Consider the following 251,871-nt stretch of genomic DNA (forward strand, 5'->3'; position numbering starts at 1 on the left):
GTAAAAAGTCAACAAAACCGGGTCATTTGATTGCAATTTCAGAAGATTTAGCCGAGACATTCGTACAAATTCTGTGAAAATTCTGTTGGCCTATTGATGAACAGCGTTCCAGCAGCCTCTCATTTTAGCCAAACTTGCGGCCAGTTCGATTCCTTAGCGTTTCCCTTGAATGACGAAGGATAAAGAGGGACTTCTCATTTATTAAATGTCCAGATGTAGAAACAAGTCTCGCAAAATTATCATTTTCCGTTTAAAAATTGTAAAAATATCGGACCGCCGGTCATTAAGTGATTCGAAAATCTTGACCGGCCGGCAGTCGCGGGAAGCGTGCAGAATCTGTTTTAACTGAGCAAGAAAATTGATCGGTACTGTTCCATCAGTGTTCAGTTGCCGCCATATCTGTGAAGATACGTGGACCCAAACCACCTTTAATTTAACCAACAATGCGTGGAGTGCAATGACGATGGTGATGACTATGACCATGGCAATGATGATGTAATAATAATGATAATGGAATATTAATAATATATTTGTCCTTTTTCTGCTCTATCACTTTCTTAATGAAGTAGTAGCTCGGAATCGGGTTGAAACAGTTTACTTGAGGTAAAGCTGTTTTAGCTAAACGTGTACAATTTTTCTGAGCCAAATTATAACACATTCTATTTCTCCTATCCGTTTACACTTTGAACTTTACCTGGGTTTGATGACTGATGGCAATTGAATAATGCGTTTACCGTATTCTTTTTTCCTGGTGAAACTAGACTACGCTTTCCATTTCCCGGACGACGAAATTGTCATGGATGTTGTCAGCATTTGGGGCATGAAAAGTTTGGAAGCATTCACCGTGTGTATGTGGATGTGTTCTACTGACACTGATGGAACTCTAATCAATTACGCCATAGTTGACAATTGGCTTGGCGAGTTGGTTATATCCTACAGCAAAGTATTCTTCATTCAAATTGGGCCTGAGATAAGGTAACGTTATCATTAAAACTGGCGTGTTTCTTTGTTCATATCCTTCCTTAAGGTCATTGCCCCAAAACAGATCTGAAACACAGATTTTCAACACTTTGCCTGCTTGATGATTACATTAAGGAGACTTGAACTTTTAATTAAAAAGGATGCAGGGTTACCATATTCGTTTAGGAGTAGGAAGACCTTGTATATACCATATAATTCCTTCAGTAATAATTCCCTTGCGAGAACTAGCAAACCACACATTTCCAGTCATAATTTATTTTTCTAACATAAAAATTGATCTGTTTTCATTTTATAGAAAGAATTTGATCCCTTTACCCTAAATATGAGAAAAAATTGATCTGTCACTATCAATATAGGTCACTATAGCCGCCATTTTGTTTATGTTAGCGCGCCAATTACGCGCAAATTCCTTCCCAGTAAGGATGCGCAATGCAATACAAGGCAACGACCTTGACAGATATTTATTTTAATTCCACAAAACTATGGCAAAAGCGAGAAAAATTTTACTATCGCAATTAAAAAGAAATCATTTTTTTTACGAAACCTGTGGCCTAAGCCACGAAAACCCTTTTCTGTTTTTTTGTTTCAAATTGACTGCTTTATTGTGTTAGTTATGTTGACCTATCTCGTTGCAAAAGCAACCCGACAGGGTGGTTTCAAAAATCCCTTACTACCGGTGAGATTCGAACGCAGGACCTCTGAATTAGTTCACCATTGCTCAAGATCTACCGACCGAGCGACAAGGTCGGACGGTAGCAGGTCATTGGTGATTTTTGGTGTTAACAGTTATCTAACGCACAGGACGGGGGTTGTAATCCCACATAGGTAAAAGGTCGTGAAATGTGACCTGCAAATAACTGCTAGGAGTAATGGTCTGCTCGTGTGCATTACCGTCCGACAGTGGTTTTGCTAAAAACAATATTCTGCTCATGTGTAGTTGTGTTTGATTCTTAGAAAAATGGCAGTTCTTTTTCCGGAGTTGTGGGAGAGCGGTTTGTTTTGTCTACTAGACCCGAAAAACAAAGCGAGAATCGAAGAAGGCAACGAAAGTTTCCCTTTATGTATTTAAGTAATATCTGAAAGAAAGAGAATTGGATGGAGACCAGCTCGTATTATCGGAGGCGAGGTTATGCTTATATTCTGTATTACTCCAGCAAGGGAGCGCGAGATTCCCAGTTCCCGAAGGAAATTATGCAAAAACAAATTCAGTGTTCGAATGATAAAACAATTATTGTACCCGGTTTTCGCAAATTATCGAGATTTGTCTGTATCTCTCAGAACGACTCTACTAAGCCCCCAATTTTTAATAAGCTCCACCTCTCTATTAAGCCCCCCTCCCACCACCGTCCCCAAATTGTAAATCATGACAATTTACGATCAAGGAAACAAGGTACCTTTACACTTTCAATGGCACTCATCTACTAGTTTACTTATTATATTTTGCTATTTTGTGAAACTAATGTGTTGAGAATCTGCATTAAGACTCTAAAAAGTGCACTTTATTCCTTAAACCCTATTCAGACAGGGCTTTTTTGGATCTTTTCAGACGGGGGGGGGGGGGGGGGTAAGGGGGACTTTTGAGGCCCCCATCCGTAACTTCCAGAAAATTTAAGCAATCACAATGACACTTAGAGGCTGTATAGTGTTTCCGAAAATCTATCTTTTGGTATACGTCACGTGGGATGATGATGTCACATCACGTGACAATTACATCGTGATGTCAAAACAGCTGCCATCTTGGATCCACCATCTTGGATTTCAAACATTTTCCACAACGCCAGAAAACCACCCAAAATTACTGCAAAGTACTCAAAATCAATACAACTGTGCATAAAACCCATAAAAATGTGAAAATAATTGTATTAAAGTTACTTTTCATTAATAGAGACACCAAAATTACAAATTTGGGAAAACATTCCTGTCAAAGTGCCGTTGCCATGGTGACATCAAGTTCAGGATACAACAACCTATTCTACCAAATTATTTCTAGGTAACATTTAGATGAACTCGCAAAGTGTACGTGGCAGCGTTTAGCAGAATCTTGAAAAAGTTATAAGCGATCAAAGTCAGCGCGGGCCTCAAAAGCCCCCCCCCCCCCCCCCCCCTTGTCTGAATAGGGTAAATAAGTACCCTGACTGATTTAAGATTTAAAATAAGGCCCTCATCTGTAAACATTCCCACTCTTAATTACGCCTCACCTCACCACCCAACCCGCGCCACTACTATACGTCACCACGCCAAATTCCTTAAAAGAAATAAGCCCCACGAGGCTAAAAATACAAGTTGTAGCTTAAGGGAGCTTAGAAGGAGCTACTTATCGTATGACTTAGTAACATCTTCCATAAATATTGTCTTTCTGAATAGTCTGATAACTGTTTTTCTAAGGAAATCAAGAAGGTTCCCTTTCTCAGTTAGAATGCAGCTCAGCCCGCTTATGGAAACAAGCCTTGCTCTTGACATCCTAAGTGCTCGCTTGATTATCGGTTGGCTTTTTCACTTATCTTTCTTGACATTTGCTCATACCTATTTCACTCGAAATACGTTTATTTAAATTTGGACTTGATATTTCTGGTATTTGGCTTTTATTTGTTGATATTTGCGATTTATTTGCTGGTATTTGGCCTTGATATGCTCACTTTCTATAGTTACGGCATAGCCCCAGCAAGCGGGGGATTAGACATAGACACGGTATATCTCATCACTTTTTCGATCACCTTGGCAAGACAAGTGAATAAGGTTTTTTACATGTCTGTCCCTAAATATACTTAATTCTAGCTTATTCAGAACGTTATAGAGGTATCCTTTGCGTTACAAGATGCTGAGATTTGCTGTTTAAATGCCCAACCACAGCACATTTGTTGATCATCATCATAAAAAAACGATTGAATTTCTTACTTTCACATACCGTCAAAATATATATTTTTCTTTTTACTTCTTATTTCTTTTACATGCATGTTTATAAATGAGTACTGTCGGTTAATAGCTGTTAATATCAGTGAGATTTTACGCGTATAAAGCCAATGATACACGGTTTAACATTTGTTGAGTAACATAAATGTTGCGACACACTGCAGTTTAACAAGTGTTGACTGGACAGTATATCATGTGATGTTGAATGTTAAAATATGCCATTTAATAGATTAAACGTTGTTGAACAGAATAGAGCTTGGCTCAATTCCATTCAACAAGTTGAAACCATTGTGGTTGCAATATTTGTTGCTCACCAAATGTTGATCCGTTTATCATTGGCTTTACGTATCACAATCATGCTGTACTTTAAAGTTCGCGTTTCCTGTCATATTCCGTTTTTTGAAATAAAATCAGGGTTAAACAAAATTACAAGAAACGATGCATTTATTTTTCTCCTTTAAACGATAGGGGAAACTTGCTTTTGGTGTTGGAAATGTTTAATATTAAGATATAATTTATCTTGTGATATAATATTAAGGAAATTCAAAGGTTTGTCGTTGATAAAGAAAGCTTTGGCAAGCTAGAAATTTAATTTGGCGTTTTAGCGTCCTGTAGTTATTTGATCTTGTTTGTAACAGCGATTTAATAGTAAATCTCTATTAAATCTTAGTTTCCTTAGTCCTTAGTCACCAAAGTCCGTTTTTTTTTCCATAGACAAACGTCAGTAACTGCAAACGACGGCGCATGGCACCATATTTGTGTGACGTGGGAAAATGGTTCTGGATCATGGAAATTCTACAAAGATTGCCACTTAAAAGAAAAAGGCACTAACCTCCAGGAAAATTACACAATAAAGCCAGATGGTCAATTGATTCTAGGGCGGTATGCTTTCGCTTTGCCTAAGGGCTCTTCCCCTAATCCCAATGATTTCCGAGGAATGTTGTCAAATGTCAACGTATGGGATCACAAGCTTCCTGCTACACAAATTAAAGGGATGTCGCAGTCTTGTCTGCTAGATGAACAGAATGGAGGAAATGTATACAAATGGGCTGATTTCCTACATCAAGGTGGCGCAAAGCTCGTTGAGCCCTCTCCTTGTGAGCCGTTTGAAATTTTAAGTAAGTGACATCTCAATTACTGTCATATCCAAATCGCATGTCTTTTACTTTAACTGTCAAAAAGTTATAAGTTATAGTTATAAATAAATATAAGTTTTAATCATCTGAGGTTAAACACTGAGTTTGAGCAAAAAATATGTGCTACGTACAGGGTTCATAATGAAGAAAATGAGCGATAACATCTTCAAGCTTTCATTATAAAAATGCGATGGTCAAAAAGTGTATAGTAAGTGTTCAAAATGTAACTTAACAATAGAAGAAAGAAAATCAAAGTTTACTGCTAATTGCAATAACGTTGTCATAGATAATAGCAAAATGAAAAAAAGACAAATGGGAATTAATTAGGCATTCAGAAAGACATGTTTAAAATTCGCCCGCGCCGAAGAAACGGCCTAAAAACGTCTCAAAATACACGTAAATCAATAGCTATACAATGCAGTGGCTACGCGCAGTTTGCCTCCGAAGAACTGACAAAAACATCATTTGGCAGTCTATTTTTATAACAATAAATTTTTAACTCTGGAAAAACATTAAACAATCAAAATCATTCTCAGCAAAGGTGGGGGAGTACTCGAACAAATATTTGAAATACCAACTGTCTATTCCAAGGGAGAGTGGTGGGAAATTCCGAACTGCGTGGAGAGCACGAGTTTTTGGAAAAGAGGACAGTATTCTGGCCTCGTCCGCTTAAATAAAGGATTCCCTAAGACCTGGATGTACCCCCAACTACCACTTGCTGGGAGACTGGAACTAACCAGATGTATAAACCTTTTATTCCCCGGGTGGTGTGAATAAATCTTGTTTATCTTCAAACACGATTAATATGTGTGCAAATATAAACTCGCGAGTTTCCTGCTATGATGATTAAGATAATTATTTCCTATTTGTCTTTTTTCATTTTGCTTTTTACTATGACAACGTTACTGCAATTAGGTGTATTCAAGATAAAAAAGAAATAATTGGCTCCATCTGTCTAATTAGACAATGAATGTGCCAAATTGAGGTCTTAGTTGGGTGTGGAGCAGCATCGACTGTGGCTGAACTAGGCGATCCTCGAGCAACAGCCTCGCCTCTGTCGTAGTTGTTTCACAGAAATGCTGACGGCTATGACCAGGGGGTCTCTGCTCTTGCTTTCCTTGTCTCTCACTTCTGCCCAAAGTTGGGCCAGTCTCCTATCCTCAGCTTTGTTTATATAGAGTGACTCCAGGCGTCGCGATCGGCGGGTATTACTTTCCACAAGTAAACGCTGTTGTAAGCGCACTTCATGTCACGTTTGCAGACATCCTTGTATCGCAGTTGTAGGCCCTCTGTAGGCCAAGAGCCTGCTGTAAGTTTTTCACTGTTTGTCAGCGGCACTTGTTTTGCATAAATTATATTTCCAAACTTTCCTTAAGTATGTTTTGCTAGCTCCATCAGATCAGACTATGATAATTTTATATCAGCGGATGTTACCGAAGAGCGACTAATAAGCGCTTCAGTGGACTGGTGTTGGTTGGTTTGAGATGTTTTGTTTATTTCGTCAAATAGGTTGGTAAAGGAACTATGCCCATTTGTTTGGTCAGAATTCAGTAATAACATTATATTATATATATATATATATATATATATATATATATATATATATATATATATATATATATATATATATATATATATATATATAAAAACAAAGGCCGAAACAGCTGTCCATGGTTGCCACTGCCCAGGTGATAGGTTGTGCGCATGCGTGAGGTCCTGGCCAGACCGCGGGTTGTGTTTTGTGACTTCCCTTTACATTTTTGTTTGTATATATATTATATATATATATATATATATATATATATATATATATATATATATATATATATATATATATATATTTATAAATATAAATTCTTGAGCTTTCGTAAAGGTTAGTTGCATCCTCGGAGACCCAGGGGCAGTTAGTGGGGGCGACGGGCAGCTTATCGGGACGACGGGATTTTCGGGCGAAAGTTTACAACAAGAGCGTTCTTGTTGTAAACTTTCGCCCGAAAATCTCGTCGTCCCGATAAGCTGCCCGTCGCCCCCACTAACTGCCCCTGGGTCTCCGAGGACGGGTTAGTTGTTAAAACAGAGCAATATAATACATCTCAGTCTGGACTCTTCACTCCTTTATTACTTTTGTCTATTCTTGGGTTTTCACGTGACGTATTTAAAATGCTAAAATCCAGAATCGTAAGGCCCCTGACTTTTTATCCTTCACTGGCGTCCTAATATATATCTTATTGAATGTTTTCAGCTCGATAACATCCGCCGTATTTAAGGTATAACATTTTCAATTTCGGAGTTTTGCGCCTTCTCGTTTGCTTAAAAATGTCTCATTTTGTGATTTTTAACGGTCTGAATAATTGAGAATTTACAAGAAGTGTTTATGTGAATGTTTACGTATTCACGAAGGTGAACTGACCGCTTTTTATAGCAGAAGTAGATGCCAGATGTTTTCATTGATTTCCGGCGGCTATCTTGGTGCCCCTCCGCATGGGCTCCAACATGGCGTTTCCATACTGTGCCCTCTAAATTTGTGTGAAACATTTTAACGAACAACTCGAGTACGGAATACCGTACAGACCTGAGACTTGGACACGTAGACTAACTATTAATTTTCTACAACCTGTAATATTCTTGAGTTTTTGGACTTAATAGTTTTGGATTTATTTGGCAACTACCAAATGTGGCACGACGATAAGCAAATTGAGCTTTTCTCGATCGTTTCACGAAATAAAGCTACGCAGCCCTACTAAATTTTAAAGACATGGAGACAACCATAGCGGATGTTTTCGTTTCACGTTGGATCATTCACACTTTCCTAAACAGTTTATTTCATTTTGCGTGTGATGGCAGAATCGACCCTTGCAGTTGCACTAAAATAGTCTAAGAGCAACATCAAATCTGCTTGCCAGACCGTTCTTGAACATACATTTTTTAACTTATCATATTTTGCGTTATTGTCGTTAATAACAAAATGTGCATCATAATCAATTTTACATTCTGGTGAGTCGAGTTCAATTTTTATCATACTTCCATCTTTTTGCGAGAAAGACTGCTATCATACTCTAAAGACTGTATAAATGTTGACAACAGACCGCCCAAAGTTCGAAAGTAAATCAAACCGCGGACAAGAAGTCACAGGTGAAAGGTAAAAATATGATGTAATATAACTGTCTTTTGATATGTCAACCATGCGTCTATGTTATACGACGTTGTCATGGCAACATCATAACTACAAGCAGGTCTGGCCTGTACGATTTATATATTTTGACATTCCATAAGCATTCTGGCGTGATTTTGAATGAGTTTTTTCTGACATTCTAAGAAAATGGTAAAATCCAAGATGGCGGCACAGTCAACAAAAAGTATGTCATCTTGTAGAGTAAGATAAGGGCTTTCTATACAGTGCAAAATAATTTCGCTGTGCCCTAATAGATTATTCTAATTTTATGTCAGAAATATTTTTCACTGAGTCTTTTTTTTCTCTTCCATCTTTTGGGTGACCGCCTTTATTGTCCATCTCAGCATCCAAATGGACATTAAGATCACTTCAGATAATTAGCTGACTTCGTGAATGAAAATCTGTCTCATCAAGTATTGATAAAATATTTGCAAAGAAAGTGCATTGTTCCGATGTTTTTGTTTGGAAATATATATTTAGAAGTGAGGAGGGCGACTCTTGAATTAACTCTATTCAGACTGGGCTTTTTTTGGATCTTTTCAGACCGGAATATTTAAGAAATGGCAACAAAACTTAAAGGATAAATAGAATGTCCAAAAATCTATCTTTTGGTATACGTCACTTGGGATGATAATGCATGTCACATCACGTGACAATTATATCATGGTGTCAAAACAGCCGCCATCTTGAATCTGCCATCTTAAGCTTGGATTTTAAATTTTTTCCAAAACGTCAAAAAACCGCCCATAATTACTGCAAAGTACTCGAAATCAACAAAACTGTGCTTAAGACCCGTACAAAGTAACAAAATGGATTAAAGTTATTTTCTATTAATAGAAACACAAAAAATTACAAATTTGGGAAAACATGCCTGTCAAAATGCTTTTGCCATGGTGACGTCAAGTTCCTGACACAACAACCTATCCTACCAAATTATTCCCAGATAAATTTTAGATAAACTTTCAAAGTTTGGCAGCGTTTGGTTGGAGCTTGAAAAAGTTATAAGCGATCAAAGTCAGCGCGGGCACTCCCGCCGGTCTGAATAGGAGTAATGCTTCAATCAGGACATATCGACCTTCACTGTCTCAGTTGACTGACGGACTTTATTTCGAATTGCAATTTATCACTAACCAATATAAAAACACCTTTACTTTGATTTGTACCATGGGAATAGAAAATGTCTCCATGCCACTGAAACTTCCACTCATTGACTACCTCTGAAGTGCTATGTGTTTCTTACAAGAACGCGATATCAGCGTTTTGTTTTTTTATCCATGAGAAAATGGCTTTACGCTCCAAATCCCCCGAGCATTCAGTGATATTAATGTAAAGTTTACAAGCAATTAAAGATTCGCGCTAATCACGCATAGAATTCTACGCAGTAAGGATGCTCATTGCAATACTGAGGAATGACCTTAAAGTAAAAACGCTAAACTTATCGCTAAATTCATAAAATTCTAGAACATAAAATCTTATATAAGAATTTCACATGTTACAACAATAAAAAGATCAAAAACGCTAAACATTCTTACAATACAGGTCGCAAAAATCAGTATTTTTGATTATTTACGACGCTTGCATAATTTTGATAAAACTCCTTACGGATATTGCTTCGCGGCACTCTCTGAGTCAAAGGTTCCCAAGAACTGCCCCTATGTAGGATGGTTTCATGGTATTGGTTTTAACCGATGGAGTAATTAGTAGGCGGTTTTTTCTAAATTGTACGAGGGTTGAAACCAGGGGGAAGAAACTTCCTTTGTTACAAGACTCAAAAATGCGGCATGTAGCGGTGCCAGGCAACCGAGTGTGCGCAGTAGCTATCGAATGGTTCCATAGGGCATAGTGAATAGCTTGAAGTTTTTCGTTTAGTTCGCATGTTTTGGACTGGACCGTGCACAAAACACAATAGCTATTTGCATTTTGTTTGCTCGTTTGAAGATTGCCGGACATAAAAACAACAAACAGTGATAACGGTGACCAGTCTGGCAAAAGTAAGGCTTGCGAATCATACTTAATCAAAAAATCTCCAATGATTCTGATATGATTTACCGGCATTTCAGTGAGAAATCTGTGCAAAATGCAAAAACATCTCAGCGGCGTGAGATATCAAGCGCAAAAACCGCCACTATGTGCATTCTATAAGCATGCATGCATTGATATTACATTCTTTCCGAGAAAAAAAATTGTGGGACGTATTTCTTAGCAACGGCTTGACTGTTTGGACCGTTTCCTGGCACCGCTATGCCGCCAAATAAAAGTGCCGACTTTCTTCTTCACCCCACCCCCCCCCCCCCCCCCCCCCCCCCCCCCCCCTCCGCCCGGCCCACACTTTTAGTTTGAACGAAAACCTTGAGTGCGCAGTTTTTTTACACCTAGCGTAGCACTCTGGCCCTCAACCAGTGCTGTTTTTCAAACACTACCCTAAAATACTGGTCATTGAAATGATAACTGGATCGCTAATGTTTATAATGTTGTTAAATTTTTTTTTTAACACAGGAGTCGCAATTTTTTCTTGCTTAATAATGATCTGCGAAGTCTTGCGTGAGTAACCTACATCATCACGAAGCGCACTTTTCAGCGAAAATACTGTCTTGTACGATTTCATTGTTACAGCCTTGTGACGTTGTCTAAATTTTAGGCGGCTGTTGTGGTTCAGTTTTATCCTTGGTACAATTTGTTGTTAGTAATATATGATAGCGAATAGAAAACAAAAAAAAAATACCAGCTTGTACCAAGGCTAAAACTGAACCACAAAATGGCCACTTGCATTCTTGGATTGAGTGGCTTTTCGTCTAAGGATATCTCTGTCGTGTATTCTTTTCTATAACTGATAAGTGATCCAAGCTGATTCAAATAGATGCAAGAATGCGTTTTGTTTGTAACTTATACCAGAACTAAAATGTGTTTTACTGTAAAATGACGTCTTAAAGAGAAAGCGTTACTTCACTTTTACTGCCAATTATCACACTGAAATGTTTTTCACAAGCTTTATTTAGCCCACCATAACCTGATGCATCACTTTTTTGTCACTTTAGGTTACGCTTTCAATTTTCCGGACAAAGGAGTTTCTGAAGTTGTGATGATCTCGGGCGGCATGCGGCGCAGGTTGGCAAGTTTCACGGTGTGCATGTGGATGAGTTCCACTAACAATCGCGGAACTCTCTTCAGCTACGCAGTACCAGGCAATGTTGACGAGCTGCTTATTAAATACAACCGAGTTTTTGCCTTGCACATTGGCCGGAGAAAAAGGTAACATTTAACTTAAAACTGACCAGCGGAATAATCATTTTTCATTAGTCACCAGGTCCGTACAAGACTTCCTTGCTCCTCAATTGAATTATTTTTGCAATATGAATCGCTTATCGCTAAATTAGATTAACTAGGCTTTGAATATTAGCTTTCAGGTGATTTTAACTGTAAAATAGCTTCTGCCCAATATGATACGAATACTTGTCGTTTATGTGAAATATCGGATTTATATGGGCTCCAACAACTTATAGCTGAACCTACCCACACGACTGTATCCTCATCAACTTGATCTGATATTTACGAACTGTGTTGACAGGGTCGTCTGTTCCGGAGTCTCACATATTGGCATCAGTGATCATAGCCTTATTTATGTTTATCGTAAACTATCTCCTGATTCCCTTTCGAAGAGGCATTCAACCCTATCGAAATTTTCGAAATTTTAACCGTGTAAACTTTCGCAACGATATCTATCAACAAGACTGGAGTTGTAGCCATTACCCGCCATTTCCAGTCGACGTGGCAAAAATTCGTACCAAAGCATCTTGGGACATATGCAAATCCCCCCACCCCCACCCCTTTGTAATTCTGACGATGCAAACTTGTATTTTGTGGACCGACAGGAGAGAAAAATTTCTATGAATTGTCAACATTCACGATCCAGTTAAAATAAAGCGTGTAAGATCACATAAAACACTCAGGATCAACTCAGAGTCAAAAAAAGTATGCATGAGCGCGATGCTGCCAAAAGAAAATGATCCACACGATTGGGCCAACTATAGAAAGCTGCGAAAAAAACCAAACTTCTAAGGGATCTTAGTATTCCTAAGCCTTTATACAATTTAAGGGCAACTCTAGGAAAACTTGGAAAACGATAAAGAAACTAACATCTCGCCGTAAAATCAATGAGAATGTGCGTAAATGAGATTAGAGTAAATGACGCTTTGATCAGTAATTGTTGTGAAATTTCCGACGTTTTTAATGACCATTTTTCTACAGTTGGGCCCAGACCAATGAATGAAATACCAGAAATATAACCCAGTCATGATTTGAGCTATACTAACTTTATCAATTGCAATAACAACACATTCAGTTTCCATCCAACTAACAGCAATACTGTTTTCTCTCATCTAAACAAATTATCCAGATCTAAAGCAACAGGTCTTGTTGACATTTCTGTCAGATTAGTCCGTGAAAGTGCTGATCTTATTTCGGTCTCTTTATGTGACCTCCTCAACAAGTCTTAAACTTCTGGTGTATTTCCTGACGATTGGAAATGTGCTAGAAATACTCCATTGTTCTGATTTAAACAACTATTGACCAATTTCAGTTATCCGAGTAATCGCGAAAATGAGTCAACAAAAGTATTCGAGAGGATTGTGTATGACCAGCTATATAGTTTCCTGACGAAGGAAGATCAGTGTTATTTTTTAAACAACAGTCGGGTTTCCGCTCATTACATTCAACTGCCACTGCTCATCTTGAGGCTACCTTTAGTGGGGCTTTTAATATCAATCGCGGGAATGTTAATGCTGTAGTTTTCCTCGATCTAAAAAAAGCGTTTGACACGCCGGTCGATCATGAAATTTTATTAACTAAAATGAACTTTTACGGAGTACAAGGAGTAGATCTTAACTGTTTAAAATCATATTTAACTAATCGCACACAGTGTTGTCTTGTTAATGAATCTCTTTCTAAAACCTGTTCAATAAAATGTGGGGTACCTCAAGGAACTATCCTAGGTCCTCTTTTGTTTCTCATATATACATTAACGATTTGCTCACGGTTTATCATCCTGTTAGCCAAGAATATATGCTGACGACACTCACATAACATATGCGGGAGCTGATTTGAACTCTATCCAGTTAAACCTAAATCACGATTTAAGCAATCTAAGCAAATGGCTTAATTCTAACAAGCTAACTCTAAACACGTCTAAAACATAGTTTATGTCATAGTTCATGTCAGGAAACGATTGAGTACTCTTCGATTAATAATGTTCCAATAAATCAAGCCTCTTCTGTGAAATTAATCAAACATTTAATTTATTAATGTCATGGCGCGGGATGAGATTGCCCTCTCTATTCGAGCCGGAGGCTCATGTGAAAAGCGCATGGCAATAATTAACGGCACAGTTTATGTTAATTAGCTCTAGGAAACGATTGAGTATTCTTCGATTAATAATGTTCCAATAAATCAAGCCTTTTCTGTGAAATCAATCAATCAATCAATTAATATTAATGTCATGGCGCGGGATGAGGTTGTCCTCTCTATCCGAGCCGGATGCTTATGTGAAAAGCGCATGGCAATAATTAAAATATAGTATAAAAACAATGGGAACTAGTACTCTCGGAAGTAGTCTCTCGCAATATTAATCGATGAACATCTTACGCGGCAAAATCATATCGATAAATTGTCTAAAAAATGGCGTCTGGGATTAATGCCATTTAACGAATTACGCCTGTTGTTCCACCAGCCACACTTCATTACATAATATATAGCGCTTTAATACAACCTATTGCGGAAAAACTATGTCAGAAAGGCTACAAAAACTTCAGAACCGTGCTGCTGGCGTGTTAACTTTTTCGGTCTATGATGCTGATGCCAAGTGTCTATTACAGCAACTTGGATGGAAAGATTTGTATACCCAGCGTCAAATTTAGAAAGCCTTAATGGTACACATATCTTTGAATGGTCTTAACTTGTTCCTCAATACTTATCGTCTAAATTTCTTAAACGCAATGGAACGCGCTATTCTTCCACGAACGAGCTATTTAAAAAATAGTTTTAGCTATAGTGGTGCAACTCTCTGGAACAGCCTACCCTGCAATCTCAGGAAGGCAAAAATCCCTAAATCAATTTCGAAAATTACTTAACTGTAACTTTTAGAGACACGGCATTCATGGAAACCAGGACTGTATAGATAACTTAACAAGAAGCTTGAGAAGCTTGAGAAGCTTAAAATCGGGCGCTTAATAATTAGCTATCTGTTTTGACTTGAAAGGCAGGGTACAGTACAGTAAAAATCACTGGAAAAACAGTAACTTAAACCTATTCAGGCCGGGGGGGGGGGGGGGTGGGCGCTTTTAAGGCCCGCGCTGACGCTTATAACTTTTTTTAAGATTCAACCTAACGCTGCCAAACTTTGCGCGTTTATCTAAAATTTATCTCGCAATAATTTGGTAGGATTAGTTATTGTGCCAGTAACTTGAAATCACCATGGCAACGTCATTTTGACAGGCTTGTTTTCCCCAATTTGAATTTTTCGTGTTTCTATTTAATAATGAAAATCTGGAATGTTTTCAAGATTGCATTATTACTTAATGACATAATGGTCTCAATTTATAAAAATATATTTCGCACAATACAAATGAACGATTGAACTAGACGTCTAGAAAATATAAATTTGTAACACTTAGCTAGCCTGTTCCAGGCGTTCGTTTAGTTGGGAAGCGGCGCGAGGAACGGCGAGCGAAAAAATGGGGAGGGGACTAAGGCGAGGGGACAAGTGCAGTCATCGATAAGAACCACTTTCAAATAGTTAATGCATAAAAAAAACAACAATCAGATCAGAATACAATAATTATTAATGTAAGGTCTCGCTATTATGTCTCGGCAGAGATACTTCTTTTTTGCAAGTTCAAATGTATGCAAATTTCGTGTGAAATGTAATTCGATTCCATTGTCTTGTTTACAAACTCTTTCTTAAGAAAGTTGTATTTTCGTGAATAAAACCCATTGTCCTGTTTTGTTTTCCTGATTTTTACAAAACATGTGGTCTTTTTTTTCGGAACTTTAAGTTGTACAAAAATTCCTATTTTGAACACAGATGTCACTTCTGGAATTTCTCTAAAATTCAATTGGTATTTAATTATAATTATTCGAAGTTTTCATTTTCAAGTCATCTTTTCATTCGATAGCTTTACTGATCTCGTAAAAAATTCCATTCAAGTTCACACCAATACTGTACATTGCCAATGTTTTGCTGACGTCTTGAGAAGTGTCTTGTTAACGTCACTAGTCAAATCTAAAATATATCCAAACCATGTTAACGTTGTGCAAACATTCTACTCTTTGTGACAGGCGACTTTGACGCCCAACTGTGCGGAAATGAAAATCGACATACTTCTTGCTAAATATATAAAAAATAGTTTTAAAGTGGAGTCCGCCTCAAAAACATGTACCACCAGATCACACTGCTATTTGTAGAAACCAGCAAAGCGTCTAGTTTCAAAGTTTCCCACAAAAACATTGCGTGACATGAATGACGTTACCCCTTATATTTACAAAAATAGCTTCAACTTGTCAAAGCAACTACAGTTTCACAATGGTGATTATTAGTACTTTACCCCTTAAGCTTTTTTCTCTGTCCTCCCGCCGAAGCAAAGAAGAGAACCAGATTGCAGATTAGCCCAAAAGTCGACCCAGTGTTCCTACAACGATTTACTGTCAAAACTGAAATGAAACCGATTGGCCCAGGCTATCCCCGTCATTTTTAGCCGACAGGAGACTATCGTCTAGGACGACCAAAGGGTAAACTATAAATCGGCCATGCCCGATTAATTAGTAATACGATATAATTTAGATTTCGTATTTTTAATAATAATAAATTCCTGCTGTTTTTACCGTGTATAAAGAAGTACATAAATAAATAAATAAATAAATAAATAAAATAAAATAAATAAATAAGTTAATTAATTAAAATAAATGAGCTGCTGTGCAAATTTTTCCCCTGTAGTTTTGAAGGGCATGCGAAGCTGCATAACTGTTTTTGACCTTTTTCCTGATAGAATAAATAAATAAATCACTTATTTAAGTGCTAATATATTTAGTACTGTTGTGTTTATTGGGGACACTGTAAATAATAAAAAAATATTGAAAATAAAACAGAAAACTGGCAGTAGGCAGACCATCTTTTGGCCAATGAAGTTTTGGGCTCATAGTCTACGCAAGCTGACGTAAAGTATACTGCAGTCGACTGCCTAACATGCTGCGTTTATTATTTATTAGAAAAACGTCAATAACAGCTTTTGATGGTGTATGGCACCATGTATGTGTATCGTGGGAGAATAGTTTTGGAGAATTAAAGTTCTACAAGGACGGTTATCTGGTAGAGCACGTCAGAAACTTCAAGAAAAAATATAAGATAAAGAAAAGAGGAACTGTGGTATTAGGACAAGAACAAGACTCGGTCGGTGGTCACTTTGATGTCAATCAGTCCTTCCAAGGAATGTTATCAAATACCAATGTGTGGAGTTACGTACTTCCTGGTACACAAATTAAAGAGATGTCAAAATCATGTCAGCTGGATGAATGGAATGATGGAGATGTTTACAGATGGTCCGATTTTCTGAACCAAGGAGGTGCAAGACTGGTTCAGCCATCTCCTTGTAAACCAGTGGAAACGGGTAGGTTATACCTTGCGGAGCATACGGAGTAAAGGTTGAGCATATTTTAATTCCATTTTTAACGAGCATTCTTCGTTAGTGGATATTAGTGGATCCTAACGAGAAGCTCAAAAAATAAAAACTAGGAGTAACCAATAAGTGCGGGCTAGAATCGTCTTCAGTCTTGGTATTTCGAGTACAACTTTTGCTGATTGTTGAAATTGTTTTGGTTTATTGTAGTCACACTTTGCTAATAGCATAGCATACATGTTGTTTTTGGAGAATGTTGAGAGTCTTTTTTTTCGTTTTCGTTTCGTGAAGATAGTTATGAAGGGAAAGGATTTTTTCCCGGTTTTATTTTGTGGAGCAACTTTTCTTCATGCTTTATCGTGAATTAGAACCTATACCGCTCAGGAAAGTAACGAAATAGAGTCACAAAGCCAATTTTCAGACAACGCTTCGCATGAGCGATCACAAAAATAAACTTGCGATAAATGTCATATAAAATATATTTTATGCCGACACAAATTTGATCAAAAGCTATCAAATTTAACTTTTTGATACAGTAAAGGCAGTTTAAAGATTATAATTAATTATAATTATAATTAATTATAATTAATTATAATCTTCTACGTTTGAAAAAGCGGATAAAACTGGACGGTTTACAGATCATTTTATTGCCAACGAGACAGGCGAGGGAAACGCGAGCCTGTCTCGGCGGCAGTATATAGAGCCGTGCGTAGTTCGAGTGCTATGCAGAAAAAATCTCAGAATCTTTCAGCTCGATTTTCGTGTAATCCAGTTCCGTCAGTGATATTTTTTTGACCATATAAGAATGTAGGCGGAAGTTGTCGTAAACACAATTTCCGATGTTTTTAGCCAATCCGTTCAGCAGAATCTGTTCAGCACGTGCACACTTTGTTGTAGTTTGGCCAATCAGCGCGCTACTAATTTGTTTAGCACGTGCATGATGCATTAACAAAAAAAATTTGCAGACTCAGATAACAAAGAGGTTTCAAATTTGTTCGCTTCAAAAAGCCAAAATTCCCGAACTAGAGATTGAAATACGAGAGAAACTTGAATTAAACTTTGTTTAGAATTTAATTTCATTTAAGATGAAGGCAAGAAATGCATTACAAAGCTTCAAAATTTCCAAAGCTTCGAAAATTTCAAGTCATACAAATTTGCATGCGTAATAAAGTTAGGTCGGGCTATGAAAACAACAGGGAAACGAATTTGGTGTCGTGGATTTTATCGATCAGAAGAGAGCTATTTAGAGTTTTTTTCGTTTCTCGAATTTATAAAATAAATGCCCTATACTTCATTTTTTTACTGGAGTGTCTAGCTTTTTTTTCTCGGACAACCGGGCCTTGAATTTTCCTCAAAGCTGTCTCAACAACAACAGTTTAACGTGACATTTGAGACGTCACGCATTGCGCATGATGAATTATTCTCGGAACGGTGGTAGTAAAAAAAATAAACTTGTTCCATCTTAGGCCACAAAGATGGAACCTCAAATTTGTTAGATACTTACGTGTTGAGTGGATTTAACTGCAGTGTGGAAAGTTTAAAATGATTTGTTTTGGCAAATCTTTGTAAAAGTTTGCTTTTGTTTCGTAATTTATTTTCCGAGTTCAGTGGGTCATAGCAACTTTGATTAAGCCCTGTAGGACTTAAAACTTGAAAAAGCTAAAACAGCAGCGATAGCGGCATCGAACAACAATGGCTTGAAACTCTCAAAAACTTGGAGTTTACAAGATTTCTCACTAAATCTTCACTACTTTCACGGCATTATTTTAGAACTTTTTCCTCATTTAGCCTTCACAAAATCGCATTTTTTTCCAGAAACATTCAAGATTTTCAAAGAAAACACCCAATGTTTATTGATCGGACCAAAATCATAAAGCGTACTTTCAGCCAAACATTTACAATTATCCTCCCTTCTTCTCTCGATCTCCCGTTGTACTCGTTGGCATTTCTACCGATAGGTACCACTAGTATTAGAAGAATAATTTTTCTTGCATTGCCGACACAGCAAGGTCACGTTTCAGCTATCAAATAACAGCTCTTTCAAGTGTTTGTAACTGGCGCAAATTAAATTAAGGATTTTGTGACACGTCCGGATAGAAGCAGGCTAGCGGTATAAAACCCCGCGGAGGCGAGGGGGGGGGGGGGGTACTCCCATAAATTTCGGATAGGGGTGTGCCGCCAAGGTTCTTAAACCCTGACCCTATTTAAGGATAAAGAAAGCGAAAATTAATACCCTTTTTAAAGCCCAAAACCAAAAAAAAGAAACCCTATTCAAGGGGTGGAGAAGCGTTCCATGACGACTTAAATAACGGCTAACCGCGCAAGATAAGACACAAATCTCTATAAAATCGCTTTACTAATACCTGAACAGAAAATTCAGTTTTAAGATACCTTTTTTGGTTTAGCTGGGCGTTTATTTTAGCTTATAGAATTTAGGTACCCTATCTAAGGATCACACCGGGAACTCATTGCCAAAAGGAGCAAAAATGATACCCTATTTAAGGACCGAGAACCTCAAAAACCATACCCTATCGGGCGGCACATACCTATATAGGCCACATATGGGAGTACCCCCCTCCCCCCCCGGGTATAAAACAAATCAGACGTGAGTTCGCGTGCGTACAAAATTAATTTCCCAATGGGCACAGGCTGAAATGGCTGCAAACCGTTCAGTTTCATCAGGTTTACAGGTGCAGTAGACATGAAGTCTCACAAGTCAAGTCTGTATAAAAACTAAAATTTGATCACATTTTGTGTCGGCATAAAATTATTTACCGCCAGTCCATTCCCGTGTTCGCTCATGCGAAACGTTGTCTGACGTACATTCCTTCGAACTTTGGAGCCGGCAGGGAAAAAGGCTTTGTGACTCGTAGCTAAATCCACTTAGTAGAAGGCTAAGTCCACTGCGAAACTGCACTGCGATTCCACTACGAGTACCGTATTTAAACCCACCACATGCACTTTGGATTCCAGTGATATTACTGTTGCAAATGTTGACTGCAGTCCCGTTGACAAATTTGTCGAGTGTTGACGTGAAAGTTGTTTTTATATCTTCTTGTTGACTGTTCACGTGAAAAAAAACATGCCCTGGTTGATGTTATCTTCTTCGGTTCCACCGTCGGTTCGCGTCGGATCTTAAATGAAGTTCGTCCAAACAGTGTTCTATTTGCTATTCTACAATCTTTTAAATGCACAAATGTACGTTAACACTCCAATGATGCGAACTTTGACTTTGAAAACAGAGTACACTGGCCAACGCGGCGGCCATTTCTTGTTCGAGTGGAAATAGACTCTGATTGGTTTACGAGGATTTATCGATCGATTTGGCAGAACAATTTTGCTCCAAAATCGAGAAATGGCGTGCAAATTAGGATTGCGGGCTCTTCTTGAGCCCGCAATAGAACTCAATTTTTTTTATATTTTTTTAAAGAAAACTTAAACCGCGCGGTAAGTTTAACTCCCTTTTGTCCCCAAGATTGAACAAGATAATTGTTTTTATTAGTCAACAAAATGTCAAAGAAAAATATTTTGCAGCCTAAAAATGATGTGGTTTTGCAACGCCTTGCAAGACTCGGACTTTCTGAGCACACATGCGCACCATTACTGAACATTTAGATTATGAGCTCGAGATTTCTATGAGGTGATAGTTGCCGAGGCCAAATAGAAATTGAGAGCGAATAATCCTATTGTTTTAGTAGAATTCTAACTCATTTTTCTTCAAAAAATGATTTCTAATTATTTTTGTACGTATGAACTAGCAATAAACTTCACGCTTTAGCGAAATCGCGCGGGCGGATTGATTGTAATTTGAAACTTTCAGTTGTGTACTTACGCTCATCAATTTATTCAGTAATTTTGACGTTTTTGAACTCATGTAACAATGAATTTCCCCCTTTCAGTGTTCTTGAGAATGGAATTTCCTCATGATATTTCTAAAATTCATCCGAAATTTCGGAGTAACGAGAAAATGTCGCCATTCAGTAGACGACCTTCAGCCACTGGACACTAAGAGCTTATAGTGTACAGTAGCTCAGCCAATCAGATTGCAGCATTTTCATTAGTATACTAGTAGAATCCTACTAAATATATTTAGTTATTATATAAACATCAATGAAATACTAGGAAATGATCTTTCGCGCGAAAAAATCATATCTTCACACGTGAGAATAACATGTTATCTTCAGGTGAAGATATCGATTTTGAAACGATGTCTGACAAGTTTGCCCTGTTTCAATGCTGAATGAGACAAAGTTTATCGATATTAAGTCGAAACATCTTTAGATCTTCATCGGCAATCTTCGGATATTTTCGGAAAAATTTGGAAAATGTTCGGAAACATTTGTACGAACTTCGGACAACATTTTGAAAATCTTCGGAAATCTTTGGAAAATCGCCAAAAACCTCGTTAATAGTAGGTTAATAGCGCTCACTCGTGAGATATCGATTTGCACACTCGAAGATAAATTTCATATCTCCAAGCAACCATATGTATTATCTTCTTAATCTCCGCGCCACCATGTGTTATCCCCATATATAGATTGTCGAGATGCTCTAGGAATGGAAAGCCATGCAATCACTGACGTACAAATAAGTGCCTCTTCAAAGAGGAGTCGTAGATTTGCCGGTTTTCTGGGTAGATTAAGATCTAGATACCAAGGAGGATGTTGGTCAGCCCGCACTAGCGATGCGACTCAATGGCTCCAGGTTGATCTGGGTAATGCGCACACTAGAGTGACAGCTGTAGCAACACAAGGAAAAAACGCACACAAGGAGTGGGTCAGAAAGTACAAGCTGCAATACAGTAATGATGGAAAGGAATTCTACTACTACCGGGAACGAGGAAGAGCCAAAGACAAGGTAACACTGACTGTAAATCATGTATTTTTTTTTTTAATCTCGTCAATCTCTTGTAAAGATAATCTGGTCTATTTACAGGAAGTAAGCCTTCTAAGTCTTAGCTTAAACTGTCTTACAAGACAGTTGAGGGTGGGGCCTAATTTCTTCTCATCCTGTTGATCTAGAAACTTGCGGGGAACGCAGACCAGAACACCATTGTTTATCACGTTCTAACTCCAGAAGTTATGGCACGTTACTTCCGCTTTCGACCACTCACTTGGCGTAGACGTATATCAATGAGAGTGGAGCTTTATGGTTGCTCAGGTACTGTATGTTATGCTTATGTAATAGGTTTCCATAGCTAAGTCTAGGCTCCAGACCTTTTAAATAAGCGCCGCGGCGCTTATTAAATTTTTCGCGCCTCCAGTGCGTCGCTTATTCGAGGGCGGCACATTGGCGCTTATTTAAAATTTGATTTCCGGTTAACACCGTTGTCTTCCTTCACTTTGTCATTCTACTCGGAACATTAAAATTTTTGTTCAAAAGTTATATGTGTATTTAAAATACCTAATCGACCTAATTAACAAAAATAATTTTTGTTAATTCTTAATGTTCGTGTTACATTTTTATCATACTAGCACTTTTTATTCCAGTTTTTTCTTACGTTTCCGTTTGAGCAAGATTTCTCTCGCTGATTTTTTTTGTAGTTAATTATTGCTAATTATATAGTGGGAGGCGTGGTGGCCTTATGGTTACCCGTTGACTCCGGATAGAACGGTCTGGGTTCGAGCCCGGCCGGGGTCACTATGTTGTGTTCTTGGGCAAGACACTTTACCCTCATCGTGTCTTCCTCTATCTAGCCTGCGTTGCAGACGAACAAAATCCCGAATTATACCGGGGATTTGTTCGTCTGTAACGCAGGCTAGTCTTGCTCCACCCACGTGTATAAATGGGAATTTACTGCTAGCATCCCATCCAAGGGGTGGTGGAAATAATGCTAGAAAGGGGTTTCCACAAGTTGCTCGGCAGCTTTTTGGCAACTTTTCATGATTCGAGCAACTTTTTCCCCTTCGAGCAACTGTTTTCCTCTCGAGCAACTTGTTTCATTTTGAGAAATTTCCAGACCAAAGATCTCCGAAGATTATCCGAGTGTTGTTCAAAGGCAATACGAACGTTTCCGAAGATTTACGAAGTTTGCCAAAGACTTTCGAGGAACCTCTGAAGACATTTCAACTTTCGGCTCATTTTGTCAGCAAACATGACGTCACTGATATCTTCACGATTTTTCTCAGTTAAAAAATCCTTGTTAATTAAACAATTTTCCCCTTAATTTGTTATTTAGATACTTCTTTTGCTGTAAAATTGCATAAAACTGCTTGGAAATCTTACTCTCAAATGGAAATTAGCATATATTTAGAGAAATTCTCGTGATAAGAAGCAGCGTTTTGGATATTTTGGAGCTACTTTTGAGCAACTTTTATTATCAGAATTAAGCAACTTTTTTGGATTTTTGGTGCAACTTTTGAGCAACTTTTTGAGAAATTACGGGCAACTCTTTGGGAAATCTCGAGCAACTTGTGGAAAGCCCTAATCCTAGCCGCTTATTGCTACAGAAACTGGGATAAACTCCGGCAAGTAATGCTTTACCTATATGGCCAAATTACAACATTTTAACCGCCCTGTTGCGAAATTAATTATAAAGCGAAGCTATTTTGTAAAAAAAAGTTTTATCCCGTTAAAACGGGCTGGAGTGATCATATGGGAAAATTTTCGTCCCGGTTCCCGAAATCACGGGAACCGGGCTGACGCACCTTCTCATACGAACACATCTGAATTTTTACAAAGGAAATAGGAGTGAAGCGAGATCTTGGTAACCAGGGCTCATATGTGGAGGCCCTTATACACCATAAGCACTTGGCCAAATACAATCGACACAAGTGAGGACACCTGTTTAATTAAAAACTTATTTCGGTCCTAACGATAAGGTCTAGGACCAATGAGACGATGCAGATTTTAAAATAATGCAATTTCTGCAAGTGTTTTCATACGAGGTGAGTGAGGTTATTAAAACAACAGGAATGTACTTCTACGCTTTTCGCTGAAGTTCATTAATCGTATTGATGCTTCAATACGTTTAGATTGCCACGGAGCTCTAGGAATGGAAAACCGATTAATCTCAAACGAAAAAATTAGTGCCTCTTCACAATGTGATACCAATCATGCCGCGTCCCAGGGCAGACTACACTTTAAGGGATCTAAATCCAAAGCAGGATCTTGGACAGCTCAAACTAACGATGCAAATCAGTGGCTGCAGGTCGATTTGGGTAGTCAGCAGACCAGAGTGACAGGAGTGGCAACACAAGGAAGTAGTAACCGTGACCAATGGGTGATTAAGTACAAGCTTCAGTACAGTAATGATGGGACGATCTTCGAGTACTACAGGCAACGAGGAGAGGAAAAAGAAAAGGTGAAAATAAGAATAAGTGTAGACCAGCAAAATTAGCTCTTTGTTTGTGTATACCCAATACTCGTTCGCTACTCTAATTTCCCAAGTTAGGCATATAATTACCTAAGGCATATTGTAATTACCTAAGGACGTTAAGAAATTGATAACTCAAGTATATTCGATCTATTCTTAACACCCATGGCATTCCACCTATTCTTAAAACCTTATTCTTATCCCCTTATTTCTAGATACTTGCCGAGTTCCACTTAACAATATCTCTAGCTTCTACTAAATCGAACCTTGTTTAATTCTTTGGAGGGCTCGAGTTATCAGTAGTCAATTCGTGAACATTTGTAGATCTTTCAGTTAGTCTGATTCTTGAATTAGAAATTTTCTTTAGTAAGTTTACTATTATTACGTTAGTGGATGAGATGGAATTTCAGTAAAGTAGATAATTTACCATGTTACTGATTTAGGAATTTGCAGCAAACTATGACCAGGACACTGTTGTTTATCATGAACTCATTCCACCAATTACGGCACGTTACATCCGCTTTCGACCACTTACCTGGGAAAAAGGTATATCAATGAGGACGGAGCTCTATGGTTGTCCAGGTACTGTCGCAGTGCATGTTTTTCGATTGATAGTTCTTCTTGAACGTTGTCGCACAGTGCATTTTGGTTAAAAGCCAGCAATGCTGACAAAATATCGATTTTGCATAGTTTTCTTCAAATTCTGATTATAACTTCTGCTCGCAGTAACAAAAGTTTTCACTTCTCTTAAAAGAGAACAACTCATTTCTATTATTTGCTACAATGAATGGATACAATACCCATAAAAATGAATATTGTACAAAGAAACTAGCTAAATTTCGCGAATTAACGTTGTTCATCCTCTTGGAATCACGTGGTTACAATATGACAGATATTGTGAATAAGGCATGTAACAAGATATTGTACCACCCGTTGACTTGTATATAGCTGTATAATCTTGATTATTTTTTTTCTCTTTTAGTTTCCAAAAGACAAATGCTTGATAGCGCAGGTAATAATAATGGCACTGACATTCCATTCCTCACGGTTTGTAGCCTTCTGGAACGGGTTTTTCGAAAGCCGATTTACACTAACTCAGGATTAAGAGTTGATCGAGAGTTCAATTTCTATAGTATAAAAGTGTTTTTATTTAATGCTTATATGTTTTGTGGAGTTTGAGGTTAGTCGACGTCAAAACTGGAGGACAGAAAACATAAAAATAAAGCCTCACTGAGAAGTTAAAAAAAAAGAGACATTGAAAACCACGCTAATCCTATATCAGTTCAATCGTGCTTTGAACAACCAGGCCCGAACGTTTAAGCAGTAATACTACCACGACCGTTCATGGGGGAGTTGATATACCCATTCTAATTCCACAAGCCAAATTTGTTTTGCATTGGGCAGATAGCACCGGGCTTCCTTTTATTCGTTGCTTATGACGCGCGTCGTATGACTTCATGACGAAAAGTGGTTTCTATGATGTCAGTTGAACAGTTGTTAACATTAAAAAAGTTTTAGCATCAAGAGTCATTACCCTTTCTTAATTCTAATATTCCATCCCCACCTTACACTTACAAGGGTTAAGAAAATGTATATCTACATGTTTAAATGACCCAATCATTGCTACATTTTTTGCATGTTTTCATGTTAGTATCAAAGAGTCGCAGCAACATTCCAACTAAAACTTCTGACCCTGAAGGTAAGAGGTATTTTACTTCACTGAGTACGTACTGTATTTATTTCAAGAGTATACATGAACCGTGATGTGCGACATATTTGGCAAAGATAACTGTGAAATATTTGAAAAAGAAAGAAAAGGTACGAATAGTTGATATTTAAGGATTGGTTCATGCTTAGCGTGCGTATATCGAGTTATGGATGCACCATCGGCACAATCGACAAACTAACCACAAAATCGACTGGGACTCTGCTGAATGCCTAACCTACAGTACTAACTATTTTCAACGACTGACTCTAAAAGGCTGGTACACAAACTCAGAGCAGATGCCTATCAACAGATGTCAACAACTACCGCCACTTTACAAACGACTTATTCACGATGTAAACAGGACCGACAAACGCACAGCTAACAGGCTAACAGTATTACTCAATTTGACAACAATTATCAACAATAGACGGAACAGAACAACTTTATTTGACTGACAATAGACGGATCGAAAATGACCAATTACTGTTGACAAACTTTACATGAATCTCACAGCCACTGAGAATAACGTCACGGCTAAACTGACCAATCAACTTCAACAGACAAGACTTATAACATCATCAACTGACAAAAGCTTTTTCACTTGACTCGGAGGATGACTTCCGCTCAGGTTGTCGAAACGTCAGTCACCAACAACAGTTACTTCTCGGAACTACTCTCACCCGGCCGGACGAACACACTATACGACCAACTGATACTCCTGGGTTCAAACCATTTACTGTATTAAGTTAAGACTTGTTAGAGTCAGCACTCTGAGCTTAATTTCGCATCAGTTTCAGCACAGTAATAATAGTCTTCACGACAGCCGTGGCACTGTATTAAAACAAGTACAGTGCAGACCCTTGCTTTGTTCGACTTGCACAAGACGTATAATTTCCAGAAAAGATCTTGCTTCGGATCTTCGGATCTTGTTGTTACAATTTTCCAGGATGTAAAGATGAATTTGAAGTAAACCTCTCTCGTTCGCTTTCCTCGCGGATACATTCAACATAAGAAGTGAACACCGCGCTTCAAATTTTCCAGCCTCCTCGCATTATGAATTCATTTACATCAAAATGAAATGTCCAAGATTTTAAACTAAATCAGTTTTTCCTTTCGCCCTCATTGGATACGAGAGGTTATAGCCAACTCAGAGTAAACGATGTTATCGTATATACGCATGGCCGTTCGTTGATAGAGAAATACACCATGATCGCTCAATTGGAATTAGATAGGGCTTGCGCGCGCTATGTTATAAATTTTCTTTAATTTAACACGTTTTGGCCACTGACGGTCTTCGAAGGCAGCAAAACCTGCAGTTGTGTCCATTTTTAGTCTAGAATATAAGGGGGAGTAGTCTAGAATATAAGGGGGAAACTTGGTGCATGTACTATCATGATATTGTGTAATGAGAGAAGCGTATTTAAAAACTACCTTACAAAAAGTTGATAAAGCAAACTCTTGTAAGTCTAGTTTCCATGCACATTTCACTTTCTTAGAAGCCAGTAACTTCTAGAGTTTTTAAAACGTGAAGTCTGCTTATTTTTTTTGACTTGGTTTCGGAGCGGCATGCGGCTCGGAGGCGAAAAATACTGATTCTATGTGTCTACTGAGGTCTACTGATACAGAATTTTATTTCTTTTTTTTTAAAAAAAAAAAATAGGATTATTTGAACAGTTGTGTCAAATAATAGAGTAGGAGACAGCTAAAGAAGGGAAATCCCATTCATATTTTTCAAAATTGTTTATTCCTTTCCCAGTGGTTAACTCCTAGTCCCAGTGCAGTGAATCCAATTTTCCCAGTCCAAAAAAGGCGCATTCCAATTCCCAATATACCCCTTCATGACCCTCTTATAACATCGATCACCAACAACGATAATCTGCTAGTAAAACTAACCGTGATGTACTTCTATCATCCTTCATATTCCAAATAGGTTTTACAAGATTCGGTGTTCACAGTTTCGAGAATTAAAGCTTTATACGATAACACTCACGAAATTTTGCTATTGAATTTATTAATAAGAAAGTAGTGCAATAGTGAAGTTTAATTTTGGAAAATGAAGCAAACTTAATGTGCGATAAACTGCTGTTTTCACTCCTCGTTAAAATTGACCTTATTAACTTGGCCGCATTTTAATAAACAATTATCCTGCGAAATCGCACGGAAAATCGCCTTTTACTTAGCCGACGTGGCTGTAGGCCGCGTTGGCCAAAAATCTGACGATGTTTGGCAAGATTGAGAGGTTCAACAAACTGTCAACGAAACGTTTTTTAGCTAGAAGAACTGTGGTTTTACTGCGCTTTGCAAAAGGACGAAGGACGAATCTTGTGAACCTTCGAATATCGCAGGATATCTGTTACGACCTGTTACGTACTGATGACGGATAACATTGACATTCTCAAAATATATGGGCATCGTGACAATTTGTTGAATATAAACACTGAATAACAGTAAAAGGACTGAGTGGAGAATATTTCGACCGAGCACGATTTAACTGTTCTTGTACAACTCGAATTTCGGTTATTTAATCGTATTACCCACTACAAGTCTTATTAGACAGACACTTATTTAATTAACAACTATTCACCGAAGTGGAGGTGGCTAATAAAATATCCACCACTGACCACCGACACTCAGGTGAATAGTTGTTTTAGTATATACTAAAACAGTTGTTTTAGTATATACTAAAACAGTGAGATAAAATATTCAAAAAGGATTATTTTAAACGTACTCATCAATTCCTGTCAACGATTGCAATTTTTTGCGCCCGAGTTGCTCGGAGGTGAATAAGAAAGAGTACCCGGAGTCTGACTAGCCAACAACCAACCAACAACGCCATCCAATGTTTTAGTATATACTAATTACAACCATCCCAATTTAGTTATAATGAGGCAAAAGCAGTTAACGATTACACTGCGCATGCTTCAAGAACATTTTGAATGGTTTGCCTTGATTCAATTGCTTTTTAATATTACAGGTGATTGGACTTATTGGAATGGCCATTACTACGCATATCGCGGAAAGTCGGCTGCAAATTCTTGGTATTTGGCCGAGGGTATCTGTCGAAAATATGGTGACACGGTTCATTTGACTTCTATTCACAGTCAACAAGAAAACGACTTTATAAAGTCGCTGTCCTTAGATGGGGAAGAACAATGGATAGGTCTAACTGATCACAATACTCGAGACAATTCATTTCAGTGGATCGATAGGTCAGCTTATGGGAATTTTACGAATTGGGCGATGAATGAACCAAACAATGCTACAATAGATGAAGACTGCGGTGCAATGAAACCAGATGGAACATGGATAGACGTGGCTTGTAAAAAGCAAAGACTTCACAGTGACACACCATTCGACAGAAGGGCATTTACATGTAAAGCGTCCGGTAAGAATACCTGTAGTTCGTTAAACCTGACATGAACCGTGGGTATAGGAAATTGCGTACTCAATCCATATCCGCTAAAAATGATAAAAAAAGTACGGGCTTTCATTACAATCTTCTATTTCTATGTCCAGTAAAATGCCACGAACTGGAAACAAAATCTCTATCCCAACATAACATATTAAATAGATAAATAAATAATATAAAATAAATATCATCTCCGTAAAATTAGCATCATTCTTAAATATCTCAGGTTTGATACAGCCCAGCTTCTTGATTATTTACGCTTTCATTACATAAAAGCTTGCTTACAGTTATTCGTTACTATATGGTTTACACAAGCATGTAATTAAACAGTTCCAACGAGTGCAGAACGCAGCTGCTCGAGCTGTTTCTCTTGCGCCCAAAATTTTGTCATATTACACCTTTTCTTGTGAGTCTCCACTGGCTTCCAATCGATCTCTGTATTGAATTTAAGATACTTATCATTACCTAATTAGAAGACTCTCTATGGCCTGGCTCCTGCTTACATTGAAGATCTCCTTGATAGCTACATTCAATGTTGTGTCTGAAGACACACCATTGCTCTTTCAATCCGTTCGCCTGGCAAACAGTCTTTCCTGATTGATAGATTAAAAGATATGACAAAAGAAGTGACAACTTCCTACAGCCTTCTTAACTAATTCTGCTACACATAGTTACAAGAAAGCCCTTGCGAAAAAAGACAAAAAGTCTGTCACTTATTTTTTATTAAGACAATCATTCCAAAGGGGTGAAAGAGCATCGACAACTGGTGTGTCTACAGGTGGTTTATTTTTCGCTTCGCGCTTCGCGCTCTGCCCCGCTAAACTGCCTTCCTGCAGGCTACAGCATCTTCGTTTAATCCTGTCATCATAGACGACAGGCAAAACTGCCGTATCGTTTGCAGAATTCTACATAGTTGAATAGTTTTTTTATTTATTTATTTATTTGCTTATTTATTTATTAATTTATTTATTTATTTATTTATTTATTTATTTCATTTATCAACCGCACAAACAAGATAGTGACAATCATTTTTGCGATTTTCGTGGTCGGTTATAACATTAAAACTTTATTTCACTGTTATCGACTCTCCGAGATCATCCGTTTACATGTAGTTAAAAAACACCATGAAAGCCAAATCCATGGAAGAGGAAGAGTAGAGCAGTACTACTTCTTCGGGGAGTGTCAAACACATAAGACCCTCGCCCTGAGTGACACATAAATTGCAGACAATAGGCTACCCTAATACCAAACTCTGTAGTAGCTCGATCATGGAGACTATACGGAGCGCGATATCCCCTTTGACCATGTCAATGAGACGTGTGCCCGTGTAAATGTCATATTTTGAAAAAAACATCTTCAAACTGATAATGGATCCTAGTCAACAAAGGAATTGTATTGTGTAGAATTGTTGCTGGACGCACACAGTTGGCTTTTTGCCCAGCAAACTGATTTAAAAGATAAAGATATACGAACGAGAATTTCGCTCGCAAAACGAAACAACTCAATGTAAACAATAAAAGTAAGTTAAACTTTTGATGCATTTAACCAACAATTTAAGCAATGAGATGTGCCCGCACACACTCAAGATAAATAAACTGAACTCTTGCCGATCAAAATAAATGTTAGCAAGTTTTAATATATAAGCAAGACGTTTGCTCGTACACGCTCGAGATAATTTAAAAGTAATTTTCGCCCAAAAGAGCCAGCGAGACTTTTACTCGTAATGAAAAAAAAAGGAAAAAGAAAAAAAAAATGAGTTCCGTCCAGATTTGAACCAACGACCGGGACATACAGCATGTGGAACTACTCTCTCCCAAATGAGCTATTGTAACGTTTTACGGTACAGAATTTTTTTTTGGATATATTATATTTGAACAAGCTTTAAAAAATCGTTAATTTTTCAGCTATGAGTAAACAAATTGCTTTAAACGAATGCCTCTATTTTAGCCAGTCATACAGAGATAATGTCCACCAAATTTCGTTAATATTGAATGGGAGCGAATTATTTATATATATGCAAAAAAATTAGTTTCACCTGGGGGCATAACAGCTTGATTTCTCGTCGGTGTTTTTTTTTTCTACACTACAAGCGTTCCAATTCTATCGACGGTTGAAGTCTCTCTGAAATAACCGGCGTTCGAACTCAACATACTGAAATATCAAAATTTTCTGTTGCGTTTGACAAAATAAAACGGCATACTCAGAAAAAAAACAATGATTATAGCATCCGTTTGCATTTAAACCAACGACCAAGGCATACACAACTTCCGTAGAAGTGTTCTCTACCAACTGAGCTATCGTAACTTAATTTGCATGGTACAAGCTATTTTGTTTTGTATATTTGAATATTATATTAGACGCGCTTGGGAAAAAAATGTTTAACTACTCGGTTATGATTAAACAAAACCCGAAAAAATCGCTTTGTTTTAGCTTGTCGTACAGAGAGAATTTCCACCCAATTTCTGCTCTGCATGTCGCAATAATATTCAAGCGCAGCAAATGATTGAAATATATGCAATTACAGAGCATATATGGGCACGTTGCACAGAATTGCTAATTTCTTGACTCTTGAAAGATCAACACAAAAAACCAAAATGTAGTGATATTAAGAGTCGTACAGAGAAACTTCATGCCAGATTTTAGAATGAAAGGTGAAATATTCGAGCAGTAGAATTATTTAATCACAAAGATGATTTACATAATTACAGAGCAATGTAAAGGAACATCACAGAATCGCAAATTTCTCAACTCTTGAAAGATGTTTATCAAAAACAAAAATGTACGGTTATTAAGAGTCGTACAGAGATACTTCATGCCAGATTTTAGACTGAAAGGTGCAATATTCGAGCCGTAGAATTATTTAATCACAAAGATGATTTACATAATTACAGAGCAATGTAAAGGAACATCACAGAATCGCAAATTTCTCAACTCTTGAAAGATGTTTATCAAAAACAAAAACGTACGGTTATTGAGAGTCGTACAGAGATACTTCATGCCAGATTTTAGACTGAAAGGTGCAATATTCGAGCCGTAGAATTATTTAATCACAAAGATGATTTACATAATTACAGAGCAATGTAAAGGAACATCACAGAATCGCAAATTTCTCAACTCTTGAAAGATTTTTATCAAAAACAAAAATGTAGGGTTATTAAGAGTCAAACAGAGATACTTCATGCCAAATTTTAGACTGAAAGGTGTAATATTGGAGCCGTAGAATTGTTTAATGGCATTTATTTAATTTTTACAGAGCAATGTATGGGCACGTTGAACAGAATTGCTAATTTCTCGGCACTCGAAACATTTTCATCCAAAACAAAAATGTAGGGTTATAAAGAGTCATACAGAGATACTTCATGCCAAATTTAATACTGAAAGGTGCAATATTCGAGCCGTAGAATTATTTAATGGCATTTATTTAATTTTTACAGAGCAATGTATGGGCACGTTGAACAGAATTGCTAATTTCTCGGCACTCGAAAAATTTTCATCCAAAACAAAAAGATAGGGTTATAAAGAGTCATATAGAGATACTTCATGCCAAATTTTAGACCGAAAGGTGTAATATTCGAGCCGTAGAATTATTTAATCGACTTAATTATTTAATTTTATTTATTTTATATCTTGTTTGTGTAACTAGGGGCAACTGCACAAACAAGATAGTGACAATCATTTTTGTGATTTTCGTGGTCGTTTATAACATTAAAACTTAATTTCAATGTTATCGACTCTCCGAGATCATCCGTTTACATGTAGTTAAAAAACACCATGAACGCCACATCCATGAAAGAGGAAGAATAGAGCAGTACTACTTCTTCGGGGAGTGTCAAGCACAGAAGACCTTCGCCCTGAGTGACACATTAATTGCAGAGAATAGGCTAACCTAATACCAAACTCTGTAGTAGCTCGATCATGGAGACAATACGAAGCGGGATATCCTCTTTGACCATGTCAATGAGACGTGTGCCCGTGTAAATGTCATATTTTGAAAGAAACATCTTCAAACTGATAATGGATACAGAGTGTCCGAAACAAGTCTTTGAAATTTAAAAGTATGTTTATTTTTTCAAATGTTTAATTTCGCCCATACTTTTTAAGAAATCTCGCTAATATTTTGAAAGGTACGATTTTCTTTAACTTTCTAAACATGCACGACAGTGGCCATACACCACGTATATATCAAACAACGTAGCTCCTAGCTTCCTAGTCACCAAAGGAATTAAATTGTGTAGAAGTTTTGCTGGACGCACACAGTTGGCTTTTTGCCCAGCAATCTGATTAAGATAAAGATATACGAACGAGAATTTCGCTCGCATAGCGACCCCTTACGCCCTCAAACGAAACAACTCAATGTAAACAATAAAGTAAGTTAAACTTTTGATGCATTTAACCAACAATTTAAGCAATGAGATGTGCCCGCACGCACTCAAGATTAATAAACTGAACTCTTGCCAATTAAAATAAATGTTAGCAAGTTTTAAGAAAATATATAAGCAAGACGTTGGCTCGTACACGCTCGAGATAATTTAATTTTTTTTTTCGCCCAAAAGAGCAAGCGAGACTTTTACTCGTAATGAAAAAAAAAAAGGAAAAAGAAAAAAAAAAATGGTTTCGTCCAGATTTGAACCAACGACTGGGACATACAGCATAAGTACTGTGGAACTACTCTCTCCCAACTGAGCTATTGTAACTTTGTACGGTACAGAATTTTTTTTTGATTATTTATATATTATATTTGGACACGCTTTACAAATTGTTCAGCTACGAGTATTAAAACAAATTGCTTTTAACGAATTCTTCTATTTTAGCCAGTCATACAGAGATAATGTCCACCAAATTTCGTTAATATCGAAGGGAGCGAATGATTTATATATATGCAAAAAATTAGTTTCACCTGGGGCATAACAGCTTGATTTCTCGGTGGTGTTTTTTCTACACTACAAGTGTTCCAATTCTATTGACATCAGCGGTTGAAGTCTCATTGAAATAGCCGGCGTTCGATCTCAACATACTGAAATATCAAAATTTACTGTTGCTGTTCAACCTTTAAATTTTAAATAAAACGGCACACTGACTTAAAAAAAAAACTGAGAAAAAAGAATAATAATAGCTTCCGTTTGGATTTGAACCAACGACCAAGGCATACCCAACTTCTGTAGAAGTGTTCTCTACCAACTGAGCTATCGTAACTTTGTATGGTACAGAGTATTTTTTGTATATTTTAATATTATATTTGGACGCGCTTTAAAAAAAACATGTTTAATTACTCGTTATGAGTAAGAAAAACCCTAAAAGTCGCTTTGTTTTAGCTTGTCGTACAGAGATAATTTCCACCAAATTTCTGCCCTGCATGTCGCAATAATATTCAAGTGTAGCGAATGATTTAAATATAGGTATGCAGTTACAGAGCAATGTATGGGCACGTTGCACAGAATTGCTAATTGCTTGACTCTTGAAATATCCACACCAAAAACAAAAATGTAGGGTTATTAAGAGTCATACAGAGATATTTCATGCCAAATTTGAGACTGAAAGGTGTAATATTCGAGCCGTAGAATTATTTAATCACAGAGATGATTTACATATTACAAAGCAATGTATAGGTATATCACAGAATCGCAAATTTCTCATCTCTTGAAAGATTTTTTTCAAAAACAAAAATGTAGGGTTATTAAGAGTCAAACAGAGATACTTCATGCCAAATTTTGGACTGGAAGGTGTAATATTCAAGCCGTAGAATTATTTAATTGTACTTATTTCATTATAAATTACAGAGCAATGTATGGGCACGTTAAATAGAATTGCAAATTTCTCGGCTCTCGAAAGATTTTCATCAAAAACAAAAATGTAGGATTATAAAGAGTTATACAGAGATACTTCATGCCAAATTTTAGACTGAAAGGTGTAATATTCGAGCCGTAGAATTATTTAATCGTACTTAATTATTTAATTTTACAGAGCAATGTATGGGCACGTTGAACAGAATTGCTAATTTCTTGGCTCTCGAAACATTTTCATCAAAAACAAAAATGTAGAGTTATAAAGAGTCATACAGAGATACTTCATGCCAAATTTTAGGCTGAAAGGTGTAATATTCGAGCCGTAGAATTATTTAATCGTACTTAATTATTTAATTTTATTTATTTTATATCTTGTTTGTGTAATTATTTATCTAGGGGCAACCGCACAAACAAGATAGTGACAATCATTTTTGTGATTTTCGTGGTCGGTTATAACATTTAACATTATTTCACTGTTATTGACTCTCCGAGATCATCGGTTTACATGTAGTTAAAAAACACCATGAACGCCACATCCATGAAACAGGAAGAGTAGAGCAGTACTACTTCTTCGGGGAGCGTCAAGCACATAAGACCCTCGCCCTGAGTGGCACATTAATTGCAGAGAATAGGCTACCCTTATACCAAACTCTGTAGTAGCTCGATCATGGAGACAATACGGAGCGGGATATCCTCTTTGACCATGTCAATGAGACGTGTGCCCGTGTAAATGTCATATTTTGAAAGAAACATCTTCAAACTGATAATGGATACAGAGTGGCCGAAACAAATCTTTGAAATTTAAAAGTATGTTTATTTTTTCAAATGTTTAATCTCGCCCATACTTTTAAGAAATCTCGCTAATATTTTGAAAGGTACGATTTTCTTTAACTTTCTAAACATGCACGACAGTGGCCATAAACCACTTATATATCAAACAACGCAGCTCCTAGCTTCCTAGTCACCAAAGGAATTGTATTGTGTAGAATTTTTGCTGGACGCACACAGTTGGCTTTTTGCCCAGCAAACTGATTAAGATAAAGATATACGAACGAGAATTTCGCTCGGAAAGCGACCCCTTACTCCCTCAAATGAAACAACTCAATGTAAACAATAAAAGTAAGTTAAACTTTTGATGCCTTTAACCAACTATTTAAGCAATGAGATGTGCCCGCACACACTCAAGATTAATAAACTGAACTCTTGCCAATTAAAACAAATGTTAGCAAGTTTTGAGAAAATATATAAGCAAGACGTTTGCTCGTACACGCTCGAGATAATTTAAAAGTTTTTTTTTCGCCCAAAAGAGCAAGCGAGACTTTTACTCGTAATAAAAATAAAGGAAAAAGAAAAAAGAAATGGTTCCGTCCAGATTTGAACCAACGACCGGGACATACAGCATAACTACTGTGGAACTACTCTCTCCCAACTGAGCCATTGTAACTTTGTACGGTAGAGAATATATTTTTTTGATTATTTATATATTATATTTGGACACGCTTTACAAAATCGTTAATTGTTCAGCTATGAGTAAACAAATTGCTTTAAACGAATGCCTCTAGTCATACAGAGATAATGTCCACCAAATTTCGTTAATATTGAAGGGGAGCGAATGATTTATATATATGCAAAAAATTAGTTTCACCTGGGGCATAACAGCTTAATTTCTCGGTGGTGTTTTTTCTACACTACAAGCGTTCCAATTCTATTGACATCAGCGGTTGAAGTCTCACTGAAATAGCCGGCGTTCGATCTCAACATAATGAAATATCAAAATTTACTGTTGCGTTTGTTCAACCTTTAAATTTTAAATAAAACGGCACACTGACTTAAAAAAAAACTGAGAAAAAAGAAAAATAATAATAATAGTTTCCGTTTGGATTTGAACCAACGACCAAGGCATACACAACTTCTGTAGAAGTGTTCTCTACCAACTGAGCTATCCTAACTTTGTATGGTACAAAATATTTTTTGTATATTTTAATATTATATTTGGACGCGCTTTTAAAAAAAAATGTTTAATAACTCGGGCATAAGTAAGCAAAACCCTAAAAAATCGCTTTGTTTTAGCTTGTCCTACAGAGATAATTTCTACCAAATTTCTGCCCTGCATATAGCGTTAATATTCAAGCATAACGAGTGATTTAAATATATTCAATTACAAAGCAATGTATGGGCACGTTGCACAGAACGCCAATTTCTCGATTCTTTAAAGATCCACACCAAAAACAAAAACGTAGGGTTATTAAGAGTCATACAGAGATATTTCATGCCAAATTTTAGACCAAAAGGTGTAATATTCGAGCGGTAGAATTATTTAATCGCAGAATTGTTTACATTATTACAGGCAATGTTTGGGCTCGTTGCACAGAATTACAAATTTCTCGGCTCTTGAAAGATTTTCATCAAAAACAAAAACTTAAGGGTTTAAAGAGTCAAACAGGGATACTTCATCCCAAATTTTAGACTGAAAGGTGTAATATTCAAGCCGTAGAATTATTTAATGGTACTAATTTGAATTTATTGAACTATTTATAGGGCAATGTTTGGGCTCGTTGCACAGAATTACAAATTTCTCGGCTCTTGAAAGATTTACATCAAAAACAAAAACGTAGGGGTTTAAAGAGTCAAACAGAGATACTTCATGCCAAATTTTAGACTGAAAGGTGTAATATTCAAGCTGTAGAATTATTTAATGGTACTTATTTCATTATTAATTACAGAGCAATGTATGGGCACGTTTGTACTGTCGTAAATTGTAATAACGTCGTGAATTGTAATGGCTGTCGTAAATTGTAATAACAGTTGTCGTGAATTGTAATAGCTGCCGTAAATTGTAAAAACAGTTGTCGTGAATTGTAATAATGCACCTATCGCAAATTGTAATAACACATTGCCGTAATTTGTAATACTCCGAGCTGCCGTAAATTGTAATAGCACATTGTCGTGTTTTGTAATAAGCGGTATTATCACACTCTGTTTTTAACTTCAGATCCAGAGCAGTTGCTAATGGCAGCCTGGCAAGCCATTTTTGAGCGTTTGGTAATGCTTTATGGTGAATTTTTTTGGAACGAGAAAAAACTACAACATTGAAAACATAATACTTCGCGCTCGTAACTAGTTCCAGTCCAAGAAGTACCCCCCTAAACTCTGGCGACGTACAGCGAAGGGAATTAGTAAGAGGCTCCGGCAATTTTTTTTTTCTAAAAATGTGCATTACTTTGATAAAAGAAAGAAAATAGCTAGTTTTTTTTCTAAATAAAAGGGTAGAAATGGTAGCTTATTACTTAATTGCATTACCCATGCAGCCCCTCACTCTCAGGAAAGTTGGCACGGAGTGTGAAAGGTTAACTTCGCTATCGTAAAAAATGTTGTTGTTAATCATCGTGGAAGAGTACAATAATAATAAAGTATTTTTCGTTTGTCTCACGACGTAGTGTCACTTGTGATGTAGATCCCTAGTCTTCATCAGGCGATAAGGTCGACTGGTTATGAACTTATAAAGCACGCTGCTGCGCTGTGATTGGTTGGTTTTCAACAGCTGTGATTGGTGCATTTCGATCCTCTCTGTTCCGGTGTGCTGTTGTTCCCTCAGGGGTCCGCTGCCGTTCCGTTCTCCTGGTGTTGTGTTTTTTGATCTTGGGCATCCATGCTTCAGGAATTTCAATTCCACTATCCCTGTTGATATTATTAGGGTGAAGTCTTATCTGAATTGCCTCTTTGACTCTGCGTGTGTACCAGTGTGGTTCACGATCAATAAACGTAACCTCATTCCAAAGTGGGTAGTGTCCGGTGTTGTGGGTGTGCTCTGAAACGGCGGAGGTCTGGATACGGGCGAGTCGGATGTCCCGGTCGTGTTCTTTGATCCTGTCTTGTATAGGTCTTCCAGTCTCGCCGATGTAAACTTTGCCGCACTCACAGGGAATTCTGTAAACAACGCCATCTTGTTTAGTCGGATCAACGGCGTCTTTCGGCCGTACTAGGTGTGATCTTAATGTAGTTTCCGACTTGAAAACAGCGCGTACACCTTGTTGTTGTAGGCAGCGTCTAAGTTGTTCGGAAAGACAAGAACTGGTCACAAAGTTAACTTCGCTGTTTCTTAGTTTTCACCTTTTTAACATTTATTTTTAGTTATCTGACTTCAACCTTTCTCCGCCGATAATATTATAAAAAGGGATATTCACCGGACAATTCTTTCAGTCAAAATAAAATAAAAAAGCCATCCAAACAAAACTATTTAATTGAACATCACTGTGAAAATAGGAGGAGTTCGTAATTACAATGGGTGGTCTGATACCACAGCATCATTGCCGTGGAGCCTAAAAACAACAAGAACTGGTCACAAAGTCTATATGACGGCAATGAATATTGAGGAAGACAAGGTCGATGTGGTTGTAAAAATCAAACGAAAACACGGAGAAAGGAAAGAAGAACCGCCATTACTGCTATTAAGTGTTAAGAAATGCCGTTAATCTGTTGTGTTTGACTACGTCATTAATATCTTCCTCATAGCTCGTTTTCCTTTTTTTAACGTGAAAATTTAAGTCGATCAGACGACACCGAAGGGACAAGCTAAATATCATGAAAATATGTTTAGACCGTTTTCCCTCACAAAAATGAAGACCAATGACTTGTTAAAAACCGACTTGAGGAAAAACAAATGTAACTTCACGTTTCCCTACAACGTGCTTTGCTGCAAATTTGTCGCAGTTCCGGTGAGTAGTTGGTTAATAATGTTGAATAAACCTCATGACGATACCAAGCAGGAAAATAAACTTACACCACAAAATCTTTAACTGTTTTTCCTTAGAAAACGAAAACCGGATTTCTGTATGATTGCTAATTCTTATTTTAAAGGATTATTACAAAACACGACAATGTGTTATTACAATTTACGACAGCTCGGAGTATTACAAAATACGACAATGTGTTATTACAATTTGCGATAGGCGCGTTATTACAAATCACGACAATTGTTATTACAATTTACGACAGCTATTACAATTCATGACAACTGTTATTACAATTTACGACAGGTATTACAATTCACGACGTTTATTACAATTCACGACAGTACACACGTTGCACAGAATTGCAAATTTCTCGGTTCTTGAAAGATTTTCATCAAAAACAAAAACGTAGGGTTATTGAAAGTCAGACAGAGATACTTCATGCCAAATTTTAGGCTGAAAGGTGTAATATTCAAGCCGTAGAATTATTTAATGGTACTTATATAATTATAAATTACAGAGAAATGTATGGGCACGTTGAACAGAATTGCTAATTTCTCGGCTCTCGAAAGATTTTCCTCAAAAACAAAAATGTAGGGTTATAGAGTCACACACAGAGATACTTCATGCCAAATTTTAGACTGAAAGGTGTAATATTAGAGCTGTAGAATTATTTAATCGTACTTAATTATTTAATTATTTAATTTTATTTATTTTATATCTTGTTTGTGTAATTATATATTTATTATTTTTAGTAAGGCGTCATTAAAACTATGAAAAATGGTGCTCTAAAAATATCATCATCATCATTATCATCATCATCATCATCATCATCATCATCGTCGTCATCATCATCATCATCATCACAAGATCCAGTTCTTTTTATTACAGGTGTAAGCTATTATTGTTTTTTTTATTAAGGAAACCCAGTTAACGATGGTCCCTCGCCTCGAGTGCAAAAAAGGGTAGGTCTTCTATATGTCTTCTATATGTCTTGCCTTAATTGTTGGCACATCTGCACAACAAGAACCATTGATTACACGAAATGTCTTTTAAATCCTTTTTACCCAGGTGAAAGAGGTACACCAGCCTGCAGTCTCGGTTGTTGATCTTAAATCGGGTGGACAATCGACTAAAGTCACTTTTTTTACCGGTCTCCACCATATTGCTCCAAATGTCAAGTTCGATTCCACAACTGAAAAGGTGAGGTACGGCGCTCTATTGAAATTTGGAGGTTATGTAGACATGACGCCGGAGCAGCTGGACCCTTTGAATTCTCAACGACGACGCCGTGATGCGACGCTAGCCGGGCCGGTTCTAGCAGCTGATCCATACAACGATCTCAGCGGAGTAGCTGACCTGGATGGAATTGTTGACAAAATCGAAATTCCACATTATGCAGCAATGAGCACAATGGGTTCACCTGCCTTTTCTATTGAATTCTGGATAAGGCCCAGGCGAATGCCTGTTGATGCAACTCCCATGGCTTTGTTTCTCAAATCATCTGCATCATCTGGACTTATCAGTTTAAACTTAAACTTAAATGGCTCTCTTACGTTCTCTGCGATTCCAAATAAGGTTGGGACTCCACTGACCTGCACAACAGACATAGGGGACGACACTAAAGTTAGAGCACTGGCATTCAACCACATAGCAGTGACTGGGAAAGTTGGTACTTCTCTCATGGTAACAGTGAATGCTGAAATTACCTGCCAGAAAGCCACATGGCAAGGTATGGCCGTCATGCCTGCCTCAGAAGACGGAACACTGGTGTTTGGGGTAAACGAACTCGATTCAAGACAACTCAAGAGGTTTAATGGTCAAATAAGCAATATTCAGCTCTTCAGTACAGCACGAACAAAGCTACAGATCGATAGAAGCATCCAGAATGCAAATCCAACAGCTATTGGTAGTATTGGCTTCTGGTCCCTAAGACAGTCAGACGAGATTAATGTGGTTCATTACGTTATTTCAACCTCACAAACTGTATCTGATTTAAAGGTTCTGGATGAGTTTGAGCCCCCGTTAACTGGCTTACCTGTAGAAGCAGTTTTTCGAGATCAAAATATTTACATAGTTCGTGTGACAGGTGAATCCAATGTCGTAGCAAAGCAATTTGAACTCAGTTTGGATAAGAGGACACTTGTTTCGGTTCAAGATCTAGAACTAGAATCTAACCAAAAGGTTCTCATACATTCAAGCAAAGCAGAGAAAGGTTGTTTGGCAGCAACCCGAGACGAAGGCCGTGATCGCTTGATCCTGATAGAATGTTTCGCGGAAGACCAAACTCTCGGGGCCCTGCGATTTAAATGGAATATATTTGAAATCCATGAGAAAGGAAAACTGACAGCTACATCACAAGATAGAGGAAGGGGCTCTTTTCTTGTGACTGACATTGGAAGTCTTGATACGCGGCTTTCAGCTAGGATTGTCAAAAACCACCTGTTTCTCACCGCCGGTACAACCTCAAACGCTTCCACTCTTTTCCTTGACATAACACTCGATTCAAACGGCCTTCCATCGATTTCAGTTGACAAACTGGTAGCCCAGCCTGTCGGCCCTGAAATAGCGGACAGTGGTGTTCCTTATTATGCCTATCTATATAAGCAGAATAAGGACTCATCAAGGAAATTTTTACGACGCATCCGTCCAAAAAATGGCCAAGTCTCGTCTAGCTACATTATAAATGCAGTAGATACTGACCTTAATTCTCTCGAGGCGAATGCTATTAGTGATAACATGCCCAACAATGATTGGTTTTGGTACTTATTTAAAATAACTGCATTGAATGGTAGAATTGCCATCCAGAGTGGAGATGAGATTAACATCCAAACCCCAGATAACAATCCCAAGAACTCCAAAGGTTGGAGTTTCGTGAATGGCAATTGTGAATCCCTACAATGCGATCAACTGGTTGGGCCGTTAGTAAACTTCTGGATATTTAAAACAGAATCTTGCGATCCAGACGGTGATGGCGCCTTTTCAGTTGTATCCGGTGAAATTGGTCCGAATGACTGCATTTTACTTTGGCCTAAAACAGAACAGTTTCAACCTGGTTACTACCAATTGCCTTTTTCTCTTCCGACAAAAAAAGAAATTCAGAGCGCCAAAGTCAGGTTTGGATCCTTGTTTGGCCCATGGCATCTAAAGATTCCTATGGAACCTTCACCGATTCGTCCGATACCAGTGCCAGATGGATCACCTTCAAATTCACCCACAAACGTTTATGAAGGCAACAAATACTCTCTTCTTCATTTTGGCGAAGGTATCTCCCTTAAAACATCTTCACCACGGTCAGGAATAAGAGGTGGTCTTCTTCGCTTTGCCAAAACTACCGTAACACCAGTAGTAGTGTCTAATAACGAAAACCCAGCATTAGTAAAACTTATCTTTAGAGGTAACGGCGGTCCTATTCCTTTACCGGCATTTCCACGCGATGTAAAAGCTAAAATTGAAGTTCTATTCAGTACTGTTTACAAAGAAGGAAGCTATGCCCAACGAAGAATGACGTCTGGACTGTTTTACAGTGTACAATATATACCACCGTCAGATTCAATGTCTCCAGGAGAGTTTAAAAATCTTACTCGAATTGGCGGTCTCGAAAGTCTGGAATATCCTAATCCTCCAGCTTCATTCGTTTGGCTGATTCCACCTCCTTTTAAGGTGTCTGGTATGTGTGCAGCAATATCGACACTGTTTCTGTTTGACGACGACACTGTGATAAACATAGCTCCTAACTCGGTCTCATATTTGACTAAGGTAGTCAGTAAAGCTGTTGGCCCTGGTAGTTTTGGAGAAGGATTGTTTAAGCCATTTGTTTCCGTGCATTTCAATTTGACCTTACTGAAGAATATTGGTGAGCAAGTGCATGCGTCACTTATGCGGAAGATTAATGAACACATTCCTAAGCCACCACCTGCAAGCCCCACTGCTAGGCCGCCACGCGGTACACATAGCTGGCAGGAACTTGGTGATTTACATGCATGTGTTTTCTTATCTAACTTAACATTTTGGGAAAACAAAATCCAACACCAAAAACTTCACGATAAACTCACCCAACTTTTGCAGTCCAAGTGGATGACCAAACAAATATACGAGATACGTCAGGAAGTGGCGCCGGACTTAACTATTGACATAGATTCTAAAAAGTACTCGGCCTACGGTGGAATAGCTGTCTTAATTGCCACCAGACTTAAAAGTCCCGATTTCTTGGAACAATTACTGACCCACGACAAGTCGTATGTACTGCCTATTTTGGATTCTTACCTGAAAGTCTTAGACTTATTGCAACCAAAATTGGGAATCGAAGTGAGACAAGACCTCATGAGCACACTGCTGGCGAGGGAAATACTCAACCAGGTTGGTTCACTTTCATTACACTGTTGATAAATATTGCGTTCCTTAGAGTTGCCACTCAACCCTCCACAAGGAAATGTAATGACCAGCCCTCCTCTGATAAGAGTGAGTGCATTGTGACACTAAACGAAATGCAGATTTGTTAAAAAATTATAGCAGATTTGTTTTTTTTAGTACACAGTCGAAAAAAGTCGACGTACATATTATCAGCCTTCGTTAAACGAGCCTACGATTTATACAAAAATTGGTCTGCGGGATGTACAGTACGTCTGCCTGACTCCCGAATGCTAATAATTCTGGGCACTAATTCTGCTTTTAATTATATAGCTGTCAGTAAATCCTATATTGTCAGCGCAGCTATTTTTCCTTAATTTCTGAGAACTGTCCAATTTGGGATTAAATTTGGATAGTTTCAATTAGGACTTTCACTTAAAATGCACAAACTGTCCAATTTAAGAAAAATTGGACAGTTTTGTCTCATCCAATCAAATCGAAGAAGAAACAACATGTGACGGATATTAGCCAATTAGCACAAAGCATAACGTCAGCCCTGTAAACTTGTCGTGTTAGTCGACAATGGCGGAATTTTATAAGGCAGGTTCTACTGTTTGCTACGTTTTTCCATTCCTTTTGAGCTTTTCAGCAATAGCAACAACAAAGAGAAATTTTCTACGTTGTCAGAAGAGGAGCTAGCTACACTACGTAAGCTTATGTGCAGCGAAGCGAAGCAAGAAATCTGCCACGAGCTAGATGCAATTCTTTTTCGTTTTTTGCTGAAATTCGAAAAGAAAAGACGGCGATGAAGTACGAACGAGATAGTGGAAAGGAGTATGTCAGATTCAAGAAGTTGTAAAGCTCTTCGGACACTTTGTTTACGACTTTCATTGATCGATGCAGTGTTTTCACTCACTTTGTAGCAAGCTTCGCAAACTCAGGTGAATAAAATTGCACTGTTTTGTTTAAGGTTTTAATTGTGAAGACAATGCTTTGAGTGAGTTGCATGTGCTGTGTTATGCCTACTATTGTTGAATACTTTTCCCGTTCTGGACATAAGTTTATTGTTTACGCTGGATTGACTGACTACAAGCTATATAATTTATATGTAACCGGACTACATGCTTGTCCAATTTGGAAATAATTAGATTCAAAAAAATTCCTGTGCCAGCCAAATTGGACTCGGCCTACGGCCTCGTCCAATTTTGGGTGCCCTCGGAATTTTTTTCATCAAATTATTTCCAAATTGGACAGCATGTAGTCCAATTACGTATACACATTCCGTTATTCTTTACAAGCTATTAAATAGATTTAGGCAAGCCTAAAAGCGAAGCTCCCAATTTACTGATCAATAATAGAAAAAATAAAGCACTTGAGCCCGCGATCCAATGTAAACCATTATTTGGTCAGCGGTAAACTTCAAAAAATCATTCGACCTCGATGAGTTCTATATGTGAGCCCGCGATATGGTCATGTGATACTGGTCAGCAGATACCTTGTTTTGACAGCTGTCAATTGACCATGACATGGATGTCCAATATCAAAGATGTAACCTGGCGTCGTCGTCGCACGCGCCCGCGAGCCATGCCGCTAGACATGATGACCATGAAAAACCAAAAGCATGGGTTCTGTTAATTTTCTATGGGTATGGGGCTCCGTTCTGAGGCCCTTCGGGCCGCTGGAAGCTCCGCTATAAATGAAATCTGAACGATACTTTCCGATGAATTGTCGATAAGTCTACTTTTGCAAACTCCTTGTTTTGGCTGGTTTAGTTTAGTTTAGGCGGGAGAATTTAAAAAGGTTTAGAAAGGAAGTTCCTAAGTTCTCAATTCGCTGCACCTTGAATTACGTTCCCTATGCTACAGTCAGTTGTCGCAAAATACTCAACACTGAGAATTGCTAACTCTTTTACCAAGGCAGGCTCAAAGAACGGGGTTTATCACTACATAAGTATTGTTCGTTGACTGTTTCGCATTTTAGAGCGAGACCAGAAAAGAATCTTGTTATCCTCTTAATTGCTTGATGTATAGCATCTCGTTGACAAGCCAATCATATTTGTTCCTGCATTTCTTTAGTACTTTGAGACAACTGAGGAGGTCCTCAGTGACAGCACCCGCGTGGTCGTTGGAACGTTATATCATTCGTTTTTACCTGTTCATGCATTTCAAAATCACTGTTAATACGTAATCACGATACCAATCCGTGCGCTTCTGACGTTCTTAATTTTGACTTAAAGGCACACATACGCGAGGGAACGCTTTGCTTTCGTTTACAGCATTGCTGTCCAAAGTAGAGTGCTACGACACCAAGAAAAGCCTCTTGTTGTAGTTTCTTATGCCACGCTCGAGGATCTGGGCGTCTTTCGGATGGATGTTGTGTTCTGTTGAGTCGGCATGCTGCTCGAAACACAACATCCATCCGAAAGACGCACATATCCTCGAGCGTGGCATAAGCAACTACAACAAGAGGCTTTTCTTGGAGTCGTGGCACTCCACGTTGGACAGCAACGCTGTAAACGAACGCAAAGAGTTCCCTCACACTTATGTGCCTTTAATTTAAATAAAGATCGTCAGAAGCGCACGGATTGGTAGCGCGAGCACCAAGGAACTTTTGTCTAACTCTGATGAAGGTGAACAGTAATCACCGAAAATTTAGGTTGCAAAAACAGATCGGCTTAAGATTACCGATCGCAATACTAGTTTCAGTATTTTCAGTTATATCAAGAACACGAAATCAATTCATTACATGTAATAGAATTAATAGGGGTACGCGTGACCTTGCTTGTTCGACTGTATGTACCATGAAACAAAATTCGGTGATAGTAATCTGGGTTTATGATCCTTCTCGTCTCACAAGGTTCCTTCGACGGGTTTGTATGATTTCCGTACTCGAGGTAGGCCTCAAATAAAACTGCGGAAAAAATCCTTTTAAGTTCGGGAAAAGGTAATACTTACCTGCAGTCATTGCTTTATATATCTTTTACGGGAGGTATACTGTTATGATGGAGACGAATATTTGGAAATAAAACGAAGACCACGTCTTCGTTGGATTGTCCGAAATTATGACAACTTGACAGTTTGGGCCATCAACTGCAATAATACTTTCCAAAATTACAAAGAAACTAAAGAGGTTCGGTCCATGAAACTCTCACTCGGACCTACCTATAGCAGGAACAGGCTATGTCATGGGGAAAATTTAAGCTCACTTCTTTTCTCAGGTAAAAAGATATGGCGATAAGTGCAAAAATAACCAGGAATTGGGCAGACATACTGTATAAGTGGGTGATTATCAATGGGGTAATTTGGGTCAAGTTTGTGGGGGGGGGGGGGGGGGGGGGCGATCGGTGAAAGGCGACAATTATATACAAGGTAGGTCCAGGTCTGCTCGTTCTAATTACGGCTGGCAAAAAAGGTCGTGCCCACAAAGAGTACTGTGGACGTTGAATTTTGTTTAGAAATACGTCCCCTTTCTTGCTATCGGCTCGGTAGGTTCTTAAATTTTGTTTTAAAACTTTCGCGATTTTTCATCGTAAAAGAGATCCACAGAGTTTAGATTTTTTTACATATCGTAGGGGATGGACACAAACACTCAATCCATATTTATGGCCGCCATTATGACATTTAACATGACATGCCGCTGACAATAAATCACGAGAATTGCTAGGTGTCAGTCTCAATTTATCATCACTTCGGCAAAAGAATTCACTCTTCGAGTATGGCAGAGCTGGTACAATGACTACTAGAATGTCTACCAAATTGTTAGTGAACATCATAAGTATATTACGCACGTTGTTGGTAAGGAAAAAACTGTTAAAAGTGCATATTTTAATTATAAGAGAGATTTAGACTGCAGTGTACAATACAATTTTATGAAGTGTCTTAATAGAACAGACAAACAGTTTTCTAAGTGGACATTAGAAAAACGTTTTCCATTATATGTACGACTGCAGTAGGGTTGTTAATTTCAATTTATATCTTAATCTTATAAGCATAATTATGGGAAACATCGCTCCTGTTTAAATATACATTTTTTCTGCAGATAGAAACGTCACACGCCCACTCAAAACGTATTACAATATACCAAGCAGGGCGTAGAACTTAAAAACACCAAATATTGTCACTTCTAATTCTAGATCTAATTGTTCTCCTACAGCCTTGGACGATATTACAATGTCTGGACAAGGATAAACAACGAGAGGCCATAAAAATGGCAATTACGACAATATATGAAGGGAATGTTTCAGAAGATGACCGAAAAATTTTCGTAAACGTCATGACGGAAATAATGAACGATATTGTTTCTCCACTGACAAGTACACAGCTCGGAATCTTTCGCAATTTCCTTGACTTGAAAAAGCTCGACGTCTTAAAAGCCGTTGACGCTCGTGCAAAAGACTTTGAGGTTAGGTTTTTGGATATTTTCGTTCAAGAACATTTGCAAGATGTTACCGAAATTAACCAAGTAAGACAAGCAAAACCTAGAATATTAAAAACTTTGGATTTAATTAAGAATCACCGCCAGTATTGGTTGCTCAATGACAAACATGCAGAATTGTGGAAAGAATTTTTAGAAATGAATAAGATAAACATCGAAAAAAAAGTGGATAGACTGGCCAGTTTATTTAAATCTCAACAAAAAGAATCAGAAGTCCCTCTGCGCAAACTACCTTTTCTTCACCGGGTCCTAGAGAACAATCCTCGCTTTGCCACAGGAATGTCACATACATTTAACTTGCTAGGAACAGTTGCTGCGGGATACAGCATAATCAAAGAAATCTCCGATCCAAAGAGTGGCTTTAGTACAGGCAACGTGGAGGAAGTTCTATCCGTCATAGCAACAGCTGTCGGTGGCATAGGCTCTTTTAAAGGCACCTACAACTTAATAAAAGCCTCTTTTAAAGGCACCTACGACTTAATGAAAGTCTTGAAAGAGAAACTATTTAAACCACGTAGAACTGCAGGCACTGACGTGGAATTACAGGACTTCACTGACGGTGTTAGAACGCCCGACGGGGAATTACATGTAACAGTTCAAGAAGAGTTAGCAACCGAAGTTAGTGTGGACCTGAATAACATGGAGAGAGCAAGTAAAAAACTTGTTAGAATGATGGAGCCATCTGTTAGGTTAGGAACAAAAGTCTTTACTGCTCTTGGGGTCGTCGCCGACGGCATTTTCTTCGGCATAAGCGTGTATGACCTGTATAAGGACTTTAAAGCAGATGGTAAGGATTCTTGGAAAATAGCGGACGACTTCGCCTTTGCAGCTTCTGCTGGAATTGGAGCAGGTCTTGGTAAGCGGTGATAGCTAACAAATGCTACAAAATTAGTTCTGTTCGACAAGAATGTTTTGCAATACCCTTCTTAGTTTTTTTTTCTTAATCTATCTCAAATGTAGTTATTTATTTCATTTAAGTACTTGTCTATTCAACTACTGGTTTTACTTCTTTTGTTACTGCGCTATTGTTTTGCTAACAAGCAGAGAATTGCTTCCTTGTCATACTTTGTTCACTATATGGTGTGAGAAAAGGAACAAGTAATTGCTTCTTAGACTCACAATATTTGAATTCATAGGTAAGCACAACGCGATAATATAATGGAAGCTATTACACTGTTAATAAACACCTCTTTGTTCTGTTTATGTTCAGGTCTTGCTTCAATCTTCGAAGTCGAAGTGCCCATCGTAGGACCTCTGTTGGTTCTTGGGGCTGCTCTAGGCGCCACAATAAGCGAAACCATAAGAGGGAACCGCGAAAGAGAGAGAATATGCAATGAATGGAAGCCATTTTGCTCTTGGGGCGAAAACCTCCTCAAACACTACGAATTCCTGTAAGTTCAGTCTCGGGCAAATAAACCACATACTACCAGCGCTTTTACTGCACGATGATCTCATCCTTTTCTTGAGTTTCCACCTTCTTCGCACCTATACGTTACCGTTTTTCTTATCCCCCTTTACACAAACACATAGCCTCCTTCGCAGACGTTCTTTGGGCTCGTCACGCGTTTCTCCCCCACAATTTATTTACCAATGATTGGGCATTTGTTTGATTCCATTATTGTAGCATAATATTGTAGCGTACACAGGCTAACAGTCACCTTAAAACCTAACCAAAAGTCTCTTTGAGAATACGACTATTTTGCATTGATCTTCAATGTTATATGCTTCAAACAATCTGAAGTTTAAGCAGCAGTATAATCAGAAACGATAAAACATTTGGATAAGAATGTGTGACATTATTTCAACGAAGATGTTCGTCACTACAAGGGTGGACAATATATTTTTTTTCATGTTATTCGCCATTTTGGATCTGGCTTACCAAAAAAGCCTATGCAATTAAAGTTCTCGAAACAGTGAATTTTACACCATTGTACTGTAAACCCTTAGTGACTTCAATCGGCCTAAAATCGGGTTAATATGCTCGCGTCAATTTAATCTAATTTAATGATGACCTTTTAAACGGTGCTGCAAGGCAGTTATTATTCAATAAAAAAGCTGCAAAAAGAGGGGCCTAAAGGGGTAAAATCGGAACTGGGATTTGCCTATTTTTTCACTGGGAAACTGGGATTTGGCTCACCGGGACTGGGATTCAGAAACAAAAAATGGGAATGGGAAGCGTATCAGGCATGACTAAACATACATATTTTACGCTCTATAAACGGCAAAGAGTATTTAAAACACGGAAACTGCACTGCACGAGTATCATAACAACATAACATAAACTTCATTTCAACTTGAATTTTATGTGTCCATCAAGTGTCGACCAGTTTTCGTGTTAGTGATTAAGTTACTCAGCTGAACAGCTACGACTGAGCATGGGCACAAATGACATATTCAAAAGAAGTGATAGTCAGTTGTTGTCAGTCAGGGCAATGGTACGTAAGGGATAAAAACTTATTAGCTTTAGTTAAAGCTACTAAAAAAATTTAATTCTCTACAAGACGAACGAAAAATGAAAAGTGATGCTCTCAACAGTTATAGTCGCAAAACGCAAAATCACGCAAAATCCATCTTGCTATACACACGTTTAAACGAAGATAGATACGGTAACTGAAAATGACAAAATAACAAACACAGAAATGAGCATAAAATAACTTACAACGAACGACATGAGGAAAACAGGAAAACGACAAAGCAAAATAAACGAGAAACTTACAAAGACGGATTTGACCAATGACAAAACCATAAAAGACGAACTGTAAACTTGATCATAAACTCGAAATAGACCGTAAACTCGAAACTTGACTTGAAACTCGCAAACAACAGAATAAACACACGCATACTAATATCCAAATAAAACAGAACATGTACAGAAATAGACTAAAAACAAAGGAAACTAATTAACACGAAAACTAACACCAAGCTATTACACTAAAACTAAACGAAACGAAAATTCTGGCGCCAACATTCCGGCCCCCTAAATACGAGGGTGAAAACCTTGTATTTACTAACAAATTAATTCAAGACTAAAAATTACTTTAAAGTAATTGTCACTTAAAGTCACGATTGTCACTCAATGTTTCTGCCAGACACGTAAACCTGGGCTGTCACGCAAACAAAATAGTCACGAGAACTCCGTACTCAGTTCCTCAAGCAAACACTGTTTACTGATAGGTCGCTCCAAATTAGATGTCTTCGTTTTACTTTTCACACGGCGAACAAGACCATATTTGCCGGGAAACACCTCTGTAACTCGACCGATCGACCAGACATTCCTCGGTGTACATTCTTCGACGACTATAACTGCATCACCAACGGCAAAGTTCTTCTTTGGACGAAGCCACTTTTGGCGCAATTGTAGTAGGGGAAGGTACTCCTTCTTCCAGCGAGACCAGAAAACATCAGATAGATATTGCATCTGTCGCCATCTTCTTCTTGAGTACAGGTCGTTCTTTTCAAACAGGCCTGGAGAAAGAGCTGTGTCGTTGTGAAGCAGAAGGTGATTAGGTGTCAGCGGTTCCTAATCCTTAGGATCATCAGAAACGGTTGTTAGGGGTCTTCCGTTGATTATGCTCTCTGATTCGCATAGCAAGGTTTGAAGACTCTCGTGACCTAAATTCTGCTCTTTACACAAGGCTCCCAGGACCTTACGTGTAGACCTGATGAGTCTCTCCCAGACACCACCATGGTGAGACGCTCCTGGTGGGTTGAAGACCCATTTGATACCTTTCTGCAAAAGCGCTTCTTGAATCTTTTCTTGATTCCATTCTTCAATCGAGGTACGCAACTCCTTTTCACCTCCTACAAAATTTGGGCCATTATCAGAGCGTCTTTCTTTGACCTGGCCTCTGCGAGAGATTAAACGCCTCAAAGTAAGAATGAAAGAGTCAGTGTCCAGCGTGTGAGATACTTCCAAATTCACAGCTCGCACAGCCAGACAGGTGAAGATTACACCATAACGTTTCTCGAGACCTCTCTTTTGACCAACAAGGAACGGACCGAAATAGTCTACTCCCACGCATGTGAAAGGAGGTTGATCTGGAGTGACTTGAGGGGATGGTAGTTCCGCCATCTTTTGTTCTCCAGCAGAACCATGACGTTTACACGCAGAGCAGGTCGAAAGTACACCACGTACACTTGAATTGGCACGAATCAGCCAGAACCTTTCTCTCGAAATTGATAGGACATATTCCCTGCCTGAGTGGCCACTCTTTTCATGAAAATGCATGATAAGTAATCGAGCGAGCCGGGTGGGACCCTTTAGGAATAGTATCCTGATGCTTTGAATCTACAGGTAGAGGCGCTCTTTTAAGCCGTCCACCAACACGGAGAAGACCATCAATAAGGATCGGATCAAGACTTGCAAGTGCACTCGATTTCTTAACACATTTCCCGCTTTAGATGGCTTCCATCTCCTCTGAAAAGGCGTCATTCTGGAAGAACTTAAGAATTCCTCTTTCTGCATTCTCCAATTCTTCAACATCATACTTGTCATCTTGGCTGATATCTCGTTGCTTTGTCTCTTTTATCCTTATCAGGAATCTCCCCTGACATCGAAGACACAGTGCGATAAACTTCTGCAATTTTAACCAGGACGAGAAACGCTGGACGATAGAATTGAAACCAGAATACGCCTTATTCACATGAACAACCAAGGACTTCGGTTCCCGTTTTACCTCAGGGTCATCTTCTTCTAATTCTGCACTGCATTGAGGAGATTTCTCCCATTCAGATTTCTACTTCAGGAGGAACGCCCGCCCCTTTATCCAGCGTTCATTCTTAATGAGACTCACTAGCTACTGTTTTTATAAACAATTTTGTACAATAGTTATGTGATTTTTTAAAAATTTATTACGTGATTCTTACATAATTTTTGTCTCCATTTATTGTAATCCTTTTCTTTTCATTGTATTTCCATTTCATTTCATTGTATTTTTGTTTGTATACCAACGGATACTCCAGCTAAACTTTACACACTTTCGCATTATTCGAGGTAACTTCGACTCTTAGCCAAATATATTTAAACTGCGGCTCAGCTCAATCTAACATCAACCCACCTCAACACCTGCAATATATGCACACGCGGTTTGCACAGGTCAGCGATTGACCAAAATGTTTAACAGTAACTGATGGACGGAGTGAAGGTGTGAAGGAACGAAGGATATAAGGAGTGAAATTCAGCAGTAGTTCTTGTACGATACTAGTGGTTCATGAAAATAAGATAAGATAAGATTTTATTTACCTCTCCAAAAATGGTTTTTCAGGGCAAATTACAATAAAATGTTAAAAATGTATAAAAAAGTTACAATCATCCGATACCAGGATTCATTATAAAATTGTATAAAGGCGTTCTCTGGTAAACAAAATAGTTTAAAAATTATTAGCTTTCGGCAGCCAGTCTGCTGTCTTCGACGGATGATAATCCGTCATGTACGATATCAATCCCAAAAACAGAAAATTGATCTTTCTAACCGGTTTTCTCCGCAGATTGGACAATGACGCAAATTACTGTGCCCAGTGCCCATGGGAAAAGAAGCGTCACATGCGAGATATGTGCTCAGATCGGAAACTTCTCTCCTCTACTTTCAAGAGGGCATTGCCAAACGGACTGGGTTCTGGAAAAGACGTGAAAAGCCTGGTTCCAAGCTTAAGAAGGATTAAAAAGAAAAGTAGGTTTTATAGAGTAGTCGGGCCATATGTTTGGTAATGAAGCGCGTTTTATGGTTACCAGCTCATTCCTTACATATTCTTTACTTGTTGCCATACAAAAGCGCACAGTAGTCACATTAGGTTAGTTAGGTTAGGTTACTAATTTTAGCGATTTAAGCAAGTTGGGCCAAAATCGCTAAACTAAGTACTCGCTAAAATTTGTCTCGGTAAAATTTAATACGTGTTAAATTAATACCCCCGCCCGCCAGAGGAACACAAAATTGAATAATATTATAGTGGCCCTTTTCAACTATATGACAACGTCAGAAGGTAGGGAAACAATTAAGAAGTGTTGGGAGTGAGCTGTGATCGCCGGCACCGTGGAAAATATGTCTGATTTCCCTGACGAGGACCCACTTTCTAACATTTGCAATTTACTTTGTTCTTTCTGACAATGTAAATGTTCGTTCAATTTTAAGTGACTTTGTTCTATTACTGAACATTTTTTATTTCCATCTTAGCTATATATTAAAAGTGTTTTTTTTTTTTAATTATTTTTCGGAAAATCGCCAAGTTTAATAGTCGCTAAATCTTGCTTAGAAAAAATCGCTAAAATTAGTAGTCGCTAAAAATAGTAACCTTAAGGTAAGTTGACGGACAACCTCGACCTGGACTTAGAATGTGTAAACAAAGGATTATCGAATTTTTCTACCATTTGAAAACTCCTAATAAACAGCACGCAATGCATGCAGAAGCGACGACGATTTCCAAGGGGGTCTTAAACAATTAACAGGAAATTTCTCAAAAAAATAATGTATCATGATAATAAAATTAGATGACAACTTTTGTATTGAATATGTTCCAACAAACGTTGCGTTATCTTAGCTTGTAGCGTGACATCTGGTATTAGCCTGATATACGATACATGATCATGACTTTCGAGTGACCAAGTTCAAACGCGGTCTCAAAGTTGTTTACACAGGCCTGAATTGCAGAAATGTCTGTACTGAATATCACAGAACTCGTGAAATATAGTTTGTCTCTTTCGTTTATATTTTTGTATTAGTCCTTTCTAACTTCCCGGGAGTATTTTGCTTTGTGTCCTTAAACTTGATCTCTGTTCACGTCTCATTTATTTCTATAGTTAGTTCCCACCCATGTCTCTAGTTACCAGTGTTCCTCGGTTGGGGTAACCATAAAAAGATCAAAAGGAATTTCGTTCCCCGGCATTAAGGATAGTCATCGCTTAAAAATGAATAAAATTGTTAATTACCGGTAGTAACAACTTGGAAATAATTAATGTTCAGTTTTCTTAATAGTTTTAATACTTAAATAGAATAATCGTTAATCAAAGCGCCCCTTCCTTCCTTCCTTCCTTTCTTCCTCCCTCCCTTCCTTCCTCCCTCCCTCCCTCCCTCTCTTCTTCCTTCCTTCCTTCCTCCCTTCCTTCATGCTTGCTTGCTTGCTTGCTTTTCTTTCTTTCTTTCTTTTTGTATTGTTACAGCTTGCCCTTCTTGGCTACGACACGTTCACAAAAGCCAAGGTCAGTGTTGTTACAGATCAATAGTACATGTATTTAAACAACGCGCAGTCTCTTTTATTTCCCATCGCACGACGCGAAATTGGGAATGCGAATTATGCAAATCGAGATTGAGCATTGAGTTTCAAAACCGAGGCTGCAGATCTTATCGATTTGTGACCTTTCACAACTTTTTGATTGCACTTTTTTAACTTTTCCAGTGGAACAAAAAAACGACTGATCGTGGTATAATTGCCATTCTGGACAGTGAGCAGCCTCTTTCTTTTCCTAGTGCGTGTCGCAAAAACAGGGACTTGCACGAGGGACCGTGCATCAGGCTTTTAGCCAGGTGGGAGTCCAGGAGTCCTATGGACGGCCACTTTTCAGAGAAAATTGATATGAATAACTGTATACAATTTTTTTTAGCAAATCTGGAAATCTTGAGATACCTTTGCGCTCATAACTGCAGAAAAGCACCTTGTATGCTCCTCAGGCCCTCCTATGGGGACAACATCAGGCCTTATAAAAATTTTGCACTCCCACTTTTTAAATCCTGGTTTAAAGCCTGCCGTGCATAAATTACCTGGAGGGGGGTTGGGAAATGGGTAAAATATGGCTCAAATGAAGACGCACCCCCCACCCCTTCACTATGCAAAAATTTTTTTTCGACCTCCCCTCACCTACTGATAACATTTAGAGCAACCCCCTCCCCCGACCGATTCCTCTCCAATAGGTTCCCTCAATCCTAATTTACATCTTGGATGTCTTTCTCAGGCACAAACAACGCATGCGACGCCAACATCAGAATCACTTGACTCTGATTCTGAAGTTTTTATCTTTCACTGGCTATTAGAAGTCCTTAATATATATCTTGTTAAAGTATTTTAGCTCGATAGCATCCGCCGTCTTTAAGATAAAACCTTTTGAATTTCGGAGTTTCACGCCACACGACATCAAGATGGCCGCCAGAAGGCTGTCATGTATGCTTAAAAAAAGTTCCTCATCCTGCGATTTTTAACAATCTGAACAGTTTAGGTTTTGCGAGAAGTGTTAATGTGAATAGATCCGTTACTAATTCTGTTTAATTATACCATGTAGGCTAGCCTACAATGGCATCTTTCTTTTACACTGAATAATATCATAGTGCAAGGGTTCTTGTTTCATAAAAATCTGGTGCCAATAGAGTAGTACCATTTTAATATATTACAGAGGAATTCATCTCCAACTGGATGACAGATAGGAAAATATTAAATAATCAGCTAGTTCAGAGATCCGAACACCCGGAGTTGTTATGTTTCCAAGTTTAATTCCAGTGTAAGCAAGTATAAATACTTGAATTCTAATTAACAATCAGACAACGAGCCCAGGTTTTCTATGAGCGAATAGAAAATAAGGCACAGCCGAGTTGGCTATTGCTCAAAGAAAACAAGGGCGAGTAGTCTAATTATCTAAGTAGAAACTCTAAAGGATTGCAGTCCAATTTTATGTACTTTGAAGCCAAACATTAAGAAAAGAGCAACGCGCGTGCGGTCGTGGTCTATCAGTGGATAGAAAACAATGAGAGAACCAATCAGATTCGCTTATTTAGACAGCAAATGGCCGAGTTTCTACTAATAGCTCTTCTACCACTTTTCCAGTTTGTAAAAAGGAGTGAAAAAAGTCATGCCCCCCTCTGGTATGTATAAAATTTTACACCCAGCCCCCCTCTCTCTATTGGTGATTTTCCCCTATGCTCTCTCCCCTCTGGTTTCCCACAGTTTCCCCCCCCCCCCCCCTTCCAGGTAATTATTGCGCAGTCCCTAATTGTAACTTTTCCAGTCGTGCGTGGGATTTCAGGAACAAACACCGACTGCTCGCAGTGTTATTAATATTCCATTTTACAAGACACCACGGTGTGTTATTGTTTGTTTTTAACGTGGTAGAACCTTTAGCTAAATCATTCAATTACCGCGACATCTTATAATTCACACTCAAGCCGTTGTCAAGTGCCTGGAGTCTTGTCCAATACACCTGATCTGAGACTGGTCGTCTAAGCCAAGAGTCGACCAGACTCGCGTAGACACCAGATCACGAAGGACAAGAGAGAACGTGTGAGAACGCGAGAGAGCCAAAGTGGTTGAGGACGGTAGGAAATGGTGGCGGACGAAGCTCGTGCCTGTATATGTATCTTCGTAGACGATCCAACTCAGATAGGATGGGTTTTGTGTCTGTGCGTGTGTTTACACAGGCCTTTCAAACATGGTCTGATTCTTGGTAATAACGACGCCGAAATAACTGTGTTGTTTCACCGATATTGAGCGCGGGTTAGATGTTAGAGTGAGTATTCGGTCATTCTTGTTTTTTTTTTTTAGGAAAACGTCCTAGAAAGCTGAACAGAAAGAGGAGCACATCGGAGAAGACATTTACCAACCCAAGCAAATAATCAGTTGTATTTGCAACAGCTATGAGATAACGTACTTAATCATCTAGCATGTTTGATTAAATATAAAATGGATATTGTTTAAACGTAGGGCATATTATCTTGCAATTTATATGAAGGTGTAATTCACATGAAGGTCATTTGAAATTTGAAACTCGTAATAGCCCGGCATTTATACAGGATAAGCGTGATTATTTAAATTGTTGTCACCATTCGCAAGAATATTCGAGAATGCAAGAGAAGAAAGACTGACTTGGCGTACGATAAGATTGACTGTGTTGGTGCTTGTGCAACGATTAATACAATCTGCGGGAAAAATTTGAAAAAACAAAAGAAAAAAAACATAATTAATAATTTATTTATTCAATTTAATGGACCAATTTCAAGCGTGAAAATTATAAAAATCACCACTCGTTAGAGACCAGAGTCGAAAAGAAACTCGTAAATTGTCTATCAAGAAACAATGTTATTGAGCTCATTCTAAAATGAGTCACACTGATCAGTGAATGAAAGGAAAAGACCAATTGGATATCGATGAGCATGTTATGATGTAATGCATACATTTAATTACATAAAATAAAAATAATGATTATAAAAGACTTATAATGTACGTAATGGAACAAATCTAATATTGTTGAAAATGCCACAAATCTCTCTAATTTATTGTCAATCTCAAGAGAAAATAAAATAATAAATTAAATAAAATTGTTTATTTTGTATTATTTTTTAACATAGCATTTTGATTAAAGGGGCACTGCCAGTAACGCAAACTTGAAAAGTTGAAAGTCATACATCTATGGAAGCCCTAAAAATATTAATAGCTTAGCTTCGTTCAAAATTTCAGCCTCTCAGTAACAATTTCCAGCGAGACGACAGCATTGAATGGGAAATGAAAAAAAAACTGGCTTAATTGGCTTATTCAAAGAAGGAATTAAATTGGCACAAGAAATATTATCTACATCACATGTATATATTTCTCCGTTTTGTTGTTATGGTACAAGCAATATCGAAAACAAGGCTAAGAAATAGTGAATACATGCAGCTACATAGTGAATACATGCATGGTGAATACATGCAGCTATCATGCACTATTCTGCGTAATCCCAGAATTTCCTCAGTACCCGCAAGTGACCTAAGTTACCGCCGATAACCAGAATATAAGATAAATTCGTTGCAAGTAAACCTGGCTTTCTAATAAATAAATTCTAATCCACCTACACTGTATTGCTAAAGAATAAAGTTTAAGCGCTTGATTTCATAGCGAATTTCAGCCCGGTTTTCCGGGCTGAGATTCCAGCTCGGCTTTCAAAAGAAATCTTAAAAAGACGTTTGCGATAACATGAAGAAGTTCCATCCCGGGCTGAATTACAGCCCGGGCTGAGATTTCCAGCCCGGTTTCTGAAACCGGGCTGGAAATCTCAGAAAACAGGCTGAAAAACTTCATGTAATCACATTAAAATTTCAATCCCGGCTGAAAAGTGAGTTTATGGAAGCGCAGTGATGGTTTTAAACGAAAGAAAATGGCGGCCACGGTAATTTTTCAGTTTCAAAGAAGTGTTTAACCCGGGCTGAAATTCGCCATGAAATCGCAACAAAATTTCACCACGGCAGACACATGTGCAGACCGGGCTGAAATTCGCCATGTTATCAGGCCCTAAGTCATGCATAGACCACATAATATATAAAGTCAAAAGAGCAAACGCAAGTTAAAGGCATTTAGAAATACCCGTACAACGGCCTCGTATTTTTCTTAGATGCTTGGTAAAGTAAATAACTCGACCTCCTACTGGAATATGGTGAACAGGGTCACCAACCAACAGGGCCACCAACCCCAAAATGAATCTTGTCCCGTGCTTAAATTGTGAAGCGCATCGAACTTCGGGAAATGCGCTATAGAAGTATCATAAGTATAAGCATGTATAATACGGAAGACCATTGGTCCAATAAGACGGGACGACTACAGGACGAGGAGTATACAAGAAGAACAATGAATCTGATGAATCGGAAGTGGCAAACTATCGATCGGTATCCGTTCTCAGCATCCCAAGTTACATACTTTAATCATGCAGAGGCCAATGATAACTACAATGTAAGTCAAACATGTCTTTAAACAGAACAACTTGGCCTCCGACAGACAGTGGGCGTATCGCCCTGATTTTACAACAGAACTAATCCTAATACATCTTACCGAAGCTTAGAGGAAAGCGGTAGACGAGGACAAGGTTGCTGCTGTGGCTTTTGTCGCTTTTGAAAACGCCGGCTTCATTATATTAAAATCATTGGCAGCTGTACTAAAAGAAGAGGTTTTGTATTAAATTTTGCAATTTCTTCATGGAATTCTGTTTGGATGATGGAATCACTTCCCAGACTGGTGATAAATTTGCCTTAAGTGTCATGGCACGAACGGAAGAGAAAATTCTTTTACTTTCTTTGAATAATATTCATCTCCGCCCCGCGGAGAAAAAACGGGACATAAATTAAATGCTGGCTCAATCGTGTAACAATTCAAGGATACACGCTGCAGACGAGTAGGATATCACGAACTAAAGAAGCTGTTAGATGGCAAAAGGAAAGAAATGTCATACACCCAGAACTTAGAATATAATACAAAACGTAGTATATAATGTTGGGGAAAAATCAGTTAGAGGCTTAAATAACATGGGATTTTCGTCGAAAAATATAATAAGCATTGCTCTATGATAAAAATATACTGAAACGTCATTGATAAACTAATTAATTTATTGATTAAAGTAATTTTTTATTATGTGACACAGATGTTTTCAATGGATTGAATTTGCATGCCGATTGGTTTAATTCATTTGTTGGCTTTGCTGAGGCAATATTCCGAAGTCACTTGGGGTTGATATAAAATTTATTTTAAAAAAAAAGAGAGAGAGACCGCAACCTGGATCAGTGACCAAGTGGTCAAAAGCGCTGCGTAACCACAAAAATTAGGTACTTTTTGATAACGAAAACAACATTTGAATGGCCAGACGGCTAGCAGTGCAAGGGAAACATGCAGCAAGGGCGCACAATAAATCTCTGTTTAATTCTTTTGAAATTGTTATTTTTCTTTCTGTCTTTTTGCGACTCTTGATCATCCACCAGATTCCTTCATTGAACCACGCTATTCTGCGGGTTTACTTTATACAGCCAGATGACAACTAGCTCGAGGTACCTAAAAGCATGACCTTTTTTTACAATTGTTTACACACAGAATTTACTACATTTTACTATACCAAATACCTTTACCTAAGAAGGGATTTCTAAGTAGACGATATTGTTTGGGTGATCTTCTTTTTGCAATTGTAATCGAAAGTTTTCTCAAGCAGCAAGCAGACGCAGCATTCTCCTCATTCAACCTGCCAGCCGATTTTCAAAATTCTTCATATCAATTAACTGTACACGCCAAGTAGAAATTATCCAGTGTAGAAAAAGCCGATTTCAGAAAACATTAAAAAATCACAGATAAGACCTCAGAGGGTTTCGTTTCGAATTAACCAAACAACATATATCTTCATCGCATACTGCCGAGTGCCCATTAAGATGAGATCGTGGCCACACACGCAAAATACCCTAGTCCTTAATCGACTTTCACTCATTTTCTCTCGCCAGCCTCTTCTCTCGTTTCTACACTTCCTCTTCTTTACACAATTTGATGATTTCAAATCCATCCTCCATGACCAGTTCTATCCCTTCCCACTCAAGTTCAAGCGCAGCACTGCATCGTTTACTGCTTATGTCACTGGCTTGAGAGGACGGGAGTCGCTCGGAAGAACATCTCGCCTCCGCACACGTGACTTGTTTGGATAATTGGGTAATCTGCTGTCCAGTTTGTACTCCGTTACGTTTTGGGAAATTTGAAACTCGCCGAGGCTCGGCAATGTCAATTTCTTTTTCTATTTTCTGGAAAACCGTAAAAGAAAAGTGTGTCATTAAACTTATTTTCATGTTTCTAATTACCTTCATATTGAATAGTTTTATAAATTTATCCTTCAGTTCGAATTTATCAGCAAATATTGGATGAAGTTTTTGTCATCCAGAATAATCATGGTTTAAAGACGAATAAAACAATTCGACTTAATTACTTTCGTAGCGCGCATGCAACTTGACTTGATTACTTCTCCGTTGCTAAGCATTCAAGCATATAACAAAGTTTCTGCGACTGCGCCGCAACACGTGCTGATAACAGACAAACAAGTCACCCATTCGCGCAGGCCAAGAAGGCCTGACGCTCGAAATGTAAACTTCATTTAAATACCTACAGCGACAGCTGACTATTAAAAAAACATTACTACCTGTAAAAAAGGCATTTGAAAAGCAGTGCGAGAAATCTGAACCCCGTTTGATTTTTTTGTTTGATTCGCCGTGCGAACAACGTCTTAATTCGTTCTTATCCTCCACCGACCCAACGCAAATATTCAATTTCTGATGAGAGTTGCTAGAAAATAGCTCTAACTCAATAACGCAAACGTACGTAACGTCAGTGTTTCGGACCTTTCCATAGACCATTTGCATTATGACGTAAAAGCGCAAAGACTTCTGGTAGTTGTAGTTAGGTTCGCGGGAAAACACCATTTCTGGCTTATGATTGGCTAAGGGCAGCCAAGCGTGAAGGTGGACATCCAGGACTTTTAATTTGATCTGAAGTTTGAGCTGCAAAGTTTACGTTCTTGTCGCTTCGAAATTTGTTTATACATTTATTTTTTCAGTTACCTGTCAAAAATATAGAAAACAGAATGATAGCTTTGGAATGAAAATTGACTTTTCTGTGTTTTAACCACGACAGACAAATGTTGTTCGTGTTCAAGTAAGTTTAATTTGTACGTTGTGTGGCGGAGTTGACTTGGTAGAAATTCATTCATCGCGGCTGACAACTTCTCTTCGTAAATAATTTTAGCCTAATATCACACTGGAAACAGATTGCTTGAAAGGACGAGTCGAGGATATAACTAAATTTGTGTGGAATCAAGTGAAAGCAAGGCAAGCCATTGACTTTGTTCTTAATCTATTTTCAGACGTTCAACAAACGATCGCTTCCATCGATCGCAGGTAAATTAATTTTTCACCGAAAAGCTTAGAAAATTTACCATATATCATGATTGCTCGGCGGCGAGACGGTCAATTTAATTTATTTTTACAGTGAGACAGAGAAACGAGTCAAATAATTTTCCTTGTTCACATCGATGAATCATGAAGGGTCAATCATAAAGGATTTTCAAGCTGATCAATCAAAACTTCCCTGTGCAGGTGAATACAGATTATTTGTTTTTATCTTAAAATTGTATTTTTTCGTCAAATTAGAACTGTAATTGCAATATTCTTTAACAAAGAAGTTTTCTTGTTTTTGTACTGGAAATGTCAACTCGTCGAGTAGCAGTTGTGGTTTCAATCTGAGCGAGGGCCGTGCGAGCAAATATAATTTTATTTTCATAATCTTGTTGATGAACGATTACTTGTGCGACTCAAAAGGTGAGCCTCAAAGATTTTTACGAGTGTAGACATCATGTTCTGTGCTCCCCCATGTTTAGAAAGGGTAAAATATTGCGTCTTTATATATTAGTTGAAAATACCTGGCAAGCAAAAGGTTTAGGAATTTAATTAAATAACCGCGCGACTGAGACTTGGAGGAAACACTCCGACTCGTTGAAACTTCACTACAAAACGCAACCCAGCAAATATACAATTTCTTGTATAACTTTTTTTTTCATTTTAACGGACTTGGTTTTATACTGAGAGGTTGCTTTTTGCCCTTTAAATGAAGCCACAGGGACGTCTTCTTCGGTGAGAGTATTTTTCTTTACCTCCATCACGATTTTCTTGGGCAAGCGGGTTTGTTGACGATTTAAAATTTCCCGCGAACCTAACTACAACTACCAGAAGTCTTTGCGCTTTTACGTCATAATGCAAATGGTCTATTATCCGGACTTCTGTTCATACCCCTTAATATGCTCACTTTACACAGATACTGTCGACTCTTCTATTTTCGCGAATGAATCCGGATAATAGAAGTTTGATCAGTGGGTCACCAACCTTTTTTTTTTGTAACTTATTATTCAACATATTAAATTACAAGGTTAGTTACCTGATTGGTAGATTTCTCGTCATTACAAGACTTGCTCATTACAACCGCATCTCCATTCATTTCTGCTTTCTTGACCAGTCCCACGCCGTGTTTGCGTTTGGCCCTTTCGAGCGCCCTGATAAACACGGCCGTCAAAATAATCAGGAAAGCTACAGGTATAGCTACAAGAACAGCCAGGGGCAACTCTTGCGCCTTTCCAAACAGAGCTGCATACCTGGTTTCTATGTCGTGAGCTGAGGGCGTAGGACCTTCGGAAAAGCAACAAAAATGCAATGTTTGATGGCAGCAGGCATTGGTAAGAACAGAATGAATGGATGGATGACGTTATCTAACACTAAAGATGGGACAAGCCCGAAACGTTTGGTTCCACTTTCAATTAGTATAATCTTTTTATATTACTATTTCTGAAGGGAAGCGTTCCATACAGTTGAGACGTTTCAGAGTTTCAATTCATCTTTGAGAACTATTTGTATGGGACGCTTCTGTGATTCCAAACGTCTTGCCAACCTTGCAATTTTTATTATTTGAGTTTTCTGCCTTCCAGACACACTTAGTTTTTGATTAAGCAAGACGAAGCAACCAATTAACCAAAAAAGATATCTACGCTGTATGCACATGACCATGGAATTTTTCGGCGCGAATATCAAACGTTAAACTTACATGTATGGACGGGATGGTGAAACATATGAGCAGCGAGAGACTTCTGTTTTGTTGTATTGTATTGTTGTCACTTCCTTATGTTTCGAGTAACATGCAAGTGGATGAAAGCAAGAAAACGGTATGGCGTCACGTCAACTATTGTCACTGCATACATAATTAGCCCGTCACGCGGGAATGGCGTAAGTTCGTTTAATTCCGGCGTGTTGTACCTGCGCATTAGTAGCATGATACATTGTGACCTTCGCTTCAAATATCACAGTTTCATTCACCTCGTGGTCAGTACAACGGAGTTCGGTGAAGTGACGGTAAAGAGATTTTTGTGAAAGTGTTTTCTCTTGGTTTTTCGCCCTTCTTTCCGGAATTGACAGCAGAGTGTCTGGGGCAGGAGCGGGTATCCTCCCATAACTTAGCTTCCCGTGTCAGGGCAATTGTATACAGTAAGAATGTATTACTATCTGTAACATGAAACAATGGTGAGCTGAAAGGTTACCTTCGACAACCACCAAGAACGCACCACACCTCACTTTGCCGTGCTCGTTAAATGCTTCACAAATGTATTCGCCTTCATTATGAAGCGAAACATTTTTTACAAGAAACACTGCTTCCCCTTTGAAAAGGTGACCATTTGAACCATTCCCCTGCAAAAAACTTGCAACCTTGACCGGTACAACGCTCCTAATCTCTGTAACCGTTGCTTGGGTTGAATTGTCAGAGGCATTGGCATATCTTTTGAAGTACCATCTGACATATGTTACAGAGTTGCTGGTCACGTGACAATGAAAGCTTGCTTCACCTCCAAGGACTGCTGTCTTGTTAGTCATAAGAGACTCTACAATCATGGGACGACTGTTTGAAGATTCTGAAACAAAAGCGGTGTAGGTCTCAGGAACGCTGATTTTAGTTATCTTTACATTTAAGTTATCTTTACATCACGCTACGGTGCCCCAAGAGCAACCGACAGGGCGAAAGAAGGACGAAAAACTTTTGTCACTACATCAAATGACTTTACTATGGAATTCCCTACCTGCTAACATCAGATCCAGTGAAAGCATTAATGCTTTTAAAGAGAAATACTTCCAGCTTAGAAAGAAGGTGTACGCAAATACTGACCATTTCTCAATTTCGTAGTGTCTTTTTTTACTCTTTTTTGCATGTACCAATAAGATTGTAGTTTATTTGATTGATTTTATCAATTTAACCAATTTTATACTCGTTATTATTTATAGTAAGGTAGGTATCTTTGAATTATTGTAGTTTATATTTTAGTTATTTAGGTGAGGGCCACAGGGTTATCAGTCTACGACTGTAAAATGTTTTCCTTCATTAAATAAAGTTACTGACTGACTGACTCATGACTGACTGTCTGACTGACTCAGCATGACATGACAATTTGCTGGTCCCCAGTAATACTCCTGGACGGAGTACCACTTACATTTGTTCAACGTCCCCTTCAGATGAGGTTATTTTTGGGAAGAGGTTATATACGGGGTGGTAAGGGAGCTGGGGTCCCACTTTTTGATACAAATTTGTGTTGCAGAAATCTTTGGGTTTGGGTTTCTAGTTGTACAAGAAGGGGTTGATGCATATAAGTATGCAACATGGTAGAACTATCTAAACAAAATGATACAGTTGTAAATTAACTACCGGGTAACAGGTCTCTTAGCATACTCTATAACGATGTAAAATAAAAAACAAGCCCTACAAAAGGGGTTAATAATTTTACAGGTTATGTTTTTCTTTAAAAGCTATAACTAAATGTAGGCCCACTGGTTTGCCATAAGCCGAGAATTTTTGCAGTTGGAATTGGGGGGGGGGGGATTTTTGGGGGGGGGTATTGTAATATTTGTACTGCACTGCACTGTTCTGTACTGAATTGTATTGTATTGCACAGAACAGTTTCCTTGATAACAAACACAACACCACATTTGTTCCAATAACTCACCATATACATATAGTTGGAATGTCCTGCTAATGGAACCCAATGTGTTGTTCACATGGCAAGAGTAATTCCCTGCATCTGCTAGCAGTATGTTACTCAAAACCAGCTTTCCAGACTTTATTGTGTCCTCTAACCTTCGATATGTGATATCCAAAAGGGGAACATTGTATTTGTACCAGATTATTTCTGGGTGTGGTTGACCATCAGATGAACAATCTAGTTTGATGTTATCTCCAACTTTTGCAGATATAGTTATAATGTAAGGCAATGAAGCTCTCATGAAGAATGGAACTGCAGGGTTAAACAGAAGAAATGTAAGCAAATTAAAAATTAATATTGATAAATAAATTAAATTTTCTATACAATTATGTAACTTCAAGAACTGTTCAAAGCAGTTTCACTTGAGTATCGAAAGTCATTCATATTTGCTTTGGTTTGCGGTATGTGATTGGTAAACCTTGATCCCTCATCCAGACCAGCCAAACACTACACTGGGGCCCAACGCTCTTTGGATGGATTGTATTTGTCTCGTGATGGCAGAGTGATTGACTTTGGTTTTGGTTTTACAAAACTCAGTTGAAACTGCTCTAATTCAGTTACATGCACTTATTAGACAAATTCTTCTCAGTAACAAAATATAGTAGTATTGTCAATAAGGAAAAGCTCCTAAGGGCTTTAGCCCCTATCTCTTTTATCCAAGTTTCTATAGTGTTAAGTGACATGTTTAGTATTTCTACTCCTCCCCCGATGGGACCCAGCTAGTCCTTCAGAGGACTACCCACAGTATATAAATTTACCAGTACCTATTTATTCACCTGCAGGGCTGAAATTAGAGGCACTATGGGAGTTATGGGTCTTGCCCAAGATTAAGAACACATTGCAGTGACCCTGACCTCGGCTCAAGCCCTTGGTAAAGGCTGGAATTGATATTAACTCACAGTGCCACTTTGACCAAATAAGGTGATGCTATCACTCAGTAATAGTACCCCCTCCCTCTCACTATAAAATACCCATGCACAATAAAACAAATTTTCTTTTAATTATTGTTTTGCACTTTGTCATTGCAGTATTTCTGTGACTTTTGCTGGTCATCTGACGATTGCAGAACTTGTTTTGTGTTTAATATTGCTATGTTAAGAGAGTTTTACAGGTTACATTTACCATGCAGTATTCCTATGTGTGCATCCAAAGACCCTATGTACTGTATAATACACATAAATACATGTACATTCTTAAAATTTTTCAGACATTTTGCCCCTTTCAATTTTTAAGCTGGATGGTTCTTGAAATGCAAAAAAGGTTTCTAACAATACCCAACTCAGTCAACCAAAACTTAAAAAAGGGTCTCAGGCTAAATATTTTGCAATTTTACAGTATGCCATTATCTCAAACCTGTGATATATAAAGAACCTCAATGTTACACTTGGTCCCTAAGTATTGTTACAACAGTGTTTATGAATGGTGATACAAAGTAAATGTATATTTTTATTTTATATATATATATAAAAATAATTACCTGACTGTCCAAAATTGTAACCCCAGAGTGTGAAACAGAAAACTCCTAAAACAAGCATTTCTAGCCAGGACGTGAAAATGATTGTTTTCCATGTGTTAGAAAAACCAGTTTTGTTCCACTGAATGCACTGGCCCCTCTATAATTTAAAAGCTTGCTGTACTCAGTCAGTCCAGCATTTTATTGTGATACTCTGCAGAAAAAAAAGTTTCATCAGTTAATATATAGCACATAGAAAAAAAGAGGGAATTGCAAACTATGTGCGCCAACGATGTGTGAAATGGGACTGAATTTTTGCCTTGCTGCCCCACCCACTTTCGTTGACAAATTCCTGTGGCTGACGTGCTGCGCCTCCTTGACGACACTGTTGTTAACAGTGGTTTATTTGAACCGTGCTTGAAAAATAATCTCGGTAAATAATTTTCCCCACAAAAAAATTAGCTTATTGAGTTCTCTTCTACTGACTATTTATTTAACGCTTTATTTAATGACGATTGTGATGTGATCAGTGAGGTGAATATACGGGACAAGGCCATGGTTGGAAACAGAAAAAGTAGGGGGGAGAGAAGAAAGGGGGGGGCAGCGACATAAAAATAATTGGGCCCATTCCACAGTTGGTGATTTCGTAGAAAAGGAAAAGTATATTTCAATCTTGGGGTATTAGAAAAACCACAACTGAGCAAGGGGACTACCATAAAAAGGCGGTGGGGTGACTTATACTGTAAAGGAGGGTGAGGTTTGGTACATGTACATGTACCACTTAAATAGGGTGGTAAAATCGAAAAATATGATGACCATTATTTTGATACCTTTCAAAGGATACCTTTAAGGTATTAAGAAGGAACAAAACATGTAGCTTGTAAACAGGCTGTCCTGAAGGTTACTGGGCAAAAAAATCGACCTATAGCTGCAGAGCCTAGTGCATTCTTGCAGATCGTCCTCCTCTGACCTCACATAGCTTTCTCTACTCGCTGATTTTGTTTAGCCCTATGCCTCACTTAGAAGCCTGTTTACAGGCTCAAAACATATGACAGATGGGCTTATAACCAGGGGGATGCTTATCATAGGTATGAGCTCATAACTCTTAATGGTATTTTCCTATTGTTGGTACATGTATACTGTAGCTTTACTCCTAGGGGTGAAAGTGAATTTGAGCCATGCAAGCCCACTCAACCCTCCAAGTATCGTTACGTGGCCATTGGCCACCGACTGCCAGTGGTCGCAGGAAAAGGCAGTAGCCACCCACCCCGCGGCGCGACCAGTCCAATAGGACAGCCAAAGTAAGTCACGGCGACAAAATGGTCTTAACGTGGAGGGTGCCACTAAACAAGTTTGCAAATACTGGTTCCTTTCATAATTTCTGACAATCACCCATGTAACTTTTTTGTTACAAGAGCCACTCCCCTGCCCTCCCGTGGGAGTGACTTCATGTAGGAGTATTGCTTCCCCCCCCCCCCACCTTCCCCTGCTCCTCCAGAAACAATTCAGTATGCTACAGTCCATCAGAGATCAACTCCCTAGCATTTTATTAGGTATCCCTAACACGTTAGTTATCGTTCTCTATATAATGTATATAAACAGAGCCAAAATTTTTATTAATTGACTCTGAGTAATGCCTGTGGAACAGGTTCTTATACGATGCCTCTCAACACAAATGCCAGTCTCGTTTATAACTACATGTACATGTATATAAAAGCTTGTATTTTTTTCAGCGCAGCATTAAATATTTATGACCGTGATCACCTGCTATACAGACAGGTAACTTTTTATGAGACTATCGGGAAAATTGCAGTTGTTATTTTACGGCACTGCAATTTTCGGCCAGATCAAACAACATCGAATCGTTTTGCAATATAATCGAGATATAACCAAACATTTTTTGAATACCTCAAAATTCATTGTACACAATCGAAGTGGCATTATTTTTTTGGCACTATATGATTACAAATGCGGTTGTTTTTTGTATCATTTCAAAACCATGTAGATGTTTATGTCAAAATAACGAAATAACGAAAGGTACGAAATGTCATAACTACTGTACAGATGAGTTTACATATACAAAGCAACAGAAGGAAGCGTTTACTAAAACGTGCTATGAGATGAATATATTCAGTTCTCACCTTTAGCTTTAGCGAGATTCCTTTCCCTTCATTCAGCGACAGAAACAATTGCTTGAAGCTGAAGAACAAGATGCAAAGCACTAAACTAAAAGCGTATTTTGAACAATGACAGAATCGCCAAGGGGCGATCGCATTTCCAAAATTAGATAACACTAACCAGCGTCAGGCTCCCACTGCGATGTGATGAAGGAAATCCTCTCAATTTAAATTTCAAAACAATCAGCGAACGATAGCAGCTGGAACTAGCGTTGGAGACAAGAGCCAAGGTAAATTAAAATGCATTTAAAGTAGGTATTGTTTCACGAATAAATGAGCGACTCCAACATGTCCGATGCCGACTTTCAGGACTTTCTCTGTTCATAAATAACTTACCGACACGTCGTCTCCAGGTTCAGTGAAACAATAAAGAAGGTAAATAAAACACTCATACTTTCAAACAGATTAATGTTGACAAGAGTTGTGTTTTTGCATAGGACAAAATAAAATCTTATTTTCTCTGCAAACACACATGGCGTGTGTTTTTCATCGACGTTCGTCTTCACGTCCGTCTATCCGTCACAGGATGCGAATTTGGCGCGCTTTCGGAAGAATGTTACTGTGTAACCACGTCAACTTTTGCCTCGTCACGCAATCTTTTCTCCTTTGCATGACGAGATGATTTTGTATTGTAGGCAGTGATTGTCATTCCTCAGGATGAACATGAATGTTGCTGAACAATGAAAAAACTTATTAAGTTATGAAGGATAAGTAACTTGACTAAATGACGTGTTGTTCGTCCCTTTATTTTTCCAATTACGACGAGAAACCGGGAGAGAAGGGAGGGGGTTGGGGGGAGGGGGGAGTGGGGAGGCGGAAGCCCATGCACGTGACTCAAGTTCATTTTTAACACTGAAGGGGTCATCAAGACCCTGTTTACAAGCGGCTTTATTATGAAAACGTACCTCTGGGCTTGGAGAACCGATTATAGTTTCAAGACTTTAAAAAGTTGAAATAGAACAACCCCAAGCTTATTGGAAAAAATATAATGTTCACAGTCCAATAACGAAGCAATTGGGGGGGGGGAGGGGAGGAACGCGGAGAGGAAAACGGGAAGGAAAAAAAAGAAGAAAAACACAACAGGAAAACTGCCAGACGACGAGGAGCAGGATAGACGGAACAAGATAAGGTGAGGAGACAGAACAGAACATGACGAAGGGAGCGAGGGAGGGACGGAGGAGAAGGGCCGGAGGAGGGAAGAGGAGAAAAGGAACACACGGGGAGACACCGCGAACAGGGCGGGATCGGATGAGACGGCCAGGAAGAGAGGGACGCAAGGACACAACGCAGATCAAACAGGGGTGACCGGGGGGACGAACACGAGCCCCCGAGAGGGGGGGAGGGAAACACGGGGGAGGAAGGGAACGAAAAAGAAAAAGGGGGAGGGGGGGACGACGGGAAGGGCGAAGGAGTCTCGCCCCCCCCCCCCGTGTGCGCGCGCCGCGACCCGGCCGCGCGCACCCCCCCGCCACGCCGAGAGACCGAGGGGGGGGTGGGGGGAGAGGAGGGGCCCGACGGGCGGCGGCGTGGGGGGGGGGGGGGACGAGGGGGGGGGAGGGGAACCCTCGCGCCGCCGGAAAGGGGACCCATTAGGAGAAGAATACGAAATTTCATACAGGGTGGCTCTGTCCGAGAGGGGTTCCTCTTTCAGTCCAGAGGTATATAAATGGTTGAGTCGAAGTTTTGACAAAGGTAAAGTAAACTGTCATTTACGTATTTAAAAGGCCCTTTCAAAATATTTCGCAGAGATGCACCTAATGACTAATTTTTCCAAGTAGTTTAAAGGAAAACGCCATCCAAGAGTATAGAAAAGGGAAGCAGACGGTGTCCTGACTGTAGGGTATGTGAATGGGTACCATTTTCTACGGCAGGTAGATGAAAGTGTTCATTTCTGTCAAAAATGGTATAGAAAAGGGTAAGGACGCGCAGCCTGCGTTTATGTGTGTGTATGCACGTGGCCAGCGGTACGAAGCGCAAGTCCTCGCGAGACGCGAGTACTTCACGGTCAAGCCGTCACGAGACTGTTTTTTTGGAATAAGAATTCTGTTAACTAAACATTTCAACTTATTGCTAAGTAAGTGAACATGCAAGGACAATATCAAGGACTAATTAGGATAATATATTTTCCTCATGGGTTTATTGTGCCTCGTATATTTAACATAGCGGTATAATATCTGTTTGTTCTTGTTTTTTTTAAGCTGCGAAGTCTACAGCACAAACGGACGTGAACAAGTTCACAACTACAACTATCTAATAAGCGGTCGACGTTAATGACGATGCAAATTATTAATTAAAATAGCAGGGATTTTACTTGTGTACAGGTACATATTTATACATCGTATTTATAATTATATACAACGTGACTTGCAAACTGATGTATGGCAACCATGCAGTCGGTGAACCTAGGACCGCTGAAAAGTTTAACAGCAGCATAAGAACTCCCTGGGCTACTGAATTCATGCAGTAATCAGGATATAACCAGGAGGCTTTTTTCTAGCTCTGCAGCCCCGGGGGGGGGGGGGGGGTACTCCCATGCGCCGCGGGATAGAATATGGTTTGAGGTTCTCGGTCCTGGCATTGTGTTCCGGTACCAAGTCACAGCAAAAAGCCAGCAAAGGAAAAAAGGGACAAACTGTACTATCCGTAAGTAAGGAAAGCGATATATAAGGATTGTGTTTTGCCGTGCGCGGTTAGCCGTTATTTGGGTCGTCACGGAACGCTTCTCCTCCCCTTAAATAAGGTGTCATTTTTCGGTTTTGGGCCTTAAAAAGGTATCAAATTTTGCTTTATTTATCCTTAAATAGAGTCAGGGTTTAAGAACCTTCGCGGCACACCCTGTCCGAAATTTATGGTAGTACCCCCCCCCCCCCTGGGCTCTGCAGCCGGCAGCTGTCTCCATTTGTAGCCGTTACAGTCATAAATAGGTCGTCAGTCAGTCATGTTCCAACTCAGAGCCAGTTTAAATTATAAATTGTTTTGCAGTATCATGCAACATTACCCCTTGAGTTAATCAGTTGAGTGTTTCCTCTGAAATCGGCCATTGAAATCAAAATTCTACTACGTGAACGAGCGAGATCGTAATTTCCGTTTAACATGTTTAGGACCGTCTAGTAGGGCCGCTTCACGTCTTGAACGTTAACGAATAAATATTTCTGACAGTGAGCGTTTCCTGGCAAAAGATGCCAGGTTAGACCCTGGCTTTGAAATCTTTATCGTTTTCTAGGTTGTTAGTTTCTATAAAATGAAGGTGGGTTTCGTTATCGACCCGGCGCGCAGAAACCTCGGGGCAACGTTCATGTTCTCGGTTATTTCCTGCCTTGGTATCGCTTCATTACCAGGGTAGAAACCAGTTTCCGCTTGGTCGTGTTCAAATGCAGGGTTACAAAGTTGTGTTGAAGTTGCTGGAACGGGGATTATCGAAGTCAAGAGACTGGAGGCTGATGTAAGATCAGAAGGAGAAGTGTGAAATACATGATCTTCGTTCAGCTTCAAACTGTCAGCCAATTGCAAACTCTTTGTTGTCAGGAGCTCTGGCTTGATTGGATCGCTGCTTTGAGCTGCTTCACTGTGGCTTTCGCGCATATTAAATGATCGCGCAGGTGGCTGGGGCGAAGGGATGATCACGACCGATCGCAGTTGCACGTTTTCACAACAGGGCTCGCGTTTTGGGCGAGACTTGCTTCGTACTTTACGCACGCCGCCATGCAAATTCTTTTCGTATTCTGTTATCCGGACCTTTTTGCAGCACAGACCCAGCAAAATCTTGCGGAATGTTCGCCGAAACTCCTCATTACGGAGGCCATAAACGATGGGGTTACAAAGGGAATTTCCGTACTGAAGCCATTTGTTTATCCTCCAAAATACCTGTGGTAATTTAATGAGCCCCTGGCATCCAGCACTTGCCCATTTTGTTATGCTGCACACCGATACTGTGAAGCTGAGGACGAAAAAAGGCGTCAAGCAAATAACAAAAAGCCCGGTGACTACAGCCACTGTTATGGCAATACGCAGATCCTAAAAAAAATAAAAAGTAAAATACAAATTATTAACCTGTCAAAATAATTTTGTCGTTGACGGGCGAGCCAGGAGGCAAAAGTAATCTGTGCGAAATAGAGATTCCTAAACTCCTGAAATAATGAAATCTCATAATTAAACTCTTCTATTTTCCGTCGGTCTATAACAAGGTACTTATAGGTACATTGAATTTTTGAAGGATTTCCCAAAGCTCAAAGCCATGTAACAGTGATACTAGTTAAAGGAAAGCTGTAGGAAAAGGACTCATGAAAGGAAAAACGAATACTATAAACGTGCAAAATACAAACTTGTAGTTAAATTTCCTCTTCTGTAATATAGAAAGATATTTTTACACAGATAAGTACTGTTTTTACTTGTTCATTCAATAATGGTACTTAACCCTCGGACGTACAAGCAAACTCTTCCCCCCCCCCTCGTAAAGGGGGGGGGGGGGGGGGTGCCCCCCCTTTTTTTTTTTTTTTTTTTTTTTTAAATTTTAAAAATTTTATTTTTTTTTTTTTTTTCTTTTCTTTTTTTCCCCCTTTCTCTTTTTTTTTATAATTTTTTTAAAAAAAAAAAAAAAAAAGAAAAAAAAATAAAAAAAAAAAAAGAATATTTAAAAATAAAAAAAAAAAAAAAATAATGAAAAATTAAAAAAAAAAAAAAAAAAAAAAAAAAAAAAAAAAAATAAATATTTTTTTTTTTTTCCAACTAAATATATAATATTAAAATAATAAAATAATAATAAAGGAAAAAAAAAAAAAATAAATTTTTATTTTATATTTTTTAAAAATTTAATATCGGGGGGGCCCCCCCCCCCCCCCCCCCCCAATTTTCCAGTTCCATCCGATCCATAGCCATAACATTTAATTTGTGACATCTAGCAAACTTCAAAGCAAATTTAAAGACAAGGCAATAATCCTCCAGAACGTGTCTACTGACTATTATAGGTAGACTTGGTTTAATATTTTGTGTTCGTTTATTTTCTTGGAATTAATTTTGACTAAAGAAGTTAAAATACCTTTTTAAACGATCCCCCTTCTCTACCACGCACATGCGCTCTAGCCACGTGAAATATCGTACAATATGCTACCAGTATAATGGCGAGTGGAACAAAAAAGAAGACCACTGTTACTACAACTGTGCCATGGAACACGTCCCATAATTCTATAGTCGTTCCAGCCAATGTCGCCAAAATCCATGCAGCCAAGATTATGGCTACGAACACCCCTGGAAAAGAGCAAAAGTTAAATACATTATTGTTTAACTCTCTGTTATTTTACGTTCTAGCTTATCTTGCAATTGTGTCGTAGGCTTAGTATACATTTAGTATACATAAACTGTGCAAACCTAGTTAAAACTACAGTACAACCATGCATGGACTCTAGTGTTGGGACGATAACCATTTTGGCCTTTTCATTCGGGACTTAATATACTGCTGATAATATAATACGGACACTTCCCTAATACAGGCAGTTGGAGTCGATCCGAAGGAGACCAGAATTCATATAAATCCTACCTCTGTAATTATGGTCACTCTTATTCCGGGGGCCGAAGGGGGAGGGGGGAAGAGTGGGGGGGGGGGCGCGGCGCCCTCCGAAGGGTGTCTCGGGGGCGGGCTCGCCCAGGGGGGGACGGCAGACACCCCACCGGAAGGGGCCCCCCCCCCGGGCTCTTCCGCCTGGTCCCTTTGGTGTCCTTATTAAAGAGGTTCGACTGTAGTCGTTATAAATGGAATAAAACCGGAAATTGGGAACGAATCAATCCATCATGAAGATATATAAAGACAAAATCTTTTTACAGTCAGAATTTCCTCACTATTGATTTCACTGACTAGTTTTGCACTCAAGGCGCAAATGCTTCGAGAGTATTTTTAAGATCAGTATATTTAAGCTGTAAATTTCTTCATACTTTCTCTACATACATTTTCTGAGGTTGCGATGTTTTATCGGCCTAAGCAGCGAGTAACATCTTTCCAGACTGATGGCTGTGAGATTTAGTATCGAGGACACCCCAAAGATTACATCGAAGATCACATACGACCTGTAGACTGCTGGTCCTATGGACGAAAACGTTATGGAGAAATACACCCATAACGGCAATGAGATTGTTCCAACCAACATGTCAGCGACTGCTAACGACATCAACAGGAAATAAGTTCTTGTTCGCAGTCGCCTATTGACGTAGAATGCGCCAATCATAAGCGAGTTAGCAAACACGATCATCACGGCAAGGATGCAGAGAAAGAAAATGTCGACGATATCAGCGGCAGTCAAATGGGGGGTAGGAGGAAACCCGCCACTCGGCCCAGGTCCCGCACCGTTTGTGTTGTTTGTTAGGTTCCCGAATGTAGTGTTGTCGACCATTATTGGTCACGTTGTCTGAAATTAGATCAAACAAATAAAAGACTAAATAAATAAATTGACAATCAATTTGATTAATTAAGATCAAAAATCAAACAAACAAACAAACAAACAAACAAGCGAACGAACGAACGAACGAACGAACGAATGAACGAACGAACGAATGAACGAACTTTAGAACGAAGGAAGGAACAAAAAAAGCAAATAAATACTTGAAATTTGCAAATTTGCATAGAATACAAAGCCACGACTCCGTCAATGTTTGGCAATCTTCGCCATGCAGAACTTCAGTGTCCCAATTGATGGCTTCGTATTCTATGCCCAGCGTAAACCAAGGGTTGGGTTTAAGATCTATAGCGCCCTTTTGTATCGCTTAGCACTTCTTACTCAACATATCATAGTTTGAATTGGCTGAGTTGAAAACAAATTCGGACTGCTGTCATGTGGTGTTTTTAAAGATATTGACTGGCTGCCGGTTGTTTAGCCATAGCGATTACAACTTCAACGACAAAAACAAACACGTGGATCGAAATTCAATACTCGTGATTTGCCACCTTACAAAACGAGGAAATTTTCCTAGCGAACCAGAAAAACATCCTTCGATTAAAGTAGTTATTTTGCATTTCCTTGAAAACTGCTGACATATTATTTTCAGCCGATTTTGCATTCCTTTCCAAAGAATTACATTTTCGATACTGCTACGTAGAAAAACTATTCTCCGGCCGCTTGGTAAAGATTGTATTATATCCTGAAAAATAAGCTCCATTCTCAGAGTATGTCTCTGTTTTTCCTTAAAATTTATCCATATATCATTATTGCGCACATTTTAGTTTGGAACACGTTAAAGGCTGATTTCCAATCATTATGATAGAGACAAAGAGTGAAGATGTTGGCCAAGGCTCAGAATATAGATCGTTCAAAATAGCTGCGAGTGCCACCGAGATAGCTCAATTAAAGGACGTGTAAAGCAGTGGTCACCACTCGACAAAAATCCAAAGGAAGACAAGTTTTAATTCAGTTCGATCGAGATAACGAGAAATTCGCAGTAGACGTTGATCAAGATCTAGATGTATAGAAAAGCCACCAAGAAACTGACAAACTACTGGTAAAAGCTTATAGAAAGGCATGGAATTATATATAAAACGAATACTATAAACGTACAAAATACAAACCTGACTACTGATGAGATCTTTATTTTACCTCTGCGATATTTTTTGGACTATAACAGTTCTAGTAGATTTATTAAAAAGAAAAGGTGACAATTCAAAAAAAAAATTGCCTCGACGACTCGTGCTATCAACAAACTCTGTCCTCAGCAACGTGTTGATAGACGTTGATCGAGATCTAGATGTATAGAAAAGCCACCAAGAAACTGACAAACTACTGGTAAAAGCTTATAGAAAGGCATGGAATTTATATATAAAATCACGAATTGTATGACGGTGCGAGAAATGCAAATGCAAAATGAAATGCAAATGAAATCTTCGAGATCGCGTCTGCATTGGAAAACTGTGCCGTGTGAAAAACCTGACTACTGATGAGATCTTTATTTTACCTCTGCGATATTTTTTGGACTATAACAGTTCTAGTCAAAAGATCTTATTAAAAAGAAAAGGTGACAATTCAAAAAAAAATTGCCTCGAACTTGACTCGTGCTATCAACAAACTCCGTCCTCAGCAACGTGTTGATGGACGAACGCCAAGCAGGTGGTCGGTTTAGTTGAATCGAGAAAAATAAATTTAAAAAACCATCATTATAATCATTTCATCGGGCATTGCGGCGTATTTTGCGGGCTAACATGGAGAATTCAGCGGGCTAAAATATATTTTAGCCCGCTGCCGTGGACCAATAATTAATCAGAAACAAGAAAATAACGAAGCCAGCCAATCAGAACTGAAAACCATTCAACTGTTCGCGCCCTTTTCTTGCTGGCTGGCACAAGCTGGCATCACTTCAAGCTTTGTTTAATTTGAGTCGAGACGCTTCCATCTGCAGTTAAGCTTTATAACGACAAAATTGTTGAAGGACTGAACGGGGAAGCAAATTCTCAGTCTTCTCAGCTAGATGAAGAGGAATTTAGAAACTTAAAGAAGAATCCAGGCGGCGAAGTAAATGTAAGTTTGTCTTCATCGAGCGAAACTCGCTCAGTCGAATTTCAGGCATATTCCAAACTGCCAGTTCAGTTAACAGCACAATTAATTTAAACACTTCTAAATGACGACTATTTCTTTGCTGCCGATAGAATTGAAAATGAGCCTGAGTCGGGCCAAAAACATATTTACGCCCGCGAACATCAACTCTATTGTTATAATAAAATGACTGGATTATTCTTTCCATCTGACCTGAATTTCGAATTCAGCTTACGTGTGGGATTCCTCTATAATGTGATAACAAAAACCATTTGTATCATGATGATAAAAGATAATAGTAAAGTTTTCATTCCTAAAACGTTTGTTATAGTGAACTGATCAGTACAGTTGACATGTTGTTCTTCCTCGAAAAGAATAGAAAGCAAGGATGGCTTTCGGTGAATTTGTCACGTGTTTTCAAGTTTCTGACGCTAATAGACACACTTAATAGATAATTACGATATTCTGCCTTTGAAAAAATCATTGTTTTGGTCGATGAGTCGATGTTGTTAAACGTCCTCATTTTGAAAACCCTGTCACTCGAAGGTCACCCATTTCAAACTTTACCTATTGTCATGGTTAGGGTTTTTTTAAGACAATGAAGCTTTTTTGGCCTTCCTTAGCCTTCCTCCTCCTTCTCACCTTTAGCTAAAGCGAGATTCCTTTCCCGTCATCCAGCGACAAAAACAATTGCTTGTATAGCCAGGCCCGTAGGGTGGATTCTAGTGAGGCGGGTTCTTTTTTAGGAGGTAATTTTTAGCGCTGGAGGCGCTAACACGAGCGCCGAAGGCACGAGCCTTTGGGGGGATCTGGCATGCCCCCAGGAAATTTTGCAAGGTTAGGTTCTCTCAAGTGTTATTTCCTGCATTTGGACATCATTTCTGAGGTGGGATGCATTTCAATCAATATTAGCTCTTCGGAAAGTAATTTTCATTCTAAAAAATTCTGAAATGTCCAGAAATGAGTAGGGGCATTTAGACAGTTTTCAAAACACAAATATTAAAATTACATGCAGGGTGGATGAGTGGACAAGAAATTGAAAAATGATGAATTATCTGACATGTGTTATACAATTATGTGTTTTAGAAACAACTACTGAACATGTCCACTTCTTAGCAAGTACAGAATATCTGTTTGTTCCCGGGGGCAATTCTACTACTTTTAGAAATTTTGGATAGGATTATTTTGCAATGCTTACACACTGTCTTAGACTAAGAGCTTTGTCCAGAAATCCACAAAACAACAAATGTGCATGCTTGCTTATCCAGTCAACCTAACGCTAATTCCGATTGCCGCGGGCGCTACTGCAATGATGGAAAGCAAGACGAACATCAATTAACCAATCCAGAAGATTTGAACTTCTCATTATAGTGCCACAGTGTTGCGGCTTCCTCCGATAATCCTGGCAAGGAAGGTAGTCGTCCATGTAATCGACCGGTCACAGTCTTTTGATTGTTTTATCTTTTCAACCCCCTAAAAATGCCGCTAAGAGCTAGAGTTGCTCTCGGCTATCGCCTCGAGCAACGCTTACGCTTCTTTCGTGTTCTCCACTGAAACTTCCCGCGTGCATCCATAACTCGATATACGCACGCTAAGCATGAACCAATTCTTAAATCGTTCTTAATAGCTGCAAGCGCCACTGAGATAAAATTGTAAAAAAAAAATAAAGCAGTGGAAAACCCCAAGAGAAAACAAGTTTCAGTTTGAAAAACTGTAGCGAGAAATTCGGAGTAGAAGTTCTTCACGATGACTAAGATATACTGGGAATCTACTGTACCTTAATATATTGGTTCGTGAAAGATAGTAAGCTGATCCTGAGCTCGTCTCGTCTAAGCTTGTAGTTTGTTAGTTGTCGCAGCAGCAAGCGCAATAAAGAAAGTATTAATTCATAAAAAGTTTAACATCTGTTCCAGAACAATTTGCAAGAGTTTGACAGTCAACGTCAAAATAAACTATTTCGCTTCTGCCTACATTGACATGTGATTTTTATAGGATACTGAATATCGACCCTTAAACTCGTGGATAACCGGCTAAGTAGAAATGAAGCCAGGATGGTCAAGGAAGGCTAACTTCAACTGAATCCCGTTAATTTTATTTCCTTTTAGTTTCATGAGTTATGTTTATCGAGACTTCAGTTTATGTGAAACTGAATGATCGTGAATGATAGTTGACATTTTTTTTGCAATGCGGAGTCTATAACGTCAGGTTCTGCCTGGTTCTTTTCAGCTTGTCTTTTTAATTTGTTCCCTTATTTGTTCCCCGGCGTAAGAGGGAGTTTATTTATTCGCTTAAGGAGGGACTTTTAAAAGGAATAGTAGTTTATAAAAAGGAATGAAGGGAAGAAAATTATTTTTGGAACACCAACAGACACTGAGTTGACCCCCACGCAAGAGCACGCCAGCTGGTTATCAGGGGACTGTCTGGTGTCCGTCTTCTAATTTTTAACTTAAAAATTTTGTATTTCTCTACATTTTTACAAAGAAAGAAAAACTCTCTAAAAAATCTCCAAAAATCGCCCAAATATTTACACAACACCCCTAAACATAGATTTAAAGAACGATCATTGGGTTTTTGCATTGCTTAAAAAGCGAACGAGATATTTCCAAAAAAAAAACATGTAAAGCGATAGAAAAAGAACTTTATGTCAAGTCCTGCCTTAAATAGAAGCCCAACTTGACAGCATTAAAGTTGCTTGATCTCGCAAGAGTTAATCATTTGCCGTAATATGAGGCCTATCATATATTATTTTAACAACAAATAAACAGCAATCTTATATCTTACGGCATAAGTGATCTCTATTTATTTTTAGTCTTACTGTGTTAAGTATAGTTTATTTCCAAGCATCGCACCCCGCGCACCGGCTTACATGAAAATCTCAAGAATAAAAAATACCGCCATGAATAAAACGAAAAAAAAAACACGGTATTGTTCTATCATTGTCATTTGATAAGTTCTTAGCAAAATTGGTTTACCGACCAAAAGTTCCGAATATGTAGGTGCATTCTAAACAGCCACACAAAAAGCAGTATGTTTTCAGCATTATGCATTCTCTTTAGCAAATGGTTATGTGACATGCGCCAAGCAAGATGATCCGTTTAGTTAAATCGAGAAAAATAAAGCAAACAATAAAATGACCAGTCTTAATGGACTACTGTTTACCTCTAGACCTGAATTGTAAATTCCGCTCAAGTGTGGGATACGTTTGTAATTTGATAAACGGATAAAACAGTATAATGATAAAGATAATAGTAGAGTTTTCGTATCGTCGAACTTTTGTTATATTAGTTCACTGAAAAGTACAGATGACATGAATAATAGCCGGGGCGATAATTTCAACCATTTGATTCGAAACGGGGGAATGGTGATTTTTCGAGGAAGGAGATTATTTGAAGTAAACGTTAGTCAATATTAGTATTATTTGAGGACGGATATAATTATGGAAATTTCATCAGTCTACGTGTCTAATAAAATTTTATTAATACTAGTTATGCAACCAAGAAAATATAACTGGTGACAAGTGGGATATTTAACAATTATTCCACGAGCGCGCGTTCGATATGAGATGGTAGATACTGTAGTCAACGAGGCGCATAGCGCCGAGTTGGCTGTAAAGATCTCATATTTAACAAGCGCGAGTGGAATAATTGTTTTATTATAAACGCCCAGAAGAATTGCAATTCTTGGTTTTCATGTTACGTCATAAAATTCTGAAATCAAAATTCACTAGGCCGTTAAGATAAACTAAAAATATATCCCTTTTTGCAAATTTCCACATCGATAGTGTCATTCGTTTTTTAAACAGAGCGTTTTGAATATTTGATTTCTCCGTCGTATGTGACATCAAGCTGACTGCCCCTGACAAAGCTGTTTTTATTTTTAAAAAAACTTTTCCTTTCCATTTTGTGCAGATTGAACATTTCAGATATTATAAGTGGTGTTTATGTGAAAGTGTACTAGCTTTTAAGCCAAGGATAGCCGCTGTTGTAAACAGAATTGAGTTCCAGATGGTTTCTCTGACATCACGGCGGCCATTACTGTGTCCCTCGGAAGGACACAGTTATGGCATCTCCATACTAAGCTTTTTAAATTTGCGTGGAAAGGTTCGGCAAATAACTCGCGAACGATACACCACACAGACCTGAAACTTTGAGAAATTTTTTATCTATTTATCGTCTATAATATTTGAAATTCATAGCTTTTGTAGTTGAATGGTTTCGAGTTTATTTTTTGATTGCGTGACAGTGAAAACCAGCAATATTTGAGCTCTTCACTGAGCTGATTTCGTTGACGCGTGTCGGCTACCTTATTTGTGGCCAATGGTATATGAGCTCATATACCATTGCCTATTAAGCAATCAAAACTCAGGAATTGCAATATATATATACCATTGCTAGTTTTTAATAATCCATAGTATACCACGAGAAAGTGTTGTGTAACCATTTTATACCATGCCATAGAAAATACGCTTCAGTAAATTTCGCCGAGAATAAGATCGCAGCACATGATGGGAAAATTGGGTTGAATACCGTCGGATATACAACGGCTTTCCTGTATTCTGATTGGCTGTATTTACTATGGCATGGTATAAAACGGGGTATACGGGGGAGGAGCCTTTTAGCTGATTGGTCATTAACATGTACTGATGTACGAGTCTCACATACAAGACAGGCAAGGCTGTAAGTTGTCGATAGAAAGCAAGGATATAAATTCATATAATTTCATTTTTTGGTCGACGTTGTCGTCGTTGTTGTTAAACGTCCCTATTTTGAAATCCCGCCAAACTCACCCAAAACAAACTTAACCTATTGTTATGGTTAGAATTTTAAGACAATGAACGGCTTGCAGTCCTCCTCAGTTGAGGATTTTTGCAAACTGCAGACATGCAAACTGTACGGAACTTGTATGGCAACCGTTCACTGGTCGGAAAGCTTGGCCGACTGAAAAAGGTTTACAGTGATATCACCAGTAGCCAATAGAGGGATAGGAGAAAACCCGCCACTCGGCCCAGGTCCCGTACCGCTTGTGGTGTTTGTTAGGTTCCAGGATGTAGTGTTGTCGGCCATTATTGATTAGTTACGTTGTCTGAAAATAGATTCAAATAAATGAATAAATAATAAAAAAAAAATTGATAAATTGATCATCAATCTGGTAAATAAATATCGAACGAGAAACAAATAAACAAGTGAACGAACTTCGGAAGAACTAAGGAACAAACAAATAAAAAAGAATAAACAAATTTGAAAGTTTGAATAAAATACGAAGCCATGAGTTTGTTTAATGTTCGGTAATTTGCGCCATGCCGAACTTGTGTCCCAATTCATGGCTATGTGCATTTATTCATAGCGCGCGATTACAATTACATCTTTAACGCAAAAACAAACAAATATCTCGAAATTCAATGCTAGAAAATTTTCCTATCAGTTATAAATTTCTTTTCAGATTCCGAGCGAACAAGAAAACATCGGATCCTTAGATTAAAGTAGATATTTTGCATTTCCATGAAAACTGCTCAAATTATTTTCAGCCGATTTTGCACTCATTCTACATTCTGCTACAAAGAAAACCCATTCTCAGGTCAATAAATTTATAATTATACCCAGAAAAAAATAAGCCAAATTCTCAGAGTATGTCTCTGTATTTTCTCCAAATTTATCAAAATCGTAATTACGCCACATTTTAGTTTGAAACACGTTAAAGGCTTTTTTCTCGTTAGCGTTCGAGATAAGCAGTGAAGGCGTTGGCCAAGGGTCATAATATAGATCGTTCGAAATAGCTGCGAGTGCCACTGAAATATATTAAAGTGTTACAAGAGAATTTTTCGTAATTCAGTCGTTTTTGTGTTTATCCTTATTCGGCATTTTGAAACCTTTGAAAAAACCAACAGTAGAAATACAGTGAAATAGTAGAAATTCATCTTTGTTGTGAGTTTGGAAATTGTACACCTGTACATATGCAGCGTTGTTCGTCACCACAGTTAATTTAGCCTGAATATAAACAATTTGGTAACTTATTCTTTTGACTTTTCCGTTTATTAGTTTTATATAAGTCTCTACGGAACCTCGCCAGCTGAACTTAGTTTCCTTAATGAAGTTTTATTGCTTTTTATTCAGAGAATGCTCTTAGTTAGTTAGTTAGCTGAGCAAACCAATTCTAGAAATATTACAAGCTTTTCACTTTTAATTTCCTATGCTTGTTTTATCTGAATTTAAGTTCACCATTTCTAATTTCAAAGTTACTATTTTTAATTTTGTAAACTTCCTACTGTTGATACAAGTTTGCTGTTGTAATTGCAATCGTTTCCTTCTTTATTGTCAATAGAAGGCTTTTTCACATTATAAACACCTTATTTGTAGCAACGAGATATAAGGAGCGATGTTGTAAACGTTTCTTTGGTTAAGTAATAAACAACGAGCTCCCCCCCCCCCCCCCCCCCCCCCCCCCCGCGAATTTCAAGGAAGTTCAAAGCGTTTCCTGCTACAGTTGTTTATTACACAGTGGCCAAAGGAAAAACTTATCGTCACAAAAGGAAGTGTAAAGCAGTGGGTAAATGCAAGGCCGGGAAAACAAGTTTCAGTTCAAGATAGCGAGAATTTAATTCGAAGTAGACTTTCATCGAGATATAAGGAAGTCGAATGGTAAATTCGACACTTCCAAGACGGCGAGAATTATATCGTTTCTGCGAGCTAGAGCCTTGAAAAAGAAATCGGGAATCCGAGAAGGCATTCGAGAAAAATTCGAGACTACTATGCCCCTTGACTAAAATTCTGCAAAACGCACTAGTTTTTGAGGGACCATTCACAACCCCTAGATATCAGCGTAAGGGTGGGGTGATGCTACTGTACCTTAATCAGTAAAGATAGTAAGCTGATCATGAAATCGTTTCGTCTAAGCTTGTAGTTTGTTAGTTGTCGCAGCAGCCAGCACATAAAAAAGAAGTATAATTTCACTACTGTGTAGAAAGATTAACATCCGTTTCAGAACGATTTGCATAAATTTGTTCACTTTTGTCTCTACCTTGACATGAAATTTTATAGGATATTGAATATCTGCCCCAAAACTCGAGCGAAAATAAATACCGCTTGAATCCCCGATACTCGCAAGAGAGTTTGTCATTTGCCTTAATATGATCGAGTACAATCTTCTGAATAGTTATTAACGATATATTTTTAACAATAATTTATATTCTACATAAGTCAGTGACTTTTTTTTAATTTCGGTGTTTGATCGCAGTAAAACATGATTAATAGTTCAAACCAAAAGCTGGTGCTGGTTAATGTGGTCATAGTTTTCTCTATTTATTTTTATTCTCACTGTGTAGTTTATGCCCAGCCAGGCATTGCGCCGCGCGCACCGGTTACATGGATATCTTTTAATAAAAAAATACTCCCTGAATAAGAAGAAAAAAACACATGGTATCATTCTATCATTGTCAGTTGATAAATCCCTAGTCATTTCTTAGCAAAACTGGTTTACCGATCAAACGTTCCCAATCTGCAGGTGCTTTGCACACGGCAAAACAAAGAATGTTCCATCTCAGTATTTTTCATCCTCTTCAACAACTGCTAATGTGACGAACGCCTTTTAGGTGATCCTTTTAGTTAAATCGAAAAAAGTAAAGCAACCGATGAAATGACAGCTCTTGATGGACTACTGTTTACATCTGGACCTGAATTTCAAATTCAGCTTACGTGTGGGATACGTTTGTAATTTGATTAAAAAAACTGTACAAAGAAAAAAGATAAGGGTAACGTTTTTTATTATTATTGCTAAAACGTTTGTTATAGTTCACTTATCAGGACAGTTGACATGCTGTTCTTCTTCGAATAATAGCCGGGGCAATTATTTGGTTTAAAGGTGGGCGATTATTTGAAGTAAAAGTTAGTTAAAATTATTATTATTATTATTATTATTATTATTATTATTATTATTATTATTATTATAATTATTATTATTATTATTATTATTATTATTATTACTATTATTATTTCAGGAAGGCTGTTATTCTGGAAAATACATCCGTCCTACATGTCTTATAAAATTGTATTCAACGGGGTATACGGGAGAGGATCCTTAAAGCTGATTGGTCGTAAACATGTATGTGTCTCACAGACAAGGCTGTAAGTTGTCGATAGAAAGCAAGCATGACTTTTACTGATTACTCAATAACCAATAAGCCATAGAGATATAACCGGAATCTGCGCAGTTTGGAAATACGTCGCTGAATCGGTTCGCGTTTCTTTTAGAATTGCAAATTTCTAACGCTGATAGGCACACGGAATTATTCATAATTGCGAGAACGCTGATAGGCTCACGGAATTGTTCATAATTGCGAGATTCTTAACTTTGATATAAATTCATCATTTGTTGGTCGACGTTGTGTCGTTGTTGTAAAGGTCGCGGGGATACCTACAGCATTAATAAATTCATGAATCGAAATTTTGCTTGACCTGCATCTTTTATTATTTCTCAGAATGAATGCCATCTTTTTATTTGGTAGATTGCACTTAACGGCGATGTTATAGCTCCGTTAGTGCCAAATTGGGAAGAACATGTTTTTGTGGCAGAGTTGGCGGAACGAGTCGAAGGAAGAACACTGTGATCTTGTCAAAAACTAAGTTTGCCAGCAAGTTATGGCGGTTTAAGAGCGCAAATTTGAATTTAATGCCTTCTACCTCTTTCTAAAACAATCTTTTAAAATTCCGCTTCTGTTATGACACACAACATAGTTTACCTATCTGCAGTGGCAAGTCATTATGATGAGCCTAAGATCCCGCCAAACTCCCCAAACAAATTTAACCTATAATTGTTATGGTTAGGATTTTTTAAGACAATAAAGCTTGTGGACTTCCTTCAGTTAGTAGGGTTTTTTCCTATCTGGTAACACTTCTTCTTGGCTCATAAAAGTACGGGCAGCGTTTGGGGTCACCCACTACCTCTTTGAACAAGACGTCATTAGTTCGTAAAACAATGAATAGGTCACAGAAATGCCCCTAGCCCTACAAATTATAGATGCTAGAGGTAGTGTCTACTACGGGGAAATAAAAATAAAGGGTACAGAGAGGTAGTGGCTTACTGAGTGTTTGGGGATTATAAGTTCGTTCGTTCATTCATTCATTCATTCATTCAAAACAAAAATAATATAAATTTTAAATACGACAATGAATCTTTGCAAATTGTCGACAAACAAACATATTTAGGTATAGAAATGACCTCATCCGGTCGTTACACTTATGCAAGGGAAATTTTCAGCAAAAAAGCCACTAAGGTCCTCTTGATAATTAAACGATCCTTTTCTAACACGGATTCAGCAGCTATTGCGATTAAGAACAAACTTTTCAATGCCCTTGTTAAGCCCGTGTTACTTCATGCGTGCGAAATTTGGGGACCAGAACTACTGTCATATAAAACGCACTTCGATAAAAGCACAATTGAACAAGTCCACATCAAGTTCTGTAAACAAACGTTAAACGTCCCATGGTATACAGAAAACATTGCTTGCAGGGCAGAACTTGGGCGTTATCCTTTAATCATTGACCTAAAAACCTCAATCTTCAGCTATTGGCAAAGACTGAAGTATTGTTGTAATAACGTTTTGTTAAGTGAGGCATTTCAATATGCAACAACATCTACAACATTTTTTGATGTTGCAACTAACGAAGAAATGCATCAAGAAACAGAACCGATAACCCGGCAACACATCAAGAACGGTCGATTAACCATGAGGAAAACCCTCAGAAATAAGTATTCACAAAACTGGCTGGGCACCCAGAATAGTTCATCGTCAACTTCAAGAGAAAAATTTACACACAAGGAAGTTAAAAAGAGCTATGAATTTGAGAATTACCTAACAACAGTTAAAAACCCAGCGCACAGAATAAGCCTGACAAAGCTTAGATTAGGATGTCATACATTACGAATACAGACTGGAAAATATGAAAATAAAGGAGCATCAATCCCAGTAGAGCAAAGAACATGCTTGGTATGTAAACAAAATTGCGTAGAAGACGAAAAGCATTTTTTGATGTGTTGCCAGGGATTTAAAACCATAAGACATGAATTATGTTCTCACATTTCTAAGGTTGATGTAAGGTACATATATTAAAGTGAGAACGAGAGGATTAAGTACCTACTTAGAGCTGACAATGAACATACACAAAAGTAATAGGTAAATATATACATTCAATGTTTCAAAAAAGGAAAGAGCTTCTTAACTTACAAGCACAATGAACATTATAATTTATTTAATTTTTACATATATTGACATTATGAATTGTATAAGAATCAAATTTTTGTTATTTCTTAAATGTATTAGTAAATGTTAAAACCTTTATTGTAAACAGACCAATACCTCCCTTTGGAGAGTAAGGCGCAATAAAGATATACCATTACTATTACTATTACTAGTCATTCATTCATTCATTCATTCATTCATTCATTCATTCATTCATTCATTCATTCATTCATTCATTCATTCATTCATTCAGTCAGTCAGTCAGTTAGTCAGTCAGTCAGTCAGTCAGTTCAGTCATTCATTCGTTCGTTCGTTCGATCGATATCGATATTGCTCACTCGTTCGTTCCTTCGTTCATGCGTTCGTTCGTGCGCTTGTTCGCGCGTTCGTTCGTGCGTTCGTTCGTGCAGTCGTTCATTCATTCGTTTACTCGTAAGTGAAGCGACACAGGAATTTAATCGACTTATGTTTCACTCAATATCATTCAGTTTCCAGACTACTGAACTGAGTTATATCGTGTTTATTTTTCATATATAAAGAATATCTATGCTCTCTTATATAAAACCTTTACTTGACTGGCTCTTTCAAAGATAAGTCTCGCGCGCGATTTCCATAAAACATGGTCCATCTCTTACTTGTCTACATAATAGCACGTGTACATTGTTAAAATACCAGGAATTAACTACTAACTTATATAGTTATTTACACCCTGGCTTTAATCCAGTCCCTTGATAAATATTTTAGCATTCTTTCTAAATCTTTAACTCTACACTTAATAGTATTTTATCGTGAGAAATTATTGTGAAATTGATCACACTGATCACTATTTGGCTTCTGGAAAACTTGAAAAACTGGTCTGACCTGACTCGATTGTCGATTGGTGTGTGTTAGCTGGTTTCATGTTTCGGGCACAGGCGGTTCAACAAGGAAATAGCGACAAATTAAAAGGGGTAAAGACAAACTGACAAAGACAGTTTCAGCAAAGACGAAAGTGTTTGTTTGATAGCAATGTCAATGTGTTCCGTCCACTGACCACTGACAACAAAAGAATTAAAATACTTGGCAATTTAATCTTAAACAAAAGTGATCAAAATCTGATTTCTCTTTGCCATATCAAACCTAATAAAGGAGAGAGGTAACAAGAAGCACGAAAATCATCAACTACGGGCTTTACGGGCTTACCAGATTGATCGTCACTCGCTTACACAGGTTTTCACGATTGGTTCATTTGCAAGCTGTCAAGGAATTAGTTATTTTCAACTTAGCCCTCAGGAATTGCCTCCCTTACTCCATACTGACCCCTTTCGAAAAAGTTTAAATTGATGGCACAAGAATATTTTTGACGCAAATAATCCATTCAAATGAAGGGAAACCTGTGTGCAGACGCTTCCTATTTCGCCAAGGAGAAAATAAGAAATCTCCTCGAAGGCCAATAAAGGGACCTGTCCTGGGGCTCAATTCAATAAAACATTTACAATTATTTTTTACAAGTGTAGCTATTGTTATAGAGTTGAAAACAAAAGCTACTCTTGTAAATTACACTTGTAAATGTTTTATTGAATTGACCCCTAATGTAATTCGGGACTTGTATCCTCGTTTGCAACGACCTTTACGAAAATTGGGATAACACTATGATTAAACAACAAGTGTTAGCCAAATACTGATCAAAAATCCCAATGCATTGCACGCTCATATTCGGTCAAAAGCTCCCTTCCCCTTCCATTGAAATCCTAAAGGCAAGTTATATTCAGTACTCAGACTATAGGCAAGAAGCTTATTCGTTAATATTGCAAAAGGCAGCTCTTCCGAAATGCAACTCAGATGCAATCTTAGTACATCATAATGCTTGTTCGAGTTTCGCTGCTGTTAGCGAGCTAGACAATTCAAATTACAAACAGGTTTGTTACCAGTTTTACGCATACTGCTGGAAAGTTCTTGACCAGTTCACAGATGAACTTGTTTTCGTCAAAACTGGGCACCTAACTAAGAAAACGAAGACCGCAATTTCTGTTTAAGGCTGTCTGTTTCACTACTTGGGCGAATAAATATTTCCGACAGTGAGCGTTTTCTGTCAAATGGAGCCAGGCTAGACACATTTTTGGCTTCTTCTTCTTCGTCGTCTTTTTCTCGGCTGTTTAAAGGTGTAAAATGAACCCGAACTTTTCCATTTTGCATTGAAGCCTTCGGAGAACTTTTGTGCAAAGAGTTATTTGACCCCGAAACGTTGTCGTTGAAGTCCTGTTTTTGCGTTGCTTGATCGATGGGGTAGATACCAGTTTCCGTCTGATCGTATTCGAAGCCAGGGTTACAAAGCTCTGCTGGAGAGGCAGTTGCATCGGATGACGAAGTCAATTGAGTGGTCGATGTAAAATCGCCCCAAGCAAGGCTGTGAAAAGCATCAACGTTCAACGCTAGCAAACCATCCGCCAAACTCTTTTTTGTGAACTTCAGCTTGATCGGCTTGTTGCGCCCACTTTGAATCGCTTTGCGATAGCTTTGCCGCATATCAAACATTCCTGTGGGCAACTGTGGAGGGTAGATGACCGATCGCGAATTTTCAAAGCTTGATTCGCGTTGCAGATGAGCGTTGCGCACGGTGCGTCCATAAGCGCTCTTGCTATAGTCCGATATGGGAACCTTTTTGCAGCACATACCCAGCAAAATCTTGCGGAATGCTCGTCGAAAGTCCTTATTTCGCAGGCCATAAATGATCGGATTACAAACGGAATTTCCATACTGAAGCCATTTGTTTATCTTAAGAATGACTGGTGGTAATTTCATGAGCCCTTGACATCCAGGAGTCATCCACATTAATTGTCCGCACACTGAAAATGCAAAATTGAGGGCGAAGAAAGGCGTCCAGCAGATGACAAAAAGACCAATCACCACAGCCACTGTTGTAGCAATGCGCAGATCCTGAAATTTAAACAAAAGAAAATTATTTGGTAGGCCACTTCTTATTGCTTCTAAGAAATGACACTAGCAGAAAGATCGATATATAGTGGTAGAAAGGTGAAGAGTGGTTTCCCCACGTTTTAGTTTCCATGATAAGACCTCGAGTCAATTAATGTAGTTTGTGACCATTTAAAAAAGCTGACTTTCGCAGTCCGTACTTTGCAGACTCGGGGTTCTGTTATTCCGTTTGCTTGTATTTGAATTCGTTAAAACGATCATTTATCACTTCGTATGCATGCAGTCATACATGAAGTATTTCTTAGTCCACTCATTACAGTTCGCTTCCTTCACGAGAATATCCGATGAACTAAATTACGTCGGCTCGAAATAGCGTCGAGCTTCTTCTACTTGGTTATTATTCGTTCTGGCAACGCGGATATCTGGCGTTGAATCCGTTGAAGAAACCGGTAATTTTTTCTCGGAATTCTTTAGTTCATTGCTTAAATTGAAACATTCCCTTCGTGTGGACTCATTTATCACTCTCATTACAGCCGAGATTGCGCAGTATCGGACTGTATTTCATCTACATTAAATGAAATCAGTACTCTTATGTGTTACTCAGTTTTTATTTTGATGTGCAAGGGGTTTGAATAAGTTTGAAGTGTGTGGATGAAAGCTTTAAAGTTTTAGAATAAACACTATCTTCTCGTCAGACACCATTTTTTCAGCCTTTGCACGAAAAGTTAAAACGATAAGTTTCAGCGCCTGCGCTGATAGTTCTAAAGTGCAGCTCAAGCGACGCCATCTTTGCTTTTTTTTACACTAGTCATTAGTTTTCCTGCGAGTGCGTCCTTAATATCCTGTATTCGTTAACAAACATAAGACGTAAAAGTGGTACCTTTTTAAACGAGCTGCTTCCTCTTGCACGCGCATGCGCTCTGGCTATGTGAAAGATCGTACCATATGCTCCAAGAATAACAGCAAGTGGAACGAAGAAGAAGGCCACCGTTACTATAACACCATAATACTTCTTATTATTCACGTCCAAAAACTCAACCTGTGCGCCAGCCAATATCGATAAAACCCACGCGACGAAGATTATAGCCAAGACCACTCCTGCAAAGAAATTAACAGAAAAGGGCAACGTTAGACTAAAATTATATCATTTTTCGTTTTATTTTAGCTAGCCCCACAGTTTCACTACAATACACATGACACTATATACACATTGTTTGACATTTTGTTGTATAGTGTCACCGTATTGTTTACGACTCTTGCAGTGTATGCCCACCCAGCTTAGATGTAGAACTGAATGAAGTCTCCATTAGCAAGAAAGTGGTAAGAAATTATAGGCGGTTCCCTTCTTTAAGTTTTAGTTAAATTTCTGTGGACCTCATGTCCTTTTAACGACTCTATAGTTTCAAGATTGTGGAGTTTTTGTTCATTTAAAAGTGTAGTTATGACATGTTGTAAAATCGAAGAGACTTTATTCATAAAATGAATAATGTGGAGAATAGTGCCAACCAAAGGGGATTCTTGTTTAAAAATGGTAGGGGTGGTCCTCGGAAATGTTCGAAAATACCCCTAAAAGGTGCCAAAAACGCACTTTTGCGCGTTGCTGAAATTTATTTTCATCCCTAAGAAGTGCCAAAAAGAGGTCGAGTAAAGATAATTCCCGTCAATGTTAGGCTCAATACCCTGAAAGATATACCGCGTTAATTCTAACGGTGGTCCTTTTAGATTTTAACACCCTAAGCGATACCAAACTGAATCTACAAATTTGCACCCTAAAAAGTACGACGAGCAATCCCCCCTCCCCCGTCATTTTTGTATGCGAGTCCCCCTGAGGAGTTACGTACGTTTTCTGATGTTGCGGTGTTTTATCGGCGCAAGCAACGCGTAACATCTTTCCAGACTGATGGCTGTGAGGTTAAGTATCGAGGACACTCCACAGATGACATCAAAGATCAAATAGAAGTTGTACACTGGTCCTATAAAGGTATACGTGATGGATATATACACCCATAGCGGCAACGAGATTGTACCAATCAACATGTCAGCGACTGCTAACGACATCAACAGTAAATTCGTCGTTGTACGCAATCGCCTGTTGACGCGAAATGCACCAATGACAAGCGAGTTACCAAACACAATCATCACGGCGAGGATGCAAAAGAACACATCAGCGACGATGTCCTCCGTGGTCATTTCAGGCGCAGGTGGCGGGCCGCGTCCTCCCGGCCCTGGACCTGGCGCCGACGTTGAGTTTTCGTTTGTGACATTCCAGGATGTAGCGTTCTCGGCCATTGCTCGACACGTAGTCTGTAGGAAAAATCAATCACGTCAATTAACCAAACACTCATCTACCCCTTTGTATGGAACAAGTTGGAGCATATAACTGGCGAAGCGAACTCAAACATGTGCAACGAATTCCAACTTTTTTTCCTATTGTTTCTAGTAATAGATGTTATATTTGTTCGTGTCAGTGACCATAACGATAGCCTATACGCTTATTTGATCACTGAGCACATTTCATTTTGGCTCCTATAATTGTTATATTTTCCTTCTTTTTATTGATTTGTACTTTCTGTAAATAGTGTAAAAGTGAGAAATAAAAAAAATAATCTGAAATCTGGTACTCAAAGAAAAAAAGACAAAAGCTAGAGACGAAGTCGAGGTGCAAAAAAACTCAACTTTTCAACGACAAAAAACGCCCCTTACTCAAGTCGTTATAATACGTTATTTTAACTTTGTCTCCATGAAAATAGCTTTGCTAAAGAAATATACCGCGAAAAATACATTTCCCCAAAAAATACCATAACAGGTAATTTTATACAAAGGAATATTCATTTAAAAATAATCAAGCTGGCGAGTGAAGCAAATGTATCACGTTATATTCCTACCTTTATAACCAGTCTGTTACAACAACGTGAAAGACGCAATATTGAATGTACAAAACAACTTCTAAAGCATGATTACCTTATTGTAACACCCAACTGCCTGTGCAGTGTTCACTGTACTGTGTTCTACACGAATTTGAAACCTATGTTGGTCGGTTGATCGAGTATGGTTAAGGAAGTATGTCGATTCTTATCATGATTTCTGTCCACGTATTCGGTTTTCCTTTATGACGCAATTTGGAGATTAAATATTAATGCTACTGTGAATTGCATTGTTTCGGGTTTTAAATTTAGACTTAGTATCAAGTGGGATGCTTAAGGATGGTTAGGAAGCACGATTTTAAGCTATTTTAACCACACTGATTATACATTCACATTATGGATTATCAAAGTCACATTAGAATCGAGAGGAAATGCACTTCTTCTTAGATTGTCCGAATACGTGTCCCATTATATCTTGTGTTTGTTTCTTATATTAAGTTATATAGCTTACTTAGTTTAATTGTTAATTTTATGGCTATATGTCACCCAAATGACCAAAGAACCAATCCATAATCATTTCACTCTTAAAAAGCACGCAAAAAAATTCCATCGTGCGTCTACTAAATAAAGACGATGACAAAACTCCCACTATTATTTTGATTCTCTTTAGTTCTACAAAGGCACAGTAAGGTAATTCAACATCACAATGCTTCATGAAAGAATCGCTTGAAAGAATTGTTCTAAGGATTACATATAACCTTAGAAACCGAAACGCAAGGCGAAAAGGCATTGATTTCTTACAGTATATCTCTTATATTTTTTGCAAATATTTTAGTTGCAACAATGGAAAATGTAGTCTAAAGGCCACATTTTTGAAGAACGGTTGAAAAAATAAAAACGAAAATAAGTGAACACCAATCGTACTAAAACGCCTTGAAATTAATCAAATTCTTCATCCAAGTTGTAGTATTCGTCACGAAAATAGCAGCACGTCTTGTTTTTAATGGCAAATGTAGTCTAAAGGCCACATTTTTGAAGAACGATTGAAAACAAAAACGAAGTGAACGCCAATCGTACAAGACTAAAACGCCTTGAAATTAATCAAATTCTTCATCCAAGTTGTAGTGTTCGTCACGAAAACAGCAGCACGTCTTGTTTTTAAAACGCTGACCACAAATGCGCACCAATTTGTTATTGCCAATAAAACGTACAAAATTCAGTTCAGAAAACAAAGCACGTGCGACGGGCATTATTTACTTGACTTTTTTTAGGCACCAAAGCTGGATCAGGATTTAACACATTTTATAAACGCGACACATAAAAGACAGGCAATTTTTCCGCTTCATGTCATAATTCTTGAAATATAAGTGAAGTTAGATATATTTTGATCTTGTATGAACATATAGGCAGAAGGAACGCGCATTGATGAACTAGAATATTATGTTAATACTGCGGTAAACGACTTGCAATTACAAATAAAAACCTCAGAAAAGAAAATCCAACACGCACGTTCGACCTTTGGCGGAAGATTATGTCAACTATATATAATAAGTGCGTGCCTTACGTAGTGGATTTGTTGAAATCCAATTACAAACGGTAAAAAAGTAATATAGTACATGATTCCAAACATGAGGCTGAGCATGAAAAATTAAGTTTCTATTCAGAAGAAGATTAGAAATCGCCGCTAACAATTATATTGCTTCATCGATATAGATTGGATCAAGACTAAAGAGACACAGATGTAATATAAACAAAGGGCAAAATTGTAACTCTTGGTTATTTTGTGTGTTCCGACTTAAGGTCTACTACAATCACTTTCACATGCAACGAAAGAAATTACTTACTTTAAATTGAAATAAACGCTGACAAAATCACTGAAATACATGGTGAAAAACCTTGTAACCGCTTTTGTCAGTGTAGTTGTAGAATTTATGTAGTTTCAAAGGCTATAGAATTGATTAGAAAATAAAACACAACTGAGAGTTATTGGCATACCTTTTTGTCGTGGTTTAGCTTTATACTGGGCAATATCTCTTCGCAATGTTTTGATGAACTAGAACCGGCGCTTCACATAAAGTAATATAGAGAGATTGGACTAAGTTAAATATCCCTGCTTCCAGGTGCTAAAGATTTATATCTAAGAGTCTTGTTCAGTGTCAGGGCTATCAACACAGAACTCTCTCTCAATCCTATCAATGCGCATCTTTCAAACTGACAGCTCAATATATCTAATAAACTCAATCACTCAATCTATGTTACACGGAAGATCATTTTAATATTTTAGTGTGTGTTTATATTAGCGAATTGCAAAATCTTTTTCATTTCCTCAGCAGCTGCCGTTCACTGTTTAAATCTCGTTACCCGATTTGTTTGCTCGTACAATTAGAAACGCACACAAAACATTTAATTTAGTTACGCTGGTTTTCATTTCAAACGTCCCAAATATTACATTACCTTTAAACCAAAATGCAATAGACCCTGCGGCCAAAAATCATGTTACAACAGGACAGATTCGCAAAAAAATCAAGTGTTTTCTCTTAACTCTAGAATAAGAAAGGACTCTTATTCTGTTCAGTTCAAATAAAATAAGTAATTTATTGCGCGCTATTTTGAACAATCAACCACATTCTATTCTAAGAACACCACTGTTTTACATCCGTACATTGGAAAACAATCAGAGGCGAATTGTGTATCGCGAAATTTATGTATTTCAATGCCAGTTTTTACTTTGTCCTTACCCAAAATGGTTAAAAACCTTTTATACAACATTTTTATTTTATTTGGTGTTCGTGTTTTGGCGTTTGGAGACAGAGAGTAATAAACACAATAATATTGCTATCCTTTAAGACATCTTAATTGACATCGAAAAGATGCTTCTATTCTCATAGCTCTTCACACTCAGCCATATTCGATCACTGAAGTTCATGAAAATTGTCTGCAATAGACCTCACAATTCTTTCTTTCTGGGCGATTTTCATTTAATCTTAATCCTGTTATGAGCTAATCCTTCCTGAATGTTTTGTAGCACAGTCAGAGTAAAAAACTATCTGCCTTTCTAAAAAGGTATAATCTCGATTTCAATAAAGAATTGACTGTCCGTTTTCTGTTTTTGGAATCAACACTGAATTTGGGTCTTTGAAAAAAATCTCACGCATATTTTCATATATTTTCTTCTTTCAGTTTGAGGTTAAGGTATCAATTCTCCTTACTAAATCCCATAATTCCTTGGAAAGTTAGTTCTAAGAATTTGACGGCTCATCAAATTTAGTCGGGAATTTCTTACTCTCATCACTGTGCCAGTCTACGTACAGTTAATTTTTAGGAACGAACGGTTTAAAATTCAATTTTCTTGTGGTACTCCATGTTCAATGTAGAATTCGTTATATCAGGAAGAATATTTTAAAAAAATACTCGTCTTCACTCTTCTCTCCTACTCCAGTACCTCGACCCTCGAGACGAAGTTCGCGGGTTGCGGGTTGTTGGATAGGGAACTGGTATACCGGGAGCGTGAGTGGAGCAAGCAGCCGGCAGCGAAAAATCTCCCCAATTTTCGGGCTGTCAATTTTCTCTTTCGCTCGACATTCCAGGATGAAAACAATGGTCTGCTTGCAGCATGAGACCCAGGATCGTACTATTTCCCGGCTAGGTGTATTACCGTGCAATTAGTAGACTATCTTTAAATGTGGATGAAGCCCTTGCTTTTCTTTTGGCGGCCAACATCGAAGAAGTATCGATAAGTGACATGACACTCGATCAGTTTGGGCGGGATAAACCGTTGAACACCCATACTACTGCTAATTATGAGCATGGTAAAATAGAGTTTAGACGAGTGTACATCTGATGGTTAAAGAATGATGGTCTCTATGTGATCGTTCTGGAGTTGCTGGCTGAGTTGGCTGAGGAGTTCTTTGGAATTATCATTCAATTTATCAAAATGCGCACCGCTAAATCCTCTCACTTAGAATTGAGTCAGTTCTAATTCTGTTGAAAGCGAATGCAAGTTGGCTCAGTATTCGTCGCATAATATTTAGCGCAAGTCTGTGTTTCCGCCAGCGATCAAATGGACAATTAAAACGGATTGCATTGTCCACAGTTTGCATTGGGTCAAAAGTCGTTTTTTGGTGAACAAAGTAACAATCAAATTTAAGAAAACCTAAAAATAATAGTCTTCTAGGGTAGAAAAAAAAAGTATTAAATAATTAAGAAAAAATGAACAAGGCTAGCTTATAAGACTGAGAAAGATTTTAAAAAATTCATTACGAACGACAAACTGAAAAATTAGCCAATTTTTTAAGTTGCGCTAACGTGACTTACTCCTTCCTTCGGTTAAAAAAGAAGCGTTTGTAACCTTACATTAAAATCCAGAAGAATAGTCATGAAGCTTTTTTCCTATAAAACATTAATACGTTATCAAGCGAGAAACCCCAGCGACATAGTTAGCTTATAAACCAGTTTTAATGTTACATTGAGCGCGACTCATTTGCCACCGAGCCTAAATGTAAACTTCCAGTTTCAACTATCTCGATGAAAATTGCATGTCTTGCCATGTAAACTATCAACTGTCATTTTGTTTACTTATTAAAGCTTGCGATTTGATTTTGAATAAAAGGAATTTTGATCTGTTGCTTAACAGCTGTCAGATGTTGCGGGGGGTTCACTCTGTTACCTTGACGCGCGGTTTATTAAAACGAAACGTTAATAAACAGAGGTCTTGCGACATATCTTTGAAGTTGTCACGCTACTGAAAAGAAAAGCTTAAAAAACGCACAAAAAAGTCGAATGAATGATCGATGACTTTTTTACGAGTTTAATCTTAGTTAATCTGTTAAGAATCGGTTGATGAGATAAAATGGGGCCCCATCTCATTGAGAAATGGTCTGTCTGGCAAGCACGGGAAATAAAGGAAGACCCGATTAAACAAGAAGAGAGCCATGCCTTTGTTTACCAGCGGAAAAACAGGGTTATTTTTTCAAGATTTTTGCAGTTGTCGCAAAATACGAGACAGAAGTGCGAATCACGAGATAAGAGCGAGAAACACGAGTCACTCGCGCAAAGCGCGCGTGAGTCGCGCTTCGCACTTTACCGCGAAAATCTCGTAAACCAATAAGTCCCGGCAGTCTAACTATCCAATATCAAAACAAGGTTACGCCGGAATTTTTTGCTTGGCAGAAAAGAAATTCTTACGTAGAAAAAGACAGCTAAAATTTTATAAATAAGTCATGAAATTTCTCAGTCGAACGCGACAAGCGACAGGACTGTACTTATTTGGTTTTTTTTTTTAGATACACTTATCCAGAAAAAAAGTTGTTGGATTGAAAAAAACCGACAACTACAAAATGAAACGTTTCATCAGTTGCCTTCAATAAGAAAAAACGGCTGGGAAAAAGGACAACAAACTGAACTTTTTTTATATTTTTGCACCATATTACATGTACTTGGTATATTTGCACAGAATGAAGTGTTGCGAAACTTTGAACTTCTATGGTCAATGTAGTTTCCGCGTTATATTGGATGCGAAGATCGTATATTAAGCCTTGGCTTGGCTCATTGACACGCGGTTGTCTGAAAAAATAACTTTTGTAGTCCTCTAAATGGTGTTTTGTCAGGTCTTTTCTAGCGCATAATATCATTCACTTTTCATTGTTTTGAACGCTTCATTCAGTCGGTCGTTGACCAACGAAAACCACATGTTTTACACATCAGAATTTCATTTACTTTAACTCCATAATTGTCGATTAATGTGCAAATTTTAAAAATGGCCCGATTTAATACCCCGTTCTAAATGTAGCTTATTATATAAACACGATTAAATTTAGCCATACCTTGTTTACCAGTTCATAAATTTAGCAATCGTCCGCCACCAAGCTGAGAGACTCTGAAACAGGACAAAACGTGTAAACATTTTAACAGACTGAAGTAACGAGATATCACGAAAACATCTTAGACATCTATAAACTGTGATATTATGATGTCTGAAAATGATCTCTTAGTAGTTTTTATGCCACGTAATTTACGATAAGTAATAAAATGTAAAAGGTAAAAAAAAAAAACTTTCCGCGCAAAAAGAATACACCCTTCCAGACTTCTTTATATGAGGATAAATCATGCGTTAATAGCACCTACCCAAGATCTCCAATCTCGCTAGGTATTTAAACCATGCTTTGGTTTCAGTTTAAAGTTGTTTTTCTCATTATCAAAATTGTTTTATTTTGAGGAGCAATTTTCTACATTAGCCTGGCATTGTTGGCCTTTTAGTTTATTGTTTAGACTGTCCACAGCCTCTCGATTTTTCAACGCAAAAAAGCAGAAGAAGTTAGTCTATTTATTGTTGTGCTGGATAAAGCAAACTTTTCACAGTGAAAATCGCAATGCGGTGTAATAATTTATCGCCTAAGTATTCAGGTATTCAAGATATCAGTCAACGCTGCGTAATTCTGCTCGAAGTATTACAATTAAAACGGTTCCCAACTCAATTTATTACTGACAAATCTGACTAAAATACCATTTTTAAAATAAACAAAAAATGACGTGTACTGCGTTGCAGGCATTTTTCTGTAGGATTACTTCAATGAGAATAGAGGTTTTCTTGCGTTTGATTGGAAATGATGATTAAAAAAGCGTAATCGAGTTAAAAAAACAAAACAAACACCTTTTACTCCCGTGGAAATTATTTTTAAAGAGATTAATTTAGATGAATTTTCTGTCAAACAACAGCAGTGATCGCGCCTCACGCCAATTGCACCGTAAAAACAAACAAATCCTTTTAGACCGAGGTGTCGAAGCGATATGTCCACCGAAAATGTACAAAGTGTTAATGAAGTTGCCAGATGGCTAGTGAGTTTATCCGCGAAGCTTCGTCAGTAGTGTATTACGCTTCGAAATCAAATCATGCTGATCCAAAACGGCGTTGATCTATATAAACGACCGAGAGATTATGTTTGGCTATCGCATGCACTTATTCTATTCGAGTCTTCGATCGATTGATCTGAAATTTCTGGAATTAAATCGATGACATCTGCGAATAAAGCTATTCATCAGTATCGAATAAAATAGGAGCTTATCAGCTTTTGTAGCATAGGTTTTGCTTTAAACAGAGTTTCTACTCTCTTTCAAAAGGTTTTCAGTCTATCCACGCAGAGCACTTATTTAGGCTCTCGATGTTTGCAAACACAAAGGAAGAAAGTCATGCTAAAGTATTTCACCAGCAAAACACAATATCTAGCGTCCAGGACTTACCAGGGAGAGCTCTGTGTTTCTGTTACGATTGGAACATGGCATCAAAGGAGAAAAACATGCTTTTTTAGTGACCGATTTCGCGAGATATCGTAAGACAAACGAGGCGCGCGTTTGCCAAACAACCCTGTAAATGTTGCAAAAGAATGTCTTGTTTGTAGACCGAGATTCAATCGTATGCTAATTTAACTGCGACTTTGACAGCCGTGTGTACAGAGGAAACAAAACGTAAAACAATCCACTATCAACAGTACGCTCTTACCGCTTTCAAGGTGACAAAGGGTAAACTTTCAGGTTGCCTTGCGTGCCGGCCTCGTCCAAACGCAGTCTCAATACATAAACAATAACAATAACACAATAATAAGCGCGGAGAGTTCCAAGCAGTCTTCTCCACAGGAAAACCACTTCAGGGAGACGGCGGAAGAACACGGGTAAACTTTTGTTAATTTTTGTCAGGAAACCTTTGATGAATGCCGCATTAACTACTGCCGAGACATATGACAAATATCTACCTGCCAGCAGTCATTGCAAATTACATCGATTTCGCTTGTAAGCTAGAAAAAGAGAAGTAGTCATGAACATACTAGACGTTGAAGATATCACGAGAGAGATTTAAATTTTAGCGTTCTAAAATTCTGACGAAGTTAAAAAAAAATTCTATAAATATCCAAAGTATTTGCAATAGAAAGGTGAGATCACTTATAGCATATTCTTACACCTCATTAAAACCAACGGAGTATTATATTTATAAAGTAGCACCCCTCTCCTTGTGTTAATAAACCCAGCGGGGATACGTTCTCTGTGGGTGTATGTCAGGGCGCTTTCCTAAAACCTCTGAAACTAGCTTCCTACACAGACGTTCTAGGAACGTGTGGCGAGCCCTAAGAACGTCTGCGTAGGAGGCTACTCTGAAACACGATTACAAAATTTTCCACATATCACTGAAACAGATAAAACACAATAACATGAGAAAACCAGGACTAAAAATTTTCTTGGAACACATTTTACCCCATTACATATTAAACAGACCCATAACAGTTAATAACTATGTATAGAAAAAATAGCTACCGCAACATGGAAATTTTAATCGCCGATAAAACATCAGAATCATGCATTCTTAATTCGAAAATCTTCAATGTACTAATACCCATAACCCTGCAATAAGGCGCTGTAATATTTCTAAGGAATTTTTTATTCTCAGAGCAAAACCACACATAACCAGGATATAATGACTCTACAATGGTGGAAAATGTAAACAAGGTCGAGGAAACTCATTCTCACAGTTCTCAGGCGACCGGATGAAGTTAAGAATTGACAATTAATTGCTTTTGCCGAGCAATGACGGTTTGAACGAATTATCATCAAGTCAATAATACAGTAATAACCAAGGCAAGAGCGTCACCGAAGGATCTTAAAGCTAACACTCCTGGACACCTGGACACTAGAGGTCTTTCATGTACGGCATGGCAAATAACAAGGTTCATTGCAATGCTAGGGAGTTTAAATTTATTCTCACCACCCCTGAGAGAATAAAGGATTTCAGTCGAAAGGAGTTTATTAAAGGCAAAGCGTGATAAGCGCTAACCATCATAAGTAAGTGAATCGAAGATTGTCATTTTTGAGACAATTCAGTTAGACTTGTCACGGCTGAAGATTATGCACCTTGGGGACAGTTGAGAGCCCTTCTCGTGGTCTCTTGATTGGGGACTTATGGAAAACGGAAACATAACAAATGAACTACTGAAAGCTAACCCAGATATAACGATCAATGAAGCTGATCATTTTTTCGGAGTCTTTCAGTAATAAATCGCAGTCTTCCAAAGAAGATCTAAGGACAGCTGTCAATGCTTTCAAATGAGTTAGCCTGCGAATTTCCCTCCAGTTCTTTTTTTAATTTAATAGCCTGTTTACGTTTTTTGTAAGAGCCTCACCCTGCACGCTATCTTGCAAGTTAAATATCCGCGTGGGCTTAGAGAGAACAAAAAAGCTTGTGTGGAGGAGATCTAGAGAGGAGAAGAAAGGGCGTTGGTGATCTGGGAGTGGAGAACTTAACTAACTACAGTCAACTCTCTCTTACGGACACCTCTACAATACGGACACCTGGTGTTGGTTCCGTCCCGTTACTAAAGTCCATAAAAGAAGGACGCCTCTCCAAGATGGACAGTTGTAGGCGGTTTCGACGGTGTCCGTCTTTGAGAGTTTTGACTCCTTAAGAAACATTAAAATTTATAATTAAAAGCCTAAGAAATGTCCTCTCCGTAACGCCTCCGATTATAGCCGAACAACCAAACCACGCAGTAAATTCACTGCTTAAACGGACATGGCGGACGTGACATTGAAAAATTAATAGTATCAAAAAAGTAAACTGTGTTCCACAACAATCTACGGCAATGGCTGATGTTTAAATTAACATTTGACATCTGTATCTGTCCACCCGCTAACATTAACTTTCCTTTTGTTGTTTTGGGACAGCACTGTTTCAAAGGAGCGATTATTTAAAGCTTGCCCTCAAGCTGAATGACGTTATTGTTCAGGCTAATTTAAATTTTGCCAAAAAAATATTTTGCTAAAAAAATATAGAAATTTCGCTATATCTGAGTTTCTTGCACGACTCAAACTTTTTCGGGTCACAAATGTTGGTTTTCTATCTAGACCACTGCACAGGCCATATTTTGCCTTAAGTGAATTCTGGTAATTTTTACATCGTGTCTTCATTTCTGTAGTCAAAAACTAAGACTGTTTATCTGTTAAATGCGGAAATCAGCACCACTAACAACGGACTGAAAACAGGCTAAACTCACACTGAACTAAGTTTCATACGCGATCATTAATAATATATAACGTCCAGTCTCGTATTTATTAAAAATATTTGGCCATATTAAAGAGAGACTGATAATGAAAATTGCTTCATTAGCTAACACCTTCTGCATGTTCTATTCAGTTTTAAATCGATAGATAAGTTGTAAATAATGAGTTGTTAATTATCGCGCCGGTTTTAACGAGTAGGTAAAATGTGAGCGCGAAAATACTCATGTAAAAAGAAACTTTACCTTTCTGTATAGCAAGTCGACACCAGAATCTATCGGGGTGATTCATTCGTTAGTGGGGCTGTAAGATTTTCATACAAGAAGTTAAAATCACGTGCCCTGTTGTCCTTTAGCCGTTTCTTGTTCGCAGTAAGGCAAACACAAGCAGTTTTATTTTAGATACGAAATATAGTCAGCTGTTCAAATAGCTAGACAACTGGTTACCACGTCCGTGTCGGGTCGCAAGGGAAACTGTCAAAACCGTTTTGTCCATGCAAACTTTCCGGTTCGCGAGTGGGTGATAAACGCTAGATAACAGTTATAGAAAAACACAGCATTGAAAAGTTCTTGAGCTGCCTTCTTTATTTACGAACTAAATGCTTGAGAATAAAGGCTACGAGGCGGTATTAAATTTTAACATTTGACTGAAAATGGGGGCGTTAGCATTTTAAGGAAGAGGAGGGGGCGTTAAGGACTATTGCATACAGGCTTCGTTTTCAGGTTGAGAGGACAGGAAGTTAGGTAAAAGAGTGCAGCGGGAAAGCATCCGTCTATATTCAGTCATACTTGGTGAGGTTAAAGATGTTTTAGTAAGCCCAGTCCACTGTTTGTCTCGTTTGGTTCGTTCGTTTGACGGTTTTCGAGGTCAGCGATATTTATATTATTAAGTTGTTTCGTGACGTGCACGTACTTGCATCGGTTAATGTAAAATGAAAGTAAAACTGTCCCTGTTTTAAGTCGATGCACCAACTTCTAAGTCGTTTATAGTGGTTACATTTAGTCGACTTCACTAACCAATCACCATACAGACTTTATTTCTGAACATTGACATTACGACAAAACACTTTGACAAATAGTCTTCATTTAACTCGAGATCTGACTACCGCTCAGGGTATAGAAACATCAATCACCCACCAACACTTTTTCTTGGACGATCATACTAGACAGGCTAGGTTTAAACATTTCAAATCAACCATGGATATTTTACTCACTGAGCGCACATCGATCACTCATGATTGGATGTTTTCAGTTTTCAAAGTTGGGAGCTTAAATTAGCATAAAATAAACAAACTCAGTACTCAGACTGCTTAAAAATGAGTCGAATCCAATAGCAACCAAAATTTTGGGGAATACGTGACTCAAATAACAGCAATGTTTTGATAATGAAGTTGGGAAATGTTGGTTTAAACAGTCAACCCACGTAGGCAGAACATTGTTGAATTTGGGAATACCGTAGAATTCCGGTTATAAGCCCTGGGCTTATACAACTTCGTAAGGGTTTTTGGGTGGGCTTATAAGCGGAGGGGCTTATATTCGGGAGGGCTTATAAGCGGAAGGAAAAAAACGTTTCGAAACGAGCCTCGGGAGTGTTGATCGAAATACGTTTTTAAGTTAAAAACGCACAAAAAAGCAACATTTAGCCCTGTTCAGTACTGTCATCCGGTAGAGAGGGGGCTTATATCCGGGAGGGCTTATAACTGGATGTATTTTTTTGTTTCCAGGTTGATGGGCCTATAACCGGGGGGGCTTATAAGCGGGGGGGGGGGGGGCTTATAACCGGAATTTTACGGTATGTTATGATTGAGTCAATAGAACTGTTACATAGTAACAGTAAGACAGCTGTAATACTCGTTGCGGGTACAATTTTAATTGTGTAATAATTATTATCTGATAACTAATCCGTTACATTATATGTCGGAAATATTTCTTTTTACACTAGTTGCAGCCTGGGAATCTTCCGGGTTATTTTTTGTTTCCGCGGGCTTTACATGAAGACTCGTTTCAAACGACTTTTTCTAACTAAAATTACAGCGTCTCTTTCTTGTAAAACGTCGATAAAACTTGAAAGAAAACTAAAAACTCTATATGATTTCTTGTTTCTACTTTATGCTATGCTACGATCAATTGAAAACTTCTATTGAAGGTAGAACATTAAAATGTTACACTCAGCCGGAAGGGAGAGGGACAGAAAAGGTCATGCATATTGACGCCAGACCCCCAATCCTCGCTTTCGAAGGCAAACGTGAATTCCAAAGCAACAAAAATTAAAACAATAATGAAAACAGTATGAATGTCTCAGGACTGAGAAGCATTTCGCGTAAACAAGGCTTGCGAGTGAATATTGAGCAACTGAACTAACATGCATAAGACCTATTGGGTTTGAATCTTCGTGACATGTCAAGTCTCGTAGTTCCACGTGATAGGTTTCAATACCCCTTCAGGCAAGGGGGTACTTTATAATTTAGGACAGTTCAGCTATTCTATCAAAGTGCATATGCATGAGACAGCGTTCTCTCTTTACCGCACCGTGCTTCTCTACCTAAACCTTATCTACACGGTCCCGGCTTGAACCATGCCGCTCCCAATATATCATCTTCAGGAATCTGAAAGGCTGTCTGGCGAAAATAGCATCAAGTGGCCCATACTTGCCAGAGCCTATCCTGGATTCTGTAGCATTAAGCGGCTAGGAATATTTCTATCTCCCCCTGAACGGGATGGTAGTCCATCGCAGGGTAGATGATGGGGTTTAGGGTCAGGGCTCGAACCCGGACCGTTCGATCCGGAGTTCGGAGCACTAACCATTAGGCCACCGCGCCTCCCACATTGCAAGAAGCAAGCCGAGGCTCAAAAAAATTATTTTGTTAAATTAAGAATGCGAAGAAAACTTGTCCCATGCTGAGGCACGTCAGTCTCACACCAGTTTAGTTGTGCACTGTTCATCTGATTGACTTTCGCTTTGGGGCGATGACTTCCCACACCTCTCTGTCAGCGTGATGGTGTTGTTATCGATGCGGGTTTGCTGAGTCTGTCGGTTAGAGTTGTTCATACCGGAATAGCCTGTATCCAGTTTACGACAAATCAGGCGCAGCAAGATCCTCTTGAATGCATGGTTGAACCGCCGGTTTCTGACCGAGTAGATGATGGGGTTTAGGGCCGAGTTGCCATAATGAAGTAACTTAACTAGCATGAGGACACGCATGTCCCATACGAAGGAGCACGTGACACACCATTTGAAGATCAAGATCACCAAGAAGAATGGAAGCCAACATATAGCGAAAACGCCTGTTACCAAGGCAACAGTGTAGGCGACATGGAGGTCCTACAATGCAAAGGAAAACGATTGTCAAAGGAACAGCAAAAAAAAAGCTTACAAGTTATGAGATGAAACGTAATGAATGCATCGTCAGGGACAAGGGAGATTTAAATCTAAGAGAGATACTAATAACCATGTTCATTTAAAATTGTACTTATACCTGTATCGAAAACTGTGCAAACAAGACATTTTACGAAATAAAAACCAATTACGGGCAATTACGAGTTACCTTCTTTAAAGAACGCCTCCTGTGTTCTTTCAAACTCTTTTTGGCGGCAAAGAAGATGGCAATGTAGGCGGCGACTATCAAACCCAGCGGAACGACAAAGAACGCAAAGGTATTAAAGATGGCCACATCTTTCCAGCCAGTGAACATCCTAAGTAGTGCAATGGGAATTGGGAGCAGCCAGGAAAACGCAATTCCAGCAAAAATCTTAACTGTGTACAAAAATTAAGCAAGATTCACCAAAGTGAAATCACACAAATGTGAGTTTTTTAAATTGTAAAATAGCTTTGGAACGTTCGAGAGAACATCATCAGTGGTCGCCAGCTAGCTGGTGCCGTCAAGTTTGGCGTCGAAGTGTCCGATCTTTTTTGGAAATACGTACGTATAGGGGTTTCATTTCTTTTCTTTTTCCCCCTTAACGTAACGACGATATAGCTAACGTACTAAATGGTAGGCAGGGTGGTACAACGAAGGAGTTTGTGCCGTATTTTAATTTCAGCCATTATTTTTTAATAATTGACCGACCGACCGACCGACCGACCGACCGACCGACCGACCGACCGACCGACCGACCGATCGACCGACCGATCGACCGACCGACCGACCGACCGACCGAGGAAAGAAGGAAGGGAAGGAGGTAGATGGACGAAAGGAATTAAGGAGGTAGGAAGAAGGAAGGAAGGAAAGGTAGGAATGAATGAGTAACGAACGAACGAACGAACGAACGAACGAACGAGAGAACGAACGAACGAACGAACGAACGAACGAACGAACGAACGAACGAACGAACGAACGAACGAACGAACGAACGAACGAACGAGCGAATGAATGAATGAATGAATAAGTACCTACGAGTGAACTGCAGTTAAGTGAACTGATTGGTACTTTTACTCACATTTCCTGATCTTCCTGTGTTTGAGAGGTGCCACTATGGCATAACAGCGCTCCACACTGATACACGTTAAATGCATGATAGAGGACACGCCCGACACTATGTCACCAAGTTGGTAATACCGATACAAAAGGTTCATGAAGTCTAGCGTGAGAATAAAGTAAATCCAGAGAGGAACAGAAAATAACCCCACCAGAAGATCAGCTACGGCCAGCGAAAATATAAAGTAGTTGGTTTTCGTTTTGAGCTTCGGAGTCGTAAGGAAGGCGATGATGACCAACAAGTTCCCTAAAAGAGAAAGCGACATCATTAATAGCTCTGCTTCCATTGTTCATGCATTTGGAATCACGAACGTTAAGAAAATAAGTTTGCTTGTTACAAGGACAGTAATAGTGTTATCCTTTTAGACAATCATGCTGTCGATTGGTGACAAAAAATCATAATGGGATGTAATTTTTTTAAAAAAAATGTTTCTCTCTCTTAATTTAGCTCCAAAATATTCAATTTAACATTGATTGAAATAGGAATAGAGAAGAACAAAACCAATCAAACATAAGTAAATTATGATATAGTATCACCTTAAATCACTCTAAATTTTGTACGAGGAACATTTCTTGTACGTACCATGGCTGTTGTTTTGTTTTTTGTTTTTAATGTTTCAGTTATTTTAATTTTTGGCTCAATTTGTTGCCATGGTATCAACCTGAACAAAGTGAGGGTAACCTAAGTTTCTTTCTTCGAATAATGCCAGATTTTTTCAGTGGACACGAATTCAAAAAACCTGCTTGGAAAAACATAGAAAATAAATTATGCCCTGCCATTTCGGGCGACTTCTACTAGAGCAAGTAATTTTCTTGAAAAAATATTATAAAGATGAAATTAAAGTGGCAATTAAATTTTTGCAATACTGCTTGCTTGGGACAAACCCATAACGACAAGGACAGAGAAAGAAAGAAAGAAATAATAGAAGGCCTTGCGTCTTGCCACCCTGGGGTAACAAAGAATGCCGCTGAATAACTTGTTTCAATTTCACATGTTGCTAATTTGTATTTCCCGCCCCTCTTCTAAATTACCTCTGCCCCCACTACCTAAATAAAAATAACAATCTAAAAACATAAGTTATAGCTCTTGATATATTTAGTCAACAACTGAACTAGCAAAGACTTCAAAGGGAACAATTATTTCTATAAAGCATTCTTTCTAACTGTTAAGTAGCATGCCTAAGTTAAATTTAACTGGATAAATTTATGCTTACAATCGAAGTTATAGCAACTACAAACCTGTAACAATAAGGAAGACGATCGCAGAATACACTCCGGCTCCTGCATGAGCCCAGCTTGGATCCAACGGAGCACCAGGACTAGCCGCTCGTTGTGAATGATTTGTGGAGTTTTCCATTACAACTTTCAGCTACTAATCATGGAAACTGCTGCAAATAGTAAACGAAAAACAAAAAGTTATTTAGGAATTGTACATATCATACGCAAGGCAGTGGAATACTTGGCTGTCACCAGGGTCTGAGACATAACTTAAGTCAATATCTTACTTATTTACCGCCGTAATACCAAGGTCAGACAACTGACGGCATCGGTAACAGATTTCACATTACATTTATCCACACCTTGTAAACTTTGCAGCACATCACGAAAAACATATTTTCGGGATTGCACTCTTTAAAATGCTTTAACACGTATTTCTCTCTTGCCTCTTTTATGGTAATCCTTTTTGATCAAAAGCAAAGTAGCGACAATATTTTGGAATGAAATTATACAACACAGGTTTAATGTACGGACTGAAGTTGATGGCTGTGAAGAAGCTTCCAGCTAGTTTGAATCAGCAAACATAAGGAAATCAGTTTACTGAAAGATCAAGAATTTTACGCATATCATGCAGGTATCATACACACAGCGACAAACGGTTTGGAGGTTGTATGTCATCACCCAGCAAAAATAAAACTTATCACCGAGAGGAATAGACTTGAAAAAGACCTTCAAAACTGCTGGCAGACCGTGTTCCGTATAACCAGTCCTTGCTTTATGAGCGTTGTTTCTGATATATGCCTGCATGTGATCATATGCAGTTAAATAGATGTGTGACTTTTTTTTTTTTCAAAAAATAAATAACTGAAATATATATACATCGAACAAACTTTCCCAAACTTTCAAGCTGTATGTAGTTCATTTTGTTAAGGATTTACTGAATCCACATTGAAAACATTATTTAAGTTGACATAAATATTAGTGTAGAATATACTCAAGCAATTAAATTAGATTTGCGTTGCCTGGCCTAAGAATTTGTGTCATTTTCGTTTGCATGTTCTCACCTAAACATTAGTTGTTAGCTACAGTGGTTAATCTAATAAACGTATTTTACTCCCGTTTCAGTTCTAGAGAGTTCAAGACATTTTAATAAGATACCCTGAAATAATTCTGGAGTAATTAAAAAAATACTTTGTAAGGGACTGATGTGTTTCACACACGCCACCAACAAGATTATTTTTAAGGAATAAGGTTGTAGTTAAGATCCTGAGTCCAGCGCGCTTATCATTAGGCCATTATACCCTCATCGGTCATGGTGAACAACACCCTCATTGAAAAAAAGGGTAAGATAACGTTTGCAGGTGGAAATTTATTTCCTTGAATGATTGCCAAGAGACCCAAGAGACTACAAAAAATTTTGCCAAAAAATGATACTTGGAATAGTTAATGAACAGGACAATGTAATACAACAATCGGTGATGAAAGAGTATTAAAGCAAAAAAGAAAGTTTAATGGATTGTTCGGTAAGTCTTGCACAGAGTCATATTGTATTATTTAATGTAAAGGAGCCGTTACCAGGTAACGGTAACGAACAGCCAATCAGTGTTTCACTTGTCCACCGACTCATCACAACAGTTCCTTAAAAACTTACGGTAACTCTTTTAGCCAATCAGAACGCTCCATCCATCCACAATTACAACTGCTTGCCATTTTTGCGATGCAAAAGATGCTTTTGGAGTGGGAACTAACATTTGACTGAGCCGACAGTTCCACGATCTTTCAAAAACAAATTGGCAAAGACCTTATGAAGGAACAATGTGCTTTGCTATAAAATGGTTACAAGATTAATGACATTTGTCGGCATTTGTCACAAACAGCTCAGCCTGATTTATATTACGTGGGCTAAGCAAATAAAATAGAAAATTCCATATGATATTACTTTTCAAGCCTTTTCAAACTATAATATATTTCTTGTTGAAAGTTTCTTTAGTCGAAGAGTTGTGCACAGTACATATGCGATATTTTCATAGATAAAGTTTTTACTGAAAATTGCCTCACAACAGCAACACTAAAATTAATAAGAATAAGAATAAAATGTATCCTTTTTAGACTGCGGTCAGCTCTTTGATCAGTTGAAGTAATCTTTAGAAGCCGGGATTCAGCGGTGAATCGGAAAGTGCTTACATCACAATCTACTTACAAGCCGAGACCGGTCAAATGGAAAATAAACTCCGCAGGTGTCACAAGAAAATGTAAATATCGCTCTCTCCGAAACGTAAATTGATTACTGAATTTGATCGAGACAAAAGGTATTGATACAGCACAGACGGCCTAAATGTTTGCACTGAAAGACTCGCGCGCTCGGCACGAAAAGAAACAGCTGAAAATGAGGAGTAAGGCAGTCGCTTTATCAATTTTTATCGTTTATTTTTGTTTTCGCTTCAATTCTTCTTTAATTTTTTTGCAGTCGATTTCTGATTCAGGTGGAATAATTAGGTTTGCTCGTTTATAACCTGCGACGTTTAAGAACGTTATAAGCACTTATGGTGAAATTAATATTTCATCAGATCAGTCAATGCAAATATTTCATTTCGATGGCGATTCAGCTAAGCGCTTGAGCGATTTAAAATTATATCGGATACCGACCTAAGTCTATTTAAAACCAGCAACTGTGAAATTAATGTATCAGTAACGATTATTAAACATGTTTGTGATATGAAAAAGAACCGAAAAAGAGAAAAGTCCGCGGCGAAAACTATCGATTTCAAATCCCTTTTAAGTGAAATTCCGAATCAATTTGTTCCGATTCGAGTTCTGATAGTTTTACCCAACATTGATAAATGTATTTATTCAGAGAGCAAATATGCGGTCAGACCTTTTTTAATGCAAGGGTATGTTTAAAAGCGTGAAGCAGCGGTAGAAATAAATTCGATTTCTGATAAGCAGTGGGCGAGTTTATGAAGAAAACTATAAACCACTGCGGTATTGCACTCTTATTGATGTCTTGACCGCTACAATCGTAAGACCTTTGGATCAAAGACAAAAATAATAGAATGAAGAAACCCTACCGCGATTTTTATGACGGTAGCACAACTCGGGCCGAAAAATGCACCTTGCATGTATGGTATATCGGGCAGATAAGTTTGAAACGCAATGTTAAGAAAATCAATTCGGCTCAAGCACCGGGGAAGATTGAAAAAACGACAAAAGTTATCTTCCCAGTAATCGATCAACCCTTTATGGAAATGCCATTCAAGGTTTGGATGATAATAAAATACCTACTGCGCTAGGTGAAGATTCATCAAAAGTTATGATTACTGTTAAAAGAAGACAGGTTTAATTTCAACAAAAAAAATGATCCTATTCTTTCTCACTGAAAAAATGATTGAAGAGAAGTATAAAGATTGCCCTTGTTTGTCGAAAACAAGAAGAAATTCTCATGCAATGGAAGCGTAACCCTGCCACATTACACCTGCCCTTTGGCAATGCTAATTTATTCTAACGGAGTGGCTAAGATTACTAAAATGAAAGAGGCGGATTTTTCATCATGGTTCAACGATAACAACTTACCTTGCGTCCAAGACGGTGTTGCCTTTTAGCTGTGAAATTATGGTGGCAAAGGAGCTCGAATTAGACGCAATTCTAGTTCCAGAGTCTTTACAAATTGCGCCTGCATGGAACATTTGATTAAACTAAAAATCCTTTGGTATCAAAAGAATAGAGCACATTTCTTTGCGATGTGAAGATAGCAAGCAATATACCACTGACAAACTGGCGTTATTTTGCTTTTGCACAATCGGTAAACAAGCGACTGAACTACCAGACTCCGAGCGAATCAAAAGTAACCACTAAGGATAGCGCTGCCTCAAGCAGACTTCAAAATTGAATTTTTGAGATTAAAACACTTTGAAGCCACCTACTGTTACTCTAATAATCGTTCTATCGGACAAAACATAAATAAATTCAAAATTCACGCAGGTTGAAACAATTCAAAGGAAGCGAAGTTAAATTATCCACCGGTCCTTTACATAAACACAGGTTTACTTTAAATTCAAAAAAATCTTTGAAATGATTTTCGGCTGTAAAATGCATTCTCGTCGATGTTAGTTAGACTTTTTTTAAATCTAGAACCGTTAGGTTAATCTATGCTAACAGAACGTCCAACAAAAAAGGAAACATATTCAATGTTTTAACATTTGAAACTGTAATAGCTAAGCTTTCCCTTACCGCGTGCGATGCCTTTATCCCGACATCAGCTTGTCGCACAAACAGACTTCAAAGTTCTATAAATTATTATCGCATTCCCAGCAAGAGCTTGTGTCTTATCTCCTTTATCTATGTTTATCTCACGCACGGCTTGGGCACAGAATTATTGTATGGTTAACCAACGAAAAACAGCTGAGAACATGCGCTATATAGGTCTATATATACATATAATTAGCTCGTTTTCTTCGTACAGCCACTGAAATACCTCATTTTGGGCAAGGAAACAACTAATTAAGGAACACCTGGGGCCGACACCGGCCAGGTTAGCACTCAAGCCACTTACTCGCACAAGCCCAGTGACTAGAATTAGTAGAATTCTACTAAGGGTGCGTTTTTACCCACAATTCTGGAATAAGAATGGTTGGTACAGGATGCTGGGAATAATTTGGATTGCCTGCATTAACAAAAGCCCATGTAGTCGAGATGATGCGATAATGGCTGCCATTGATTTGCCGAATGTTCTGGCAGTGCTATTCACAAAGGAGAGGAGACACTTCCCCCGAATCACGAGCTATGCCACCCGCCATCTTGGATTTTCATTCGCAACATTCTGTTCATTCTGCCCCTGGGAGCAGAATGGACGGTATGGCGGTCTGTCCATTCCGGAATAGGAATGCGGAATAGAAAAACGCGCGCATTTCTTATTCTGGTCAGTCTCATTCCAGAATTGTGAATAAAAAACGAGCCCTAAGTGTTATGATGCAAATGTTGCAATCTGATTGCATGAGCTATCGTACACTATCAGCTATTAGTGTGCAATGGCAGTGGCTTGAGGTCGTCTACAAAATGGTTGCATTTTCTTGTTTCTTTGAAGTTTCAAAAGAGTATTTAGAAATATTACTGGGTAATTCTATTCCCGGGAGAATTAAAACAGAACGCTTGCTCAGAGACCATCCGCGATTTCGCTTTTAAAAATGTAAAGTTTTATTCTACTAAAATGTAGCAAAATATTTGAAATTCTTTTTTTGAAGGAAACGTAGTTAAAATTCTACAAAAACAGTTAGATTATTTGCACTCAATTTCTTTGAGCATGTGAGGTGATAGTTGATGAGGCCTAAGGCCTTATCCGATTATCACCTCATAGAGTTAATCAGCACTCCACCAGGGGAGCTTATCGTGCTTGTATCTTTATCAACCAAGTTTAGAATAATCTTGATTTCTTCTAACACTTTGTTCTTTCACATTTCCAAACAGTAACAACTTTCCTTTCCTGTCTTTTCTTCCTCGAAAAAAATGAGGATTTTGGGGTCCCAGTATTCCATTAGGAGCATTAGGAGCAGGAAGACCTTATAATTCCTTACAATATCAGCTTTCGGAAACGCTATTATTTGAACCGTTCACTTAATTCACGTTTCGTGAGAGCAGAGAACAATTTCATGAATGTTTCGTGACTGGGGCACGCAGTTTCAATCGCCACTGATTAAACTTGTTCCTAGCATCCCGGGTAGCATGCAGTGATCTTGAGGTTACAATTATATTATTACGAGTACTGGCTATGTTCATATTTCCGTTGATTATTTTTTTCTATAATAGAAATTTGTTTATATTTATTTCAGTTGTAGAAATATTGTGATTACTTGACCCAGAAAAAGGGGGAAAATGATTGGTCCCGGTACTGTTTACGAGAAAACGACGATTAATCTCTCTTGCGAGCCAAGCCGTATAAAAACGCCGCCATTTTATGAATGTGCGCGCGCTTATCACGCGTAAAATTATGCGCAGTGCGGGATGCGCAATGCAATACTGAGGAATGACCTTAAGCAGAATTCTCCTGAATATATCATTTACCCAGCTATGACGTATTACGTATTTAAACGGTTATGAAATGGTAAATCACATGGTTGATCACGTGGTCATAACCGGAAATGAAGTTCACGGCTTTCACTGTCAGTCCACTGCGGCCACAGGCATCCCAAACTTGCACTGCCAGCGTTTAATGCCACGTCGAAACAATAAAACTATAAGCGTTTATGTCATTATCACTCCTACCCAAGCCCTGTAGAAGATTAGTACTGCTAGTCGAAATATTGGCCATTAAAAAGCCTACCTATCTTCATTTCCGTCGTACTAGCCTTGCAATTTAAAGGGGCAGTGTCACGATATTTCAAGCCATTTTTCTGATTACTTCTAAACTGAAAGAAACCTCAAAAATATTAAATGTCTAACGTAGAAAACCAACAAAGGAGTAATAAAAATGAGAAAAAAAAAAACAAGGATGGTTTTGCCTAACGAAGATTAAGAAGAGGGAGTATGAACAACAAACTTGTCAGTTTTTCAAGACGCGTTCTACGTGACGAAGCTCCTTCAGGAAGGGGAAAAGACTTACCTTACTGCTGTGGTGTATCGAATAATTATTTTTTGTGAGCTTCTCAGAAATTAAAATAACACATTTAAAACTGTTGCAGTCTTTCAGTAACGCTTATAAACTGACAAATCTTCCTGTCATATCTCTGCACTCCTTGTTCTCATAAAATCATACCTTTCACTGCTTCACTTTAGGTCATCCGAGTTACTTATACTATCACACTCTCTCTTGTTTCGCCGGATTTGTGAATTCTGCGCTTGATCAGGTTATAACTGGTTTTATAAATGATGTTGTCAATAATCAAACAAGTGTAAAGTCACCGTCAACGGAAATACTGTAATTTATTAGTCACCAAACAGTCTCATTTTTTCTTTTCAATGGGCCCCATTGAAAAAAAAAATGCTATTCATTGTGTAATTGCACAAAAGGCAGGCACCGATCAATAGAGTTTAGCGATATTCAATTCTCGAACATTAAGATTATTTTCAATTCCGTCTTGAATAGCGAAGCGCGCGAGGTCTAAAAATAGAATGCAAATGAATATAACCCCATGAGGCTCAGATACATCAGCGTGTTCTGAGAGAAATAGAAGGAATCTAGGCGAAGTTTTCATTTTAAGAAAGTGTTTTAGGAACATCGGCTGCTTGAGAAAGTAATTTAGGAAAATCGTCCGCCATTTCGGTTTGTTTGTCTGAGTCTTGTCTGAGTCGTGACGTCATTCGCGCGCTTCTCTATTTAAGTTGAATACCTAGCTCATTACACAGAAAACGCGTACAATATGTAATGATCGAAAGTATTAAGATCGTCACCATCAAAATGCAATTTCTTGTCAAAGGAACAGAAGAATTCCCCCATTCTGACCTACCTTCAAGAGATCCTTAACTTCTAGGAGATAAAATTACTTGGTCGTTTGCTTTGTGTCCAACTGATTAATTTTTTACCCTGGATTGATGATTACCCGATTGGCTAAATTTAACTGCTTTATAAAAGTTCATGGCCTGAATTGAGCAGGATCAAGCTGATAGTTTAGGATAAGTAAAAGTCAATTTTGAATTCAGCATTATGAGTTATCAACAATGGTTCCAATGTGTTTATAATCCATTTTTAATTTTGGGGAAGCGCGGCGGCCTAATGGAAAGCGCCTTGGAGTCTGGATCGAGCGATCCGGGTTCGAGCTCTGGCCGGGGCACTGCGTTGTGTTCTTGGGCAAGACACTATACTCTCATAGTGCCTCTCTCCACCCAGGTGTACAATTGGGTATCGGCGAATGTAATGCTGGGGGCAGCTTTACGATGGACCATTATCGCATTCAGGGGGGAGTAGAAATACTCCTAGTCAGTTTATGCGACGGAAACCGGAATAAACTTCTGTCTGATGAGCCACTAGGCTCGAACACAAACCTTACCTTTTTTATCTTACCTTAAGCTGTAGTAAAAAAGCCACTCAAAGTTTGTTTTATGTTAAAGCCTGAATTGCCTTTTTAAAATCAACTTGCAAACAACTGAGTCCTAGACTTGGGTAAAACGAATGGCCTGCAAAAAGGGCAAGTGTTATATTACCCTCAGAGTTGGACAAGATGTGTGTTTTACATAACTCAATAAAATCGCCGCAGGCAACATATTTATTATATAAATAAGAAAAAAACAGAGCCCAATACATACACTTAGCGAAAAACTAGAGCAAGTGCACAGTACGAAAACACTTAATTAAATTGGAGACCGGCGTCAGATGACAATAATTGCCTTTGGCACCTACTGACAAGAGATTTTCGCGGTTGGGAATTAGTGTCAGTTTTATTCGGGTAAAAGAAGATGTGTTGTGTAAAAAAAACTACGGGTTAATGTTAAAGCTAATTGTAGAGCATAAAAGTATGGCTAATTAGAAGATATTTTGAACAGGATCAGCCAGCTGCATCACGACGGACCAAGATCAGTGTAGCCGCCAATTTCCGCAAAGAGTTAATTTTTAATTCTCAATATATTTCTCTCAAGAGCTGATAATACTAAAAGCATAATTTTTGTCTCTGGAACAAAGGGTTTTAATTTATGGCTTGGTGGTTTAAGAGCCTTGCTATGAAGTCCATTAGGCGAGATTATCTCGGCTAACCATTTGCGAGTCGATCTCACTGGTTTTAGACAGGAAATGAGCACACGTTTGCACGAAATTAGTTCGCGGTATTTAAATTCTGATTCTGTTTATGAAACTGAAGGAAGGATTTAATTAAATCGCGTAGGCGAATCTCACAACCGAACGTCTGCAAGTGTAAAGCTACTTACGAGTGTCAGTTTACTGGTAAATTCGTTTGATGTCAGTGTTTTGATGTGAACAGTAGTTATTGCAAGACAAACAGAAAGACAATTGATCTATTTGAGATTCTCAAGAGGTCATAAAGAAAGCCGGAACAAACGAACGAAGAACCAGCAACCTCGATGGATGTTGCTTTGGCCCTCGTCTGTTTATTATATTTATTTCTCGCCATTGACTTGATTTGCGGCTTTCAGAAATGGCGAGAATCTTTCAGCGCACCGGCGGAAAGTCGACCAAAGGCTTCGACTCGGAGAGAAGACAGCTGCGGCGAAATTTATCAACAACGAAGAACTCGAAGCACCAGCAGAACCATGATGTTGATCAACAGAAGCCTCAAGGGCTGATAAACTAATGAACTGGACATTGAACAACACGAACGAGGTTTATGCAAAACAAAATTTGAAGAAGAGATTTTCAACAGCAAATACCGAGTCAAAGAACTCCCGTATTAGCGAGGACGAATTTAATGATACCGAGGAACACTTAAAAATCACTATCACCTTGTTCGAATTAAAGCGTTGATAGCACTTTTTGTCAACGAATGAAAATTGATGCTGAAAAAAGCAGGCAAGACTAAAAGGCATCAGGTTGATTCTAAATTTTTATCTTTGTAGACTGAACTTTATGTGCCTGTTGACCAGAAGGGGGAAAATAGAAAACACCATCTACAGACAAACACCGATAGCAGATTTGCAAATAATCATTCCGCACGCAATAATATTCCGGATGTGCTTTCATTTTTGTCTGTATGGATTCAAAACTTATTGGTAGCACCTTTGAGAGAGCATAGTTATGGAACTAATAAAAATTTAAAAATTTAACATCAAACGTGTTTTTTATTGTTCTTATTTTTTCCCGAAAATAAGTGCACTTGTAGTTTAAAAGTAAGTGTGCACATAATTAGTATTCAAATTTGGAAGTTGCTCTTGGAAACACCACTGGTGCTATCATATTGGAAGCTATCAAAGCTTTTCTTTTATTCCTTTTGCGTATAGAGGAAATAAAACTCACAATGCATTGGCTTCGAGTTTACCAACTGAGCCTACGGCAAAAAAAATTGACAATGCAACACGAGCATTTGTAACATTTGTGAACACTTTAAATGTATCAGGCGCAAGATGGGAAATAACCGTAATTCTTATTCAAGAATTGTTCATTGTTTAGCTGCACGAACTTATGCTACGCATGTCATTTTTAAAATAATCTTCTTTACTCTGCTGAGTTCTTTTTATTTGCGGTAGGGGGAAATACATCTATGGTTTTAAGGTTAATATGCGATGGATAGAAAAGTTTTCAAAATACAAAACTACAAGTACTTTCGTAAATTTGTTTCATTTTAAGGTTCCATATATGGAGGAAGATTTTAATTTGAAATCTAAATACACACCATGCAAGCAAGAAGGAACATATGGTGAAACTTTTGGATCTTTTGTGAACACATTTTTAACTTTATCAAGTGCACATCAAGGAAATAGTAGTTGAAAAGTAAGTGTGCGCATAATTAGTATTCAAATTTGAAAGTTGGTCTTGGAAACACCACTGGTGCTATCATTTTGGAAGTTATCAAAGCTTTTCTTTTATTCCTTTTGCGTATAGAGGAAATTTAACTGACTGTGCATTGGCTTCGAGTTTACCAACCGAGCCTACGGCAAAAGAAAATTGACAATGCAACACGAGCATTTGCAACTTTTGTGAACACTTAAATGTAACATGCGCAAGATGTTACCCACACATAAGGGAAATAAGCTTTTACATTGTTATTCAAGAATTGTTCATTGTTTAGCTGCACGAACTTATGCTACGCATGTCATTTTTAAAATAATCTTCTTTACGCTGCTGAGCTTTTTTTATTTGCGGTAGGGGGAAATACGTCTATGCTTTTCAGGTTGACATGCGATGGATAGCAATATTTTTTAAATACAAAAGTACAAGAACTTTCGCAAAGTTTGTCTTATGTTAAAGTTTCCCTGGGGAAAGATTTTAATTTAAACTAAAATATAGTACACACCATGCAAGCAAGAAGGAACATATAGTGAAACTTTTTTTAACTTTTGTGAACACGTTTAAACTGTATCAAGCGCAACATGCCACTCACATATAAAGGAAATAAGTTTTTTTCATTTTGAGGTTGTCTTTGGAGCTGTTTAGATATTATTTTCCGTCCAGGTAGAATAATTAGAGTTAAAGAATCTATTTTAATCTCCAGTTTGAAAAGAACCGAGTGATCTTTTCAGAAACTGTCAACTGTAAACTTTTTCAGATGTAATAGTCACTCATTTATAATTCATCCATTTTTTAGCTGCATGAACTTACGCCATGCATGTCATTTTAAAAATGATCTACTTTACGGTGCTGAGCCTTATTTCATTTGCGGTGGAAATAAAAAACCGTCCATGGTTTTTTTTTATCAACATGCGATGGATAGTAAAATTTTCAAAATACAAAACAACGAGAATACTTTCGCGGAGTTTGTCTCATGTTAAAGTTTCCATTGCGGGAAGATTTTAATCTAAAAACTAAATATATAACACACCATGTAGGAAAGAATGAAAAAAAAGGAAAGAATGAACATATGGTAAAACCACTATAAATTATTCCTTTTTTTGCGCCGGACGGCATTAATTAAAAAACCTATTTTACAGGAAATTTCTAACGAAAATAGATAGCTCATTTTGAATAGATCAACTTTGTTTCAAGCTAAACGATAACTAAGCAGTTCATGAACCAAACAAGACTTTGTCCATATGTGACGAGAAATTGTATAAAAAAAATATTGAAGCGTTGGATCTGAGCTTGAAATCCGCAGCTCCCACAATGCAATGCGATGGAAGATTTTCCCTGTACGGGCCCTCTGCGCCCTCTGCATATTGCACTCAATATTTACCGCCTTTGCTATAAACAAAACTCGGCAGAAATACAGTTTAGAATTTCACCACTCATAGAAACGTTTATACAGTTTTATTCACCAATTTTTAAGCGTAGAAGTGCAAAACCAAAACAAACGCTTATTTTTTTCGACACTAAATTGAAAACCGCTCTAAGGGTCGAGATTTACTACTCAAACCAACAAGTGAACATCATCTACTGTGGAGGAAAAAAGATGGTATCTAGAAATTTTGCAATGTTTTCTCCATGCAAGCCTGAATAACAAAATGTTAAAATATCAACTCACCACAAAGTGTGTGATTACAGCCAGAAGTATCAGCCTAAACTGCTGGGTTTACATCAATGTTTAAAGTCTGCCTCGACTAATCGTCACTGAATTTATGTTTGCCTTGAAAAGAAAGAACAACAGTATTCATTTTTTTCTTTTAACACAGCTGATCGTTTTAAGTAGATAGCATTGTTAATGGCAACGTAATTACTTTTCAAACTTGAGCGCTGTTGCCTCCTAAAAAAAGCGGTCGAGCCACCTGAAAATTAAAAAAACACACAACAAAAACGGTTTCCTTCAGTAAATGCAGCTGTCAATCATCGACAGCAAAGCTCAGAGAGTGAAAGGAATTGGGTGAAAGTGTCCTATCTAAAAGCATTAATGGATTAATGCATTAAACGCCGCAAAGTGCACCGGCGAATTAAGCATATAAGCATATAGTTAACACTCTCAGGCTTACCACTTAAATGAACTCGTCATTATTGATGCGCGATGGTCGATAAAGCCTGGTCTCAATGATCGTCCCGATCGTCTCTGTCGCTCGTCGCCAAAAAGGCGCTCCAATCACCTCCGACGCAAACGACAGAAGCGAAGGACGACGGGGCGACATATGAGAACCAGCCTTAAGAGTTTAACTGTGCTTTCTGTCGGAGAATATTTGATTTTAAAGTGTTCTGTTTGCAGTCCATTTTTCCCTCGAAGTTCAAGAGGCGCTTTAGTATACTACAATAAACGGGTAACATAAGTGAGATGAGAATTTCAGTTTCGCCCCAAACGCATTCAGAAGACAAATTATTTCGAGAGAAGCGAAAAGACTTGCGTGTGATAAATGATGTATCTGATTTGCATCGTTGGTAGCAGGAATGACTTTAACAAAAACGTAAAACAGCGACGCAGTCTGAAACAAGTCCTTGAATATTATTTGTGGAAATATAAATGAATTTTACTTTCTTGTACGTCTATAGGGCTTTTCTGTCCTATAAGATGTCGTCATTATATAACGATAGAATGTGAAATTGACAGCGGGAAAATGGGACAATTAATGTCACTGTGACGAACCTGACACAGCCAAAAGAGCGCACAGAAAGCCATGTTTTTGCGAACTGCGTCCCTGTACTGACAACAATTGTGTATGCTATGTTTGAACTTTTTTGTGCGTTTTTATGAACGTTTTTAGGGTTTTCGCGCGCTAAGAACAGACAGTCACTGTCAAATTAAATTGACATTTCAAGAAACCACTCCTTGTAATATAGATTTCAGTCACAAGTATGCAAAATGGCGACGGGGTCCGAAATGTTCATGAATATTACTTGTGGTAATATAAATTAATTTTACTTTCTTGTAAGATATATTTCATTACAATTTATAAACTATTTGCTTGGGTCTGCTTGGGTCTGCTGCGAATCCGACGCTTTGATTGAATTTTGCCTGTGTGATCATGATTTTAGTCCCCCACCCCTTTTTCATTGTCCTCAAATGGAAACAAGCAGCTGTTTGCCTATTTTAATTAATTTAATTTATCACTTACAGAATTCAAGAGAGGGGAATTAGGTATTTGGTTTCTGCTTTTCATAATTTCCCTGCGTTTTTGCGTTCTTTTAAACTGATGTGTTATGTACGGCTTGTATTCAGCGAAACGAAAAGTAACTGGTTTCAGAAAACGAACAGCATTCTCCTCCGTTCGCTTTGTTTTGGTCCATGGAATTGAGGGTTACAATAATGATGTAAAATCTAGTTACGAGCATGACTTACCGTATTGGAGTTTCTTGCTCAAATTTTTCCTTTAAGTCACTGTTCTGGGTTAAGTTAAATCTTCTTTACAGGTTAGGTTTTTTAGTGTTCAAAACAGGATGTGATTCAGTCATTTTATCCCGATAAGAATTCATAATTATGCAATGAAAGAATGTGAATTTGACAGATGAAGAATAGGTAAAGTGGAGTGTCTGTGTGGGACACAACTACTCAGACTTTCTGGCATCATTAGAGATTCCAAACAGCCCACGCCTTGCTGCATTTAGCTAAGGTAGCTCCTTGAAATTTTAAGAAGGGAAAATTTTCGCCAAGCTGAAAACCTGAAAATTCTTTCCATTGAGATCAAGTTTAACAAACGTAAAAACAACCAGAAAAAGTGTGAATACCAATAACGACTTTCGGCGTTCTTGACGGCTTATCTTGTTTAAATTACGCTTTAAATTAATGACCACAAAGACTAAGATAAAAGGGCAGGTTATGTCACTTGTTACCTAGGAAATTGATATTTTAGTCTAAAATGGAGGCAAAGACAAAAGTGGCGGTCACATGTCGCTGGCGCAAGAAAATGAGAGAAACACTCCTGTGAATGAAAACGACGAGGGAACGAGAGAAAATCCATGAACATATTGTGGAAGCAACGCAAATAAATGTCACTTGTTACCTAGGAAATTGATATTTTAGTCTAGAAATGCTTTTCAAGTTTTGTCAAGAAGACAAAAAGTGGCGGTCACATTGTCGCTGTTGCTGTCAAAGAAAATTGATGTTTTAAGAAAACACTTCCTGTGATATTGATATAACGATTTTCGTAAGGTTGCAAAACGACGATCGAGTCTGAAATATCCGGCCATGAACATTATTTGTGGTAAGCTAACGCAAATAAATTTCACTTTCTTGTAAGATCCGTTTCCTTGAATTTTGCCTGTGTGATTTTAAGTTTTCTACGCTTTTTCCTTTTTGCCAAGTAGAAACACAAAGCTTCTAGCCTATGGAATTCAGCGGAAGACTCTTTTCTGTCTCTTTAGAATTGCGAAAGTGTCATGGTTTGAATTAAAATCAAATAAGTTCGATAATCAGCAAAAGAAGTGTTCGTAAAGCCTTCATGCATACTAGTTAACTGATATAATTGATTTCACTTTCTTGTAAGACATCGTAAATTTTAGCAGGAACTCGCTATAGTAAAATCAGAATCCGTGGATTTGATTAAATTTTAGAGTCTGTGATTTCTGCGATATTTATGTATATACGTTTTATCGAATAGAAACAGACAGCTGCTTCGTCAGAATAAAGGAAATAGTGTTTGCTTTTTTGGGGAATTGCTTCGATTTTTTTTAGTAATGGAAGTTTTATGGCTAAAATAAAAAAAAGATTACAATCTAGCAATTTTAACTATTCCTTTAATGTTTGGGTTACGCCTTCCAATTTTTAAATCCATTTCCCGCAAACAATGCGCTTTTCCGACAGCTCAAGTTCTAACAGCTTTAATTCAGCCAAAACCAAAATAACAAACTAGCGCGCATGTAGTGCACTTAAGCGGATTCAGCAAGTACTTACAGTGTCGCTTGTTATTCATAACTTTACCCAAGCGCATTTTCAGTAGAACCTGGCGCACTTTGTACCGTGCGCACTTCATCAATAAAAATGTACTCGCGGATGTGCGCTTTGGTGATAAGAGTTTAAGAGTGCTTTATGTCGGAGCATTTAAGCGGCCTTTAGTGTAACCTGGCGCACTTCCTTTAATGCGCACTTACACTTTGAGACCAAACTTATTATTATCAATTAAAATGCGCACTTTGGTTATAAGAGTTGAAGCGTGCTTTCCGTCAGAACCTTTGATAGTAACGTGTTCCAATACGCTGTAACTAGACTACAGAAGTTTTAGTAGACTGTTTGCGGTGACTTTTTCTTTCGAGATCTAATGTAGTTGTTATATTACATAGGTGACTGATTGGTATGATCAAAATACAAACTTGTATGACGGTCATTTATAAATACGATAAACAGAATTTCACCTTCTACTCAAGAAACATCGAAGGACAAAACACTAGCGTTCGGCACAGGGATGTCTGGATCGTAATGTTTGAGTTGTTGACGTGAACTGTTTAAGTTATTGGTCGCCTAGTTACACAGATACCCTTGTGAGAAAGCTAGTCTCCCTTAGCTTTCCATTGCGCACAGCTAGTTGAACTTATGATCTTCGATCATTCACGAAGCTCATTTATTACCATGAAACAAAACAAAAAGCTTACTGAATTTTGCAGAAATCAGTATATAGACTCAGAGCCTTTTGTACTGAGTATGTTATTATTTCCTTATAAAATGCCCGGGGGGGGGGGGGGTTGTTTGTTTTTTTTTTTGGTTTTCCCCCCCTCCTCTTTTTTTTTTTTTTTTTTTTTTTTTTTTTTTTAAAAAAATTTTTTTTTTTTTTTTTCTTTCTACAAAACCCCCACCCCCCCCACCCCCCCACCCCCCATACCCCCCCCCCCCCCCCCCTAAAATGCTTTTAAATTATGCTCCAATTTCTCCAAAAGAAAAGACCACTTTAAAATTTGCTCGGAACAATGCTCGGGTTTATTTTTAATCAACAGTTTTCTTATCATTTTATCTGTAGACCTTTAGGGAATCAGATTGACTTGTCAAACAACGTAGTGTGGTACAGGTTGACGTTTTAAGTTCAATTAGTTTCAGAGGTCTAAAAAAATTCCATATAACTGAATAGTCTTAACGTTAAAGGGGTGCTATTGTGTGCACAACTTTGACAAGACAAAAGCCAGACATTTTAATAAAAAAAAAATAACATAACGGTCTGGTTTTGTTAAAAATTTCTATATTGGTGCGCTGAAGCTATTAAAGGGGTGTTATCATGAGATACGCATACGCAACATTTTGATCTCACATTGAAAAAGTCGGGCAGGCTTTTTCAAATTCTGTCGGTGTGCCTTGGAATACTATCGTTAAACACTTAATTGAATTTTGCTCTTCTTTTGACAATTAAATACCTCTTGGTGTTCCTGGCGCATTTCGTGAATGAACGAAGCTGCCAAAAATGCAGCAAAATCCCCGTGATAATTCCTTTAACTACGGCAGTAAAACGCTAAACTGCTTCATTCAAATACATGAAAAAAAGCAGCATGTTTTACTGATCAGAACTAAATTTGAAAAAGAGAAGAAAAAGAGAAGAGTAACAAATTATAAAATTATCCTTAAACTGTTGAAGTGTGGACATTCTTCTGTGCAGCGATGTTCAAAAACATCGACCGACGTTTTTAACGATAGTGCTTCCTTTGATTGCTGTTATTCGACTTATGTATCTTTTATCAATTTTTTTGAGCACAAAGTAGATTATCAATAATCCAAATCAACTCCATTATAATACTAATTAAAATGGATATGATATGTTTAACTGTTTTTCGAGTTGTCTTCTTACAATACAAGTCATGAAGAACTTTTAAAAATAGATGTTGCTAAGACAAAAACCAAATTAGAAATAAGTCCTTATAAGAAAAATCAGTACAAATACAAAATAAGTCCCTCATAATAAGGCAATAATGGCAGTACTTTGGTTAATGATGTAATTCCTTAGCATTAAGCAGATAAATGTTATTAACATCCTTAACTATATAATTTCGGCACGCAATCCAAAACTATTTCTTTTTTGACAAAAAATATCTATATTTGCGCGGCACTGTACGAATATATATCGAATGGACAGTCGAATCTTGCAAATGTTCTTTTATAATTAAAATTCTGAAAAAAATTGGCGATTTGACACACAGAAACAGCGTTTGTTTGCCTTTGCCCCTAGATGACATTTGTTGAGGGGAGGCTTGCACGATTTTCCTGCCGGGCTGCAACCAGCCAATTGTTTAAATATCTCTGGAATAACTTCAAAACCAAGCAAGTCGCTTACAACTATAAGTCAACGAAGTTTTCTTACTTCTATAACTTAAGGCTCTATCGTGCAAGTGAAGGTTCTATCGGTGTTCTGTCGAGTAACAGAAGAGTCGACTTGTGGTAAGTCTTAGCCGTATAAACTTGCGTTAATCTTTGATGAGAACAAATTTGAAGTTGAAAAATTAATCAACTCATTGAAAAGTACTTACCAATCACTGATTTTTAGGTCTGCCTGCACTTCTCTTCCCTTCTGTTTTTGCAAAATTTCTTTTCTTTTCTTAGTCTAAAGTGAACAAAAAAATATTACGGTTAAAACTTCTAGACGGATCGAAGTGAATTTCTACCTGAACTTCTTTTCACTTGCCGATAATAGCCTTTGAGCCTTTTGGGAAAAATATCAGCCTAAATAATGAAGTGGCGACCAAAGCATCCGTAAGCACCAATCAATGAAGAGCTTCCTTCCGCTATATATAGGTCAACTTCCAAACTTGCGGCTCGAAAACATGATAGGTCAAAAGTGCTGCTGGCCAACAAAAATCTGCTAACCTTATAGAGCATTTAAGGAAAATATTAGCCTAATTAGCACACACCATCCCTTGATCCGACCGGCAATCTTCCTAAAAGCCTCACGAAAACAGCTTCCTTCCGCCATTAATGAACCCTATTTCAAATTCACAGTTCGAAAAACTGGTAAAAACCGCTACTGGCAAAATTAAATCCTGAATTGGGTTCTCAAATGAACATAAAATTATATTTTAGCGACTTAAATCTCACCTTTCCAAATGCACTTTAAAACTAATACTTAACCAATTTTGTGTGCCTTTCCCTAAAACTCACCATCTAATTGCTTGAAAAGAAAATGAAAAAAAAAAAACGAAGAAGAAGTTATTTACTTTCACCTAGAAAGGGAGCTGCTTCGTTTGCAGCCTGTAAATTTCAAGTTCGAGATATTATTTCTCCTAAAGGTTTGTCATATCTCTCTTTCAAAGTCAGTTTTGAGAATCTAGATGTACGTCAAGTCAGAAAGCGGAGGATTTCCCGGCTTTCTTCTCTTCACCCACTTACTTGTTTGCCTGATAGGAAAGTCAAAATGTGACTGTCCCTATATCATAAAGATTCCTGTTCCTTGAAAAACTAAGTGAAATAATGTTTGTTTGGGTTTCACGCGAGAAGCGAAGTCCCAAGTTACGATTTATGAGCTTGACTGACACGCGGTTACTCAACGAGCTCGAGTGTCTTAGGAAAGAATTTTTCTTCAGTTGATTTAAAATTCAGTTTCGTGACGAAATTAAAGAATTATTACTCAGCTTATAAAACAGGAAATCAGTTTTTTTTTTAAATATTATCTCGATGGAATAGATCTTGAACTATTTATCTAATTTGCTTCCTATACCGGAGAAGAACCCATTCACAGTTAACGTGATTATTATTTTTTTTTATTCTGTGCAGTTGAGAAGAAAGAGAAAAAATCAATGACACTTTTAAAGTCCTCATAAGAACGCAAAGAGATCCGACTCATTGTGATTGCTGAAGTGATGTTATCATTTAATTCGTTAGCGTAAAGTGGATAAATATTATTTACATAAATAAGATATAATTTCCGCAAGAAAACCAATTTGAAAAGCTTCTTTTTCAATTTAATATCATCATTATACGTTTGAGTGGAATTCTTATTTCTCGCCGGAACCTCTAAGGGAAAGAAAAATTGGGATTCCAATGAATTTTATTTATCGCCTGGATAATCGGTACAAAGGATATAGTTGAACAATACAGCCCTTAACATTCTAAATCAATGGCTTTCATTTACAATACACTGATATTCGACATCGGCAAAGAAGACTGACTGATGATTGGAGAACTGCTATTAACATTTAATACATTTCCTTTCGTGAGCCATTAAGTAGATAAATGTTATTTACATAAATAAAATATAATTTCCGCATACACGAAAACCAATTTGAAAACTGTTTCGTTTTAAATTGGTTATGAAACGTAGTTTCTCTATCGACTGGACAGTCAGTAAAAGTGATATAGCTGAGTAAATAAGGGCCCGTGCTCTGTATACAATTCACTGACAGTAAACATCGGAAATTGAGGAACTTAAAAATTACGAGCAGATTATATTGAAAAAAAAAAATGGCTGCATAAACCAATTTGACGAGCACTGAACATTTTTTTATCATTTTCTCTCAGAAAATTAAGAAGATATTGCTAAAATTCTCACTTGACTGTGAAACAAGTTAAGGGGAATGTTATTTTAATATACTGACTGAATTAAACAAATTGAAACATATTTAGTATTGGTCGACATTTGCTGAGTTGAAGTACTTCACAACCACTAAATGGACATTAGCTATTTATTATCTGTTTCAAGTAAATAATGTTCATTCGGGGAATTTAGCATTATTATTATATATTTATTTTTTTTCACTCAATGATTAAACCCCCAACTGGTTCGAGTGAATGTTAGGCAAAGAAAAAAATGAGAACATAACTCACCTAAAATGACTCGCCAGCTTTCAACTGAGTATGGGTGTTTTCGCAAAAATTCAGCTTATATTTAGCGGCGACAAGAAAGAAAAAAAATACACTTCTTTTCGTGAAATCGTCTAAAACTAAAAAATTAAGCTTCCTTTCCTAAGCCAGTTCAGCTTGGAGAATTTGGTGAAAATGCCGCCACCGGCCAAAATAGCACAATATCTCTAAATTCGGTTTTGTAGCGACTAAATAATTAATTTTTCATACACTTATGCACTTTAACCTCAAAGCAGAAAAGCTTGCTTTGTACCTAGTGACGTCACTATATGGATGGCGTCTAGAATAATTTGTTTCCTTTGTCAATAGCTTTGCATGCTTGAAAAGGAAATGCAAAACACATTGAAGAAGAGGTTGTGTATATCTTGCTATCAGCTAAAAGGCACGTAACTGTTCTGTTTCAATTTTTTCAGTCGCAGACTAAAAGTTATAAGACGAAATCCGCCAGTAATTTGAGTATAAATTGGAAATAAATTCTGTGCCAAAATTATTTACATCTTATTGCAAACTTCTGTGTTACTGATTCAAATATTTTATCAAAAGAAATCATTTCTAACAACACCAAACATCGAAAACAAATTTCCGGACGTTGCACTGAATTCCACTGAATCGCTTAAAAGGCGATTCTACAAAATAGCTTCATGTGAGATTTTACCTATAGTTTGTGAACTTTGAAATTCATTTTCTCCTGTTGTTGGTGTTTTCACGGATTATTACTTACATCTTTAGCTTTCAAAAAGGGTAGAAAATAAAGCAATAATTCCGTCTTAATTCTTCTTAATGATTTTTATACATTTCTTTCATATGTAGTTTTGAGAATTAAAAAAAAAATCTGGCACTGGCTATGATTTGCTTTATTTTCGTCACCTGTCAACTTGACAGGGTATTGTTATTGTATAATGTGATGGGTTTTTTTGGCAGTCATGGTTAAGAAAATGAACAAATCACGAGCACCATCGCATAAACATCTGGTTTATTAACGAGCTCGTTGGCCTGAAAAAATAATCATCATTCTACAGTGCATTCGAAATTTCTAAATTTCACGATGAGATTAAAAAATTACTACTTAAATTTATAAATCACTAAATCTAGTCCGTATGACAGAAACTATCCAAAAATGAATCAATTTTGTATTTTGTCTTTTCGGTATTCAGTTACACGAATGCAGACAAGGAAAACGGCAAACGCAAGAAAAAAGAAGAAGAAAGGACGAACGAAAAGACGGAAACCAGCGTATTACGATAGCACTACCTTTGCTAATTTATATATTTTGCGAGCGCAAAGTAAATATAAACGTTCTTTGCACAAAACAACTATAGTTTTTATGCCAAAGTCAAACCAATTGTTGTTTTTTTGTTATTGATATTTTCGATATCGACTTCGCAGTCAGTAAAGCCGAAAGATATGAGTTTACGAGTACCTTGCAAATGGGCTTTCTATTTCACTTAAATTACAAAATAGTGACATCAAGTTTGACATGGAAAAAAAATATATGAACATACACTGATTCAATTATGACCTGATTTTGTTCTCGTGAAATAATAGAACTCTGCGTGAAAATAGTGGCGGAGTCAATTTGAACATTTACACACAACACCTAGTCCGTTGGAGATTTTTCCAGATGATCTCATCTTTTTTATGATTGTTTGATTGCGGAAATGGACAAGGAGAAGTTCACGTTTGTACACTGAGATAAACCAATTCAAATATATAGCGATATTGGTTGAGGTTGAGACGTTCGATTTGTAATTTTCGACTGAAGATTTTTGTTTTGTGCGCAACTAACGTGCTTTTAATTAGACATTTTAGAGTTATTTTTTTCCTCGCCGATTGGAACGTAAATATCTGATGTTATATTTTTTTTTGCTAGACCAATACTAAAACCTGAATTTAAAGTACTCAAAAACATAACTTACCAATCAAGTTTCCAACAGCCAAATTCAAATAATAAACTTCACTTTACTTCTGGTGGTCTTAAAAGGTTTGCTTCAAGAAAAAAACATCACGGCCTAACTTCGAGATTCATCAATAAGACTTCTCCTTCTTAAAATGGCAGCCTAAATTAGCGGCGATTTCATATCACCTTTAAATCCGTCAAGGCTTTCGAAAACACCCAACGAAATTAAGCATCCTTTAGATTTGCTGCCAATCATCGCAGCTGCACCAATCACAACCCAGTTACTCTGAAATAATCATTTGAAAAGCTCTTAGTAAATGATTTGTTTTCTAAACTCAAATAGCCAGCACAGTCATTAAGTAGGCGTACAAATTATGAAAAGAATCACCAACCTTTCAAATTTCTCAATTTGGGGCGGTGATTATTATGCATAGAACTGTCTGTCTTAACCAATTGAACACAAGCCATTCAGATATCTCATTTTGGGATATTAGCTCGCTTTTTAAATTGAATTTCTGCATTTTGACAGGTATAGAATTGTGTGTGGAGGAGGCGTAAATTAAACAAAAACTATTTAAAATAACAATAAAAGTAGGTTTTTGTTTTGAGCAATATTGAAAGAATTAGCGTTAGAACTTCGCTCTGATTAAAAGGGAGTGAAAGTTGTAAGTGAAAAGATTTACTTCACAATGTTGTTCTCCTCCGATGTTGTATCAGTTATCTTTAAAAATCCCGCTGATTATCGATATTCTAGAAGCGACAGTCCGCTGTTTTTTGTTTAACGACTAGATGAATCGGCCGCACTCAGCTGTTAAGTCAGTCGGTGATTTTTACTCATCATAAAACCACCCAAAGATCCAGGTTGTAATTAAGAGTACACAACAGTCGGCCACCTTGCTGAAAGTATAGTGTTGGACGCTTTGTTTCTGTTGAAAGTGTAGAAACAAATTAAATAGCAACTTTCCTTTACGAAGAGCACCTGCAGTGCATTTTGGTAGTCAGTGTAGTCAACATAACATACAATCTGAATCATGGGTGACCTTTTTCTTATCTTCAAATGAACTATTTTAGGTGCAAATACAAAAGACTCAAGCTGCTTTACTTGCAAAAGCAACTCCTTATTAATAAGGGCGCTTTCCAGTACTGTAGCCAGAACTGGCCAGCCAGTCCGGAAGTTTGAAATGTAAAAAAGGCCTTTTCCATGATATTTCCCCTCAAATCCACTACAACAGTGTATAATATGTATGGGTTGACTGATTTGACAGGACAAATCTGACTAACAACGGAATTCTGTTCTCGAATGCCCCAGACCGCCCGGCTAGCTGACTAATGGAAAGCGCTCTAATACCCGAGCGCGCGCAAACTCAGCATATACTTTTTTATATTGAAAGCCCACTGACTGAGGTCTGTTGTTTTCTTTCCCATTTCAAAACTACAGAAGGATGTTTGAGCAAAACAGCAAGATCACCATTCGAATTTCCTTCCCTCCTCCGTAAATTATGAAACCTTTGATCGTATAATAAATTATTTCGCCCTTGTTCTTTCGGATCTACCATTGCATTGTACCAACTGAGTACATATACATTGAAAGTGTGGCTATAGCGTACAAGAGAACGAATGAGTTTTCCAAAGTTGTGCAAAGAATGACTAAAATCCATACAAAGCACTTTCTATGCTGTAATTTGTTTATTTTGTATGACGAGAATTAAACCATTATAAACTTTTCATATACGCATCGCGAGGAAAAACAAAGCTCCAATGTTTACATAACATCGCTTTTCCAAGCGAAACTGCTATTAATCATAGAAAATAGAAAATTACCGGACAACAAACTCTCCTAGGCAAGAACTTTAAGTACTTCATTTAAACAAACACTACGGGGTTTTTTTCAAACGCAAAACTTGTTAAATTAACGCTTCGAGGAAACGACGCCATTTAAATAGCGAATCATTTGGAATTTGGAAATTCGAATTTTGGATAACGCAAGGAGTACTTGAAAATTGTTAGGAAGCGCCCACAGCTGTGATGTAAGTTCCGAGGAAAGTGTTGTCTTCACTTTCAGTTGTCTTCGTTCCACCAAGAATGATTGCATCACTATTACATTTTATTGTCTGTGATATTCTTTAGTGTATAGCATGCTAGCATTTTTCTGTTGGCTTGCCTTTCTATAAAGGCTCTTAAAGCAAACTAAGGAGGGCGTAAAGGTTTGCGGTTTTGCGTTATTTTTGGTGCGGTTTTGCGGAATTTTTTTACTTTAACCTGCGGTATTACGGTTTTCTAAAGTAAGCGTTTTGCGGTTTGTGGAAATCTTTGGTTAAATTCCATGTTGTCTGTGTGGTTTGCGGTTATCGTACGCCCTTTACGCCCCCCGTCACCAAGGAACAAAGCGGTTGCTATGTTTCCCAAACAAAAACCGCTAAAGCAAAAATTGTCGCTCGCTGTTTTCTCAAGAGTTCTCGTGCTCTGATTGGTCGGGTCCTATACTAGTTGCTGATTGGTTATGGTATCGCTGTTTTCACACGTGAAATATAGCAAATACAGAATTCTATTTTCAAGATGGTCACAACTTTTTTAATGTAAACATGTTTTGGACGCAACTTCATCCATCTTCATGCAGTACAAGTAACAGAACCGGTAGTGGGTCTGATAACAATACAAGGATACAATAGTGTACAAAATGTAGCTTATTACAACGCGACAATAAGTGTAGAACATATAACTAATTATAACGTGACAAGAAATATAGAAAACTATAACTAATTACGAGAAGACGATGATTAACAAACAAAACTAAATTAGCCAGTTAAAGATTGACATGAAAAATTTGCCTACTGAAATGTTTACATTTAAAAAGTCATGACCATCTTGGAAATTATTTCCTGCCTGTTGGTTATACAGAATTCCATTTGCAACGTTTATTGTAAAACGTTCTCGTTGTATATATGATAATGTCTTAAGGCCTGGCTAAACTAGGGAACATTGTTGTGGACGCAAATGTTTCCCAGTTTAGCCACGCGGGAAACATAAAGGAAACAAAAAATGTTTCTGCTTCAACTCACGTAAAACAATTTTGCTTCCCGGACGCAAATTTTGCTTCCGAAACATATGTTGCCCAGTTTAGCCACCGTAGAAGCAATGTTGACTAGTTTATGTGCATGCGTGACACTTTGTTCCCGGAACATTGTTGCCTAGTTTAGCCACTCGAACAGTACAACATTTTCCTTGCTTCCTGCTAATTCAGCCACCTAGGAAACATGACAAGAAACAATGTTTCCGCAACAATGTTTCCTAGTTCAGCCAGCCCTTTATTCATGACAATGTGTAACTACTGATGAAGCCTGCAGTGAATTCAGAAATCGTTCGTGTCATGGGGAGCAGTAGTTAAATTCGCCCATCGGCTTGAATCAGTCACAGAGCGCAAGATATAGAATGAGTCAAAAACTAACCCAAGGGAGTAGGGAGTAGGCAAAGGGGGAAGCTGAGGGCGCCTGCTAGACTACATTGCTAGTGTGTCTCATCATTAACGAAAGTAACTTATCACTAGAAGTATGGAGTACTAGTGTATGGATTGGAGAGGGAGGGACATTGCTGACCACAATTACACACATACTTGAGCGCGTTCTAATTTAAAAATGCAAGTCTTGCAGGTAGAAATCTTGCATGTAAACCAACATCTTAGAACAAAACTGCACTGAAAGACGTGAATCTCGAAGATAGAACTTCGTCATGTGACAAAGATGGTAACTGCCCCCACATGGGCAATTTTAATGTGACAAATATATTTGATCGCGTTGATGACACAACAATTATTTGTCGGCAGTCCAAAGTTTAGTGCGCCAGTAATGACCTTGGACAGCAGAGATACGCACAGAGATACGCGCGCGCAGTGCTCAGTGGGAGTTCGGGAAATTGGGGACCACAAATGCTTATGCAATATTTGCCACATTTTATGTGACGAGTCGGCTACACAATTATCGTATTTGACAACTTTTATTTCTCACATAAAAGCTGACTCGTCAGCTTGTAAACAAATATATTTGTCACATAAAAATTGACTAATTTTTCTCATCTAAACGAGCAAATAAAAGTTGTCAGACATACACTAATTGCTCGGTAACCCGTAAAAATTGCTCGTGTAACCCGGCTTGAGGACCTAAGGAACTGATAATTACGTAATATCGATTGGCCAATACAGTCTACTTTCTCTGCTATAAAATAGTTACAAGTTAGAAACGCTGTAGATTGATTGAAAGTGGCTTGCCTTACGATAACAAAATAAAACCTGGAAGCGACACCAGCCGGCGATTGTGATTTCACACACACAAAAAACAAACGAGAAGTACCACAGATAAAATAGCTTATTAAGTCACCTCTGGGCTTGTACATTTCAATGTTGGAATAAACCAAGTAAGAGTTGGTATAAAGCAAGTATTTATAACAAGGGTTCTTTCAATCCGAATGGAAGTTAAAATTGCAAATAAACGTACGGCGTGGCAGAGCAGTTACAAGTCTTTTTTTTTAACAAAAAAGAACATTGTTTTGTTAGTCGTTGTAATGTCCTGTAGAAGAATATCATGGAAAACACATGAACCTATAGCGAAAAAACAGTAGCAAATTCCATTCAGTTGATCCAAAAAAAAGTTTACTTATCAAAAAACTGCAGGGGTTATTTACAACGTGTTATTTCTCAAATGGTTGGTAAAGAATTGTTTTTGGAAGCTAAAGAGAACTTTGCACCATCTGATTGGTTGATATTAAGAAAACAACCAGTTTTTAAGTTTGTAAACCATTGCTGGTGAGACCATGAGGTAAGCTAAAACACCTAACGTGTTATAAAAACAAAGCTAAAATTTGTTTGGTTATCGTTTGCATAAAGGTGGCCTTTGATTGGTTAATCACTTAAACAAGCTGATTTCTTTAACCATTCATTGACTGGTGTGCGACTTCTTGGTACGGAGATGAATTCGGTGTTTTAGATGTGAATAGTAAATAACCTGCTATAAACTAGCTAACGCGAAACGTAATCATCTCGACCGTCAGTTGTTAATAGTTAATCAGTTCTCACCACTAAAATCGGTTAGATCATCGCTAGTCCATTTCACAAGAGTTCTCGATCAGAGAGGTAGCCAACAAGACTTGAGAAATTAGGTTGGTGAGAATCGTTTTTATACTTGTTAGGTTACTCGGCTGTAATTTAGGTAACTCAACTGTGATTTATGATAGGGAAAGAAACCTTCACAATCTATTTTTCAGTTAAAAGCAATCCTATTTAATAGTCATAGGCCACTAAGGTCGTTGTAGATCAGATTTATAATTGCGACACGCAAACATTTTCGATTAACGATTAATTTAAAAAAATCTCAAGGATAGAAATTATCTAAATGCCATGTATAGGCAAGACAACACTGAAGTATATTTAATGGATATTTCATTAGGTTAGACCTTTCAATTTCTAGATAACAGTAGGTTTTGGGAAATAAGCAAGTAAAACGCAACACGTTTTCAGCTGACGAAAGTTAACGAAATCAGCGCAACGCAGATTTGATTACGGACACTGAAGGACAAAATTTCATGTTATAATTATGTTGAAAAGCCACGTCATAAAGAAGCCCTTTGGTATCCTTACTTTGTCTTAGTGCTTTAGCGTAGAAAAATATAAGATTAATCAATGATTTCTTGGCAACAAACTTGTATTAGGTTATAAGGATAAAGAAAATCATGTAACAGATTAAGTAAAAGCATTCCTGACACAAAATTTATTATTTAACGCTTTTCTTCCTTGTTCTTTTTAGGTCCACGAGTCGAAAGACATTTACCACCAAACAAAAATGAAGTACCTCTTTCTGTTATGCCTGATCCTTGGCATTGCTTTCGCACAGGGTGCACCAGCCCCAGGTAAAACCTGTTTTACACGTTTTTATTCTTTTTCTATTTCTCATATTTTAATTAGTTGTTGGGTAGTCAGAGGCTATCAGCGAGTTTAAATCGCAAATCACCACCCTGCCTTTCAAAGATACGATATAGAACATTAAACATTAGATCCGTAAAACGTGCTAAGCTCTATCAACTAAAATGAGTTAGGCAATTGCAAGGAAAAGTGTTCAAAGGCTAGCTATTGGCAATTCAGTATTGCTTTTAAGAAGATGGGAACTTTGATACGAAAGTGCTTTTTATCGTTTCTGATTCTCTGAAGCCACAGAAAAGAGTTTCCCAAAATGAAGTGACGACAAGTGACCATGAAATATTTATAAAATGCCGTTCTTGAAAGGTGATTTTTAACTGACATTTTGACAGTTAAAGTTAATTCTCGTGTTAAAAAAAGGAACCAGCAAAAACACCTTGGATAAAAATGGTGCTAAATTGTTTAACTTTCTCTTTTTTTAATCCAATTTTGTTTTGAATTCCATGATGTCTTTTGGCGTTCAACCGGCTCTTTTTAAAACAACAAACATGGAAATAACTTAACAACTTTTAAACAAAACTCTTTAATTAGAAATCGTAATTATTACGCTTCAAAAAGACTTGGAAACCAACAGTTCGATCTGAGTGGTTGTATTTAATTTTACATAATTACAGAGCCACATATGATTGTCAAACCACGATTAATGTAACAAAGAGACCAATAATGTTAATATTTTTTCCAGTTGTTAAGTTTTTGTTCTTATTTACTTACGTTTGACCCCTTAGCTTAAGCCCTTGGTGCTGCTAGATATTTTCGGTCACATAAAAAATATTTTGCTGGTCGGTGTCAGTTTATAAATAGTATTTGTCTTATGAAATGTGGCGTTTAAAAGACACTGGTAAGATGCACGTTTAACAAATCGCAACGGGTAAAGAGTTAACGCTCGAATGATTAAGTAGTTAACCTGCTATAAAGTTTACAAGCACATTACAAATTTAAGAGGGCTACCAGTGGATATCTGTTGTCTGAAAGTTATAACAGACTGGTGGTAACAATAACATTCACGCCATGCCCGCACGTATACGTTTTGATTTCAAACCGTTGTGACATTATTTCAATATAAGACTTTCACGGTGGAAGCTTCTTTGAAAATGCAGGTTATCTCTTTTCGTGTGAACGGCAAGATTAAAAATCGCTGACATGTTGGAAATGAAAACATTGGAACCACTACACCGGAGTACATGCATAGCTGTTTTTTTGCATGCGCAAAATCTATTCACTTTAGGCTCAGGATAATTATCCGCATGCCTAGAGCTGTCCGCTTTCCTGTTTGAATAAAAGCGAACTTTCACCGGCTTTCACGTGCACGATAAACAAGACACGAGAACAATGCTATGGCGATCTCACGCTAGTTCAATAACATATATGTAAGTGAGTGAATACTTAAATACTAGTGACTTACAGTTTACTGTTTAAATCGCAGAGGAAAAGAAGGATGACGCCAATGACACTGGCGATTTAGATGACGACGTTCTTGACGACGCCGACGATGAAGACGACGAAGATGACGAGGATGATGGTGAAGACAGCAGCGAGGGAGACGAGGAAGATGAAGATGAAGAGAAAAGGGACAAAATCCCCAAAGAAAATGATGAGGCCAAGGAGGACAACCCAGATGCCCCCGAAAAGAAGGAAGACGAGAAAGTAAATGACAAGGAAACTGAGGAGAAGGAGGACAAGGAGGAAGACAAGGAAGCTGACAAAGAAGACGAGGAGGATAAGAAGGAGGACAAAGAAAAGGATGATGATGATGACGATACTGATGATCTGGATGATGAAGATGATGAAGACGATGAAGACGATGAGGATGACGAGGATGATGAGGATGATGGCGATGATGAAGATGATGGCGATGATGAAGATGAGGGTGATGATGAAGAAGATAGCGAGGACAGCAGCGAGGGAGGCAAGAAGGAAGACGAGAAGAAGGAAGAGAAGAAGGAGGAAGACAAAGAAGATGAGAAGGAGGAGGAGAAGAAGGAAGATGCCACCAAGAAAGCAGGATGATGACGACGATGATGACGACGACGATGATGATGACGATGATGATGATGATGACAAAACCGCCAAAAAGCCCGAAGAAAAGAAGACCGAGGAGAAACCCGCTGATGCCCCTAAAGAGGAGAAGAAGACACAGTAAAGAGCTACTCTAGCTTCTTTTAACGCGACATACTTAACCAAATATAACATCCACACTACACGGCGCATTGTTAATACTTAACAAGGCACACAGGAAGGACTTTTCACTCCATTCATTTAAGAATGATTTTTTAGATGAAACCTAGTTTGTAAAATTAACCGGAACGTTGTTAACAATAACTTTGAACAAGCGAAGGCGACGTGCTGCAGAGAAGTTGAATTACTTTTTCTGTGATTCACATGATGAATTCACTTGTTGGAAGTTATATATTTGTCAATTTACGGGCTCCATAATAAAGAGTTATTTTTGGATTGACATCAGTGGAGAGTTGTCCGCCTTTGCAAATTTTGTTTCTTGCATGGTAATAGTGCTGTTTCGCTCAAACGTCCTTTTATAGCTTTTTATAGTCTTTAAAATGGGAAAGAAGATCGAAAGCCTCTGTGAGCCTAAGGCTGTTTTGCATCAGGTGAATGAAATGATCGTTAATGTTATATGCTTCACATAATTTGAAGTATAAGCAGCAGTTCATTCTTGCTATTCCCTATACAAAGAGCAGAATTCACGAAACAATTGACAAGAATGCATGACAAAAAGAACCTTGAAAAGAACCTGTAGGTTAAAGATGAATTACAGTCCGTACTGCGCAATCTCGGCTGCAATGTTTATGTGAGCCTCACAAACAAAGCAAAACTAAAAATTTCGTGACAAATTTTTCTTTTTTTTTTTTTTTAACGCCAGATATCCTTGCAAAAAAAAAAAAAAAAAATAAAAAAAATTTTGCTTTTTTAAACCTTTTTCTCTCTTGGAAATTTTTTTAATGTTGGCAATTTTATGGGGGGAAAAAAAATTTTTTTTTCTAAAAAAAAAGTAAAATATAAAAAAAAAAAAAAAAAAAAAAAAAAAACACCCCGCCGCGCAGACGGAAAATTAATTACAACAAGGGTGGACAAAATAACATGATTTCCTTCAGGTAAAAAAAATGGGCAATCACAACAGATAGGCTCCAGCGATAATGTTGTAGCTAAAGCTTTGTGATCTGAAAAGAAATATTTCTATCCACCATCTCCTCATTGACCTCTCCTACATCTGTCTCCAAAAACACCCCACCCCCACACCCCTAACCCACCTGAAGCCTTTATATATATAAATACGAAAGAAAAAAGTGTAGAAACATAGCTTCTTCATAGAATTTCACTTGATTGTGCAAGTCTTAAAATTTACTACAATTTAATACAAGGCTCTCCATATTTATGGCTACAGAGATTATTTAATTTGTTACAACTTTTTACTTTCTTCAACCCAACAATAACACTACAAAACTGTTCAGGATCAGCCAGGGTTGCCCATAATTTATAAACATACGCTTCTGTCAGAACTCTTTCTGATTCAGCCAAGGGAGAAGTCTTTGGGACTCAGACTGACATATTAATTCAATACCCACTGACTCAATGCCCTAGGGAGAGACTACAGCCCAGGGATGCTTGTCGTTTTGCTTAGTCTGAGTTCAAGACTAGTGGCCCATCAGGTCATAGCTTATCCTGGTTTCAGTGGCATAAAGATGAAAAGGAGTACCGGTATTTCTATTCCCCCTGGGATGCTAGTCCATGGCAGGGTTAACCCCCAGCATCAAGTTTGCTGGTACCCATTTGTACACCTGGCGGGGGAGAGGCACTATGAGGCACTGTAAATTGTCTTCCCCCTCACAAGAACTCACCACTATGAGGGTGTGGGTGAATAGGGGTATGCAAATCTGCCGATCCTTTGGCACAATTTCACAACCGAATCCGTCAATCCGTTATAATTTAATGATCAAATTCGATTGACTGATCCGAAAATCCGTCTAGACAATAGGCCTGAATCCGAAATCTGGGCCTAATTATAGTAAAATCCGTCGATCCATTTTCCTAGTAATCCTCCTCACAATGACCCCACTTGACAATGCTTAGGGGTGTAAATAACATCCGTTGGAGTTGCACATGAAGAATATATAAATTCATCATACTATCTGGTGGTCTAGACCAATCAGCCATGAAAATTCAATGCTGAGAGCAGAACGAAAGTCGAACCCGACGCCCGCACCGAGAACCGCGAGCGAGCGCCCCGACGACCGGAACCGGAAGGTCGACCGGACCACCGAGAGAACAGAAACAGGCGAGAAGCCAGACCCACGGGCGCCCCGGAGAACGGACCCAGAAACCCATGTAATATCCTCGGTATCTTCTGAGGGTCAAAAAAGCTTGGCCCCCTTTAGGGGCTTAATTTAATTCAATCTTTCTGAGGAGCATCCTTGTCCCCGGGGGGCCACTCCCAAAAATTAGCTATATAGGTATGTGCCGCTGTGAAACATATGGTTTTCAAGCATTTTAGTCTAGGATAGGGTATAGAAATCAGAGAGTTTTGGTCTGAATAGGGTATCATTTGCTGGGAAACTGATCAGTGGTATAACAAATGAAGTTCAGAACAGGAATAGAAACTCAGAAGAGAAGGAGGCTTTCCTTAACATAAATAAAATCATTGAGGCAACGTTGTTGACAGATGGTTTTCCATTAAAAATGCAAATGGTGACACAGTTCTCAGTTTGGGATATAGCAAGGATTTTCAGTCCCAGCAGTCCCAGCAACACACCCCCTCCAAAAAAAATATTCAAAGTGTCCCCTCTCCCCAGACCTAATGTACCTTTTATATGAGAGTCCCCTCCCCCCCCCCCCAGCTCCATTCATGATCCTGATAACCTGAATTTTACAACCTTATTAGATAGATGAGCAGCCCAGATTTTCTCATCTGGACTACTCACATTTCCATCCAGAAGAAAAATGCAATGGTCATTTTGACAACATTTTTCTTCCTAAAAAATTATAATAATAAAAATCTAATAAATTTGATCAATATACCTCTAAATCGAATCTTCCTTGACTTCATTCTTGGTCTTGTATTAATTGCCATAAACTGAAAGAAAATAAATTAAAAATCAACTGGTTTGATAGTTTGCAAACTACACCCTACCTGGTTTCCCCAAGGACATAAATAATAATAATAAAAAAATCACACTCAAAATTCTTCTCCAGCTCTGCCATAAGCCCAATGGATTTGTTTTGTTTGTTTTTCTGTAAAACATACAGTTCTAATCCAATAGCCTGTGTAGAATTCTTTCCCCTTCACTCAAGAAAAAAATTAATGTGGCAAAAGACCTCACATGATCAAATTTGCATATTTTTCAGTTCTCCGCACATTGGTTACATTTGTCTGTTAAATTATGGTAAAAAGAACGGTATAGCTCCCAAATGAAATACAGAAATGTAAATTTAAATAAGAAAGGAGAGTTAGCAAAGAGTACAGGCAAAAAACACACAAGTATTAAAAGCAGCAAACGCACAAGAAACAAGAAAGGCTCACGAGAGTGATCGGTCAGCGGACTACTTTGAAAAAGGACCCATTGAGCTCGCCCCAGACCTTTGCTCGTTCCCACGTGCACTGGGAAAACAACATGGCGAGGTCGAAGGACAAAAAGAAAGACGCCGAAAATGGCGAAGGAGACGGGAATAAGGACGATACAATAAACGAGGAGCCTACCGTAGATTACGAGGAACTTGTTAAAAGGGTTTGTGCAATTGCCAAGCCGCTTGCTGGGAGAAAACTCACTAAACGATTGTACAAAACAGTGAAGAAAGGTAAGCGTGGTCTTTTCTTGCTTTGATCCGATCGCGAAGTTACCAAATTCTTTTGAATTTAAGTACCGCTCTCTTCGCCATCAAGGTTGCATTTAGTCGTTGAGAATGGGAGCTGCTAGAATGGACGATTATTAATTTCTGAGGCTTTGAAAGTTGAATATATGTTGCTAGTGAGTCTAGTGACACTGTTTAATAGTCAAGGTTTGATTGAGCAACAAATGTCGCGACTGTTAATCTACAAACATGCGTATCATATTGTTGAAAGGAGTCAAGCAACAAGTTGAATGTTGAGTGGCATTTAAAATGTCCCTTTACAGGCCTTAGAGCAATGCATTATTTCTCGGAGATATTAAGAAGAATGTTTCTGGATCCTCTACAGACATCCAGACGTTTTTTGCTAATGAATAAACTGTTCGGTAATCGAACTCAATCGAAATCAGTCGAACTTAATCGAACGATTGAGTTCGATAAGTTCGATAGTCGAACACAGTTGAACCAAAACTTTTGTGTGGAGATTTTGTTTGCGTTTGATTTCTTAACTAGTCTAACCTAAGCGAACTCAAATGAACACAATCGAAAAATCTAAATTTCAGATATTTGAATAGTCATGCACCATCATGTAGCCCGAGGGGGGGGGGGGAGGGGGGGAGGGAGAGTGAGGAGGCAGGGAGGGAGGGTGAGGCCCAGGGAGGGGGAACAAGAAGGGAAGGACGACCACCGGGGGACCAGGGGGGGGGAAAGAAGCCCCCACCCCTCGGGCAACATTGATAGGTGCATCAGTTAGTGGCAGCTAGGAATAAATAAAAAAAATAATGAATAATGGATGAATACAAGTGTGAAAGTCGACTGTTGTTTTTCAATCACCACCCAGCCTTAAATCCAAGCAGTTGAACCTAGTCAATCGAACTAATCAAACTCAATCGAACTCAATTGAGCCCGGTTGAAAAAACTTTTTTTTTTTTTTTTTTTCTCATTTTTTTTTTTGTGAGAGTTCGATTGTGTTCGATTACCGAACTCAATCGGACCCAATCGCCTGCTTGGGTTCAGTTAAGTTCAATTGAGTTCGATTTGGCTCGATAAGTAACGTCAGGAGACATGTTGCTGACACTGAGTAGGGAGAGCAACAAAGCGCGAGCACAGTACACCCAGATCTGCTTCTGTTAAAGCTGTTAATAAACAGCACACCTTGTTATTCATTGTACACAAATTTACTATTATAATATTACAGTATTTCGCTGGTCAATGTGCATGTAAAGTCATGCGTGAAACTCTGTGGTAAACTTTTTTTTTAATCAGTTCTACATAATTTCAGAGAGATTACATGTAAACCTGTTTTAAGGGAATCAAAGGTGGATGATGTACAATTTGAGATACAAATTATACAATGCAATGCAGCACTTTATTTAAACTCTGTAGTTACAAGCTATTTTTCAGGTACTGAGTGCAGACAAAATTATGATTACATGTAACTTATAATAATTTGGATTGCTAAAAAAATATCAACAATAATAATTATTGTGGTTTGATCTTATTACAGCTTCTAAATCCAAGAGCTTGAGAAGAGGAGTCAAAGAGGTATCGAAAGCCTTGAGGAAAGGAGAAAAAGGGTAAGAACCTGAATTGCCAGTCACAGTTTTTTTTTTCATCATAAAATATTGGCTATTATAAAGAATCCAGCTTGGCCTTACTGGTAACAAAAAACTAAACCAAAACTTTTGAACTATAATTAAGATACACTGTATGTCACTTCCCTTAGGTTTGTGGTTATTGCTGGTGATATCTCCCCGATTGATGTCATATCTCACATTCCTGTGGCGTGTGAAGACAACAAAGTGCCTTATGCTTATGTGCCTTCCAGATTTGTAAGTTATGTTACTTTTCGTATTATGTACTGCAATCTTGGAAACTCTTCATCATCAGCTGTTCTTTATCATCACCTGTTCCATCTACAGTCAACATGAGTCAACTCTCACCTTGCGGACACCTTTTATTGCAGGCATTAACTATTACGGACATAATCCCTGCAAAAGTTATAGTTTGACTGGAAATAACTCTCGCTATTACGGTCTCTTGCTATTACAGCATTGCGGACACTTTCGTGGTACCAAAGTAACTATTTTATTATTTTGAGTCTCAATAAAGCGGACATCATAAACTTCTCATATACACTGTAACATGATTATGGAAAATTGCTACTTGTCAAAACACAGTTCAGAACAAATAACCCTCATCCATTGTCATCCTCCATACCCAATGATTTTGTACATGTAGTAGTTTCACTACTGTTGATAATCTTGTCACAGTCTATATTATTAAACAAAATTAATGTCAACAGCATTTTTTCTCTCACACCCTGCTATTACAGACTCTCATGATATATGATTTAAACTTTTGTACGTTGGTGGTAACATCATTGAATTTGTGTTATTCCAGGACCTAGGAGCTGCAAGTCAAACCAAACGACCCACAAGTATAGTGTTGGTGAAGTCTCATGAAGATTTCCAGGAGAACTACACAGAGTGTCTCTCAGAAGTGAAGAGTCTGCCTCTTCCTTTGTAGTTCATATCATCTCTTTTGTATAAGCTGTTGTGAATCATAAGGTACACTCTATGGTGTATTTGCACATGAAAAGCCCATGATGCAAGATTGTTCAGAAAAAAATTATGTTTTACATTATCTGAATGCAAGAATCCGCTAATTAAATGTAGTCCATGCCAGGGTAAAACTTGACCTGACAAAATAACTTTTTTTTTTATTTAAACAAAACAAACATCTACAATACTTGAAAAAGAACTTGATAGAGTTTGTGGCAGGCAATTTTTGACAGGGACCAAAAAGTAATGACAAAAAACATGCAGTGACACCATACAGTCTGAAATTCAAAGTTAACCTCTTTCACCATAACAAGACCTCGCATGTATATGACTATGAAAACATTTTGTCCCTTGTTAACCAAATCGCTGGTACAGAAGTCATTTCCTACAATGACATGTACATTGTATTTCCCAGTATCCTTCGGGTTACCGTTTAGTGATGTTGCCCTTCCATAATATGCCACTCAAATAAGGTAGTTGCATTTGCATGCCATTGTAATGAATACTGCACTTCTGAAAACATCCTCACCTAAAAGCTTACATTGTATGCGTGCATGTTAAAAATGAAGTCACTCAGGTTAGGTAGCCTGCAGGCAGACTCACCTGTGGGTTACACACGCTAGCGGGTTGGCCACACAGATGAATTGGCGAAGTGAAGCAAGCTGGTGGGGAACCAGTGAGAATGCTCGCAGGCTATCACTCAGGGACAACAACTCATTACATACATTTTGCAACACGTAACTGGTGTAATTGACTATAACATTGAGTTGTTTTATATTACTTCATTTTAGTGTGCTAAAGAAAGGAACGTAATTCTAATTTGTCTTGTATTTTTCTTGCTTGACAAAAGAAATTGTCTCTGCTTATCAATCCAGATATCCAAATGGCTTTTTATTTATATATTGTGATGAAAATTGACAATATGTACAGTTTTTGTGCTCACCAACCCAACTAATGCTTTCCTATATGCATGTAAACTTCTGTACGGTGTAGAGCTGTGTTTTATAGTAAATAAACAAGTTCATCCTTTCTTTTGACAGTTTGTCTTTGCACTTATTTGTGAAGTTGTAAAAGTACACTACCATAAGTTTGGTTGAATTCTGCTTTAGTATTTCCAGGGGTTCAACTCCATCTCTAAACTCTGATTTTTGCTGTGCTGGCTCGATTCTTTTTTTCGATTAGATGAAGGAACAGTATTTGCCAGCCAAGTTCCCGTTCTGTTTACATTGACACTGGAACCAGATATCACCCTTGCCCTTTTTGAACCCTTTACCTAACCACAGAGTGGGAACTCCCATGCGAAAGCGACGGGGATGAATCTCACTTTGGGGTGCGAGTTTGGTCTCTCTTAGGGTGTTCAGGATAGAACGTCAAATATTTAAAACACTGCCATACAGTGTTGGTGGGCTAGACTGATCAGTCATGAAAACTAATATCTTTTGGGGGTACAAAAAGCTTGTCCAAGCCCAGATTTGTCTACTTTAGGAGTTTAATTCAAATTTTCCGAAGAGTATCCCGCGTCTTTTATATGAGAGTTTTCCCCCAACCCCACTTTGCAAAAAAAACTTCTTAAATTGTTGGATCAATTAAGGTTTCTGGGAAACTGCTCACCTACCCCTCCCCCAAACCTAACATTAACCCTTACTTATCGCTTTGGGCAAAATGTTAGGTTTGGGGAGGGGAGGTGAGCAGTTTCCCAGAAACCTAAATTGATCCAAATTGTTTTGAGTCGTGTAAAGTTTTCTGTATTTTTTTTATTTTTCTGCTCCTTAGTGAACGATTTTAAGTCGGCTTCAGCGTACTTAACATTTATAACAGTCGGCAAAGTTTGGCGGCCGTGCAATTGGCGCGAAACGAGATCATCGATATCCTCATCCTCACTAGTACAAGTAAGGATATGGAAAATACGCCACTAGGTCCCGGATGTAATTTCGTATGGAGTTATCAGTGGTCTATTATCCAGTCACTCGCATCTACATGATAATAAAGGTTTCAGGGGTGGATTGGGTGGCTAGCCACCCCCCTTGATCCACCAGAAAAATGAGAAAAAAAAGCATAATAAAATAGAAAATAAGGACAATGTACATTCACCTCTCATAGTCAGGCGGCCGTTCAAAGTTAAAAAATGTCATTTTTTCCAAAATAGGAGATTTTCGACAGCCTGTTTTACGAACTTCTGGCTTAATGTAACAAAACATGTGTGTATAAGTTGAAAAAATTAGATTCCTCTTAACTTTCGAGAGTTGTTTTAGCCTTGCTGGAATGATTTTCTTCTCCATTTACATCTTTTTTAGCGAGTGTTCGTACCGTTTTTTCGCATTGAAGCGATTTTACAAACAAGCAAAGTCGCCAAAGTTGTCCCCAGGCCACTTTGCCAAGGGCTAAAAATTTTCACGCACGTGGGTGAGCAAAAAACGCATATCTGTTTTTTCCTGTAAGTTCGTGGCCTGTCAACTTTAAATTTCAATCACTGTTCATTTCATAAGAACTAGACTTTTTCTCTGAAATATAACTCAAGGTAGGTTGAAGAAAGAATATTTTGCCAAATTATCAAGGAAAAACAGTGGTTTCATAACTTAATTGACAGCTGTATAACGCTGCTCAGAATCGCGGAAATCACGTCTAAGAGGCTTCAACTTTTCAAAATTTTCTGAGGGGGCATGCCCCCAGACCCTGATAGGCGGATGGAGCCTTCGGCTCCATTAAATATGGGCCTCACATCCAAACTCATTTGCACTCCCACTTTCAAAAAATTGCCTAAAAGCCCAACCCCCCCTCCCGAAAAAAATATTGGTAAACAGTCACCCCCCTTTGAAAAATCCTGGATCCGCCCCTGGGTTTGCGCCGACTGTGCGAAAATGAGTAGCAAATGTGCACCCAGAAATTGCCCGGCAAAGAGATGCGAATTAACATAACTTCCTGAAAGCTTGAAACTCGCACGAAATGGGCTAAGGCCAAAACTGGCTTCTTAGGGGCATTCTAGGAACAAACCAAGAAGTAGTATCTCGGAAATTGTTTTGCCATAATTTTTGGCAGAGCAAGCGAAGGACATGTAAATTGGTGAAAAAAAATCATTGGTGTTCAGCATAAACGTTGTCCTTTTGGGTTGGTGATAAACCCAACTGCGAAGCAATGCTTTCAAGTCCTTGGATAAAACGAGTTCACCCTAGCTAGTGTGCGACCAATCAAGTAGAAGCTATTGAGCAGTACTTTCATGTAGTACTGTTTATTATGCTATTATTATTCTAGGTTTTAAACCCATGAAAAACTCGATTTACGACCATTCAAATGAAAGCATCATTGAGCAGTTCTCATGTGGTGCCACTATCAGCTGCACAAGCCATTAAACAGTCGAGCAGTACTTTCATGTAGTACTGTTTATTATGCTATTATTATTCTAGGTTTTAAACCCATGTATAAAACTCGATTTACGACCATTCAAATGAAAGCTAACATTGAGCAGTTCTTTCATGTGGTGCTACTGTCTATCAGCTGCACAAGCCATTAAACAGTCAGAGCAGTACTTTCATGTAGTGAAATATGTTTCACAGCACTAAATAATTAATTTCAAATTTTTAACTTTGGTATTAAAGGTGTAAAAAGGTTAAAGAAGCCGACTATTAGCTACTATTACGAGGTGTAAACTGCAAATCGATAAAAACCTTGTAATATAACTGCAGAAAATGTTCCCTTAATTTTTGGAAGTTACAAAATGAAATATAAACGAGCCATAACTGAATGATAGACATCAGAATAATAAATTCTACGTTTTAATAATATTTTTGTAAAATTTCAAAGGAATCCGTAAAAAGTTTGTTCAATTTGTAATTCCATTTTTAACCTCACAGCCGTTAACCAGACTTATTCTCTAAATAATGAGTTCCTTTCATTTGTCGAGAATTGTTCTAGAAAACAAAACAATTAGTGTGATGTTTCTCATTAACTCGATGTTTTTTGAGCCTCTCGAATAAATCGTGCTTGATGTTGACAGCGCCCCTTAAACGCACGGGCAGGTATATATCTGACATATCTGACCTACTTATCAGCCCACGACTTTTGCGTGCAAATCGTCAGATCTTTGTATCTCAACAGGAAATAATCTTTCTTTTACGTATTTTTCGTTAAACGCCAAAATTCCTTTTAGCACGTATATATTATAATTCCTATTCTTGCCTAATTTACATATTTTATATGCTCTAAATTTAAAACTCTTTTATTTCCCGCAGTGCTTTTTACTTAGCCTACTGAAGAAACAAATTCATTACATGATTGCAGTAATGGATTAACGACCACAACATTTAAAAGATATCTCAATCGTTTGTTCGTTTAATTTGGCTCCTGATTTGCAAGATTAACCATGCATTTGATGGCAATCAGTATGCGAGATGGCGACGATATTTTTTTTAACTCGCGTCGTTAGGGAAGGGAAATTGCGTTTTTCTCGCTGTGAAATTTCCGTTTAGTTTACAAACAACTCGGCACGCAAAACCATTACTGTCGACAAGATGTCAGCTGACTCTTCCGTCAGTCTTTTTGACAATCTCTTTAAAAATAATCTGTAGATAATGTGTTAATGGCGCCTAACAAGAAATTTCCATCTCGCACATACTGCGCATTTCGTCAGCTCGCTTTAGAAAATAGAAGTGCAATATGGCTGGCATTAAAAACAGCGCGTCAGCCACGACACGCGAGAAACCTTTATATTTAACGCGCGCGTGGCGAGCGAAGCCGGCGTCTGATTTTCCGACTCGATTTTCCGAGCAGGTGCACCGCATTGACACAAAGATAGGATGTCATCCATGTTGTTCCAGAGGAATCGATGAAGAAGATATAAAACTGCGCAGATAATTTAGTGGTTTTTTACTAACGAAATAAATTTTAATGTACTGTAGGGGAGGTTTTTCTCGCTACACCCTTCAACCGCTGCCGAAAGATTTCAGGAATACTCGTAAACGCATCGACTTCGTTTCCATACCGCAGTCGTTACGGGTAAATGTGTGTTAAATGCGGACAGGGCTGGCAATTAAATACTCAACAGAGAGACAGACAGTTTTTGCGGTTGTTTTTTAATGACGCCATTCTTCAAACATTTGCTCGGGTTAAATTCATAACATTCATTTGTTAGCACTAAATTCAGTGCATGGACAAGCTGAACCACGAGTCTTTCACTTTACTTACAATCATTTAACGTCATTCATACGCAATAAATTTTAATCTAATGTGTGGGTTTGCAAGAGACGTACAGGTCTTTTGATAGCTGGTATTGACATTCTGTATTACATTTTATAATATTTACATAAGCGCATTCTGGCGTAACTTAGACGCAAAAACTTCGCCAAAGAAGCGAGACGCGTTCTTTTTAAAGAGCCTTTTAAATGGAAACCTAGCGGGCCAATATCACACGTAACCCTCAAAAAAATCGACGGGTTAATATAACGGCAGTTCAGTCGATTCGTTTTGCATGTATCAACTCCTCGACAATTTGTTTACTTTGCATAAAAAGTGAACCTTAAAATGCAGAGCATTTTATATACCGCCCCTAGGGATTTTGTCGTCAAATTAACAATTAAAAACGTCTAGAAAAAATGCTTCATTCTTTTAACCCTGCGGCAGGCGAATGGAACAAAGTTGTGTCACACTCCGTAAATAGTCTTCACACTGTCCGTTTTGTGTTTGAAGTCAGTTTTCCTTTCTTTCTCTTCGTATTTTCGCACAATAGGCGAGCTCTCTTGAACGACTGCATCGCACCACCTGCACGCAAAACAGCATTTTAAATGTTTTAAAGTTCAAATTTCTCCTCCTCGACAAGAACATGTCGCCGGCTTTTCTTGCTATCTCTTCGGCTTCTCCAGATAATGTGCACGATTTTCAGCAGTAGCATCAGCGAAGTGCCGCCTAGTAGAGCAGCATTAAAGATCGAATTTCTCTTTTCTTTATCCCAGAACTCCATGAAAGTCCCGGTGAAGCCAACAATCATCGGCGCATAGGGCGTAACGGTGAACAGAGTAAACTTCCAAAATACAAAATTGTCTAAACAGAACCAAAAGAGAATCGTAGAGGCGAGTCCTGCGAGAACTATGGTGCAGGCGATTTCGTCTTCTACTTCTGCTGTGTATTTCAGCACAATTGCGGTTTCTTGGAAGGCGTTGAAAAGCGCCCAGGACGCGTACAGACCGAGACCGTTAGTTACAAGGACCTCCATCGCTATCTGGTCGCCAGTTGGGAATTTTTTCATTCCAAAACGCAGGCTGTTAAATCGATAGTACACGATCGCCAGAGCCACGCACAGAGCAGCGACAGTACCGGCGATAAATCCAAGTGCAATGTTGATGAGATCTTCGCCCCACATCATCACCCAAGCTAGCGTGAAACCAAACGCTAGCAAGTTAAAGACGAAGAAGAAAGGTGTCAGGACCTTAGGGCCGTGCCGTCGACACATCAAAATGAGGGCGTAGAACAGCCACAGCAACTGCCATCCGAAGACGGCCGTCCATGTCCAAAATGTCCATTCGGCAGGGGTTATTTCCACGGGGTACTTTTCAAAGATCTGTAGCGTGCGATTGTAGATGTAGAAGTCCAAAATGCTCTCTTCTGCGTATTGGCCGAAGTAGAAGAACACAGCTGCCCCAGCGAAGACAAGAAACGCAGCGATCGTAAGGAAAACGACAGCACAACGATTCATGTTGCACGACATGGTATTTCTAACGCTTCGCTGAGCGGGCAACTACGTATACGTATTTCAGATTTCCGCTTTGCAAGAAAAAAAAATAAACTAACGGACACGTGCAGTGAAGTGTGAACACATTTCTAATACTGGGCGTCGCAGCGTCAAGCTCCTTAAACTTTTATTTGCTTCAACAATATCATATGCAAATTTCTAAAGGACTCGCACGATTGCGCGAAAAAAACACTATGACAAAAACTCGCCCGCTGATTGGCTGAGGGTTTTATGTACCAGGTGCCCGTGACAGGGCGCCAATTCTAAAAGCAGTCAATCAAAGTGTAAAGAAACATAAACAAAAGCAGTTTTAGGCTGAGCGGTGCACGACAATCGGCAATTAAATTTATTGTTTAGCCGTGTTAGACAACATATTCTGCGTGAAATGTTGGACGGAATTTAAATAGCGAGTTCAAAGAAGCAGCGTAATTAACTTCAGAGCTAACACAATTGTATACAGCTGCCACTTTTACGCTAAAATTTTTTCTAAACTTTAATTGATTATGCAGATTAGAGTTATTTTTCGATTTGTTTTCGTCAAGAAATAAACTCTCCACTAAAAATCTGCTCATTTGACAAGTCGGTTTATTTGTTGTAATGTTGACTAGTTGACGAATAGTTCAAAGGCCTATGTAGGCGATTCATTGCTGATCTTGCAAGTTTCAGCAAGTTCTCGAAAGTTCCTACAACAAATTGTCGCTATTGTTTTTGGTGCAATTTTGAAGGAGATTTAATATAGTTGATGTCATGTTCTTGGTATCTTTTAGCACCATTAGTGGTTTCATCGGTATACCGTATTTTCTCGATTAAATGCCCCCGGCTTTTATTTCAAACTTAGCCTGGTGGACCCGACGTTTATTTGAGTCCTGCAGTTTATTTGAGCCCGGTTTTCTTGAAGAAACGGTTTTTATTCGTTATATTTGACAAAAATGTAAGATACCTACAGCTTTCTATACCTCAAACAAATACCCGAGGGGCCTATTTTTACTCCACCTTGCAGGCCCGGCGTTTATTCGGTACCCGGCGTTTAATCGAGAAAATACGGTAATCAAAACTGCGGCCACAGGACCCCCCACAGACAAGGAAAGTAGTTAACGAGTTCTTAGTATAATTTCCCTATACTGGTACCAGTATAACGATCGGTAGCAGGCATTTTGTTATAAAAGGTTCTAAACCGATCTGTTCATATGTGAAACAAATTGTCGATAATGTCATAAGGAAGACTTCAGTGCGACTTTTTCCTCAATAACTAATACATAATGTCATCGATAAACTTATTTTAATTTAACCATTTGTGACGGTATAGTTGTTGTCCCCCTGGAGTTATTGACAACTCGAGTAATCATTGACGCAGGTTGACGTCAACGCTCTCAACGGAACATTACTGTCAGCGTAGCTTCACCAAAATTGGTTTTACATCACTCGGGCAACGTCGCTGTAAATTTGGCTTTTGCCAAAATTATTAGTATTCTTTTTCCCTGTCACTAGCCAGCTGGTAGCTTGCCGCGAAAGCCGACGCTGACCAAACGGATCGCGGCGTCTGGGAGTTCTCAATAAAATGCATCCTAGTACATCAAGATGGAGTTATAAAGTAAATTTTTGTTGAAGGAAGAAGGGAGCCATAATAACTTTTGGGGTGTTTTTACAGTCTACACGGACAAAACTTGAAAAAATCAGCCTGACTTTTACAAGTTGAGAGTTGAAGTTCCCAATGGCATAATAATAATAATATCACTTGTTTGTCGCTCCAGTACAACTTGCATGACATTCGTAGTTTCCATATGTCTTTAGGCTCTTGAGGTTTTGAAGTGAGACTGGTGACAGTGTCCTTTAACCTCGCTGCCTGCCTTGATTAATTTTGTGGTGACACGTAAAGTAGCTTGCGCAGCTGATGGTTCAATACAGGTAATATTAATAATACTGAGAAAGATTCGAAAACGAGACAGCAGAAGTCAAGTACCAAGCCCTGCGTACAAATACAACTCGGGTCACATAAAGGTGATGTGCCCTGCGATTGATAACTAGTTTGTTTTACTTTGTTAACTGATTTGCGAAATCACAATACAAAAATATTTTTATTATTTCTTCTTTTTACATATACTACTGTTAAAAAAACTATGCATTGAAGAAACTTTAATTCTCTAATTGCTGATTTATTTTTAAAAAGGATTTCATATTTTTGCCATAAAAAAGATACTTAGAAAAATATTATTTCCAACGTGCACCATTACCCGCCTAAGTACATTTGTCATTTTTGTATAAGAAAAATGTACCCTCACAAGTCACAAGCGCAAAAAATGCCAAGGTGTCTGATTTAACATCAAATTAAAAACAAACTCTCTCTCTAACGGCGCTATTTTTTAACCTATTATTATAGTAAACCAAAAGACTAGAGTACACTTAAAGTAAATTTTCCTTCGACCTGTATTGATCGGGTACTTGCTCATGCCCGAAGGTATCCGCTTTTAAAATACAGGTTTTAACTGTAATTTAAAAAAATGCGGAGTAATAATTGGACAAAACACCATGACTATATAATAATATCTGGAAACATACCGTGTGCGTCACTATTTGTATGTTTGTGACACACCGATTTAAATTTTAAATTGTAACGTTATCTACCGTAACATCTTTTAAAAAATTACCGTTCGTATTCTTGTAGAAATATGTCAGTTGAATGTTTAGTTAAGACTTAGCATAAGAACTAACATAACAGATAATGATAATTATAATATAATCTGCAAATGTGATTATTTGTCAATGACGACTTACAAGAATAACCAAATTTGATAATTAAAAGTAAAACAGAGATGCACTTAAAAAGCTGATGTAGTTTTCAGTGTTCACATCCGAGTCGTAGACATTGGGCGTTCATGTTCATCGATTCTTGGGGGGAACTGGAGGCGACTCTTTAGGCTTTACCATCATGGACGCGCGCGGAGGAAGAGCTGGAGACTAGAAAGAAAACGCAGGAGAAATGGAATCACTAGAGATCAAAGGAGACTCTTGAACAACGGGCCTTACTAAGTGTTGTTAGTGTTGTACTCTCACCCGGACGATCACACTATACGACCCACTGATACTCCTGGGTTCAAACCACTTACTATAAGTGGTGTTCGTTAAATTGCATTTGGTCGTTGAAGAAAGCATACGTAAAAAGGTAGAGTTGTTTGTCAGCACCTTACTAAGTGTATCTATAATTGCTGAATAACGCAAAGTAAGTGCACATTTGTGCATAGGTATCCTCTGTTTCAAAACGAGTCCTGGTAAAACAACCTTTCTTGTTAAAAACTGTTTCCCGCCAAGTCTTCGAGCGGGCAACATTGCAAAATTTATGACGTCAGAGAGTAACAGTGCACTGTTGTCCGCAAATGTTGACCGACGACCGCCGTTTTTCTAAGTCTTCGTTGTGCTGTATAACAAATCACTTATTACTGGTCCCTCGGGAAACCCGTTAATTTTATTTTGTTTTCCTCGAATCTCAATGTGTCCCTCGGCTTCTCGGGAAACAAAATTAACTATTTCCCTCGGGACCATTCATTAAGCATATAATAAGGAAGTTAGTTTTATTTAAATTCTATATAAAAGGTTGTGAACCAGGACTCAATTGAGGTATTCGGAAATGGCTTATTAAAATAAACAAAAAAACAAAGAATACATTAACAAACGTTAGACCGTCTTTCACAAATAATCGATTAGAATACACATTCCACCAAACAGATCTCTCTGGCGGAAAGGTTCAATTAGTAAATTGACAGCTGTCAGTCATTACCTGTTCCACCTGCTCAGTGCCATCTGATCCACTAGAGTCAGTGCTAGACCGCTGATTTACGTCACCAGACTTCTTTTTCGCGCTCCCTTTTTGTGGCAGTTCCGGAGGATGGTGAGCCTGTGGTAGTTGAGGGTGGTGTGTCTGCGGTGCTGGTCGAGGCGGCTTGGCAGGGGCGATTTCCGAGGAAGGACTGACCACGGTGGCAAACTGGCAAAAAAGAAATGGTTGTTAGTATAGTAACATCGCGATCAAAGACGGGACAACCCTCTCTTCTTGGTCCTCGCTCACAAGTGTCGAAGTTCAGTTAAAATTAATAAATAAATAAAAAACAAATGCATTTTGCAAACAGCACGTATAAACAATAAATTGTGCCACATGAAAGTTCTGCTCAATAGCTTTCACTTAAATGGTCACACATAAGGGTTCCATTCGCAGACTTGTAAGTTGCAACCACCTTGTACAGCATAATAAACAATAAGTGCCACATGCAAGAACTGCTCATTAGCTTTCATTTGCTGGTCACACATAAGGGCTTCATTTGCAGAATCAAAAGTTAAAACCACATTGCACAGCATTATAAACAATAATTACTGCATGAAAGTACTGCTTTCATTTGAATAGTCACACATAAGGGTTCCATCTACAGACTCATACATTAAAACCACCTTGTCGCATAGCATTATAAACAGCAAGTACCACATAAAAAAAAAAACTGTGCAATAGCTTTCATTTGTCAGGGCACAAAACATCACTTCTATGCAGTAGTCTACAAGAAAAGACAAATTAAAAATATACTTAATTACCTCTTCTTCCAGGTGTGACATCGGCACTTCAGTTGTTCTCCTTCGAGGTGTGCGGCCACGCCCTGCAGCAGGTCCAGACATGGTCATGGACTTCATTGGAAGTGGAGGGGGACTCTTTTCACCAGTCTTAGAAACCATAGAGCTAGAAAATTAAGGAAAAGTAGTAGTTATAATGATGAGTAATAGCACTCCAGTGCAACAGCTACCTTCTAACCATGCAGTTCATAAAATCAAAGGTTATCACACACATATCAAAGAACTGTACATGAAAAAATTTCATCTAAAAAATAATTACAAAATGTGGCGAAAAGTACACAGAAATCTTTCTACACCACAATGATAACAGCTGAAGATTCCACGCAGAAAAAAGCCACCAGGGGTTGGTAACGGCCGTTTTCCTAAACCAATCAGACAAACGGTTCGGGTCTCCATTCTCCTTTCTGGAGCGAGAGGGGGAGGGAAAAAGAGACAGAGAGATGAACAGACCACGAGTAAACTAAAAAAGAACATTAAAGATGAATTCCAGTCCGACTGCGCAACTCGGCTGCAATGTTATGTGAGCCCACCGAAGGGATGTACAAGCACTACTCCGCGACAAACTTACCTGTTCTCAACGCCACCCGAACTATCGAGAGAGACCTGACGCATCACCGACGTTTAGCTCATCGGAACCTGAACGAAACGAACGATGGCGGACACGCAGAGCTCACCGAAGTGAACGTCAACGAATCAAAACAAAAACGAAACAACCCCGAGTCTGCGAGTACGGACTGGAAATCATCTTTAATGCAGTGAACAAATATATAATGCTGGCAAAAAGCACGTTAAATAGCCAAAATATTGCACTACCAAATTTGTACGGAGACTATTTGCGGAGGCCGTATTGGTTCCTCCAAACATCAGTTAGTGTGCCATAAATATCTAAATTTATTTCCCTAGCGAGAAAAAATTGATTGTTTGGGAACTGCAATATGTCTGCAGTGACGTCACACAAAACGATCTAATGGATCTTGTCCCCTCAGCCTCTCATCAGTTCTATATGTCGTCACATCAAGCTGTCAAGTTTCCCTGCAAAGGTAAGCGTTGTGTGACATATTAAAGCTGGAACGGCCGAGACAAGTTCGATCCAGTCCACCAACACTTACTCGGTCCATCCGCTGTAAGACTGGTGCATCTGATCCAGGCTGTCCCGCGAGGACAATGTAGGCTTGTCTGGACCAGATCTTCGGACAGTCGTCATCGATCTGGTTTGGAAGGGAGAACCGTCTGGAGTCCGAGGATTAGCCAAAGAGATGCGAGCCTGCTCAGAAATATCAAAGTCAACATTTTAGTGCAAAGCTTAATTGGCTTTACCGATCGTAAGTTTCTTTCCACACCGGTATACAGGCATTTACGTTTTCGCAAAAATGGAGGTTTCTAAATGTTTGGAATATTTTTGGAATCTGATTTTTGATGATTGGTTTTTCAACGTTTTAGGCCGTTTTTAGCTAATCTTAGAACAAAGCATAGGAATCTCTGCCAGTATCAGCGTTAATGTAAGCAGTCAATGTGTTGATTGAATTGAAAAAAGAAAGCCTGAAAATGGTCGCTGAGGCTTGAATGAGATTAGATTCCATGACCTCCACGATGCCGGTGCAGTGCTCTACCAACTGAGCTGTTACGCCAGCTAGGAGCTGGTATGTCACTGTTTGTAATGATTATGTCAATCAAACCAAAGTGTTAGGTTTTGTTGTAATATTTGGTGCTAAGCAACAGGGCGTACCCTTATAACGTTGAATCTGCTGTTTTCTGATTGGACGATAACAATCAAAAGAATTGTCGGCGTACTCACCTTCCTGAAAGGCGCAGTCTTGGTCTTCATCTCCTTGAAGCGCTTCTCGAGGTTTTCGTGGAAAGGTTTCAGAGCAGCAGAGACACGATTTCCGTGAAGAGCCATTCCTTCCTCTAAAATGTCCACCTATTTGTCAAGTAATTAAATGCATTGCGTCAGATATGATTTTCGAAAGCAACTTTGAGTTTACACTAGTTTTTTGTTCGCTAAAGCTCGTTACTAAATCAAGAAACTCGTGCACCGTGCTCTAACCAACTAACCAATCAGAACGAAGACATCTTTTCAGCCAATCAGGTATCACTTTGAGACTAACAACATAACGCCACTTTTTTTCCCGCGCTTTTTACTGACTCTGCATAATGTTTTGAGTTCTGATTGGCTTATTGCACTTATTACGTTGGCAGGAAATGCCTCTGTAGTTACTTTGGCTTTAGTTTGCACAGTAGTCACTGGAACACTGCAACATGAAAATGACGCGACAGGATAAGAGTATTAAAAAGCGCAAGTTGGTCAAAACGGTTACAGCTAGCATGCAATAAAAAATACAATTATATTATCCGTGGGAAGTCGTGAGGTCGTGCGTTCAGACCGAATGCAGTGAGGCATCTACTCACGACCTCGAACAGGCGAGCAGATAGCCTCAAACGCCCCGCCCCCTCCCCGTCCTGCACACGTAACCTCACCGAGGGTATTGTCTCATATAGGTTTACATCGGGGGAGGGGAAGTACAGTAGTTTTACTCAACAGTTTACACTGGTAGTTAGCTGTCACATTGTGTCTCCAAATCTCACCTGATCAACAATCAAATCTTTGAGTTTCTCCACGTACGGTTCGTTGTCAGGATTCTGTCTGACATATTCAGGAGTGAGAAATGCCTGTAATAGGAAAGACAGTAAATTTGGTCAAAGGAAACACAAGACCCAATACTGCATCTTTCTCAATATATCTCTGCAAAAACTTTAATGTCATAGTTGTTGCTTTATGTTGACTTTCGATAATTCATAGCAACTTGGACTGCAACAGAAAAGTATTGCACTCGTCAACAACAATAAAAGGACGCGCCCTGCCACGTTTCTCTTTCGTAAACGGTCGTACCATTTTAGCGACACTTTTCACTTTTATCGAAATTTTCTTCTACTAAAAGAAAAATGCATGTGACCACCCAGGATCGAAACCAAGACCTCTGACATGCTCAAGGAACTACGTTACGAACAACAAATCTTGAAAAAATTGGCAAAGTTTTTCAATTTTGTCGTTCAGTCAAAACCATCCTTGGTTATTTTCGCGTTTTATTACCCCTTTGTTGTTTTTCTACTTCAGAAAACCATTATTTCGAGGTTTCCTTCAATTTGAAAGTAATCTGGAAAATGACTTAAAACATCAGAGTGACATTGCTCCTCTAACATCCCTCTTTCACCACGACACCACCACCTTGACCCGCCAAACCACCGAAAATTTTTCCAAATGTCACCACTGTAATTGGTGACTCTATCCCTATCCCTAACTTAGGTCTAATAATCTCCTTACCTAGGCCTAATTTTAATAATCAGAGCACAGTTTCGACCTAGTCCAGGACTAAACAAGAGCAGATATGGCATCGTCCATTTTGAAAAGCTTGGTTACAGTTTACGAAAGGGAAATCAGCCGCGCCGTGCGTGAATTTCAGTAATTGTCGCAAACAACATTGCAGAAGGCCGCGCATGTAGTGCAACATTACCCACAATCAAATAACAGAGTTGGTCCACCTCGGATTCTTCTTTATCATTCTACATCGGAATTGCTGCTTGCAGTTTTTACGCACAACTGTTTCAAAGGATGGGCACACGCCGCAACTTGGCAATTGTATGCGGTGTCTCAATATGGGTCCAGGCCTTGCTGAAACATTGCGCCCAACATCTTCAACGTACGCCCTTAACTTAACATATTGCGAGCGATTATGTGCGACGCAAATATCACTGAACCTTCGCCGTTCAAATTTTAGGCACACGATTTTACAAATTACTGAAATGCCACCCTTCAATGGAGGTCAAAAGTAGTTGGAACACTTGTTAAGGTTATATCTTTATTACTGTATACCAAATAACGTTTTTGTACGTAAAAAAATGGGGTTGGCACTGTTCTTGATCATTTCTTAACCCCCCTTCCCCCAAGCAATTTTGACAATTTGCCTTGATATTGGTGTGTGAGATGGTCAATTCTCAACATTGCTTGAGGGGAAGAAGGGGGGGGGGGGGGGGGTCTCTCAGTCATTTGACCCAGAATTGTGTTAACTGTCCCAACATTAAAGTCCCGCATTGTTTCTTAAAGGGAAACCTCCCCAAAGGTGAGCAGTTGTGGGTGGACCAACCGTAAAATATTTCTTACCTTTTCATAATTAGCGACTCCTCCCATGACGGCAGCATCAACAATTCCTCCAAGTTTCATACTCAAAGGATTGATGTTCAGGTTGGGGTCCACCTTGTGCCGCCCGATCAGAGCTCGCAGCTGTTTATTGGCAGACTCCATGGTCTCCAAGGCATTCTGTACAGGACTGAGTAGCTCCTGAAAATACACGAATAAAACAACAGATAATATACATGATTAGCTTTACCTTTAGGTTACTATTGTTAGCAGCTACTAATTTTAGCGATTTTAGCGAGTTGGGCGAAAAACGCTAAATTAAGTGCTCGCTAAAATTTGATTTCGTCAAATTTAATACCTGTTAAATTTAAGTTCCCTCTTCCCTACCCCAAACGTAACTTTTTTCTTTCTAACAATGCAAATGCTCGTTCAATTTCAAGTGAGTTTGTTCTTTTACTGAACTTTTATTTCCATCTTTGCTATATGCGCGTTTATTAATAACCGGTATGCAATGCATACTAAGGCGAGGACGTTCCAGTTAAGCAAGTCAGTATTTAAAAATTCCAGAAAAGAACTGAGAATAGACCTTTGTTTTTTTTTGTTTCCCTTTCAGATATTGTCACTTGAGAATCACTTCCCAACAAATGCTCTTGTAGATTAGTTTTCTTTACTTGTTTTTTTAAAAAAAAAAAAAGTTCTCTGGCAGCATCATGTGGTTTGAAATGGATTACACTGACAGCAAAATTTTATTTGAGTCAAGTTGACGCCGAAATGATTCATATAAATGTGATTCGCGAGGAGCACTGTGACCACCCGCAGAGAAGGGGGACGAAGAAAATTGTCCTTGGGCCCCGAAGGTGAGACATAAGTGTAAAAGGAGGGAAGAGGTAAATAGTTCCAGTTATTTGCAAGTTTCCCATAAAAAGGGCTTCAATCTCGAGTGTATTCTTTGCCTGTCCGCTTTATTGCTTTAAGAGTCCTCATTTTCTCGGGTTTTAGAGTTTTTTTTTGTTTTTCCTGCTGCTGCTTCCGGTCCTCAAAGTTTGCCGCTCGTGCCTTTCCTTCCCGCGCCCCTTGGCGAGACTCGTCCTCGCCTAAAAACTGGTTTACACACTATCACTATTTTAAAATGTTTGGAATCTCGCTAAATTAAATAGTTTTAACATGCTAAGAAAAAATCGCTGAAATTTGTAGCCAGAAACTTTAGTAACCTTAAGGTATAGCTAAAGATGGAAGCTAGTACTCAAAGGCAACTGTTCACGACAAGAGAATAATATGGGAAGAGCAAAACAAACCGTTTCGGTGTGGGTCGTCTCGAACCAGCACAAAATACCAGGAAATGTGAACTTGGTGTATATCGTTGTTCTTTCCAGCCAGAGCGTCTGCAATAAAATGTCAAAATACAACACACTAGTCCCCATAAGTTTCTTATAGCATTAGTTGGGAGAATTTGGTTGTGATCAGCTCCTTTATTCTCGTGGATTCGACCTGTTTCAACTACATCCGTAGACAAAAGTTGTTGGAGCGCTTACCCAAAGACGATAGAAATGCGGAAACTTTATCAATGTCACATGCAAACATTTTTAAAGGTCCCCCTCCCCCTTTCAATGTTGAACCGTTCGTAGGCAAGGATTGAGTGTACGTGTAATATGTAGGGGAGCTTAACATTGAGACGGACGGGGAGGTGGGAGGGGAAAAAGGAATAATTTTGGCAATCGTGGCAACATTTTTAGCTGAGGTTGTTGGTTTGGATTCGCATGTTTATACTGTGTGTGCTTTCAATGAAAACGACCATCGTGTGTCATCATTTAAGCCTGAAAAAAAATGCAATTGCTTGAATTGCTTACATACTGCGAGGATCCTTTCATTCATTTCATCATTTATCTGCAGTTCACATATATGTCTTTAATATATTCACTTTGTTATCTACTCCACATGCAGGACATTAGGACCCACAATTGACCTGCTCCCATCGTATCAAGGAGGTCATGGGTTCAAATCTCGTTGTAGCCTTGATTTTTTTTCCAGGCTAAAAAATGCAATTGCTTACACACTGCGAGGATAATTTCATTCATTTCATCATTTATCCGCAGTTCACATATATTTCTTTTATATATTCACTTTGTCAATTTCAGAACAGTTTAGACCAAAAATCTGCGAGATCCCCATGACATAGTCCCTTTAATAGGGGTTCGACTGTACGAACAAAAATCCTAGCTCACCGAGAATTCATTGTCCTTGTCTTTCTGTCCTTTGTGTACTCCCCTGGAAAACTGGAAGCGGTTCACGTTGTTCACCTCGTAAAACCTACAAGCAAGTGTCAGACAAAGCTCCATTACAAGGAGGCACAAGAAATTGCGGTAAAGGCAAAACATATCGAGAGACAATAAATATTTGTTACTTGGTTATCTGTTCCAGAATGTTCTTTCTCTTGAATTTCCGTATCTCAACCGGCACTGGGTCCACTTTGTTGATTTGGAGAACTTGTTTACGTCAAGAAAAATAAAAGTAAAGAAGCTACCAAACAACGCAATCATACCTTCCCCCCCCCCCGGTGGGGGTACTTCCTATAATGGACTAAACGAGGAGGCTCCGCCCGAAAGGCGTAGAAAGACGTACCTTTTTACAAGATGGAGTACACAAAAGGGTTAGGAAACTGAAAATATCTCAAACGGAACCAAGTTTGGTTTTATTTTATTTACTGATCTCGAAAAACAAAATTAACAAAATGAATGTAGTCTTGTATTATCAAACACAGTTACATTTTCCAATGATCATCCAGAGCAGTCCCAGACAGCTCTCTCTAAAAAATCGACTGTTAAAGTCTAAATAGTTAATTACTGCCAATTTTCATTTCCTTTTACTAATTCACGAGTTTGCGCACGATCCTTTGATTTTTTTTTCTATGACAACATCACTGCGATTTGGTGTACATCAGGACAGAGAATGTTCCTAAGTTAATTGGGTGTGTATGTTGTGGTTTAAATTTGTTTTCGTTTTAACATTTTGCATACCACTTCGGTTTTAAGTTGCCTTTGTCGCATATTTATTATTATAATCTGAAACAAAAGTAAAACAAAATTAAGCTGGTTTCATTGTGTTCGATCTCAATGCAAGGATACACTGTTTGCTAGAGTGCTTGATGTCATTTGTAATTTCGTCCTTCATCTTGAGCATCTGCAACCACAAAAAGTAAATGAAAAACAAACAAAAACAAACAAACAGACAGACAGTCAGTCAGCCAGCAGGTCTGTCTCTCTGTCTGTTAGTCAGTCATTCAGTGAAGTCAGTCAGTCATTCAGTCAGTCAGTTAATCAGTCAGTTAGTCAGTCAGTCAGTCAGTCAGTCAGTCAGTCAGTCAGTCAGTCAGTCGGTCAGTCAGTCAGTCAGTCAGTCAGTCAGTCAGTCAGTCTCTCAGTCTGTCAGTCAGTCAGTCAGTCTCTCAGTCAGTCACTCAGTCAGTCAGTTAGTCAGTCAGTCAGTTAAGGGATGAAAGTACAGGGGGGGGGGGGGGCGGAGAAAGGGGTAGTTGGCCCTCGAGGGTGTACACACAGGGGGCACTTATTCACTTACTTACTTGTAGAAAAGTACATCAGATAAAAATCTCATGTGGAAGACCAAAAGGCCCAAACGGGCTACCCCCTGACCCCCCTAGATGCTCAACATGTTCCTGACCTCCAACCTGCGCTCGCCTAACCCACTGTGTCCGCAGCCGTCCGTGAGGGATCGGACCGGATCCCGCGCACGCGTGCGATTTCGAGGCAGACCAACACAGAAAAAAGCGGCGAGCGCGCCCCGACACACCGGGAGCCCACAAGGCTCAGCCCGACTCGGCGCAAAGAAGTGTAACAATTTTTTTTTTTCTTTTTTTTTTTTTTTTCCCCATGGATTCAAAATTGGTCAAGGTTGAGTTTCTTTTTTTTGTCAAGAAGAAAAGATTGAGTTAGGGTGGTAGTTCATAAATCTCCCCCCTCAGATGTAATGATGTCCTTTTTTTTGGGTAGTTTTCCCTGTAGGGGGTTAGTTTTTGAGCAGGGGGTGGGCATTTTTGGCCCCACTTTTCCTTCTGCCCCCCCCTATCTTTGACCAGTTTCTGTCTGTCTGTCTGTCTGTCTGTCTGTCTGTCTGTCTGTCTGTCTGTCTGTCTGTCTGTCTGTCTGTCTGTCTGTCTGTCTGTCAATCAATCAGTCAATCAATCAATCAACAATACGTAGTGAGTTCTTGGCTTATTGATTGAGCAACAGCACTATTAAAGGCATGTCTACAACTTAATCATTGCCGTGCTAACTGTGAATGCTTTAAACCTTACGAGACAATATTGCAAACTGAAAATAAGTGGTGGGAAGCTAACCAGTTTGCATGAACCTGGCTGTCCCATTGGACTCGAGATTTGCATTTCCAGCTTGCAGTAAAAGTGAATGTTTAGTTTAAGAACCCACGTTACCCAGATCGACACACTACTCGACCACGACGAAATGCTTATCATGTAACCCTACAAAGAGCCATTCTTTTTGAACGGGGGAAGATTGGTTCCATTCCAACACCCCCCCCCCCCCCCACCCCACCCCAGTCTGAAGGACCAGGCGCTAAATGAGAAGAGCTGGAACAGCTGAACGGAAAGGCCTAATTATGTAATGAGTAATTTTGTAAAATACGCCAATTTTAATTTCTCTTAGATTTTACTTTTGTAACTCTTTTTAGATGGGTGGCCCGTATTAGTAAAGGGGTTCTTTCTCAACTTAAACTTTTCTAAGAACTTTTCTTGTATCAAAGAGCGAGAGGGGGTTTGGCAAGAGACAGAGTGAAATGGGGGCAACTTGTTTGCGTCCTGCTCCCCACTGGGGTGAGAAGCAAATAGGCTAATCTAAGCTAACAATGAAAAAGCTTGAAGTGCTTGGCTCCATACCTGAGCACTAGGGTACTGACTCTGAAGACGAACAACAAACTCGCCAATCTTCTCGAACTCCTTTCCACGATACACGAAAACTTTGTTCTGTGGAGACAAGATTGAGACGTGCAAGTACGTTACAGAGACGAAAATATTTTGCAACCAAAAAATGTACATAGCTGCGGAACAGTTAAAGCCCCAACTACGTACTTCATATACATAACATAATTTGTCGCGGTCTGGTAACAATGAAGGACGCAATCCGAGACGTACATGAATAGACAAGTTCGGTATTGCTTGCTGTATCTGTTAATTTTACTGTTTCTTAATACAGTGGAGCCCGATATAACGATATGCCAAAGAAGCAGTAAAATTATATCGTTATATCGAGGAATCGTTATATCAAAACTCCCGATATAACGATATGGCCGTAAAATAACCGAAAATATTGTTATATCGGGGTAAACCTAACATATACTTTTTTACTAGCTAAAGAGGCTTAGAATACAGTATCATTTTCGTACATCATCGTACAAAGCTGTTGTCAGAAACGTTAGAGATTACTCGATTACTGTTATGTTATTGGATTAAATTCAATGTTTTGCTTAATTTGTGAATGTGTACTGGTAATATCGTTATATCGGGGAAGATTTTACGTTCGGTCCGCTAAATTCTCATCACTATATCGGGAATATCGTTATATCGAAGATCGTTATATCGGGGTTCTGTCCCATACATTTTACTGTAACTTTAACCGGAACATAGAATTTTCATCGTTATACCGGGAATATCTTATATGATTATCGGGGTTCCACTGTAACAAACCAAGTTACTGTTGAGGTCGCTAGTTTCGAAGAGTCGCTACTTTTGGACATTTTATGCTACTTTTACAATGAAGTACATTCACACAGTACCCTAAGGAATGTCGGGAAGCCAAGTCCATAAAAGGCAACCTTGAAGTACTCAGGATCCCCGCGGACAACCTTGATGATATTGTCATAAAACCTGGCTTGTTTGATCTGTAGAAAAAACAGAAACCAATGAAGACAAAAGTGATTAATCAATTGTCAACTGGGGGTGAAATAAGAAAGAGACCTTGGGAACACGGCTGTCAGATAATTCGATAATCGTGGGGGTGCAGCATCTTAAAACTGGATTGGGGAGAGTGGGGAATTGACTGTTTGGAATAGACTGAGTTGGTTTTACTAATGACTGTCGAAAAATAGGAGAAAAGTGATCAAAAAGAAAATTATTGTAGCAGTTTTATATAACTGGTGCAACATTGAGCCAACCAGAAACCGACATAAAACATGTTAACAATGGCAAGAACACAAGTTACATCGTGATTTTTACACTGACTGACCAGAGGAGTATGATGTACAGGTTAATGAATTCTCCCATTCTTTTAATCAAGTTCTAAGGCAAGTAAATCTTACCAAAATCTGACTAAGCTGAATGAAATCAAACGTCTGCTCCTCGTACTGTACGGCAAGACCTTTGCACAACTTAATGGCGTACTCCCAGCACTGTGGACACAAGAAGCAACACAGATTTAAAACAAGACTATGACTAACACAGGCAATATCAAGTTTCTACTTGATAGTTTCTACATCATTTCATTATCAAGTTTCTACTTGATAATGGAGTCAAGATGACTTTAAAACGTCGAAGCCTTATTTCGCTAATTTTATAGTAAATTGTATATTAAAATGTTCTCTTATAAGGATCTGCAATACTTGTAAAATTATTAATGGCCAATTTCTAAGTTCCATTTGAAGTACAATGTTTTGCGTGGACGTCAGGAAGTTATTGACAAAAAGCAGTTGCCGCAAGGGGGGGGGGGGGGGGGGTGAAGACACGGATGGCTTTTCTCTTTATTGGGGGTTAGCAGACAAACGGATCAATAACGGGGGGGGGGTTATAAGCAGGGGTAGGGGAGGGTTAAAATCGTGATTTTACAGTACTGAGAATAAACGATCGGTATCGTTATAGAGGGTTCTTCTGTTTCTTCGTTTGCCATGATACGGGAGCCTGCAGTGAGGTGCTTGTGGAGATAATGATTATAATAAAAGCGAATGTTTGTTTACCTTTCCTTTGTCATAGTAGTCAATAATGTCCTTGTAGAGCATTTCTTTCAGTTGTCGCTGAGTGTTAGCTCGATACTTTCCTTGGCTCGAAAACACTGGTTCATCATTCCACTGGAAAAAAAAGAAATAATAAAAATTTAACTCAATTTTTAACTTAAGTTAATACTGGTCATGAACAAATGAACACAAACACGAAGACGAAAACGAACACAGCATAATTAAGAATCCAAATTGGATTGCTTCTAGACTCGTTCCTCCTGCATTAGCTGCATAATTTTGATGGCTATGTTCACATAAAAACTGTCCCAGCTGATCCGCTCCAAGACTGCCTTGCGTTTTCTGCACATGCACTGGTAAAAAGCCGATCTGCTGTTCTGAAAATCAGTACAGACTGTTTTAAAACTTAAACACGAGCGCTAGCTCTTCGTCAAAATTTTTGTTTTATATTTTTGGAAAAATCCCCATGTGTAAGCAAACAAACCATCAAAATAAACAGTATGTGGGACAGACAGTTTTTGGGGACTCATTAAAAGTGCAAAGGATTTTGTCAACCTTGTGTTTGCCTTTGACCTAATCAGAAATGCGTGAAAAAGGCCCCTGGTATTAAACGTGGGTGCTGTGTGATTATTCGATATCAAAATAAATCTAATTGTTTCTAACCTCCAGGTCATCTGCTCTTCTAAGAAGCGTGAAGGCAGCTTCAGTGTAGTTCTCAACACTCAGGTGAAGATCGCACAACTTGTACACGTACCTGGGAACAGCAAAAAAAAAAAAACACGCACAAAGTTAGGTGGCTTCTGTGTACAGCAACGCTGACGCCTCCTTCGAGAAGTTAACGAATGCATAAGATGAGATGCCCTGTATAAAGCGATCTTTCTTCATGTTTCTTTCCAAACTAAGTAAAGCCTAATGACAAAAAATAAGCCTGGTACATATAAAGATTCGATATGTGAAGTGGAGCAATCAGTTGCAAGTAAGAAAGAAAGAAGTTGGACATTCAACGAGCCTTTTTTCTTTTGACAGAAAAGAGTCTTTATCGTTGTAGCACATACATCACGTCCGGTACATGTAACGTACCTTTTGAACTGAATGCAGCTTTTAAAACAACTTTTCGACATTTTATTTGCAAACTTGGCATGGTAACTTAATCTATGCCTTTTCACTTACGATAACGCCGCCTAATATGACCAAAGTACAGCATTTTAACTCACCGATCGTACATTTCTTCTCTCTTATATGTCTCTTTGTAAAAGTTCTGTGATTGAAAAGAAACAAGTCAGCTGAAGGTAAATGCGTTTGAGGGGACACTAAACCCAATCAGACACACAATCTTTTCATTTATCGTTCTTCACCAACAAGGAGATTTCCCTATCACCGTACTCGCTTTGGTAAGTTTCCCCCATTGCTCTGCTTGCTTTGAGAAAATAAAGCCTCCCGTTTTGACAAAGGGAACTGTTTTGACGCAAATTTCATCCAATATACGCCTAACCTTAAGGAGGTTCAGAAAATCCTGTAAGTAGGTGAAGTCTACATCGAGTCAAGTGGCCCATACCGCCGAAGCTTATACCGGTTTCTGTAGCATTTAAGCGAATACGAGTATACCTTAGTCCATCGCAGGGTTACCCACTAGCATTATTTCGCCAGTACCAATTTATACAACTGGGCGGAAAGAGTAACTATGAAAGTAAAACTGCCCAAGAACACGATGCAGTGATCCCGGCCAGGGCTCGAACCTGGACCGTTTGATCCAGAGTCCAGCACGCGCCTCCCATAGCGAAAACCTGTACTAACAGAGTATTCAGCTGCCACGGCCGCTTACCAGGACATTAACAGTGCAACTCATACGATTGTCAATGTTGTCATCTCCCTGTATGACGGTCCTGTAGTCCAGCAGTCTCTCCATGAGCTTAGTAACCAGGCCAACAAACCTGATACCGTCCTCTTTTTGCTGGGCTGGTAGTGGGTTGAAGAGTTCAGTCAAGCTAGAGAACAAAAGACAACACTGAGTTGACAAAGCATCTAGTTCTCCAAACTGCAATCCTGGACAAGACCACTAAGACACTTGGCTAAGCTAATTTAGGTATAGTACCACAACTCATACCCCCCCCCCCCTCTCCCCTCCTCCTATCTCATTACATTGTTGTCAATGTTGCTGTGATGCGAAAACAAAACCGGGTGAATTGCAAACCCCATACAACAACATTGAACAGGGGGAAAGGGGGGGGGGGATATTTTCTACCCGCTTGTAAGTCAAGACATTCGCGAAAAAGTGTGCCATTCGTTTTTCTCAACTAGTTTTGCCCAGGATTGTAGCGTTAAGGATACAGTCAACTCTCGCCTTGCGGACACCCGCTATTACGGACAAAATCCAGATCCCCGGCGAAAGAAGTTTGAGTGGAAATGACTCCCGCTATTACGGACCCTCGCTATAACGGACACTAAACGACGCCCCGAGCGTGTCCGCTATAACGAGAGTTGACTGTATTTACTTCCTGTTTACTTTGATTTTGCGCTTTACTTTGTTTAAGTTTTCCATCAATGAAGTTTTAAATTTCGAATAACAAAATGTTTTGTGAAACATTTGAGAAGAAAAATTAGCGATAAGAAAATAGAACGACGTTTCGATGACGCCATGTCATCATCGTCATCGAAACGTCGTTCTATTTTCTTATCGCTAATTTTTCTTCTCAGAAGTTTTAAATATCAGCTAAATGATACGGAAACTTACATCTCATAAAAGAGCTCCTTGTACTGCGTGTCCCCTTTGCCACCCTCAACAAGCACGTCCAGTTTGCTGATCATTTCACTTTCAAACTGTTCAAGACAAGTGTGCACTATACTTTACAAAGCATGCATTTGAAAACGCTGCATTTTAGTACACACATACATACACCTTATTTCTAAATGGTGGGAAATGCATTATCCCTTTTTGTCTACATGTTAATTGGCCCTCATTGCCTTGTTTTAAGCCACAGATTCTTGTCAATTCAGCAGATGCGATCGAGGCCATTAGGGCCAATGAAAATGAAAACAAAAGCCAAAATAATGTGTTTTCCGCCATTTTGGAATAAGGTATATTTCCAATCACCACGGTAATTGTGGAACAGTAGATTATTAACAAAGTTACCAGCCCAATTGAACTAAAACGTGCTTGCAAAGGTCTCTCTCCTTTGATCAGTACATCAGTGCGATAACTGATCTAAGCTGGCATATTGATTTGTTTACTAATAATTCGACACGAGCCTTAATTTGAGCACTTTGATTTTCATTTGGCGTTACAGAATTCGAAGACAACGTCAGAAAAGCCTATAAGTAGATTGCGTTTACTTAAACTCGACACAAACTTAAACAACTTCAAAATTAGAACAATCTATAAACAAAGACTCACCGACATAAAATTTCCCTTGCTGGCATACTCGCACTGGATCATGTCAAAGAAAATTGGAATTGTAGCTCGGCGAAGCTCTGTTTGAAGACAAGTTATAACAGGGTGTGTTGGTAACGGGACTAGCTCCCGAAAAGCAAACATACGTAAACGGTATTTATATTCCCCAAAAAAACTGAGGACAAAAGGAGGATTTTATTTTATCCACGTACCTACACGAATCTGGTCTCCGTTATGCAACATTTTCCCCAGTACAATGTAAAAATGGAAGAGAAAAGCTTAGTCTCGCTTACATGAGGTGGCAACAATACTCATGTGCAAGAGCTATTTGTAAATTACCTTTGTTGACTTTCCAGCGATAACAATTTCAGAGATCACTCATCCTCCCGTCTCTCCCCCACTGAGAATAGGATAAGACAACCTCGTTCCCAGGTTCTCCCTAGAAACGAGGTTGGGGATAATGCTGTAAGTGTTAGGCTTACCGCTGTGTGGAGTCAACGTCATCTCCAGAAACGGTCCAACTAAGCCAGGAATGAAGAATGTTTTATGATCACCTACAAGACAGGAGACATGCGATAATTAAAACTCCTTTGCTACTCTACTGTTAAGCTCAATGTAAAATTCCCGGAAAAATCATACTTTGATACGTTAATTTTTTTCGTAGCTCTCAGGTTTCATATAGCACGAATTCTTTCTCGCGGTAATATACCAGTGCAGTCTGTACAAAAAGGCTTTTACGAAATTTAAACCTCAGTTTAAAAAGAGATCCTTTGCATGATTGTTCTAATGCAACAGTAACTTTGTCCTAAAAAGAATACAAGCTAATGTACACTGAATCCTATTTTTGCATCAGTTATACTTTAGCTGGGGTTTGCTGGTCATGAAAACTAATCTGTAGTTATGTTAATTCTGGACTTCAAACACGAAGTGAAATGAAGCTTTCATAAACCCTTAGATGGAAGTAAGAAAAGAAAGTTTGCAGATCGATGGACTCTTCAACAGCGTCACATTATCCTAGAGGAGTGACTATAAACAGCTTTCATGCCTTGATTTCACATCACCCCCCCCCCCCCCCAGTCCCAAAAAAAAACTCCCCGGTCGCTGAGTAAAATTGCTAAGAACATATAGGGTGGGTTGCCGTTCCGTTAGCTTCACTTGCAATTTGCTCTCTTAAATTAATGGTCAGTGACCCTTACTTTTTTCTTAACGGATCAATTTTGTTAATTAATATCTACGTTTTGCGAGAAAATGAAAAAAAAATCTATCGTGTAGAAGTTTGATTTTTTTTGTCACACTGACGGTTTGAATTCCGCTTTTTGAGCTTTCCGGCCTTTTTGCCGTACGACAGTTTCAAATGCGTTTTTCCAGGGTTTAGTTTTACAGAAAGATGGCAAGCTAAATATTTACGCAACAGACGCACTTCTACAAAATGTGACTAAGATCGTTAGTCTCCTTTTACTCATCTTCGATATTTTTAACTATAAACCCTGTAAACCGTGCTGAATAACGTTCGCCCGGGGGAACGTGCGCCAATTTTTCAAAATCACGGTAGTTTTTCAAACGCTTTCTCTCTGAAACGAATTCGGTGACCCCAACTTTTTTTTCATTTCTGACACAAGTAACTAACTATCTGACCACAGCAAAAAAATTAAAGAAATCTTTGGAGTAGAAACTTTTGACGCGAACGTCCTTAAGTGGTTCTTACCTAACAAATGCCACATCTGGCTGATTTTCAGTCCGATAATCATGCGCATGTCTGCATACCTGAAATAAATGAAAATTAAAAATTTGATGTAGATGCATGTATCAGCCTCGCGGATTATTCTTGAGTTTGCGTGTCTTTGATAGGTGATACCAGATTAATGGCCCTTTACTAGCTCTTTACCAGTTGTTTTTTTTTTTTTGCCCAATACTTACTACTTGATACCTCGTCCTCTCCTATGTTAAGTTTACTTTTTTACCCTAAACTATTGTAATTAAATCAAGGGCATCAAATCAGCTTTCCATATTTTGCCCCTTTCCATTCTATTTGTTTTGCTTTGTATTTTACTCATTGTAAATTTTTAAAATCGAATAAATAAATAAAATGAAAAAAAACAAATGAATGGCGCTAGCGGTAATAACGTAAGTTGCTGCTGAACAAGAGTTTTAGACTTAAATACTCTGGGCTGCAGTGGGCTGCAGTGAACCAGCATAGTTACATTCTTCTATGCACTATTTATTATTTATTATATCGCTAGTGCTTGTAGCCGATATTACGCGCGCTCTGATTGGCTTAGTGCAAGGGCATTATTCTCCCGTAATGCCCACGGGCTGATTACGGATTATGCAAATTAGAAACAAAACAAAACAAAATGTATTTCAAAGACCACATTGTTTTTTTTTTCTTAAAATTGCTGCCGCTTAAGACGACGAGTGACGATGAATACTCTGAAAGTGAATTGTATTACCCTAACGAGCTTGAATTTTAGGAAAACAGTGAAAGTACAGCGTTAAATTACGAACGAGTTGGTGCCGGACAGGGCAAAGGAAACAGCCAAGAAGAAACTGAAACTTTTATCAAAGAGCAAAACAGTTAAAACAAAACCAAGAAAACTGCCAGTGACATGAAAACATTTCAACGTTATTTGTCGTAAATAAATAGGGGGAGTGTAGAAATTTTGGACTTACCAGCTGGTGATCACTTTATGGCAAACTTTTTCAATCGAGATGTCCGCAAAATCATCCATGGCAAAATTAATGGCGACGCGTACGAACCTAACACGCTGTCATGCTGCGAAGCATTCAGTGGTCACTTTCTGATAGCTAATCTTTGTATTCAACATTCTTCTAGATAACGAATTTGAAATGTCTCGTAAAGTTCTCCGAGTCGCAGTTAAGCGGTAGCATCAACAAATTCCCTCGCTGTAACACAAGCAAGTTTACTCCAACTACCCTAGCTTCCAGGGGCATCAGATCTAAACAGCTGAACAGCCGAGCGGTTTTGCTGCAGCAAACATCAGCAGCATTTCCGCTTGCCAGTTTTAGATCTTCAACGGCCCAGTATAAATCATACAAGAATCGCACAAAAGTCGTAGATTTGTTATCGAAAGTTACAACGAAGACTACACATGATATTCTGCCGTTTGAAGCACTTCTCTGTCTGCATTGACGTTTGTTTGGCCGTTGATTTTTGAAAATGTCGACGAAATTTACCTTGCCAAATTGTAACACAACTATAAATAACTTGTTTGATTGACTTTTTACTAATAATTCGTCTCGAAACTAAATATATGTTTTGACGGAGTACCAGTTAGTTCACTCGGTGACTTGCCGTGTGCGGTTTTAAATGAATGAACAGACAAGCGCGCGCAACACCGGATGTGAAGTGATCATTTCCGCATGAATTCGTTAGTTTTAAAGCCATATAATAAACAACTTATTAACCTCAAACGTTCGGTCTTTACGGGAAAATCTCAAACCTCAGCCTTGCCGCATTGACCTCGCTATCGCTCGGTCAATGCCGCAAGGCCTCAGTTTGAGATTTTCCCGTAAAGACCTCACTCTCGGTTAATTAGTAGGTAATAAACTGCAGTGGTTTAGCTCACTCGTGAGCTATCGATTTGAATACTCGAAGATAAATTTCATATCTCCGCACAACCATGTATTATCCTCTATATATCAAAATGTGAATGCAGAAAGGAGGGTGGATTACGCCATTGTGACTGTACACAGTCATTTCCAGCCCACCGAGTCAAATTTCAAAAACATTGAGCCACAACTCACTGTTTATCACCGAGGCAAAGACAATTAAACAAATTCATGAACTGCGCATGGGCAATTTTGGGTACATGGTTGTTGTTGTTGTTGTTGTTTTGTTTGGTTAAACCTTAGTTGTATATCGCGCTGTATTCATTTTAAGAAATCTTTGGCTTTATAAAACTGATCCATTGTTTCAAGTAAAACTGTTGTTTCCTAACTCTGTTGAGAACATATAAGATACCGGACGATTTGTTAGCTTTCACAAGTTTTTGGAGCTTGGAAAAGGTGTTAGAGAAGGGGCTAAACTTCGCCGTTACTCCGAAGGCTCTTCCGATTAAATCGTATCTTTCATCAACTGGGGTAGTCTGTTCGACTATGAACGACCGGGTAAAATCTGACAATATCCGTAGTGAAGTGGTAAGAAGCCTAAAGAATTCTAAGTCTCATAGCTGCAAGATGACAAGGGAGGAATGTGCCGCACTCAACAAGTTAAAATTGAACAGTGCTTTCGAACATCCGGTCCTGTACAGATCCAGAGATATTTGACACGTGAATCCAACCCCTCCAAGTCCGCGTGACAAACAACTCCATGCATCAATTATCTCTCGAGAAAAGCGCAGTGATGTCTACGGCTACGAAAGTTTGTGAAAGATAACACCTTTGACCCTTTTTGGTATCTTATATTTACTAATCCGTTGTTTGTTCTTCGGTCTGGGCTACCGACGCAAGAAACACAGGTACCATTTTGGAGTGATAGTTGTTATTAAAATACAAAATAAAATGTTTATCGCAAAGGGAAAGAAGGCAAAAAAGTAGCAATTCATTTATGACTCATGGTTGAGCCTTTAGGAGACATATTCCTTATGTAAATTACGCTTCTATTTGTGACTTGAGATCTTGTCTGAAAACGTTTCCCGGAATTGAATTTCAATCCAAGTTCAATTTCTCGGAAAATTTCAATCATGTACGGTTTATCCTTGGCAGTAGCAAATGACCTGTCAAAATCTTTTTGATGTATGACCGCCCGTTCAAAAACATAGCCAATCCCATTTGCTTTTTTTTATTAAAATAATATCCAAGCCACTCCTACTTAAACTTTGGTATGCAATAAATCTGAAATGTCATTCCTCACTTAAAGAAGAAGCAACATCACTCGGTTCTGTTCGAATTGTACTCGGTTGAAACTGAATACTAACAATGGACGGCGAATTCTGTGTACTTGTGCATGGCTGTTTGATATTTTACGAAGTCGCCGATAAGCTTGTGGACTTTTTCGTCGTAGGTGAGTACGGAAACGGACGTGTAACTAACGATCCTAAAGACAGTGTTGACGACGCACTGATGGCTTTCTTTGTCATTGGATTACACGTCACTATCCTACGCGTCGGGCTGTACTTGTGGAGAATCCAGCTTTACCGCACAGGCGATGACAGCCGAGACGAGACTCACAACGCCATAAACCTTTGGATGAGTTCGGCAAAAGTTCTACTTGAAGCATTCCCTCAGTCGACGATTGCAAAGTTTTACTTCGGTACCTGTGCGCCAACTGGTAGCAACGACAGCTTGGTTAAAGCTTTTGATGCTTTCTCTATCATTGCGTTCATCCTGTTCCTTTGCTATTTTGTTTACTGTTATTGTTTACAAAGTGAAGGAGCTAATCGAGCAACGACGGTCATCATGGTTATCACATTCCTCTTCTCAGTGGTGGGCATGATTTTTGCAGGTATATCATTAAACGACTTCACGGAGCACTGTTGGCCACACAACTGACCTTATGAGAACTGAGGTGACATTTTACGTTCGTAGAACATTTACTGCAACGGCTATGGTAAACTAGCGATTTTACTTTACTCATTGTACACTGTACACAGACATTTGCGGGTTATTCAGTCATCTAACAGTTTATCATTAAGGGTACCTTAATTAATTCAGTGTAATTGTGATCATATTGCTATCCCAGAGGTCTACAAATCCTTGGCATGCGCATGAGTCTCGCGCAATGTTCTTTTTAAAAACTTTACAATCGCGTGTAACAGCTTCACTATTTCAACTGATGAAGGCTTAAGCACTGGCCGAAACGTCTTGTAAAATAAACATCGAAAAAACAGTCAGTGTCAAACCACAAAGAAACAAACAGTTTTTCAGGATATTGTCCGTAAGTTCTTTGGTTCAGAACACGAGACTCGAATGTTAAAACAGCTGAACAGCCGAGCGGTTTTGCTGGAGCAAACATCAGCAGCATTTCTGGTTGCCAGTTTCAGATCTTCAACGGCCCAGTAAAGATCATACAAGAATCGCACAAAAGTCGTAGATTTGTCATCGAAAGTTACAACGAAGACTGCACATGATATTCTGCCGTTTGAAGTACTTCTCTGTCTGCATTGACGTTTGTTTGGCCGTTGATTCTTGAAAATGTCGACGAAATTTACCTTGCCAAATTGTAACACAACTATTAATAACTTGTTTGATTGACTTTTTACGACTGTATACTAATAATTCGTCTCGAAACTAAATATATTTTTTGGCGGAGTACCAGTTAGTTCACTCGGTGACTTGCCGTGTGCGGTTTTAAATGAATGAACAGACAAGCGCACGCAACACCGGATGTGAAGTGATCATTTCCGCATGAATTCGTTAGTTTAAAGCCATATAATAAACAACTTATTAACCTCGAACGTTCGGTCTTTACGGGAAAATCTCAAACCTCAGCCTCAGCGCTATCGCTCGGTCAATGCCGCAAGGCCCCAGTTTGAGATTTTCCCGTAAAGACCTCACTCTCGGTTAATAAGTAGTTAATAAACTGCAGTGGTTTTGCTCACCGTGAGCTATCGATTTGAACACTCGAAGATAGATTTCATATCTCCGCACAACCATGTATTATCCTCTATATATCAAAAAGTGAATGCAGGAGGGTGGATTACGCCATTGTGACTGTACACAGTCATTTCCAGCCCACCGAGTCAAATTTCAAAAACATTGAGCCACAACTCACTGTTTATCACCGAGGCAAAGACAATTAAACAAATTCATGAACTGCGCATGGGCAATTTTGGGTGCATGGTTGTTGTTGTTTAAGAAACCTTTGGCTTTGTAAAACTGATCCATTGTTTCAAGTAAAACTGTCGTTTCCTAACTCTGTTGAGAACATATAAGATACCGGACGATTTGTTAGCTTTCACAAGTTTTTGGAGCTTGAAAGAGGTGTTGGAGAAGGGGCTAAACTTTGCCGTTACTCCGAAGACTCTTCCGATTAAATAGTATCTTTCATCAACTGGGGTAGTCTGTTCGACTATGAACGACCGGGTAAAATCTGACAATATCCGTAGTGAAGTGATAAGAAGCCTAAAGAATTCTAAGCCTCATAGCTGCAAGATGACAAGGGAGGAATGTGCCGCACTCAACAAGTTAAAATTGAACAGTGCTTTCGAACATCCGGTCCTGTACAGATCCAGAGATATTTGACACGTGACTCCAACCCCTCCAATTTGCAAGTCCGCGTGACAAACAACTCCTTGCATCAATTATCTCTTGAGAAAAGCGCAGTGATGTCTACGGCTACGAAAGTTTGTGAAAGACAACACCTTTGACCCTTTTTGGTATCTTATATTTACTAATCCGTTGTTTGTTCTTCGGTCTGGGCTACCGACGCAAGAAACACAGCTACCACTTTGGAGTGATAGTTGTTATTAAAATACAAAATAAAATGTTTATCGCAAAGGGAAAGAAGACAAAAAAGTAGCAATTCATATATAACTCATGGTTGAGCCTTTAGGAGACATATTTCTTATGTAAATTACGCTGCTAGTCCGTGACTTGAGGTCTCGTCTGAAAAGGTTTCCCGGAATTGAATTTCAATCCAAGTTCAACTTCTCGGAAAATTAAAATATTTGCTATGTACGCTTTATCCTTCGCAGTTGCAAATGACCTGTCAAAATCTTTTTGAAGTATGACCGCCCGTTCAAAAACAGCCAATCGCATTTGCTTTTTCAAACAAATAACATTCAGGCCACTCCTACTTAAACTTTGTCAAGCAATAACTCTGAAACTACATTCCTCACTTGAGAAGAAGCAACAGCATACACTTCTGTTCAAAATGTACTCGGTTGAAACTGAATACTAACAATGGACGGCGATCTCTGTGTACTTGTCCATGGCTGTTTGATATTTTACGAAGTCGCCGATAAGCTTGTGGACGGTTTCGTCGCAAGTGAGTATGAAAACGGACGTGTAACTAATGATCCTCAGGACAGTGTTCATGACGCCCTTTTCGCTTTCTTTATCATTGGATTACACATAACTATCTTTCGAGTCGCGCTGTACTTGTGGAGAATCCAGCTTTACCGCACAGGCGATGACAGCCGAGACGAGACTCACAACGCCTTAAACCTTTGGATGAGTTTGGCAAAAGTTTTACTTGAAGCATTCCCTCAGTCGACGATTGCAAAGTTTTACTTCGGTACCTGTGCGCCAACTGGTAGCAACGACAGCTTGGTTAAAGTTTTTGATGCTTTCTCTATCATTGCGTTCATCCTGTTCCTTTGCTATTTTGTTTACTGTTATTGTTTACAAAGTGAAGGAGCTAATCGAGCAACGACGGTCATCATGGTTATCACATTCCTCTTTTCAGTGGTGGGCATGATTTTTGCAGGTATATCATTAAACGACTTCACGGAGCACTGTTGGCCACACAACTGACCTTATGAGAACTGAGGTGACATTTTACCTTCATAAAACATTAAACGCTGTACATACTTATACACATTTGAACGTTCTTCAGTCATCTAACAGCTTATCAAAAAGGGAACCCTGCTGTTTCTTTTTCTGACGAGTTTAATTTACCACTAGGATAAGTCTATGCAAACAACAAACAGTTTTAGTTTGCAGCTTATTGTCTGTACCTTCTTCAGTTCAGAACGCGAGACTCGAATGATCTCGGCTGATCGACACATCTTCGCCGCTGATGTTAACTTCGTGTCTGTTGTGTGTACTATATGTCAAATTCTTCTTTTCTTCAAATCGTAGACTTGAAAACATTTGAAATGTGTGAGTCATATCTTCATAGCTTAAATTAATTCTTTGTTGATTCTCAAAATGTACCTTTGTAGTGTAGGTTTTTCAGATAAATAGTTACCTCCCCATACAGCACTACTACAGGTCAAATATGGGATGATCGTAGAATACGAGACGACTGTAAAATCGTGTTTATGATACGCTAGCCAAAGCGTAAATCACAAAGACACTTTGTAGTTTTGTTATCTTGTTAATTACGTAGTGTTTTTTTCTAAGAACTAAACCATAATAAGTTGCACCAAAAGGAAGACAAAAGGAAACTGTAACAATAATCTATTATTAGCCGAGGACTATTTTGGAAGAACTCAGTTGCTGAATGAATTAAATTGCCATACAGACTAGACTAGTCAGAAAACTATCTACAGTAGAACTCCGCCTTGGGACTTATTAAAACCACAAACTCGTTTTTAAGGCCGCCTTATTTTGGCTCGAAGTAAGTGCAGTCTTTTTCTGTTTAATAAGCCCTCAGAACGATTATCTCAGTCGTTAAATTACCTCAGTTGTTAACACGACCACTGGTGGTCGTGTAACGGGGCTCCATTAGTTAACGGTCCAAGGAAATGCGGAAGTGAATAAACTAAAAAAAAAATCAAAAAAGTAATTATAGAAGATATCCCTGAATGCCGTACTTACTTTTCCAGAATTTTGTCTTGTTTTGTGGTGCTAAAAGTTTCCAACTGCAAAGACTCCTGGGTCACAAACGCCACGGCGAGATGGAAAAAGTTGTTCCATAACTGAGATGAAAAGAAGATTAGAGACTAAATAAGACAACAAGAATACATGCAGTGGACGATTCTAACAAAAGCTAAATCCATTAAAAATGCGAGTAACCTTAAACGTGATGACACTTGACGTTTGCCTGTTTGTTTTTTTGTTTGTTTCTTTGACTTCGTCTATTTGTTTGTTGTTCATTTTTATGCCATGTGTTTGTTTGTTTGTTATTTCATCATTAACATCCGTAAGTAACAAACATTTTTTGATATTATAGAGAAAAGACCGTTCATCCAAACGGTTCTCAGCATGTGAGTTGAGCACACAACAAACCGCCGCAACAAAGCTGACGGGAAGAAGGAAACAGAGAACTGGATGGTAAGAAACAACGGAATGTTTTCCTACACCGTCAAAATATTTTCGCCCTTTTGTCACGAAGTTTTGTCTACTGTCTTTAGAAAGGCAGAAACTGAAGAGATTGGCGTGTCAACGAAACACCCCTCAAACCCCTAACAGTCAACCAAACACCCCTTAAATAACAATGTTTATCTTTTTTTATTTAAGAAAACTCACTTGATGTTCAAATGCATCAGCTCCAAAGTGCTCCTGCATCGCCTCGGAAAAATACTGGATGGCATCCAAGATAACACTGTGAAACAAAACAGACAAGAATTGTTTTGTAAGCATCCGAAAAACATTAGTTATAAGCTTCATCAGTGCAAAATACAATTCCTACCTACGACGATGAAGAAAACCTTAAAAACAAACCAAAAAGCAAAAAGGATGGCTAAGATTGAGAAAAATTGAGATGGATTAGGCACAAACAAATTTGAAAATTGAAGGGTGCGTTTACAGCATTTGCTATCTGTGAGCTACTGAGAAAAACGACCGCTCTATACAATGTAACGTCCTTGGGTTTAAAATCACCTTTATTAAGCTCCAGTTATTAAAAAAAACTCCTGTGTAACAGAACAGAGTGGGATATGTAAGAACTGCAAGAATGAGAAAATCGACACTTTTACCTGTTTTGAACCATAGTCATCACCATCCAGTCCTTGGGAAAGATATTTTCGCTTACGAACTCACGAAATAGCATGAAGAGCTCCATGAGGAAATCCTGCGTTAAAAAGGCGAACAAATGAGTTAAAAATTATGTTTTATGAACTCTGTTACGTGTTACTTCAACATCTACGAGCAAGGCCCGTCCAGAGGATCAATGATTTCTTGTTCCCGAAAAATAATCTCCCCTCTCATACATATATTCCGGTGATCTCTGCGATCGACAACTGACAAATTCCTCAAAATGAAGCCGTTTGTTGCCCAGTTCCCTGAAACTCTAAAGTAGGGCCTCGTGTAAGTAAGGGATGAGTCAAGGGTATAACCATTTCTCCTCATAATCTTATGACAAAACCAAGCGAAATTCTCAAAAACAACACCAAAACATTTGAAAAGCAATCAATAACACCGTAGAGACAACAGAAAAGTCCCGGCAGGAGGTGGGGGGAGGGGGTACTCCCATATGAAAGAGACCAGTATGCCCGTCGTCTAGGGGTGTACATAACGGATTTCGGAGTTCGGAAGTTCGGCCAATATGTTTAGCCGTTGAGGACTCGTTAGGGTTGCACGTGAAGAAAAAAACAACAACGCATGCCATACTGTGTTTGCGGTCTAGGGCAATCAGGCATGGAAATGGTCCACGTCCTTATTGTGCACGTAATTCATGTCGCAACGTCACGCCACGTCATGCATGAGCGCGTGCGCTGAGAAATCTTTCCAAACACAAACAGGGTGGGCAGCCGTTGCATTAACTTCGCTTGCAGTTTTCTCTCTTAAACCTTCGATAACACCCATTTTTTTCAGGATATATAACCTTTTGGGATAGATTTCTACCGATTGACAAAAAATGAGCCAAATTTGAATGTTAGAAGTTTATTATTTTTTCATTTTCTCTTCCCGCGCGCAATCGAATCAGTGACATTTTGCAGCATTTTACTTTTTTCAACGTTTGTAAATCCAATTTTTAAGACAAAGTTTACTCTAAGGGACGTTAAAAGTGAAATATATTTGTTCAATATACCCACTCAAATAAATTCGGACAAAGGAAGTTGACCTGCATCAATTAATATAAAATATTTTGTTGCCAGAAGCCGCAGAGGTCATATCGAGTGATGAAGTAAAATTTATCCAAATAAGCGCCTTCTTTCAGATATCGTATCTCGAAAACGAATTCGGTGACCCCCAATTCTTTTTTACATTTCTGACATAAGTAACTTGTAAACTAGCAGTGGTGAAAGTTTTAGAAAAAATGCAATGTTGGAAGATTTTCGCGCGAACTTCCTTAAGTTTGGGGTCCAAAAAAGCTTGAGCCTCGCCCAGATTGGTCTCGTTAGGGGTTTAATTCAAATGTTCCAACGAGCATCCCTGTCTCTTTCATACGGCAGTCCCCCTCTCCCTGGGGAAAGTGTACGCATTAAGATGGTTAATTTTAGAGCAAATATAAGAGCTAGGGACCACGAACATTGTACATTATAACGAGATGTCCGTATTTAGCTGGTATTCGTATACTAGGTTTCGACTGTAATTTGAGGTTAACTCTAGTAAGGTAAAGACTCACCATGAGATCTTGCTCAGTTGGAAAGTGTTGTACATACTTCTGGTAATGTTTTTCATCCATCAACTGCAGCATGGCTACCAAACACGCTACATAGTTACCCTGGTACAACAAGGAAACTTAATCAATCAACAAAACAACAGAGCAGTAGAAAGCCACTCAAAAAGCTGCTCACAGATATTGTAATTTATTATACATTGTAGTCGATATCTGTCTTCTCGTTAACATAGAGCCTACAGCTAATTCTGGGAATCAGCGCAGCCAACAGATTATTCATTATAAATCTGCTAGCAGATAAGTGAATAATCTGTAGATTGCACGCGTAATGCATGATTACCAGAGCAATTTCAAGTTCACGTGTGGTGAGTGGCATCTTGCACACAGCGAAGTAAAAACATGGCTCGTCGCTTCGCTTCTTCAACCGAGCAAGACGTTTAGAAATTGCTGGACGATAAAGACTTAGAAAACACAAAAAGATCGACAGAAGTTGCGAAGGGGTTGTTCCACGAACACCTTGAGGAGAAAAAGCCCGGACGGCAAAAAGAGATTAGCACAAATGTTGAGCTTCTCTATGGATATTTCCGAAGTAGCCTGTCGACGGCTGTACACAGGCTATTTCCGAAGAAATCGAAGACGCAAAGATCGCCACCGAAAAAAACGAAGATCTCAAAATTGAAGCAAAGATCTGAAACTGATCAAAATTCCCGTGACTAAATTGAACATTCAGATATAAAACTGTCAAAACTCGTAAACACTACAGAAAACATCGGTTAATTCTGAATTTTGATATTTGACCATGTTTTCACTGCAATTTCGACAATAGTGGTTCACAGTCACTGCCGCAAAACCACATAAAGCCAGTACAAGGCTCAAGCGTTCAAACCATTTCAATCCGTAACACGAAGATCTATTATTTAAAAGCGAAGATTTGCGAAGAAATTGGGAAGAAAAAGAAGACCGTGGGTACCCATAGAGAGGCTCAATGTTGAAATCGCTTGTCCTTATTGTTTTTCTTTAAAACGATTTATAATAAAACAATTATTAGATTCGGTTTTTGTGATATCCGGAATAATCAAGGCCCCGGTAATTGTTATTACACTTGACATTTGTACTTACCACAACAGCTAGTGACCGATCCATGGTGATCACAGCTTTCACCACAACACGTAACAGTGACGTCGCCAACAGCAGAACATCGTCATGCGTATTACCCTGCACATACAGACAGAACACCGCTGTTAGAACACTTATTTTGTCAATACTAATCCTGTAGAATATTTCCCCTCGCTTCAATGATAATACGAGATCCTCATCTTCTTTACAGCCTTAAAACATTGATCGATGGGAAAAACATATGACACTAGGTTGCAATCTCAACAGTTTCTATCACTCTTTTTTCTTAGCAAAGTATACATTTATCTTTCTAATTACAATTATACCATAACCGATAGAATTCTAGCGCGCTGATTGGTCAAAAATTATGGTCGATGAGATAGACCATAGAAATGACGCCACAACATTTTCTGACGTCATTTCTATGGTCTATTTAACAAATAGATTTCATTTTGCCGTGCGTCTGTTCAGTAATAGATCACAGATGACGTCAAAATGTGGTATGAACAGAGAAGTGGCCCACGAGGCGCTAGCCGAGTGGGTCACTGATGTTCATACCACATTTTGACGTCTTCTGTGATCTATTACTGAACAGACGCACGGCAAAATGAAATCTATTTGTTTTATATAATAACACAAGACTTTAGCACACTTCAGTGTGAGCAATGCCGCCGTACCGATGAGCTAAGTTGTTTTGATTTCACTTTTAAGTTTTCGTTAACACGAAGCACTGTTAATCCTATTGAATAAACAGAAAAATGGTCAATTGAAAGTCAATGAAAAAACTAACCTTTATTCCGATTTGGAAAGTTGTTCAAATCTGTGAGCATTAACCGAAGCGTTCAACCGCAATACGTTTGTTTCCCGTGGCGTCGTCCAACTGTACAACATCGGTCAAACTTTCATACAGATTTCGGATAATTTCTCGAATAATTCACTGTCTTCTTCAAGCTTGTTTCGCCCAGTTTAATGCTTCAAAAGGTGAACGATGCTTGGCGTATTGTTTCTCACTGAAGATTTGTAATTAAGCTGAACTTTTTTGCTTTAGTGTGGCCCCGCAAGTTTGAAAAACTTTGCCGACAACTCTGATTTGGACTACGAACTCTGATCACGCGCGCGAGTCACACCACCGCGTGACGTCATCTATGCGTCTGTACTCTGATAGATCATAAGTAAGAACCAATCAAAATGCGCGTAGAATTCAGGTTATTATATAAAAGAATGTAGACCATGGAAAAATGTGGTCGATTTGTTAACTGTACCGTTTTGCATGTTCGGTATACAGAGAAAGATTTTAGGCCACATTACACTTCCTCTCAAACAAAATACAACTGTCTGCCAGTCGGCAAGTATAGACTGTTTTTGCTTCAACCACAAAAATTGGCTCTACTCTTACGAGCAAAGAACATAACCAGGGGGGGGGGGGGGGGGGGAGGAGAGAGAAACGAGGTCTGGGACCGAGTAGCGATGCTCTCACAACTTGCAACGCGATCAATTCACGATTAAGTCAGCGGTTTTTGGACGATGATGCAACAGGCAATCTTTTCCCGCGAAATGGAAGTTATGGCAATCACGACTACCATGCCGTGGAATCACTTATTATAAAGGGGTTCAATTCTCTTAACTACACATCTAAAAGAAGTGTGTTTATCCGAAAATTTCGTCATCGTCATGTAGTTATAACGCAGAATTTTGTGATGTCATGCTACTTTTTAGTGCTGAATTGCAAATGATTGTACCACGATTTTCAACTGGCCCACATGGGGATTGTAAATAAGGTAAATCAAAGAGCGACCAAGTCAACAAACAAACTCTAAACAATAGAGCAAGAACAATAGCTCCGACAGGCACGGGAATACTCGATCGCCATGTATCATTACCATTCCCGTGATGGTTTTAATTCATAACAAACACCACATATTGACACCAAGAACCTTTCCGGAGAACTGTTCGCTGCTTTAAAGACAAAACTTAAAAACCTTTTTTTTTACTACAATGAAAAAAAATATCGAACTCTCCTCCTGGTCCCATGTTGTTTTAGCAAGTTCACAAAGAAAGGAGCTGATTTCTTCATACTGTAACTCGTGTTAATACTTGTTTTCCTCGTGTGGGGAATGCAGTCAGACTCTCTGCGTCAAACCTGCACGTCAAATCTAAAGGTTGTTATATAAGGGGCATGAGAAACAAAAACCCATAAACAGAAGGCCTACGTTGGCATCAACTGTTCAACTCACCACATCATTTCTTGTCAGAGTAATCAAAATGTCGTTCAGGATGTCGATACAACTCTTCATTTCTTCAGTCTTCATCATCTCGTTTCTGAGTTGTTCAACAACCATGGGAAGCAGAATGTACCGAGATTCTAAACAGAAACAGTAAAACAACAATCACTGCAGCCTTTGTAAAACAAACTATGGAAAGAAGTAGAGCTCCTACAATTCTGCCTTAACCCTTTGACACCCAAATTTTCCCAAAAAAAAAACTCTTTTTTTAGCCGCTAAACTGAAATTTTGGTACTATGGTCTCAGTTGAATTTACCTCAACTTTGCTAAAGAGGCACCTTTTTACACTTCAGCAACATTTTGATAAAGATTCTGTGTAAAAACGTACAATATTTTATTTTGGTGCATGCGCATAAGCCAAAATTTTGACTTTTTAGCTGAACCGTTCCAAATTTTTTTTTGCCCCTTTTGCTTCCTTTTTTTCTGCCTTCTTATTCTCCTTACTTTCTACTCTTCATATCCTTTCTTTTGGCCAAATAAGTTTTGACTTTATCATTGGAAAACACTGAAAAGGGGACCTTGACCAATTACAGGTTAAAGCAACGATTTTGCACCAATAATGGATTGTGCTTTTCTTTGATTAGCTCTATCAGAATGTAACCAATATTCAAAATGAACAGTCCTGTAGAAAGGTCGATCCAAGCTCTGTCAGATTCTTATCACGAAATTCCACTGACGTGCTTATTGATGACGTCACAAGTGAATCAATGACTGCACCTCCAAATAGCGCCTGAATGCGCGTTTAGGAGTGAAAGGGTTAAAAGTGTTCTTACATAGGCCAGGGCTCAAAATAATTTTTGGATACTGACCGGTCATGTTGACCGGCCAAATCAATTTTTGCTCGGTCATGTCTCGTTTTTGACCGGTCAAAATATTGAGTATTTTCTTTGAAGCAATAGCCTATTCTGCCAAAAATTTCGCCTCATAAGCTAAAACACTTGTTGTTAAAGAGTATTAATAAGGCTTAAGCTTAAATGTTTTGATCGCTAAATGTGTCATTTTATTATGTTCGCTTTTTGAATTTCCATTTCTTCAGCGTTCTACTCTACATAAAACAAAATGCTCAGTAGCCGTAATTTTATGTTACTCTGCAAGTTTTACATTATTTAACGACTTACGGGTGGAGGCGATCTTGGTTGTTAGCACTTTACTGGTCTTTACTACCGAACACTAAATAGTATTAATAGCAGACGTTGATTGATGCCATGTTCATTGTTGTCTGTTTAGCGTATTTACAAACGTGGATGTTTCCTGTTTTTATTTAAGCAAACCACTAACAAATCCGCGTGACCGTCTTATCTGTATTCTACAAATTTGTGACTGCAAGAGCTTGCTGCTATGATATTTTATGATTTTACTGTAAAATTTCAAGAAATACTGCGAATAACTTTTTTTGTGTGTTATTTATTTGAAAGTCGTGTACGTGACCGGTCAAAATGACCGCCCAACCAAAATTTTGTCCGGACAAATCGTCATTTTGGCCGGACATTGTCCTTTGACCGGCCGTTATTTTGAGCCCTGATAGGCAGTGGTGAGAACGCTTGCCTCCCACTAATGTGGCCCGGGTTCGATTCCCGGACCCGGCGTCATATGTGGGTCGAGTTTGTTGTTGGTTCTCTTCCTCGCTCCGAGGGTTTTTCTCCGCATTTTTCGGTTTTCTTTCCTTCACGAAACCAACACTCCAAATTCCAATTCGATTTAGGATGCATGTACACGTTTCAACGAGCCCCTAAGCTCTTCTGTGTAACGTGGGGTGTGACGTGGGTAAAAAAAAATTCCTTTTTACAATTACGACGGAGACATGCAAGTTTTAAAAGAACTACGTCTGGTGTAACAACGTCGGCATAAGCAGCCATATGTGGTGTTGGGAAGCAAGCAAGAAATTTAGTAAACTGCCTGCTCTCTAAAGAAAATAGAACCGACACCCGTGTGTCAAATAGCCGCCGGCTTTACAGAAGCAATTCCGGGCCAAAAACAAACCATATAACTCTCGGTAAAAACGTGAGCCTGTAATTTTTGGCAGTGAGGTTGCCTTGCAGCGTGATCTATTTGCTTGGCGTAAGTACTCAAGCTACACTACACTATTTTATGATTGAAAGGCATATGTCAGGTTGAGCAGGATTTGCCATTGACAACCGTAAGCGAGCTCTGAGTGGAGACAGTCGGGGGAGCAAGCGCCAGTTGATGGCGACATCACTTCTCCGAGAAGTGACTGAGCCCCCTAAACAACATGACATATTTGTACGTGCGATTGCTTTTGGGGTCCTTTTGGAGTACTTTTGAGCGCTTGCGTTACTTTTTTGATTGGATGAAATAATTCGGGAATTCTTCGAGTGCTTCAACGAAGATTTGCAAAAACGGCACTTATCGCCCCGACTGGGAGATGTGAAGATATCTACCTTGGTCTTCAAACAGCTTCGTCTTCACCATGTTGTGGATGCAGTCCATTTTCTGAGAAGTTAAACGCTTTTCCGGAATTTTCTCGACGAATTCTCTAGCATAGTAACTAAACCAAAAGAATTAAAACAAACAATTAAACACAAATACACTTTAGGGAACTGAAAATTATTCTCTTGATTAATGATAGAACTTCAACTGATATTGAAAGAAACTTAACAGTCACGCAACTCTCTGAGTGTTACGTGACCTGCCGCAAGAAATTTAACTTGATAGGGACTATTTAAACGCGAACAAAATAAAATTTAAAAAAAAAAAACATTTTTTGACTTCCCGTTATCGGTAACCGTAAAATTCAGGATATAAGTCCTGGGCTTATACAACTTCGTAAGGGGTTTTGTGTGGGCTTATAAGTGGAGAGGCTTATATTTCCAGGAAGGATAATAAGCGGATAAAAAAAAATTAAAAAAGGAGCGATGGGAGTGTTCATCGAAATACGTTTTGAAGTTAAGAACGCATAATAAAGCAACATTTAGCCCTGTTCAGTACTGTCATCGAGCAGAGGGGGGCTTATATCCGGGGAGCTTATATTCGGATGTACTTTTTTTGTTTCCAGGAAGATGGGCTTATAAGCAGGGGGCTTACAACCGGAATTTTACGGTATACGATTTTCTGTGCTGCTTTCCAGCAATTCTAACACTGGTGTCCAAGGTACTTTTATAGTCCAATGGAATCGGAAAATCACGCTGTATTTTGCTCTACAAAGTTTAGCATTAATTAACACACAGTTTCTCATGAAAGTTACACTTCCGACAAGTTCTCAAGATATACAAACCTGAGTTCTTTGTAGTCAAACACTTGCATCAAGTCTGCAAAGGTTGCTGGGAAGTACTTCAAGGCAGCCCCCTAAATAAAACAATCACATAAAACACAGTCTTTTTCGGGACTTTCTGAGGTAACGCTTGCCGAACTTTATGACAGCATAGCCGGGCGGCTACAAGAAAAGGGTTTATTTTTTTTAAGTTAAAAAAATTGAGACCAAGAGGATTCGAACCCGGGTCGCCGGCATGCCGAGCGGGAGCGATATCCAATAGGACACCGACGACCAGCTGACAGAATCCTGAATTTTTAGATAAAAATCCTAACCCTATTATAGAAGCTAACCGCAAGCAACCCAAGCTTAAGTAGGCTAACCGGAGTGCTATTTAGGCTAACCGCAGTGCTGTTTAGTCAGTAGTATTCTGCATAAACTAAGTGTTACGTGGTATAATTATGTCATGAGTTGTCTTGCTATTGTCTCACTACATCAACTGCGTGCAGGATAGTTAGTCCCGTTCAAGGTTACCTGAATTAGAAGTGTCTCATTCTTGACATCTGCCATCAACTGTACCAGAGCCTGGAAAAGTTTTCTCAAGCTTTCTTCAAATTCGGACTGACCCTTGTCACCAACCGCTCTGAAAAGCAACAACAACAAAAAAAGTAGAAATAGATTTACTTCACTACTGAATGAGAAACTGAACCAAGAAAAGTAAAAATGTTTGCACTGAAATGATCACTTATCTCGTCCCTCTTACCTTTCATACAAAATTCTTGATTGTACAATGAATTTGAAAATGTATTCCATAGCCTAAGGAAAGAATAAGTAAACAAAAGCAGCAAGCATTGATTGGTAGAAAAAAACAGCCTTATGACACTATCAAAGATCAGCTGATTTGAATGACAGACTGTTGTTGACAAACAGACGGACGGACGGACAGACTGACCGACTGACCGACCGACCGACTGACTGACTGACTGACTGACTGACTGATGACGAACTGACTGATGACGAACTGACTGACTGACTCACTGACTGACTGATGACGAACTAACTGACTGACTGACTGATGACGAACTAACTAACTGACTGACTGACTGACTGATGGTCGGATGGACGGAGACAATTAAAAGTATACGTACCTTCATGGCCTTGAGAAGGAGATCCATGCGTAGTTTATCTGGTGGATGTTCTTTTATTGCATGATTTATGTACTCCTGGAACACTGAGATGAGAATGCTACAAAAGAAAAGACAAGTAACCAATACAGTTAAATCTTGATTATCCGGACCTCGATTATCATTATCCGGACTTCCAGTCTCTGGTCCCAATTTTTTCATGAATATTAATTAGTCACATTCAAGAGAATGCTACAAAAGAAAAGACAAGAAACCAATACATGTACTCAACTGCCACTGCAATGCATTCAGTAACATCATAAGTACTATAAAACATTTTCAGCCTTGAGTATATTAAAGCCTTCTTAACTTTTTACTAGATCTGTGCTAGACCGTTCTCAAACTCTCTGATTGAAAAAAATAACGATTCTCATTTATATTTACTAGTTCGAGAGCTGATATGAATACATTACAACCATCAGCTTTTATATACGTTACAACAATAGAGTCAATTAACGTCATAACGGCTCACGTGCGTTCATACCAATAAGAAACTATTTACATTCTCTGTCACTGCCACTTACAGTTTAGTTCCGCCGAATGTAAATACATTATTTTAAAATAGAGGGTTGTAAACAGTCCTCATCCTGTGAAGAAATCTCTAGTGTGTTACCCTTCAAATGTTACACTCATATAAACGTATACGCGATTTTGAGGTGCGCATATTTCACTTAAATTTCGCGATTTTGCAAAATTTTGTGTTTTGAATCACTTTAATTTCGCGTTTTTGAGTAAGGCAAAATTTACATTTCCTTGGCAATATTACCAAACATGCCATTGAATTAAATAAAAACGACTTCATCAAAGAAACAAAGCGTCAAAATTAACAAAAACGCAAGGCCGGGACTATAGTTCTCGGCAATAGCAACAACAGAGCAGTTCTCGCAAATGTCTACAAGTAGGTCATGCTTGTACGTGCATAAGTTATTGTTCTTGAGTCAATTGACGACAACATCCATTTACATTGAAAATTCTTTCCTTGAGTGGTACTAAACTTATTTTTTCTTGATTGCTAACATAATGTGAGTCATTTAATTTTCGCGTCATGTTATGTTCGCGACACTTATTGTTCGCGTCAATTTAATTTCGCGATTTTTTTGCAATCGCGAAATTCACGAAATTTTAAAGTGTCGCGAAAATTTCATGTAATAAGGTAAATAAAAAAAATTCAAATGTTGGCCGGAAACGTTAGTGCGCACCCTTTGGTGGGGGGGGGGGGGGGGGGGGGGGGTGACCCTATATCTGCTAGTCACCAGGAGGGAGACGACTGGCATTGCAGGCAAGCTGTATGTATGCATGCACGCTAGAGAAGGTTTGCACGGCAAAACTTTGCCAAAACTGAGGAAGCTGGGGTGTTACAGTTGCTAATATTTGGTACACCAGAAACATGGCAAGATGTCTTACAAGCTTCACTTACAGATCTGCTTTTGTGGCTCCAAACAGATCCTCTATGTAGGCATCTAAAACTGGTCTGAAGTGGTGATACTTTTTGTCTGCCAGCAAACTGATTGTGAATACCTGACACAAAAAAAAATGTATCAGTACAAAAACAAACAAGCAAATAGTCTAAAAAACAACAACAAGCAAACAGTCTATGATTTAATTGATACTGGCCCCAAGCAGCCAGCAGTCAGCTACAGCAGCACTGAGCAGCAGCAGCAGCAGTAGCAGTAGCAGCAGCAGCAGCAGCAGCAGCAGCAGCAGCAGCAGCAGCAGCAGCAGCAGCAGCAGCAGCAGCAGCAGCGGCAGCAGCAGCAGCAGGTTTCCACAGCATGAAGCGATTAGAGTATTGCTGCTCCCTCTGTATGGGATGCTAATCTATTTAACAAATAGATTCCATTTTGCCGTGCGTCTGTTCAGTTATAGATCACAGATGACGTCAAAATGTGGTATGAACAGAGAAGTGGCCCACGAGGCGCTAGCCGAGTGGGTCACTGATGTTCATACCACATTTTGACGTCTTCTGTGATCTATAACTGAACAGACCCACGGCAAAATGTAATCTATTTGTTTTATTGCCCCCGCAGGGTTTTGGCCCAGAGGCCAAAACCCGAGGAGGCATCATTGTAATCCGCGCGAATATAGAGTATATATATAGTATATACTGGGAAAAATCTCGATTTGATCACTTTTTGCCCGCAAATAGTCTCGGGAGTTGTAAAATGCCGACAAGCTGAAAGCCCGCAAGTAGGTATCGGGAGTTGTAAAATGCCGACATATGGTGATTGGTCAATGATGACGCAAGTAAACGATGATTGGGTAATGATGACAGCCCAAGCATGAGCACGTGCACAGATGACAACAAGCAAACAAACGACGCTTGTAAACGTTGATTGCAGTTGGGCAGAATTTTGAAAAAGATAATTTGAGGTTTTATTCGAGGCCTATTCATTTCACAATGTCTAAAAGCCGAAAGCAATGCAATTGTTGAAAAGACTTCGCGATAATTAACTAAGTAACTCGCAGAGAAGTAAGAAAATCCACATTTTTTACATCTGAGAGGCCGAAGAAGAAATATGTCTAGGAACACGTACAAACATATCAAGCCATATCTTCAAATTTGTCTGCGATTTACGATAAGCAAGCCTTAGTCCAAAACCGCGATTTACCAAGCGCAAACTACTTGAACGGAGAAAAGCCTTGATCAGTCTATCTCCGGACGAGATTTACAAGAAACTTAAAAAAAAGATCTCGAGATAATTGTTTAAGACTCGCGGTAGGCGAAACCGGAAACCAGAAGCGAGCGACTTTTAGAAAGTCAAGCATTTTCATTGTCAAAGGTGAGAAATTCTTTCGGTATCCTTTCCTTTTAAAAAGTTGATCGTTGTCATGAAGCGTGATTTACGATAAGAAAGCCTTTGTCCAACTGACCGTGATTTACCAGGCACAAAATACTTGAATGGAGAAAACTTATGCGGCATCAAGAAAAGAAATTCAAAAGAGATCTCGAGATACATTGTGATTATTCAAAACTCGCGGCAGGCGTGTTAGATTCGAGCCCGCAAAGCGGCCCATTCAAAGCGAAGAAGTCGCGAAAACGAGCCACGCAAGTCGCGATAGATCGACCGTGTTAAATTAATAAAGACGACGGACTTTTTCTAAAGTCTAGCTTGAGTCTAGCTGAGATCCCCCACCACAGCAAAACATGACAAAATGATGTCAAGATGCTGTTGCGTTCTTGTAATTAAATGATTTACCGTATCATAAATAATAATCATCCAAAATAGAAAATTAATTTCTAATAAAATGTCTGAATTGTAGAAAAGGATGAACAGCAGAGAAAAACCGATAAACATCGTCGAAACTTCGGGGGCAACCTAGTGTCAGCTATTTCTAGTATAATAACACAAGACTTCGGCACACTTCAGTTTGAGCAATGCCGCCGTAAAGATGAGCTAAGTTGTTTTGATTTCACTATTAAGTTTTCGTTAACACGAAGCACTGTTATAATCCGATTAATTAAATAAACAGAAAAATGGTCAATTGAAAGTCAATGAAAAAACTAACCTTTATTCCGATTTGGAAAGTTGTTCAAATCTGTAAATATAACCGAAGCGTTCAACCGCAATTCGTTTGTTTCCCGTGGCGTTGTCCAATTGCACAACATCGGTCAAACTTTCATAAGCTTACAGATTTCGGATAATTTCTCGAATAATTCACTGTCTTCTTCAAGCTTGTTTCGCCCAGTTGACTGCTTCGAAAGGTGAACGATGCTTGGCGTATTGTTTCTCACCGGACATTTGTAATTAATATAAGCTGAACTTTTTTGCTTTGTTGTGGCCTCGCAAGTTAGAAAAACTTTGCCGACAACTCTTATTTGGACTATGAAATCTGATCACGCACGCGAGTCACACCACCACGTGACGTCATCCATGTGTCTGTACTCTAATAGATCATAAGTAAGAACCAATCAAAATGCGCGTAGAATTCAGGTTATTATATAATGCAGGCTACACATTATTATAAAAACTAGCAATGGTGTCTTGCAATTCCTGCATTTTGATTGCCTAATAGACAATGGTATATGAGCTTATATACCATTGACCGCAAATATAGTAGCCAAAACGCAAAAACAACTGGAAAGCTCAAATATTGCAATTCTTTGGGCGTTTTTAATAAAACAATTATTCCACTCGCGCTTGTTAGATATCGTTATAGCCAACGAAGCGCGCAGCGCCTCGTTGGCTATCTACCATCTCATATCCAACGTGCGTTTGTAGAATAATTGTTAAGTATTAGCATCTAGTTAACCCCAAATATTTAGCAATGGCTTTTAATACACCTGTAAGTTGGTAAGCCGATCTTTAACCCAAAACTATAAAAGTTAAGGCAGTTTAATTTCTCTTGTTTTATAAATGAAAACATTTTTCACCGTTTATTGTTTGGGATGAGCCAAAATCAATGTCATCAATGTCGATGTTGCTAGTTTAATTCATATCATGATATACATAAAAGAGCAACTTACCAACGCGTCGAATACAAGCTTGTCATACTTGTTGGCATGCTCCATCAAAATTGCAAACAGCGCATCAAAAGTATCCGTCAAGAACTGAAAAGGAAACCAGTCAGAAACGTCAAGTCAAGTCAAAGCTTTATTTTCAGAGGGTAACACTTGCTTAAATTACTGAAATTACTGACCCTCCATCTAACAGACGAATATAAAAAGGTAAAAAAAATCTAGAATACCAGGGCTCAAAATAACGGCCGGTCAACGGACAATGTCCGGCCAAAATGACGATTTGTCCGGACACAATTTTGGTTCGGCGGTCATTTTGACCGGTCACGCACACGGCTTTCAAATAAATAACACACACAAAAAAAAATATTTGCAGTATTTCTTGAAATTCTACAGTAAAATCATAAAATATCATAGCAGCTTGTAGTCACAAATTTGTAGAATACAGATGAGACGGTCACGCTCTGCGAATTTGTTAGCGGTTTGCTTTAATAAAACAGGAAACATCCACGTCTGGTAAATACGCTAAACAGACAACAATGAACACGGCATCAATCAACGTCTGCTATAAAACACGCGTACGCATACGCAATATTATTACAGTTTCAATTGTCGGGAGGGCCGAGAAAAATAGCACTCGTTAGTGGATTTAAAAAACTATATACACCTTTAGAAAGTACGAGTTCGTAGCGTGTTTTTCACCAGCAAGATCATGAGAAAACAATAAAATCATTAAACGCTTTGAATGTTAAGTCAGCAATGTTTCTTTAAATTGTGCCTATTTCGCAACTGAACATGTGCCCATGTGTGCTGACAATTTGACCACCTATGACGAGTTCCGGTAAACGTTTGCTCGTACTGTACAAAAAAAAAATAATAATAATGGTCTCCGCGTCCGGCGTCTACAGATTGAAACGATAACTCTCGATATCTTTTATTCTTAGCCATGGCATTCAAGTGTTTCACGCCAATTCTATCGGTCTTCTTGTGTAAGGCTACTTCTGCGGATATCTATGATTAAAAGTACTTTGCCGTAAGTATATTTCAGCAGCTCAATCAGGCACCGCATAGAACAGGCTTCTCTGTTGTAGGCGACGTTGAAAACTTGGAGAGATCCATGATTTTTGAACTGCGAAGTGACGTAGGCTTTCTCGCTAATCTCTTGGCAGTCTTGAAGAAAGAGAACTTTTAAACGACGGCATCTTTTAGGAAGCTCGATGAACAACGAGTCTGAGCAAAGGCAAAGTTATCTCACTTGTAGCATGGGCATATGTCCTATTACTATTTAGTGTTCGGTAATAAAGACCAGTTAAGTGCTTACAACCAAGATCGCCTCGACCCATAAGACGTTAACTAATGTAAAACTATGCAGAGTAACATAACATTACGGCTACTGAGCATTTTATTTTATGTAGAGTAGAACGCAGAAGAAATGGAAATTCAAAAAGCGAACATAATAAAATGACAGTTTTAGCGATCAAAACATTAAAGCCTAAGCCTTACACTCTTTAACAACGAGTGTTTTAGCTTATGGGTCTATTGTTTCAAAGTAAATACTCAATATTTTGACCGGTCAAAAACGAGACATGACCGAGCAAAAATTGATTTGGCCGGTCAACATGACCGGTCAGTATCCAAAAATTATTTTGAGCCCTGAATACATATACAATATATACGTATTTCATGAAGCAAATACTACATTTTCCTGGGTCTGTTGTAATTGGAAAATAAAAGTTATTATAGAGCTATAACTGCCATGGCCGCATTAAAAAATGAGAGTTGTTTCTGCTTTCATCTTCGATTGGCCAAAAGACACCAACTCACATAATTCACTCAGTGAAAGTAAATTCACAAGAACCAAACAGAACTAGGGCTATTGTATATGTCTCTTTAGTTTTGTTGTTGTTGTTCATAATATTTCAGGAACTTTAGTCTTTTTTAACTGAAAAATAAAATTGCTTCACGAGAACTTAATTACCTGTAATGTGCATACTGGAATCTATCGCATCTGACAGTTGACAAAGATAGAGCGGTTTTCACTTGAGTGTCGGAAGTTAATTGCGTTTGCTTTGGTTTTGCATTGCTACGCTTAGTGATTGGCTTAAAAATCTCGCGCCACTTTCTCAGCCAATCAGAACTAAAACCAAAACCAATCGTGACTCGCTCGCGCACGTTTTCCCGCGCTTCGTGCCGGCTTCATGTATTTGCTTGGAGTTTTGATTGGTTCACTGGTTTGTCTGTGTCCTTTGTGATTGGCCGGAGTAATTACTTTGGTTTTAGTTTTACGACACTCAATTGAAACCTGCTCTAACACATAAATGTACTTCTGGTTCACAAACCTTGACAATTTCTTCACCGCTGACTTTCATCACAGTTACCAGAATATCTTTTAATTTTCCAACCATAGAATTCCACTTGAGCAGCCCAAGAAGATCAACTAGAAAAGCAAAAGGATTTGTGTTGTAACACAAAAGCCAAATCAAAATTTGACTCAGTCATCTTAATTCAAGTTAGCTTCTCTGGGTTTCCGTACCATTATCGACTTGAAGTGTTTCTATATTTCGCCCTAACCTCCGATCAGGCGTTCTTTTTTACACTACCCTGGATGGGATGTTAGTCGATCGAATGGTTACCCCTAACGTTCAATTTGCCAGTACCAATTAATTTTTACACTCCTGGGTGGAAAGAGACACTGTGAGAGTATAGTGTCTTGTTCAAGGACACGACACCGGCAATGACCCCAGCCATTGCTCAAAAATTGCATGAGCCGCTCGACCTAGAGTTCAGTGCACGAACTGCACTACTCATCAAGCCCCCGCACCTTCCAAGTTGACGAATGAATGATATTGGTTCTTATATAGCTCATTTACAAAGCTCAATGCGCTTCACAATTAGAATTTTTCAGCAAGGCGCCCAAAAGTGTGACCACTTTTAATTTATTCACATTCTTTCGTGCAGATTTAATCCAATCAGAAGTCAACTGCAAGCTATCCACGGCTTTTGATTGGATTAAATCAGCACGAAAGAATGTGAATAAATTAAAAGTGGTCACACTTTTGGGCGCTTTGCTGTAAGATGAGACCGGACATCAGCATATCAGGCGCCTTTGGCAGCCGCTATCCGTCCATGTGTATGATCTCACCCCACCACCCAACCCAGAGATATATTACTTTATACATGTGAATAGAACAGAACACAACACCGGAAACTTCGTTCCCTACTCTCTACGATTAGTGTGTGGGTTCTTTTACGTCCCCTGCTGATCATAACACTGAAGATGCAGGAGATGGGGCCTACGGTTTATCGCCCTTATCTGAGAAGACTAAAACGTCTAACCATTTGCAGATGTCATAACAAAGGCAGCACGTTCTCCTCAGTTATTTTAAGACCCCGAGTGTTGGTCCGGTCTGGAAGTCGAACTCGAGACCTCCCGCACGACAGTCCGGCGCTCTACCAACTGAGCTAACGGTTGGCGGTCGAAAATTTGACGAAAATGACAATAAAAAGACGAAATTTGGGGATATATTTCGATGTATCACAAAAATAAAAATGTACAATGTAATATTTTGAGTTACGGACTGATTACAGTTGGTTAGCACAAAATACACCATACCGTTTTGTGTAAGTTTTGTTGAGCAAAGAAGGGTTTCAATCTTCAGTTTGTCATTTGTTGGTGTGTAAGGCACATTGCTTGACTTGACAGGAAGAACGTCATCTTTCTTGGATGGAAGATGAAGATACGCCTTGGGCTGTGGTATCTTTCCGTGATCATTCTGTGTTAAATAGATAAAAGTTGCGCTTATTATAAGGGCACTTATTGGAAAGGGACGCTATATATAATAAACTTGAAAAAGTATGCCGGTGTACTTATAAGGGGGAATTTTGGGACGTTGTGACAAAAATCATCCCACAATCAGACTTTTTTAAACCTTTTCTTTGTAGTTAGATAATGTCTTACTCATGTGGGAAAAGCGAAAAAAATAGAGACCAAAATGCTTTATTTTGGAGATTAAGCATATGGAAAACAACAGTTTTGCTAGGAGCTTTACTAAGAGTCTTTAAAGACGATATGGGTTATTATTAACTTCTCAGAAGATCTTCTTTCAAGTCTTGCACAGCTGCATATCAGAGAAGTGGGAAAACATCCAAGGTCGTTTAGTCTATGCAAAGTTATTACAGCGGCCACTAGCACTATAATTGCCAAGTTTGTTTATCTGCATCAGGGATGTAACTAAGAAAAAACTAAGCATGCTCAAACAGTCCACCGAAAAAGATGGCGACTGGTACATTTACCTATAATTCCTAGCGCGCGAACACCCTAAAGACGCTTATAAAAAAAAGCACAAGAAACCAAACCCTGCATAAACAATGTTGTTGGTACAACGACGAATTTCGCAGCCCTATTGGCTGTACAGTTGAAGCTCTTTTAACGGACACTCTCGTAAGCGGACAGCACTACTTACGGCCACCTTGTTTGTAACCCCGTATTAACTCCCATACAAACTCTGTATTTTTACATTCTCGTAAGCGGACATTCCCGTAAGTGGCCGCGGACACTTTCAGAGATTACGACTTAGACGTTTTCTTTGTTTTTAAGCTCCCGTAAGCGGACACCCGAAAGAAAATCCTACTAACAACCTCCGTATCTTGTTATTATCAATCAAATTCACATCGCCGTTTGTGACAATGATTTTACAGTAATTAATTACAGGACCACATTTCAGTGGTTGTTTTGTCGTCAGTCTGGTTATTGTTAGCTGGGCAAGCTCCCTTAAGCGGCCATCTATCCCCTTCACCTCTAGTGGCCGCATACGAGAACCAATCTCGTAAGCGGCCAGCTCCAGTTACGGTCACTTTTTTCGCGTCCCGAGGGTGTCCGCTTACGAGAGCTTCGACTGTATTAGGTTCGCAAGGTATTGTAGTAAAATGTAAAGCCGTCACCTTTTTTCCGTACGGCAAATCCCAACTGGGTTCAGCTGGTGATAAGCTCTCTTTCTAGCTTATAGTTGGTAGTCAGCTCTTCGCTACATTCCTGCTGCGCACACATGATGCACAACAAAGCAACATGAATTGGGTGTGCAGTAAGGATATACACAAGCAATTGGCGCAAGCCTTCAAAATTGCACCAAATTGAATCATTGCTATAGTAAGTTACTCTCTCCTCCGCAGAGGCCTTTTTCGTGGGGGAAGGCGAAAAAACACGGGGAGAGGAAGGCGAAAACACGAAAAATGAAAAAAAGGGGGAGCGCGGGGGACGATCTCGCTCTTTTCCTTTCTCCTTCCCAGTGTGCCCCGCGCGCTTTCGTTTCGATTCTCTCCAGGCTCCGCGCGCTTACTTTTCATCTCTCCCCATTCCTCTCCCTATTTCCCAGCCCGAAACACGAAAGAGACCTCTGCGGAGGAGAGAGATTAAGTTATGTCATTCACATTTATTCACCTTGAAGACCAAAAGCTCGTGTGTCCCGTCCTGTAGTGTAGTCCCATCATTGTACATAAGTCGCGTGTGTGAAAAGGCAAAGCATTTAGATTGAGTTCTGTCTCTTTCTGTTTCGAGAGAATGCAAAATAATATTAGTATTTAAGGTCCTGATGATTATGAGACCCAATGCAAATATGGCTGCTGTTAAGTGTTGGCCCCCAAACTGAAAAGAAGACATTTGTCAAAAGAATTAGATTATTTTACCTTAAAGATTAAGTCAAAATGAATTAGTGTACGAAGTTTCAACGGGACTATTCACGGATTTTAAGAAATTTGTGAACAGCCAAAATTTCAATTAGTACATCTGTGTCGTGGGAAACCTAAAAATAATGGTCCATTTTTATTAACAAATTATTGCCATAAAAGAGAAATTTTTGAACAGCCAAAATTTACATCTGTGTCGTGGGAAACCTAAAAGTAATGGTCAATCTTTATAAACAATTGCCACATAAGAGCACTGAAACTGTTTACAAGCGCGTTTGGCTGCGGATGGCTCGGATGGAAACGGATTGCAACTTGAAAAAGTGAGGCTAACGTTTTTAAGTTGTTTCCGCGCACCTTTCAAAAAAATCGATATTTATAGTCCAAGTTTAATTTCTATCCCCAAATTAACGTTTTATCTTCCTTTAGATGTTCAAAGATAATATGTTTTTCAGTGTAAAGATGCCTACCATTAATTTCAAAACAGTTTGGACCAAAAATCTGTGAAATCCCTTTAAAACTATATTTGTCATCCAAAACATGAAAATGATGCTATGCAGACAAGGGAGGCTTTTCCATTAAAACTCCTTAATTTTACAGCATTAAAACTAAACACACGGAAACCTCTCGGAGTAGAACATCATCTCATAAATTTTCACCATAAGCAAGAAACTTGACCAGATAACAGTGACAATGACAGCCATTTTGCATAAGGTCTGTGGGAATGCAATGCATTTGACTATCCCCATCCCAAGATTTCTAATTACAAGTTCAGTGTTACCTTCATTTGCAGATCTATGTTTAAACAGAATCCTTACATGTGAGGTATGGAACTGTTCTATTGGAATGACTAACTGAAACACAAAGAGAACCCACACTATCAAAACCACAGCTAAGAATAAGAATGCACTTGATTCTGTCAGCAACAAAATTGAGCATTGTAGAAAATGTAGCAATTGAGTGACATGGAAATGAATAAATCAGAAGTTAATATTCGGACGGCACAATGTAGAGGCTCACTCACATGTTTACATTGTGTAGGCATTTACCATTCTAGATCAGTCAGTCTGCATGCTCACCCTTTTTTCGCCTAACTTTTTATTAAGATTGAAACCATTTTCTTGAGGTCTCATGCCGCTGTATGGAATGAAAGATACACTTCTACATTATAATGATTTTTGGCCATTTTGGGTATTCTTAATTAATGGAATGTTGTGTCTAAGCCTCAGAACCGACCACGCCGGACAGAGTATGTTTTTAAAAGGATACATTTTGGATCAGGTTCACGACAGATTGAATGTCTTGTATTATCTTATATAAGTCAAAATTGGTGAATCTAATTACTAAGAGCTTTAATTCTTTAATTACACGTAGCTGCTCAGCGGTGAAATCGGACTGTACAAGCAATTTCTTAATGACTAACCTTGATCGTCTCAACCCATTCAGGTTTTCCAGCATGGTAGAAAATAACTGAGCGGTATTCACTGACGAGTTCCTCTCCTGCACCAGTGCAGATCACATTCTGTTTACAAAGAATATATTAATTTATTTTAGAGTTAATGAGAAATAACTCTATAAGCAATGTGAAAGAAGCAGTGGTACAGTGTTTCTCAGTGTTACTGTGTGCAACCTGGCACACACAGACAAACAGACAAAGTCTAATATTGGTACATACTCCACACTTATCAAACTTATTAACAATTCATCAAGTTAAAACAAAGAAAATCACAAACGTGAAGGAGGTTTCGATACCCGGTCTTAATAAGCATAGATATTTACGATTTTATTTCTCTGTTTACTACTCTTTATTTTTTTGTTTCAATTGAGAAGATTTATCAAACACTCGCGACTAACAGTGTTTCATCTGCTACCCAAACACCTTGAATTTCGTTAAAAATACTCCACTGTGCGACTTTTTTCAACTAGAGCTCTTCTCGGTGTTTGGATATCCCGATGAAACACTGTCTCTGGTGTTTAATACAATACCTCAATGTCAAATAAAATAAGTTTAAATGTCATGGCAATTGCACTAAGTTTGATTAATCATCCTGTAAAACAACATTATATAATCAATATAATCAAATACCTCAAGAATTGTTCCATCATCTGAGAGAACATGCATTGTGACTTCAATGTTCTTATTTGCCCTCTTGTTGCCTGTAAAACAAGTTAGCTTTCATTATCCTTTTCCTAGAGCAGGGTGGATATGTAAATGAGCATTGTAATAGTCTACAATGTATTGCCAAAACTATGGGTAAACTCTAAAGTTTGAATTAATATTAAGTCGTATATTAGGCTGATGCTGTTAATAACAGTGAAGAAAGTTATGTGGCTACTTCAGGTGGGAGAAAAAAGGACAGGAAATAGATTTTTTTACAAGGTGTTTATCAGGAGACAAAGCCAAAAAGTTCCTTGGAGTTCAGAGGGAAAGGTATGGGAAATCCAAACTGCTGAGTTCCTTCCCTCTCCAAGTTAAAAACATTACCCTTACCTACTGCCAACATTTACATAATTCTAAGGGGACAGACCATGAACACAACTGCTGCTCTTGTAAATATCTAATTGTCAACCATTCGTCAGTAGGATAGAGCAGTTTTCAATTCAGTGTCGTAAAACCAAAACCAAAGTAATTACTCTAGCTATAGCCAATCACAAAGAACACTGACAATCCAGTGAACCAATCAAAACTCGAAGCAAATACATGTAGCTGGCATGAAGCGCGGGAAAACGTGCGCGAGTGAGTCACGATTGGTTTTGGTTTTACTTCTGATTGGCTAAAAAAGTGGCGCGAGATTTTTAAGCCAATCACTAAGAGTAGTAATGCAAAACCAAAGCAAACGCAATTTACTTTCGACACTCAAGTGAAAACCGCTCTACCTAAAATGCGTGCAATTCCACAATTGGTTTTGGCCCAATTAAATCCTATACCAATTGCAGAACATTTTAGGAGGAGCCAACCACGATGTTGGAGCTCAGTTACAGAGAGGACATACAGTAATGATAAGGAAAATAACGTGATACTGCAAAACATAACTCTTAATTAATCATACCTCTTTCAAATTCCCCAGAGTGAACAGTGAGATACAGGTCATTACGAAGATCACCTAAACATTGATTAAAAAGGAAACAATTTAACAAAAAAATGTACTGTATGGAGCTCACATCTATAGTATGGACATGAACCTCTTTGAAGGGGTACCATAAAAAAATTTGACTGTTAAAAGTTCAGAAGTGCTGCTAAAATTTTCAGCCAGGTTTATTTTCAGACAAACTTCCGTCCTAAAATGAGACAAAGATCATTTGACCTTGTTGTATTGTGTGGAGTTGTCTGACATCGTGCTGATACAAAATCCATGTTTCACTGTCATCTGTGGCCCCACATTGTCTTTATTAACAGAGTTTGATTAACAATCTTACCTGGCATGATGACTTCGGGAAAGCCAAGTTTTCGTGCAATAGCTGTTTGTTTTGTTACGAGAAGTGGATGCTCCTCTCGTATCTAATAGAAAGCAACAATAATTATTATTCAGTAATTATTCCCATATTAACAAAATTTCTGCTGGACCTTAATCATACAGTGTAAAAGTATACAGTCATGTAACCCCCTTTAGACAATTCTTTCACTACCTTCAGGGTGGGTGCTTATTTCGAGGGGGGCGCTTAATCAAGGTTGGATGCTCAAATTTATTGTGGTATGTCATTAGACATGAATACATATCTTACCTGTTCGACATCTCCTGAAATAAGCTTCAACGATAAACAAATCCCTAAAAATAAAAACATTAAAGACTCAATTTTTAAAATAACATGTATGCTCTTTTAAATTCCCTGCTGAAATTTCACCAAGTACCTTGTCCCCTCAGTCCTTCCTGTGGCTGTGCAATCATTCGTTTTATCCAAGAGTTGAACGAAAATGACTGGTTGTCAGGAAGTCTGTAAAGTATTGTTCGAAATAATCATCTACATGTAGATGTGAAATTATTTATAAGTTATAACAAAGTCGACTTTTTTAAAGCATTCTAAACTAGCACTCTAACTGGGTTCAAGCCGTCCACACTAATTTGTTTTCATAATAATGTGAAAAATCAGGTTGTTTTTAACGAGGTGCTGTCTGCAAATATTTGTATGAACTGGGATAGAGTTGAAGCTCTTGCAAGTGTTTGCTTACAAAAATAAAGTCTTCTTAGCAACAATCCACAGTCACTGTGGCTAAAAGTTGGCGGATAAGTTCTATTCCCCATAAGATATCTATCTGTGTAGTCAAATTTTAGTGGGAGAAGTGCTTATTTTTAATTTATTGCTAACTGATTGTGTGCAGTGCAAGTGCTTACAAAAACATAGAAAAAGTCTAGCTCACAAATCACAAAGATGGTCCTGGTTGCTGCAGAAATGGCTGCTTACTAAAAATTGTATTATTTTGAATGAAGGTAAACCAGTCAATTTCATGAGGGTGATTGAAACTAACAAGTCAAAAGCTGGTCGCTAACACTGGAAGTGGTCACAATGAATGCTTCAACTGAACAATGTATATCAGGAGTGACTTGTTTTTTGTGTTTTGCTGCAGCCGCAATGGCTGCAAGCAAAACATGTGAATTTGTGCCGTAGTCCGTAAGGTCCGTAAGGTGTGTGCCGAAAGAGGAGAAATCGAACTACCGATGTCAATCAAATCCAGAACAAACAAAATCGAAACCTGAACCGTAGCGCGACGCATCGAAGTTACGGGCCAAAGTCGCACCACGTTGGACACGTTGGAAAACAGAAAACCGATTAAAAGTATATCGCATGGGAAGAAAAATTGGCGCGACCACTCCAGTTTAGAAAATATCTTTCACAACGAAAGACTTGAACCCCGAAGGTCATAAATTTTTCTCAGGACCGTCAATCCGATCCTCACCTTTCTCACTCACCCAAAAATGACTCTCACGAAGAAGGGACTGTAGGCCCCGTAGCAAAGAGAACTAGTCACAAAAACCCCGAAAACAAATAAGATCCAAAGTGCGCTTTCTAGTTTTAAAAAATAATCGTCTCTAACACTACCGACGCCAAGGAAGTTGAAAATGATTTTTGACTGCCAGCCGCTGGCGCCACATTTTTTTGTGAAGATTAATTAAACGCCGGAAAAAAGTTGATGTCAGCGAGCCACTGCACTCGGCCGACCCAGTAATCCCCCCTTTAGAACGAACTTTCGCAGAACAAAAAGTCCTACACCTGACATACACGATGAGGGAGACGAATTTTTTACTTTCGCTTTCGAATTGCTTACGTTCACGCCGTTTCTTTTTGTACGCCGGTGCGCGTGCGATATTTTTATTTTGCTATTTACTCAGGGTGACACAAAAGTTTTTAAATTTTCAGTTTTTGGTAATTTACAACCACTTCTCACTATATTTCAATTGAGTTCAGTATAGATTCTTCTTTTCGTTTTTTAAACGCACCAGGACAATGATTCCAAAACAACTACGGTCCAGTGAGATACGCCACTAAACAGAATTTTTTTGTTAAGAGTTACTGTTTTTCAAGAGACAAATCTCTATTATTATTTTGCTTCTTGATTCACAACTGATAGTAAAATCAGGAGAAAACACAAAGTGACACAATAAGTGAATTATTAACCGCACACAAGTGACAGACAATAAAAGACGTTGATCAATCCGACTCACTTGTCTTTCATCAACATGTTCCCTAAGACTTTGCTCTAGCAGCAAAACACATGGACCCATTGGGGCCCTATTTTTTTTAATTGTGTGCACATACCAGTTAACTGGTAATTTTAGATGTATTGAAGTTAAAAACAAAATAATATTATTAAGTAAAAATAATTTGCAGTTTTACAACAAATAGTGTACATTTATGAGAGTATGGGCTTACGGAAGAAGATTCAGGAAGTGTTCTTTTTCTTCATCATACTGTGCAGTACCATTGAACAGGTCCCCAATGTACAACACTAAAATGAATCATGATTAAGTATCAGGTTTCAAAAATTCAAATCTTATGGTTTTCACAAAAATTAATCTGGTTTCTTTCCTTCTCCAAAGTGTTGGCATAGTTACTGATTTCAGCTGCACCCCCCCCCCCCCAAAAAAAAAAAAAAAACCTGTTCTAAAACACACAGTTATTTCCTTGTCCATGTACATCCAGGATTCAACATTGAGCAGGGGAGGAGGCCAATAAAACTATCAGTCAACATCATTTTAATTTGTGACTTTGACCAAGTTTTAATGCATTAATTTTGAATGTAATTAAGGAGTTAACAACAAAGAGCAACAACAGTGCTTGTGGTCAGAGGTTGGTTTAGTAGTGTACATGCACGCACAGTAGTTTGCCGTATCATTCAAATGGCATATGTTTTGGGCAGTATGAAGATTACTTTTAAGATATTTTTTTAGAAATTTCTGCCAATCAACCCCCTTCCTTTAAGAGTACACATAAATTCCAGGAATTCCAATCTCCAATTTAAACGACACAGTCTGCTGCAGTTATATAACTTACAGCTAATACCAAATGGTCTTCTAAGATTGTGAGTTAGCTTCCTATTGTCTGTCTCCTTGATGTCCATACGTCCTAAAATGGAATAATTTCTTAGTTTGTTATCAAAATCCCCTTAGTTTATAAAATTTCTGACTACATTAAGAAAACGCAGTTCCAGAAAAATAATATGGATCATATCCACACAATGGAAGGTCATTGGAAATTCCAAGGGGGAGGGAGGGGGGGGTTCTTAAAATCCAAATTTTTTAAGGAAAATATGGGGCTTAACTGGAATTTCCAGAGGGGTGGGGGGATTCAAATCAAAAAGCCTTCTGTGGGATGGGTATGGAAACTTTCTGGAACAACACAACAAAAGTTTAGAAGAATAAATGGTACATATAGAGCACTTATTAAAATTTTCACCAGCTAGTCATGTATCAAAATATATTTGGTGGTGGTGATTCCAAAAATTATAAGTCCTTATTATTGATAGACACATCTGAGCAATACATCATCATGTACATGCATTAATTTGCAACCATTGTTATAATTATTGTCAACAGAGCCATCTCTTTTAAAACTTTGTTACAGTGTATATGTTAAGTCTGTATTAATAAGATGGTAAGGTTACCATAAAACTTCACAAGTCAGAATTGTTCCAATTTTTTTCCCTAAATGTTGTTTCTATTCTGATCTTTCATAAGAATTTATATTACAAACAATTTTGTAGAAATCCTGACTAGTAAATAATGACAGAGAAATTGATTGCCAGAAAGTCTCTACAAAGTTATGACTCAAAGGGAAATTTGTCCAATCCTTGTCAAATTTGAAGAGGGAAAAGGTTATAATAAATTAAATGGCTACATTCAAAGATCACAAATTTTTTGTTTCAAATTTTTGTTTTACTGGGTGAAATTTTTGCTTGGAAAGGTCCCTCACAATTCTGAGGGAAAAAACGTGACAACAAAGCAATCAACAGTACTGTTACTTCAAAAACGATTACAACTGTGTGTGGATTACTAACAAGCTAAGACTAACCAACTCTAACAATCTGGCAGACCACATAAACTTGTTCTCGCTTAAGGTCCTTTGCTCCTAAGTCCTAAGAAGGAAAGAAAGAAGGAAAGGAAAGCTAATTAGCTAGCACGCCATTTGGTTTACTTTGTGGTTTGCATCAAAAGAACTTCTGCATGTAATAATTTGAATTTTTTTTTTTTAAAAAAAGGCCAAATTGAATATGGCGACAATATAGATCCACTTACTGTAAACAGGACTGTGAGGTTGTTAAATCTGTCTTGATCTTTTGGTGTTCCTGCTTTATCCAAAGAGACCATGTACTGCTCACTGGTCAGATACAAGCAGACAAGGAAATACTTTATTTAGGATTTTGCAATTTCTAAATTTCTGTCACCACTATTTTGTATAGTGCATGCTTATTTTGTATAGTCTCTTCTTTAAACCTCTTAAAATTTCATTCAAATTCAGGTATAACCCCCCTATACAATTATAAACTAACTAAAGGAACCTTTTTTAGGGACACCAAGGGGCATAGATAAGTGTCGGTAGAAGAATAAATCTAGCCTGCGAACAGGCTTTCTGGAGAGCGCTCGGTCGGAGGGGCAAAAATGGAGGGGAAAGCCTGCACGCATCTCTGAGAATCGCAAATGCCGCCCACGAGCACCCCGCAGATTGATGAGTTTGTCAATTGTCACATTTAAACAAAAGCATTTAAACCGCACGCCGGAAATCAAATTCAAAACTAAGGTAAACAAATAATGGTCGGTCGCCCGCGAGCTAAAAATTACAGAAAGTTTCTTCTGACAGCCAACGGCAGAGTTCCGAAGATGCAGTTCACAGACCCAGAGTCGGAGCCAGTGCTCGAAAAACGCTGAGAATGCAATTTCAAGGACCTCAAGCACCGGCCATCGCGATTCACGAGAATGAAGACGCACTTCTGAATATTGAGGATATTATCGACCCAAATCTGCAATCGACCCGAGTAAAAATTCTGATCTTGTGGCCCAGTGGAAGAACAAATGTTCGAACACCAGATGTAAGGGAGAATATCCTTCTCGCGAAGAATATCACCTCGAAAAATTGGCAAGCAGTCGCTGATGCCATTCTCAAGAATGAGCAATTGAAACCAGACACGTTCTATTTTGATTTTTGTCTCTACCGGAAATGAAAAACATCGACAACGTCACAAATAATTAAAATCCACCAATCAGCGCACTGCGTCCAAAATTTGGACGCGAACACTCGATATCCTGAGAGATGCTACAGGCTTTCTTTCTCGGCGCTTTGCACCTCGTCGCTGGCGCGCCATCCAAGGGCTCTCCGGAAATCTCCGGAAAGCCTGTTCGCAGGCTAGAATAAATCGCATGACAGGACCAAGTGATTATGAATTGTCCTTTATTAGGGAGGTTTCCGTATTATGGATCAAGGTGTCTGCAGACGTATGGAGACATTCAATTGCATACCTGATAAAGTGCTCATCCTTTGCATCATAAAGGGAAAGGAACAGCTGTGAATCATCAGTGACATTGCATACTACAGCCCTTATGTAGGCATAAACACTGTATGCTGTGTAAAATGCAACCTCTTTCTTGGGTGTTTCAGTTCTCGACTAGAAACAATTAAAATAATTACCATGTATTAATATTTTTTGATAAATTTTATTTTAGTTTAGTAAAATTTAAATTATTAAATGCATTTAAAGAAAAGAGCTTAAGGATTTTAATCAATTAAATAAATCTTGAAATCAATATGGTGTTTGTGAGTAGTGAAAAGCTTCATGATAGTCTTTTTCACACTTGGTACTTATCATTCACTATATAGTGCCTCAGTGAGCCTTTCTATGGGTGCCCATGGTCTCTGTTTTTTTTGTTTTGCAATTTTTTTTGGAAGTCCTTGTTTTACGGATTTAAATGGTTTGAAAGTTTATTCAGTGTATTTCAAGATTGGACAGTTTTATATCACACAAATTTCGGTCAATTTCAGATCGCCACTTAATTTTTTTTTTTTTTTTTCCACGGTGATCTTTTGGACAGTCTTCAATTGAGAGGCTCCTCAGTGGGTAGGGGCACAAAATAGTGCTGTGTACAGACCCTGGGTATTGACAAGTACCATGCCTAAATTTTGAAGTGGATACTTGAAAAAGCCAGTGACCAACTTGTCAGACACCCAGTGTAAAGATTGCCTTTACAAAGTGAAAGACGTGAATTGCAATATGGATACTTAGATATTTGCATGACATGGGACTCTTGATTGTTTTGACTTTTAATATAAGTTCCAGCGGCCCAATAATTAAGGTTTGACTGAAAATACTTTTAGACAGGGCTGTAGGTCATGTCGCCCCATTGCACGGTCACCCCAAGTTACGTTGCCCCATTCCAGGTCACATCACCCTAAAACTGAAGTTACGTCGCCCCAAAGAAACACAGAAGTAATGTAGCCCCCAAATAAGTTTAGTGGACCCTTACTTAAAGTTAAGTCTTCCAGTGTTTGAAATACTACCTACGACTTATAAGATCAGAGGAAAAACACAAAATAATTTAATTCCGATCTTATGTAAGTCTGAATTCTGTAAAGCATTGTGGATAAATTAATGTTCGTTTACCGTTGTTCAATACTGGTGTGAGGAGATGACATGGGATGAACCTGGCAATGGTGTTAAAGGAACAAATTTTCATTTCCTCTTTTCTACCACACACAGTAATTATAAATAAAACTTAACAGGACTTACTGTTGTCTTTATTCTGTTTGATGTACTGACATGCTGAAAATTTAACGCACTTTACTATTAGTTCAGCCTGATAGTCAAGCTTGAATTACAATTTACAGAATTTAACAAAATCACCACTTGACAAAGTGTCTACTTCAAGCTAATTATAAGTAGCTCATAGGTGCCATCTGAAGTAAATCCTGTTTTTTGTAGCATGAAGTTACTAGCTAGCCATGTGTTTCTACCCACCCCCCCCCCCAATTCCTCTAACTAGTCCATTTCAGGGGTACCCTGAGCATTAAATTTACCACATTGAGAAAGTAGTTACCAGTAATTTACAGAGTGAGTGAGGCTTTCAGGCTAGTGCTTTCCCCCTTTCTGCCAGTATTGACGGGGCACTAAAAAGTCGAAAATGGGACTACTTATAAGAGAGTGGGTATTTACTTGAAGGTGGACACTAATTGAATTATTATGATCACAATGGTTAGTTAGAACAATTTAGCTGACCTTACCCTTCTGTAAAGTTGAATAGCCCCTGTTGAATCAGGATTTATAACATTCCCCTCAGGATCACGTACAACAAGATCCAAACCCAATGTCCTGTGGACAAAAGGGATAAGAGTAAGGTAAAAGGTTACATTAACTCTGCATTTTGAGCCTAGCTCTAGATAGCTTATCTTGGTTTCCATAACCTAAAGCGACTTGGAGCTCTCCAACTCCCCCTCTTCCACTTGGTAATGGGATGCTAGTCCATTTCAGGGTTATGCCAAGCATTAAATTTGTAGCACCCACCTGGGTGGAGAAAGGCACTGTAAGAGTAGTGTCTTGTCCAAAAATTATAGTGACCCCAGAGAAATCGTACGAGATTGACTTGATTCTTGAACTAGAAGAGAAATTTGGCATCCTGCCTATAGCTATATGACCAGCTATTCTCTCCAACCTCAAGCAGCCTTCTTATTCCCTTTCTCCAGGTACCCGCCCCTCATCTCCCCTTCTTTCACTTCTCCTACTTTTAGTCCTGTTGTACAAGGTGCAATTGTACACAACAGGCTTAAAAAAAGTGTGTCATCCGGCCAGCCGGAACAGGAAGCTTTTCCTGCCAGGCAAGTAGCAAGTTATATAATATGCTCCCTAGCTTGTTCAGGTTGTTAATGCATACCTATTTCCATAATCTATTGTTTGAGTAACTCTCTGCTTCAGTTGTTTCAACTGGTCCTAAAGATAATTTATAAAATAAAAATAATATGGATTGAGTCTCTGAAATTTAAGGGGGGGGGGGGGGCATGTGCTTTTATCAGATATTTTGCAAATATAAGAGGGCTTAGCAAGAGTGGCTTAAAAATTTGTACAAGTTGAACACTGGCAGTTGCATTTGCAGTGTATGCCAACACAGATCACTGTCAGTAGACAAAAGGTACAGGTTAAGTTTGTGTTTGGGCTTGGTGGCCCATAAGGCTGAAGCTTATGCCAGTTTCCGTAACATGAAGCACCTAGGAGTACATGTATTTCTGCTCCCCCCTGGATGGGATGCTAATCTATCACAGGGTTCCCCCCCCCCCCTCCAGCTTTAAATTCACCGGTGCCCATTTACACACCTCAGTGAAGAGTGGCACTATATATGAGAGTAAAGTGTCTTACCCAAGAACACCACACAATGAACCCGGTCAGGGCTATCTAGACCCTAGACCACTGGAACCTAATCTGGGGCACTTACTATTGGGCCACTTGGCTTCCCTAAATGAGTATTGTTACTACTTTTAGTAGTACTTTACAATTTAAAAGATATGTCCAGAAGGTTTCAACTCAAATTTCTGACTTTTATCTAAAATACATGTAGGTTGAAGGAGCAAGTTGCCAAAAAAAAAACTATCTGACAGACTGATCCCTGGCCAGGCTACATACCACTGGAAGTGCTTTGGCTAAGATTTGCCTTCGCCAATCCATTAGTTCTAACATCAGATTCTTCACGTCATGAAAAAGGGTATCTTCCCTCTTCTGCAATTATAATAGAAAACTTGATGTAATGAATGTACACAACACAGGCAAGGTTTTGGCCTATTACCCAGTGCACATCTTAATTTTCTACTACTGTTCAAAAAAACCTTCTTTAATCTTACAGCTTAGGGCAGTTTTGTTATTATTATTACTCACATAACCTTATAAATCTAAGGAATTAGTGTTAGTAGTCATCTGATCTGAAGATCACTGGCTTGATTATGTACTCTGTCAAGCTTTTCTGACCAGAGAAACATATGTTTCATTCATGCCACACAATACGTTCATGATCAATCTGTTTGGCTTGTAACCTGGGGGGCTTGGGATCAAATCCTCCTCTCTGCCACTAAATGGAGCTGTGTTTAAATTTGTTTTCATTGAAAAGTTCTACTTACAACCTTAGAGGCGCAGATTTCCACATTCCCAGATTTAATACTGTCACCTATGGGAAACACTCGCTAAGATATGTCGGGCCTATGCTGTGGAATTGACTCCCAACTAACTTAAAAAACTTGCCGTCTCTGCAATCTTTTAAAAGACAGATCACTTTAACTAACCTTTCACTGAAAATTGAACATGGATGTGACAACTGCATTTTATGTAGAACATGATTTATTTTAAATACGAATTAACTTATTTTAAAATTGTTATTGAAATTATTTGTAAATAGCGTAGTTAAATTTTAGTCTGTTTTATTGTAAATATCAATTTTAAGTCTTTTTATTAATTTATGTGTCCCCTATTAGTAGAGAGTGTTTCACTCCCGGCTAGAATTGTGCTGACACATTAATAAAGTTGTTGATAAAAGTTGTTGATTGATTTAAATTTTCTTTAGTTACCCTAGACGACGTACCAAATAGACTTGTTTCCACATGGCTCCCCACTCTCTTAGGACAGAAGTCAGTTCTTCAACCAAAGCTTCCTCCTTAAAAACACTTGCTGTTCCACTAAAACATTGATCAGAGTTTATTACATTTATGACATTAAGCGAAGTGAGTGTACTGTGGCTCAATTTCACTTGAACTTATGGGAATAAATACCTGTCAGATCTTAAAAAAAAGGAGAACTGCAATCAGTCTGCTTGTATCAATTATTAAATAGTTAAGCATCACTTTGCAACAACACTAGACCAGTTCACAATACAGAAAATAAATGATTGTGTAATTATATACCTTGAAGATTCATCTTTGTTGGCATCTTTAATATAGACATATGACGTAGGAAATATACCCTAAAATTAAAAAGAAAAGAAGGTGTTCCACCTGTTGCTTTTTAAATAATATATTTCCTCCTTTTAAATAACTTATGAAAGATGACTACAAAATAAAGAGTGATTCTGGAAATGCACCTTGCAGAGTATATCAAATGTTCTGATTCTCAAACTCATCAATAATTAAGATGGAATCCACTAGGAAGTCGAGTAATATTTATTAAAGTTGGACAAAAATCAAGTACCAGAATAATTTAAATCCTATTGCGTTATTTCCTACCCTTAATAAAAGGTAAAGATGTAAGTAATTATCCCTGATAACACCAACAACAATTTCTTATCAGAGTCTGAGAAAATGAATTTCAAAGTTCACAAGCTATACGGTATGCAAAATCTCACGTGTAGCCATTTTGTAAATTCGTCTTAAGCGATTCAGTGGAATTCAGTGGAACTTCAAACTTTGTTTTCGATGTTTGGTGTTGTTAGAAAAGATTTCTTTTGATAAGATATTTGAAGCAGTAACAAAAAAGTTTGCAATAAGGTGGAAAAAATTCTGGTACAACAATAAATTTCTTATCAGAGTCTGAGAAAATGATATCCAAAGTTCACAAGCTATGGGCAAAAGCTCACATCTTTTAAGCGATTCATGGGAATTCAGTGGAACTTCGAACTTTGTTTTCGATGTTTGGTGTTGTTAGAAAAGATTTCTTTCGATAAGATATTTGAAGCAGTAACACAAAAGCTTGCAATCAGGTGTAAATAGTTTTGGTACATAATTTTGTCCAATAACTACTCGAAGTCCTGGCGGATTTCCTCTTAATCAATTTAAAACAAAGAAAATCATATATAACCAGGAAGATTAATGAGGTTTGGAAACATGGTCTTTATTATCATAGATTTTGATGATTATTTTTTTTCTCTGTTTGCCCCTTAGTTTTTGTTTCGATTGAGAAGATGTATTAAACACCAAAGACAGTGTTTCATCAGCTATCCAAACATCTCCAATTTCATCGAATATATTCCGCTGTGCATCGTATTGTCAACATTCTTCTCAGTGTTTGGATATCCCAGGGTTCTAAGGGTTCAGAACTTATAAGGGTATTGGACTTCAACAAATTCCAGAGCTTGCAACTCTAGTTGCAACTTTATTTTGTAATTTCTCGGAGGGTGAACTGGAAGATTGTCACCTTCGATTGAGTTCGACGTGCTGCTAAAATCTTTTGCAAATTGTTTGACACAAAGTAGGCATCACTGACCGACAAAATCTCTTCGAATTTCTTGCCCAATTGGGTACAAATTTTGCAAGGCATTCTCTAACCATGCAGAAGTTGACAGCAGCACTTCAGTTTGTTGGATGCGATACGACTACAGCTTTTCGATATTCACAGGCCATGTAAACAATAAAAATTTACTTTCGTTAAGCGATTTATCAATGAAGGTATGCCTAAAACACTTTTACTGAATAAATTAACCTTTTTCTTTGAATCTGAAAATGTTATTCTGCAAAGATTGTATTAACTTTCACCGCCATGAGAAACCTTTGGCCTTTGGTGTTTCATCCAACCTCTGTGTCGCGAGGGAGCCGCGCGGTATGCACACGCGTTTCATTCTATCGTGTTATCTGATTGGCCAAAGAGAAAACAAAAGATCGTCGCGGAAATCGTTTTGTGGCTCGGGTTCGCAGACTCTATTTTTCGGCAGAGAGAAACGACAGCCGGAAATACGTCTGCGTTCGCAGGCTAGAAAAGGTGCAGATAACAAAGAATTTTACATATAGGGAAAGGAATTGGGGTCTCTTTAAAAACATTTTTTAATAACTTTTAGACTTCCTTATTAACACAATGTTTTTGTCAGAGGCTGAAGGGAATTAATTTTGATCACCCAAAAATCTAACAATTTCAAGACCCTAAGGGATTGCCTGTAGAAAGTCTAGTTATAATATATGACAATATGAACTACAGCCTTCTTGAAAATATAATTTCATACAGTTTTTACAAACCTTCACAGCTTTGTTCCTCAAAGAAAACCCTCGGAACCATCCTAAATAAAAAATCGTGGGTTGGTAAACCTATGCCTGATCCAATGGCGGGGTCTTTGTGGATATAACAGGCTGCATGCAAAATAAGCAAATGCCTACCAGATACAGTAGAACCTCTGTACCAAAGTGACAGATAACATCCAAACATGGACAACTCCCATAAGCGAGCAGTTAATCATAGTCTCCGCCACATACAAACACTAAAACTCTTATCTCCTACTAGCTACATATGTACATGGACACTAGAGGGGCATTGGGCAGTTCCAGAAAATATCCACATACCACGATGGATGGCTTTTTGGAATTCCGAGGGCAAGGGGGGGTTCTTTGAACTGGAATTCCGAGCGCATGGGGGGATACTTACGATTGGAATTCCGAAGGCATGGGGGAGTTCCAGATCTTGGATTTCCAGAGGAGACAGACAAAAGTGTGTTCCTTGAAATGCTAATTTTGTGGATTACTCATTTGTAAATAAAGCACGAACTGACGACCGCGCCGCAGAAGCAGGATACAAGAAGATACAAGACAAGTATCGATCGATCAGGCGTGTGTTTGCGTTCATTTACAAAAGAAAACCAATAAAATGTGGGTTGTACATCAAGCTCCAGAGGCCTTAACGTTGATGAATGTCTTCATTCACTCTTTTTTCTTGTCAAAGCAGATCCACAATATATTCAGCACATTCAGTGGAGCGCGAAACTATTTTGCCACGCTTCGAGACGCCATTTTGAAGCACGTGGGATTGGGAGCGATGGCTGACCCCGAAGGCTTAAATTCAAGATGGCGGACCCGAAGGCTTAAATTCAAGATGGCGGATATGTCAGTGCACTCGATCGTATTATCTTCCGAAAGTACACATGTACCAAACACAATATTGTTATTTTAATGTTCTGTACCAGTTTGGGGCAATGTAAAGTTAATGTAGGTTGTATCTGTTGAACAAGAGTAAGGAGAAAACTCTTCTTTTTTTACATTTTTCATCCCAGCCTCTGTTACAGATTTCAGAGTCATTTGAAATAATTTGATGTAAAATACGCCAAATTGGGCATATTTGCGAACCCTGCCGGGAATTGTAAAGGACTTAAGAAAAAAGAAAAAAATCCGAACGGGAGGGGGGGTTAAGGATTATAGAATTCCGAGGGCATGGGGGGTAACGCATTTTGAAATTTCCGAAGGCAAGGGGGGGTTAAAATATTGAAGCCGTCCGTCGTGGTGTATGGATATTTTCTGGAATTACCCATTTACTCGACAGAGAAAACTGGGTCCAGACCTGACCACTTTGTAGAGAGATAGTCAAATCAAAACGGGCAGACTTGATTTCACTGTTTCTCTACAAAAGTGGTCGGGTCTGGACCGTTTTTATGAGATCCGTGCCCAAATTTCTCTGCCATGTAAACAGGCATTAGGAGAGGGCACTCATTTTTCGAGCAGGCAAGCACATGAATGCCAAAGAAAATTCCTTCACATTCGAAGATGCTCACACCTCGCTTCACCATCACCAACATTTTAACCTCCAGTTGAACTGATAAAGACAGAAGTTCTACTGCTTGCCTATTGTAGCTACAATGCAAGCTTCCTCTCCTCCCTTCTCATGATAATTTCCACCTCACCCCTCCCCTACCCCACCTCTCAACTCGAGAAAGGAAATAAATAAACCTATTGACTTAGAAAGGTTTGTAAAGTAATTACCCCAACAATTCGCTTATCTGAACAAATATCTGATAATGTGACAAATTCAATTCGCGAAAAGGCAAGTCACAACTGGGGATGCATGTACAGAAATCGAAGTTAAACTTTAAACTCTATCTGATAGCTTTACTTTCGATACACTTTTGGTAAATAGAAACCAAACCTCTTACCTGCGCTCTCTTCTAAGATTTGAACAGTCTCGCCAAGCTGGAGTTTGAGTTGATACAAGCCTTTCCCATGGAAGTTATAGATAACTAAACGAGTTAAATAAGAATGATTTAGTTCAAAGAACTACAAAGGAGCGAGTAGTCACATGCACTTTTCGTGACAGCGGAAATCTGGGAAATCAAGCATCGCTAATAGCAAGAAACTCGCCCGTTCTACCTACCTACTCCAAGCTGTGGAGTCTCGAGTGCTTTCCAGATTGTCATTTCTATCAGGTGCTGTTAATTCACTGTGTTTTATTCACGTACAAAAACATCAAAACATCACCCATAACAAGATGTCCTTCCCTCCCTTCTGCCCGCAGGGTTTTGGAATTTCCGGGTGGTATACCACTGACCAAAGACCACGAGCCAGCATGCCATAGGCACGCAATGAGTACATGGTCATAAACTGCGGAAAGCTGTGGGGTACATAAAAAGGTTTATTTGAATCTACAGTACATAAAAAGGTTTATTTGAATCTTGAATCTATTACAACGAGGTTTCGTTTTGACCAGACAAATCTGAGCCTCTCTATGGGCATTTCCGAAGAAATCGAAGACGCAAAGATCACCATGGAATTAGCCTATGAACAGGCTCTTCGGTCGAAGATGGGGCGAAATGAAGACAGGAAGAAAAAAGGATGGGAGAGGGAAGAAAGGGGGAAGGGGAGCCCGTTTTTATTCCTCTCCTAGTCCCTTCTCGGCTCTCGCTTCGCTCGCCGATCAGATTGGGAACCTGCTCGCAGGCTACCATGGAATAAACGAAGATCTTAAGATTGAAGCGAAGATCTAAAATTGACTAAAATTCACGTGATCAAATTGAACACTCGGATATAAAACTGTCAAACACTGCAGAAAATATCTTTAGTTTCTGAATTTTGGCATTTAACCACATTTCACGGAAAAAAAACGAACGAAGATAAAACGAAGATCAGATTAAAAAATAGGAAGATTTGCAAAGAAATTGCGAAGAAAACGAAGGCCGTGGGTACCCACAGAGAGGCTCAAATCTCATTTCGGATACTCGCTTTACAGGATCGTTTCTTGTGAAAGTTTATGGTACAGTGTAATCCCGCTTTACCGACACCCGCTTATAAGACTTAAAATAACGGATAGTCTGTTCGTCGCAACAAAAAACTCATACCTTTCTTTTATAAGCCGGCTAAAAAGGACACCAGTTAAAACGGACAATATGGGCACTTTTCTGTGATCCGAGTGACACTCTCATTCAAAGTTAACATCACTTTACGGACACTAGTTGTTTGCTCACTGTGTATTTTTCCTCTGTCACGAATATGTACTTATTGCACTCTTTCAGACAATAAAAGCTTTCTATAAGTTTATGAGTTTTCGTTAGTAGTATAGTAACAGAGCAACATGACATGTTTGACAACTGTTTTTCTTCCGGTGTTTGATCCTTGCGGACCTTAATAGTGCGACACATTTGACAATCTAAATAAGCGTAAGGTTTCTTCAGTTTGAACTAAAGTTACAGTAAATTAAAGACATCTCAAACGTCGTTCTGTTGTTTTTCAATTGTATACTTTAGTGTTTTTATCGATATAACATGTATACGTTTATTCTGGGAGCCTGTCTTATGCTGACACCCAGAATGATACGTACACTTTTGCGTGTCCCGTTGGTGCCCGTATGAACTGGGTTCCATAATATAATATTTTGTGACTTTTTTATTTGTTTGAACGCGAAGTATTTTGTCCAGACGCTCTCACCAGGCAAACACCTGACCCTTTGTGTACCAGCATTCTTGGTATTAACGGGCTATACTTTTTCCTCCGTTCTTTTTTTTTTTCAAACCAAGAAAAGCCAAACATGAGCACATTTGAGTATTTAGCTAAGTGCATTCGGAGTTTGCAAGTTAGGTCAATGACGACCGAATACCTTTCAAAAGGCGGATTTCCTGCCTACAAAAGCACCCAGAGCATTTCTGATAATGCCGCTGCCGTTCACACAGACTGGATGGCTACCAGTCCTTGTTGGTTGGAAAAAAAAAACGAAATCGTGGGGCATTCGCGAAGTTTCTCAGCTCAGAAGTGGCCAGGTTCTGTGAAGTATCTCTTCTCGGCTAATAAAATGGCAACAGCGCGGGGCATTTCCGTGCTAAACGTTCTCGCGTCACGCGTCTCTTTTACATCTGGACGCAGTTTGCAGCATTTTAACTGAAACGTCCCATTGTATCGATAATTTCTTAAGTCAATGACAACAAATATTTAGTTTTTAATATCATCATGCCTGACAACAAGTACGGTATTTTTTCTACGTATTACTTATTTGGCTCGTTTTGAACAAAAGCGACTGTAAAGCATTGTCTATCACAGTAGAAACAAACGGATTTGTTTTGCCGCAATCGACCCATTATGAAATTGAAATAATAATATTCAAAAACTTTTAATGGTGTTTTTCACGGACACAATAAAGATTCAGGTGACCTATTCAGGTTTTGTTTCACGGGGTAATAAAAGTTTTTGCCGGTTTTTGTTTGTTTTTACAGCTGCGCTCCAAAATGTCTCTTTATGATCACTTTATGGCCTAGGCACAGCAAGGGCCTGAGCAAATTAATTCACGTGTAATATTGTCTTTTAAAAGAAATTAAAGTGTTTGTCGTTTTGTTTTTCAGTTACGTGTAAGTCAGGTCACGAAAAAAGGTTGGCTGCGGAGCTTTCAGGTCTAGGGTTAGGTAGATTTGACTTTAGTCAGTATTTCATGTTTGCAATGTATTATGCCACTTAAAAACGAATTGGACCTTAACACAACGAAGGGACAAATTCAGAAACAACGTATTTGATGGAAGATATACGAAAACAGGTGTTTCAAAAATCAAAATCTCTTTTATTTTATTGCCATTTTACACCCACCTAGCCAGTTCCGCCATAAGCTTGGCAAGGGGCCGCTGGCTCAATGAGCAATTTATTTTTCCTTTCATGAGAGCTCCCTCTTCCTTTTGTCAGCAATAACTTTCTTTTTTCAAAATATATCAAATACAATTCGCCGAAATTTTTAATTATTTCCTGTGTTGTATGACAATTTGTCTTCGCATTGTCACACTTTGCAAATAACTGCAAATGTTTGGCAAAAAAAGTGTCATGGTTTTCAACGTTTGAGAGCGAAAACGTAAATAAAATTGTAAAATACGAACTTCAGAAATAAGCCGCCGAGAAATCGGACATTGTCTTTGCACGGCGTAGCAACCTACAGGTAGATATGAACTGAAAAAAAAAATCAGTTATTTTGTACAAGGGCGGCAAAATAAGCAGGTGGTGTGTTGAGTCGCCCACGTTGTGGACCGAACGTTTAATTGAGAGAGATTATTTTATTACTGTTTCAACAAATGTCGAAAACTTCCGCCGATGGCCAAGAATTATTCCCAAACGTAAATTTAAAACCCTTGACAAGACTGTCTGATCGCCAGAGTGCAAGAAAACACATCTCGGTGGATGGAATAAGCCAAAAAGAAGTTCACGTACAAACGGGTTGGTTTGAACACAGCGGTCTGAACTGCAATTCAACTTATTGTTTTAATCGTTTGATTTCCAAAACGCTTAGCAATTTTAGCTGAAGGCTTGAAGGCGATTTACTCGGTTTGTTCGAAGCAGCTGCAAGGCATCGGAAAGGTAGGTAAGAGTGTCTTCTTTTCCTTTTTTTAAAAGGAGGAGGAGTTCGCACGCAACCTCAACTTTTAATATATGTGAAAAGAGGTCCATACCTTCTAGTGTGCCATGCCAGTCTGGAAAATGTTACTTACTATGCTGTGAGGTTTCAAACTAGAATGAAACTTCGTTTGTTAACGTTGCGTAGTCTACAAGACCCTACAAAAACAACGACTGCATGCATTAAAAGAACAACTAAAATTTTAATGCTAGAACTCAAATCGACGTACTGCCAAGGCAGAAGTGTTTATAATTTTTGGCAATACTGCCGGACATAAAACAATTAGGTCAAGGCGGTCGAAAATACGATTGATACATGGCTAAATGTTTTCAGTTCTAACATCGGGTTTTAATTATTTGTTGGTTTTGTCAGAATACAAAAGCTTTTAATTTTTTATGGGAACTCTAAAACGTCCAGGGATCGAAATGTACTGTCAAGTTTGACAATTTTAGAGCCGCCGCACTGACTAATTCTATGACTGACGAATCAAGCCATCGTAATGAATTCATTGGCTTTGACGATGTTGAATTGAAATTCTTCGCGTTACAATTACCTTGGGCTTCGAATAAATATTAAAAATGCCTTGGGGTCCAATCAACTTTGCGTTTAAATTGCCTCGAATTCAGAATCTAAAGCAGCAATAAAGGGCATCCATCCGTTAATTACAACACAATTTAATGACAATAGATGTATAGATTTAGACCATCGGGCGAACTCTGGCAAAGAAAGAAAATGGGAGACTGAGAAATGACCACTGAAAATTGAGGGCGAAAAGTGACCGGCAACAGGCGATCCTGCGACCACACCAACAGACGAGAAGGCGGGCGGGAAGAGGACCGAACCTAGGGAAGAGGGAGAGACACGAGGAGGACCGGGCCAGAGGAGGAGAGACGGGAACAGGGGAAGAACAAACAACCAAAGGGGACACACCAGGAAAAGCGAGACAGCCACCACGCACACGGCGCCCCCGACAGCCTCACCCGGCCGGGTCCGTTGGCAATATTGAGATAGATGAGATCGAATTCTTCAGCGCAATGCAGTGAAAACTAAGGCCGATGTCATTATTAAGTCAAAATAGTGTTTTAAAAAATTGGTGGTCCTTCCTACGAGAGGCAATTTTTAACTTTAGTTGAAGGCAGCGTGGCCGAGTGGTTAGAGATGTTGTTCTAGGTCGTCCCGAGCTCAACTACTTGGCTACGCTTGTAAATAGCCAACTGGTCTACTTCCTGCCACTTGGGAATTAACCATGTTTTGTTCCTTTACAGTCTTTACATATTTGATTCAAACTTGTTTATATTGGACCTGAAAAAACCCTTTCAGGGAGTAGTCAATTAAGTATATTATATTGAGATTCTTAACTGAGAGAAAATCGCGAGTAAGCGCAATAAAAACTACAGAAAGTGGTCGTTTTATCTTTTTAGTGACTCTCAGTTACAAATGTGCATTGTAAATAGTGACAGTTCACTTATAACAAATATCTTAAGATTTGTCGGTGGAAAGCTGAGGAAATTTCGTGCTTATGCGAGTATTTCATACACATTATGCAAATGAGATTACCTACTCGCATAAGCACGAAATTTTCGAAGTCGCTGTGGCAAAGGAAGATAACTTAGGACTAATAATAATAATTTGGTGCGTTTGATTGTTTTTGAGCGGCGAGCTCGTCAACTTATGAAATTTCTCGTTCTGGCCAAGCTCAAAATTAGGCCTTTTGCAGCCTTCACTGTTGAGAGCTCTAAAAAATATATTTTAACGTATTTCCAAAAACTAAAGTCGTTGCATTTACTTACAACCTAAGATAGTTCACTGGGCAAAGTTTGAGGGAAAACATTTTTCCGACCCGAAATGCGATGGACCGCTTTAAGGGAAACTGCCACTTAAGTTTTGCCACAGGGTCAGCGAACCAGGTGTAAAAAACTTCCCATCTCATCCCAGACTCTACTCATTGCATTATCGCTGATATTTACCCGTCGAGTCGGTCCACAACGGCCAAGAGCTAATGGAAATAAAAACTGCAATAGTTTTCTAGGGTACGAGCCAACTAAATACGATATACAAAAAAGAAGAAGAAGAGAGAGAGAGGTAGGCTGAGGGAATGGGGTCTAGAGTTTTTAAAATTTCACTCATACCAATTCCCAGCGTTCCTTGGGGCGCAGCTAACGACCGTTGGCCAAGAAAAGTTGCATCGCGGGCTAGTTTCCTCTCGTACCCAGTCTCTAGCTTGTGAGCACACGATTAGGCTAAAACACGATACTAATCTTCTCTCTTTTCGCAACCAAACTCAGTTTAATCTGATAATTGCCTTAAGTTGTTTACTAGTTTTAAACCTGCCTATTATCTCCAGCAGACAACGATAAAATGTTGTGACTTCAGCAAAACCGCTAAACACAATGTGCTTTTAAGATCTGATAAACATAAAATGGTTCATTTAGACAACCTAAAGTGTTTTAATTCAAACACTTGTATTTATCGCAAAATATTGTGTTAGTGAACAGTAGGTGGTTGTGACGATCGTTTATATTACAACTTCATGCAAATTTCTAGTCTGTTTTATCTCTGATTTTAGCCATAACCTACCCTCTGTTTTTAGCTGAATGTTGTCTGAAGATAAATTCTTTTACACCGTTTCATTTTAATCAGATTTCTTTTTAGATAAAAGTGGCTTACCCAAATTAAGTTAAATTTAATCCTCTTCTCAAGATAGAGTGCCGGCTCGCGTGACTTTTGCTGAGCCAGTAATTTGGCATCTCCTCAGTAAAGTAAATTGTGCCAGATCAATCCAGAAAACAAAATCGCTTACTTAAACTGTAAACTTAAATAAAATTACTGGTTCTTTTTTACATTAAATACGGACCATTTCAAATAAAAATCTGGTTAGTTTATTTCTTACGATAATAAAAACCTAGTACCTCTTAATCTGAGAAGCGGAAGACGTCTCCTTTTGTTGATTAAATAAATTAGCTTGCCTGAAACAAAATAATAAATTATTGAACGCATTTCCGCTCTCGAACAAGTCAATGTTATGCGGGTTCTTTCTCGTCTTAGCAAAGATTTGGCGGCGGGCGATGCTTCAGAATGTTCACTTCTTTGAGCTTCGAGTTCAAAAGCCGATGAAGTCCGCCCAGGTGAGAGTTTTTAAATGAACAGATCGTAGCGAAACAATTAATCTTTATTCGTTCAGTATGCTAAACATGGGGGCTTCAATAATCGTGTTTTCGACACAAAAACAATGTTTCAAAATCGTTTGCTGCCATCAGCCAGTTAAAGCAGATCGACATTTAAATGTTGTTGATACAAGAAATGAAGACAAGCACTTTTCATAAACGGCAGAATTTTACATGCAAAATATCATTCAATTTAAGTTCGGTGACGAAGGGGAAGGTCGAAATTTTTCAGTATTTTTTAAGCTAGAAAATCAATCTTGGGATGAATTTGGATAATCCTAGATATATTGACCTGTTATAATGAACAACAGGAGTTGTAAAGTTATTTTTCTTACGCGGGATCTGCTGAAAATATTTGCTCACATTTAAATACGGAAAACATGCCAGAGGCGATTTTGGCTTACCGACATACTTTTAAGTGGTTGAAAGCGGGATTAATAGCTAAACAAACATGACTGCACTGGCCGGCACTCGCTCTCAGTTAGCACTAACAGTTGTTGTTAAACATGCAAGAAATCATTTAAATTTAGTCAAATGCTTTACGAAAATGTCAGGGGCACCCAACAGACCGTTTCGGTGAATATCTGTTCGGAGACCTATACTGGCCTACTTTTCGGATAAGTGTAGAAAAACTGGAGATTCTAGCTCAACTTTATGCCAGGGTGCTTTTTCGGAGAGAGAAAAATGTCTTTTGGATACGAAAAAGGCCAGCTACGATTTTCGAGAAGACAACAGCGAAGTAATGGGAAATAATATTTCGTCAATTTTCTGAAGTTTGAAAGTCCAGCTAGCGTATCCGAAAGATACACCTTTCTAGCGTTTTGATAGGCAAACCACACAAAAGGACACTATAACGTAAAAACGGTGTCCGACACCTGTAGTAAATTTTCTCGTTGGGTGCCCCTGAAATCTGGGAACAAAAAAGGTTTGAGTTGATGCGACGGACGAAATAGCTCCATCGAGTAGGACGGATTGTATCTGAGTTGAACTAAAAGAAAGAATCAGAAAAATAAAATACTATTTGATATGCAAAACCACAGTGACAGGCAGACGATAAGTGCGGTATCTATCGCAAGCTGATCAGTAATAGAGCTTAAATATAGTTAAATATAATTAACCTTATAAGACGCACTGTTTTATGTTACAGTGACCGAAAAAAGACGACCAGACAGTTTAAATGAAATAAAAAATAATAAAACTATATACCGGTCTATTGCTAAAAAGTAAAGGAAATCTTAAATAAACATCAGGTACCGAACGTTGTAAAGAATAGTCGAATTACCAACTAAATTAGTTATTGCCTTTCTTTTTAGAATATTACAGTGGACGCGCCTTCCGGCTTTTTTTTTTTTTTTTTTTTTTTTTTTTTTTTTTTTTTTTTTTTTTTTTTTTTTTTTTTTTTTTTTTTTTTTTTTTTGGGGGTCAACTATAATATCTACACATTTATTTTTGGGGGGGGCGGGGGGGCGGGTAAATGTTTCTGTTCACATTGCTATTTCCGGCATCCTTAAAAATTCTTTATTGTAGACATGGTAGAGATGCCCTGGTCTGGGTGAATTATTTGAAGCCGATTAAAACCTAATCTAGGATTCAAAGTTAATCAAGGTTTAAACCGATGAAAGTGTTTTTCACTGCTAGGATCTTATTTTTAAGTTGAGATCAGTCAAGGCCCATTAAACTAAAACGGAAGGACGACAAACGCCGTAAACCAAAGATTGGAAAGTATCAAAATTTATAAATCAAAGTTGGTGTTAATCCTGATTTAGCAGCCTTGTCGTGTTTTGAGCTTTATAATCGCTTGTCAATTTGAAGAGTTATACACGAGCATGGGCCGATGGTTCAAACGAAGTTAAGAGGGAGAAGGCTGGCCGATAAACAAAACGAGCGAGTCCAAGTTAATGAGGTCTTTCTCAGTATTGCATTGCGCGTCCCGTACGCGCATAATTTTACGCGTGATAGGCGCGCGCTAGCCTGAACAGCAACTTTCTTTCTGCAGAATAATTATAGACCAATTATCAGTGTAGAATAAGAAATAATCGTCGGAAACGTGAATTTAGCAATTTCAGTGGAATAACCTTAAGGCGATTTTGGTGATCTGAGTTTTAGAAAGAGACTTTATGGTAATTATGTTAAGTCGATCGTTTTATGCAGGGACTTTGCCCAAATGCTGATAATGATCCTAAACATATTGCTTTGATAAGATAGAGCTCCAATGGCCCGCAAATGTCGGTAGCTCTGCTAGTGCCAGGAAATGCAAGTTAGTGTATACTTGACTAATTGTAGCTGCTTGTAAGGAAGTCCCTTAAAAGCAGCTCTTATACGGCCCCCGCAAACGAAGAAAGCGCAAGTTGTTGCGGAAACACTGTTTTCTTAAATATTTCCCCATTTCCACGCACATGCAATAATTGTGCATGATTTTGCCGGCTCCGGCTGCGACGCGTCCCTTCGTCGTATGTACTAAAGCAAAATCGCATAATTATATTCGTTTATGTGCTAAGCATTCAAATTTATGTTCTTTTATGTGCTAAGATTTAAATTCAATTTCATTTATCATTTGAAGACATTAGTGTTTCTAGTGTTTCTATAACTGAGCCAAATACGGAGCTAAGGCCAATGAAAACTTTACTGATAGAAGAGCTTTTTGAAGCCTACTTGGAAGTTTTCGTACTTGAAACTGCCTCAGTGATCAGGTTTACGTAATGACACATAATATATTTAAATTTCCTATTCCTTTCGTGACGACTTTTCCTCCTCATTCTTTTAAATTAGTTACGAGTATTTCCGTCCCTGAAAACAACTGAGACTATATTAGTCTCTCAGCGAGACTTGCGTAGTTCCGCCTTTTATGCTCAAAGTGTTCTATCCCGCCAGCATATATATATCGAGTATGTTTTGAAAATAAAATAAACCTTTATCTCGCAATCATTTTCCTCAGAACTTTTAAAAGCCAATCAAAAGAGATGCGGTTAAATATGAGACAAACAATTAATTTATAGTCAACACACACAGAATATAAAGGCACCAACCCACACATCAAAATATATTTTCTCGCGAACAAATATTGCATTTTAGATTGTCTAACAGATTGCTTGACGCTTTTGGAGATCTAGACTCAGTTTAAGTTGAAATTTGAAGTTTTTTTTTTAGAGTGCGTTTGTAAGCTTTTAATCTTTCAGTAGATGTTACGAATCGAAAAGCCTAGAAAGGCAACTCGTGCCTTCAAGCAATTTTCAGTTCTTTTGCCTACCGTACACATTATTGTTCTAACTCGGTAAGTACAACACTTTGGTGTTTTGCCCAAATATGTTTTCTACACGATTTCTTATTATAGTTAGTTCATTGCAGGAGTAACCTAAGTTTTGAACACAGTGGGTATGCTAGGTAAATGTAAAAACAAATCGATAATTTAACGATATGCGACAATTCATACAAAACATTTTGATCGTTTAATTTATCGACACAAGAACAGACGATTATCGCCGGCACGATCGAAATCAATTCTTCGATATCCTTGAAGTAAACATCGTTATATGACCCATAGGAAGCGACTTGCTATGACGCATATCTGCTGATGGCGCACACCTGAGCGTTCAGAAATTTTCCCTTTGAAGCGATATATAGCAAAGCATTTGTAATTAATTTACTGCTCATCACGCCTCGCTGTCTGCCACCTGTCTCTAATATATGTAGCGCAGGCGTTTCCTAGCGAGAATATCGCTTTTAAAAAAATTCCCGCAGTCACTAACATGCAAACAGGATAACGCGCGCGAGCGAAGCAGCTGGCGAGGGGCGGGAACTTTTCAAGCTCCCGCCCCAGTTTTCTCGCCCGCTCGAGTGTGACTTTTTGCGGGCCCAAGAGAGGCCCGCAACCCTAATCTTGACAGTGACCAGCGGATTGTGTTTTACGCGTGCGCGCCACGTTAGTAATAGGGGAACAGAAACCGGAAGTTGAAAATTTTGTTCTTCCACTAAGAACGATCGGAACGCGAAAAATGTGTCAATAACGATAGTTTGTCGTAACACCGGAAGAGAAAAATCTCTTTTCCAAGAACGATAAGAATGCGAAAAATGAGTCAATCTCTAAACTGTTTGTCACATAAGATCAACGCTTCTGTCACATGGAAGATTGCAAACATTACAATTTGTAAAAGTTGTTTTATAGGTGTTGCTTTTGAGAAAACTTGCTGTGATTATATGAAAATTTGCTGTGATTATATCACAGATAAAACAACGGCAAAGCGAAAGATTCCAGCAACGGTTATTCTCGAGGAATTCGTTATATATAACACTGACAACATAGCGAGTTTATCAACCAAGGAAAATCACATCTCAATTCACACCACGTGCTCGACTACACTTCACAATCAACTGTCAATCAAAAAACAACTCTGACTGGTTCGCGGCCGGTTCGCGGCAATTATTAAAGCATGACGCGTTGCTCGGAATAATTGTCTTTAATTTTGTCCAGTGATTTTTTCGACTTTGTTTGCTTGTTTACAAGCAAAAACGTAGGAGAATAGCGTTTACGTGGACTCAAATCTGAACCGGAAGGGATCGCATGGAGGGGACGCATTCTTGACAAGAAATAACTATTCAAAGTGGCTACGAGCCACTAAACTCGGAAAATTTATTATGAAACAAGAATCGAAAACAACAAACTGACAAATAGAAATGTGCTAAAACAAATGATGTTTAACTTTCCACAATTCAGTTCACTTCACTTAGTTTCATTGTCATCTAGCTGCTTATCGAGAGCAGGCCGAAAGGGCAAGTGATAGAGTTCCCATCGGTTGCAAATTGCTTTCTTTCTTTTTATTTTTCCTTTTTGTTTTTGAAGGTTAGGCAAAATAATAATATCATTAGAAAAAATAAGTTTTGGTCTATTTCAAGAAAACTGACATTAATACAATATTTCGGCTGGTAGTTAAGCATGCATGTACCGTATTTATTCGGCTATTAGCCGAAACCCTAGACTTTTAGTTTTTGGAACCAGTTAAACTGACAAAAAATAAACCCAAATCACTCAGCTATAAGCTAGACCCAATTTTTCCTTCAAGCTATAAAACAGTCCACATGCAGCGAATCAACATATCGTTAAATTACAACTATGTAATTGAAAAACAACAAATCACTGACAAAGAATGAATTTACTGAATAGAACCGTACACAAGCGTGACAAAACATTCACCTGAGTTCAGAATCCCATCTCAAACAATCACGCATTCTTCAGAAGAATTAAGCAGTTATCGATCATCATGCCAAAAGCTACTGGTTTAATAACAACGAAACGTTCAAGTTGAAAGTTGTTGCCGAGGTAGAAACAGTTCAGAACAACTGCAAAATTGCCAATGAATACGGGATGATTCCTGATGATTCAGTGAATCTTCAGTTCGTCGCAATTCGCCAGCGAAAAGATCAAGCATGTCAAGCGGGTGAACTTTAAATGTCACCAAAACGAAACAAGTGCTGTTACCAGTATTTGTCGAGTATCCTCAATTCAATCCAACTTTTCTGAAGTTGTTTCTTTTAGCAGAGAAGTCGTGGTATTTTTAAGTTTTCGCTTTTGAACAAAAATATTACATGCAGCCGATTTCTGTCAGATCGTGTTACAATGTTTCCCAAGCGCGTGAGAACGACCGCTTCTGATTGGCCAGTTTCTGGTGTCGCGACAACTAGTCAAATAGATCGATTCCTTCTTGACCCTTCTTCTCTTGAAAAGTCACGTTAGCAGTGACTCTGCAAATTAACTAAACTTAAAGAAAGGAACAGAAGGAAAGGAACAGAAACAGTCTCAGGCAGAAATAATTATTGTAGAAGAGATTGCGAGGACATTGTTTACGACATGCGGGATTTCGAATTCCCTCGTCAGTTCAAAAGACGATCTCATACGCAAACAAAACAAATAATATTCCAGTGCGAGCTGATGGAGGACGAGTTCCAGCCTAAATAGCGAAGAAAAGACGAATAAAAACTTCATTCCTAACGTTGCTTCATTAAACCAAATGGCTTTTAAGGAGCCGCCACTAAAATAAAAGGTAATGACCAAGAATATATACAAACGCTTGTTAATTTTCGTTTGTTGATGACCGCTCGGCTTATAGATGAATATTTCATTCAAATTGAACTCTTTTCTAGTACCATCTAATTTTTTTTCGGAAATACTCGGCGATAAACCGAACCCCAAATTTTGTTGAATTTTAACCAGTTCTCAGTAAGATTTGGTGAAAATATATCGTCTTTGTGTACTTCATATATGCGCATGCGTTCAGCACAAAATTCCGTGTGCTTGGGTCTACGCCTGGAAGAATGCATACCACAAGGAGAACATTTGGTTTTCAGAAACAAATATATAGCCTTTGTGTACTTCATATAAAGTAACACGGATAAAATTCGCATTTTAGCCAACCCCCCTACCCGCTTCACAAGATTAATTAATTAATTCAATTTGATATTAATTAATTAATTCAATTAAAATGTTTACAGGAATCGAGGGAAGGAGGGAAGGAGTGAAATCGGGCCCGCTCACCAAAACTCGGAATTTTCCGAGTTAAAAAGGGGCGAGAAAGGCACAATGTGAGGCCGAGATTCTCGAAAGGCTCGAAAAATGATAGATTCCAAACATTTTTGCTTTAGTAAGTGAAAACAGATTGAAGGTATCCAAAAAATGGCCCAAAATTGAATTTATTAGTCGAAGATCCGGCAATAACACCTTGATTCCCACTGCAAAATTATTCAGGCTGCCGAGAAATTTAAGCGGTGGATAGCGAATTACTATCGAATTATATAATTGCGAAGGATAGCACTTGTATGTTTGCTTCATTTAGGCACCGGAAAGATCGTCGGTTGCAAGAAATTCAGAATTCTTCCCGAATTTGACGGCACTGATGGCCGGTCATCCGATCTGTTTCGACACATGATAGATAGAGGGCGAAAATATTATGCTATTCAAACGCCTTTCTAATGGAATTGACGGCGGGTTTGATTTTAATAAAGCTGTTATTTATCCCCATTACCATTACAGACTGCAGCTACAGCTGCCGAGCTCGATCAGTGTATATTAAATAGTATTTGCCGCGACAATTGTTTAACGAAATTGACCTCTTAAAATATTCGGGTCAGGCAAGGGGACCGATCGGACGAGCGTTTCTTTGTGAAATTTTGTGGTGGCATAAATCTGAGGTTAGCTCTGTTGTGTTGGAAAATGTGCCACTAAGAACAGTGTAAACGTTTTGCATTTCTCATAAAAATAAATGTTTTCTTTCAGCAAATCCCGGCAGCAAATCGGACCTTTATAATCCATTCAATAATTGAGAGTAAAACATTTTACACATTTATTGAATAATCGCTCTGTTTGACAAACCTTTTTTTCAAACCACGGTTTGAGCTTTCTACGTTGCACAGGTAAGGCTTTCTCTCGAATTCCGAGCCAATCTGGCCATGGTTTTGTGAAACAATCGCTAAATATGCCTCCAAAGTGCCCGCCAACCATACATTGCTCTTACAGAGAGTGGTTTGTTTGTCCGAATTTTGACTCACACCGGGGGTCAAATTCTGTGACGTCATTAGTGCGCTTCGCTAATTGCAACATCATTAAATGTGTTAAGTGATATTTATAAGTGTTTTTGTAGCCTGTTGTGAAATTACTTCCGGTGGAAGCAGTAAACGTTAAACGTTTCTTCTGTTCAGAAGTAAATGCATCGATCGCCATCAGAAAAATAACAGCAACTGTTTTGCTGGAAATGTAGTCGTTAGAAATGACATGTGTAGCCGTAAGGTAAAGAATAACGCGAGGAGAAGCGGCTTTTGGTAATATCCAAACGAAAATTTACTTCTCAATGTGGGGTTAAGATTGCGTGACGAGACAAAAGGTAACTCTGTCGTGCGTAACCTAACCTGCGATCAGGCGTTATTTTTCTGCATTAAGCCGAGTAGAAATATTTCTAACTCGAAAGGAAACAACTATTTCGAGTTAACATGTTAAAGGCAAACGTCAAAGTTTACCTTTTTTAACCAAGCCAAAGTATATGAGTCGCAAAGCACCCAGTCGTCGCGACTGACAAATACAGCATTTACTCCGCGAAAATAAAAAATGCTTGAACTGAAAGACGTTTGAATTCTTCCATGATATGTTCGAACAACAATGCCCAGGATAAACCTTCTACTCATACTAACCTCATGCAAAAAAGTCGATATCTCGAAGAGATCTTTGATTCATTAATGGCGCCACGAATAAAAGGCAAGCACAACATAGCGAGTTTACCGACTGAGAAAAAACACATCTCAGTTCACAAAGAGTGCTCGATTACACTTCACAAAACTGTGTAATCAACAACATAGATTGGTTCGCTGCAATAGGAAATGATAAAAACATGCATTACTTGCGTGACGCGTTACTCGGAATACCATTGTCTTTTGTCCATTTTATCATTTACATTTATCGACACTGCCATCTAACATTACGCACTCTCGTACCAGTCAGTACCTTTCAGTTCTAAGTGCGTCAAAGCCCGCACTTTCTAACCTGTGGTTACCACTAGTTTATAATAGTTACAACGCAGGCCTGGTCGCAATACAAACGAGGAAGTTGAATGGTGTTAAAAGTATGCCGAGGGGAGTGGGGTAAGCCCTTTCCTTTCATTTTTCCCCTCCCGGCTCTTCAAGATCTTTCTCTCCCTTAAAAATTAGGGACTTTAAGATACCTGGACGGCTGACCTCGAGGACGGTAGAATTTCGAGAGGAGGACTGGACCGATGTCGACGTTCTTGGCGGGAACTTCCAAAGTTAAGAGCCGGCGTGGGTTCCGCCGGCGTGTGTGAACGGAGAACGGCTTCGTTAGTGGATCAATAACTCCTTAGCCCAAAACATGCGAAGAAAAACATTTGGCGCTTCTAGCCCAAAGTCTGGGACCAGAAAGCACTATTTTCATTCACAGGGTACAAACTCCAAGTGAAACTTTTGTAGAAACACGAAAGTTCATAAGAAGAAAGTTCATAATTTCACGCACGTGGCTTCGCCATCAGCGTTTATGCAAAGCACAACAGCAAATATATTCGCAACCGCAAATAAAACTTGACTTCTTAACTTTTTATCAGTACCAAACCAAGAATACCATAAAGGACCACCTAACAAAGTAACAGAATTAAAAAATAATGAGATTTTTAAACGAAATCATACAAAAAGCACTCCCGTTCACTGGTGGACGGCAAAACTCTACTTCTCACGTCCTCGACCACACCTGGACGGTGCTGGACGGCAATGTGCGTGGAGCTGGCATGCGCAATATAGGCTACACGCGAAAAATTACTTCCGGTCAGCCGTCCTCGAGGTCAGCCGTCCAGGTATCTTAAAGTCCCTAATGTCTGTACGTAGGACTGCAAGCTGTTAACCTGCGATCAGACGTTCTTTTTTTTGCTGTACTCTCGGTTATACCCGATTGCGTTCCTGTTTTATTTTTTTAAAGTTGAATAACTTCACTGAATTAACTGAATTGATGTCAAATGCGATTCTGTGACGCGATTGAGATGACAGTTCAAAATAACTGCCTAAGACCCTGAGGTCTGAGGCTCGTTTGGCGATCGCAAAAACCGTCGTCAACTTACAAGTGTCTGACGGCAAATTGGCCTGGAAATCGCCGTTTTTACCAGAACAAATATTGACGCGATTTATTGGAGATTTTGCCACTGAAAAGTGGCCAAGGCGAGGGACTTATAATAGGTAGAATTTTGCGGTATTCGTGCCGATAATCCCGATATGCAGAAATAAAAAATGTATTTGTTCCTGTATTTACGTAGCTGATAAGTGGTTAATCCGGAGAGCGACTTTTCACACTTTTCTTTTCTGAGTATTGAGAGGGTTAAGGGGCTGATGCGTTTTTGTGGCAGCTTAGCAACGCGTTAAAACTGAGTAAGATTAGGTTTTTCAATGTTTTCTATTTTTCCTGTTCGTTCCATTAATGTGGCTAGCTGTCAAGTCATTGTTGTTCATTTTTATTTTGCGTTAATAAATATTTTATTTGGCAACTTCTAAAATTGAACCGGCAATTGTTCCACTGGCACGTACGAATACAGCCTTAAAATTTAAATCCATCAAAGTGGACAGCTGTCAAAACCACGAAAAATTAATGAAACGATCATTTGTACACACACGAAAGGTTTGTTAAGAAAACTTTGCACTAAAAGCCCTTTGACATGCACTTGAAAGTTGTTTTAGTTTTCACGTGTGTAATCCATTGCTTCTTATGTCAGCCTATCCACGGGAAGTGACCCATTTTTCAGTAATTAATTGTCGGGATTTTAGGGATAAGGTAATAATTACAACTTTGATCTGAAAACAACAACGAAAGTTAATCATAGTTCGCCTTTTTGCCGTCAATACTGGCAGCCAAGACGCCCGCGCCGCTCAGCTAGCCGGTATCAGTGGAAGATAATTAATTTGCCTGAAAATTAACTTGACTTTGTACACATCAGCTAAAAGCGTGATCACAGAGAATTGACTTACAAAATATGTAGAATTTCGAACAATTCACTGAAAAAGTAATATTAAAACTTCTGGTTTGGCCTTAAAGAGAAAAATAGTAAAATTGTTTTATTTTTTTGGCTTTCTGAAGCTAAACACCGACATTTCGTTTCAAAACTGTTTATAAATTCAAATGTCAGAAAGCCTGTTGTTTTAATTTAATAATCTCACATTTAAAATTTATGTTTGAACTTTTAATTTTCGAAAAAATAGCTAAGTATATCTAGTGTACTTGGTATATCGCTTATTTTTCCGCGCGCTGGGCATATAATTTTATCCAGCATCGGCCGTTTTACTTGCGCTTGGTCTGCGCTAGTAAATTTTCGGCAGAAATCCATTCTTCATGCTAATTGACTTTTCGACGGCACGATTTCATATACCGCGGTTCCGTGCAATTTCCTGTTTGAATAGCTCGAAAATTAACAAGTCCTGAGACGTCAAATAAAACAAGCGCGGGCCAAAATTAATAAAAGCACTGATTATATTTTAGGAGCGAACTCATATGCATGGGCATATCACAGGTGTTGGTACCAATGACTGTAGCCTATACCGCCTATACCACGAGCGGGGAATTAATTATTCGATGATCTGCTCGATTTAAATCCATTTTACTAAGACAACTTTACAAAATTCGTAATTTTAGCCCCCCGTGAACGTTCCTGGAGACTTGTTATTCTGTGCTTTTGTAAAACGCTTGAATTCATTTTCGCGTTTGATTGTTCTGCGGAGGTAAACAATTTCGCTGAAATGTGACTTAAAGGTAATCTTAGACCCATCAAAAGCTGACAGGGTGTTGAATGATTTTTATATGGATAAGGTGATGTCAAAACTGCCTTGCGAGACAATTATATAGTCCCGCAACCGCACGTCCACAAAAGAGGATCGTGTGAAAAAGATCCCTTAGTTTCGACGGCAGAACTCGTCATAAGCGCCTTTAACGTGAGTCTGAGGAAATAGCCTTAATACTTGACCCAGTCGGATCCCGGTTTGAATTCACGGATGACAATAATGCCTTAGAGGGATTAAGTTTTTCGCATCATTTAACTTCGCCTGTTCTTTACTCTACACAGAACTTTTGCATGGAAGAATAAATCCTGTTATTCTGGAGTAGAGCAGCATGAATTCGACGAACAGCACCGATTGTATCGACCCAACGCTTGACGCTCCGCTCTGGACTTCCCTGATATTTTATTTTGTGATCGCTGTCTTCGCCATATTCGGGAACGGGCTAGTATGTGCAGCATTCGCTACCAACAAGCGCCTCAGGATCCTGACCAATTATTACGTCGTTTCTCTGGCAGTGTCCGATATTTTGGTCGGCAGCATCAATATTCCGCTGTATATGTACATCCAGACCAAAGAGTAAGTGAAAACACTTATTATCTCTAAGCGCCCGGAGATAAAAACAATTATTCTGAGTGAAAACTAAGTATGTCCTCGCTTCCTTCATCGATTTCAACTATTTTAATGTTCCCTTGGGAATAACGCGGAAAAAAGGGACTGTTTTGTTAGGTCGTTTAAAAAGAGAAATTTTAAATAAGGTTACTTTATGTTGCGGAAAAAGAAGAAACTACAGGATCACAGAAGAGGCTAAAAGTGAAAAGTGTAACCGATCAACACTCGGTTTGTCGAAGTGACCGTGACGAATTATGTTATAAACATATTGGATGAACGGGCCACATTGTCACGTTATTAAACACAGGGCACCAATCGATAATTTGCCTCGGAGCTTTACGCGATTCTTTTTAGGGAATTTTTTTTTCGTGCGCGCTACACTGTACACGCACGTTGCAGCTGAAAGTGAAAAAAAGTGACCAAGAGATATTTTACACCTTTGGCATTATGATATTCGAACGAACACGCATAAATTATACTTCTGTATACATAAATATCCGCTGGAGATACACAATCAATTATCGCTGAATTATTCTACAACCGCAGCGCATGGCGTGAACTAGGCGCGAATTACGTAGGTTTAAGCTGAACACTGTCCCATATCTAAGGATGTTAGTCTTTCACCCCAACTGAAGACGGAAACATTGGAGACAATCTTTTCAACGCCATATGCTACAGTTTTATTTGTTTTATACATGACTCAATTTCTAAGCAAACCCTCCAAGCTTCGTTCAATTGGACACGTTCACGGTTCTTTTAATTTCCTGATACTTGGATAAAAACTAATCGAAACAGCAAAGTGGAATGAAATTTGTAAGAAGAGTTAGCGTGTCTGTTTGAGAGTATATCTATATAACATGCAAAGATGAGACTGTTTTTGACTTGTGTAAACCTAATTTTTACAGACACCCATCACTGTATAAACAGTCTGTTGGATGTTTGGCTGAAAAAGAATATTCTTTGGCATATTTTTGGGCGACGTTAACCGACTTTAACCGACATTTTATATCGCGACGACAGCAGGATGTTGAGAGCATGCAGATGATTGTCCACAAAATAGACATAAACGTATAGGGAGGGTACTGGGATAGGGTGACCATTAATAAGCGAAAAGCGAGAACTAGCATGGGGGTTTTCTTTCCAATTATTAAAGGTGACATATTGCCAAATGTGTGGGAGGCGTATTTACCTAATAGGTAGTGAGTTGGACTCCAGATTGAGTGGTCCTGGCTCGAGCCTTGAAATATCATTTTATTATATTATTATTATTAAACTTGACCGGAGTCGCTTTTGTTGTTCTGAACAATATGGCAAAAAAGACAGAAAAGTTCTTCTGCGATGGACACAGCAACCCAGCCGGGAAGAATAGAAATACTCCTTGTCACTTAATGAATCATTTTTCATTTGGCTGTGGCTTGAGAGCACGATTCCTGATCCAAAAAACCTCATTTGAATTGTAATACTTCCCACTTTTCAAGTTGACATTAAACTGAAAGACAGAAGGTGATACTACACACGTCTTATCAGTTTTCCCAACTGTAAACGTTCCCTACCACGGCTAGACTTGCACCAAGTCGTCCTCTACTGGCGAGCGAAGCGAGCCGAAAAGCGTCGCAAAGCGACGAGCGCGAGTGACGAAGGACTTTGAGAAAGTCTATACCGCGGCGTGAAAAGCGAGCTTTGCGTTTTGTTGCGGTCTTTGTCCTTACTTTTTCGCCCATATTGCTTGATGTTCGTGTCCCTTAACGAATTTAACGCGCCAAAATAGAGTCCTAGGGTTTCAGCAAATCCTCGCGATTTCGTAGACGCAACTTAAAAGTTTGAGTTTGGTTTTGTGCAACCGGGAATGGTTTGAGAACGGCCTAGTCCCTTGGAAGCGCGAAGCTCGAGGCGAGTGTAAACGGAAGTTGTTCTGACGTCACCAAAAGTAGTGTTCAGGCTCCTTGATTATCAAGCGCCAGTGAAGCCAGGGAATTAGGCTGCTGCGAACTCTTGCAAGGACCTTAGTTCTTGTCCTCATCAGTTGTTCTATTATTTTTTCAGGTGGTGTCATTTATCCACGAATTTTAAGGAATCTTATGTCATTTTTGACGTCTTGTGTGGTACAGCCTCGATTTGGAATATGACCGCCATTAGCATCGACAGGTTAGACTAGCAATAGTTGATGTCGCTTTTGTTGATTTCACGGTAAAATCTGGACATGCACTACCCGGGGGGGGGGGGGGGGGTACTACCTATAATGGCCTATACGGGGAGGGTCCGCCCGAAAGGGGTACCTTTTTCAGGCTTCAGGTATATAAAAGGGTAGGGATTTTACAAGTTTAGGTATACGATAGGGTATGGAAATCTGTCATTTAGGTTTTTGAAAGGGCCTTTAATTAAAATATTTCGAACAGATGCAATTTATGGCTGTATTATTTCAATTTATTAAGCGCTACTTGAAAATGACAAGAAAACGTCGTGTTTTAAGTCTATACCATGACTTTCAGGTATATAAAAGGGGTACCTTTTTTCATTAAACGGTATGCGAAAGGGGTACAATTTCCGGCAAAATGGTATATAAAAGGGTAAGGGGTAAGAGCTCGGGGCGGAGCCTCCCCGTACAAAACTTTTTTGGGTACCCCACCCTGCCCCCCGGGATGCACTAGTGATGCGCGTCCTCGGTTTACTGTTAAATTTTAAACGAGTAACTTGATGTTTGAGTCAAGCCTGTTTCAAACGTTTTCAAGATTTCAGATTATAAGCGCCCGAAACTGGCGTATTAGTGAAACCGAGAAAAAAGCTTCGTCCTGCGATATTCACTCAATTTGTTTACAATCTGAGAGCCCGAGCGAGCAATAAATAACTGACACAAATTGTGTATAATGGCAAGAAACACAATTGCGTACATCCTATACAACCTATAGATCGTCAACAGCTTTGCAACCGTTTCCATTAACAATATCTTATCTCTTTTGCCCTGGTTTGTTTTCGTATGTCTCATGAGAGTTTCGTAACGCGTTTTGTAAATGTTACATCAAAACCCAGCATTTTCTGCGCTTCTTGACAATTCTCTTCTGATCTTCGTGGTGATCGACCTGTCCCATAGTCGTGTCATTGTTGAACAATTCATCTTCATTTTTTAATAATCACCGAGCTTGAAATTTACCATTAATACACACTTGATGATTTCGACATTGCTGATCCTAGCAGTATGCAGGACGCGTATCACATATCAACCTAGTACCGTATTTTCTCGATTAAACGCCGGGCCCCGAATAAACGCCGGGTCTTCAAGCTGTATTTGAAAATAAACCCCTTAAACAATTATTAAAGGTTTAACATGCTTTGAAAGTAATGTCTAAATATATTGCTGTCAAAAATAATGAATAAAAATCATTTCTGAGAAACATAGGGCTTGAACAAACTCTTGGAATCAAATAAACGCCGGCTCTATCGGGCCAAGTTTGAAATAAACGCCGGGGGCGTTTAAACGAGAAAATACGGTAAATGGCTCAGCTCACCACGAGTCTCTAGTAGCTCAGTTAGTTAAAGCGCCCAACCGGTATCTGGGAGGTCCGTCTCCCGTCGGGGAACTCAGATTTTTTTCTTTGTCCCATACTCGTGTCATTGTTGAACCAATTCATCTTCATAACTCAGCTTACTTTACGACGCAAAATTAAAGCTCAACTGCTCTAAAAAAAGCTAATGTTTTTTTTTCTTTATCTACAGATTCGCAGCAGTAGTTTACCCTACAGTTTACAAACATCGCATGAAAAACACAAAAGTTGCTGGATGGACAATTCTGTGCGTGTGGACCTTTGCAACGTTCGTGGCCTCGCTTCGACTCCAATATCAAAAATTTAACTACGCCATGTTTGTTACGACTCTCAGCTTCTTTATACCGCTGTTGATAATCTTGTTATCGTACGGAAACATTTACCGCGTGGTCAGCTACCGCGCAAAATGGACTGGGTCCGTGTTAATGGAGATCAAACTGGCGCGAACTCTTTCGATTGTGATTGGTGCGTTCATTTTCTGCTGGGGACCGTTTTTCATCATCAACATCGTGTCATATTATTGCAGGACCAGCTGTCAGTATGACGTAGCCATAAAAGTGATCAAATGGCTACAGTACGCAAATGCGTGCATTAATCCAGTCATATACACCATCAGGAATCGTGAGTTTCGCTTTACGTTTCACCAGTTGATCTTCCGCTGCAGTTACAGAAATGGAAAGTACGTGTTTAACCCGCAAGTAAAGCGTACGCGATGTGGCTGCTGTCAGCTTGGAGGTCCGTTAGATGTGGATTTTGGTGAGACTCGATCACGGTATCCGACATATACAGAAGAGGTTACCACGCACAATTCGTACTATCGGCCTCCAGCGGCGCCTTCCAAAGGTCAAACAATACCTCTGGGCTTCGACAATTTGTCTTCGTCACAACATTAAGGAAGTACCTTGCAAATGGCGTTGCAGAGAATCGACAAACATCAGTGTCTCCTTCCTTCACAAGAACAAAGAAACAGACAATAAAATACATTGTCTCACGGTCTTTGCCTTACAGGCAGTTCGAATACCATTTACATTATGCTTGCACTGGAGCAAGTTTGGTCGTACAAAGCGGCCCAAGACAAAACTCTGATAGACATGGATGCCTGAATTTTTAACGGGAAAATGTTTTTTAACTCTTAGTTTTCTGCTAGATTTGGACTCAGCTAGGAAGAGAAACATTTGTGAAAGGCAAAGTTTTCCTAAGTGTACTCGCGCGAAAATAAACTGTGGTCTGAGGCCCCCGACAAAAAAATCCACTGAGGCCTAGTCGGTGGCGACATCCGTCTCCGAGACTGAACTTAGCCCGCGGTTATTCGTATCGGAAGTTGCTAAGCAACATGACTGGCGTATTCTCATAGCGCCATGTTGGCGCGCGTGACAGGTTTCCGAGTTCTTGCTCTAGGTTTGACTGGATTAAACAAAGATTCTCGTTCCCCCGCGCTAATGACTTCCAGCAACCGTTTGTCTTTTTTTTTCGACAAGCAGTAGAGATTGTAAGATAGATTCAACATCAACGCCGAGAGAGATGGCAATAGTCCACTAAGGCAAATAGAGCTGATGTAGATATGTTAGTCTCCAAGAGATTTTAGTCTTAAACTCAATCTTTAGGAACGGTCTATAAGTTGAAGAATTTCTGTTTCTTTATGATTCCTGCTCGACAATTACAAAATAAACCATGGTGACTAATAGGTATAGCCAGAAAAGGGAGGGGTAGAAGAATAGGGGAAGCCGGAATCGGCGCCCTCACAACAATTTTTGCAGGTACTTACAACAGAACTATGTAAAATCTGACATCGTCTCCAAGAAATTAGCTTATGAAATACGGCAACTGTTTTGCTGTTGTTGTTTTACCTATTACTGTATTTATTCGAATAAACGCCGCGGCGTTTATTAAATTTTTCGCGATTCCAGTGCGGCGTTTATTCGAGGGCGGTGTTTATACGAGGGCGGCGTTTATTTAAAATTCGATTTATTTCTTGCAATCAACAGCATGGTAACTGAACATTTGAACTTTGAAAACAAGAACATGTTGTAGTACTTGTCTTGAAAGCCATTTTCAATACCTTAAAACGTTATTACCATCAAGGAAAATAATTATTTTAGGCTTGCTCAAACTTGATATTTCACTGCATTTGCTTTTTGAGTCTATAATACGAATAAACGCCGCATCGTGATGCGGCGTTTATTCGAGGGCGGCGTTTATTAATATTTCTGCTCTAAAATGCGGCGTTTAATCGAATAAATACGGTATGTTGCTACATTATCTGGTTTTACTAAAAAAATATTGTGTGAGTCCAGGAGCCATGGTGAGTCCCGATCGTAGATTTTGAGCCCTCGCGTCGGTCGTTTTGCATTTGTATATTGAGGTGTACAATTTGTTAAGTAAACTTTTACAATTTGCGCTGACCAACCCAGAAAAGTTTTGGTAGTGTCTTCCCTTCGTCCAGTGAAATAAGGTACAAAATCCAAATCCAGTTGCGACATGATTTAGGTGGATTTTTCGTCAACTTAGGCTCTGTCCACATTAACCCGAGTAAATTTGAAAATGATACGCTTAGCCGCACGTAGAGTTATACAACGCACGACAGAGATCACATGACTATTTGATGTCAGCGTTTTCAAAAAGTCCCGATTTCGCAGTCCACACTACACCACCTAGCCGCCGTTTTTTTAATTTACCCACTTTGGAGAGCGTTTTTGAAAGGTACCGTTTTCGGTGAGAGAAAATGCCCTTTCAGTGTGGACAGTTGGCCTATCCTGAGAAATCAAAACGTTGTTTTTTTTTTTTTTTCAAGTTTACCCGGGTTAGTGTGGACAGGGCCTTTGTTGTACCTGTCCGCCGACGCAGAGAAAAAGTTTCTTCAGAAACTTATCAGGTTTGTGGTCACGTGCTTTGGTTATAGGCATATATTAAAAACAAGTAATTCGTTTGGCCATTTTTTTATTAGGATTAACATTTCTCGTTATCTGAAAAAAGATATAGTCACACTTTCGTTCATTTATCCTTTCTGTAAAATCAAACGCGTGACGAGCCCTAAGAACGTCTGCGTTTGAGGCTATAACTAATCGAAAGACCAGTAAGATAATATCCCGGGCATTTAATAAAACATCGCATTTGTAACTTCCCCTAGCCAGATCTGATTGCCTTTTGCTTTAAATATTGCTAATTAAAGGCGAAGAAACAAAAGGATAAAAACAGGACAACTTTAAAGCTACCTCTCACAAAACTATTAGACATGTAAAAACCAGGACCTCACTGCTTCGTTTTATGAAAACAGATGCACTTAATGCCGTCACAGCTTACAATACAATAAAATTTTATTGACAATCCCTCGGGAGGGCTTTTCAATGACAATTATATTAATTTAACTTTTGAAAATTGAACTAATTTAATAAGTTTTATGAAATATCATCTGTCAATTTTAATTTTTTTTTTAATTTATAAATGACTGAAAAATTATTTACATGGTAACTTGCGATCAGTGCAAACTCAAACTATTAATTGAATCTTGAGGTATCTTAATTGAAAATAATGATTAATCTTTTAGAGGGAGACAAAATATTAAAGACGTTTTAAAATTCTAAAAACACACACACTATTGCACTTTTTACCCAAGGATTAAATTTGATTCAAGGCTGCCAAAACGAGGAAGAGAATAAGTTCAGAAAAAGAGTGTGCTATGCTTGAACGACGGAAGCAATTAAGACAATTAACTAAATAGCAAATTTGATCAAATTAAAAATGGAGTACGCACCCAATGTATAAACAAACGCATCAGGCTTGCATTAAAAGTATCACATCTACGGTTAGAAATTTAAGAAATTACTAAAGCATACACTGACGTGGTAGTCAAAACAACTTATTTCTTTCAATTTTATATAATAAAAAGAAGAAAATTTAATTGTGGACTCAATTCAAAACTGGCGCAAGAGCATATTAGCTCCGCTCGTAATAATGAGCATACATTTTCACACGCTACCGTGTTCATGCACGCGCATGTGCCGATTCAAATTCCCCGACTGCGAGAACTTCAGCTGACATATCTTGCACTTGTATGGTTTTTCCCCCGTGTGAGTCCGCAGGTGCTTGGTCAGTGTAGAGCTGTCAGCAAAACCTCGGGAACACATCTTGCATCGGTAAGGCCGCTCACCAGTGTGAGTGCGCATGTGCGTGGTAACCGAGGAGGACTGGGCAAACCTATCGAAACAACGCAATAATTTGTATTTTCTATCATGTCAAATAAGGCAAATTAAGCTTACAGAAGGCTATTTCATAAAGTAACTCCTTGAACACAGACCGCTGTGACATTTTTCACAAAGCGGCTTCGTCCCCCACTTCCCATAAATAACGCTCAGCTTTTAATTAAAGAGCTCAACATGGAGCCATAATAAAAGGAGATAATCCACCTTACCGAAGAAAGATGTCGACTCATCTTTTGTCCATAATTTTTAGCGTACAAACTCTAAAATCCCTTAAAAAACGCACATAAGGTTCTTAACCTTCAAACCCAGCAAGAACAATGTCGTTAGTACGGACAAACTTGAATTTTGCAAAACATGGCTTTCTTTGTTCTCTATGGTTTACGTTAGGTTCTCGAGGTATTGTGGTAAAAAATGTACAGCCACCATATTTTTTTTATTTCTGTGGATTAAGTTAAATTGACGGTTTCATATTGAGAGCAAGCTATGATATCCTTTAAAGGTTTTCATGACACGCGACTTCTTATAGAACTAGAGAACAACAGACACATGTACGAACTGCAGACCTACTTTATCGTACCTGCGATCGCAAACCAAGCATTTGAATGGCTTTTCGCCCGAATGGATTCGCAGATGAGCAGTTAGATTGGCATCCTGAGAGAATGACTTCATACAGATGTGACACTGGTATGGCTTCTCTCCTGAGTGGGTCCGCATGTGCGTGCGCAAGGTGGACGGGCGGGCGTACACCTTGTCGCATAATCGACACTTGTTTGCTTTGGCCCCTAGCTCATCGGGGCTGTCGTTTTGAGATTGGACTGTCTCCTCTTGAAAGATGGCCCCTGAATAAAAATCCTGAGCACATTCTGGGTCGCCTGGGTTAGGTATCGCATTGGACAGGAAAGCTGCAGCATCGGCATTTGTGGTCTGAAGAAAGGAAGGAAAGTAAACGACAAAAATTGTATAAGGTAAACCTTGTAGTGCATTATTATTCATATTCTACATGCCGTTTGAGATTTAGGGTCTTTTCTGTTATGGTCAGGTGACTTGTCAAATGTGTCTAAGATTTAAAAGTCTTGAAAGACTCTTCAATGGAAAAAACATGAACGAAACACTTATCTGTAAGAAGTCTTGTTTTCAGAATATGATATTTAGAAAACTTTCTGAACCCTTCCTTAGCAACCTCGTGTCCCCTAGGAACGAGGTTGAATCCTTCTTTGGCAAACTTATTATCTTTATGTTCTGTTGATTACAGTTATTTTTAATCTGGTCATTTTGGTCAATCTGGAAGTGACGTTTTTTTGTAGTCTTTTTATTTTTTATTTTTTTTTTTTCAAATACTCTCATCAAGCTGTTAAGCTATAAGGTATGATGAACAAACGTTATATTGAAAACCGCAGTTACATCAGCTCCCGGACCGTTCAAATTCTCCTCTCAGGCTTTGTCTCAAAGACGGGAATTCGCCCACAAGTGGTGCTTGATACCCCGACTAACATTTCCAGAGTAATCGTGTATTTCAAGGGTTATACATTCGCTTTAATACCTGTGGTTGAACAATACAAGGTTCACTCGTAGAAGGGTTCCATTGCGAGGCTTCTACTGGGTTCCCCATCCTAGCGCTCCTCTCGGCAGCCGCGTGTTTAAGGGACAAGAGGATCCCCGCTGCATTGAACCAGGCATCTGCCGGGTCGTCTGAGGACGGTGGTTGCTCTTGTGAGAGTGGCCTGGGGAAGAGATAGAAAAAAAAATAAACTCAGCAACCAGACGTTGGTTTCCGGCTCACTCGATCATTTGGTGCGAAATTTCCTGACGTCAGTGACACGTAACCCGTTACCAGGACCTTAATGGTGGATTTCCACTGACGCGTATTTTTACGTGCGGGAAATTTAGAGAAATGTATGAACGACTTGCGTGAACGTTTACGCCAGCCGTTCATACATTATCTCTAAATTTTTTCACGCACGTAAAAAATAACGCGTCAGTGGAAATCCACCATAAGTGTACCTCGCGCTCGCCCTCGAGAGGAAGCGAACGCGCCTGGGGACTAGCCTAAGATAAACTAGTTTTTTCAGGTTTGCCAGGCTTCTTTTGTTTTGGTAAACTCGGTTGCTTGGATGGAAATAGAGAGAATCGCAAGGTTAACCTTATAATACTTCGAACAGCGATGTTGTATCGTCTGCAAAGTGTTATCGTGCTACTCTTAAAATTATTTAACTTCCGAGTACGTTTGTATACTGAATATATTATAGTTGAGGTTTAATTACAGTCCGAAAACAACGCTGGCACTGTCGCGATCATTCCTTTTTTCGGGAAAAGTCGCGCGAATAGCTAGCTTTATATTTTTTCAAGAGCATATCAGAGCCATTTGACTTTCCTTCAAAACATTTGTGCTTTCAAAGTTCTCTCAAAAGAGTAACAAAAAAAGTTATTTTTGAAGCCATCGAGATGTAACTGAGATCTTGTAAGGTTAAACAACCCTCCATACTATACGTGACGGTCAAAAATCGAGGGAAACGCAAGCAATACTTTGATTTTTATTGTGCAAAATGAAAGCCTCTCGTCAAAAAAAGTGTACAAGCTGCTCTCATGCTTAAAGTGACTACACGCGCAAGAGATTTTTTCGGCGAAATGCGGCCACGGTAAAAGAAATAGCGCTCCTTTTGGCGGCGGCGTTGTTAACGTTTTTGGAGGATCCTGATTTCGCTAAGGTTAAATTAACAAGAAGTAAGCTAAATCTAGCCAATTGTTTTAGGAACAACTTATTAAGGGCGCGACAGGTAAAGAGAAATTCTCCAGCTCGTAAATTTAATCTGGTTTTTGCAAAACCCGTTCCTTTGATTTGGGTTTTCAACTGTAACGAAAAAAACAGAAACCATCTACAAAGAGAAAACAGAATTACGGGGCGAAATGAACGTCGATGGTATTGAATAAGTCCCAAGGAAAAATATATAATTTTCTGCAGATTTACTGACAAAATAATTCTCGAACGTTATATTAGATACCGCAGTGAATTCCGCTGATGTATTAAAAATAAACAAAATTCGCCTTCGACTCTTCCATAACCATCAAACAATTTTTCCAGCAATTTTTTTGCGCAAAATTTACTGTAAACCAATCAAATCAACGCTGTTTCTTGTTTTTAAAGCATTAATCAGTAGAGAAACTGTGTTATTGAGTTACTAGCCACGAAAAAAAATAATGTACCCGAGTTCGTTTCTTTTTAGTTTTGCCCGTACATATATCCATCAGCAACTCTGAAAGCTCAAAAATCGACGACTCAAAAAAAATTCTAGCTTTATCATTTTTCTGATAAGAATAGAAAAGAAAAAGGTAAAATCTCAAGAAAAAGACGTTTGAAAATTTTATTGTGGCTGAATAAAAATTTTTATAGAGGCTGAATAGTGGTGGATTGCCGAATTGAAAAAGAATTTTTGCGACTATTTCGAAACGACGCGCAAAGTCTGTTTTATCATCATCGTTTCAGAAAAAAAAAAGTATTTCTTTTACCTAATATCTGCGCTTTCACCTTGATTCAGTTGATGCTCTGTTGAGTGTAGTATTTGTTGAGGGCCACATTCCCCTTCGTTAACCACTGAACTTCCCCACATAGAGCTACACTGAACGGGACCAAAGATCGCTCTGGGCAGAAGGTTGTTATTTGAAGCCATCGATATGAAACTGAGACCTTGTAAGGCTGAACCATCCATACCGCAATAGTCAAGTAACGATTGGAAAAGATACTTTGAATTTTATATGCGAAAATTGAAGAATTTTTCACGAGAAAGGTCACAGTTTGCCTTCCTCGCTCAAAAAGATGGCAGCAAAAAGAGAAAAAGGCGAACTAGTTCCTCTAGGCAGGGTAGGCCGGGCTGGGATAAGTGAAAATGCTGAATTCACATGCAAATATTTATTGACGTCGGTGACCTTTTGATGTGCTTCTGAAATAATGGGGGAGTGATTTGATTGGTTAACGCTTACTGACTGATGGGGTGGCTATGGTGATTTCAGGCCAAACAAGGTCTTGTTAGAAACTGTTCTTTTGTGCGATTAGCATATTTATTCATGTATTTTTCGGAATGCGAGCAAAAAACTAATCTGCTGAATCGAAATTAAACACGGCATTTTATGAAAAATAATGTTTGGTTTCACATCTTGTTGAAGTAAACAAAACATAAAGGGAATAAAATAACTTAAGGTCTAATCACTAGCTAAAATTAAAGGTATTATGCAATATGCAAATGTATATTTTCGGTGTTTTTGATCACCTTGCGACAAGTATTCTAAAGAAGCTCATCTCATTGGTTAAGATTATAAGCCAATCAAATGTCCTGTTTTCTATATATGGACGTTCGGCAAGATAGTTTCCTAATAGACTGAACAAAGCTAATGGGTTGTTAATTAAAGTTAATTAAATCAATTAACTGTTTTTGTTTCGTTAAGATGTCAAATGACTGTTATGTTTCGACGATGGCTAAGGCAACTAGTTTTCAAAATACAGATAGATCTATTAATTTCATCGTTAATAAGAATTAATTGGTTCATCGACAAATCGACTCGCTCCACATTTATTTTATGGCAGTAAGTGCGGAGCAAACCTTTTCATTTCCCTTCCATGGATTAATTTTTGAGGTTTATTTTCGCGAAACTTAAACAAGGCGCAAAAATAAGAACCACGCACAAATGAAAGGGACAAGAATATTTGAGTCAGTTGTCCTCTTATTGCGTTGTGTCGAAGTACGGTAGCGTTCCTCTTAACCAATCTAAAGCCGGATTGATTGCAATTTATGAACAAACCAGATTAGATTGCAATCCGAACAATCCACTTTCGATGGTGGATCGTTCAGAATCGTAACTGAGGCTGGTTTCAAATTTTTTTCCATTTGAGCGAACTCGGTCCGGACTATATCGCACGGTCAGTCAGCTCGGCCCCTTATCTTTGTG

The 251,871-nt window shown here is 38.6% G+C and overlaps 10 protein-coding genes, 1 long non-coding RNA gene and 1 pseudogene across 24 annotated transcripts; 6 read left to right on the forward strand and 6 right to left on the reverse strand.

The window, feature by feature from the left end:
* Positions 1-16,432: 16,432 nt before the first annotated feature.
* LOC144642185 (uncharacterized) lies at positions 16,433-58,696 on the forward strand. The gene is made up of 15 exons (XM_078501169.1): positions 16,433-16,853; positions 21,400-21,719; positions 21,884-22,022; positions 23,837-24,165; positions 24,621-24,759; positions 25,160-25,189; positions 25,829-25,876; positions 28,860-29,270; positions 40,729-40,772; positions 40,879-44,166; positions 48,310-49,447; positions 49,802-49,982; positions 54,079-54,260; positions 55,745-55,783; positions 58,111-58,696. Exons 1-15 carry the CDS (start codon positions 16,433-16,435, stop codon positions 58,179-58,181), a joined length of 6,780 nt encoding a protein of 2,259 aa, XP_078357295.1. The 3' UTR covers positions 58,182-58,696.
* A 2,257-nt stretch (positions 58,697-60,953) lies between these two features.
* Positions 60,954-71,031, reverse strand: LOC144641815 (fibroblast growth factor receptor-like 1). Of its 2 annotated transcripts, XM_078500838.1 has the most exons (8): positions 70,868-71,031; positions 70,653-70,737; positions 70,496-70,553; positions 68,379-68,568; positions 66,866-67,153; positions 65,414-65,782; positions 64,264-64,511; positions 60,954-62,084 (listed from the first exon to the last, which is right to left on the reverse strand). In XM_078500838.1, exons 4-8 carry the CDS (start codon positions 68,434-68,436, stop codon positions 61,809-61,811), a joined length of 1,239 nt encoding a protein of 412 aa, XP_078356964.1. In that variant the 5' UTR covers positions 68,437-68,568; positions 70,496-70,553; positions 70,653-70,737; positions 70,868-71,031; the 3' UTR covers positions 60,954-61,808. The 2 variants fall into 2 exon arrangements, with proteins under 2 accessions (XP_078356964.1, XP_078356962.1); XM_078500836.1 differs by having other exon boundaries at positions 70,653-71,031.
* Positions 71,032-73,765: 2,734 nt separating this feature from the next.
* LOC144642186 (histamine H2 receptor-like) lies at positions 73,766-76,911 on the reverse strand. Its single transcript, XM_078501170.1, has 3 exons — positions 76,470-76,911; positions 75,567-75,775; positions 73,766-74,545 (listed from the first exon to the last, which is right to left on the reverse strand). Exons 1-3 carry the CDS (start codon positions 76,909-76,911, stop codon positions 73,766-73,768), a joined length of 1,431 nt encoding a protein of 476 aa, XP_078357296.1.
* A 12,862-nt stretch (positions 76,912-89,773) lies between these two features.
* On the reverse strand, positions 89,774-105,412 carry LOC144643248 (histamine H2 receptor-like). 2 transcript variants are annotated; one of them, XM_078502443.1, is made up of 5 exons: positions 105,330-105,412; positions 100,869-100,921; positions 94,024-94,486; positions 93,063-93,280; positions 89,774-92,185 (listed from the first exon to the last, which is right to left on the reverse strand). In XM_078502443.1, the coding sequence occupies exons 3-5, from the start codon at positions 94,469-94,471 to the stop codon at positions 91,253-91,255; spliced, it is 1,599 nt and encodes a 532-aa protein (XP_078358569.1). In that variant the 5' UTR covers positions 94,472-94,486; positions 100,869-100,921; positions 105,330-105,412; the 3' UTR covers positions 89,774-91,252. The 2 variants fall into 2 exon arrangements, with proteins under 2 accessions (XP_078358569.1, XP_078358568.1); XM_078502442.1 differs by lacking the exon at positions 105,330-105,412 and adding an exon at positions 102,283-102,409 and having other exon boundaries at positions 100,869-100,919.
* A 1,016-nt stretch (positions 105,413-106,428) lies between these two features.
* Positions 106,429-107,075, forward strand: LOC144643252 (uncharacterized). Its single transcript, XR_013568877.1, has 2 exons — positions 106,429-106,549; positions 106,892-107,075. It is a non-coding gene; the product is annotated as an uncharacterized LOC144643252 (long non-coding RNA).
* Positions 106,927-140,312, reverse strand: LOC144643249 (octopamine receptor beta-2R-like). 7 transcript variants are annotated; one of them, XM_078502449.1, is made up of 8 exons: positions 140,248-140,312; positions 128,661-128,734; positions 122,827-122,928; positions 114,347-114,375; positions 110,798-110,943; positions 109,521-109,805; positions 108,629-108,837; positions 106,927-108,405 (listed from the first exon to the last, which is right to left on the reverse strand). In XM_078502449.1, the coding sequence occupies exons 5-8, from the start codon at positions 110,913-110,915 to the stop codon at positions 107,998-108,000; spliced, it is 1,020 nt and encodes a 339-aa protein (XP_078358575.1). In that variant the 5' UTR covers positions 110,916-110,943; positions 114,347-114,375; positions 122,827-122,928; positions 128,661-128,734; positions 140,248-140,312; the 3' UTR covers positions 106,927-107,997. The 7 variants fall into 7 exon arrangements, with proteins under 7 accessions (XP_078358575.1, XP_078358574.1, XP_078358573.1 ...); XM_078502448.1 differs by having other exon boundaries at positions 110,798-110,946; XM_078502447.1 differs by lacking the exon at positions 114,347-114,375 and adding an exon at positions 118,767-118,879 and having other exon boundaries at positions 110,798-110,946.
* Positions 137,925-141,300, forward strand: LOC144643250 (uncharacterized; annotated as a pseudogene). Its single transcript, XR_013568876.1, has 3 exons — positions 137,925-138,031; positions 138,676-138,778; positions 140,269-141,300. The product of XR_013568876.1 is annotated as an uncharacterized LOC144643250 (transcript).
* Positions 141,301-144,452: 3,152 nt separating this feature from the next.
* Positions 144,453-147,418, forward strand: LOC144643251 (H/ACA ribonucleoprotein complex subunit 2-like protein). The gene is made up of 4 exons (XM_078502452.1): positions 144,453-144,653; positions 146,191-146,260; positions 146,410-146,515; positions 147,087-147,418. The coding sequence occupies exons 1-4, from the start codon at positions 144,470-144,472 to the stop codon at positions 147,210-147,212; spliced, it is 486 nt and encodes a 161-aa protein (XP_078358578.1). The 5' UTR covers positions 144,453-144,469; the 3' UTR covers positions 147,213-147,418.
* Positions 147,419-152,296: 4,878 nt separating this feature from the next.
* LOC144643253 (uncharacterized) lies at positions 152,297-154,189 on the reverse strand. Its single transcript, XM_078502453.1, has one exon. The coding sequence runs from the start codon at positions 153,939-153,941 to the stop codon at positions 153,027-153,029; it is 915 nt and encodes a 304-aa protein (XP_078358579.1). The 5' UTR covers positions 153,942-154,189; the 3' UTR covers positions 152,297-153,026.
* A 1,832-nt stretch (positions 154,190-156,021) lies between these two features.
* Positions 156,022-220,791, reverse strand: LOC144643288 (dedicator of cytokinesis protein 1-like). Of its 2 annotated transcripts, XR_013568889.1 has the most exons (60): positions 220,639-220,791; positions 220,421-220,504; positions 218,523-218,563; positions 216,486-216,544; positions 216,167-216,260; positions 215,221-215,313; positions 214,478-214,533; positions 213,831-213,918; positions 213,340-213,372; positions 212,075-212,220; positions 210,857-210,938; positions 210,633-210,696; positions 209,616-209,687; positions 208,995-209,070; positions 206,977-207,059; positions 206,850-206,893; positions 206,544-206,625; positions 206,177-206,230; positions 205,213-205,283; positions 204,550-204,648; positions 203,908-203,980; positions 202,885-202,991; positions 201,061-201,220; positions 199,787-199,884; positions 197,457-197,540; positions 194,409-194,509; positions 192,956-193,052; positions 192,571-192,623; positions 192,342-192,450; positions 191,832-191,902; positions 190,999-191,105; positions 188,552-188,679; positions 186,321-186,416; positions 185,208-185,306; positions 183,616-183,710; positions 183,167-183,242; positions 182,516-182,616; positions 174,777-174,835; positions 173,554-173,625; positions 173,075-173,151; positions 172,415-172,500; positions 171,506-171,668; positions 170,898-170,941; positions 170,347-170,437; positions 169,687-169,797; positions 169,036-169,125; positions 168,514-168,618; positions 167,618-167,704; positions 165,834-165,888; positions 165,113-165,194; positions 164,934-165,018; positions 164,007-164,093; positions 162,736-162,912; positions 161,163-161,246; positions 160,372-160,497; positions 159,686-159,840; positions 158,541-158,682; positions 157,738-157,944; positions 156,766-156,920; positions 156,022-156,400 (listed from the first exon to the last, which is right to left on the reverse strand). XR_013568889.1 is itself a non-coding variant. In XM_078502488.1 (59 exons), exons 1-59 carry the CDS (start codon positions 220,679-220,681, stop codon positions 156,843-156,845), a joined length of 5,382 nt encoding a protein of 1,793 aa, XP_078358614.1. In that variant the 5' UTR covers positions 220,682-220,791; the 3' UTR covers positions 156,022-156,842. The 2 variants fall into 2 exon arrangements, 1 of the variants encoding a protein (XP_078358614.1); XM_078502488.1 differs by having other exon boundaries at positions 156,022-156,920.
* Positions 177,955-179,945, forward strand: LOC144643353 (uncharacterized). Its single transcript, XM_078502566.1, has one exon. It carries the CDS (start codon positions 178,010-178,012, stop codon positions 178,580-178,582), a length of 573 nt encoding a protein of 190 aa, XP_078358692.1. The 5' UTR covers positions 177,955-178,009; the 3' UTR covers positions 178,583-179,945.
* A 3,081-nt stretch (positions 220,792-223,872) lies between the features above and the next one.
* LOC144643332 (histamine H2 receptor-like) lies at positions 223,873-243,679 on the forward strand. 4 transcript variants are annotated; one of them, XM_078502546.1, is made up of 4 exons: positions 223,873-224,084; positions 238,871-239,162; positions 241,239-241,340; positions 242,907-243,679. In XM_078502546.1, the coding sequence occupies exons 2-4, from the start codon at positions 238,918-238,920 to the stop codon at positions 243,625-243,627; spliced, it is 1,068 nt and encodes a 355-aa protein (XP_078358672.1). In that variant the 5' UTR covers positions 223,873-224,084; positions 238,871-238,917; the 3' UTR covers positions 243,628-243,679. The 4 variants fall into 4 exon arrangements, with proteins under 4 accessions (XP_078358672.1, XP_078358668.1, XP_078358671.1 ...); XM_078502542.1 differs by lacking the exon at positions 223,873-224,084 and adding an exon at positions 227,121-227,246; XM_078502545.1 differs by lacking the exon at positions 223,873-224,084 and adding an exon at positions 238,301-238,560.
* The last annotated feature ends 8,192 nt before the right edge of the window (positions 243,680-251,871 follow it).

This window comes from Oculina patagonica, chromosome 2, assembly GCF_052425735.1.
Source record: "Oculina patagonica isolate OP01 chromosome 2, crgOcupat, whole genome shotgun sequence".
NCBI classification, from domain to species: domain Eukaryota; kingdom Metazoa; phylum Cnidaria; class Anthozoa; order Scleractinia; family Oculinidae; genus Oculina; species Oculina patagonica.

Bases quoted from the DNA above. Each gene is read 5' to 3' on its own strand.
- LOC144642185 (XM_078501169.1), top strand. From the start codon at position 16,433: ATGCTGCGTTTATTATTTATTAGAAAAACGTCAATAACAGCTTTTGAT. The intron at 24,760-25,159 runs GTACTGTCGCAG...TTTCTCTTTTAG, and splicing joins GGAGCTCTATGGTTGTCCAG to TTTCCAAAAGACAAATGCTT. The intron at 25,877-28,859 runs GTAAGAGGTATT...TTAATATTACAG, and splicing joins TAAAACTTCTGACCCTGAAG to GTGATTGGACTTATTGGAAT.
- LOC144641815 (XM_078500838.1), bottom strand. From the start codon at position 68,436: ATGCTTGTTTTAGGAGTTTTCTGTTTCACACTCTGGGGTTACAATTTT. The intron at 65,783-66,865 runs GTGAGTTATTGG...CTTTTGTTTCAG, and splicing joins ATTCCAACTATATGTATATG to AATCTTCAAACAGTCGTCCC. The intron at 62,085-64,263 runs GTAACTAACCTT...ACGGTTTTCCAG, and splicing joins ACGAGAAATCTACCAATCAG to AAAATAGAAAAAGAAATTGA.
- LOC144642186 (XM_078501170.1), bottom strand. From the start codon at position 76,911: ATGGTCGACAACACTACATTCGGGAACCTAACAAACAACACAAACGGT. The intron at 75,776-76,469 runs GTATGTAGAGAA...GCTCTTTTCCAG, and splicing joins ACATCGCAACCTCAGAAAAT to GGGTGTTCGTAGCCATAATC. The intron at 74,546-75,566 runs GTATTTTAACTT...TATTTTTTTTAG, and splicing joins AAGGGGGATCGTTTAAAAAG to GATCTGCGTATTGCCATAAC.
- LOC144643248 (XM_078502443.1), bottom strand. From the start codon at position 94,471: ATGGCCGAGAACGCTACATCCTGGAATGTCACAAACGAAAACTCAACG. The intron at 93,281-94,023 runs GTACGTAACTCC...ATTTCTTTGCAG, and splicing joins ACACCGCAACATCAGAAAAC to GAGTGGTCTTGGCTATAATC. The intron at 92,186-93,062 runs GTACCACTTTTA...TTTAAATTTCAG, and splicing joins GAAGCAGCTCGTTTAAAAAG to GATCTGCGCATTGCTACAAC.
- LOC144643249 (XM_078502450.1), bottom strand. From the start codon at position 110,915: ATGGAAAACTCCACAAATCATTCACAACGAGCGGCTAGTCCTGGTGCT. The intron at 108,838-109,520 runs GTGAGTAAAAGT...TTTTGTACACAG, and splicing joins ACACAGGAAGATCAGGAAAT to TTAAGATTTTTGCTGGAATT. The intron at 108,406-108,628 runs GTAACTCGTAAT...TTTGCATTGTAG, and splicing joins GGAGGCGTTCTTTAAAGAAG to GACCTCCATGTCGCCTACAC.
- LOC144643251 (XM_078502452.1), top strand. From the start codon at position 144,470: ATGGCGAGGTCGAAGGACAAAAAGAAAGACGCCGAAAATGGCGAAGGA. The intron at 144,654-146,190 runs GTAAGCGTGGTC...ATCTTATTACAG, and splicing joins GTACAAAACAGTGAAGAAAG to CTTCTAAATCCAAGAGCTTG. The intron at 146,261-146,409 runs GTAAGAACCTGA...CACTTCCCTTAG, and splicing joins TTGAGGAAAGGAGAAAAAGG to GTTTGTGGTTATTGCTGGTG.
- LOC144643253 (XM_078502453.1), bottom strand. From the start codon at position 153,941: ATGTCGTGCAACATGAATCGTTGTGCTGTCGTTTTCCTTACGATCGCT.
- LOC144643353 (XM_078502566.1), top strand. From the start codon at position 178,010: ATGGACGGCGAATTCTGTGTACTTGTGCATGGCTGTTTGATATTTTAC.
- LOC144643288 (XM_078502488.1), bottom strand. From the start codon at position 220,681: ATGACAATCTGGAAAGCACTCGAGACTCCACAGCTTGGAGTAG. The intron at 206,231-206,543 runs GTAAGATTGTTA...ATCAATGTTTAG, and splicing joins TCCCGAAGTCATCATGCCAG to GTGATCTTCGTAATGACCTG. The intron at 201,221-202,884 runs GTGAATAAATGT...TATTTAACACAG, and splicing joins ACGAGCTTTTGGTCTTCAAG to AATGATCACGGAAAGATACC.
- LOC144643332 (XM_078502546.1), top strand. From the start codon at position 238,918: ATGAATTCGACGAACAGCACCGATTGTATCGACCCAACGCTTGACGCT. The intron at 239,163-241,238 runs GTAAGTGAAAAC...TTATTTTTTCAG, and splicing joins ATGTACATCCAGACCAAAGA to GTGGTGTCATTTATCCACGA. The intron at 241,341-242,906 runs GTTAGACTAGCA...CTTTATCTACAG, and splicing joins ACCGCCATTAGCATCGACAG to ATTCGCAGCAGTAGTTTACC.